Raw genomic sequence first — 270516 nt, 5'->3', positions numbered from 1 at the left:
GCCTGTGGCACATTCAGGCCGTGGTGGCTCCGGTGGGTGCCACGGGCGGGTTTTGCCGTCAGTGAGTGACTGGTATTCAATTTTCCGATGCTGGAACGTTTGCTTTGTTGGCTTGTTCCCTTGGTTACGTGGTATATATTAAGGTCTCCATTTGGCTTCCTTATGCAATTAACTGGCGTTCTGTTGCACGGGTTTTGGAGACGTAATCAGAGCTAGAACTTCACGTCCAGGCTTGGCTCACCTGGCACACGCTGTGCTGTGCAGGTGCCGACCCTGCTTATTTTCAGGGAACGATGCAAAACATGACACAGAATGCAATACGAAATGCCCCTCACCATTGACAACCCCAAGGTTTTGAGGGGGAGCACCGTGGGGCCACGTCCCGGGTGCCCCCACACCCCGTGCCGCGGGTCCCTGCCCGGGTGCTTCCCGGCGCGGGCGCTGCTGGCTCTCCCTGCGGCTCACAGATTGTCAAAGTTTTCTGCACATCCCCATCCTGGAGGTATGTATGTGCTGTTCCTCTGCGGCCGTGGGTGTGCATATGGCTGTCTGTGTGGCAATAGCGTTTAATGCCAAAGCGGAGAGGACAACGTGTGTAGTAGCGGCGGGTGCCAGGAATCTGAGTTGCTGGAAAGCTGGGGGGGAGGCAGAGCCACGCACCGCACGCCGGGCCACCAACTGCGGCGGCGAGAGGAGCCCGGGGGCTTGGGCGAGGGAGGCGGTGAGGGGGACTCGGGATTAGTCAGTGCGGTGGGACGGGGAGGAAAAGCGGTGGCGGGGGGGTCCTGCAGCCAGGCAGCGACGTCCCTGCCCGTGGAGGGCTCGTCTTCCCCCTGCTCTGTACCGTGCCGGTGCTGGCCAAGGGGGTGCAGCGTCTGTGCCCCCAGCATTCATGGGCAGAGCAGGAGCTGGAGGGGAGATCTGCCAGCACACCTAGGGAGTGCCTCCCAACTCCTGAAGCCCTTCTGAGGGGTGGCCTTGCCTGACTCCAGCCCAACGATGTTTCCACAGCTGTCGAAACCCTAACAGCACATCCTGAGGCTTTCCTTTTTCCCAAAGCTTTCTTTATGTCCCACCTGGATCTCCCTTGTTTCAGGCCTCTGACTCCTTCTCGTGGTCTCAGCTGACACAAAGGTCCTGCAAGGCTCTGGAGCTGGCCTGGCCTGGAGCGGTGCCGGGGCTGAGCACCGCCGGGCTGACCCATGCTGTGCATCCCCAGCAGGATCTTGTCCTCCCTCTGCTGCCACCGTTTGCATTTGTGTCTTGGGTCTGTGTTTTCCTTCTGTCGCTTCGAGGACAAACCCACCGCAATCCCTTCAGCCTCCTCTTCTGGCCCACGTTCCCCACAGCCCCAGTCACATCCCGCTGCCCCGGGCTTTCTCCAGCCTCATTCTTCTGGAAGCACGGTACCCACAACGGGCTGGGGGACTTGCAGTGGGGGCCTCTGCAGCACTGAAGAGCACTTAGGTTGGGCAAAACCACTCTGTGGGGACACGGCTGTGCCATTCAGTGCCTGCCTCGGCCATGGTCACCCTCCGTTTGTGCTCCCTTTCCATTAACGTCCCGCAGGGCACGTTCAGGGACAGGAAAGCCGTGGAGCCGAGGGTCGGCTGCAGCTTTGGGAGCTGGCGCTGGACAAGGGCACCCATGAACAAGAGCACAGCAGCACCAGTTTGGGAGCTCACAGAAAGCCACGCGCAAGCCATCCATTGATGACCAGATTAAAAGCTGCATTACGAACCCACAAACTGCTCAGGGGACTGAGCCCAGCTCCTCTGCCCTGCAGCCCTGTAGCCAGGTCCCCCGTCTCCCAGAGGGACCTGAAGTGTGAGGTTTGAGCCAACCCCTCCCAAAGTCCTGTGGCCACGTAACAACCCCGGAGGTTTGAACATGCAGTCGTTTTCAAATCTTCCTTATTCTGAGGCCTTCGCAGCTTCTTATGGCCTGACTAATGTTACCCGGAGCATGCAGGCAAAAAAGGTGTTCGAGTGCGTTTTGAAACTGCCACCTTATTTTTCTGTACGTTTGTGGTGATGGGGAAAATGGAAGTTTTTGACCTGTGCATTTAGCGTTTGTTATTTCAGAGCCTACAACTGCACCCCTTTTGCTTTTGGTTTTCTTTCTGATAACCAGTGCCCATTTCTCAGCCCCTTCGTGTGAGAGGCGATCAGGCCCCTCACCGTTACATTTCATCATCTTTGACGTGATGGCTGTGGGAGTTTCTTGAGTGCAGGGAGCAGTATGGCATGCAGCATCGAGGCTATACCATTCTGTTGTTTAAGGGGCACCTTATACGAAAGGTATATATACCACTTTGTTTCCTTTGTGACCAACTAATTCAACAGAACAGATTATTCCAAATTACTTGCTCTTCCATGTTAACAAAACCAGGCTGCAAAAACATTTAGAAGATATAAGCTGCTGAAGATGTACATTGTGTTATTACAGGCCTTTCTTTTTTTTTCCAGTCGACCAAGCCCCTTTCCTTGCTTCCTGCAGCAGTGAATTCCCGAGGTTAATTACATGCTGGGTAACAGAGGCGTCATTGCTTTGTGTGGATTTGGTTGAGCTCCTTTTCATTCCTCACAAAATGAGCTGCCAGAATAAAAGGTTTGAGCTAAAGTACATTAAAGTCAGTGGGCTTTGGATCATGCCCAGAAAGAAAAGCAGCGAGCAGTTTAATTCCAGGGCAGGCTTGCACAACTGCATTTGAGGTTTTCAGCTGTGACGGCACGGGTTTTGGGGTGGATTCTCCATATTCCAGTGCCCCGGGATGCATGCGGAGCCCTAACGCGCTCTTTCCCTCTCCCCAGGTGAACGGCAGCGATGGGATGTTTAAATACGAGGAGATCGTCTTGGAAAGGGTAAGTGCTGGCCGGGCGGCACGGTGCCGACCATGCGGGCGCCCTCCCCATGGCAGCCCCCACTCACCCCCCACACTGATGGGCACGGGGGGGCTCCGCTCCCCTCCCCGGAGGGGTTTGGGGGTGTCTGGCTTTCCTTCCCCCACGGCAGGGGGCTGGGCTCACCGCTCCCCCCGCGCACCCCTCCAGAAGGGAGGGAGGAGGGTTTCTCCCTCACCTCCCTCTTTCGCACCCTCGCCCCCGCAGCCCCGCCAGCGCAGAGCTGGGGCTGGGGGGGGGGGCTCTTTGTCACCGTCTTTGCCAGAAAATGGAGGCAGAAGGAGCTGCACTCGTGGGGGGGGGGGTGGGTTCTGTCTCTCGCCTCTCGCCCAGCTGCCGCCCCCCTGCCCCAGTGGCTGGCTCTGGCTCGCCGCGGGGCACCGAGCCTGCTGACGCTGAGCAGCGAGGACAGGTTTTCTCGTAGCCCGGACTGCAGCGGGGGGAGCTCCTGCCTGCGCCTTCCCCCGTCCCTTGGTGAGACCCTGGCCACGCAGAGCTGACGCTGGGTGCTGCGCCACAGCCGATAAAATCGGCTCCCACGGGGGACGGGGTCGGTCCTGGGAGCAGCGGGTGGCGCGCAGAGGCAGCATCTCTGTGTGCGGGAGGGATGGGGAGGGAGCAGGAAAAGCTGCCCCAAGCTTTGCTCCGAGGCGTGGGCACAGCAGGGCCAGGCAGCACCACGGGACGAGCGCAGGGCTCCGCAGCCGCAGCCCTCCGCCGCTGCGTGCCGGGGGGCAGCCCGGTCCCACCCCGTGCAGGGTCTCCATCGCCTGGCACAGCGGCACGAGCGAGGCGGGGGCCTCCTCCTCGCCGCTTGGCCAGCAGCGCAGGGGAAGACGCATCACTCGTTCTCCTGTTCCTTTAGTCATCCCCCTCCTCCCCCCGGCTCTGCATCACGGAGGTGGGTGGACGGAAGGTTATCTGGGGCTGCAGCCTCACCCACCGCTTCCCCAGCGTGCCTGACGAAACGAGCCCAGGGGATGCTTCCTTTTTGGGCTGAGTGCTGCCTGCTCCGGGCCCTATTTAGAGGCAAAAGCCTTGTTTTCGGGGATGCTGCAGAGCATCCTCAGCCCACAGCCGGGGGGGGCTGGCGGGGTCAGGCTGCTATGCAGCTCTCACTGCTCTGCTGCTGCGGGGATTTGCTACCCGGCTCCAGGCAGCCAGAAACCACAAGGGAAATGCAGGGCCAGGACCAGCACGGACTTGACCCAGGTCTGTCCCCTTCCCCTGGCCCAGTGGGACCACTACAGCCCCATCTCCTTGCAGGAGGAGCTCCTTGCCGCCTGCAGGTGAGAGACTGTCCCCTTGCTGTGATGTTCAGCTCCCAGAGGCAACCCCAGCATATCCCAGCATCACCTCTCTGTGATCGATCCCTGTCTTTGTTGTAAAGGGCAAAGGCAGCAGCGTTTTGGGGCAATAACCAAGGGAGCTCTGCCCGCAGAGGAGCATGGCGGTGGGTTGATGGACACTGCACGTGTCTGTAGGAGGTGCTGCCCCCCACGGCTCCAGCAGCCCCGATGCCAGCAAAGAAATCCCTTGAACTTGATTTCTTCTGGTTTATCGGAATAAAAAAAAAAAAAAAACAGCTCCTGGATTGTTTCCAGATTTCTTAGCCAGCATCGCAGAGACGCTACCCTTCCAGAGCCGGACAGAGTCAATGTCAGGAGTCCACTTTAGGCAGCCACACCTCCCAGTGTCCTAGTGTGGGTGCAGCCCTCCTGGCCACGGGTCCGTCAGGGGGCTCCCAGAGCTCCCCGTCACCACTGGGTGAGCAGCGGCACCCCAGGAGCCCTGGGCGGCTGGGACAGTGCTTGGCCTGGGCGCAGTGGTGTGTGAGAGGCGGGCATGGTAGGATGTGACTAAGTGTCAGCTCTTCCGCATGAGAAAACAAGGCAACGAGCCATCTGATTTTCAAGGCAGAGCAGGGGAAAAAAAAATAAATCGGTGATTGTCCACTTGCATCAGGCACGGCAGCGGAAGCAGCGCCCCTAAGTGTGTGACCGAGCGGGGTCCCGCAAGCGGGGCAGGCAGCGCGGGGCTGGGCAGCAGAAGCGCCTGCTCGCGGTGGGACGCTGCTGGGACACAGCGAGCGTGCCAGGACAGGGGCACGGCGTGGCTCCCTCCTTCCTCTTCAGGCTTCATCTCCATCCCTACAGCCCCCTCCGCTGCCCTAGGGCAGAGTTTGGCAGCAGCACTGCGGGGCTGACGAGGGAGCCGCTTGTTTCACGGCGCCGAGACCCAACGCGGCGTTGCAGGAGCCGCCAGCCAGCCGGCACCCTGAGCCTCGGGGGGCGCAGGGGACAGATGCTGGTGGTCGGTCCAAGCCCCGCTTCTCCGCACGGGCTGTGCTGTCGGTGTCTCCTCCTGGGGAGCCGCCAGCGAGGGGAGGTTTGCTCCGCCAAGGACCACCCCCTCGTCCCCCCCGCTCGCTGCCTGCCTCAGTCTCTCGGCAGAGACATGGCGGCGAGGGAGGTCCTGGCGGCTCCCACGCTCCCGCTCCATCTGTTGGGTGCTCCGCGCCGAGCGCCCGGGCTGACGAGCGCCGGCCTCCCCTCAGCCACGCGCCCGCTGCCCTCCCGGACCACGGCGGATGCTGTAAGGGGGGTGCTGCCGGGGGGCTCGCTGCTCTCAGACCGGCGCTGCCAGCGAGCAAGTGGCCGCGTGGGACAGGCACCGCGTGTGGTTTCCCGCAGGGTAACTCCGGCCTCGGCTTCAGCATAGCAGGAGGGATCGACAACCCCCACATTCCAGATGACCCGGGCATCTTCATCACCAAAATCATCCCCGGGGGAGCGGCAGCCATGGACGGACGTTTGGGGTGAGTGTATGGGGCCGGGGGGAGTCACCCCGGATCCTGACTCCGTCTGCCCCGCTGGTCAGCCCCCACCCCTGCTCCCTCCCAGCCCCTCCAGCCCCTTACCCATGGCCAGGTCACCTCTGCAGGGATCCCCCTGCCATCAGCATCCTGCCAGCCCTCCCCGCCTCTGGCTCCCCTCCTTCCCTGTGCGCCCTGGGGCAGGATCCATCCTTCCCCCATCTCCCCTCTCCAGCAGGGTGACAGCACGGGGACCAGCCTCACTGCCTCCCCCCTTGCCTCCTCCCCCTGGGGAGGGACCCCGCTGTCACCCCACATTTTTCCTCCTGCAAACCTCCTCATCCCAAAGAGCAGGACCTGGCCAGCTCAAGCAGTTCCCCCTTGCACGAGGGTCTGCACAGCCGGAGGAGGGTGGCAGAGGTTCTTGGGAGCTCAGGGTCACGTTGTACCCACAGGGTGAACGACTGCGTGCTGCGGGTCAACGACGTGGACGTCTCCGAGGTGGTGCACAGCAAAGCCGTGGAGGCTCTGAAGGAAGCGGGCCCCGTGGTGCGGCTCGTGGTGCGGCGCCGGCAGCCCCCGCCGGAGACCATCATGGAGGTCAACCTGATGAAGGGACCCAAAGGTGAGTCCCACGGGCTGGTGTGGGGTGTCCCCTGGGTGTCCACCCCAGCATTGCAGGGTGGGATGCGACGTGGTGCAGGGTGTGGGGCAGCCCCACGGTGAGGCACGTAGTGGCCGGGCAGCGAGAAGGTGGCCCATTGGGTTGGGAGCGGGGTGGGAAAACCCAGGGAGCTGGCAGTGCCAGCCCCAAAGTGCAGCCAGCCGTCCCTCACCCCGCTCCTCCCCTCCCGCTCATCCCCAGGACTGGGCTTCAGCATCGCAGGGGGCATCGGGAACCAGCACATCCCCGGGGACAACAGCATCTACATCACCAAGATCATCGAGGGAGGCGCTGCCCAGAAGGACGGGCGGCTGCAGATCGGGGACCGGCTGCTGGCGGTAAGCCCCGCGCCTGCGGTGGGCAGCCGGGCACCCGCAGTGCCACGGGGCCCATCCCTCGTCCCCTTTCCCGGGGTCCCTGCTGGGACGGTGCTGCGGGAGGGGACAGCCACCATCTCACCGCCCCCCTTGCCCCCGGCAGGTGAATAACACGAACCTGCAGGACGTGCGGCACGAGGAGGCGGTGGCCGCCCTGAAGAACACCTCCGACATGGTGTACCTGAAAGTGGCCAAACCCGGCAGCCTGCACCTCAACGACATGTACGCGCCCCCCGACTACGCCAGCAGTACGTACGCTGCCGGTGCGGCAGCCCCGGGGCACTGCGGGGACAGGGGGGGGATGGCGCAGCGGGGATGGGGGATGGCACGTGCCGGAGCTGGCAGGAGATGCCGGGCTGGTCTCTGCCATCCACGTTGAAGCCGATTTCTGCTCCTGACGCCTGTCTCCTCTCCTGCAGCCTTCTCAGCCTTGGCTGACAACCACATAAGCCATAACTCCAGTCTGGGCTACCTGGGCAGCGTGGAGAACAAACCTGCCTACACCGTCCCCCCTCAAGTGACCCCCTCCAGGTACTCGCCCATCCCTCGGCACATGATTGGGGACGACGACTTCACCAGGTGAGAGCCAGGCACGGGCATCCCCAGAGCCTGCCCCTTCTCTTCCTTCCCTTTCTCTCCCTGACCTCATCCCCATACCCTGCTGTAGCGGGTGCGGAGCCTCAGCCGTGGCTGACAGCCTCTGTTTGTGGGTGCCATGCAGGGGGTGAGGGGCTGGGGGGGGCACAGCTCTCGGTCCTGGTACAGCTCCTCTCCCCGTGCTCCCCAAGCCTGGGACCTCAATCCACCTGCGCCCAGGTGCTGCGAGCCCTGAGGCGAGCGGTGATCCAGGGCTGGATGCTGGGTTCCAGCTGCGTGTTTAGGGCTGATGCTTGGGTCAGGACCAGGGTTGGCTCCGTGGTTATGAGCGAGGCTGCAGCCTCGTCCGGGCTGGGACGGTCCCATTCTGTGATGCTGATGGATCCCGGAGCGGAAGACCCTGGTGTGCCATCGGGCATCAGGCAGGTGGTCCCGGAGAGCCCCTGCCATCGCGTCCACCCCATCCATTCCTCGCCTCTCGGTGGGCCCTGCTGTGCACCACGACCTCTGCAGCGCTTGCCTCATCCAGGCCCTTGTCTCCTGTGTGCTCTCGGCACCAGTACCACCGGCCCCACAGCCTGTCCCCGCGCTGCTTCCTCTCCGGATGCAGCCATCCACGTGCTGCCCGGGCACCGGGGGAGGATGCTGTGCTGCAGGAGCTCCGCTTTCTCCGTTTGTATTGCACCACGGAAGGTGACTGATTCCCAGCGCCACCGCACCATCTGTCCCTCCTCCAAGGACCCCTGATCCCAGCGGATCCCACACGCGCTGATGCCCTTACTGGTGGGCCAGAGAGGGACGAGAGCATCCTGCGACCCAGGCACCACCCAGCAGCGGTGGCTGCGGTGCAGCAGGAGCCGGCGGCCGCTAGAGGATGGTGCTGCCTTGCGAGGGCCCCATGGCAGCAGGCTGAGCCCAGCGCCCCGGCTGCTGCCTCTTCCCCTCCTGCCGGCACGCGTGCTGCTGCAAGCACGGACCTCAAATCATAGAGTCATCAAATATCCCGAGTTGGAAGGGACCCACGAGGATCAGTGAGTCCAACTCCTGGCTCCACACAGGACCACCCAAAAATCAGACCGTGTGTCCGAGAGCATTGTCCGAACGCTTCTTGTACTCCGTGCTGCGACGACTGCCCTGGGGAGCCTGTCCCAGTGCCCGACCACCCTCTCCATGAAGAACCTTTCCCTCACACCCAGCCTGACCCTCCCCTATCCCAGCTCCATGCCGTTCCCTCGGGTCCTGTCGCTGTCCCCAGAGAGCAGAGCTCAGCGCCTGCCCCTCCGCTCCCCTTGTGAGGCCGCCATGAGGCCTCCCCTCAGCCTGCTCTGCTCGGGGCTGAACAAACCAAGGGACCTCAGCTGCTCCTCATACGTGTCCCCAGTGACCCTCGTGTCCTGCGGTGCCCGGGACCAGAGCAGCTGCTCTCCCCATGAGCTGCACCACGGACCTGCAGAGCTGGCACAGCCCCGCTGTGTGCCCAGGTCAAGGTGTCAATGCCACAGTGTCCAGCGTGGGATCCATCTGCAGGAACATTGCCCCGCTCAGGGTGCCTGGAGTGCGTACCGTGACTGAGACCTGGGATAAGCGACTTACCCGCCTGGGGCTTTGTTTCCTCTCCTTGGTTCTTGTGGTGTCTCTCTACCTTCTGTCTTCATCCATGCTGGGGATGCTTCCTCCAGGGCAGCAGCGAAAAGCAAGGGGCAGAGCGAGTTCATCGGCTGGTTGGAGGCACGGTCTTGCAGACCCAGAAACCTGACCTATTTCTTCCTCAGGAAAATCTCTAGCTCCAGGCAAGGATTTGCTGCAGAGGGACAAACAGCTGCAGCCCTCCCTGCCCCTGGCAGCCCCCTGCACCTACCTGGCCCCACAGCCTCCCCACCACCGCTCCGGGAGCAGAGGAGCAGGCTCCAGGAGCAAGGCGCTGCTCAGACCCCGAGGCTGGGCAGGCTCCCAGGCAAACACAAAAGCAGCAGTGGAGCGAGGACCTGGGGGCTGAGCAGCAGAGCCAAGTGCTGGTGGCAGCCCCAGGACGTGGCGCTGAGCCTCCATGGGACCCAGCGATCCCAGGGGGGGGCAGCTCACTGGTGTCTGCGTGGAGTCTCGTGGGTCCCCCCAGCCCCAGCGTGTCCCAACCAACCCAAGTCCTGAGCTCTGCTGAGCTCAGAGCTCAAACGTGTCCAGAGGCTGTAAGGATACAGGCGGTATTTTCTGGAGGACGCAAGGTTCGGCCCCTGCTGCATCTGACACGCGGAGCTGCCGTAGGCTGCGGTTGCGATGCTGCTGTGCCTCCGCATTGGAGGGAGAGGTGCCCCGGCGATGCGCAGCGGGGGGGCAGGAAGGGGTTAAGCCCACTGGGTCTAGCAGGCGCCAAAGCCTGCGTCCTGTCGTGCTGCCATAAAAAAACCCAGGGTGTGGGTATGGGACCGGGAAGCCGCGTGCCCCGCCGCCGCGCCAGGCGGGAGGCAGAGAGGAACAGCGCGGGGCGCGGAGCTCGGGGCGTTCCTGCCCCTCGCCCTCCCGGCCGGCCCCGCCACGCCGCGATGTTCACCGTCAACGTCTCCTCCTCCATGTCCTACCGGGGACGGCCGCCCCTGTCCCCTGCCAGGCAGCAGCGGGGCCACGGGAGCAAGTGCGAGCAGAGGTACGGGGTGGGGACGCGGCACGGCACGGGGAGAGGAGCTGCTCACAGCCGGGAGGGTCGGGCAGGGCTGGGTGTCCTTCACGTCTGTCTGTCTGTCTGTCTGTCTCCTGCTGCCCTTGCTCCTTATAAGGTGACAGCCCAAGCTGTCTGAGTGACTTTCAGCCCATCGGGACTCCCCCAAGGGGAGGGAAGGTGGGACGCTGTTCCTGGGGTGCTGGCTTGGGTCCCTGGAGGTAAATCCTGCCTCCTGCAGCGCTGAAAGCACCAAAACGTTCCCCCGTCAGCCCAGGTGACGGCACTGATGCTCCGGGCTGGCTGGGGGGGGGATGAAGAAGACATTTTCTTGCGAGAATCGCCTGGGAGAACGCTGCCGGGCTGCGGGCCTTCGTGCTGGCTGCTGAGCCAAGCGTTATTCCCCTGGGCCTCCCCACCTTCCTGCCTGCCACAGCAGCCGGGGGGCAGCCCCCTGCCCCAGCCTTCCCTCAGCACGGGGCTGCCAGCATCGTAGGATCCACCGCGAGTGCCGTGGTGGTGCCTGAGGCTCTGGCATCGCTTCTGCCACATCCCAGAGGACGCGGGTGGGTCCTGTCCTTGCGGCACCCACCCCGCGTCCAGCCCATCCATTTTGGTCACCGAGCCGACATGCCGATGGTCCCCGACGTCGCGTCGGCTGGCAATTGCTGTCGGTCCGTGCATTTTTGTCAGGGTGCGCTCGCTGGCGTCACTTGTTCCTTGTGCTTTTAACGCAGCCCTTGAGCTGGGAGCTGCTGCCGTTCCTATCGCGCTTATTTTTTCCTAGCTGAAAATCGGCGCTGGATTTTTGCGATGCCGGGCAGTCTTTCTGCCTGTGCCTGCCTATTGTTTGAACTGCAGAAGAATTAAGTCATCGTTGAAAAATTTAGGGCTGTTGGTGTGCCGCCGCTGTGCGGGGCTGCGCCGTGTGCGTCTGTGCGGCTGCGGGCACGTGGGCCGTGCAGGGTGCAGAGGGCTGCGGTTCCCCTGTCCTGGCACCATCCCCAGTGCCTGGGCTCCCGGTGCCTCCGCACCATGCGTGACCCCCCCAGCTGATGCTCTGTCCCCGTGTGCATTCTGCTTTGTGTCACTGTGAGCCCCAGTTGTGCGGTGCACCTCCCCTGCCCCGGCCCCTGGCCCCATCACCCGCGTTGCTTCTTGTCACCCTGACGTCCCCGTGTCCCTTGTCTGTCCCTCCAGAGAGCCCCGGAAAATCATCCTGCACAAAGGCTCCACCGGCCTGGGCTTCAACATCGTCGGGGGGGAAGATGGAGAGGGCATCTTCGTGTCCTTCATCCTGGCCGGAGGCCCCGCCGACCTCAGCGGGGAGCTGCGGAGGGGAGACCGCATCCTCTCGGTGAGTTGGCCTGGCGGGGAGGGACGGGCACCGGGCACCCAGGTGGGGGCAGACCCGTGTCCGGGGGTACCGGGGCTGCGGGGACGTGGTTCGGCAGCAGGTTCGGCAGCATCCATCCCGCAGTGCTGGTGTGGCCCTGGGCCCTGGGTGCGGGGCCCTGTGGTTCGCTGCCCGGCGTGGTCCTGGCATGGAGCAGGGGCTGGTGGGGTGGGCAGCCCCGGGTCTGTGCTGGCTGGGGTGTTGGTACCGGGGGTGCTGGTACAGGGGGTGTCAGTACTGGGGGTGTTGGTACTTGGGGTATGGGTACTGGGGGTGTCGGTACCGGGGGTGTCGGTACCAGGGCTGTCGGTACCAGGGCTGTCGGTACCAGGGCTGTCGGTATGGGGGGTGTTGGTATGGGGGGTGTCAGTACCGGGGGTATAGGTACCGGGGGTGTCAGTACTGGGGGTGTCGGTACTTGGGGTATGGGTACTGGGGGTGTCGGTACCGGGGGTGTCGGTACCAGGGCTGTCGGTACCAGGGCTGTCGGTATGGGGGGTGTTGGTATGGGGGGTGTCAGTACCGGGGGTATAGGTACCGGGGGTGTCAGTACTGGGGGTGTCGGTACTTGGGGTATGGGTACTGGGGCTGTCGGTATGGGGGGTGTCGGTATGGGGGGTGTCCATATGGGGGGTGTCGGTATGGGGGGTGTCAGTACCAGGGGTATTGGTACTGCGGGTATTGGTACTGGGGGTGTCAGTACTGGGGGTGTCAGTACCGGGGGTATCAGTACCGGAGATGTCGGTACTGGGGGTATCAGTACTGGGGTGTCGGTACCGGGAGGGGGCGGTGGTACCGCAGGCACACGGTGGAGCAGGGGCTGGGTGACGGGGACACGGAGAGCACCGGTACCGCGGTGCGACGGAAGTCCCGGTGCGACGGAGCCGCGGTGTCCCGGCAGGTGAACGGCGTGAACCTGCGCAACGCCACCCACGAGCAGGCGGCGGCGGCGCTGAAGCGGGCGGGGCAGACGGTGACCATCGTCGCGCAGTACCGGCCCGAAGGTACCGCCACCGGCACCGGCACCGGCACCGGGAGGGGGCGGCGCGCCGTATGCAAACGAGGGGGGCGGGGTCTGTATGTAAACGAGGGGGCGGGGCCTGTATGTAAACGAGGGGGCGGGGCCGTGTGTGGCGCGCTGAGCGGGCGGTGCCGGGGGGGGCACCCCGGCGAGGCGTGGATTGGCGCGGAGCCGGTCAGGGGGGCGGGGCTTGGCGGGGAGCGCGGGCTCCGATTGGCCGGCGCGGCGGGGGGGGCGTGTCTCCGGCGTCCCGCCGGCGGTGCCTGCGCGGCTTTGTGTGCGGGCCGGGCGGCTCCGGGGCTGCTGCCGGGGCGCCGCCGCCGCCGCCTCCCTCCCGCCCGCCCGCCCTCCGCGCCGGCTGCAGGTGAGCGCGGGGCCGCCCGCCGCCAGGCCCCGTCCCCCCTCCCTCCCCCCTCCTTCCCGGGCACGGCCGAGCCGAGGCCCCGCCGGGCGGGGGCTCCTGCCCGGGGCGGGGACCCCCTCGGGGCCGCCTCCCTCCGGCCCCGCCGCAGACAAAGAGCGGCCCCGAGCGCTGCCCCCGCCGCTGGGCGAGGCGCCGGCCGCCCCCCGCTGTCCCCCCCTCCCCCCCCGTTCGGCTCGGCTTCCGCCTCCCCGCCGGTCCCGGGCCTGGGCGCCGGGCAGGAAGGGACCGGGGGCAGGCAGCGGAGCGGAGCCGGTAGCGCCGCCCGGGGTGCCGGGGGAGCGGGCTGGGCTGCTCGTGGGGCTTTTTTTTTTTTTTTCCTCCTTCCTTCCAGGAAGCGCTCCCTGCTCTCGTGTCCCTGGCTCCGCTTGCCATTGAGCTCTGGCACGGGGCGGGACACGAGTGGTTCCTGCGCGTCCCGGGGCACGAGTCGCTGCGGCCCCCCCAGACGTTGGCTCAAACCGCAGCGCCCGGGAGCTGACGGCCCCCCGGGGCTGGGAGCAGCGCGCGGTGTCCTCCTGCCACGGCTCCTACGGAGCGCATCTGTGCAGCACCGCCCGGCACGTGGGCTGCCGCTGGGAAACAAATACAGGTGGCAGGGAGCCGAGGGGACCTCGGAGCTCCAGGGGCTTGGGTGCGACTGCTGAAGTGCCGGCTGGCCCTGGCACCGGGCAGGGCGGGCGGTGTTGGGCACCCCGAACCCTGCGGGGAAGGGGTCAGTGGGGCCGGCCTCCCCCCGAGGAGGTGCGGGAGGTCCCAGGTGTTTGCCTTGTCTGCGCAGGTCACAGGTCTGCGCTGGTGGAAGAGCGAGAGCTGGGTCGTGGAGGCCCCAAGGAGAGCAGCGGCACCAGTGAGCGTGCTGGCTGCGCCGGCTTCCCAAAAGCGCGACCTGCTTGTGCAGAAGGAAATGGCAGGCCTGTAGCAATGGCAAGTGAAGCGTGAGCCCGGTTGCAGCAAACCCGACCTGAAAACAGGGCAGGAATTGTTGCTAGCCAAAGGCAGGTCGTGAGGGCCCATCAGAAGGGGCTCTGAGGGGCGAATCCGTCCCAGCAGGCGTGGAGGACTGCCATTCAGCTGTCTGCTGCGTGTGAGGAGGAGCAGGGCTTGCGCAGGGTGCTGGACAAACACACACGTGCTCAGGGTGTGCTCTGCTTTAGTGTAACCTCCGAGGCTGCTTGCATAAGCCTCGTGGATGAGGTGCCCTCCCAGCGGGGTCCCGTGAGCGGTTAGGAGTGGAGGAGAGCGAAGACAGAGCGGGGGAAGGACGGCAAGAGTCGCAGTCCTGCCTCTCTTCTGAGCACCTGTGCCTGGCACAGCCCCAAGCTGTCTTGCGAGGAGGCCGCTCCGTGTGATGCTGCCTCTGAGCTGCTTGTAAGATCTCTTTCCTCGGAGTGTTTCTCCGTGTGAACTTTGTCTGCTGTTATCACAAGTGCTCGGGTTTGGCAATTACACCTCCTGAAGCCCCGTGGAGCGCAGCTTTGATATCCTTCGCTTTAAAATACAAAAACTCGAGCGGCGGCGTTTCTCTGAGCTGGCTGCTAAAAGGAAACTGCCGAGACCTTGCAGCGGCTTCCAGAAGTTGCCAAAGCTCTCGGCACCTCTGTGCTCACCGCCGCTCATCTGAGCGTGCAGCACGGCCTGCCCTGGGTCCGTGCTCGCCGTGCCTGGGCGGTGTTTGTACTTCGACCCCCCAGCTCAAAGGTGCATGGACTCAGGGCAGTAAAATGCTTCGCTGAAGAGGAGCGATGGAGCTGATTGCAGATTTCACGTGTGACAGGCGCCGGGCTGGAGCCTGCGGCTGAAAGGTCCCCAGGATCTGCTGATGGCCGGATCCAGCCTGAGCCAGGCTGGCGTTTGTGTGCCTAAAGCGGTGCACGTGCTTTGTGCACAGGCTTTGTGCACGCTCAGGGATCGCTCTCTGATGCGGCTCCCCGTGCTCTAGCTGCACTTTCTCCCTTCGTTTTCTGGACACGAGGAAATAGCACAATTGCCGGGGCTGCAGCACAAGAGAGCAGGTCGGGAGGGAGCGGCTCCATCGCGCTCTGGCTCCGCTGCCGTGTGCCAGCTCCATTTGCTGGGTTTGTTTGCCATAGAAACAGCAGCTCTGTAGGGAGATGAGCCTGGGGATCACAGTGAGCATTAGCCCGTGCGGAGCTGAAGCCAGCGCTATTGAAAACAGGATGCGTTTTCCACTGCGAGGGTGGAGAGGCAGAGAGAGCGGCAGACAATGGCCCTGTGGATGTCTAATCCCAACGCTTTGAAACCTGGGCAGCTGAAATCCCTTCGGGCTTTCTCGTGGAAGAATGCAGAGGCCAAAGGTTCCTCCGGGATGGGACTGGGGCCACGGGGGGCTGCTCTGTGCCCCGCAGGCTCAGCCCTTCTCCAGGAGCACCTGCATGGTGCTCGAGCTCTGGAGGAAGAGCCACAAGAGCGCAGAGCGTTGCTTCGTCGCCTTGCTGGGTGGAAATAACAAAGCGCTGCTCCTCCTGGCGTCAGGCTCCCACAGCGGGACCTCTTGCAGCAGCAGCAAGGCGGTGGCACTTGAAACAAGAGGCGCGAGTTCACCTGTTGCATATTTTCTATCTTGATAAGTGTGTCCTGAACATGTCCAGCGCCTGGGTGCTGTGGGAGTGCCGGGGAGGTGGGGATTAGTAAGAGCTCCTGGCGCTCACCTCCCTGCTGTGCGGCGGGCAGGTTTCCCAGGCGAGTTTCTGCCGCGCGGCAGCTCTCCTTCCAGGATGCAGAGGCAAGGTGGATATGAGCCAGTGAACGGAGATAGAAGTGCTGCTTGCTGGAGGTTATCTGCCGATAATTGTCGAGGAGGCTGTTCCAGCACGCAGATAAGGGGGGGCCCGGTTGCAGCCGAGCACATCCTATGCTCGCTCCTGGGGTAACCCTGCCTCCCCTGTGCTCGCAGGGAGGCTCCGGGTTTGCTTTTGCAGCTGGCTGTTCCTCCTCCGCCCAGCGCGCTGCTGAGCTGCTGCTTGGCTGGCACCTCTCACCTCGCCCTGCTTCCCTTCCGTCCCGCAGCGGTGGCACCCTGCCACCCCGCTCCCGCCTCGCTGCTGCTGCTGCTGCTTTCCCTGCCCTGCGCGGGTGCCGTGCGGGCTGGCGGCTCCATCAGGGAGAGCCACGGCTGCTGGAGGAGGGCTGCTGGCAGAGCCCAACCCTGCAAGGAGACATCTGGGCTCGCCCCGTGCAGCGCTCGGCTTCCCGCACTGCCTGGGAGTGCCCGTGCAGCAAGGTGAGGGTGCCCGGAGCGGCTCTGCCCCGGACACGGGGTGCCCAGAGGTGGTGGCACTTAGGGAAAGATCGAGGTGGCCGGCGCTGAGCACGGCAGCGTGGTGAGGAGGAGCTGGCTGGTGGGGGGACGTGGCTGCAGTGCAGGCGGAGCGGTGCCTTGCCCGTGCTGGGAGCCGGCACGGAGCTCGAGCCCCTCTGGGGTTAAACCTGTGCAAAGCAGTGGCTGCCAAGCGCAGCACGCGCAGTAAGCAGCTCCGTGCTCGCTGTCGCAGTTTCCTCGCTGGTCTCGAGCCCTGTAACGAATGAGGCGTGGGGCTCGGCGGCGTGCCGGGAAGCCCAGCTCCACTCCACGCTCCTGCGGAGCTCCAGGACGTCGGTTCCGTGGCCCTGATCCGTACTGTGGGTGCCGCAGTCCTCCCTGGCGCAGGGTGAGAGGTTGCCAGCAGGGCTTAGCTCGGGCTTTAGCCCACTTCTGTCTGTTGGGTGCCGCATCAGTGAGACTCCGGTCTGGGCGCAGTTAGGGGCGTGTAGAAGTGCTGCTTTGGTGTGATAATTTTATTTTCTACTGGGATAAGCGTTGCCCTTGTTGTGCGTTTGCCTGTGCGGGCAGTAAGGCTGCCCCTGCCTCTTGACGTCTGGGGGCAGCGCCTGCTGCCACGGGGGCTCCCTTTGTCCCGTTCATCTGCAGCCAGCCTGTGCTGGCTGGGGCCTTCAGCATCAACCCTTGCTTCTCGGAGGGCAAACCTGTGGGTAACACGCAGCTGGGGAGGTGGCAGCCCCGTCTCTAACATCACGTAGGACACGTCCTAGCGGCTCAGGACCCAGGCGAGCCCCAGGAGCAGTCCCGCTCCCTCCACACTTACCCAGCCGCGGTAGCAGCGCTCAGCTCCACGCAGCCTGGCTTGCGGGCGAGCTCAGCAGCGCCCTGAGCGCAGCCGTGGCCCTTACAGAGGGGGAAGCTGCTGGGCTAACGCACCCCGAGTGTGAACTTCCACGTCAGGGAGCGTTGCCCGTGAAATTTTTAACACGCCTCCGAGCACATCTGCTGCCTCTCTGCCCCTGCCCTGGGCTCCCCACCTCGTTCTCTGCGCAGTGCAGGCGTTACGGGGTGAAACGGTGGCACAGGTAGATGCAGCGCTTCCGAGCTTCCCACGGGGCGCAGCAAATCCATCAGCCAGATGGGCCAGGAGAGGACAGGAGCCGCAGCCTTCGCGTAGCCCCCCCCCGACCCCCGAGCCACGCAGAGGGGGCTGCGGGAAAGGCGAGCGCAAGGCAGGCTGCCGCTCGAGGCGCCGCAAAGAGGAGGAAACCCGGCTCGCTTTACCCTTCTCGTTGCACGCCCGCCAAGGGTGATGCAGCGGCAGGCTGCTTGCAGATGGCTTGTCAAGCTGTCCCAAGCGGCAGGTTCACATGTGCTGCATATGCTGGGGTTTGGGGTTTTAAGAAAACCAGCAGAGCAGGCTTCAGAGGCTGGGGCTGCAGCACGGCTCCTATACGTGGCTGTGGAATTTTTATGTGTGGCTTGAGGTTTTTGGTGCGTATCTTTTTTCTTTTTTTTTTTTTCCTGTAGTCTTTGAGTAGCATTCGACAATTCTGTGCAGAAGGGAGGTCTCGAGCAGGGTCTGGCTGCACGGTTTAGGGCTAGGTAGCCAGGAAATGCCAAGCCACGGTTGCATAACCCCAACCCCGCGTGCATCTGCGCCGACGGAGCCGTCTCCCTCCGTGCACAGCGAGGGGCTGTCTTTCAAACAGCCCGCAGTGCATTTCTCAGCGGTGATCCCGCCGCACGTGCGGGATGCAGCTCTGCAGGCTGGGCAGCGTCCTGCCCGATCCTTCCGCGGAGGGAGCTCGGCGCTGGGGGCAGCACCCCCAGTGCCCACACGCGGCTCGTGCCACCGTGGGGGCTTTTGTAACCCATGTGTCCGTGCCCGGTGCTCCCCGGCAGGTTGGCCGATCTGTCGCTGCAGCAGCAGCCGCCGCCACCCGGTCACGGCGCCAATGAGCGCCCTTTGCTGGGTGCTATCAGGGGAAGGAGGGAGCGGGGCCACCTCTGTTGCTCTTCGGCTGCGTGGGAGCAAACCCTCCCTGCTCTGCCCTGGGTGCGCGGGGCTGGAGCCTCCGCCCTCCGCTTTGGGGCCGACCTTTACACCCAGCTGAAGGTCGCGCTGGCGTGGCCGCAGGGAGGGAGGGAGGGAGGGAGGGAGGAGCTGCAGGTGGTGGCAGCTCCCGTCCTGCCGCTGCCGGAGGTGCCGCTGGCTCCCGGAGGGTCTCCTGGTGCCTGGGATGTAGGTGACGACAGGTGAATCCCCCCCTCTCGCTTCCTAAGGCTGCGGGGTATGCTTTGTCCCCCACCCCGAGCCGGGGATGGGCTGGGGGCTGCCACCGAGTTGGGGGCCGCGCTGCAGCGGAGGTGGTGCCGCGTGCGGGGCGCTCGCCCCGTGCTGGCACCGGTGGCCGGGTGGCAGCCGTCCCCTTGTTCCCGGTGCATGCCTGGGGCTCTGCTGCCAGGCACTGCTGGGCTGGGACCCGAGGCGTGGGGCTGCTGCCCTCCAGCCGTGCCACGTTGCGTTGGCCAGCGGGTGACAGTCCCCTGCGAGGTCTCGTTCTTTGTCTGTGCTTCGGCTCGCTCTGCAGGGCAGCAGCTCACGCAGGGAGGCGATTGCCGCGCTGGGACAGGGGCGTGCAGGGCAGCTGCCCCCAGCCACACGCCCCGTGGCCAGGCTGTAGTCTCCTCTCAGTGCTTACTGGGTTAATCTGGCGCGCTGGTTGCGCCCTGCTCGCTGGGGCGGTGGTGGTGGAGGCTCGGGGGCAGCCCCTGCCTGCGCTGACCCTCTGTCTCCCCGCAGAGTACAGCCGCTTCGAGTCCAAGATCCACGACTTGAGAGAGCAGATGATGAACAGCAGCATGAGCTCTGGCTCTGGCTCGCTCCGGACAAGCGAGAAGAGATCCCTCTACGTCCGGTAAGGCTCTCCCCCGTCTCCGTGTCTGTCGTTGCTCCGGGCAGCCAGTGCTGGATGCACAGCGCGGGGGGCGGTGTCTTGTCCCACCGTGTACGCGTGGGGCGGGACGGTTCGGTCTGAGCTGGCTTTGCACCCCTGGGCTGCGTTACGCAGGGGCCCTCGTCCCTGCACGCGCGTGAGATCTCACGCAGGGCAGAACGCCCGGTGCCACCTCCCAGCTCTGTGGCTGCTTGCCGCTTCTGAGCTCGTGCCAAGCGCTGGGTCGAGGAGGTGGCCCTTCCACCCGAGGGGGTGTCTCAGAGCGGGACCCGCTCTTGCTTTGCCGCAGCCCTGCTGGCAAGGAGGCCCGTTCCTGAGCGCACACGCGAGGGTTGTGCTGTGCCTGCTGGGGGAAGTGCAGCAAACCCAGCGCTGCCGACACGAGCGCGCCTTCCAGGAGGTGTCTGTGGTTCCCCTGGGTGTGCCCGGCAATTGGGAATGAGGAAGGAAAATGTCAGTGCGGCCTTACGGATGAGCAATTCATCCCTGGGCTGGTGCTCCCACGCCAGCTGGGATCGCATCCTTACACCTGTGCAGCACCTCCGCGGATGGGTGCTTCGCCTCGTCGGAGGACACGCTCCCCTGCCGCTGCGGGGCGAGGGGAGGGGGCGTTACAAACGAGGCACGAAGCCTGCAGGGTGGAGCAGGGGAGCAGTGGCTCTTGCAGGGGTTCTGCAGGGCTGGGTGCTCTGCACTCGGATGCCTTTTGCTCGGGCTGCTGTGCAGGGAGGTGGGCCGTGCTGCGGCCGGGCGGCTGCTTCCAGGGTGAGCCCTCAGGGGCTGGAGGAACCGAGCGGGTCCGAGGGAGGACGCAGGCAGCGGTGTGAGCAGTTGGCTAAGGCCCTGGTGGCAGCAGTGCCTGGCCCCTCCAGGTACTGCCGTCCACCCACGAGCCGTGGGGCAGCCCAGCCCGGTGGGTCGCTCCCCCAGCTTGGCAGCAGCCCTGGGGTCTCCAGCAGCTGGAACAGCCCCGCTTCTGCCCCCGCAGCGTGCAGGGCGCTCTCCTCTAACTGCTCCCCACTAACTGGCTTCTCCGTCTCCTCCCCTGCTGGTCCTGCGGCAGAATCTGGCTGGAGGGGAGCTGAGCTCTTAGGAGGATTATTGCTTTGATCCTGAGATGCGCTTTTGGGTTGGAGCCAGGTGCGGAGCAGGCAGGGGTTAAGCGGCCGCGCGGCGCTGGCTCTGTACCTGCTGCACGTCCTGGCCATCGCAGCCCCGTGCCCGTGCTCGCTGCTGGCTCCTGCCTTCTGCCCCTGCCGCCTCCCGGCTTGCTGCAGCACCTTCTCTTGCAACGAGAGTCAGCATGGTGACAGCTAACAAGTAATTTTAACTTGCTCATTAAAATAATCCCATAAATCCTCACCTTGCACAGCCTGTTGCGGATGGGGGTTGGCAATAGCAAGGGACGCCGCTTTTCCCTGCGGTGAGGAGGATGAGAGCTGGGGCTGCTTCAGCCTCAGCCTACGTCTCCTGTGGCATGGCTGCGCTGTGCAAAGGGGCTTCGGGTTGTAGGGGACCGCACGGCCAGCGTGAGCCCAGCCTGGCACAGGGGAGGACTGCAGCAGTAGGCTCCTGCAGCTCACAATTTCACGAGGCTCTGCAGAGTCTTGCTTGATTCAAGATCTGCTGTCGCAGTGACATCCTCATAAATGCAGCAGGGGTTTAGGCCGGGTCCAGCATGAAGTGAGCGTGCAAATCTCTCGTTCCCTGCCCAGATAGCTGCTGCATGTGCCAGGGCAGGCCTGCAGAAAAATGCTGCTCCACTGGCAGGCTCCCTTCACTCTGCTTTTTAGCATCCCACATCTTTTGAGAGCTGCCCGCTGCTTGCTGGGGCCCTTACACAAGGACGGGGTATGGCTGCGTCCCTCTGCGTGGCTCCGGTGGCATCTACGGCGCTGTGCCAGACAGGAGCTGGGCAGCACCTCGCTGGCTCCCCCAGCTCACCAGAGGCCAGCCCGGGGCTCTGCCTGGCTCCGGCGGCTGCCGCACGCTCCCCGTGAGCGTGTGAGAGCTGCCAGGGCTGCCCCAGCCCTTCTGGGCGGGGTGGTTTCGAGCGCAGGTTCCCTGAAACCGGCTGAGCTGCTGTGTTGTGGACAGGACATCAATTACGGGACCTGCTACCAAACTGCTTGAGTCAGCCCAGCGAGGCCGCGGTGCGCCCCGTCAGCGGGGCCCGGGGCCGGGCACGCCACCTCCCCGTGCAGCGCCTGCCTTCCTGCGGCTGCCGGGGCTGCTCCTGGCCCCGCGGTGCTCGGGTCGTGTTTTGGGGCCAGGACCGTGTTCCTGCGGGGTAAAGTCCTCGGAGCCTGGAGCCGTGCCCGGTGGGAAGGGGCTCGGGCCGGCTTTGTGCCCAGCGTGGGGAGCGAGGCCCTGGCGGGCTGCGGCCCCACAGGTCCTCACGTGTGCGCTGCCGTGCAAGCTGAGGATGGGCCCCATGGGAGCGGAGGCGCCTCGGGGAAACGCTCCTGGGGCCCTCTGGAAAAGGTGCCTCGTGCCTCCGCTGTGCCCCATGCGTGGGCCTCGCACGAACCCTGCTGGGGCTGGCAGCGCGACCCGTTTCTGTGACCCGTCAGCTCAGGGGCCCTCCTGCTGCCAGCAACACCTGGGTGACCTCTGCTTCGTACCTGCCCGGGGCTCTTCCTGCCTTCCTGCTGCGCTTGGCTGCAGCCTGCCGGCTTCTCTGCGCCTGACCTTGGCACTGGGGCCGCCGGTGCCGAATTCCCCGTGCGGGTGCTGGGAGGAGCGGGGCAGGGCTGCCCTGAGCACGGTGCGGGGCTGCAGCACAGCGGCTCGGCTCTCGAGCACCCCACCGGTGCCGTCTCCTCTTCCCCCAGCTCTGCTTGCCTGAACTCCCCTTTTTCCCCCCTCCCCGGGGCCGTGGCACGACGCTGTGAGCCCAGGGGCTTTGCCGGGAGCTGGTGGCAGCGGCAGCAGAGGTGCACGGGGCGTGCTGTCAGTGCCCCCGTGCAGCAAAGTGAGCACAGGGCTCGGGCTGAGCGCCCCAAAGCCTGCGCTGGCTCGGGAACCTGCCTGGCCAGTTCTCCGCGCTCTCTTTCCTCCTAATTGCGCTCTCTCCTTGCTCCTAATGGCGCTGGTCTGGCAGGGGCGTGCCAGGCACGCAGGCAGCCTTATCTCTTGGCAGGGAGCAGGTGCCTGTGAGGGCTGCTTGCCTCCAGCTGAAGGGCCCTGCAGTGTTTTCGCCGCCGGCTCCGGCGTGCCACGTGCTGTGCCTGGGGGCCGCCCTCCGTTCCTGTTCTCCTGCGGGACTGAGCACGAGGGCCTCCCGGCTACAGCGGGTGAGCCACGGCCCTGAGCAAGCTGGGAAAAGGAGGGTGGCTTGGTGGCCGAGCGAACTCGCACACGAGACTTCATCAGGCCTTCAGGTCGCTGCATGAGAGACTGCCGCACAGTCGTTCCTGTCCCGGGTGGAGGCTGGGGCTATTGCTGGAGCTGCCTCTGGGGCTGATCCAGCCAAAATCCTTTTTTTGCGGCCTTGCAAATGACATCTGGTATTTGAACTCACGGGCTCTCGTGCAGGCGGGTGCTATTGCCCACTTGTGCCTGGTGCTTGGGAGGTGGGAGGAACGTTAGGGACGCCAAGTCCAGGCGTGTTCAGAAGGGGCAGTTTCTTTGGTAAGGCTCCCTCTGGGCTGGAAGATGATCTGGCTCTTCCTAGCTTGCGCACCAACACCATCACCAAAAATAAGGTCCTGCAGGAGGTCGATCTTGGTGTCTTAGTGAAAGGCAAACCAGGCAGTAGCTGTCCCTGCAGCTGCAGCCACTCCGCGTGGTGATTTAGCCAGTCACGACAGGTGGGAGAAGCTGGGAGCAGGGGCAGCTTTCCTGATGGTGCAAGAACTGATGCTTCCGTCTGCTTCCCTGGTGAGAGGAGCCCCGGCTCATCCCGAGCTGCCAACCACCGCCGGGAGGGAGACCTGCCCTGACTCTTGTCAGCCGTGCTGGGCAAGGAGAGGTGTCTTGTTAAATGTAGCGGGGAAGCAATTTTTGAGAGCGTTATCTAGGCAGCTAACTCTGCAGGAGGCTGATGCACAGCATGCCTGTTGCTTTTACTATTTATGGAGCCACGGTTAAAAGGATTCAGCTCGAAGATCAATGTCACTTGCGCTGTGTCGCTTCGGACCCCCCTTAGGGTTCCTTGTAGTGGAAGGGGGTGATGAGCAGGGCAGGGGGGGGTTGTTCTTGTGGCTTTCCCCTTTCTTTTCTGCCTGGATGAGGCCGGCAGCTGGCTGAGCCAGGCTGCTGGTGCAGTAAGCACCCGTGCTGGCCGTGCCCCAAACCCTGCCACGTGGAAAGAACGAGGGCAAAAACGGGGCTGCCAGCAGCAGGGCTCTGCGTGACCGCTCGTGTGTTTCCATTTCTTGCAGGATGGACACATCCGAGGAAAACAGATCTGGTCTGAGATCTGACATTAGTAGAAAGAGTTAGGAAGCCACTGAAAGCAGCTTGTGGCAAAGGGCTGCAGCACGGGTGTGTGATAACTCGCACAGGAAGAGCATTAGTGCTCCTCTTCCTTAGTATAAAAAATAATCTTTTCTGTAGCTGGATAGTTGAAGAATATTGAAGATAAAGCTTCTCTGTCGTAAATTAAAAATTTGTCCGTAAAGGAAGTATTTACAAGTCTGAAAAGGAGCAGCTGTAGGAGCAGATAAACATTGAGATGCATTCATAATTCTCAGCCTCTGGAATAAAGTGCCCGTGTACGTAAATAAAAGTGAACGCTCCGCATGCCCTGCAGTCGTCTTCTGTGTGACTGCTTGCCGGCAGCAGGGCAGGGTTATATCCTATCCGCCTCCCCAGCCTTCCTGGTCGTGGCAGAGGAACAGGGCAGACGCTCTGCTCCCCGCTGCACGGGCAGACTGCCGGCCCGTGGCTTTGCTCCTGAGCAAGGGTGCGGGGGGGTGAGACCCAGCTCACCCCCGGAGATGAGTGGGCGGCTGGGGTTTTCCTCCTGTGCTGTTTTCCTGATGGGCAGCGGGGCGGGAGGTGCCTTCTCCGTGCCCGTCTGGGCTGGGAGGGTGTCATAAGGCAGGGCCCTGGGGACGGGTGGCTGGTGGGGGCACGGTAGGGTTATAGGGTGAAGGGGAGCAGGGGGGGCTTTTTGAAAGTTCACCCTGGGGTACCACGTATTTGCTGTTGTATTCTTGAGGCCGCTGAACTTTGAATGACTGTCTACCTGCTTTCTAACCACAGCCTTCTTCAACATTTCTGTGGTTTGTGTGCCTCTTGCAACTAAAGTCAAGAGCTAGTTTGTTGGTCCAGGACTGCTGTTTCTGTGTTGCACACTGGGGGGTTCGTGTTGAGCACCTCACCCTGGCCTAGAAGGGTGTGCTGGTAGCTGCACAGCACGGTCAACTGCAGCAGAAGCTTTCCCAAAAGTTTGGTTTTAAACCCTCGAAGGTGTGAGGGTGGCAGTGCCCTTGGAGACATGCAGTGCAGGTGCTTGTTTGTGGCCCTTGATGCTGCTAGGCTCGGTAGAGGAAGGTTTCGCTCCTCTCTGTTCCTTTGCAGAGCTCTGTTTGACTATGACCGGACCCGGGACAGTTGCTTGCCCAGCCAGGGGCTCAGCTTCTCCTACGGGGACATCCTGCACGTCATCAATGCCTCTGATGATGAGTGGTGGCAAGCCAGGCTCGTGACACCCCATGGCGAGAGCGAGCAGATCGGGGTCATCCCCAGCAAGAAGAGGTGAGTGCCCATCAGCAGGAGCTGTCACACACGGGGCATAGGCCCCCCAGGCCTCGGGGCCTGCTCCGTGAGCCTTGCAGCCCTTGGGGCCCTGCTGGGGGCCGTGCCCTATGGTGCACCTTGTGGTCTCAGCACCAGGAGCCCATCAGCCCCTCCGTGTCTGCGTGGCGTTAAGGGCGCTGTGGGATTTGAGCAGAGCCCGACCCTGCTGCCTCTGCAGTGCCTCTGGTAGCACCCACCCTGGTGCTCAAGAGCAAAGCCAGCCTTTGGCGTCCCTGGAGTCAAGGGGGAGTTCTTCAATGCACGTGCCCCGTCTCCTCTGTCCTCCATCCTCCTCGCAGGAAGGCTGGTTTGTTCCCTCTGTAGGCCTTGGGTGTGGTTTTCAGCCTGCCCTGGTCCTGATCAGAATCTGGGCTGATGCCACCTCCATCCCTCCAAGGAGAGGAGCTCCCATTTGTGAGAGGGCCCACCACCCACGGGTGCTATGGGCAGCCTGGCAGCCAAGGGGAAGCCTGCCGGGCCTGGTGGGGACAGCCCATATGCAGGACCAGCAGCATCTCCCTCTTTTAACTTCCAACCAGGGTGGAGAAGAAGGAGAGAGCGCGGTTGAAAACGGTGAAGTTCCACGCCAGGACCGGCATGATAGAGTCCAACCGGGTAAGTGCTGGGGCTGGGGCTCAGGAGGGCGCGCTGAGCCGGTAGCTAGCGGGGGCAGGATGAGTGCGAGCAGCCAGCGCCGTGTTCCCACCAGCAGCAGCTGGAGCAACCCCATGGAAAGAGCAGCGCGATTGGACTCAAATTCCTCAGGCACGCGTCCACCTGGCTCGGCCCAGCACGGGTCCCCTCGACAGCAGGGGGGTGAGCGGAGGAGCCTGGGCAGATGTGACAGCGCTGGTGAAGGACACCCGTTGTGGTAGCAGTGGTGAGGGAGCGGAGCACATCCCCCTGTGGCCTGGGCAGAGCACTGGTGGCTGGGAGCTGACTGCAGGCAGCTGGTGCAGGAGAACATAGCTTCCCTCACACGGAGCGCTTGAGCGATCGGACGAGGCAGGGAGAATGGCCTTGCTCCTCCTGCAAAACTGCTCGTTGGCTCATCAGCTTCCCAACATCCCTAAAACACATTTTTTCTCTGCACTTAATTTTTTTCCTGCATTAGTTTTCATGTAATCTCCATGATTTCATTTAAGGGTAACCGCCCTGACACAGCTCCTCATTGTCTCTTCATTTTAATTTTCCTTGCATGCATTAAACACCATTGTTTTTTCTGTCCTCCCTTCCATCTCCATGTTCTTCACAGTCGATCAAAACGAAACGTAAAAAGAGTTTCCGCCTCTCTCGAAAGTTTCCATTTTACAAGAGCAAAGAGAACCTGGCCCAGGAGAGCAGCGGACAGGAACGTAAGTAGCAGCTGGCCAGAGAGGGCAAGCGTGCGATCCCCCCCGGCCCCTCTCCTGCCTTGGGGAGGAGAGATTTGGCACTTTTCTGTAACCACTGAGCCTGGCACCTGCCTGCATTGGCCAAACAGCGCTGTTCCTGCGAGGCAGGCAGAGGCCAGGTCCGTGTCCTGCAGTACTGGCAGGCTTCCTCCCAGCCACAGTCAGGCACAGATTTGACCCAAGGAGCAGCTTCCCTCCCTCAGGAGGCGTGGGGACGAGGCACCTTCCCCCTTGCTGAATGCTGGTGGGAGAAGTGTTGACACCTTGTCCGGCCTTCCCCTCGGTGGCTGCGTGGGGCTTGGATCAGGTTCTGTGCCCTTCAGTCATGCCGTCAGGGAACAGTCCGAGCTGGAGATAAAAGCAGCAGCTTCTGTAGCGCTTGGGGCAAATGCCACCCGGATGAGGGACCTCACTGCTGAATTTCTCGTCCCTTTGCACCCACTGAAGTCCCGGCCACGAGACCTGTGCACGGGCAGGCTCTCCCAGCTGCTGCAAGTCCGGCTGCCCCTGGCCGTGTCTCTGTGCACGGTCTGGCTCTCTCTTTCTCTCTCTCATGTTTGATGTCTTCATCCTTTCACAACTTTACACTCGCCTCAATCTCCGCTCTGCCTCCTCCTGCTCTCTCCCATGTGCTGTGGGCTCTGCTCCCTCCCTCTGCCTGCCAACGGCTGCTCCCCTCCTAGAGCAAGGGGCCGGCTGGGCTGTGCAGAAGCTTGTCTCCTGTCCTGTTAGGGGCTGGCGATGCCCTGCCTGTGCTTCCTGCCTCCTGTAGAAGTGACTGTGGGCTATGCATTCCTGACAGCCTCAAAGCCCTTCCAGGGGGGTGAAACCCCGTGGGCGTGAGGGACGCGTGCCCTCGCTGGCAGAGGCGCTGCCCACACGCAGCGGCTGAGGCACGTCTTCGGTAGCTGGCTCCAAATTTTGGGGAATACCCAGCTCTCACCTGGGCCCCGGGGCTCCCAGCGAGGGCAGGCCGTGCTGCGGCTCCTGCTTGCTCCCCCTGCAGGCCGGGCTGTGCACAGACACATCCCGGGTGTTGAGGAGGGTGGGAGAAGGGGGGTGTAAGCTGGGGACACCTCCAGGCTTGAGAGCTGCTCTTTCCTTTGGCAGAGCGTTCAGGTTATTGCCCCAAAATCCTGACATCAGGAACGCTGGGGCCTGGAGCACGGGGAAAGCTGGCTGGTGCAGAGCAGCTGAGAGGCAGCTGCCGAGCACAGAGCTCCTCCTGCACCGAGCACACGTCTGGGAAGGGCTCGTTCCCCACCCTCCAGTGCAAGGACAGAACAGCCTGCCCTTGCCGGGCACAGCTGCTCACCGAACCCAGCTCCTCCTCTTTCCAGATGCTAAATTGCATCTGCTCCTTCAGCGAGCGTCCACGGAGAGAGCTGCGGTCCTTGCAGCTTTGAGCAGAGGAGGTGGGCAAGGCAGAGCGGTGCCCGTGCCCAGGTGCCAGCGCAGTGAGTGCATCCCCTCCGGCTGCTCTCCTGGGCTGGATGCAGAGGCGGGTGGCTGGAGCCAGGCTCCGTGTCCCTCAGCCAGGCTGCCAGCGGGCGTCAGTGCCCTCAGCACCCAGCCTGATGGCAGTGGTGGCCTAAGTCTGTGTGTCCAGGAAACAGCAGAGCGTACGGCTGGGCTCACAGCAGACCCCCTGCCTGTAGCTAGCTGGAAAATCTCTGTGATCAAACAGACCTGCCTGCAGCGGGCAGGCTCAGCCGTAGGAAGCTCTTTCCCTCCCGGCTCCCCTTGCTTTGTGGCGGGGTGCAGGCACCCCGTGCTGCTGTGCCGGAGGTGGCTGAGCAGCAGGACCCAGGAAGGTGTGGGGAGGAGGTGGTGGCGAGCAGGGGTGCTGGCAGACCGTGGCTGCCATGTCACAGCCCCCCCGGCTCAGGTCAGCGCGGTGCCTGCAGCTGAAGGTTGTTGAGGTGCTGCTCTCAGCCGGCCCTGCGGCGCAGGGACATATGGCACGGGGGGGCAGGCTCTGCTCTTCGCTAGCCCACGTCAGAGAAGCCTGCAGCCAGCTCCCTTGCCACGCTCTGCTGCACTGCCTGTCCCGGCATGCTGCTTGCAGCAGGGGGGGGTCCTTTCCCCCTGGTTTTCACAGCCCGGGCAAGTGCTGGGGCATGGGCAGCTAACGCACAGGTAGGAAAAAATCTGTCCCCCTGCCGTGCCGCTAGAGGTACAGCAGTGTGCTTTTCCCCTCTAGAGAGGCTATGGGGAGACAGATCTTCTGTACCTCATGCAAAAAAACAAGCGGGGCATCAGATAAATGCCTCGGAGCTGCTTGCCAGCAGCTCTGCCCCGGCCACGCTTCCCTCCCGAGCCCCGGTGCAGCAGAGCGAGGGGCCCTCGGTGGCCTCTGGGGCTGCGGGGGCAGCGTGGGCGCACCCGGCTGGGTGCGAGGTGTGCTGGGGGGGGGGTCGGCAGCACAAGGTGAGATGTCGGCACTCGGCTGCCCGTGTCATCTCCGAGAAACGTTTCTTAACCTCACTTGCAGTTGCAGCTCTGGGCCGTTCTGCACTCCTGTCACTAATGCTCATCTGGCTCTGTCTTCTTCTCCCCTCTCTCTGACCGCCCCTCTCCCGCGCTCTCCTCTCCCCCTCTCCCACTTCTCGCTGTCTGTGAAATCAGGACTTCCCTGGGTTAAGTGACGATTATTATGGAGCAAAGAACCTGAGTAAGTCGAATTTCAATGCGCATCCTTCACTTTCCGTTGCTGGCATGCCTGGTGGTGCCTGGGGGAGGCCGGGCTGCGGCCGGGGCGTTCGTGCTTCTCTGGGTGCAGGGCACGAGGAACCCCGCGGGCTTGCTGCCTCTCCCAGCGGAGGGTCCTGGGCTTTCGGAGGTGCTGCCTGCTGCACGGGAGAGGGGACGGGGAGTTTGCTTGGGGATTTCTGCCGTGCCCTAAGCACATGTGAGGGGACTGCCCGCGGCACCCAGGTGGAGCTGTGCCTCCTCCCCTGCACCCAGCCGGGCTGGTTGCTGGCTCTGCTCCGTTCTTGGAGCCCTGGAGCCGCTGGCTGCCGGTGGGGAGGTGGCTGTCCCCAAGCCAGCTTCCCTCAGGGGCAGGTGAAAGCATCTTGCCACCTTCCTCTGGAGGTATATGGTTGCCTGTGTACTCAGAGCTCCACAACAACAGCTCCTTGGCTCTCCCTGCTGTGCCGGAGCTCCTGCTCACTGCGTTCCCAAAGCCCCTGTGGGGCTGGGGACAGGCAGCAGCAGGGCAGCCGCCAGCCTCTGCGGGGAGGTCACAGCACTGGGATCAACCTAAGCAAGCAAAGCCCCGAACTCTGTCCCATCCTGTCCCTGTCTTGTCTCTGTGAGTCCCAGCCCTGTCCCCGCAGGCAGGCTCCCCTGTCCCCCGCCCTCCGTGTGCATGCTGCACCCGCTCCCTCCCGCGCCTGGGCCAGCCCTGCCCCTCAGCCCCACTCCCGGCTCCTTCTCCCATCCCTCCAGAGTAGCCAAGCGAAAGAGGTTCCCCCTGCACGTCCCCCCTTTCCCCCTGAGAGCGACAAAGGGCGAGAGATGCCCTCCCGCCTTGGCACCCCGCTCCCAGCCCACCCGCCCGGCGGGCGCCAGGACCTGTATTCTCCGTGATGCCGGTGCCGCCTGGCCCCCTGCCCTCCGTCACTAGTGCCGGGTGACAGCTCTCGCGCCCTTGGCGAGCGCTCGGTCTCAAGGGGGTCTCTCTGGTTGCTTTGCAGAGGGCGTGACATCAAACACCAGTGACAGCGAGAGCAGTTCCAGTAAGTGTGCGTCTCTCCCGCTGTCTCACCTCCGTGTGTGTGTGTGCGCTCTCGTCTCGTCCCGGTGGTGTTTCTGTTCGGAGGCCGGTCCTTCCTGCTGGTGACACCAAGATGCTGTGGCCAGCTCCCTTCCCATGGGTCAGGAGCAAGCCTGGCTGGTTCCCCGGGCTCCCCTGGCCGTGCAGACTCCGTGGTGGATTTCCCAGCCCACAGAGGACCTGTCTTCAGGGCATGCTGCGGGAAGCAATGGCCAGGTGCTGGGTCTGAAGCACTAGTGGCTCCCAGAGCCCGAGCCTGTGCAAGAGCATTCGGGTCCAGCTGCAGCCAACGCTCCCGTTAGCTCTAGCAGGTCCTCTGAATACCTGCAGCACACCCACTGGCCGTGCCCCCCCAAGTCCAAGCGTGCAGTGGAGGGGAGGGAAAGAGGAGGCCAACCCCAGAACTGATACGTGAATAATTAACGCGAATAAAGGGCTGATTACTGGATGGGCGTGAGAGCCTGTCCCCAGGGTCTGAGGTGGCTGGGGTCGGAAAGCTGCTGGTGCTCACATGCCTCTCTTTGGCTCTGTTTCAGAAGGACAAGAGGACACTATCCTGTCATACGAACCGGTGACACGGCAAGAAAGTAAGTGCTGGGGCTGAGCTGTCCTGCTTGGGCACGGGCATCAAAGCCTGTGGCCACAGCTGCGCTGTGTGTGGGTAGCTGGGACAATCTCCTTGCCTGCCCCAGTGGGACAGGGGAGGGTCAGGCTGGGTGTTAGGGAAAGGTTCTTCATGGAGAGGGTGGTTGGGCACTGGGACAGGCTCCCCAGGGCAGTGGTCGCCGCCCCAGGCCTGCTGGAGTTCAAGAAGTGTTTGGACAACGCTCTCAGATGTAGGGTTTGGTTTTGGGGTGGTCCTTTGTGGAGCCAGGAGTTGGACTCGATGATCCTGTGGGTCCCTTCCAACGCAGGACATTCGATGATTCTGTTCTAGTCCCTGCCTCAGCAGCCTGTCCTTGCCAGGAGCGGGATCAGACTCTTACAGCCCTCTAGCTCACATCTCCAGATGTCCTGGTTGTCTGCTTCATGCCCCCGGCAGTGCAGCAGCTTTGCTGGTCTGCGACCCGTGAGACCCTCGGCACCTTCCCCAGCGTGCGGGCGGGCGCCTGCTCCCCCCGGAGCAGCTCCTTCCCCTGGGCCGGCCTCATGCTGGCAGGGGGGTGGAGATGCAGGCATCCACGGCAGCATTTTGCCTGCCCACACAGCTCATCTGGGTCAGATGAGAAAGATTTTGAACACATCCAGGAGGAGATAAACTTGCACAGGGCTTCCTGGAGCGCAGGCTTGGTCTCACAATGTGGCTTTTGTTCGCAGTTCACTATGCGAGGCCAGTGATCATCCTGGGGCCGACGAAGGACCGAGTTAACGATGACCTCATCTCTGAATTCCCACACAAGTTTGGTTCCTGTGTGCCACGTAAGTCCCAGCAGGTGCTTGGGCCTTGCTGCAGGGAGGGGAGGGTGGGGGCTCGGTGACCCGCGGGTCCGGGCGTGAGGAGGAGGAGGAGGAGGAGGGCTGTGGGGACGCGCAGGTTTGGTGTGGGTCTCTCTGGGGTCGCCCCTGAGGCCTGCTCTCCTCCAGACACCACCAGGCCTCGGCGCGAGAACGAGGTGGATGGACAAGACTACCATTTCGTCGTATCCCGAGAACAAATGGAGAAGGATATTCAGGACAATAAGTTCATAGAGGCTGGGCAGTTCAATGACAATCTCTACGGGACCAGCATCCAGTCGGTGCGGGCGGTCGCGGAGAGGGTGAGTGTGAAGGGGTGAGCATTCCTGGGGCCGGGGCTGTCACTGCGCCAGGCGGGGGCTGGCCCAACCCCAGACACGGCCAGCGGTGCTCTTCCTCTCCCCGTGGTCCTAAGGAAGGGCTGTGACCCATCAAGTAAGTGTGGAATGAGCTTCTGCTCCCTCTGCAGTCCTGCCAAACCACGTAGCTGCTTTTCTCAACCGTGTTACCCCACCTTGGTGTCTGGTCTCCTTCAGCCAAACTCCACCCAAAAGCCCAGCTCACGTTCAGGAGTTCACAGGGCAAAGGTGCCCGGCTGCTCTCAGAGGAGCCGAAATGTTTCCTGTGCAGGACTGCTGGGGTGTATTGATGACTTGTGAACAGCTTTTCAAGCGTTCAGAGAAAAAATCAGTCCCCTCACATTGCTGCCGTCCTGCCCTAAGCAGATGGGAATGTAAGGGCATTGGGAGTTGGCCTGTGTCTCGGGACTGGTGCTTCATCTCTGTGGCTCCTCTCTTTTGTAAGCGTGTCTGTATGAGCAAGCTGTTTTCTGCACAGAGCAGACTGTGTGGGTAGGTCTGATCCTGATCGTCTCCTTTCCAGGGGAAACACTGCATCCTGGACGTATCTGGCAATGCTATCAAGAGGTTGCAACAAGCACAACTTTATCCCATTGCCATTTTTATCAAACCAAAATCCATCGAAGCTCTCATGTAAGTGTAATGACATCTCCTATTGCCTCTCTGGGGTGAGCAGCCCTGGCAAGTCAGGGGTTCGTATTTCTGCTGCCTCTACTTTTTGGAAAGCAGCAGAGGTGGTTGCTGGTGCTGAACTTTTCCTTAAGAGGAGCTGGGCCCATTACTGTCTCTGCGGTGTTTTTCCACATCCACAGTGAGTCTAATGCCGTGGTGCATCCAGTCTCCGTGTATTGCTGTGGCTTAAAGCCCTTTGTTTGCACCAGGGGATTTTCTGTGGGCAGTGTAAAAATGCTCGCAAATATGTCTGATGTAACCTGCTCACCTGGGCCCTGAGACCAGCCAGGAGAGCTGCTGATAGCCCAGAGTGATGGATCACAGCTGGAGGAGACGTTTCCTGTGCCCCTCAGGGGAACCTTCTGCTGCTCGTGGCCCTGGGAGGGGTGTGAGATCTGTGCTTGCAAATCTTCCAAGCATCAACAGAGAATGTTATCTGTGAGGAAATTCTGTAGCTAGAGATGGACTTTAAGGTCAGAAGAGACTCTGCTGGTACCAAGGGGACTGGGAAAACCCCTTCTCAAGCCACCAGCAGTAGAATTGTTAATTCTGGTATTATATGAACATGAGGGAACCTAGGCAAGGAGGGTGGCGATGGGCTTTGGAAAAGCAAGGAGATTTTTTGCAGTGGTCTTGCAAATTTAGAGGATTGCCTGGACTTCCATGCATTTCTGTGTTATGGTGCAGTGGGAAGAACTTCACTGTTGGAAGTTGGGGTGAACTGCCAAAGCAATAAAGAGCATGTGGGGAAGGTTCTTGCCTTTGTGAACTGGGTCTCATGCAGCTTCCATTTCTGATGTGCGGAGGCTTCCCAGGCACCCTGTGTCTGTGGGATATTTTTGCTTTTGTTCGTTGCTAAGAAAGAGAGCTAAGTTTCTATTTTTTGTGCGCGACAGGGAGATGAACCGGAGACAGACATACGAACAGGCCAACAAGGTCTTTGACAAAGCCATGAAACTCGAGCAAGAATTTGGAGAGTATTTTACAGGTGAGTGTCCCGAGTAGGTTTGTGTCTGATTTAATATTTTCTAGCTGGCAGCTGTGACCTCTGCCAGCACTGTCTTACTGCAGGGTCATGAGAAAATGTCCAGCTTCATCAAAGCAAAAAGAGATGGCGCTCTGCCAGCATGGCTGTGCGAAGGGACTGTTCAGAGATCAGCGGATAAGAGTAAACCAGCTCTAGAGGAGAGGAGTTGTCAGGCAAGATTTTCTGAGTTTGTGAAAGCCTATCACCAACTTTAGTAATAGTAATTAAAAAAAAAATCCACACAGCTAGGGGAAGCACAACGTATATTCAAGGTGCTATAAGGCTGCAGGAAATAAAACTCCTTACACTGGGGAGAGGGGAGCATTTTCAAAAAGAGAACAGAGTCCTTTTAAAGAGGAAATATAAGAATTAGTGACCTAAACGGTGGAGACTGTCCAGAGTTATTACAAAACATCTTCCAAAAAGGACTGGAAGTTTGGCTGACTTCCTAAGTAGTCTTTTTTGAAAGTCAGGGGCTGCCTGGTAGTTTGTGCTTGCAGGGATGAGCTGCTCATGACAAAGGCATCCTAGTGCATTAAGGAACTAATGTTTGTAGCATGTGGTTAATTCTGGAAAATCATGGGCAGGCAAAGGGGCAGAGGATCTGGTCTTCCTTCTTTTCTCCATTGTGGTAACTGTTTCCTCTAAAGCTGAGGAATGATAACCCTGTCAAATACTGTGTTACCCACCTAACAGTTACCATGAGAAATCACAGGCAGAACATTTTCCAAAAATGGATCTTTGCTGAGCAAATGTCAGCATAAAAGCCTTCCCCAGAACCCCTTTCTTGGGGAGCACTTCCAGAGCTGCAGGCTGCTCTTCCAGGAGCAACACAAAGGAAACGCACACCGGAGTTTTGCCAAACCCTCAGCGTGCCGTCGTGCAGCCTCACGTGGACAGTAAGCTTGCAGTTGACCCGAGGAAAGAATGCTCTTGGCTGAAACCCAGCCCAGTTGAAAGAAGTCAGTAATGGGCAGTAAGTTGGAGGCAGTAGGAAATTCTGTGCCAGGAACTTATAATTAGGGAACAGAGACACTGGAGGACAGCCCTGGCTTGGCTGCAGAGGTAGGCAGAGTTACCAGAAAGCGCTGGCCCCCCGTGCACATCTTCCCCTCCTGATGTAGGGAACACGGTGAAGTTCTTAGCGTTGCATCCGTGCTACGCAGCAAGACTGCAGCTGGTCTTTGGGAAAGCATTACTGCTGGGAGCAACACACGTAAGCTGGCCTTTTCCAGCACGACAGTGCTGCAGTTCCCATCCCGAAGCAGAGGAAGTAACAAACATGAGGAGTCCTCAGCAGGAGACCAGACTGGATGGACAAATCCAGCACCTCAGGGTATGCGCCCGGTGCACGCCGGATAATCCGAGCGAGGCTCCTCCCGCGCATCACAGCGGCGCAGCGGAGAAGGGGAGCGTGCGGGGGCAATGACCGTGGCCCAGCCGCTGTGCTGCTGTGAGTTCACACCCTGCCCTGCGCCGCCGTGCCTCGGCCAGCTGCCCAGAGCCTCAGCGCGGCTGTGTGACACGGTTCGCAAAGCTGATTAGCAGCCCTTGTGGAGAGCCCGGCTGGCGCTTCACACGCGCAAGTAGCTGTGCCGGCGTGGGATCAGCGCGATCTCTCGCTAATCCCCTTGGACACGCTGGTTTAACCCTCTGTGTCACCGCGTGCCTGTTACGGCTCCTTTGACACAGGCTGTGCCGGTTGTTGGCTGCGCTGTCCCGGCCCCTTGGCTGCAGAGTGAAGGCCTTTCCCGTAGCTCACGGCCGGGAAGGCGCAGCGCTGCCCCACGCTCAGGGTCTTCCTTGTTCTCTCCTCTTTCAGCCATCGTACAAGGAGACTCTCTTGAAGAGATTTACAGCAAAATCAAACAGATCATTGAGGACCAGTCCGGGCACTACATCTGGGTCCCGTCCCCAGAGAAACTCTGAAGATGACCCCCACCTGCTTCCCCGTGAGCAGAAGACCTCTGAAATCCCACCCCACCCAAGCCCTCTGCCCCAAGGGGGAGGATATGAAAACTATTCCTGCCCCCTTTTTTAGATCGTCGCAAAATTGAGTTTTCTAGTCCTGTTTCTTTTGTTGGGATGAACTGATCTCATTCATCACGTGACTGTTCCTACCATTCCTGCATGGACCTTCCCACTGCTCCATTAGAGACAGACGAGAACCCATTCAAGAGTTGTTTTTTATTATTATTATTATTATTATTATTATTAACTAAACCAAGAATCAAGATGGGAGGAGGCGGCTAAGGACTAATGTAAGAAACAAGTGAAACAGCGGACTCTGAGAACATGAGCTGGTATCAGAGCTCCAGGGGCATTTTTCCAAGTGTGACTGTCTAGCAGCTCTGAACAGTGCGACAGAAAGGCAGCAGAAGGCATTTTATTTATCTGTATATGTAATTTATATATAATATAGAGAAAGATATTATATATATATTATATATATGTGTGTGTGTGTGGACTAGGAAACCTGAGGGACCTCTTAAAAGGTACTGTATTACTGCAAGGATCTTTCAGTTTCTTTGTCCCAGCCGCTGGGCATAGGGAGTCCACTTGGGCAGGAAGAGATGAAGCTGGTACCACGCGCTTTGGGAGCGTCTCCCGTCCGCGCCAGCCTCCTGCCAGCCACGCCAGGCCTGTGAGCAGAGCAGAGACTGGGACGCTGCGTCTGCAGAAGGGACCAGGGGTCCGGAGTGACCCAGCAAGGAGCAGCGGCCACGGAGCTGGGTGAGGCTGGGAGGCATTGACTGAGCAGGAGGCTGCAGAGCAAGAGAATGGATGATGCTACATATTAAATTGCACATTGTTTTACACACCACCGTACGTGTTTGCATGAGAGGTTTCCTTTTGGTTCTATTTTTTTAAGCTGATGTTAAACCAAAACCATATTGTGTTGCTGTGTTGGCTTTTTTTTTTCATTATTCCATTTTTTTTCTCTTGTTAATAATGAACTGAACGGGTATAAAATCCAGTTTTTTAACTTATTTTTTAAGCTGGCTCTATTGTAAATAGAATCTAGACCTGCGGTGTTCAGTTAGGAAATACTCTACCAGCCACATGAAACAAATGTACTTGCTGTCCTGTGTTGCTGTGGAAAACCTGGGAGAGCGGGCTGGCGCTGTACCTGCGGTCACAGGTGCAGTGATCCCTTCTGGCTTGTGGCAGCACGCTGGCATTAGCCACTGACAGGAAAAGCCCCCGGCTGTGCCTTGGATGGACGCTCACGCTTTTCCAGATCAGTAACAGCTGAGCAGCAACAGAAAACCTCCCTCCCTCCCTCCCTGCGTGCCAAATTCACTGCTCTGCTTCCTGTGCGTGCGGCGGTGGCCTTGCCGGAGGAAGGGCCGTGCTCCCTGCGCTGCGAGCTGGGAGAGGCAGGGAAGGGAGCGCTCACCTCGCCTGGTTCTGCCCCTGGCATCTCTGCATGAATCCGCCAACTGAAATTGGGCTCTACTCCCTCTCTCAAGTTCACCTTGGGAAGCTGTTCTGGGTGCCCTGTGCCCACAGCTCTGTGGGGCCGGGGTGATGCAGCTCTGCGCTGGTCTCGGTGCGCTGCGAGTTTGCGTATGAGGCAGCTGCAAGTGCTGAGACAGCTGGCCCAAAATGCAGAAGTGTCCAACCTGGAGGAAACTTTGGCCTTTGCCTTGGGGTGGGGCTGCACTGTGGGAAGCGAGCCCTGTGTCAGGCTGTGGGGAAACTCACACAGCCTCTGAGCTTGAGCTGCTTTTCCAGGTACTCATAGAAATAAGGTAGAAGAGCCCTCTGTCCTTACAAAGACCTTGCCAGTGCTGTTTCTCAGGCACAGCCCCATGCACCAGAACAAAGGCAGTCACCGCGAGCGTAAGCAGGTAAGTCTTGGCCCATTCTCCCTCGCCCTTTTGTACGGGGGTAAGTGAACGCACTGGGTGCCAGTCCCCTTCCCCGAGGGTAACGCTTACCGGTGTGTCAGGCGGCGCACAGCACGCAGTGTTCAGAACTGCTGTGAGATTGTACAGGTGCTCTGGTGAGAAGCTGTCCTTCCTCGCCCTGCCTCGAGGAGCCCTGCAGGGACTGAGCAGCCTCCTGGGACTGAAAGCAGTGCTGCGGAAGAGATGCTGCTGCTAGCACAGGGGAGCGGAGGAAGGATTCTGCTGCCAACGGGACCTGCCCTAAAGGAGCGAACTTTGGCCGTGGATCCCTGTTCAGCATCCAGCGCCCTGCCCCGCTGGTCCTGCTCCAGGGGCTGTAGGCATCAGTCTCTGGAGAAGTGGAGTAAGTGAAACAAAAGTGCTTAAGATGCTAGACACACGGTCGGTTCCTGTCTCGTCTTTTTTTCTAATAGCCTGTCTCCCTCTCATCAAGTCACATGGAGAAAAAGCTGCTGTACTCCATGGCATAGCTGACAGTATCGAATCGATCATGACAACACTAGTTGGTTACCAGTGTTTCTTCCAAGGAGACATATATTTTTAATAAACAGAGCGTTGCAAAGAACTCTGTCTTTGAGACCTTCTTGTGGAGTCTTTCATTGTGCGCCAGGTCTGTTTTCTGATGCAGATCTTAGCAATTATTGATAGGTCCCTCCACAGCAAATTTAAGTGTTGAAAGCATCATACTGATTTTAAAAAAAAAAAAAAGCTTCATAGTATCAGGTGGTCACTGTGCACTAGCCTAAAAGAGAAAAGGAAGTGGCCTTCTTTATTTCCAGCCATAACCAGGCCACCGAAAGGCTCTCTTGGGTTGTTGTCACATAGGGTGATTTCAGCTTGATGAGTTGACACAGTAAATGTATTTTGGGTCACAGCTTGAAGTGTATGGAGTTTGCTCTGTGAATGTGGGTCAAATAATAGGGTTTCTATGCTGCTACATAATTGTTTCTGTATTGGATGGAAAGGCAGCAAAGTGTGTATGTATATATATGCGTGTGTGTGTATACATAGTCCAGCTAATAGAGAGCATCCTTTTATGGTTTAATGTTATTTATACAGCAGCAGAAGACAAGCTGTAAATACAACAATTATCTTTTTCTAGTATTTTAAAATACAGAGAACAGGAGTGTTCACTGGCAGACAAGTGTGCCTAATGGGGAATCATTATACATTCCTGTCTGAAGCTGCTTCGTCATCTAGCTGAGCTAATTCAAAGGTGAGAGGAGTTTTGTTTCTTAAATCTTGAAGGTTTTTTTTTTTCTTTTCAAACTGCACATTTCTGCCTCTGTGGTTCTGGTTAATTAACCCTCTGGTCCTTACCAAGCATGGGAGCACAGTATCTCTGAGGCTACTGGGAGAGGGTTTTACAGGGAATTTAGTAACAGCTTTCTCTGAAAGTTTTTCCTCATCGGTGCCTGAGGTGCAGGCACCTGGATAGCTGTCATACGTGGCTTGTCTTCCTACCGATGCTTGGCAGCATAAGCTGCAAGGATTACTCTTCCCTGCTTTCCTCAGCCCTTCACAGCAGGATTCATGGCTCTAAAGCATCTGCTGTGAAGACGATAACGTCATTGTCATACTAAAGGAGTCTCTTTCCTCGAAGAATCCTTAAGCACTCCCTGTTCTCCAGTGTTTGTTTACATCCCTTGCCTCCAAAATGAGGGGCATGTGGTTTGACTTGAGTTTTTTTTAACCCTAATTAAAAACATCGAGTTGTTTGGGTCAGTCGGTGTAGCAACGGCTAATGGTACAAGCATGCAGAAGCCGCTGACTGTGTGATTAGCAATATCTTGTTGGGACCACACTTGGCTCACCGCAGGGCTGACAGTGGTATTTCCTCCCTATTCTTAGTTCCAGTGCACTACTTGACAAAAGCTTCTGCCCAATCCTCTAATGAGCTTCAGTCCTCTTCCAATTACCTTGATTTCTGATTACTGTGATCGCTTCAATTCTTCTGGGCTTGACCTAAGTGCTAGTGGCCAGGCCAGCCCCTCTTCCTGCCTCTCCAAAACACTCAGTGCAAGCACTGCATTAGCAGAGGAACACTTCTTAAACTGTACGGAGGGAGGTAGCCCTAGGTGCATCGTAAGTGGAAGGTTTCAAGACACACTGCATTTTCCTTGCTCATCTAGACTGTTGCTGCTTCCCAGATAATGAAGAAATTATCAGATCAGAAGAAAGGGCATAAAATACAGGCTTGAGGGGGAAGGATTTGTGAACTACTGCCCTGGAGGATGCATTTATGTTCTCAGAATCAAGGAGAAACTGCAGTTGCAGAGCAAACACCCCAGCACACCCTGTTGTTTGCACAGTGATGTGTAAATCAGAAACTGCTGCTGCGATGCCACCTTCTGGAGCAATCTGTTAGCATCTCAGGATAAGCACCTGAATTCTCCAAGGTGAAACCATGCTGCACAAAACTGAGTGATAAAAGGAGACTTGTGAAGAGAACAGCACCAATTTTTATTTTTATTTTTTCAGTTCAGCTCTTGCTGACTTAAGAAGATTTATATCCTGTAGTCATCCTAGCTGGACTAACTGGGCTATAATGCAATGTTTAGCTTAGTAAGACCAACTGGCATGGACCGGCCTGCATCTATGCTAGCAAACTCAGCCTGCAAAGCAGGGTGTTTGCACGCAAACTACCTGTTGGAAATGGTCATTGGAAATTGAGCTAATTAAGGTCTGATTCAACTAAAAGAGGAATCTTTGTGCTGCTTAAAACCTATGGAAAAATCTTATGCCTGGAATAAAGCGTACAATGTTAAAACGAACAGCGATGAGGTAAGAAGTACCATCAGCAGTGTCTGTAACTGATCTGATTTGGACTCATGAGTAAAGTCTGTAGTATAACAGAAATCAAACTGAGCATCTCCAAGGAAAAAATTCAAACGATGCTGGCTGTAGGCAAAAACACCTTTAATGCTTACTGCCCTTCTACGGCTGTATGTAATTACCTGCAATACTTCCTGGGCAAACATGACCTCCTCATCTGGTGCAGTCTGACACCTTTACCTGTTTATTTGTGCAAGTCAGAACTCAGAACCATAATTAAAGGTGGCCTGGCAGGCACCAAGGAGATGCACAAGCAGCAAGGAATACCTTTGACTCTATGGCATCCATTTGCAGTGCCTACATTAGTGTGATGCAGCATCTGTCTCCAAAACTGTTACTCAAGAAGAATTTTGTGACAGTTGAGGCCTGGCTTTTTATGGGTTCAGAAGTGTTCCTTAGTTAAATAGCCAGCACACAGTCCATTAAAGATCTGAAAGTAGCTGCCCTGAGAGGTCTAAATCAGACCCCTTGGAGTGAGCTTCCAACAGGCCCATCCTCCTACTTGTGTGTCACTGGAACCGTCTGCAGTCAGACAGCCTGGCTCATTTCTCTGGGTACCATCAAGGGAATGCCACACAAGTTCAGTGGAAGTGGCTTCCACTGCTTATACCACCTCAGCTGGAGGAATAAAGGCCCTGGGGACCCTCAGGAATAAAATCAAGTATATAATCTCCAGTTGAGGACAATTATTTTTTGCATCCCACTTGACTATTGCCACAAATGTACCTTCCTAATCCTACCACGACATAGTTCTATCAAGCTGAGCCTCAAGAGCAACGAAACTCTTCATAACAAACTCTCTGGCAGAGGCACAGCTCACACAGCACCAGTCTCAGCCACGGTATCCAGTATCTTGCTATCACTGGCACCAGATCCTATAAACTTCTCAGTACTTCCCTGTTTGCCATCTTCAACGTAATGCACTCCTGAGGGAAGGCCCATTCTTGCACTGTTATCCAGAAGCTGATATTGACCCGTGCAGTACTGCAAAGTATCTGGTACAATATGTTCCAACTTACGGTTGCTGTAAATGCCACACTCTGTCACACGTCTGCACGTAGCTGCCTTCAGGAAATGAGCCAGTATCCATCTGCGTAACAGGCAAGAGGATGTGGCAGCTTTGCTGAAGGCTGGTTTCCAGCGTCAGCAGTAACATTCACCGTGGTGCCTGATGCACGTGAAAAGCAGAAATCACTCCTATTATTTGCTCTACTCAGACTGGGAAAAGAAGACGGCCGTGGAACTTAAGAGACTGCAGTGCAGCTAACTGTTCTAATTACTTCTTGCTTGCAAGGGCCCAGACCACTGCACTAAGCCCAGTAAGCTCTTCTTTCAGGGTACGTCAGTCCTTCAGAATGCAGTACAACTACTGCAATTTCTTCTGTTATATAGCCAGCATCCTGCTGTTAGCAGCCATCCTCTTTCTGAATAGGCTTTAATAATCTGATCGTAAGTAAAATATAATAATTTTTTTTAAATGAAGTTAGATAAATAGTGATCACAAACCAGATGATCTTATAGCTGAAACATACTGTTCCATCAGTATATTGGTCCATCAGCCCTCCCTTCTGTGTAAAGCCTGTAAAGAATAATTACCAAAACACTTACAGCTCTCTAGTAAGCACTAGAGAGGGTCCCAGTAGGTACAATGTCCCTCAGGGGAGCTTGAATTTCCTCTTACAGAAAAAGCAGAAAAATCTATTTATAGGATGTATGCCCAGTTAAAAATCATACAAATTGTATACAATGTCTATCACACAAAAGACAGAATACACGATATTAAATTTGTTGTGCCTTGTGCCTTTTTACTATAGTACGCATCCCTAACTGAAAAGCAGTCAGCACGTATCTACTAGCTATGATATCTCCTTACCTCATCTTCTAAACAATCAACTGAAACCACGAATTTTTTTTTGTTTGTTTTTTTTTTTTTTTTTTGCTCAAGCACCCTATCAGCCTTTTTTTTTTTTGAAACTTCTATACTAAGTGCATTTATCCTCTGCTAGAACTCACAGTACTGGTCCCCTAGCACTCAAAGGCCTTCATGACAGTGCGCTGTTGCTTCCCTCGACTCAAGTCACCTTTATTTCCTTCCAGAGAAGGACCGGGCACATCAGAAGAGGTATGCACTTTGACCTTATGCTCATAAGCACATAAAATGCAACCATGATTTATCCCCCGGAGTTAGGACACCAAGGTGCATCACTAAGTGCACCTGTCCCACAGCACAGAAGACAGCACTCAGGCCATGTATCTTCTGACTTCTGAAGCTGCTGGTAAACCAGCAATGGTTGCACAGAAGTAATAGTATTTCGTACCTCCACTCCACCGCACTGAATTTCAGATGGGACATACCTCCTTAGGCAATCCAGCTGTAGTTGAATCCATCCATTTACCAGCCTGTGTTTTTATATGGATTTGGGGGAATTTTATGCCAAACTGGCACGTCACAGTCAGTAGTCTATAAAAAAGCAGTACCTAGTTAAAGCTTTAGCTTTTTTTTTTGTAGCACCTGCTCTTTTATATTCTAACTAAATTGTGATCCTGGCAAACAGCTCTGAATTCTTATCCATACCAAAATGGACTGAAAACTAAACAATCTGATAAATATTTATGTAGCAAGGCAGCTATGGCATCCAGAGGAGATGCCTGGCCTTGGAATACTATTATTGTTCACAGTGCCACTTACTACTAAATTTAAATTTAAATTCTGATATTTAAATTAACCTGTTACACAACTGCAGGCCCATCTCATGAGACAGCTATATATTTATTTCTGTTATATAGATCCACAGAATGAAAATTTTTCCCTAGAAGAAAACAATTACATTTATTCAATAAATGCTTCCTAAAAAGTACGTAACTTAAACACCAACAAGAGGGAGATCCTGGTTTCTTTTCCACTGCTCCTGTGACCTCATGCCTTTTTGCAGAGCTAACAGCCTCCTTCAGTCAGCAGGATGTTTCCACGAGACTGCTGTCCTCCTTCTTCCAGTTGTGGCTATCATTATTCTTCATTTGGAATAAACCCTTTTGCTCTGTCCAATTTGTCCAGAACCTCACTATAAAGACCAACCATCTGGAGAATATAAGCACCATATTTGTCTGAGTCAGCAAGGATGGATAAAGTATCATAGAACCAGGTAATTTAAAGAAATGGCAAGGAACAGGAGTAGGGGAATAGGTGGGAGACTACAACCAGCTTCTAAATTTAGAATTTTAGATTCATGTAAAAATTTAAACAATTTTAGATTCATGAAAAGATTTAAACATGCACAGATTTAAACATGGGGCTTTAGTTTAAATCAGCTGCACCTCAAAAAGGTGGATTTATTTATACTGACATAAAGCATAGCCCATAGCCAAGTCTTTCATCAATTAACAAATCTATTCTTATTGTCTTAACTGATGTACTTAAAATAATACAAAAGTTGCAACCAGCTCTTGATTGACTGGCTTGCGCATAAGAGACTGACTGACGATCACATAACACCAACCAGGCTGTGCCGTGTTGCAATCAAGAGGAGCACCAGCCAAAAACTATAGAGAGAAGCTTACTTGTGACAGAGTAAGAAAAAGAGTTGCTGCTTTCTGTAGGGGTACTAGCCCTGAAATTTCTCCCTCACAGAAGAATTTCTCCCACAGAATTTCTCCCTCAGCTAAGCTACTCCTGAGAAGATGTGCTCTAATGATTTCATTCATGTCAGCTTAAACCCTAGTTATAAGATATTAGATCGTACTGAAAACCAAGCTTTAAAGTATTTATGCAACGGATGATTTAAGTAAAATGGTACAGCATCATGCCTTTAGCAAGCAGGCAAGGTACAAGGAATTCCCCACAGCCACAAATAGTCTGAAGTTTACTTCCAGTAAGCCATTTGTGCAATCCTTCCAGTAAAAAGACATTACATGGCTCTTTCTACTGTGTATCAAATCTATTCTGGCCTCACTTTGAAAAAATTCTTTAAGCATCAAGCTCCCCAAAAATATTTAGGTACCATGCTGCTTCTGAAACCCTTTAAAGATCATAGGTAGTGATTTCTTCACCCAGATCCATTTCTTCAAAATGAAATTTCACTTCCTCCCGTCCACTACTACCTATTCCTAACAAATTCAACCCAGACATTTACCCCCATTCCTCATAACCGTCTGGTTACACTTACATGGCCTTCGTAGGTTTTCTTCAGAGATCCTAGATGATTGAGGAAACGCATTCCTAATCCACACCATTGCTCTGCTTCCTTATATTTACCAATGGTATACTGAAATATTCCCGTGTTCCAGGCTCTTGTCATCAACCAAAGGGTCTCTATCTCTGGGTAACCATCCTGGAGTAGCAAACAACAAACAGCAGCTCATCAGAAAATGGACTTTTCTCTTGACTAGCCAAGAGTACATCAGAGCTTAGTTTTCAAGTGGGAAAACAGGGATGTTTTTTTTTCTCCTAAGCAAACGAGAATTCTTTCAGAGCTATTCTGTACTTCACAGTCCATCTGCACTATTGTCAAACAGCTTGTTTCCAACATGGATAAGTCACGTTGCAGTTACTTATTGGTAGGTCAGAAAATACAATTCTGTGGGACCGGGAAGATGCTAGAATGGAAGTTTGTTTTCCTACAGTCCATCTGCAGACAGGCTGGTCTTACTGCTGCAGTACTTAGCAGTTTATCCAAACAGTCCTGTATAGCAGGACCTAGCTGCTCACTGAAGATCAAAAGCAGTCCTTGAAGTGTTCAGAATTTCTTTACATGCTGTGGCAGTGCCTTACCAGTGTGAAAGCAGCCCTTAATAATAACTGCAGAACAGAAGCTGAAGTACCCAACAGGAGTTAAAACCTCATTCAGTTAGGGAAGGCAAGGGCAAGCAGATAGATTGATAGATCCTTCTCATCGTAAGTATGAGGGCCCAGAGTGAATTTCTGAACTGTGGCATCCATTTCTGAATAGGAGGTATAAATCATGAGTGGTATCCCAGTTTTCTAACTGACAGTGTTCTGTTGTGCTGCTCCAGGCTCCTCCTCTTAGCATGGTACCAACTAACAGCCATAAGCAAGACTGCAAAAGAAGGCCTTCTAGTACAGATGAAATTATGCTGTTACGAGTATCAGTCCACGTTAACATATCATTCACACCCCTCACGATATGAACATGAAGTTCTATACAACAAGAACATTATCAAATTTATAGACGAGAACTTTAATGAAAGGCAGGTATGAATGTGGGCATGTTCTTTTTTGGTAAGCAAGGAACAGCGTATCTTTATATTATTTTTATAAAAGAGACATTCAAACCTGACTAAAGAAACAGTCATGCACTGGAATGAAATTATGAAACCGTATTGGTTCCACTAGTCCTGCATAACAGGAATACTCCTTAACTGATTAACTCCTTAGCTATTGATTGTAAGTAGAAATATCTGACTTCCTCATTACAACTGCCTTTGCTGTACAGCACATGCTTCAGGCCTGAAAGGAATACCAGCAATGCTTACAGAAGAAAAGATTTTCTTCTCCATATACCTGTCGTCATAGAAACAAGGCACTCAAGAACAAATGTGGTTCAATAAGTACTGACAGCACAGGAATCTAGTTCTAGGTCATTTGGAAAAAAAATAAAAATACAGTAATACATTAAGTCCCTAAATGCATCTACAAAACATTGAGGAAAAAAAAAAAAAGCAGGACTGCTATCCAAATTTTAGCCGGCTTTAAAACAATCCAGAAAAGCAATATGCATTTACAAAACCATATTCAGCAAAAGAATGTAGAAAGCAAGAGGAGGAAAGATAGATGTTCTAGCTCAGGATGTTTATAAAAGAGGCACTGAAAATTTGGCCTTAAGTATCTCTAAAAAGCCCTAAAAAAATCTAGGAAAATTCATAATTCAGTTATAAATATCCAAAAGCCATTTCTTTTGAGGTAATTTCAGTGCATCTTTTACTGAAGAAGTCTTAGCTGCTTCATATATAACACTGTATAATGTTCAGTCTACTAAGTATTCTCAATCTGATGGGAAAGTTTTTTTTTAAACGTGTTCAGAATTTCCCCATCTTTTGTTTTCCTGTTCAACTTACTGTGCTGCTGATTACACTCAGAGCATCTTCAAAGTAGCCCCATACCTCTTGCAGCACACAAGCATCCAAGTCTGTTACTCCAGTTGGCAAAGAAAGATTAATCAAACTATGTAAGCATTTGCTGTTAATCAAAACAGAGTGAAAGAGGAAACATTAAATACCATGTGCACAGAACACACAGCTACATTTTAGCACTAGCAGCACACTTATTTGTGCGTCTATGATTGCCATCCTGGCATGTCCACCCCGTGCTTATTACGTTCACAGTCTGACAGCAGAGACATACATTTTCCGAGCATCAGAACTCATTCATACAGACTGTGCAAAAAGGGAACCAAGAGCAGTAAATACGTCTTTATTTTCATACAAAGTATGAAAGTAGAAATTCATTTCTAAAGTAACACAGGCTTATAATGTTTTCATGGCTTGCTATACACGACAGCAAAGAAAAAGAGAAGATACCTTTTCTAATTTCACCAAGAGCTAAGTACTCAGTGTCCTTAGAAAATCAGTAACAAATACGTAGGTTCTAAAAACAGGTCTTTCTTTCTCAGTGTGAAGTAAGAAAGGTAGCGTTAATGGTTGCTTCTGCCCAGTGGTTACTGCACAGAACTTGGTAAAATGGAAAAAAAAAATCTATTATGAGATACAGCTGAGAGAGAAGGACACACCAGGTTGTTTTTCAGATTCCGCCAGCAACATTTGTTGCAGAGCTGGTTACCCAGCAGAATACTCGTGTGTGTACTATGGCATCATGTCACTAACTTACAGCTCGTGGCTTTCTTTTTAGCTTTTGTCTTAATTTTCCAGATCACTACTTCACTGCTGCAGAACAATGTTTGCAATGAACACCTTTATCACAGGAAACAGCCAGAGATCCTTTCTAGATCTAATTTTCATTCTCTATCCTCAATACATTCATTTATTGAAAATATGCCTAGCGAATAGGTTGCAGTTAACACACCTGTTGAACAGTCATACTTCAGTGGTATGTTGGTTGGCCAGCGATTAGTGAAACTTTGAAAATAAGCCCAAACCCACTTTTTCCAGTTGCAGGCTTTATTCCCTATCACATTTCCAATCAGAGACTCATGGCAAAGCTATGTGATAACACTAACCTAAATTTCACAGCATCAATGGCAGTCTGCTTTCTGTGAAGGTTTAATGCACCCTGCAGAGCTTTCTTACACAGTACAGGATACCGAGCTGGAGGTTCCATTGCTAATGCTTAAAAACAAAAGAAAATAGAGAACAAGAAAGAAGTGACTGGAGCCAGACTTTAATCTCATTGGTCACTAAAAAAAGCGTGGTATAATATAGAGAAGAGCTATTTACAAATTAACTACGCTAAGTTGAAACTCCAAATCTAGCCAAAGTACACATCCTAAAACTTCTGTCTTGGGGCACGAATCAACTAGGGCCATTCTCTTGCCTTTGCCAGTTTGGATGTTGTAAAAGTTTATCTGAACAACATTTTCCAGACTCACAGCCTCCACAAATGTCTTAGGTTCTAGAAATGGAAGGACATCATTAATTACTGGTTCATCCTCCATATAATACAATGACATTTCAAAATGCAGATCTCCTAATACTGCTGAGAACCAAAGAATATTTGCTTCAGGACAAAAGTGTATCATTTTTTGCATGCTGTGCAACACAGAATAATCCATGTCACCTCAAATGAACAGGAAAGAGTAGCATAAGCTGTTTTTCATGACTTGAAGAACTATGAAAGTACAAATGCAGTCCTTACATGCAATGATCTCTAGCGTCTTGACCTCTATTTGTGGCTGCTCCCACACTGACTCCATAAGGTTATTGAGCGTTGGATCATTAAGTTTGGATTTTGCTTCAAATTCATACAGCAGCAGCAAAGTGTCTGTGGGATCTTTAGCAAAATCTCCTACAGGAAAGACAGAATTGCCTGTTTGTAATGGTTCATTCTCTTAAAACTATATGGTGTACCACAAGGTACACATTTTGCTTCCAACAGGCAGGAAAACCCTCATTTAACAGTAGAGCAAGTGGAACACAGCAGGAGTCTTGGAGAAAAGCCTCAGATGTCCAAAGCAGAACATTTTCAGCATCCTCCAGGGCAACAGACTTATCCACACACTGGCTAAGGTCCAGTGAAGAAGTGAAGGAAACACCAGGCTACCATCCCACAAACCTCTGCAATAAAAACTCTGATCTAGTGAAACGTCCCTGTACTGAGATCATCAAACCCACGGGTTTTAAGGATAGGAATACACAGAATTCAAATGCAAGCTATGTAATGAAACTTTAGTTCAGAAACAATAAAGTTTATGCAAGTAACATTTTACAACAAGTAAATTTCTTGACAAAAGTTAACTATTAATGCATCTTACGATGGAAACTCCACAATGTCCAAAACCTAACACTGAAAAGAAACTGGAATGCAGGTCAGACAAGGACTGTATAAATTTGTCTACCAATTTATTACCAAAAAGGGGAAGTGTGCAGCCTCTAAGCTAACAGTCACACAGCATCTCAGCTGTCAGCTGAAACCACTCCAGACTCCTGTGATTAGTCTGATCTAAAAGGACACAGAATAGTCAAGGAACAGAGGATGGGTTTTGGCACTTCGAAGTACAGCAACAGGTCTTTCTGTAGTCTCTAATGCCTTATATATGGGAAGAGTCCAGTAAAACTATTGAAACCATATCTTACTCCAGCACAAGAGTAGTGTGAAAAAGAAAAAAAAAAAGCATGGTAATCTGGCACCAGTCTAGTCTAGAGCAAAAAGATGGAGTTTCTTAACAGTTAAGACAGAAAAGTCAACCAAATTCACCCTGAAAGATCATCCCCCACTTCACAGCCCCTATATAATAAAAAGCCTGCAATGACATACAAAAAAACATAGTTGGCATTGTCAATCCTTATATCATATTGCCATATATCTGCTTCAACACTCCTCAGCTAAAACAATAATTCCACACGTGCTGTATTTTCAGTGAATTCAGTGACAACACCATGTGTACTGAATAGACACACCTTGCAGCTTACCTGTTAATTTCAGAACTTTCCATATCTCCTTGCATGCCTGGAGATGTTGAAGGGCCTGAGTCAAAAACTCCATCTAATTCACAAATTTTAGAATAAATTTTTGTCATAATTTTACAAGCAAAAGGAATATACAATTCACAACTAACAACAGAAGAGAGTTCTCCATATCTAATTATATAATAAATGCAGAACCAGCCTAATTAATACATCATCTACATGAGTTATTGTTTTGTTTTTCTCTCTCTCTCTTTTGCAACGACCTCCACATTTCAGGCAAAGACTCTTCATACTGAAAGTTCCATTAGTCCAGAAAGGGCCTTATGTGTCCCTATGGGACATAATTTAATTTAGCTCTCAAACATAAAATAGTGTTATTGAGACTGAGAAACCACTGAATCCCACATAACAAATTCCTTCTTACCACAGTAAGTAACAAACCCTCAGAAAGGATGTATGAAAAAATAAAAAGGTGAGCTTTATCATAACCATATAACCACACTGGTAACTATTTTCAGTGATGGCATAATCCTAAAGACGCAGTAAGTATCTGCCTGACAAACCTACGTTTAGCAGCAGACTCCTTACATAATAAATGAGGTAGACTGACATTCCTTTAAGAGAAGACACTGTCCTGACCCTTTGCTGATATAGATCTGCTCAGATCCACTGAAGTCAACAAAACTGCTTTACAGACATCCAGCATTTTCAATTGCCTGAAAAGCATTAGGTGTATCGATTCAAATTAATTATGGAAGGTTCCCATGCCTACATTTTAATATCCTGCTCTGAGTAAAACAATGAAGACTTCAAAATCAAAAGAAAAAAACACTGCACTGAATGTTCATTTCATGAATACCTACCAAATCAGGTAACAACAATGCCCTACCTGTTCAAAAGATGTTATTTGTTGTCTCCCCAATTCCAGATCAATCGCAGCTGCCATTAACAGGCATGTCTTCTGAGCAATTAGAACAGCTTTGTCAGAAGGACAAAACTGGGACAACTGAAACCAAAAATAGGAAGAAGTAATGGGAATTCTGACTATATAAAGCAATTTGCTCTTGAACAGATGATTGCCAAGTGTCCTCTACGACTTGTCTAGTAATCAGGCATGAATAGTATATACATATATATATATATATATTTTGCAATACTGTTTGTAAAATTACACAAGAAGATTTTTTAAATATAAAGAATACATCAGTGTTGGAGCCCCTTCCCTACAAACACATACAAAAAGTACATTGTTGGTAGAAGTTCTGAATGGAGATCAGGACTCAAGTATTTCTCTGTGTAACATATTCCTATTAATGATACAGTTCCCAAACATCAGAACCTATTTATTTTAGAAAGTTCTCACTGAGGTCTAAATTTCTTACAATATTTTTAAGCAACAGAATGCAAAGTATGAAAATAATGCTTTTTTTTTTTTTTTTATTACAAGCCAATTGCCTTCTGACAGAAGCACTCCATCTTTGGAGCAGACACGCGTGTCTCCAACAAGATACTTGATACATGGATGTAATTTCTAACAGAACTAGACAGATAACAATATTCCTCTATCAGAGATATTACAAGCAAGAGAGTACATACCTTGAAAGACAGTACAAAAAAATCCCTCATCTTTTCAGGGCAGTCCTTGAACTGTACAGCTAAGTTCCAAGCTAACAAAGACATAAAATGGAGACTAGAATAAAAATCTTCAACATGTTATTGGTTATGCCCATCTAATCTCTAGTAATAAGCAGTACACATTGTGCAATTCAATTTCTTAGTCAAAATATCAACACCTCATTTAATAGCAAGATATATTAGTGATTTGTTAACATAGTTTTTTCATGCTTTCAAATCTTGTTTTAATCATTTTATCACAATAAAGTATCTGTTCTAACATGTACCCTACACACAAGAGTATGAATTGGAAGAAGCACTTTCTGGTTAGTAAACAAGAACAGAATCTGAATAAAAGTGTTGACTAATATTCCCAAGACAAGGAGAAAAAAATATAAACTTTCTTTTTTTTTGAAACATTCTCCATTTTATCCCAGTAGGGTCAGTTAAACATACAATTAAACATACAGCTCTGATTAGTAAATGGTTGAACAATAGCCACCCAAAGACAACTGAAAATTATGTACGAGAATCCAATCCAATTACATGTTTAGATTCTACAGTGACTTTGCAGATTCTAACTTTCACATTAATTTATTGCCTAGGACATTTTTTTGCAATGCGTGAATTGTTTCTTCAGTGCATGAGAATGCTGCCTCGGAAAAAGCACAGCCACCACAGGTCAGTTCCATTCAACTCGTGTTACTGGATTTGACCTCTACAGTTTCTCTTCCTTCTTTGCTACCCTTTTAGAGAACTGCTACGTTACAGAGGATGTATGCAAAAGCTCATCTTGACAGATGTCTTCTGCTATTGATTTCAACTATTTTCTTCCCTGTATACTCTGGCTGAAGCAAAAATCTAAAAAGTTTTTTTCCATTCTTTACCCTACCCTCATATTTTTATTTACAGACAACAAATACACTAACTTCCTCACCAAAACAGTTTAACAAAGACTGCTAAACAGGAGAGACATACCGTCTCTAATAGGAGACATACCAGATAGTTTCAGAAGATAGAAAAATGCATCAAAACTTAAACACTAAGGCAGATACTGCCAAAGGTGACAAGTTCTGTAATACTGCATCTTTAAACCCTTCTTTCTTCCTTAAGGTCTGGCTAAGTGAAGGTGGAGGTGATTCAGTTTAGATCTTAAGAATGCAACCTACCAACTTTTCTAAACCAGTGGGCTTCAAAGGTCCTTATGTCCCTTGCCAAATTCTCTTCTGTGAAAGGCTCAGCAAGTTTCCTGTGAGCTGCAGAAAATGTGTTGTTCAATATCTGTTACATTTTCTGAGCACAATAAAAACATTTCCAAGTCTAATAACTACATTACAAATATCAGTTTCCAAAATTCCCTTGTAATTCCCAATGAAGAGTTATCTTCACAACTTAAATCTAATACACTTGACCAGAAAAGCTTATAAAAAAACATCAAAATGCGACTTAAACAGCATTTAAGGTAAGATACATAAGGCTGCCAATAGGTATTGCCTCCTCACAGTTTATTGACACTGAAGCCTAATGCAGAGAAGTTTTACTTAATTTGTACAAAAAGTTGGGTGGGGATTAAATTTAATAGCTGTTGTTTAAGGCCTTTCTTTAAGAAACCTTTATTTTTTTTTCTTCTGTTCTTCATTCTCTTCTCTGAGTTGCAGTTAAGAATGACTAGTATAGAAAAAGTTCTACAAATTCATTAATTTTCTTTTCCAAGATAGGAGGAAAGGGGTAAAAAAGATTTAGTGAAAAAAAGTATTTATTTTGATGGAAAAAAGAAGTACTCTGTGAAACCACTGTACCTCTTACAATGCAAGTAAGACAATTCTACTTCAAAGGATGGCACACCTTAAAAGTGGCAATCAATTTTGACAAGCATTTCCTGTCATTCAACAAATTGCTATTGCTCCTTGCACTTTTCTAAACTGTCCAGGACAAAATAAACAAATAAATAAATAATAAGAAATAAAAAAGCACTAACTTAGTTTTAAAAATCCTTCCCTTTAAACAGCTAGAACAGCAAAGACCATCATTGGCATTTAATTAATGCCAACAGAAAGTCATGCTGCTAGTTCAGAGTACAAAACCAAACTTCTTCCTTTTGTGGTAGCTCTGCTACTAAAGATACTAACTTTGTCCCTGCCAGTGCAGTCAGAGTATGAGACGGTCATCTGAGGCCACAGGGGCTGTGGCTTGTACCCAAATATCTGTTGCTTGCACGCGTGGCCTTACGAAGCACTAAATTCTCTTTCCTACAGCAAAACTGCCTAGAAGAAAGAGTCCTTTGTCTCAGAGAAGCTGCCAAGAAAAGGCTCTATTGGAAACAGTTCTTCCTGCACTACCCGACAAGCTTTCTATAGCAAAAACTTGTATGTCTGAGATCCAACTTCACAGCACTGCTGAATCTCCAGTGTTAACGTGACCTCTAACTTTCAATGGATTGGGAAGTTGAGAACCTAGACTGAACTAAGAATTCTGAACATGTGGACAGTATGGACCTAATTATATCATTAAATGTTCAAAAATGGAAGAACTACAGAAAATGTAAACAAAACAGAAACATACCTAAGGTCAAATAAGTCAGCATTGACTTGATATCTTTATCTCTAGAAAGGAGGAAAAAACAAGTTTTTAGAAAAGGTTTCATTACTTTTGTTATAAAAGAACACACATTATTGATGTTGGAATACAACAGCTTCATAAATATGGCTATAATCATTCTTCCTCTGACAAATGTCTCAGGCATTACAAACTTCTAGTATCTGAAGATGCAAAAGGAGTGCTGAAGGTCTGCAAAAAGTTTCATTGATCTACAGTAGTGAAGGTCACTGTGTGAGTGTAGCGGGAGGTTTTCTCAGCTATTAGGTTGCAGTTAGGAGCTGCAGGTTAAACTTCTAATCTCACTGACACTATGCTGTTTTCTTGAAGGTCTGAAAGATATCTTATCCCAGTGTCAAAGTTAAAGAGGCTGCTTAACTCACATTCTCCATCAAACAATAACTGACTGTCTTAGCCATTAATAAAATTGGAACACAAAAACAAAACATCTAAAGGAAAGGTTATACAAGTAGATGTTCTTATGTGACATCATTAGCTCGAGTTGGGAAGTCATCTGTGCGAACTTTTAACTAGCATAAAAACTAATCTCGATTACTCTGTAAGAAAATAAGCCCTGTATATGTTACACTAATTGTGTAAGATATCCACTGTGGAACACGGTTTTGAAAATGTACTCACCTTTTCTCTTCATTTTCTGCTACGACCTTTGACAACACGAGACGAACCAAGCATCTGAATATGAAAAAAAAAAAAAACAATGAAGAAACAAGATAACTTTTTCCAACAGTGTACTTTGACCTCACGTTTCAGAAAGGATCCCACTTTCTTCTTTACACCACCAGTCCATGTAACTCACAGAATTCAGTGTCAAACTGAGAATAAGATTGTAGTATTTCCCTTCCTACAGCTTTATTTTGTATACTATGTTGTTAAATCAGGTAATAGTAAGTAAATAAATACACTTTCATAAAAGTTTTAAGCAAAAATTGGAAGGAATAGATCTTTCTCATAATATTTGTTTTTATAAAAGTGATAAGAGTATTTCAACAAGAAAATAGTACTTCATCAGAGGATACAAATGAACTTGTATTTTCACCGGACATATTGCTGCAATCTCATCAGAGTTGCTGTTGGTCATTTGTTCAAACACAATGTCGTCATAAAATTGAGAGCTACTAATATCAGCTTGGAAAAGACTTGGAATACCTGCAGCTACTAAGAGTTCAGGACTGAGGTACATATGCAGTACCAAAAAGACTGCTAACTAATCATTCATCTACTCTGTTTTCCACTTTCCTCAACAAAACAAATTACGTTTGAAAGAGAAATCAGAGTTCTCTATCCTTGTAAATAGTTTGAATCCTCACTTTAGAGCTGCAAATACTTGTCGGCAGTCTCGTGAATGTTCAGATAAATACTCCAAAGCTTTGATAGCCACAACTTGTTGTTCATTCTGAAAAGAAATTAAAACATGTTTTGTATAAACCGCACTAGCAATATGCAATGTCATTTCTAGTTATCAATATTTGTAATTCAGAATCACTAATTTTCCTGGAAAAAAAAATAGTTTCTTCATATGTGAAACCATTTTTTACTTTGCTTTACGCAATGCATTTGAAAACATATAGTGAGACCTTGGTTACACAAGCAGGAAATACTCAGAAATGCATGAAATACATAGAAGTACTAAAAGTAGATAACGTTACAGAGTTTACAGCTGTTCTATTTATATCAATAAAGCAAAATAAAGACAATGCTATCTGTTCTACCTCTAAAGCAATTTGGGCAGCTAAACTCAGGAGGTTAGTGCCTGTATTTTCATCCACTGTCGGCTTGTCTTCACGTTGAGATGACTTTTCTGCTAGCTTCCCAATTTCAATAACTGCTTCCACAGCTGAAATATGCATACAGAAAAATTAGTTGTTGGGGTTTTGTTTGTTTGATTTTTTTTTAGTAGAAAAAAAAATGGAAGGTGGAAAGTTCTACTGTTTTAGTAAGGCTTTAGACACAACTTACTAAACGCTATATTTTTATTTTTTTTTAATATGAAAAAGCAAGACAAGAAAACCTGACCATTCCAGCACTTCTCCACAATTACACATTTCTTCCTAGAGAGGTGCCAAAAAAGCATTCCAAGCTACTAATCTAAGGAAACAAGGATGCCACACAAATGAAACTATCTCACATCCTTAATTTTGTTCTGCTAAATATCTGCTTGTCACGGAAGACTTTCTCTTAATATATTGTCTGGGCATGATTCCAAGCTCCCACATCTTGGCTTATGTTAAGAGTGCTGCTGCTTTTATGCTCCCACTGTGCTGTGGTTACCACTCTGTATTATGTGAACAAATTAGGCTGCCATTAAAAAGATGTACACAGAATAATTAATTGGCACAGGACTCATTGGAAAATAAGCTCTGCATGTTACTCTGTATTCTAATTAACTATAGACTATGTTTCTCAATTTTCATTATTTGAGCTAGGATTCTCATTAAAACATGAAATGGCAGAACTCATTAGAAAGAATAAAAAGTCTATAGAGATATGTCATTCTGTAGGTCATCTCAGTAATTCATGTATTTTCTCGTAACTTTAGGTTCTGCTTGACCAGAAAAATCAAGAGTGGTAATATTGGTTCAATTAAGGTTCATCTAGCTCAGTAGCATTTTTGCAACTGCATATGCTTTTAAAAGAATATTAGGAATAGTATAATACAGTGATTCTAATCTCAGGATGGTGCTCTAGCTTCTATCCACGAGAAGATTACAGAATTCCAAGCCAGAGGCTCCAGCCAAACAGTATCCAGATGTGGCAACGGACTCCACATATTACATGTCATGTGCTAAAGCATCCCCCTCTGACAGCTTTAAATCTACAGCCTGACAGTTTTAATGATTTTATAGATCCTTCTCCTATCTTCCCTCTGTTGTGCCTTTCCCAAAACAAACAGTCCAGGTCTGCTCAGTATTTTCTAAGACACTTGACACTCCTGGTCTTTGTAGTTGACCCTTTTATCTTTCAAGTTCTACCTTTATCAGTATCATCTTCCATCACTGCAATCTTATATACACTGAATTGGGTAAAGATGCTGTTTGGATCACACCTCTCTGCTTCTTTAACTGCCTCTTTAGCCTATACACAGAAAAGATTGTAGGAATTCAGTAATGACATCTTGTAATCAGTCATGCAGGTTGCAATAGGAGAGAGCTAAAAAGATACGCCAAATATCAATGGCTACATTAGATATATTTATACAATTACTGACCAAAATTGGCTTGGCAACAACCTCCCCTGAAAGAAAAATAAAGTGATCAGAGCATAAGATGGCACCATGAGCTGACAGTGACTAGAATTCCTGATTCCTCAGAACTAGAGCCACAGAATTAGAAAGCAAGACACTGAAAAAATCAACTCCCCTCTGCCACTTTGAACTAAGAAGTTTAACATCCCCAAAACAAAAGACCTAAACAGGTAAAGCAGGTGCAGTTCTCTGCAGAGGTGAGGGCTAACGCACTTGTGGAAAGTTCTAGTGTCACCTGTCAAACATTTTTCATGCTGAGGCTCATCTGTTTTGAAGAGAGAATGGCCCCTAATCTGAGAAGAAACCTGATATACTGAGGCATGGTCACACAACTTGTGGTCTGTTCAGAATGACAGGTGATTAGAAGGGGCTCCCAAAGCAGCTAAGAAGATGAACAACATATCTCTGCCAGATCATGAAAGACATGCAAAGACATTTCCCTCTCTCAAAGAGAAAGAGAGAAAGAGGTACAGTAACAAAATTGTTAATTAAGTCCAAATGATATAACTACACATATAAAAGCAATGCAAATAAATAAATACATAAACATACCTTGTCAACTTCTTTCAGATGAAGATAGCAAGAAGCCATGTTCCTCTGCAACTTAGCCAAATTCTGATCTATTTGCCCAGGTGTGTAGAAGCTGACAGAATAGTTGTACCAGTGAAGAGCTTCAGAATAGCTTTTTGCCTAGGAAATTAAAAAAAAAAAAAAAAAAAAAAAAGGTGATTAAGTGGCCTATGTTTTCCTAAAAGAAATCATAGGAAATGAAAGATTTAGATAGTCAAGTATATTCTAGTGTAATCTTTTCCCCAGAAGAGTGACCACGGGTCCCACAATGCAGGTATATTCATTAGGAGACTAGGTGGGTCATTGGTCTGATCCAGAAAGGACAATTATATGACTAAGTACAATATTATTTAAAAAAAAAAAATCCCTCTCTCTTCATGATACAAAGTAAGTGAAAGTCAGAAAGTAAGAGAAAAAGACAAATGTTTTTATGTCATTTAGACACATGAACTTCTTGATACTAGGCTGAAGGGTGTACTCCCAACTACGGTTCCTATTTGGACAGGGTAGACTGTGAAAACTGTACTAGGGCCAGCGAGCCCAACGCTGATGTGCATTATTCTTTCTATAAGTGAGCCAGCCTATCCCCACTGGTGGAAGAAAAGCAGTAAACTAGGTAAGAGAAAACAAATTCTAGATTCTGGAAGAAAACAGACACATGAAATCAAGCTATTAAAGAGCTTATGTCCAGCAGACAAAGAGGCTTTGAAATACAACCTTTTTTCATAGCAAGCATTTATGTATCTGTCACAAGTCCTGTCTTGTCACAACTTCACTGAATCTGCAGAGACCGGTAGTGAAGGATTATCTGGATAAAGAAGAATTCTGTGTCTACTGGGACCAAAATGTTGTTATGAGTGACAAACAGCTTTCGCAGGTTCCAGGGTGATATCAGTATGGATAATCAGTCTAACTGCCACCGTCCAGCATTAGATCTCTAGAACCATATAGGGAGGGAAAGACTGTTCCTCAGGAAGAATATACTTTGAGTCACGTGTACTTTTTTAAGTCCCTGCACTGGTGACTTGAACCAGAACATCCCTGTAAAATTGTCTTTCAAGACAAGAACAGCCTGTGCTATCAGAACTCCTAATCCAAGTAGGATCCAAAAAGGGTCATCAAGCAAACAATGGCATCATCTTACCTTGCACATACTCCCACCTTCCAAGGCTGACAAACTGAGGAATCTGTCACCAATGGAAAAAAACAGGACTTTGGTGCTAACAATAAGAATGGAGGCAGCAGCTCAGTGACACAAAATTTGGAAACAGTCAGTACTGCTGGTAATATGGTCATGACAAAACATTAATAAGTGAGAGGACTAATAAGTGACTTTGCACGTCAGAATCTGGTAATAAAGTGCAGTTTCCTTTTGCAGGATTCCTTGGGATGAAAAAGGGGGAGTAGTAGGAAAAGCCTCTTTGCACAGTAAAAATGGGTAGCAGAAGATGAAGCCAAACAAAGTCATGAAATCTAGCACCATTTGGTGCTCAGACCAGTGCCAAACATCACTGATATGACAGCCTGCAATGAAGACAGACAATGAGAAGGCAGCTGAAACAATATCCTCTGGTCCCTTGATGCCAGAAACGAAGACACTATCAGTTCTGTTGGCACAGGCAAAAAATTCACTGCCAGGACATTATTTGGCTGACAGGAGGGTATCATCACAGAGGAGCCCACAAGATTCAGTCATGGCAAGAAATAGAAAATATGAATCTTTATACACTTGTCTTCATTTGCTGCCTTGAAATTCCAGAGGGAAAATGGTCATCCTAGGTATTACAAAGCAGAACATATTAGAAGAAGCCATAGATACAGGATTCTCATAAGAAAAGTGAATTCAGATTGGTAAGAAGTAAAAAATTCAGTAATACAGGGGAAGAATTTATTTTAAAATGAGGAGGAAGCAAGCTGTGTCATTAGCATAGTTTTTGTTTTAGCAAAACAAAACGAACATCTCAATGTAAAGAATATTTTAAGTTTTTTTGCACCCTTCCCAGAGCAAAACCAGAATGAAGGGCCCATGTTCCCATGTACAAACTTTGAGATGAGACTACCTGAAGTCTGATACTATAGCGGAAAAGAGCACCTATTGGGATGAAAGTAAAACTAGTTCCAACTGGAATAGGCATCTTACTAACAACTTACGCTCTAACCAAAAATAGACATACCAAAGAGGTCAGGAAAATCAGATCTTCATTTTCACTGATACAAATAACAACAACACTACTTGGTCCCAAACCTCATAATGTTTGGCAGCTGTGTCCCACAAGATGATGTGCAGCCGGTTCAAGGTTTCAGACAACAGCTGCTTTCCAGTATAATGACCTGAAAAGATAATGCAAATCATCACTTTATAAGAACTTTAAGAACCACACTGAGAGAAGTACCTAAGAACTATCTAAGAAAGATTGTCCCACAGCCTACAACAAGAAACAGTAACACGGCAATAGCTTCAGCCAGGACCCAGTGTTCCATATACTGCTTCTGAAAAGAAAAAATGTAGTAAGCAAGGGAATAAATATCATCATGCTTTAATGATGACAGCATGGCTTTTGCACCTAGCTAGATGCTACATAAAACACAATCTGATTTCCAGCAGATCTGACAGTCAAAAAATGCTACAGGTGTAGAAGACCTGAAAAAGAACGTGTAAGTCAGCTGCTCAAACAAGGATGTGCAAATTGTTTTAATACTGACAAACAAAAACGCATTGGGCTGGATAGACAAAGTATTAACGCTACACAGAACTCCTAGTATACCCACATACATCAATCATACAGACTAAACTGAAAAGTAGGAGCTGTTTCAGCATGTGAATTTAACCCTGAGCTCTATCACAACTGTCATCCATTATGGAAGCCAAGAGCTGCTGTGCAAAAGAAACAGAAAACAGACATAAACAAAAAAAAAAAGACGAGAATATATTTTAAAAATGAAAATCAGAATTCAAGACTAGCCAGCTAAAACCAGCTTTCAGCAAATGACAGCAAAAGATGGATACAGACCTATAATAATTTCTTCAACCTTTTGCTTAGCAAGCAGCTCCCTCTTATTCTGCAACAGGAACTCAATGTAGAGCAGGGTTATTTTTCCAAGGTCAGGTGAAGATTCAAATCGTTCAGCAACAGAGTTCAGAAAATCAAACCCAACTGATTCCCTGTTCACACAGATGGAATTTTAAGAAGCTGCACAGAAGAGCTGTTAATTTTCCATTCTAAAGAGTAACATTCACACTGAACAGCATGTTTCTCATTAATACTACTGGCACACAATCACATTGACAGAGTGAGTCAAGGTATGAATTTACTGCAGTTCATCTGTTCTGTAGGTACTTCCTATTTGCACATGCTTGTTACACAGTATTCACAAAACAGCTTACCCCTCACAATGAGAGCATGAAATTACTGCCAGACAGAAGTGTAAATGGAGGTAATCATGATGGAGCATTCAACAGTGTTAAATTTCATGCCTCTATTTTGCAGTTCGTTCATCCTCATACTGATTTTCACAAGAATGATTCTGGGATTCCAGAAGCTTTAATTCTGAGTATTTGTTAATATGGAAGCAAAATTTCAGTCAGATAATTCCAGACCCAGGATAAATATTAAAATTGCATAGGGACAATCTTAATCATTCTGAAGTATTTGCTTGGTATTGCAAATTGCCACTTCACATTATTTCACAGCCTGTTCTGCCACTGTAATAATCTGTATCACCTTGAGACAGCAAAAACAGGCTGCCTCTCAAAAATGTTTACCTACCTCTGTCAGTTTTTATTTAAAATAAAGTGTCACTGCGTAATAGGCGTTCTTTGCTTACAGAAGAATAGCTACAAAGCCCAAATATTGTGTTCGCTCCACTTGATGATGATTTCATACCTTCCATTCTCCAGCAGCAGTTTAGCAGCATTCAAACAAAAGTCTAAAGACAACTCATGGTGCATGAATTCTGCAACAGCTAGACAGAACACAATGACATTGAGATTATCCAATCAACTTACATACTTAACTGCTTATTATATGGTCTTACAGCTTCTTTGGAAAAAAAAAAAATATATATATAGTTCTAAAACCAAGGAAGAATAAGACATCTCCATTGTACTTTGACTTTCCTTTCTCTGTCTCGCAGTTAATGTAATACTACAGAAATGCAACAGACTGACAGCCCTGGAATTCTAGCCTTCTGTCTCTCTAAACAGGAACAGAATAGGCATTAGTAGCACAAATGTTTGCCTCAAGCTGCTTTCCATCAAAATGCTTCATCCTTATCTAGAAGGAACCACTTAAGATGAGGACAGAACTCAGGCTGTGTGGTGGCATGGCAGTGCAATGGAAACTACTCAAGCCTAATGGTCTTTAGCATCACCAGTCTTAGACAGACAGGAAAACACTGAATTTACTGGTGGTGATAAGTAGATATCAGTTTTAGAACACTCAGATAAAGTTTAAAAATTGCAAAACTGTGCTGGATGGTTTAATAACAAGATTTATACATTCATAGCTTGTATGAGATAAGAGAATGAACACACTAGTAATGTAACGTGACTAACAGTTGTTAAAAAAAGCACTTCTAAGGCAGCTGCGTACAAGAGCACAATACAAGATTTTAGTCAAATGCCTAAAACCTAGCAGGAACCTTCATTCAAAGGAAACGGGAGTTGCAGTACAAAGACACAACATTCTTTTGCCAGCCATCCAACAGAAGACAGACAGCCACTTATTTATAAGTTGCTTGAAAAATTGACTGGAATCTTCATGCCATTGCTATAAGCAGTAACATGCTATAAGCATTGTGTGTTTTGATAGGCAACGCTATGGCTTCACAATTCAGATTGTAGAACAGAAACCAGCTATTCCAATGGTAAGTTTTGAATAACCGTCTACTTGGAAGCTGGCTGAAATTCACCAGGAGCCATCTCAAGTGGAGTTTCCTTTCCTGTTCGTCTGGCAGCAGTCAAATCATGCAGCTTTCTGCAAGAAATTCCTTATTTCATTGTACATTTATTTCTCAGAGTATTTGTTATGTATCTGATACTTTCTAAGCATAAAGAGAACTAAGCCCCTCCTCCTTAAGATTCCATTATTGATGTAGATAATATTTTCCCAATACATTAACCTTTTTATACTAAAATCTCCCCTGAAAACTTTCTCCTCTTCTAGTGCCAACAGAAAAATCAGTTCTATTCAAATTACAAATCTGATTAATAAGAAGGGTTAGTATGGCCTTATAAACCGAGTAAACTCTGGTAAAACACGCTTACACCAACACATTGGTCAGCACTTCATGTCTCTTGGCCAAAATGTGCAACATAACACACAGAACAGCAATGTTTCACAAGCCTTTCTTCTATGCTGAGTGCATGAGATACAACCCAACTTCATCCTTTCTAAATAACCTCAGGCATATGACTAAAATCAGCCATCCTCTTACATTGCTATATTGCTGCTGCCTTCATTCTAACAGGCTTCAGCCTTCCCCTTTCCCTATTTCCAGCAAGTATATTTAAGCTCTCAACAAAATAAAATCATGTTTAATTATAATTTAATTATTATATTGTCCTCTAATGCTGACTTCTATGGCCCCCACACCAAACCAGAATTGTTACATTTGGCTAATGAAGATTCCTCTAAAACACACAAGAAAGGTTTGGCTCTTTTTTCTTTTTTCCTCTCTCCAATGCACTACTCAGGCTGTCTTCTTGGATATGGAGTAGTATGACCTTACTGTGAAACATACACAGAACTGTAATACCTGAGTTGATCTCTTCATCTGATGCTCCACTTCTAACAAGAATTTTAACTTTCAAAAAAAACCCTGCTGGATGCAAATTCTCCTGCACAATGAAAAACACTCCATTACTTGGACAACTGTTTGTAGAATACAGATTCTGTGAGAGTACAACACATTCATAACACAGAACCACATACACTCCACAGCATTCTTCAATTCCATTTTATTATCAAAATATAAACTATCAAAAAATAATGATAAAAACACTCTTACACCTAAAAAAGCTTTGTGAAGGTAAATACAATAAAAACTGCAAAGGGCTTGGGTGCAAAGGTTTATACCACCATTTATCCTGATCTCACCAGCACGTGCATTATCATCTGTCTGAAAGCCCTATCAGCATGTAAAAAAGTGACCTTGAACTTTCACTTAAAATAGGATTTTATACTTTGAATTTCTTTTGAATGAAATGAATAATGGAAATTTTAAAACAGTCAACCAAAGACAATGTTTTAAAATTTAAGTTACTCTACGTAAACCTGAAGAGAAAGAAGCAAAAAATCAATCCAAGTCACTTTCACCAATGATTAACGTGGTCTACATTATTACATTAGTAAATGCTAGAGTTTCAGTTATTGCGCACATAAATATAATTGCACATTACTACCTCATTCGCCAAGCTTATAGCCTTCAATGCCTTGTCAAGATACTGCTTACAATCCCACTCAAAATAGGCTGTAGCTAATAGTCGCAGCACCTTAGCCTGGAAAGAAAAATAAACTAGAAGTTTAAATCCTATCTGCATAGTGGGGGGGGGGGGGGGGGGGGAAAGCACACATGACCACACATATCAACACAAAAGGCTTAAATTTTCAGGCCACAAAAAGCAAAGCTCTTTGAGTGAAGAGAATGCCTGTCTGAGATCAGACACATGAAGTGACTGCTCAGCTCCAGAGCCTGAGTCGGAGTGCTGTGTCTGGTCTTCAGCACTGCAATCCGCACAGCACATGAATCAGCTCGAGAGTTCAGAGAACGGAACAGTAAAAAGGAAATGCAGAGACCTGGAAAAACAGAAAGAAGTGAAGGAACAGGGGCTATCTACTTTACTGAGAGAAACATAAAGACATACGTGACAGCGGCCTGCAAATATGCAAATGATTTATATAAAGGGGAAGAGAATAAAATCTCCATATCCACTGTCGGTAGCATTAGGAGTAATAGGCCTATGAGACAGACAAACATCTCTCAGAAATGACACAGCTATACCTAATGATGCCTTGGAAGAAGAGGAAGGAGGGAAGAAGAGATGGCCTCTCAGTCTGAGTCTTATTTCCCAAAATTAAATTTCTGTGAAATAGTAGATTCAAATGTGATTAAGGGCACTCATCAGTGACTCAACTCTTGCTATGATGCTCATAGAAAGTGGATTTGCAACTTTGCCAAACTTCATAGCAAACAGTACTAAAAAGGAGGCCAGAGAATCAATCACTGGTCAGTTTTGGCATAGCAGAAGCAGTGGAGTCAGGTTAACAAAATCCTCCTGTGTGTAAACAGCAATTTCTCTTTTTCTTACCCGCATTTCTTTGCCAACAGAATATTTCATGTCCATCTTCCCAATGTCATAACTCTGGCTACCAATGATAAGGAAAAGTTAAAATTACATGGGATGACAGAGATAAATTCAGACAGGTATGTGCCACATTCCTATCCTACCCCACTTCTTAACTAGAGAGCAAAAGATTTTTTCTTCCTAATGCCTCGTATCAAAAATTGTACTCTACCACTTCCTTCAACCTAGTGCACCACATTCTGTAACATCTTCAATTCAAACATTTTAGTAGGCTTTACCAGTTTTAATTGAAGGCATTTTGAGCAAGTCACTGTTCTTACTCCCACCTGACATATAATACAGGCATACACAGAAGTTACAATTGACCCAGCCTCAAGATCACAGCACAAGAACAGACACCTGGGAGTCATGATTCATCATTCTTTTCCTGAAAGTTAAATGACAGCACAAAGGACCACCCAGAGAAAATGCACCGGGTCCACAAAACCAGATCTGATGGCAAACAGTGCAGAGGAATAACTTTTTAAAAGAAAAACAGAATAACCAGACGTTTGTTTCCTAATATAAAACACTCTCAGTACAGGGAAATCTTAACCCACTAGATGGAGCTAAATTGCTATATCCAGATAAGTATTTGCACTTGGCAAAGGTTTATTTCCTCCTCAAATTTGGCCATCAGGACTCAGTATTTAATTTTCCACAAGAACAAAATATAAAATAATCAACAAAGCACCAGCTTGAATTAATTCTAAGCACTTCTAAAAATTCTTTGATAGCATGTGACCATAACTATTCTGAATTAGAGGTGTTGTCATTTGTTTTCTTCAGAGAATTTAAAACAAAAAGAACAAGAAATAAAAGCAAATTTTCTGAGCTCAGTCTGTGACCTTGGCATGAGGATACTCTTCCCAATAGCCTAAATATTTTCTTCCCTAGCAATAACACATTGCTTATTTGGATCCTACCTAAACCATCTCAAACTATTCGTTTTTCACCTTGGTGGTTGTGCCTTTCATCAGTCAAGGAACTGCTGTCAATGAAGCACCTCCTTTCTGAGAGATTCAAATACTGCTTAAAACACATCCATTTAAAACTGGCCAGAATTCCTCTACCCTTTTCTGAAGTTTTCAGATTTCTTCAATATTGTTTATAAATGGCACAGGAGCTGGGAACAGCCTCATCATTAAAGTAATCTCTTTGGAAGAAGAGTTAGGGAGAGAATGGATGAGAACCATGGATATGACTTCTACATGGAAAGGTTTTCATTTTAATGACATGAAAATCAGTGTGGAAAACAGACATAAATGCTAGGCAACAGCATTTGTAAGCAAGACAGTCACTAAGTCAGTATTTGCTCAGCCAGCATGGTTCAGTTAAAAACTTGTGTTCTGATTTTTTCAATTAAACATCTACTTTTCCTTGCTTCCCCCTCTCCTTCACGCAGATTTTTCCATTTGAAAAGTAGGATATTATTTTGTTTCCCTTTGCACATTACCTGAGCCAAAAGGAGCTCTGTTCATACTTCTTCCGTTCATAGGTTTCCACCCCGAAGTTGTAACAGAGGATTGCCAGGTAACAGGTCTGTAATAAAAGACTCCTGCTTGTGTAACGTTCTTGTAGAAACATCAATACATCTACGGCACCCAGTCTCTGGTTCTTTAAAATGCTTTTTACTTTGAAGACAGGTCTAGAATTATCACTTCTGACCTTATTTGAGGGGGTATTGAACATGACTAGAATCAAATTGTATTGTTCCGTGGGAAAGTGCAGCAATATTAACCAGTCTGGGACATGCAAAACAGGGGAATTCTTCAAACACACAAAGTAGAATAGTTCCTCAAGAAACCAACCTGAAAGCACTAGAACTGTGCACAGTAAACTACAAAAAAAAAAAACCTAAGAAGAAAAAATGGCATATTACAAATTCATTTTTAAAGAGTTTTACATAGTTAAATGAATAGGACTCCACCTCTTGCACGGTAGGCTTTTTCCCAGCACGTCTCCTTTGCATTATAAAAGGATGATCCACACTACCAATGTGAGGAGAAATATATTTTTGAATGCTTGATTATTCAGAATATTGTTGCTTTCTGCTTTATCATTCAGCCCTGACAGTATCTCTTCATAACAACTTGTCTTCCCATTGCAATGATTTGCAACTGTCTAATGCTGTCCAAAGGGAGACAAAAAGCTGTTTTAAATGCTAACAGACCACTAATATTTGCATTCATTTTGCCACTGGAGTAACCTTCTTCTCCAAGTACAAGAAGTGTCTCTTGCAAGGGACTTCAAGTCCTCAGACAAGAATGAGAGACACAGAACAACATTTTGCTTTGAACATTTTTTTTTATCTCATTGCCATCCAGACACAAAAGTGCAAATTCAGTATGGATGAACAAGAAAAAAAAAAAAAAAATCACTCCCATATTTAAAATACTATTTCAATGAATGAATGTGTTCCAGGCATCAAGCATAATCCTAAATACTCCCATATGCCTGGCATCACTCTGAACACTAAGTGTTTGGAACAACTCTAGCACTTCACCCTTTAGGGCTGCAGCTCCCCATTGTGGTTCATAAGACCACTGATGATCCACAAGCTGCAAATCCTCTCCAGCTGATTTGTGGTATCATCCATTAAGATAATGCAACAACCTCCCTGTGGTGCTCTGCAAGTGCTCTCTGGTAAGATGCAATTCTGGAAGAGTTAAGGAGTGACAACTACCTAGTGGTCAAAAATTCCAAAGTCATTCAGAGCAATTGCTAGCGCTTTCTGTTTTTCTCATTGTTTAAATACCCCTCTTTAAACCAGAGGTGAATTGTATCTCTCGTGATCAGAAACCTCTTCCTTGTCTGCATCAGTGCTCACGGTTTCTGAAGAGCCTTCACCATGAGAAGTTTAATATTATTTAATAGAAGAGTTAAAATGGAAAGCATGAAATTCATTCAAAATGAAATGAGAAACAGAAACATAAAGATCTTAGTGAGCATCTTTAACAAATCAAACAGTGAGAAGCTGCTCTTCTAATTGAAATGAAAGTTAGACCCCCACAGCTGACTTAGTCACTCAGATGCTCTGCACACAGATCACAAAAAAAACAACCAACAATTAAACTCTAACCAACTGCAACATAAACAGTGCCATATTTCTGTTTCAGAACTCACATCTATCCCTTTGGATTTTATTACCTGTACCACAGAGACAAAAACAAAATGTTTCCTAAATGTACAAAAAAAAAATCCTAAAGGTTGGGAAAAAATTAAAATAAGCAAATGAAAATGAATGTGGGGAAGCTTATTCGGATACAAACATATTAGCCTTTTATCTTTGCAAACAAAGGACTAGTCTGCATATGTCAAAGTTTGTTTTCTTTGGACATTGTTCTGTAAAATAAAAACTACAAAAAACAGTTTAGTACAATGGGAAACCGCCATTCATAGCTTTACAGCTTCATGAAGACGAAGATTTTAGTACTAACTTGCATATGAAAAGCCTGGAAGCTCAGCTCTTCTCTTGTCCCACCTGTCTCCAGACAAAAGTTCACACATAAAATGGAAGAAGCAACAGCGAAGATCAAGATGTAAAGTGCAGCTGTTTTTGCAGAAGAGGAGGTGGCATATTCAATATAGAAATCTTTTTGCCTTTCTTGATGATTTGTTTTCACTCATTCTTTAGAAAGAGTTTATCATTCTATTTCAAATGATAAACTATCAGCAAAAAAAGAAAAAAATACTGAACTTTGAAGGGAAAAATCTGCTGCTTTCATGCAAAATATGTAGCAAGAAAATCTCAGAGAAGCAGAAAAACACAGAACACATACAAAGAGTTCTCAAAGTATTTTTCAAAATTTTATATGGCATATGCCACTCGTTAAGATATAGATAGGAAAGCAGATTTTCAAACTTTGGAATGATAAAGAAGGTATGATTTCACTAACCTCTTTTGGCAACTTCATCAACATATCTTTACAGCGCTGCACACACATCACTGCTTTCTGAAAATCCCCTTGAGCAACTGCCTAAGAAAGCAGTAGAACATGCCAACAGACTGTAAGTGACTTGCTTGCCTCTAAAATTCATTAAAAGACCAATCTCTAAAAAAGACTTGGATTTGCATACATTTTTCACGTTCACTAAAGCTAAATTTGGGATTAGATATCTGTCCTTATAGTGCTACAATAATTCTGTTTATTTCTATATATTGCCAGATGACAAAGACATCCAGAAGTACCCTGCTGTCCAGCCGTAGTGTGAAAGGGACAGATAGATGGTACCAAATCATTCAGATGCTAGGTGACATAACAAACTAGCAAATCTTCAAACACCTCTCCAGTAACGTGGGGTACTCTCTTTGTCTCCATTATCAACTAGAAGCTAAATGAAAAAATTTTGCCACTGTTTTGGTCTGCTTAGGGAAGCACTTTTCAATCAGCCCAGCTGCAAACTTGACGAGCATTCTGAAGTGACAAGTCTTGCTGCGTACATATGGCACAAACGCAGTTTTGGGGACCCAGGCTCCCCTTTCTTCAGTAAGCACAAGACACCTTTGGAACCGAAACATTTATGACTCAGAAGGGCAGCTGTTTGTTGTATAAACACTCATGCTAGCCAAATCACAGAGCAACAAATCTGAACTAGAAGATACAAACAACACGGCAGAAATGACTGCGATAAACCAGGCAAATTAAAAATCATCAAATTATTGCAACACTGAATGCAAACATCACGTCTGGTATCTTACATCTAAGCAAAGGAAATATATCCTTCAGCAAGTCCTCAGTGCCAAGCATTCATACATCTAATAAACGGGTCAGAGTTTCCTTTGTACCCCCTGGTGACTTATAAAGAAAGCTGGGAAGAACACATACTGATTCAGCCTGATAAGAGAGCACTTTGAAGAGGTCCTTCTCCACATCAGCTTTGTGCACATGAATATCTGCTTCACCATCGCTCCCCTTACGTAATTTTGTGTACAGTTTTTCTATGCTCTGGAAAACAAAGCTTAAGCATCACCCATGGAACTTACAAACAGGTGTGTTTATAAGAAACTAGAACCAGAAAAGAACTTACGTTCAAGGCAATCTCTAGAAATTCATCAGCAAGATCAGCTTTTCCAATATCTATCCATCCTTTACCAGTTTTCATTGACATCTGAAAGAGAAAATGATGTGTGCTTTGTGACAATTTAGTCACTTCGAAGAAGCAGTGTTAAATTTCTTCTTGTTAATGCACATATCTTATGTAGGAGAGAGGTATTTCAGCTCTTTAATTTGTGACAAGTGCCTCTCACATCTGAGTTAACTCCATAGCACCTAGATGCGGCGTAAGACTTACAGTGCCCTACTACACAATACTGTAAGATATCAGAATAATGCTGCTCTCAGAACATTTTAACATATGACAAAGATGCGATGCTAACTGCACTAACTCAGCAAGGTATGCCTGTGATAGGGGCCCACCTTCAACGTGCACACTCCCCAGAATTACAGGCTTATTTCACTCACTTTCCAAAGCAATTGTAATGAGTTTGTAAGATTTTCTTTGGTGATCAACTGTATTTCACTGCTTACCTGCCATCAGCCTTACCAAAATCTGTCTTCGAATAGTCCCCTCCGGAGGATCACTGCCTTCACAAAGGCACACCAGTCTACAAGCAACAAATCGCACTGCAAGAAAACAATGTATAACATATTCTTAAGTTTCCTTTTGTCTTTTTTTTTTTCTTAAGAAAGTCAGGCCCTGCCATATCCAAAAGATGGTTTACCATTTAAAATTGCAGGAGAGAAAAATTTGAAAGCTTCAGTAGTCAAAGCAGTCTGAATTTTAGCCAAGCTGCTTAAAACTGCCTTTTAGGCATCAGGAAAAAAAAAAATATATATATATATATATATATTCTCCTCAAAATACCTATTAAACTTATTAAATACCTAAGTTAAAGACACAGTATTCAAAGACTTAATTACATTACAGGTGCTCACAGTAACATGTCTTGAGTGCCTCAGAATAGCCTTCAGCAAAATAGGGAAATCAAGTTTAATAATCTTTACATTTTCAAAGTAAAAAGCAAAAATATTTTCTGGCCTTTCTTAAACATCAGGGATAGAAAAGACACCACTTAATATATTTTAAATAGCCTCTCCCTGGCCCTTCAGCTGTGATATAAGATCTGAGAACATTACGCTACAATAATTATTACTTATTTTGTGTAAACTTACCCTTTTCCCTTCACCTGACATCACTTATATGATGCAAAGTGTACATAATTTTGACTATAATCCCTCAAGACAAAAATGTAGGCCAGATATTGCAATCCTGCAGAACTACATAAAGAACTGGATGACAGAGAAGACCAAAAGCTCACTTCTGATTTCCCCCAGCCCTGCTTCTGACTCTAAGCAAACCTACCAGCTGTGTGCCTGGCTGAGGCAGGGGAGTCAAAAAAAGGATTTAGATTTTTTCTGTAAACATTAGTGAGATAGCTATGTTATAAAACAGTCTCACTTTTTATAAATTAAGTGACCAACAGTCTAAAATTTACATCAGTTTTATTTCCATACGCTCTCAGATTAAAATCATAGCATTAAAAGGCGAACTACAGTTTCCTTTGGCTACACCACTGTTTTATTGATGCTCTGGCACAGAAGGGGGAGTGGTAAAAATGCCTATCCTGATTCTGTGTCACTAGAAGATCACCATTACACCAGAGTGACCCTTCCTGAACTGTTTAAGTCTAGCTGTAGTTTCCTCTGTCTGTATCCTATCTGCAAATATCCACACAAATCTACAGCACTGCACATATACCTGTCAGCAAAGAGCTTTTCCTTTTCGCGCTGCAACACGCAAACGCGTTTAGAAAGGAAGGGAACCCATACGTACGTTTAGCTCTTTGCTCGTCATTGATGACAGAACCCATGTGTTTGGTCACAGCCCAGTTCCACAGGCTTATTGCACCTTCTTCAACCTGAGGAGGAAAATTCTATTAGATTTAATTTTGTCCTACATTTGGATCGCTTTGAAATTTACTGCTGGAAGAGGAACCTCCTTTCATGCTCATCGTGTTAACGATCTGTCCACGTTTGTGCAACCGCCTTTGACACCGGAGTCAAAGGCCTGAGTTTTCTGTGAAGCTGTTACGTGAACTGACCACCTCCACAGGGAGAGCTGGGATAGCGACCCCAAAGCAGGCACGCTGAGCGGACCACCCAGTCTTTCTTCAGCTAAAAGTCTGGATCATTCTTTTCTACAGAACACGTATTCCAGAAAACTGATAAGCAGTTGGCAGGAATCACATATCCTTGCCATTTCGTAAGATATACTCAGTCTTCTAAAAGACTGTTTCACATCTAAAAACTTGAGAGCGTTTCTAAGATGAAGTTGAGAAAGAACATGGCTGCAAATCAAAGGCTGACATGACCTGAAACTAAAAAGAATTAAGGAATCATAAGACCCACAGCAGTACGCACGTATATGTCACGCCAGCCATCAGTGCCTTCAGCTCCAATTAGAAATTACACAAAACAGCAAATTCTGTGTGTGAAGTGGTGGACTTCGGAAACATTCAAGCATGTTCCTAAACAAATCCCATTAATCTATCAAATTACTGAAATATCCTAACATATGTTTCTGTCAAGTCCTTTTCCAAACTTCGCAAAACATGACCTGACTTACCCTACCCATCTGGGATGAAGTTTTCTCAAAAACACTCGCACATAAAAAAATTTGTGCAACAGCACATCGGCACATCCAACACAACTGATTCCCTGGCAGCTTTCAGAATACATTATGTATGCTTTAAACAGATGTTGAAAAATTAGAAGGGACTGGAAAAGAGCTGTAAAATTGCATCAGGTTGGGAAGTGCATCTATAGTAAGACTTCACCTCTTTTGCCTATAGAATGTTACGTTTAATTACTTTAAGCACCTATGCTGGGAAATTTGATAGCAGCAAACAAAGAGCAAAGGCTCCTGACTAGATATTCTTGTTTAAAAGATGATGCAATCTTGCATAAACACAATAAGCTCTTTTAACAACCTATCTTGAAGGGTAGTGTATTTTCTATCAAAATCGTAGTTTCCAGAAGAGATGTTGGCTACAAATATGCTTTTGCTTAAATCAGAAAAATGTTATGGACCCTTTCATTTAAGAGATCAGACTACAAATTAATTTCTCCTTTCTTTAAAACTCATTTAGCCCAACAGGAAGAACCAAAGGATACCAGTTTTACGCTCCTGTACTTCTTCACAGACAGCACTAGAAATATTTCCTGTTGTGACACACGCTAACCTATCCTGCCCTTTGTCACAAATTCAGGACTTTCAAAATCAGTCTTCCTTCAAGGATAACCACTGTGAACTAAATCTCACTTCAAAATATAATTTTGGAGGAAATCTTTGGGCAGTATCTCAGCTGGCCTTGTCTTCATTCCAGATTAGCATATTTCTCATTGATTTCTTCTGGAAAAAGACCTTTTAAAGTAGTGGTTTACCACTCACAGAAGTCCCCTAGAAGGCCCTACAAAGAAAAGCCCTAACATTATTATAAGCAACGAGCTAATTCACTTGTGTAACGTATGAAAAAGAACGCCTCCCACTCTGCTGGGTTTACCAGGCAGGTAAAAATGCCTGTGCTTGTTTGTTTTTCTTCCTCCAGGACCTGCTATTCCCTGTCAGTGTGAGGGACGGGAAGGGCCTCTGCCGATCCCCCATGTAATTCATGTGCAGCAACACTCTGCCACTCGCGTTTTCGTATGGCAACGTAGCAAGGCACGAAAGGAAAACTGAAGCGTTAGCACTGAGACCCCGCTAACTTTTCACGTTAACGCTTTCTGCTTTATTTGGGACGTTCGCCCTGCCGGGTTACGCGACTGGAGGCCCGAACTGCTTCGCTCGCACGCCCACAGGCTCCGGTTTCGCCGCACTAAAACCCAACGCCGGGAAGCCGGAGGCTGCAGGGCCGGAGCCCTACCTCCGGCTCGGCCCCCGCCTCCCCGCCGAGGCTCCCCGCCGCCCGGAACAGCTCCTCGGTGAGCGCGGCGATGCGCCCCGGGGCCTCCTCCCGCAGCAGCTCCCGGAGCAGCCCTGCAAAGACAGGCGGGGAGCGGGGCGTGAGGGCTGCCGCCGCCCGGGCACCGCCGGGAGGGCGGCGCCGACCCCCGACCCCCGTCGGCCGCCACCTTCGGCCGCCGCCCGCCGCGCCGCCATGCCGGGGCCGCCCCTCAGCGCGCCGCGCATGCGCGCCGCCCCCTCCCGCCGCCCGCCGCCGCCGCGCTGCACGCCGGGCCCGCCGCCACGGCCGCGGGGGAACGCGGCGCTGCCGGTGCCTCCGCGCGGCGATTGGCCGCCCGCCGCCTCGGCCCCGCCTTCCTCCCCCGATCGGCAGGTGCGGCAGCCAATAGGGAGGCGCGGCGGCCGGGCCGCCCCGCTGGCCGTGAGGCGGTGTCGGTGGGCGCCGCGGCGGTTCTGGAAGGATCCCGGCGGCTGGGGCGCGGGGGGGGGGAGCGCGGGCGCCATGTCGGGGCTGCTGCACACCTCGCTCAGCGGCCTCAACAGCGACTCCTACTGCGAGATCAGCCGCTACCGCGACCAGCACTTCCGGGTGCGGCCGGGACCGGGGCCGGCTGGGGGCCGGGGCCGGGGCCGGGGCCGGGAGCGGGGTCGGGGTCGGGGTGCCCGGTGCCCGCTGACGGCCCGCTGTGCCCGCAGGGTAGCAAGAAGCTACAGGAGAAGTTCCTGAAGATCTCCTCCACGCTGTACGTGGGCAACCTGTCCTTCTACACCACGGAGGAGCAGATCCAGGAGCTCTTCTCCAAGTGCGGCGACGTCAAGCGCATCGTCATGGGGCTGGACAAGATCAAGAAGACGCCCTGCGGCTTCTGCTTCGTCGAGTATCCTTTCGGGGCCCTCCCGCTCTCGGCCTGTCACCGCCACAGCCAGCTTAGCTGTCCCACACCTGCAGAGGGGGGGAAGCCAAGTGCCCGCTGCCAGGCATTCGCTTGTCTCCCTTCCCACCGCCTGCGTGCCGTAGGTGGAACTTGCATGGGCTCCCAGCTAAACCTGCATGGGCTCCCAGCTCGTGCATGGCCAACGCTAAGAGCGCGTGTTCGCCTTCTCGCCTTAACTTCGCACCCGAAGGACCTAGCAGAGCGGTCCGTGGCGCTGCTCCCAAGCACGGGGTGCACGCTTGTACAAGTTGCCCCGTGAGCTGTCTGTGCAAAGCTCTCCTGTGAGGCCTGCGCCTCCTGCTCACATTTAATCAAGTTTCATATGGTATAAAAAGGCATAATACAGATTTCTTGCCCGTAGCAAGCCTTTAACATGTTTGTTTTATCTACTTGTGAAATAAGTGATCCAAAGCTATTTCTTGCCTGTACAGGTACTAACATTAAAGTTCAGAACCTTAGGAAGGAGTGGGAGCTGTTTTCAGCTTGGATTTACATGACTGCAGTTTTTTGATCCCAGGGAAAAGAACAGGCAAAGTAGGAAAATCTGGAAGGCAGGGCTCTTCTGCCTCTCAAATGCAGTAGTTCTCTTTTTTTTCCCTGCAGCCAATAAAATAGCACACGTAGTTTTCCTAAGAGTATGTTTCAGATACTACACGAGGGCAGACGCTGAACACGCAATGCGATTTATCAACGGCACACGACTGGACGACCGCATCGTTCGAACAGACTGGGATGCGGGGTTTAAGGAGGGCCGACAGTATGGAAGAGGAAAGACGGGAGGACAGGTAAAAGCAATACCAGTTCAGACCTTGCGTCAAATCCCCCTAAGACAGTGTAGAGCTTTTCTAGTTTTGTCTCCTGGAGAACGAAGCGTAGGCGATAAGGACCTGATAATGAAGTACAGCTACACTGGGTGATTTTGGTAACTGACGCTTCCCTGTTGTTAAGAGCTAGAAGTAGAACTAAGGCCGCTGCTGGCTAGGGCTCCAAACTTCCTGACTGTACAAGTAGAATTTTCCCTATTCCAAGCTAGTACTCTTAAAATGGTGTAGAATTTGTATGGAGAGGGACAGCACATTGTTAGGCCAATCTCAGAATCCAGCAGTTTGTCCTGTGAGAAGGTAAGTTTCCTTTGCAGACTTTTTTTTTTTGGGGGGGGGGGGGGTGGGGCAAGGGAAGTAAATGTTCTGGGGGCAAAGCCTGGCATTAAAATATTCTGGCGTTGTCTTTGCTTCATATCTAAAAGGACCTCAGCCATCAGACATATGTCATTTATACCACCATCACCTTTCTGGTGGATTATTTGAGGAGATTTCAAGTGGGTCACAGTGCTTCTAATCTGAACTTCAGTTCTCCGCCAGCTGAGCAAGAAGAGGGTGGTGATTCTGAAGGACACAAGCAGTGCAGGATGCTAATATTTGTGTCATTGCTGTGCCCCAGGTGCGAGATGAGTACCGGACAGACTACGATGTGGGAAGAGGTGGCTTTGGCAAGATTATTCAGATGCAGAAGGCAAATCATCAGCCTGCAGTCTATTAATTGCCTCATAGGTCCTAGCTCGTAGAGGGTTCTGTCCTTCCAGAGCTAGCCCTGTTCTCGCATTTTGGATTGGGGTAGGGAGTGAGATCCAAGTTCCAACAAAAGGTGACCCTCCTTAGACTGTGGATATACATGTGTTCATTCCCCCTTCCTTCTGGGCTAGAGAAGATGTTCTGTGCTGATACAGGGCAACGAGGGAAACAAATGGACAGCTCTGCAGGATTCTGGGTAAGAAGAAATGCAGCATGGCAACACCTCATGCTATGACGTACTCTTCACGTTGCAGCTAAGCAGGTGGCTTCCTCCAAGTCGGGGCTGCAGCTGCGGTTGCTCTCAGAGAGAACTTCTTAGGAACGTGCCACCACTGGAGCCCTCCAAGTGCCAGGGCACCTTGTGGGGATGCACGAGAGTTGCAAATTTCTAATTAACAGCCTCATCTGCTTACAAAGCAGTGTCACTGTTTGGATGAGAGAAGCGCAGCAAGGTCTTAGTGTCCACTTGGAGGTGCTTACTTGCGCATCTAGCCCTTGGGTTGGTCAGGGCCTGCAGAGCCTTTCTCTTTATGATGCCCCCAGTGCTGCCTGGCTTTTCAGATCCTCACTGTTCGGCGTGGTTTTGTTAAAAGTTTCTTTCAATTTTTTAAATAAACAGTGAGTCCTGTACCTGTTGCAGTTTGTGCATCAAAACTACTAGCTCTGTGACAAGAACTGGGGGGAACATCTGTTGGTATTTTAAAGTTGCTGTCACTTGCAAACACTAAGATGGACGCTAAAAGGGGGCGCGAGTCTCACTGTATTTCTCTCGGCTTCCCTCTTGCTACTGGCTTTTCCTCCTCTTCTGTTTTTGCAATAGCTGATGGCTGACACCAGAAGGAAGTTGCTTATAAAGTGTACAGCTGCTCTGAATAAGACAAGTCTGTATGTTTCACACCAGCAGATTCCAGGAAAACTTCACTGTCCTGATACCTATTCCATGACTTGAGGTGTGTAGAAAGCAATATAAAAGTCCAATGTGCACTTAAGAGTGGAAGGAACTAAGAACTCCCTTCCTTGTGTTTGTTATTAACCCCCCCCCCGTGCTCTCTTCCCCATTTAAGAGAGCATGGCTAACGCTATTAAGCTGTTTGTAGGGCCCAGACAAGGGACCAGAAGAGATTAGAACACCTACTGATCTGTCCCTAAGCACCTCCCAGCCAGGGTAGGCAATTCCACTGGACAAGTTAAATTGTGACTGTAAATTGGTTTAGTGCGATGAAAATAATAGCAGCTGCTCCCTCTCCAGTAATGTGTAATTGGGATTTTTCATGCACTGTCTCATCCAAGATAATGAATGCTGTTCTGTTGAGCACATGTGCAGACCAGGCATACAATTTAAATTATTTTAACACTTGTGTTAGAACTGAGTGGGAGCGGGTGTAGCATTTAATTTGTTGAAATGTCTCCTACCTGCTTGTTTTGCAAGTCAGGTTGCTGCATCAATATAGCTGTCACGGATCTTGAAGGAACTGCACATTTAGACCTCGGCAGACCTAAGGAATGACAGAGTTGACAAGCCTGCGATGCAGGCTGCCCCTGACATGCAGCGAAAAGGAGGGGGACGTTGACATAAGAGCAAAAAACAAGCAGTCATCTGTCCAGCCTGGCAAAGCAGCATCAGCACGAAGTCCCTTCTGGAGGTTATGGATTACATAGAATAATTGCTTGGGCAAACACAGCAAGCAAAAGGGAATATGTGGGGAAGACAGGGAGGGAAATCTGCCATGAAACTCAGATTAGCAACAGAATCTTGCGTATATGAGGTAGGGAAACAAGATAAACTCTTGCTTTGCTCCTGGGAGAGCATGGTAGGGCCTGTTGGACGTATCATTCCTATGGATCTGACAGAGCATGTGGGAAGCTGTTCGGTCAGGTGCCTGGGTTATGATTGTGGAAGGCATTTCTGTCCCTATTTTTGCAAGATACTGGAATTTCAGCTCTACACAGCTCTGCCTGTCCTGCTCGCTTTGGTCTGAAGGGAGAGTATCTCCATCCTCTTCCGAGTCTCAAAGCAGGGTTGGCAAGTTGTGCACCATTCTCCTTTCAACATAACCTTTGCAAAGGGCTTTTTGCTGACTTTTATTCAGATACATGTATTTGCATAAAATAATCCATCTCAAATACTACAGCTGCAGTAAATGACGGGGTCCCTTCCTCCTAAAGGCAGCCCAAAGAGAACCAAAGAGAGACGAGAAGGTTTACAAGTAAATAGGCGCTCCCAGATCTTAGCCTGTGCTGTGGTGCGGCAGCACCCACGTGGCACCGCGCTGCGCGGGTTGGAAGAGGTCTCCTTTCCAAGAGTGCTGTCACGTGCTGCTCCTGCCCGCACGCTGGAGCAGCCCCTCCTGTCCTGGCCAGGCTCCTCGCTGACACCGTGCCCAGAAGCCTCAGGCTCCAGGGTTCCCTTTCAGGCACCTTTCATCGGCACACAAAGACGCTGTTAGAAGAAAAAATCCTTTGTCCTCGCAGAGCTGGGGCAGTGCCAAGCTGGGCAGTGCCAGCCCACAAACAGAGACCTGATGAGACCCAAGAGAAACTCGGTGCAGCTAAGCACAGGCCTGTGGCTGCCTCTCCGAGCGGTTAACAGTTAACGGCTCGAGGCAGGGGCCGCTGGTCCTGACTGACAGCTGAGCTCTTTGTGCAAAGAACCCGATGCCGAGTGCCCACCAGCACCAACCAAAGGAGCTGACGCACCCTTCAGGCTTAGTGAGTCTCTCCGCTGGATCCCATGTGATCTGCAGGGACCTTGTTCCTGCAGGACAGAGGACAGAATGAGGTTTAGTGCTGGAGCAGTTTTGGCAGGAGGTGCTGCTCCTCCTCGTGCTCCTCAGCCGTGCATTCACTCTGCGACACCACGCTCAAAGCCTTCTGCGCTGGGGAGGGGAAAAGGAAGGCTCCAGTTCTCATTCGTTCCGGCAGCTTTTATAGTCCCCTTTGATCCAGTAACAAATCTGAGCAAACTTCGGCGCAGTCAGGCGAACGGCGACATTATAGTCGTGCTGCTCCCCGGCCACCTCGAGCCACTGGTGCCCAGAGAAGACCCCAACCACCTTCCTCTCCCATTTGTGCTGGACGGGGTCCCACACCTTGCCATACACCCCAGAGCCGGACGCGCCAGGCCTGGCATCGCAGTGCTGGTAGATGAGGTGGGCCGTCTCGTCCTCCACCCCACAGAAGCGGTAGACCAGCTCGCCCGGCCGGTCGCTGTCAAACCCCGAAAAATGAATCCTCTTCCCAGCCATCTCCTCCGCTGCTGGAGCCACCGTCAGCTTCATGTAGGGGCGCTGGTGTGGCCTGCGCAGCTCCAAAAGGGCGTAGTCGTAGTCCATGCTGACCGAGTTGGGGCTCCGAATCCAACCCTTGGGCACCTGCGTGCGCCGCACGCGAGCCCAGCGCATCGCCAGCCCCCCCGGCCCCGTCCCGTTGCCAGCGCTCTGCAGCGGCGTCAGGAAGCCCACCTTGATCTTCTTGGCCCCCTTCACGTAGTCTTTGCCGTCGTGGATGCAGTGGGCAGCTGTGAGGACGTGCCGCTCGGACACGAGCACCCCCGTGCACCCCGTGGAGATCTTGACGGCGGCGGAGAAGGGGTAGTCCAGCAAGAAGTGGTTCCCGCTGATGGAAAACCGCCCGTCCGTGCCGTAAATCTGCCGCTTGCGCCGCTTGCGCCACCTCTGCCGCCTCTTCTCCGTGCCGCCCCCCTGAGGGCTCAGCTCCACCGTGGTGAGGGTGCGGGTGCCGTTGGCGTACACTGTCTCGTAAGAAAGGTACTCCTGGAAATCCTGGGGGGCCAAGGCAGCCTCCCGCCGGGCGCAGGCGTCGTCGCAGCGTGTCGTCAGCTCCAGGACAGGCTGTGCCGAGAAGCGGGCTCTGCCTAGCTGCAGGGTGGACCGGGGAACGAGGGCAGGAAGCAGGGCGCCAGCTGCAGCGCTGGGAAGGAGGGAAAGCAGGAGAACGGCAACCACCCGGCAGCAAGTCATCCTGCCAGACCTGCAAAGGCGAAGCGAGGAGACCATTAAGCCTGCCCGATTAGAGGGCCGGCCACCTGCCGCGGCTCGCGGCTGGGGGATTATCGGCCGCACGTGGCCCTGTGCCAGCTACCGGGGAGTGCGTGCTTCAGCAGCTGCCACAGAAAGCAGAAGGGTCGGGACCTGCCTGGAGCTGAGTGACTAACCAGAGATAGAAATCTAACCCAACCTTTGATCTCCTGCAGCTCTTTTGGATGGGGAGGCCCAGCAGCGCAACCGAGCGCTGCTGCAGAAATATCACGAGCAGATGAGTTTCCTCCGTCACACCAGAAACCCTGCCTGCCCCGGGGTGGATTCCCTGGATTCCAGGGCTCGAGCCCCACCGATGGGACGCGTCCCTCCCACCCACCCAGCAGCGGCAGCCCGGCTCCACCACCCATCACCCGCGGGGAGAAGGAGGAGGAGGAGGGTGTGACGGTACCTGCTGACTGCAGAGGGAGACGACAGCTCTGTCCGGCTGCTCCTACGGGGAAGAGAAAGGTGCAGTAACTCCAGGGCTAGACCTGAGTTGAAGTATGTGGTGTCACAGAGCAGTGAGGACAAGACAGCCTGGTTTAACTCCAAAATGGATTACTGTACCCAATCTGCCATTACTTCTCCGTGCACCAGGCCACCTGTTTTCTTGCAGGGGAGCAGTCTGAGGGGCAGGTTCTCCAACCCCAGCTCTGTGCAGCAGCTCAGCCCTCCACCTCCATCCTGCCCTCGGCGCGCGTACCGAGATGGGCTCCCCTTGGCCGACCGCAGAGGCTCTTCCTCGACAAGCAGCTGGAGCACAGGGAGAGCAGCTCCGACACCTCTGCCGGGCCAGCCCCGTGTCCCCCCAAGGCAGCCGGGGTCTGCGCCGGACACGTGGCAGCGCGCTGGGTTATGAAAGTCGCAGGGGAATGAGGGGTGGAGCCACGGAGGGAGGCTGAGAGCCACGAGCTCTCCGCACCCCGACCCCTCGGTGCTGCAGCCACGAGCACGTCACGCGAGCCGATGGCCGCAGCCGGGCCTTCGCCGGGACGCTGCCCCAGCCACCTGCCCCTCCGCATGGCTTGGGCCAAAAGCAGCCGGGGCACAGCGACCCTCCCTCGGGCTGCCTCTGAAATCCAGGGGACGGCGATGGGGAGGTGGCGGGGTCCTGCCTGAGTGCCCCCCCTCGGCACAGCAGCTAGCCAGGGCTTTGCGGAGACGGCACCAAGGCACGAGCCAGCCCTGGCTCCCCTGCCCACGTGCGTGCCCGGCCTGCCTGGCACCCACACAGCAGCAGCAGAGCCGGAGGCACACGCAGGGGAGCAGCTCCAGCCTCGCTCGGTTCCCTCTGGTGCTCTCCCAGCTGGGCAGAGCCATCCCCCAGAGCAGAAAGGCCCCACACAGTGGTACAAACATCCACGGGTGGCTGTGTGCAGGGCCCGGGCTCGTGGCAGCAGCGCCAGGCTCCAGGGTACTGCTTTTTGCTGCATTTTCTGAGCAGAGGACTGCCCTTTCAGGCTCGCAGGGAAGGGGGAAGTCCACCTTGGAGCCCCTAACACCTGGGAGCTGAGGTCTGTCCCTTCGCCCAGAAACAAGCGTCCTTCTGACCCCAGAGCGCTGCATCCCTATCGCAGCACCTCGCCGGGCCACAGTTCAGGCGGTGGGAGCGGCGCAGACGTCTCCCTTGAGCCCACACCACGCTGGGGCTCCGGAGCCTCATTATCCTCCTCCCCAGCCGACACGTGGAGCCTGCGAGACTGATAACGGCGCCCGTGGAAGGCAGAGGCGCTGCCCGGGGCTGGCACAGGAGTCCTGGCTGCCACCCCCGGCCCTGCCCGGCCCCGCGGGGACGGGAGGCACCTACCTGCACCCAGCCGGCACCGGCCCGGGGAGGATGGGGCTGGCACCTGCTCCTAGGGCAGCTCGGCTTGGCTCAGGCCGCGGGCACTGCCCTGCACACACGCAGCAAGATAGGCACGGCCGCGCTCAGGGGCGCGTGTGGGGATACAGGCACAGCACACAGCCCGGGGGGTGCCGTGGAGCCGGGCAGCCCCTTCTCCTCCCCGCCGAGCCCCGGGGCAGGGCTTGCAGCTGCAGCCCCGGGGCCAAGCAGAGCCGATGGTGCGGGGCCCTCGCTGCTGACCGTGCGGTGACCCTGCTCGGCTGCCAGTAAACAAGGAGAGATGCCAAATCCACGCAAGATCCATCTGCCCTAAATTAGTTTATTTCGCAAAATAATCTGTCAGGGCTGATTTAGACCAGACCAGAATCTGGGAAATCATCTTCTCACATGGGTGCAGCCCACCTCCTGGCCCCGCTTCCTCTGCAGACTGGTGCTGGAGCCTCTGGGGGATATCTCCAAGGTCTTTACCGCAGCCTGTGCCCCGGGACCTGGTGGCACGCTCCCACGCCATGCAGGGCAAGGCCACGGCAGGCTGGTGTCCTGCACCCAGGCACCAGAGGCATGGGGTGGGCCACCCTGGGGCACCGCTCCCTATTTTCCAGCTGACGTGGGAGGCTTGGCCGTGAGCGTGGGTCGAGGGCCTGCATGGGGCAGGGGGAAGGCTGGAGGGGCCTGTCCCCAGCCGGAGCAGAGGGCTGTGGCTCTGGTTGGCAGCTCTCCCACCGACCGCTCCACGCCGGCAGCGGCTGGCAGCCGGCCCAGCGGGGCACGCGGTCCTGCCCCGCTCTGCTCCCTCTCGCGCCCCAGCTCAGGCAGCAGAGCACGGGCATTAAAGTAAGACGCAGCTGGGCCAACAGAGCAAAGCGGTTAAAAAACACTTAGAGTTTAATAGGTATAAAAATTGACATAAAAACACCAATCGTACAAAGGCAGACGAGTACGGACACTGACATGTCTATACTGCTGATATCTTCACAGGCGACTGAGCCAGATGCTCACACCTAGCGGCGCGGTTCCGGCGGCACAGGGCTCAGCATGGGGCACGAAAGTGGAGTGGGGCCTCAGGCGGCTGAGCCCTGTGCTGCTGGAGAGCCCCAGAGCGCTGGCGGTACCAGGACGAGCCGCGTCCAGCCTCACCGCGCGGCTCCGGGCACGGTCACAACTGCGCCTACACAGCCAGCGCTTGGGAAGCACACAGAGGAGGTGACCACAGCCACACGGACAGACAAGACGAACGAAGCTGCACCATCACACGGGCCTCTCGTGGGAAGGAAAAGCAGCATTTCTGACAGCAGCTTCCACGGTGGGAGGGCCGTGCCGGTGTCACTGCCCCTCGGCGGGGGGGGGGGATTGCAGGGAGCAGCCCCGGGCCACCAGCTCGCCCACCCGGCCCGGGGCCTCGTCTCCGCAACCTCTGCTCCGCGAGGGGAAAGGGCAGCGCACGGCCCGGCTCCGCGGGACTCTGGGCTCGCTCCCCGCGGGCTGGGGGATGCCTGTGCCGTGCGGGTTGCAGTCCCGTCCCAGCGCAGGAATACTGGCAGAGTCCTCCGAGTACCGGTGTCGATCGCGGCCGCCGCCTCCCTCAGACCGCAGTGGCCCCGGGGCTGAGGTCCAACTCGGGGTGGTGCAGAGGCTTCTCGGCCACGGCACGGGGCTCCTTCGCATTTTTCCCTTCCACGCTGTTCCGAATCCCGTAGCCAAAGTAAATCATAAAACCTGCAAGAGATCCTACGATGAGATGCACGGTAGCGGGCTGCCAGCCTAATGGCCTCTCCAGGGAGGCCCTGCTGATCGGCAGAAGCCAGAGAACCAAGATCACCCGCAGGGCCACCCTGCAGGCTGCCCAGCACAGATGCTTCCACGCACAGGCTCCTCTGCACATCCAGCAGACACGAGGCCACCATGCTGGAGCAGAGGGCAGACCCCGCACCACGCGAGCACCACGCTCCCCTCCAGGCCACCTACCCACAGCCATCCAGACGGCAAATCGCGCCCAGGTGCCGGCACTCAGCTGCACCATCAGCAGGATGTTAACGAAGATGCTGATGAGCGGCAGGAGCGGGAGGAAAGGTACCTGCAAGGGACAAGAGGTGCCACATCAGTCGTGCCCGAGGGACCTGGCTGGGACTGAGGATGCTCTGCCACCTGGGCACTTCCATGGGCTGCGCCTCGGAGAGCTGTGCCTCCAGGCCCTGGACATTTCTGGACGGTAAAAGCCCAGCAGCAAGTCCTGGCAGATCCTGCACCAGCCTTGGGTCCAGAGGGATGTAGACAACAAGCTCCCAGAGGCTGCACTCACTTTGAAGTTCAACCTCGCGTTGCTCTGCGGCTGCCTCCAAATGATGATGGTGGGAATGAGCAGAGCCACCACGAGCAGCACCAGGGCCGAGATCCAGCCCACATCGGCCTCCTTCAGCGCATTCACCTTGAGGGTCAGGACCACGCAGATGACTGTGATTAGGGTGGCTGCAAGAGAGGAGGCAGTCACTGTGCTGCACAGCGCGTGGCTGTACAGACCCACACCTCCCTGGCAACTCTCTGGGCTGTGGGGCTGAGCCACGACCTCCTCTTGGTCATCTACAGATCCTCCAACATCCACCCCAAAGCCTCAGCACTTTACCAGGAGGAACTCTCCAGCCTGGCAAGCCGAGAGAAGCCTGTGCTCAGCTGGGCTCAAACCCAGCTCCAACACCTACACAGACCTTGCTAAGCTGCCCTGTTCTGCCTGCACAATGAAACCATTGATGCATGGATCACCGGCTAAGCCTGAGCACTCTCAGGTCCCTTCCCGGGTTTGCAGGGACACACCGACACACCAACACGCCCCGGGGCAGTGCTGCTCTCCAGCAAGAAGCCAGCAAGCCCGGCCGTGTGGCAGGACGGGGCAGGCCAGGAGCATCAGCCGCTGCCTCCCACTCACTCACCGATGACGGAGACGCAGGCGTAGACGATGCGCCCCGAGAGCGCTGTGGGGGTGTCTGAGGACGGGTTGAAGAGTGTCGTCAGCGACAGTTTCTCTTTTTCCTTGGCGCCCATGGCAGCGATGGTCGGGTTCATGACAACCCTCTCCTCCTCATTCCCGTTCAGCTCCAGCATCTCCACGGCCTTCGGGGAGTTCAGCTGCCCGGACTGGTATCTGTACAGACGGGACCTGCTCAGTGCTGCGCAAGCTGGAGCAGAGCCTGAGGATATTCCCAGCTCGGGGACACGACACCACCCTCTGTACCCCTCCTGCGCTGCCAGCCCCATGCTGCTCCGCCAGCAGCCCCGTGGTGACCGCCCCACGGATGTGCCTGGAGGCACCACGCAGCTTCCATCTCACGGGCTTCAGCTGTGGCCCACAAGCCCCGGGCTGGCTGCGAGGCCAGCGAGGAGCGTCCACCCCAAGGCGAGACCCAGCACGAGAGGAGGCACCCACCGGAGGATGAGCACGCACACGGCGACCAGGGAGTAGGCCAACAGCGTGCCGATCGACATGAGGTCCACCAGGTCTTTCAGCTCAAGCAGGAAGGCCATCACCGCTGCAACAAGGACGGGCAGCATGAGCACAGCCCTGGTCTGCTGGGGGACTGAGCACAAGGTGGCCACCAGAAGCCTTACCTGCAAGGAGCCCGGAGGTGATAGTGGCCGAAAGAGGAGTCTTTGTGCGGCTGTTGATGCTGGAGAGGAACTTGAAGAGCAGCCCGTCTTCTGCCATGGCGTAGATCACACGGGGCATAGGAAACATGGAGCCCAGCAAGCTGCCGTGGGGAGAGAGAGCTCAGGGCTTGCCGGATGGTGGCCAGACAAGCCGAGCTGTCTGCAGCCACCATCCAGGGAAGGAAAGGACCGGCTTGTGCTGGGAGCAGGACAGGAGCTGCATAGGGCAGACGCCCTGCTCAGCTGGGACACGTGCCCCCAGCCCCGCGGTGGGACAGGCAGCACCACGGATGGGGCTGGTCCTACCTGGTGGAGAGCGCGCAGAGCGAGCCGACAGCAACGGCGTAGCGGGCGGGCTCCCAGCCCACTGCCTTGAAAGCCTCGGGCAGCGGGCTCCCCTTGTCCAGAAGGAAGTAGGGCACCATGAGGGTGAGTGCCGCAGAGACCCCGAAATAGGCCACGAAGCAGATGAGGAGGGACACGATGATGCCGATGGGGATGGAGCGCTGCGGGTTCCTGGCTTCCTCCCCTGCACGGAGGAAAGGCAGCGTCTGTCCCCATCCGTCCCCACTCTGCAGCGCAGCCCCGCGGCCATGCCCAGCCCTCTGCCCCCGCCTGCAGCTCCAGCTCCCTGCTGTACCCAGATCCTCCGCATAAGCGTGGGGGTAGCACCGCAGCCACGCTGCCCTCTGCCCTGAGCTTTGCACAGGTGTGCTCCCTGCGGCACCGCACCCCCCGGCGAGGGGCTCTGCAGTCGGCGCAGGAGGCGGCTGCTCCAGGCAGCCCCGTGGGGCAGGAGGCTGGGCGGAACAGTCTGTACCAGCAACCTGCTAAGTAGATTCCTGGAGGAATGAGGGGAAATTAAGAGGGCTCCCTGCACGCCACCGAGTCGATTCTACGTGAACTTAGTCATTTAAAAGAACATTGCTTGAGGCTGTGAAATAAGCACGAGCACCAGCAATTCCCAGCACGGCTGCAGCCTCGTCTCTGCAGCTGAAAGGCTCCCTGCAGCCCCGGAGCTGCCCAGGCAGGTGGGGAGCAGCCCTGCTCTCCCCATGCCTCACAGGGAGCCCCGATTCCAGGCCTTTTGTGCTGGTGCAGCTGGGGATGGAGTTGCCACAGCAGCGGGACGAGCCATTTCCCATGGCCAGGAGCGAGCGCCGTGCTCCCTCCCCACGAGCTGCCAGCAGCCGCACTGGGAGCAGCTCACGGAGCCGTGCCCTGCTGCCCTCGCTCGAGGCACTACCTGTGGTGGCGATGCAGTCGAACCCCACAAAGGCATAGAAACACGTGGCGGCACCAGTCAGGATCCCTTCCAGCTTAAAGGGGACAAACCCTCCGGATCCGAAGTCTTTCATTCTGGAAGAAAGGAGCAGAGCGGGTGAGGCTGCGGCGGGGTGCACGGCACCCTCCTGCACGCGTGGTGCTCCAGGGGACAGTGCGGTGCCAGCCCTGCGCTGCGCACCGGCTGGCCGGACCCCCTGCTGGCACATCTGCTCTCCTCACCTGACCTCCTCATCCGGCACGTCTGGGAACACGAGATCGAGGTAGTCCTGCTCCGTGAGCTGCCAGTTCTTGATGTTTCCCTTGATGAAGCCGGCAATGATGACGAAGCCCAGCACCAAGAGGTTCACCGCCGTGAAGATTTTGTTCACCAGAGCGGACTCGCTGACGCCAAAGGCCAGCAGCGCTGTGGGGCAGAGGGTGTGAGCGGGGTCGCACCTGCACCGTGTCACCCGCGGTGCCACGGAGCCGCTCCCGCACACTCACCAGTAAGCAGCGCGATCAGGATCAGTGCAAAGAAGTCCGGGCGCTCGGCCAGCACCCCTGGCACATGTACCGTGGTCTTATTCATGAAGAAAGTGGAGATGTGGTTGCCGATGATGTTGTCAAACGCTGCGCTCCAGGCTCGGGCCACGCTGGCTGTACCTGGCCGACGGCAAAGCTGCACGTTGGTCCTGGCATGTGGCAGCACCGCTCCCCCACCCCAACACCAGCTCCTGCTGAGCCCCAAAGCACCCGTCCCGCACCCTGCTCCCGCACTCAAAGCACCGCTCGCTGGGGCTCCATCGGCACGGTGCCGGCATGCTTCCCGTGCCCGCCCGGCAGAGCCACGTACCTATCACGTAGGACAGGATGAGGTTCCAGCCGGTCGTGAAAGCCCAGATCTCGCCGACTGTCACGTAGCTGTAGAGGTAGGCAGAGCCAGTCTTGGGGACGCGGGCCCCAAACTCTGCGTAGCAGAGCCCAGCCAGTACCGAAGAGAGCGCAGCCACCAGGAAGCAGAGGACGATGGAGGGACCAGCCCTATCCTTGGCCACTTCCCCGGCCAGCACGTACACGCCAGCCCCCAGCGTGCTGCCCACCCCTAGGGCTATGAGGTCCAGCGTGGAGAGGCAGCGAGCGAAACGCGTCTCCTCGGAGCTCAGATCCACCATGCGCCGGCGGATCAGCTTCTTCCCAACGCTGCTCATTTTTCCCCCGAACATCTTGTCCTCCGCAGGTGGTGCTCAGCCGCTCAAAAACCCTGCAAGAGAAGCCACCGTAGGAGCGTGAAGCTCAGAGTCCTGCGTGGAGCCGAGGCCAGACGCAGCAGGAGCAGAGCAGGCGGCGGTGCCACCAGCAGCCTGGAGGAGCTGTAGCTCTGACTTGTCAGCACCGAGCCCCAGCCACGCTGGCGAGGCAGAGGCCGTTTGGTTCCCCCCGTCGCGGTGTGGGGCTGCGCGCACCCCGCCTGCACCGCTCCCACGCCAGTCCCCAGGGGCAGGAGAGTGAGCCGGAGACAAACCCAGCGAGTCCGTGCTGGGAAACAGACTGCTTAGACAAACACTGTGTGGTCCGTGCCCCAGGGCTCCGGGCACGTCCCAGAGCTTGCCCACTGTCTCTGAGCAACTCCCCGCTGATTTGGCAGCCCAGAGATCCCTCGGCCCAAACTTGACTGCTGGCGCATCCTCCCGGCCTGGCGCGTGGGCGTGCGCAGAGGCGATGGCAGGGAGACAAAGCATTCCTCCAGCCGAGGATTCGGCGTGCTGGGCTGAGTCACTGGGACGCGGCGATTCCTCCCAGCATCTGCACTGCACCCTCGGCGGGGATGCGCGGCTGGGCAGGCAGCGGGCACGGCTCGCAGCCCCCAGCGCACGACCCTCGTGTGCAGGCGGCCCTTGCCGAGCACCCCGCACGCTCACCGTGGGCTTTGACCCTAAACCTGCCGCTCCCCCAAGCTCCCCACTCCCGCCATCCCCAAACCCTCCGGCACACGGGCACCCCACAGGGTGGGCAACGGGCACAGAGCGAGGGAAGGCGCCAGGAAAGCGGCTCCCGATGCCCGCCAGCGCCTGCTCGGCGCCGGCTGTTCCCTTCTCCCGCACCGCACCTCGGCAGGGCCGTCCCGCGGCAGGGACCAGCCCGGGCACACGCTGCCAGCGCCCCGCGGGCCGCTCCCAGCGCTGGGGATTACCGGCGTTGCGTTCGTCGCCACCGGCTCAGCCGCTTCCCCGTGAGCAGCCGGCCAGCCCGGGGCTGACGAAAGCTGCTCCGGAACCGCCGGGTGCCGCTCCCAGCCTCGCCCAACGACGCAGCCCCGCTCGGGACCGGGCCGGCTCTGAAGGGACGAGTGCCCCACCGCCGGCACCCTCCCCGGGACCGCGTCCGAGCCGCTGCCGGGACGGCCCCGGCCGCTCCCCCCCCAGGCGCCGCCCGACTTCCCCGCGGGTTCCCCACGCCCGAGGCCGGCCCCGCAAGCCGCGGGCACGGCGGGAGCCCCGCTCCCCTCCGAGCGGCCGGGAGCCGGGGCTCGGGGCAGGACGGCTCGGGGCAGCCGCCAGCTCGGCGCTGAGCGGGGCGAGCCCCGAGCATCGAGCCCCGAGCCCGGGGCAGGCGGCCCGCGGCCAGCCCCGCCGCCAGGCTCCCGGCAGCGCGCACGGGGCCGAGGGCGGCCGGGGGAGAGCAGCTCCCGGCACCGGCACCGGCACCGGGCGGCTCCCGGTGAGGCGGCCCCGTCCCGGAGCCGTCCCGGAGCCGCCTCCCGCCCCGCTCCGTGCCCCCGGGCGGCCGCCGGTACCGGCCGCACGTGCTGCCGGCGGCTGATGCAAGCGCGGCACCGGTTGCGCCAGGCTCCGCCCGGCCCGGCGGCGGCGGCGCCCGCTGCGACTCACCGGCGGCTCGGCTCGGCTCGGCGCGGCTCGGTTCGGTTGGGCTCGGTTGGGCTCGGCGCGGTCCGGCTCCGTCCGGCTCCGTCCCGCTCCGCTCGGCTCGCCCCGGGACTGCCGCCGCCGAGGAGGGCTGGGGGGGCGGCCCGGCTCCGCCCGCCGGATGCCGGAGCGCACCGCCCCGAGCCGAGCCCGAGCCGCGTCTTACAGGGAATTAAAAAAAAAAAACAGTCCTAAGCGGCAGCCCTGCGATGGCCAGGTCCGGCTCGCCCCCCCCCCCCCCCCCCCCCAGGAGCTCTCCAGCCTCAGCAGCCAAAGCCGAAGGGAGAGAAAACGCCCAGAGCGGCGGGGACCCTGCTTGCCTCGGGAAAGGCCGAGCGGCGAGAGGCGGAGGTCTCCCGGAGCCCGAAGGTGGCAGCGGGGCAGAGCCGGGCACAGCCTGCCCCGGGCACGGCGGGCAGGGGCGGCACGGGGAGGCCGGCCCGGCCGTGGGGCACGGGGAGCGCAGGCAGAGCTCGGCCGGGGGCGCGTCGTGGGGAGCTGCCGCCACGTGCCGCGCAGGCGGCGTGTCCCGCTCGGCACCCACGCTGCTCCTCTCCCGCCTGATCGGTGGAGAAACTCTTGACAGCAACAGGCGGCTCTGCGCCACGGGGGACACCCTCTCGGAAAGAACTGTTGGGCACTAACGCGCTTTCCCCTCGCAGAAGGGCCTGGCGTCGGGAGCGAGGCACGCGCCAGCCTCCCAAAACCCGGCTCCTGATGCAATCCGGCGCTGCCGCCTCGCTCGGGAGCGGTGCTGGGATGCGAGCCAGCCTCTCCCTGCCTGGGCGCCGGCAGCACAGGCGAGCCTGGCTCCAGCACAGGAGGCTCGCAGCCGGGAGCTGCTGACAGCAGAGCGGGCAGGAATGCCGGGCAGGGCCCCGCGGGGGTGCCTGCCCACCCGCCTCGCCCCAGCGCTCGCACGCACGCACAAGGGCCGGAAGACAAAAAGGCCGCGCTCGGAAAAATGACGAGCTCAAGGCAATGGAAACGGCACGGCGGCATCCTGTGCGCGCGGCTGCCAGGCCGTGATGCAAACGCCGCTCTCGCTCCCTCGCGGATGAATGAACCGTGTCCCAGCAACGCCCCTTCCCGTCCCCTCCCCGCCGCAGCTCCCCGCCAGCAAGGAAGCGGGCTCGAGATCAAGATGCAGAAATCCCCCACGGCCTCCCTGTTAGCGCCCAGGCGCTTCCTGCTACTGCTTGGGTTGCCGGCAGGGACCCGGCTGGGCCAGGCCAAAGCCCCGCGGTGCGTGGGCAGTGGCGCCACTGCAGGGCAGGTCTGGGGCGCCCCGGGGTGCAGCAACGCAGGGACGTGCTAGGGGAAATGCCCGGCCCTGCCGAGCAGAGGCTGAAGTGCCCGGAGCAGTGGCGTGGTGGGTGGCGACACCGGGACTCGCCCGTTCCCAGAAACCGTCTTACAGCAGCAGCCATCCGGAGGATGCTTTGGGGCAGGGAGCAGCACCGGGCACGGAGCAGGACAAACGCACTCCCAGCTCCCAGACCTCCCACGCAGCCCCACAGTCGTCTTCACGGCACCCCATCCTCACCTCCCTGTCTAACGCGGGGCCCTCATCCGGCAGCACGGGCCAAGGGCTGGGGGCAGGCAGAGGCGCAGAGCAGCCAAGCACACGTCCCAACAGGAGCAGCAGGAAGGCAGGCAGCAGCAGGGTGCGCGTAGCCAGCGCTACACGGAAGAGCAGGTAGGAGGTAGCTCCAGGCCAGAAAGGGGCCAAAAGCCCTGCAGAAGCAGAGCTGAACCGGCCCGTGGAGCCCCATCCCCTTCCATGAGCAGAGCTCCGTGATGGAGCGTCCCCAAGCAGCCACCCCAGAAACTCGCAGCCACCCCAGAAGGGGCACAGGCTGCTTGTGGCACTCACAGGCAGCCAAAAAGGCCAGCCTGAGATAAGAGGGGAGCAGGAGCACGCCAGCCTTCCTGGCCCAGCCCTGGGGCACTGCCAGCATAAAGCAGGACTCAACCAGGGCCTCACCCAGACGCGAGGCAGTTGGACGAGGCACCCACATCAACCTACCACAGACAGAAAGCAGCGTGGCAGGGCTTGCAAGCAGTGCTTGCAGCGCTGGCAGGCAGGAACGGGGAAGAACGGAGCCCCACGTGTTGCTTCCATGCCCTGCAAGCAAGCCACCAGTTAAACTGGGAAGAGGCAGCGAAGAGCTGCAGGAGCCAAATGTGCCATCAGCAAGCGCTGGCTCTTCCCACTTCCAGCACGAAGCTTAAGGCAGAAACCTCCCCATGCAGCTACCTGCCACCACCACGGCTGTCACCAGCACGTGTCCAAACAGCCTGCTTAGAAGCTTCAGGTTTCTCCAGGAAGGATTCCCCAGGGCCAGGCCGTGCCTGGGTCCAGCAGCACCACCCACCTCCTCCCTGCGTGCGGCAGACCCACAGGCCGGTCTGGCAGAAGCAGCCGCAGCCTGGGACAGAGCTGCCCTTTCTGCCCGGCCCCTTGGGGAAGAACGGGCAGCACGGGGCGCTGACCCTCTGCCAGCAGCCAGGAAGCAGCACTGAGAAAAGAAAAAAAAGTTTATTTTAAATACAAGGAATTAAAATATCCATTTGTTCAAGTGTTCCACAAGTATCACTGGCCCAGCAGCTCAGGTGCCTGGACAAGTCGCTGTTGTGTCTGCCCCGTGTGCCAGCTGTCAGTCTCTCCCCACGACACCGCTCTCGTCCACTGCTGCATCTTCTGGCCAGATTCCTGGGGAACAAGAGCAGCATCACAGCCCTGTTGCTCCCAGCACTCAGCACCTGCCCCACAGGGAAGGCCACGAGCTTTGTCCCTTCCACCTGGCAGCCCTCACTGACACCGGCAAGGGATCACAGGAGCATCCCTGCAGCCTGCGCAGAACCAAGGGCTCACCCCGGCGAGGGGACATACCTGCTGCTCTGAGCTGAGCCTGCAAGGAGGAGATTGTCTGGCGATAGGCTTCACACTGGGCAGTCCTGTCAGCTGGGGGCAGGAGGCAAGTCAGCGGCTGGGGTCCTGCTCTACCCCCAGACAAGAAGCCAGCCCCCTCCCCACAGAGCTGCAGGCCCTGGGCTCCTGCCACAAGCCCAGGAGGAGTCAGCCGTTCTGCAGCTCTCCAGCCCCAAGGCAGCCAGCCCCACGTACCGAGCTCGCCCTTCACTCGCTCCAGCTCGTCCTTTACACGCTTCAGCTCCTGGGACAGCTGATCACCTGCAGGCTGGCGAGGGCAGGGTGTCAGGGGGGTGCAGTGACCCATGGCCCAGCCCCAGCACAGGCTCTCCTGGCCCCAGACTGGGATGCGTCCAAAATGTCAGGAGGTATAAAAGTGACAATGGCACAAGCCATAAGGGTTGTAAATCTTTCAAAACTTCCTTAAAAAAATTAACCGAACAGAAGCCTGTAGTGCCCTGAGCACTGGGGAGGACGTAAAGCCATGCAGCAAATGCACAAGGTCTTGTGTAAACACCAGGGAAAGGCCAGGACAGCTCGGGTGCCAGCTCAGAAATTGGCAGCCCCAAGGCAAACCACCTCCTACCTCCGGCACACCTGCCCCAAGCCCCAGGGCGCACCCAGGTGCACCAGGCTCTTACCTGCTCAGCGGGGGCTGCCTCCCCACAGCCCGGAGCAGGGACGGGTGGCAACACGATGGGAGAAGGGGATCCCACGCACACCCACGTCTGGTCAGCCTTGCCTGTAAAAAGAGTCGTGTTTTCACTAGAAACGTAACTGCCACAGCCTCCAGCCCTCCTCAGCCAGGGCACAGCGCTGCCCCAGACACGGAGCAGCAGGCCGGCAGCAGCCGTGAGCTGCTGGAGGGGCTCGAAGGCCTCTCTCCGGCTCCCTTGAGCAGGTTCTGCCCTCTGCAGGGAGAATCAGCTCCCACATGGCTGCTTGGGGCCAGCCAGCACAGGGAGGCAGAGAGCTGCCCTGGGCAGGGCAGGGCTGTCCCAGCAGAGGGACCAGCTTGTCCCAGCTTCCCCTTCCTCTGCAGGGCCCAGGACAGCTCACTGCGGAGCTGCAGTCCCTGGGGAAGGCAGCACGCCCTGCCCACAAAGCAGGCCGGGACATCCCCGGGTGCTCACGGTCAGTTAGGGCCCTGCAGCAAGAACGGCGCTCCCCAGCAAGCAGCTGCCCCGGGTGGCCGCCCACGTTTCCCAGCGCTCACCGCAAGCAAAACACAAAAACCTGACAGAACACAAGGCAGAAACGCAGGCTCCTCCCAGGACGCTGGGTGTTCAGCTGGCCTTGAGCACTCAGGAGCCAGGAAAGGCTGAGCACGGGCTGCCTGCAGCAGGCCCTGTCCCGAAGGGCTGCGCTCCTGCGTGGGGCCAGGCCTCCGTCCTGCCCACCCACCCCACGCTGCAAACGGCCACGCTGGGCTCTCACCGTTTTCCTTCAGCTCTCGGGTCCTGTTGCACAGCAGCTCCTGGGTAGTCGATCCTGAAGTAGGGTCCAGGAAACCAAAAGGAAGAGCATCAGAGCCCTGCTCAGGGAGCGCCCCGACAGCAGCCAGGGCCGCTCGCTGTTCCACAGGTGAACCAGAGCACCGGGTTTGTTCAGGCTCTTTTCTGGGTGCCTCTCCAGGGAAAGGGACTTCGTGCAGCCTTGCTGCTCTGCCTTTCGCAGCCCTTCCTCTGAGCCTAAGCACACACTGCCCCCTCCTGTCCTTTCCTCAGGATCAGCCTTGGACTCCGCAGCTGGAAGCCGAGTGTCCTCCCCGGGCCTCCAGCTCTCCTCCTCCACGGTGCTGGAGCCCAACGGGCTTCTGCCCAGACTCCCCCTTACCTAGGTAAGCGCGCTTGGGGGAAGCCACTCTTCCTGGCGGCCGCAGTCGGGAGCGAGAAGCCACGGTAGGGATTGCTGTAGAAAGCCTCTTCGAGGGCTGTCTGTGACCCGCAGCCTTGACAGCAGCTGGAGGGGAAGAACATCAGGCGCAGGGACTGCAGCTGCGAGGCAGCTACACCACGCCGCTCCTGGGGCAGCCCTGGGCTCGGCCAGGTGCCCGTCCCACGGCCAGGGGCACCAGCACCGCTGCCACCCCGCGAGACCACGGGGAGAGGCCGCAAGCCCCCAGGTCGCCAGCGCGTGTGGGTGGGAGGCCAGGCACCGCTCACACCACAGGCACATCCCCCGGGATGCTTCCAGGGACTCCCCACTCCCCGTCCCTTCCCCACGCTCCCTTCTAGGTGCCACATCAGGCCCCCCCGAAGCTCCCCCGCCGAATTACTTTCCGTCTCCTTGTCCCGGGGGGTGGGTCTGGGTACGGCGGACGGCAGCGCCAGCTGCGGAGCCCCACCGGGGTGCTGCAGCCTGGGCTTGGCGGCCGGCTTCGGCTTCGTACCTGGGGGACGCAGGGGGTGTCGGGCACTGGGTGATGAGAGCACGGTGCCCGGAGCCGGGCTCCCTCCGGCTGGGCTCACCTGAGGGCAGGGGGAGCCTCGCTGCGGGGGCTCCCGGCCCCCGGCCGGCCCTGGGGGGCTCCCGCCCCAGCGATGCCCGCGGGCGGCCCGGGGACCGGCCGGGGGGACCCGGAGCGGCCCGGAGCGCCCTGCCCGGCCCCGCGGCGGGCGGCCCTGCGGGGCTGCGGCCGGGCGAGGCGGGAGCGGGGCCGCGGCTCCCCGGGCGCGGAGGGCGGCGGCGGCGGCTCCCCGGGGGTCGCACCGGGGGCGTCCCCGGCGGGGGGCTGCGAGGGGCGCAGCGGCGCGGAGGCGACGGGCGCGGAGGTGACGGGCGTGGAGGTGACGGGCCCGGCGGCGGCGCCCCCCGGGGACGGCCCCGCGGCGGCGGCTCCCATGCGCAGGCGGGCGGCGATGGCGCTGCACTCCTCCTCGAAGAAGCTGAGGAAAAGCGGCGAGAGCGGCGAGCTCGGCCCGCCGACGTGCAGCAGCAGGTCGGGGCAGCCCGGGGAGCCGGGCCCCGCCGCCGGCCCCTCCGCCCGCCGCATCCCGGCCGGCCCGAGCCGCGGGCACCCCCCCCCCTCCAGCCCCGCCGCGCCCTCTGCCGGGCGGAGGCCGGCCCCGGTTCCCCCCCCCCCTCCCCGCCTCCGCCCTCCCCCCGAGCCCGCAGGACGAGGCAGAGACTTGGCTTCACAGTGGTTTAATGCGAACGGACCCGAGGTTACACTGGACGGGGGGGGACAGCCGCGTGGAGGCAGCCCCGCAGCGGGACACGCGGGGCGAGGGGAGCCCTCCCCAAGCGGGGGCCGGCGGGGACGAGGGACGGCGGGGGGACCTCCGCCGGCCCTGCAGCCCCAGCCGGCCCCCCGGAGCAGCTCCCTCCCGGTTTCAGCAACTCGTCCTCATCTCTCAGATCCAGCTCTCGCCCAAGAGCAGCGGGTCCTCACCAGAAAACCCAGGAGACGCGACAGAGGCCTTGGGGGATGTGCTTGGCAGGAAGCCTGGCAGGGACGGGAGGTTGGCCACCGCAGGCCTGTGCCCCGAGAAAGGCTCAACCGCGCTGCCACAAAATGACCGAGCGTTGACCCCAGGAGGTCCCGAGCAGAGGCCAAGCCCTGCTCGATGCAGCTGTGAAAGCCAGAGGGGTCTCCAAAGGACGGCTCTGGTGCAGCAAGTCACAGCCTCGTGGTCCCTCCCAAGCTCTGGACGGTTCCCTGACCAGTCTCGTGCCTTCCCTTCCACATTAGTAACTGCCTAGCTCATTGGAGAGAAAAAACAAAACACAAACAAAAACCTATCAGTCCTTACCCTGCTCCATACACAAGCGCCTAGCCCAGGACTGACCTAGCACTTTCTGCCGTCCCTTTCCGGAGAGGTGGTGCCACCCTCGCTCTGAGCACCGCACCAGGCTCCTCCCGCAGCTGCCGCCACCGCTGCGCTGCAACAGCCCCCCGCCTCCTCCTGCTCCTTCCTCGGCCAGACGGATCCCCTCCCTTCTGCAGCTGGGGCACAGGATAAGGTCACCGCAGCTCAGCTGAACCGGGTGCTGCTGGCAACGCCACGGCACCAGCCCACGGCAGAGCTGCTGTGGCATTTTTAAAGCCTGGGCCGAGGCACCGCAGCACACGCCGCGACGGCCCGGGCTAGCCCAGCTTCCACACACCAAACTGCTCTCACAGAGCATCAGGAGAGCGCACGGCGTGGAAACCCCCCGAGCTGCCAGCAGCACGCGAGAAAGGAGGGGGATTAACACTAATACACCAAACAGGTCTGTACGCAGGAGGCTGAGAGCAGGGTTAGAGTAAGTCTTGGGTCTCAGCACTTCCAGACAGTGAGGAATGGGGATTTCATGCAGGGCGAAGGGGGTGGACGAGGGACCAACACACCCAGGCACCTATACTCACTGTTTTGGATAAGCCTTACTAAAACTCTAATACCTGATGCAATCACTGACCAACATGACAACTGCTATTCTTCAGAGTCTCCTGCAGAGATGCTTGGGGCTGCATGGACAGGGGAGTGAAGGTCATCTCATACCTTTCTGTACAGGGAGAGAGGCAGCTCCTACACCATAATGCCATAAGCAAGTTCCTGCTCCACACCTATTCACACCTGCCGCTAGGTGCGGGACAACACATTCACTTGCATAAATCTTCATACCTTTAGGCCAAGACCACAGCCCAGTAGAACAAGCTGCTGCCAGTTACAAAAGAGGAAAATACTGAACAAACTGGGAGGTTCAAGAGAGGAAAAGCTGGTTCAGAGAAGACAGATTTAGTGTAAAAATAAATGTCATTTTTGCAGGAGGGAGGGTGGAATGGAGGAAGACAGTGCCAGGTGCTCCTACTGGCGCACTTTCCCTGGGACGTAATTCCTATCAATAGTCTCCTCTTGCAGGAACATATGTAAGCAGCGCTCGTTCTGTGCCAGTGGGTGTCCGGCAATTCTGGAAGAAAATCAGATGTGGAGGTTAGCACAGGCACCGCCGAGATCCCCACACACCCACTTCTGTGGGGAGAGAGCAAGGCAGGCCTCATCCACAGGCAGCCAGCCCCAAGCACAGCCCCGCTGGGCTCAGGCCAAGGTCACCAGCTCAGTACGGCAGGGCCAGAAACAGATGCTTGAACAGAGCACACACCCCACAGCATGCACTGCAGCAGATCACAACCATCCTGAGCCAACACTACCCTGGCAGCAGGTCTCTAACACAGCCGTTTTGCTAATACTTGCTTCTCTCTCAGAACAGAGCACTGAACACAACCTACACCGGAGGTAGGATTTACTTCAGGACTGTGGTTTCATCGCCTGGCGGCAGGCACCATCCTTTAGCACAGCACTTGCACGCAGCAGATCAAGACTCCTTCCTGGTCAACCCACAACCCTCTTCTGCCAGCAGTAGCTGGGAGGGCAAGCACACGGCAAGCCCAGGACATCAAGCTTACTTGTTAATAAACTGTTCTAGGCCCTGTCTCCGCTCCTCAATGAAGGACTCCTCAAAGATGCCTTCGTCTCCTCGGAAGGGAAGCTGTCGTTTCAAAGCTTTTCCAGGCAGCGGTGGCACTACAATCTGAAAGCAAAGAACCACTCCTGTCAGCAGAAGTGCCACCCGCGAGAGGGCATCCTAAATCACTTGACACTCATCTCCAGCACCACCACATGGCCAGAGATCAAGCCCAGCAGCTGCCCCACCACAGCCTCTCTTCTGGGCAAGACTGTCACTACAACTGCTCCTATAGGACCCACTCGCAGGAACAGGCAGGTCTGAGTGAGACCTCACCTTACTGTCTCGCTCCAGCTCATTCTTCAGCCATTCAAAGTCACTGTATCGTCTCCTCACGCATGACTCCTTCAATTTGAAGATCGGGAGGTTTGTCTGTAACGAAGAGAAGCAGTTAATTTGCAGGTTTGCTTCGGAAGCCAGATAGCATTTCAACATGCAATTGAAACCTGAAACTGCATTTAGAAAACCAAGCCCCCTGAGAAGAACGCATCACAAGAACACCCAGCTTCGTTATTCAGGACAGAGCACAAGCACCGAAGCCCTTCAGAATCAAGCAAGCACTTGCCAGGCTACTTGGAGCCAGCCATTCCCTCCCCCTCAAGTTACTATTTTGGGAACACGCACCCCACCCAGGGGCGCACACTGAAACCAGGGCTTACAAATGCAGACAAAGCTGATTTTTTTTTCTCCCCTGAGTTCACTCCATTTTGAGGTGATCTACGAGACAACTTCATGGCAGCCTGCAGAGCAGAAGAACCTCCTACCCGACAGTGGCGTTTCCATGGAAGAAAAAAGGGAGGAAATCTTGTCCCTGCGACTGCCCAAGGCCAGACCCGGCGCTACGATCTCCTCTCAGAACAGCCTGCCACCCTAACGGACGAGCAGCTTTTTCTGGTGGGCCCCATGCCACCAGAGCAACTTGCAGCAATTCCCCTTCTTCCTCCAAAAAATTCTAAAGACTGACATCTACAGGGACTTCATCTTTGCACTACTGAGATGCTCTGAAACATTAAGGGAACTTAGGCAGCACAACCTGACACACAGCATACAAGTCCCCCTGCAACACATTTAACCATGTTCAGGGTCAGATCTGCAAAATAAAACCGTCTGCCTTCAAAGCCTCTCTGCGAGAGCTAGTTTCAGTGAGACTACGAGGCTCTCATCGCCGTCTGCCAACAGGCTGACGGAAACCAAGAACCAGGACAGAAAAAAAAAAGGAAATATCCAATTCTTCTGAAAGGCAGCGGAGACGTAGCAGTCAAATCATGCTGCGAACACAGGGCTGTGCCAGCACCATACCAGGCACTGGAGATAACTCTCTTTTCGGGGGAAGCTCCGTATCGCTTGCTTCGGCTGTCAGATGCGGAGCCTTGAAGGGGTCGCAGCTCAGCCTGGTGAGCTGCTCCACCCGCCCCGCGCTCTGCCGAACGACACAATTTTGGTACAGTGACCAAGTTCCCTCCCGGGGGTAACCGGGCCGCCCCGTACGCGCCAGGCGGTACCGCGGGCACGTCCCGGGACGCTGCCACCTGCGGTCCCTCCCCGCGCAAGATAACCAGCCGCACGCAGCCGCGGCCTGCTCGGCACCTCCCGGCGGTGCCCGAGCACCGGGCCCGGGGCTGCCTGAGGGAGGAGGAGCAGGAGCAGGAGCCGGGCCGGCACCTCCGGCCCCTCCCGCGCCCCGCTCCCCGCCGCAGGAGGCCCCCGCGGCCCCGCCGGCTGCCGGCGCCCTGACCTTGAGGCCGGGCCCGCCGACGAGCCGCTGAGGAGCCGCCCGCCCCCGCCGGGGCTCGGCTCCCGGGGCTCCCCCCGCGGCCCTCCCCCGGTCCCCGGCCTTCCCCCGGGCCTCGTCCCGCCGCCGTCCCCGGTCCCCGCCGGGGGCCGCACCCTCATGCGGAGCTCGTAGCTGGTGTATCTGGCGCGGCCCATGCCCACGGTCTGCGGGTTGAAGATGTCGATCTCGAGGAAGTTGCTGGGCGGCCCGTACGCGTCCGTCAGGTCCTGCGGCTTGGCGTTCAGGCGCCGGGTGTCGGCCACCGCCGCCTCCGACATGGTGCCGCCGCCGCCGCCCCGCCCGCCTCGGCCCCGGCCCGGCCGCTGCCGCAGCCCGCGCGGCCCCGCCCGCGCACTGCGCCCCGCCGCCCGCCCGCCGCCTGCATAAACCGACGCTTATACAGGGTCCCGGGCCGCAGGCTCCGCCGCCCCGCCCGCGCATAGCGCCCTGACGCCCGTAGGCTGCCTGCATAACGCGGCGGTTATCCATGGTTCGGGGCCGCTATCCACCGCCCGTCTATAGACATTCATGGTGCGGGGCGCTCCCGCTGCGGCCCCGGAACCTGCATGGCAATAACATGCTCGCTGCCCCCCCCCCGCGTACCACCCGCACCGCAGCAGCCGGGACCCGGTGGGACCACACACGGTACAAGGCCGGGCCGGGCGTGCTGCGCGGGTGGGCCCGGAACCGGGTCACGGCCCCCAAAAAAACACCGTGGGGCGGTGGTTATGTAAGCACAACTCGCCGCGGTGCCTGCCGGGACTTGTAGTCGCGCCGCCGCACCGCCTGCCACGCTCGCCTTTCGGAGCCTCGCCCCGCTTCCCCCGCCCCTCCGCCGCGGGCGTCGCCGGGACTTGTAGTCCTCCCGCCGCTCCCGGCCGCACACCGCCGCCCTGCCGGAACTACCGCTCCCGGCGTGCCCCGCGCGCGCAGGCGCAGAGCGCGGCGCCGCTGCTTGGTAAACAGAGCGGCGCGGCGGCGGCGGCGGGGCCCGGGGCTCACAAAGGGGCCTGGGGCCGGGCCCATGCGCGGCCGGGGCGCGCTGCGGGGCGGGCGGCGCTGAGGGGGCGCCCATGGCGGAGCCGGGCGGGAGCGGCGGCGGCGCCGCTCCCGGTGCCGCGGCTCCGGACATCGACCCCGACTTCGAGCCGCAGAGCCGGCCGCGCTCCTGCACCTGGCCGCTGCCCCGGCCCGAGCTGCCGGCCCCGGAGGCGGGCGGAGCGGCGGAGGAGGGCGCGGGCGGAGCGGCGGCGGCGGCGGCGGCGGGGCCCGGGCGGGCCGAGGGGGCGCGGGGGGCAGGCGGGGCGGCGGCGGCGGCGCGGAAGGGCGGCTCCCGGCGCAACGCCTGGGGCAACCAGTCGTACGCCGAGCTGATCAGCCAGGCCATCGAGAGCGCCCCCGAGAAGCGGCTGACGCTGGCGCAGATCTACGAGTGGATGGTGCGCTCCGTGCCCTACTTCAAGGACAAGGGCGACAGCAACAGCTCCGCCGGCTGGAAGGTGAGCGGGGGGCGCGGGGGGTGCGGGCTGCCCGGGGCGGGGGGAGCCCCGTGCTCGGCCGGTGCCCGCCCGCACCGGGGTATTCGGGGCTGCCCCGAGGTCCCGAGCGCGGAGGAGCGGGCTGCTGGCCGTGCCGGATCAGGCCGTGGAAGGCTGCTCCTTGCGCCCTTCGCCTTCGGGAGGCTTTCCAGGGAAGGAGCGAGGGGCAGCTACGAGGCTGTCACCGAGTTTCCGCGTGAGACGAGGCGTCAGCCGAGGGATTTTTAAGTACAAGGCTCTGCGGCTCTTCGTCGCCCAACTGCGCTGCAGCTCAGTATAAATAACTGTTTCATAGCAGGCATTCTTGGCTTCCCAGAAGCTCCCTTTAAAAAGGGTGCTGTGTCCTAGAACAGTGCCGACGTTTCTTCTCCACAGTGACTGAGGACCTCTGCTGGAGTTCAGAAAAGGGAAAGTAGGTCTCAGGACGTACAGCTCCAAAGCCTCGATATTGTTCTCTCCTGTTTTTCTAGAAAGGGCACGTGCTAAGTTCTATTAAAAGCTCTCACTACCGTTTCCGTCCTCTGCAGGTGGCAGCCTGGTGTCCCTGTTCTGTTTAGGCAAACAAGCTCCGGCAAAGAGAAAGGGAGATGTGAGAACTGGCTCGTGAAATAGTCCCTCGGGCTGTCCTCATACACGTGCATATTCATATATGTATGTGACTGGATGCCACCAGAGTGGGATCTGAAGAGCGTGATCTGTCGCTCTGGCAGCAGAGTGGAGTGACAAGTGTGTCACGCTCCGGTCTGTTCACAGGGCTGGTCAGCAGCTCCTCTGTGCCGCAGCTCTGCGGCAGGTTGAGCCAGGGAGGTTTGGGACTTCCACAGCTCCAGCCACGCATTCGTCTGCCTGCATGAGCGATCGCTAAGTCAATGCAGAGAGGTAATTTTGGAAAAAAAGGTGGCTTTTTCTGTTAGGTTAGCTTTCAGCTGGCTCAGCTCTCTAAAGGGGCACACTGTGTGGCTGCGTGAGGAGCGCTGATGTTCCCTCGAGAGAGGGTAGGAACGTGGTGAGAGGGACGCAGCTGTCACAGCTGAGGTTGGCATGGGCTGATAGACGGCTTCTCACGATTGCTGTTCATCTGGCTTGCTGACAGCTCCCAGAGAGCGCGTGTCATTTGACTGAAATCCACTGGCCATCTTACTTTCTTTTCCTTTTCCTTTTCTTCTTTGTGCAGGTTGAATTCTCATTGTTAAGTTTTGATCTGGGGCAGTGTGGGGAGTGCATTTGCTTTCTTTTTGGTAGATTTGTGGTCTCACTGCAAGATAGCTCTTGCTTCCTCTGTCTAGGTGTGCTGTCCTGGTCCTGCTGCTGTGTGGGATCGTGTTATTTTGGCAAGCATTTCGTGGAACTGGTGTAGTTTCTCTTCAGCATTCCTGTCAGCATCTGTTTGGCAATGGTGCTTGAGGCCAAAGTTGAATTTGTCTTCTTAAATGTGTCCCAAGATGTGGAGGGGAAGTTGGAACGTTGTGAAGTATCCTGCCAGGCTGGACGCTGGAATAGGCGCGCTTCAGGCTTGCTCCAGTGTGGATGTATTTTTATATCCTTTTCTGTATAAAGGGGCCTTCAGTCTTGGGTTTTAGTCTGCGTTTTCATCAGGTATCCCTTCTGGACAACGTGCGGTTGGGTTTAACACGTGGAAAGGCGGAGATGACAATCTGCACGTGGGAGAGCTGCGGCCCTCGCTCAGATACCGCTGCCGTAGCCATTCTGCGATGATGTTTTCAGCGACGGAGTTTATTTGTAGTCTCGTGGCCTGGGAACAGAGGCCGCTTTAGCGAGGGAAGAGAACTGAAACTTCCTGCTGGGAGAGATGAGGGAGGGCAGAATGGCAGCAGCCGCGGTCGGAGGCAGCCCGCTGTGTCATTAGGGCAGTTCGGCGCTGTTGACTTCAACCAGCAAACAGAAAACCGTCGTGGAAACACAGCTGAAAGCAGTTTGGATGCCAGGGGAAATTCCCATTAGAAGCTTTTCGTTTTCAGGACGTTGTCCGTTGGGGTTGGTACGGGGGTGGGACGTGGCTCTCGTACAGTGACCGTCGAGCTCCGACTTCGGCCCTCTTCAGTGCTGACACGGGTGCGCGGCTTGGCAGGGAGCGCTGCTTTGTTCTGCTTACACGAAGAATTCTTCTGGTGAAGGTTTTCCTAATCTGTTTGCATCAAGGTACGTTAGATGAAGGCGTGTTAGACACTCACAGTTTAAATGATACTGAAGCAATCAAGTCAGCTCAATTTGTTTTTTTTTTGTGGGTTGAGAGTAAATTTAATAGGTTTGTGTTTTGTATTTAGGACAAAGTGAATAAACAAAAGATGTATCTTCTGCTGAGGAATGTGCCTTGCATATTTTTCTGTTTCCCCTGCTCTTTGGTATTTTTAGAACTATGAAACTCTGCATATTTTTAATTTTGTAAAGTAAAAGATAAAGCTAAGACAACCAGAGAAGCTTATGGGTTTCTCAGTTTGGACCCGAATGAGTTTGGATGAAGGAAATGAATGCAGAGCTGCTGCTAAATGCTGATAGAACATTGTGGTGCCTTTTAAGAGTACCGCAGCTCCTAGAGTTCTGGTGCTTCTGCCGTTTTGGCAGAAATATTCTGACGTTGTATTATGTTCTGTTTGTGTGCAGTGCGGCTCAAATAGAGAATTTAAGAAGTGAATATGTCAGAACACTTTTATTTGTACCTGCTTCAGTTAAGGTAAAACCCATAAACCTGTTATTACTTCATGACTACTTTCCAGCTGTCTTGCTCCGATACACAATAGAGGGAAATACAGCTGTTACGGTCAGCCAGGGTGTAACCTCTGAATTCCGGAAAAATCTGTTTTCGAGGAAGGTGATGGTCGCTGTTCTTGAACTGCGTGAAGTACTTCGTTAAAGGGACGGGCTCGCAGGATGCGCAGTCTCTTTTCCCTGCAATAATTCAGCCGGAGTTAGGAACTAACTGGGCTGAAAGGCAGAAGTGTCCCCGCAGGGGGGTGTCCCCTGACTCCTTTGTAATCCTCTCCTCGGTGCTCTGCAAGCTGCTCTCTGGATAAGAGGATAATTCCTTCCGGCTTTCAGACTTTGGGAGAGGAGGGCAGTGAGGGTTTTGAGTAAAGCTCTGCTCTGTTCAGCAGGAGCACATGAAGCCCTCTGGAGCAGTTTGCGTGCGCTGCTTGTCGCGTTCCGTGCATCCAGGAGTATGAGCAAGTTTGACGCAGTGATGAGCAATGTTGAGGACTGGGCTTTCTCAGCGCAACGCTCTGTATGTTCTCCCAAACCTGTTGTCTCCTCTTCTGTAGGAACAGAGTGAGCTTAAAACCACCCTTTCAGCCCTCCAAAGGCATTTTACTGTAGCAAACCCGAGATATTTCCTATTGGAAATTTCCCAGTTATATTTCCCTGCTGCATCGCATTAGTTTATAGGAGGTTGAAGTCACATCTGTGTTCTGGTACTTCACGTTCGCTTTGATTCAAGTGCGTACGTGTACGTAATGCAACAATTTAAGGTAGCTGCAGTACTAATTAAAAATTTACTAGGCATTCTGCTTGAAACAGGTGTCATCTCTCTGGACAGCTCAGCTACCCCTTTTATAAAAAAAGGGCAGCATTTTGCTTAAAAATCTTCCGCGTAGTCGTCTCTGCGTGCTCATGTGATGCGCACGCCGCGTGTGGTTTGCGCTAACAGTTGACCCGACGGATCAGGTCTGCCTGATGGCTCTCAGGCGCTTCCTGGCGTCTCCCCTGCGGTTGTGCCCAGGATTACAGAGCGACGTCCCCGCTGCCACCGCCGCAGCCCTGGCTCTGAAGGTCTCCTAGGACCAGGGACGCCTGACCTGCGGGCAGAGCGCGCACGGAGCTTCCTCGCGTTGGAGCAGCTGCTCTTCCCGTGGCCCTCTGAGGTTCCTCGATGAAAGGCTAGCAGGCCAGGAGACAAAAGCAACCCTGTTCAGTGTTCCGGGCTATTTTTGTCGTGCCGCCCCGGTAGGTTCTGCCAGCTTGTCTTTACACCTTGCAGATAAGTTCCAGTTCAGTGGATACAACGCTAAGTGAAGGCTTCTTTTGGTAAAGATGAAAAGTTCATCAGTCGTTGGCTTGTTGACTTCTGTCCAGCCAATTTTTGCTTTTTCTGTATGCAGATCTAGAAAAAAGCAACAGACGGTTCCTTAAAATAGTCGTGCTAGCTGTTTGCTTATGTCCGTCTGCACTGTGCTGGAGTATTCTTGTGTCCTGGAAGCTTTTTTTGGCTTAGGCTCGTCAGAATTGTGGCTTCTTAACATGGACAGGTGAGGGCCCAAGTCGGTAGCAGGAGATTTTTCTTTTGTTTCATGAACGAAGTCTTTGTCTGGGAAGGAACGTGTCATGGTGGGAATATTTGCAGAGGTTTGCTTTTGACTTCTGGTGACGGTAATTTCGAGATGATGATTTGAGAAGACATTCAAAGTATTTCCCTGTTGTTGCTCACTGAGGCATAACCGACTTTATGCCAAAAAGCTGTAACACAAAAGGAAATACAAAACTTAAACTCAGCGTCGTAGCTCTGATCAAAGCATAAATCCGCCTGAATTTCGGTCCGGTGCACGTTTGTTTGTAGGGGAGGCTCGGCCCAGGGTCTGATTCCCTGCTTTTTGTGAGGAAAAACAGCTGCGTTGTGCCGGGTGTCCTGAGGAAGGCGGTGAGTTGGTGTGCCTGACGTGATGATACTCTGTTAACTATTCTGGCACTAAAAATGAAAAGGTGCACGTCTTCCATCGAATTTGAACGCCAGTGTCATTGCTGCCGTCGTGGCGCTGAACAAAACACGAGTCCCCTTAATCTTCAGGGGCTGTGGCAGAATTGTGGGTGCTGCTTTCTGGTAAGCAGGCCTGGTTTGGTTTCTTTGAAGTCGCTGTACGGTGAGGGGAGGGAGCGAGGGTCTGTGTGTACCTGGAGTAGCGGTGGTTGGGTGGAAACGACTTGTTACTACTTGCTGTTACCTCTTACAACCCCAGTGCGTTTGTCTGGTGCTAGCAGCGCAGGGAGACGTTCTGTGTCTCGGCGGCCAACAACCTCGCTGGGTTTTCTTCAAGTGTGGGGGGGAATAACAGACAGAAGCCAGAACAGAAATAATGGACAGGAGCGTGACAGAGCAGCGGTGGGTTTTCTTGGTGTTTTTTTTTCTTTACTTGAAGCCTTGCAGAGCGTAGTCCTCCCTCCCAAGCAGGGGAGAGCTCTCCTTTTGGCAAAAGTCCGTCTGCCCCATGCAGTGTCAGGCAAATCACCCGGAGCTTTTGCTGCTGCTCTTTCCTGTTCCCTGTCAGTCTGTTTTGGAAAGCTGCTTTGCTGAAAGATTATTCCTTATGGCACAGCTTCATTTTCCAGTCAGCCCTCAAAGAAGGCTGCTCCCGGGATGCTTGAGCTACTTGTTCCAACAGGTTTCTTCTGCCCTATCTAATCCTGCATGGCTTCTGCTGCCTGCCTGTCTTGGTAAACGTGTAAATTGCCACGGTGTTTGCTTTTCTGAGAGCTGGGATTTTCTTCTTCTGAACTCCGATTGAAAGATTACAGAAAGGAAAATGTTCTTCATGAGCTGTGGCTTTGTGTCTCCCGAGCTTGACGTCCGTGCTCACGTGTGCTTTCTGGAAGGAGGCTGCTGGAGAAATGTTCTAGCTCTGGCTGTGGAGCGGTTGTTTACTTGCTGGAGCGCAGCTTTGCAAAATCTCTGCAGCGAAGACTTTTCCTAAAGCCTCTGGAGCCAAGCGACTGGGTGAGTGCTGAGACAGGCACTGACAAATGTGGCAGGCGGGGCCTCCTCCCTCTGCAGCCTCTGAAGAATGTGGTGGCAAATTATAATTCTGCACAATTACAGGCCTTGCTTTGGAACATGGCCCTGCTCTGGGATGTGACCGTGTTCTTTGTGTGCCTCCAAGGCAGCGAGAACACATCACAGGGAGCTGCAGTGATTGTACGTCCAGCTTTTTCTGTCCCTGATTCTTCAGAGACTTCTTTTTTTTGCTAAGAATTCAGGTGCGTCCATGATTTGTATCAGGAACTTGAAATTTCTCAGGAGAATGGCACTTGTGCTCGGGAGTAGTCATGGCCAGACCTTGAAAATCCATGTGAACATGTGTAAGCTCAAAAATTTCAAGGACAGATGTTGTTTTGTGTTTTGCTTAACATATCTTGTGCTTGGCCTGGCCCCGAGCGCTTCGTTAGCACGGCTCTTGCACCACCGCTCCGTGTGCCTCCTGATCCAGGCACGGCACAAAGGAGCCTCCTCTTCTGCCCTCTCCCAGCTATGGAAAAGCTGTGTCACAGGACGGTGCGTTTCGGCTTGTTGCTCTTCTGTTCTGTGAGGAACCTTTGTCTGAACACGCTGGCCTGGAGGCTCTGATTTGATGCGAGTAAAACTCGAATTTTATGGTAGGCAACCTCAGTCTTACTGGGAAGCCCCGGAGTCCCTTGGAAAGGCTCTCACCGGCTTTCTGTCTCCGGTAAGAAGCACTCGTGCCCCTCAGACAGTATTTCCATATCCAGGCAGTTATCCGGACGGCTGACCGGAGAGCTGGTGGCTCCGTAGTGCCAGCTCGGGTGGTTCATGCCTCTCCTTCAGAGCGAAGCGCGGGGCCGGGCCTGGCCTGGCCGGTACGAGGGCAAGGAGGGTTGCTTGCCCTTAGGAGATGCTATCAAAGGGGAAGATTTAATGTTTTGGTGGCTTCTTGGGAATTAGGAAACGGTGTGGGGCTGCTGTTAGTCACAGTGCTGTGGCTGTTTTATGTATCCTGTCCCATACGCGAAGCGGCTGGGCATGCTGAACGCTTCATTGTTCAGCGTACGGTAAGTGCTCCTAGCCGGGCCTTAACTTTGCGTAATGTCTGCCATTAATTTCATAATGGTTTTGTCTGAATATGTGATTTACAGGAATCATCTTTGATCTGTGATGGCTTAGAGACCCAGACCGTCTTTTTTTCACTTCAGTACCTAACATGCAGCAGTGCTCTGTAGGAACCGCTGTGGGATGCAGTAACCGACCCCCCTCCCCTCCCAGCTAGTTGCTGAAGAGATTCCTAAGGATTTGGGCCCAGGCTTTTCTGACTGCTGCTTCCTTCAGCTCAGGCTGCAGTCTGGTCAGAGGCGTCACGGAGGTAAAGGCTGGGGGTGTGGATTCCAGGCGCTCTGCAGCGCAGGGGGGATCCAGGCAGCCATGAAGCTGAGCATCTAAAAAGTTAACTTCATCTCTACGTTTTTGGTTTGAGTTGCTTAACATCGAAAAAGGAAACACGTCAGGGTTGCCTAGGTGACCGAATTCTGTCATTTCCCCTCCTGCAAGGTTTGACTTGGAGTTCTGTGATTATTTTAGCATCGTTAATTTTCCACTCACCCTCTCGATGAGATTTGAGGGTGCCCTCCGCGCGTTAGGCCCATTAAATCGTGCTGCTAGCTGCGTTCTTGTGCCGGAGAGCACAGAGTGTACGAGCCTGACAAAGCTAACAGCAAAGGAGCTCCCCTCCTTGTGCCTTGGTAAGGCTTAGCACCTGCGTGACATGAAGCAGCTCCTTGTGCTGGCCGGTCCTCGCTTCCCCGATGCCCCTCTGTCTCAAAACACAGGGCCTGGTAGGGGAGATGGTTCAGATCTATTTTGGGATGCTCTGGACCGAGTATTTCAGCACACAGACAAGCCCGGTCATGCAGATATGTGATGACTCCGGGTGCTGTGGCGGTGAGCTGCCTCACAGAGGCTGCAGCAGAGGTGTGAAAGGCGTAATTTAGGCATTGCACTTCTGACAGCAGCTAACTGTAATATAAGAAGTGTTCTGTTTTTTTTTTTTTCTTCCTCTTGCCTCCAACCACACATTCTGTGTTTCTGTTAGCACTGAGGTGCCCGACCCTCCCCACTGAGGTAGTTCAGAAAATAGGCAGAGCTCCAACAGACAGAAATCATTTTCAGGGAAGGACGGGGCTGCTTTTTGGTCAGATCAGCTCTCTGAAGCAGCTTAGAGTTGCTGATGCTTGTGTTATGGGAGGAGGGGAGTTGGAAGACAAGGAAGGAAGGAGCAGTACAGCAATTACCTGTGTCTCTAGCTATTAACCATCATCTCAGTTGAGCAGGAGCATGTACAAGCACTTTGAGACTGTTGCATAAAAGGTACCGGGCTTCCCAAATCTTGATGTAATTCTTAGACTTGTTTCAAGATGTCTTGTTTCGAGCTTCTTTTTAGCCAGAAAATTAGGCACTAAGACTTTCGCTTAGATACAAGAAGTGACGTTACTTGTCTTCAGGTTGCAGTGTTCCTGAAATGCTTGCACCAGTGCAGTGTGCTTTTGCTAACGAAGGACTCAAAACACAGCTATAGCAGGAAATAGCTTGTAGTTATTTGTGAAATTCTGAAGTCTCAAACCCGTTGGTTTAAAGCTTCATTTTGGTAAACGGCGCTAAAAGCGGTTCTGAAACTTTCAGTGCGTGCTCCAAAAAAGCTACCAGGTCGTGCCTGCCAGGGCTGGGTGTCATCAGTAGCTCACGGATTGCTTTCGGGAGGATAAATGAAGGATTTGTGACAGCTTGGTGTTCTTGCAGCCGCAGGCACGTTCACCTGGGAAATGGGGGTGATGCCTTGGAAATCAGAGCAGCAGCCTTCGAGGAGACAGGGTTCCAGTCTGGTTACTTCTTGGGAAACTGGAAGGAAAAGAGAGCTTTATTTCAAGAATATGCTAGAGAGGAGCGTTGTTACAGCTGTTAATGTGAATAACTCAAAGCATAGATCTCTGTGAGAGCGTTGGCTCGCACGTGTTCCTGCAGGCTCTGGCTCCGCAGTAACCCTTGGGGTGCTCTCCAAGTAGGAGCTTGTGTCTCCGTAGATAGCGATTGCAAGCAGCCAGTCTTGTCCAAATCCTCAGCAGCCAAAGGTTAAAATGAGAGCTAATTCGGAACAATTCACACGTCTCCTTCCACCTCGGTGAAAACTTTCCACTGTGCTGTATTGTTTGTGCCTCACTGGAGGACAGTCCTTTTGGCAAGGTGGACAAAATTAGCATGGTAAGGGCTTGGCTGAGAGGAAAAGGGTGGGGAGAGGGAAGGCAGCGGGCAGGAAAGAACTGTGGTCAGAGGCAGTGGGAAAGGATGATAAAAGCGCAGTTAACGTGGTTCACAGTTAGGACTATGCATGGAAGTTGAAGGCTGCTGTCAGCCTTTCAGTTTATATGAAAAAGGTGTTGCTCTTGGACCGCCGTTGTGCTACCAGTGTAGCACCTTTTAATTACGTGTAATTTGACTATCTGAACAAATTAAATGCAAATATGAAACAAATGCACAGCGCAGGCTTCAGAGGGATCTTCAGGGGGTTCTGCGCAAACAATGAGATTGTTGCGCGCTGATTCTAAAGTGCTGGGGGTTATCAGCACAGCTGCAGGATTGAAATTCAGTTTGTTGGGGTACAGACATCTGAGCTTGCAGTTTCTAGCAAAGCTAAGCCAAGTGAAGGGTGTTAGGAGGGACAAGGAGTGCGTGCCTTGCCAAAGGGAAAGATGGGAGAGGCTAAAACTGGCACGTACAGCGTGGGAGTGCATTATCAGCCTGAACATCTTACCCCATCAGAAACGCGCACAAAGCGTGCTGCCTCCGTGTGGAGCGCAGCTGGCAGCCCCCAGACTTACCGGGACTCTTGCTCCACGGATTCTGTCTTGTTTTGGGGATGAAGGCAGCGATAGGCAGACTGAATTGGGTGGGTTTTGTCATTTCTCTCCTTCCAGGCTGTTTAACCAATTCACTTCCATGCCGTGCTCTGATCCTGCTGAAAGCTCGCTGTACGAAAAATAAAAACTCCAGCCACGTTTCTGCTCTGTGGCTAACGGGGTTAACGGAAGGGTGGGAGCAGGAGGGATGATGAAGGTGCCACTCTCTAGCAGCAGCCTTGGCTCAAGTTCCATTCGGCTCATGTTGAACTTGCAAGCTGTATTTGGGAATTCGCTTACTTGCCCCGTGGTATGTTCAGCTGCTGCAGGCTTTGTAGCAACGGTATAGGGTCTTGAAAAGTCCTTTTCGTGTCAGTGCTGGCCATGCCAGTTGGAAGCTGCTAGTTGTCATGGCAGCTTTACCCCTGGTGCATCAGGGAGACATTGCTCTGCCTGCTCGTGCTGTCAGGCGTGTTGGAGCTGCAGTGGCAGGTTTGGTACGCGCAGGTCTTTGTTCTACCTTTCTTCTCTGGATACTGTCTGAATGCAGTTGTGCTTGTGAGATTTCTAGGTGGAGACGTGGTGTAAACTGTCAGCTCCTCACAGCTCCTATTTTTTTTTCTTTTCCAGAACTCTATTAGGCATAACCTGTCTCTGCACAGCAAGTTCATTAAAGTTCATAATGAAGCCACTGGGAAGAGTTCTTGGTGGATGCTCAATCCTGAAGGAGGTAAAAGTGGAAAAGCACCAAGAAGAAGAGCTGCCTCCATGGACAACAGCAGCAAGCTTGCAAAAGTCAGAGGTAAAGCATCCAAAAAGAAGCCCTCTCTCCAGTCTGCTCCTGAAGCCACTGCTGACAGTCCTGGCTCCCAGTTCCCGAAGTGGCCGGGGAGCCCGTCCTCAAGAAGCAACGAGGACTCCGATGTGTGGAACACCTTCCGGCCTCGAACCAGTTCCAATGCAAGCACCATTAGTGCCAGGCTTTCTCCGATCGTGACTGATCAGGATGACCTCCACGATGAAGAGCTGCTCCCGTCTATGGTGTACTCCAGTGCATCCAGCAACGTTCCACCAACCGTGACTGAGGAGCTTGAGCTCATTGACGGGTTAAATTTGATGTCTCCCAGCTCATCTGTGCTATCTACCCAGCAATCTGCCTCCAGTGGTCAGATCCAAAGAGATTCCAGCTTCTCTTTGCGGAGCCCAAACGCAGCTGGTCAGACCACTACTTTTGGCAATTCCCTCTTTAACCCTGTTGATATTTCACTGCAGAGTTCTGTCAGCCATTTCTCCGGCCCTCAGACCTTGGAAGCTCTTCTGACGCCCAGCTCTCCACCTCCAAGGGATGTTATGATGACTCAGGTGGATCCAGTTCTCCCACAGACTGGTAGCAGGATGAGCGGCCGAACTCTTCTGCTCCTGGGTGGACAAGCCACCCAGAGTAAGATGAGCTCAGGCAATCCGCGAGGAAAGCCTGCAGAGCAGCAGGCAGAACCAGTTGGTGCCAGTGTTTTGCCGTCAACGCTTCCCGTAGTAGCATCTCCTCAAAACGCTGGCAGCGTCAACAGTTTGAAGGCTCCAGTTTCTGCAGCGGCTGCCCAGTCAGTCCAGCTGGGCAGCCCACCACTGCTTTCTTCAGCCAGCCCTGCTCCTCTGGGGCTGAACCAGGACAGGCTGCCCATCGACCTGGACATTGACATGTACATGGAGAACCTTGAATGTGATATGGATTACATAATCAACAGCGAACTCATGGATGGAGAAGGACTGGACTTTAATTTTGAACCTGTTCTGTCTACTCCCAGCTATCCCAGCACCTCGCAGGCCTCCAACCATACCTGGGTACCAAGTTAACTTCAGGAGCACAAAAAGGTAGGTGTAGTTACGTAAAATGCTGCAGTGCTGTATCGGGATCGACTCTGAGATTTTTCCTGTGCCCCACTCTGCAGTAGCTACAGACAGATAACTCTCTGGACGAGCATGTGCTCTTTGAGGTAAAAGTTTCTGGGAGAACTGCATTCCCTTTTAGAAGGAGAAAAGGGCAGATAAAGGTAACTTACCTGGCAGTAAACTCCTTAATGGAGTAGAGCAGCAACCTGAAAGAAACTCCTGCTCTCTCTTGTCCCCAAAGATGACTGCTCTACAGGACATTGGTCTCTGCCACGTGATGTCTGTAGCTCTGAATTTGACATGAGAGCATGTGCTGGTTCTCTGAAGACGTGATGCTGTGTATACAGAGCAGTTTAATTGAGCAGGCGCACACTGTTTTACCCAGGTTATGATTATGCTTGCAAAATTTTCTAGTATATGAGGTTGCAAAGTATGTCTGTTTCATGACTGCCTGCTTTGCCCTGCATGTAGCAGGACAATCACCCTGTTATCAGACCTTCTGCCCTTCCCTTATCTGGGGAGAGTGTCTGTAAAGTCTGGTAAGCCTGTTTGTCAGCATCAACTGCTGAATTGCTTATGCAGCCATTAAAATGGGAAAGGAAGAGAAAATGGGAGTGTGGTGTGAATGGAGATGGAAGGAGGAAGGTTGTCACATGCTTATGCTTTCAGAAGCAGCACAGCTGCCTTTCTGGTGATCTTTCGTGCTCACAAATTCCTTGAATCACTTTGGCAAATGAAGCGTATGAGAAACAGAGTTAAAAACATCATATTCTCTATGTCATCCTGATCTGAAGCTCTTTAACCACCGATGCAGTCAAAGTAGAGAACTGGAGCTGAAGGCGCGTTTCGTGCTTGGAGCTCAGTTAGCCAGCAGAACGGGCAGCTTCTTGTATGGACTAGAGCGCAGACTGGGTATTGGTTGGAAGGTGGAAGCCTTGCCAAGATTATTTCCTGTGCAGGAGACAGATGTGGTATTTGTTAGCGTTGCAAGTTCCGTCGGTAACAGCGGCCAGCTGAGCAGGCAGAAGTAAGGGCAAACTGCAGATACCGCTTCACTTGCGGGAAGCCCTTGAGCTTCAAGGTGATGGAGAAGGAGTGAAATTATCGTGTGCTTGACCTTAATGCTATTTCCAAGGCACCTGAGTAACCTGAAGGTAGCCCTGCTTTCAGCGGGGGTTTGGACTGAGTGACCTCTGGAGGTCCCTTTCAGCCTAAATTTCCTGGTGATTGCTGCTGCCGTACGTGCTGGAGACCTGGTTCTAGGGTAAGTATTTTCCTGTGCAGCTGTTCCAGACAAGTGTTTGGGACTAGACAAAGTGAAACGCTGTTCTTTGGGTCTGTGGTACATAAACCCTGTGAGCACACTGATAAGCTATTATATATGGACTTTTTAAACACAATTTAATGCCCTGTTATTCCAAATCCCATCACACTGCTTAGGACTTCATTCGTTAGTAATACTCTTCTGTCCTTACTTAGAAGATCTCTACTGTAGAGAGAAGGAGGATCCATCAGGCTTTCCCCCGTTTCCTTATGGCTTTTTATAGTCTTGTGCATTTAAGTGTTCTCGTGCCAAATTACAGAGTGTCTGTCTTAAATCGGATACCCACACTTCAGGTGGAATAGGGGAACTCGGTTCGGATTTCAAAGACCAATTTAGTTGACAAAACATCCGTAGTGTTCGTCTGCCCAAGGACTGTTTGTGAGATAGTGACAGAGGCCCTGGCTGTTTCAGCCCTGGGTGTTGCTCTGAACTCCACTCGATGTTGCTCTGAACTTTGGTGCTTTTTGTATGCCGCGCTATTGCGGGTCGTCATATTTGGGGAATACGTTGGCTTTGCAGGGGTGAAATGTTCTTCGTAGTGTTTTCAAAACATGGAAGATGGAAATATCCCGCAGTCCCGGGTGCATTAATCACCTGGCCTGGATAGTCAAGACCTCTGTCTGCAGAATACCAGGCACAGATTTATTATTTTAAGGGTACAAAACAGGGAAGCTGATGAAATGTTCACCAAAAGGTGAAGGTGTGGCTTGTAATCACGTGCTGAAGAGGGAGAAGGGATGTTCTTAGCAGCAGCTGTGCTCGTGGTCCATGTCGATACTTGGTGCGTGCGTCGCTTATCGAGGCAGAGGAGTTGCTTGAGATTAAAAGCCCTGGATTTGCTTTCTTTATTGCGTGAGTTTGAAGGGTTGCTCTCTGGGGAATGTGCTGGACACATCCCCACTAAGGAAAGAGCAAAATGTTGAGCGAGTTCCGAAATGTGATTGTGTATCGGCACAAAGCGTGGCTCCTCCGTGCTTCTGCGCGAGCAGTCCTGAGCTGCAGTATTGCTCTAGGAGGAGAAGCATGCCCTGGTCACTGTGCTTTTTTTTTTTTTTTTTTAAAATCTTCCAAGTCTTTTATTCTGCCCTTTGATTGTCTGCTTTCTTCTGAGCTTTACAAAGCTTTTAAGTTCTGCCTGTATCCGTGGGGTGAGTTGAAGGGGAGTTTTTTCCCCAAAGGAAGGCAGGCACGATGCAGAATGCTGCCGAGGCAGGGAGGTGGGTCAGGAGTGCATCAGGGCTGTAAGAAAAGGGGAACAGGATGTGCGTGGAGAGAAATAGGAGAGTTCCTGGAGACCATGAATAACCCTGGGAAAAGAAAGCAGACTGTTTTCTCAAAATTTAGGAGTTTAAAAAAAAAAAAAAATGCTGCAGACATCAGCGTCTGTGAAGAGGTCAAGATTTGTATCATCTGTCCTTTCTTTGGACCTGTTACTGTGAAGAGTTGTGTCCCTGCTCGGAAACCCCTGCTCAGGGAAGGCCTGGCTGCCCTTAGGTATTGTTCCGTGTGCCAGTCGTTCGTGTGCTTTCTGTGAGCGGTTTCTCCCCACGTGAAGTTGACACTGGTGAAAACCGACAGAAACGACTGCTCACCTGCAGCCGTTCGGGGTAGCTTCTGTGGGCTTAGTCTCCACCCTGCCGGGTCAGACCCGGGCGTAACGCTGAGCGAAAGCCGCCCATCGGATCCCAGAGCGTGCTCACCGGCGGTTAGCGAGCAGCCGGGATGGAATAGGAGCTGGATAAATAAATACTTGGCCTGCCCACAGCACAGGGAGGACAAATTCCTGCTGCCGGCGCTCGCGCAGCTGTAGGCCCTCCATTCCCCGGCCGAGGCGCTCGGTGCGTGAGCAGGACGGGGACTGAGCGGCGCCTTCGTGAGCAGGGCCGTGCCCGAAGCGTGGCCGCAGCTGGAAGGAGCCTGTGGTCCGCGGGCGGCGGCGCTCCCCGCGCGTGTCCTCTGCGGGGCTGGGAGGCGCGGCTGGCTTTTCCTCAGCGGCTCAGGGCCCTGCTGCTCGCTCAGCTCCGTACCTCAGGCGCTTCACTGCGGGATAGCTGGGGGTACAACTGCCTCTTCTGCGCACTGGTGTGCGGTTCGTCCCCCTCCGGTGCGGTCCGTCCGCTCCCCCGGCGGAGTTCAGTCAGCAGCCTGCGGTTGTTCAGCCGGGCTCCGTGTAGCTTCCTGGCCCCTCTGTCCCGTGCCCAGCTTGGCCTGGACCCGGCGTTTTCTTGCTGTGCTCTAATTCCCTCTGGTCCCAACGCTGCATTTCCATCTACCAGAAAACTAATAAATAAAGAACCCCTTCCCCCCATCATCTTGCAGTTTCCCAAAGCCTGTTGCTCTGACTTTCCGTTTACGCTAGTGTATTTCCTTGTTCAGGGCTCACTCCCCTTTGTAGTTTTCCTTTGCCACGAGTTTATTTCATACTCACCAGCGCTCCCGCTGAATGCCCTGACTTGATGCCCTGTATTTATCTTGCTATTCTGCCTTCCCAAACGAACCGTGGACCTGCAGTGGAGGTTTCATGTCAGTGTCTTAAAGCAGCTCAGATGTCTTCCAGGGCTTGCTTGAAGGAGCTGCAGCTGCTGCTTTGCCGCTGCAAGCTGACTCTGCCCAGAGTGAGGCAGAAGGCCTGAGAAGGGATGTCTTAAGGCTTTTCAGGTCATGAAATATCTAGAAATACTTACTTTTTTGTAGATAGATATGGGATTTCTTTAAGTGGTTGAGTGTAAGCAATTCTTGTGTGTGATCTCAAAAAAAAAAAAAAAAAAGCCTTCATCTCTTCCTTCCCAATTCACATTTGTGGCTGCTTAAGGTGAGGAGTAACTTTCCTCTTCCTCCTTGCTTTCCCGCAACGCTTCTGGTGTGAGCAAAGTCCTTTAAACCTGCTTATCTCGCAGAGCTTTGATGGTGCCATCAGCTTGCCGGAGGAGAGCTTACTTTTGTCCTTTGTGTTTTTGTTTTGTCTTTGTCTCAGTTGTATTCTGAAGCTTGGAGCTGAGCAGCCGCATCCTCCACTTGACTCTGTTGATCAAGGTCTCTTGTGCTCTGTGTTTGTTCCCTGGTGGAAGTGGGCATTCTTTGAGCGGCACAAGGCTGGCTGATAGCGGTTAACTCCTTCTCTGTGCATCCAGGGTTCCCACTGAAGCTGAGATCTAACCATTCGCTCTTTTTCTTCTTCCTAGTGTCCTTCAGGTTTTGAACATCGGGTTCTGACTTCGCTTCCCACCCCTGGCAGAGAAAAGAATGGAGCATGTTGGATTCAGTTTCCCTGCGCACCACACCTTGGGCAGAAGGGGCTGCCCACCTGGGAAGAAAGGGCAACCTGCATCTGGCTGCAACGGGAAGAGTTTAAAAATAATCCTGTTACGTGCCACGTCTCTTCCTACAAACCTGACCCTGCCTTGGATCTTCTGGGGAAACCCTGGGCTGTGCAAGTCCGAAGAGGAGCCCTGGTAGAAGCCTTGGCCAGAAGCCTCTGCGCTGGGCAATGTTTTCCCATGTGAAGAGTTGGGTTTGCTGGAGGAGCATCCCAATGGCTATCCCCTCTCTCTGCTACGGCAGAAAGTCTCCCAGTGCCTCGGACTGGCGGAGGGCCGGCTCTGCTCGCGCTCGGCTTGCCCTCCGGGACGGAGTAGTTGGACGTTTCCATTAAGCCACCAGATGTGCACTCGGTATCCCGTAGACTCGCAGAGGAATTGGAAGAAGCGAACTGGCGGAAACCTTGTCGGGAAGAGGGCGTGCTGTTCCAGCGGTCGGTCTCGGTGTTTTCAGCGTGCCCCTCTCGCTGGAGCGCCCCTCGTTGTTCTGCGGGGAAGGGTGGTGGTCACGGTGCGGAAGGCTTCCTCTCGTTCGTCCGAGTGGGACGGGGGGACGTTGAGTTTTTCCCTGTGCCAACTAAGCCCCGTTGAATGAGAAGCATGTTTAGAGAAGTCCCTATGCTGTGCTCGGCACATTCCCAATACACCAGGCTGCTGTACAATAGGCACAGGTGCTAATAGCTGTTTCTGGGACACAAAACCATCAGTTGGGGTTTGTTTCTGATCTCTCTTGCTACAGCAGAGAAAAGGAAAGCCTGGGTGTGGCCTTAACAGAGCCCTGGTTGCTTTTCAGAAGGGCATTTTCTATAGATGAAATATTTTTTTACTAATCTGGGAACTTTCTACAGTGAACATGAAGCCAATGTTAAGTGTGTCCCCTTTAGGCGTATTGGGCATCTCTCCCTCCGAGGAGGTACCAGTGACAGACTTCTTTTTCAGAGCTGCATTAGGAACAAACACATTTGCTGTTTGGTAACGTATATGATTGATTGGGGGAAGGAATTGGCAAATCCCCGCAGTTTCAGCCACCTTGGGGAAGGGTTGTACATTATTGTAATCTATATGTAAAAGTAGCTGCAAATTACATAGAAGCTTTTCTAAACCTTTTTAAATATATATTATATATTTTAATTGAAAATGAGATTATTGGATAAAAACCACACTTGCTGCATCTGTCCCCTTGATACCAGATAACACTACAGCGTGGGAGGGACAAGGCCGAAGGCATTTTGGTCTAAGAAGCTGAAAATGTCGTTAGAAAAAGTGGGAAGGGCACCGCGGTGTGACCGGGGAACGGCTAGTGGAAGGTGCCTGCGTGGCCTGGCTGTCGGCCACCGCTCCTTGGGCCCTTTCCTTGGTCGGGCACTCCCAGCAAGCCAAGAGCACGACGTTAGGGAACGCTAACCATTAACAGCGCGCTTGTTCTCGGCTAATCCCTTAAGTGGCTGGGCTGTAGCTGATGCACCGAGAGATTCCCTACTCTGCTGAGGGGATGGTGTGGACTGGATCACGCTAGGTCTGCTGACGCCCTGGGTAGCCCTTAGGGAGGGCGCTTTGTTGTGTTCGGTAGCTGTCTTTTTGGTTTCCGTGGATTTTCGTTGCTGAAGTTGCTGCTGCTGCTGGGGAACTTGGGGCCCGTAGGCACACCCGTGGGGATGTGTGTCACATTCTGCCCCGTCTTTGTTCTTGCGAGACAGAAGCTAGGAGTCAGGAGATTAGCTGAGAGCATTAGCTGGCGTGTTCCTGTCACCTTATTGGTGTTCGCCGCGGTAGGAGCTGTGGGAGATGCGATGCTTTCACCAGGTCCCAGTAATCTTGGTCTGGCAGAAAGCCTCTCAAATCCTTCCCGAAGGCGGTGGTGGCTTCTGCTGAGGCTTCTATCATGCAGTGCAATTAGCCGCCTTCTTCTACCACCTTGTCTGCTCTGTTCTCATGGGTTTCATTTCATTTTCATTTGAGTGGAGATTGGAACAGGAGCGGTTTGTCTGGCTACCTGCAACGAGGAGTCTTCAGCAGCCTTATCGTTAGCGTGCTCTGCCATTAGAGCCCTTGAGTAATTTGATAACCTGGGCTTTGAAGGCTGCCTTGGTGGCAGACCTCACGGTGATACGTTCAACACTTACCCACAATCTGCATGTCTGGCCACACCTCACCGTAACAAAAACAAAACCAAAAAATTAAAAAGTGCAAGACCCGGCGTCCCGGCCTGCGCTCTGCCGGCTTGAACCGCGGATGTGTGTTCTCACCGCACCTAGTTCATTACACAGATGGACAGCCAGCCCTTCCACAGGCGCCTCGTGCTGCACGTGGCGCGCGTTGCACGCGAGGATCAGCCATTGTGCTGATTCAGTTCAGAGATGTGGCGGGACTTGTGTTTTTTGGCACATCGCGTGCCACTTTGTTCGCTTGGACCCCGAGGGGGGATGAATCCCGGGAGCTCCAGAGCCAAGTCGAGAGGCTGCCCGGGCTTCGCAGGCACCGACGGTGCGGTGGATGGCAAGTGCAAGCAGGTCGGTCCCGTTGCTTCACAGCTCGGTACCAAAGGACAGGATCCCAGCGTGCGTGGCGCCGCTAAACGTGAACCTAATGCCTTCAGCGTGGAAACAGAGCCCGAAGAAACGGGAAGGGCAATGTCATGTACCAGCGCTTCAGACCCGCGTGTCCTTGGAGCTGTTCCTGCCTGGGCTGGCCTGTGGGAAGAGGTGGTCAGAGCCCTACGATGGGGGCTGATGAGAAGCACTGTGCTTTTAGTAGGAATAGGAGCCTCGTGTGCAGGAGCATCTGCCCCCTCGGCACAACAGGAGCTGGCAGTGGCTGAAGGTGCTGGAGAGCGCGCTCGTGTCGAGGACGGTGCTGGGAAGACTACTGGAGCTCCGGGAGAGCTCAGCGAACGGCGAATGGGATGTTGTGGGACAACAAACGGGATGTTGTGGGCTCAGGCAGCCTCGCTCCTCGTTTGTCTGGGCGGCAGGAGGGTTTGGATCGCAGGCGCGGAGGGCAGGGATGCAGAGAATTTGGGAGTTCTCCAACCCCTTCTCGAGTAACTTCCTCTTTGTAAACCGTGACCTTTTCTAGCCTGGGACGTTTCCTCAAGCGACACGAGAGACTTTGAAGTTCTCAAACTGCTGCTTGCTGAAAGGATGTACCTGGGAGGGGGCTTCCCCACTGCTTGCCCTGGTTTTTCTGTTCCTTCCCAAAGTGTTTGCTACCGGGTTCAGCATAGTGTCTCGGCGGGTCTCTGTTCTGAGTCGGCAGCAGCAGGCCCTGTGCTTACGGGTACTTTTTTCTCTCATGAGGGGTTGGGCTGGGGTTTAGAGAGCAGCTCTGAGCTTGGTGGCGAGGGAAGGGGGCCGGCGACGGGGGGAGTGATGCTCCTGGACAAGTGCCTGAGAGGAGTGGGCAGGGAACTGTTGGCACGAGGCCTTGCGCTGCGTGCGTTTTCCTTGTCCTCGCTGGGCTTGGTAACAGGTTCCTTCACCTCCAGAGGATCAGACGGGGTCTTCTGCGGTGCGAAGCCACCGTGCAGCTCTGGGTCCTGAAGGATTCTGCTCGCGGCTGCCCGTGGAGCCTGGTAGGAGGCAGGCTTGTTGCTTTTATTTACTCCTGGGTTTAGCTAATTGCTTGAGCCTTCTTTACAACTTGAGCGCGTTTCACTGCTACCAGCTTCCTGTAAAAGCTTGGAATATCGGAAGTTTCTTGGAGCCCTTGATTTTCATAGCTGGTGTGTCTGAAAACACGGCGTCCCCTACCCTGTGCTGCTTTAAAAACAGCAGCCGAATCGTGCTGGTGAGAGGAACAAAAGCGGTGGGAGCGTTCCAGAGCCTGTGTGTACTCATAAGCGAGGCTCGCACTAGAAGCAAGTAGCACTAATCAAGTTTTCCAGAGGAAATGCCTAGAAAGCTTTTATATAGTTCATGATTTGTTCATTTTCTTACTTAGTTGCTCATTTATAGCCACACTCAAATGCTCCAGGGCTAGCCTTGCTCCAGGAATGAGAAACCTGTCTGGTGCCACGGGTAGGAGTGCCTTGGGAGTGGTGTCCTGGACTGTCACCAAGATAATGTGCAAGTATGGACCCATTATCAACAACAAAAAAAATCAGTTTGGGGATGTGAGCATGAACAGGGATGGCTTTGGCTTCGGGTTTGCCTCAGCTGCATGCCTAATGAGAAACTTGTTCTAATTAACATGGGGAAAAGCAAATGAGGTGACTCCAGATGCCTGAAAGATCTGTCCGTGTGAAAGCTCGGGAGCGTGCGATAACACATCACTACAGTTCGTAACCCTTCGAGGAAGGGATCCCCTCTTTTCATTAGCCTTTGCATCTCCCCCTGCGCCAGGATGTGTCTGTAGCTGATGGAAAACTCGCTGATGGAATCAAATCTCTACCTGGCATCGCGGTGTAGCGCAGGGAGGGGAGGCAGCAGACGCTGGCGGTGGAAGAGCTGATGGTTTGGGTGTGTGGCTCTCCGGGTGCGTGTCGGAGGGGATGGCTGCAGCTGGTGCCGCGCTGCTCGGCATGGTGCTACCCTTTGGTGCTCCGGTTCGGCTGCGTGGATGGCGGGTGACTTCTCCCAAAAGGAGCCCTCTTCGTCAGGCACCGGGGGGGCTCTGTGCAAGTGTTGCCAGCACCGGGGGGGCTTCGCCTGGTGAGACCACAGGAGGGCTTTGTGCAGCGCTAGCACAGCCGCCTGCTGCGTACGGGGCAGGCACCCCTAGCTGCCCAAACTTCCACCCCATCCCCTCTGCACTCTTTCACCCGTTTCTCACAAGAATTTTTTTTTTTTTTTACATAATCTCCGCTTTTGTTTGCTCTTTGTAGCAGTGTAACTTCTGAACCATTACAGGCTCTTTGTTACCATCTGTGCTAGCAAGACTGTAGAATGTGCTAGACTAGGGGGGAACGTTTGACAAATAAAAACCTGTAATCCTCTGCGCTGTGTCTCATGCAGTTTGTTCCGTTTCACTGCTGGGGGCCAGTTGGTTTCTTTTTTTTTTTTCCCCCTTACCTTCAGCTCCTTTCCTTCGCCTTCCTCTGCTGTTAGGCCAGAGGTGGGAGGGTCGATGTGTGAGAGCCTACGAAGGCTCCAGGGTGCTCTCAAGCGTGCAGAGCCCCTTGTTACAGTGTGCAGGCGGTACCTGGGGGCCCATCCACGAGGTGACGCTGAATTAGGATAGCTGAGCACGTTAGTGACCTTTCATCTTCGCTTGCGTACCCCAACTCAAGGAGATCAAGGAAAGTTACTGCAGCTCGGGAGCACTTTCTGCCGGCGGAAGGTACTGGCTTGCTGCCATCCCGGGGGCCATGGAGGTCCAAGTGGAAGCCAGCTGGTCGTCCCTGGGGCTGGCTGGCCTGCTCAGAGGTGTGCAAGCAGGTAAGAGGCCTCTCCGGGAAGGAGAAGGCTTCAGGTCGGTGCCTTATGGGGTCCCTCCTTGCTACGAGGCACGGAGGAATGAAGATGCAGCCCGAGCCAGCGCAGCAGCTTGCGAGGGACGTGGCGGAGCCCTTGGCTCCGAGCAGGATGCCGTCCCGGCAGGTCTGCTGCGCGGCTGGAGCACTGCGCTGCGGGACGGGGATGGCTTTAAACTGAGGAGAAGTTCTCGGTAATGAAATTGCACAGTGCTGACGGCCAGAAACTTGTATTAAAAAGCCCGAGGTACCCTGATACTCAGTAAGGTGTGAGAAAATGCCATTGAAAAAGCGTGAAATCAGTTGGTGCAGATAACTCTGGAAGGGGTCTTAAGCTTCCTGCTTCAAGACTTAAGCTGATCCCCAAAAACGGGGTTTTAGGTGGACATCCTTGTGGGAACTGACTGTCCCTCATCTGCTCCTGTGCCGCTTCCTGGGGCTTCCTGCAAGCATGCGGCGGTACTTGCTGGAAAAAGAAAATGCACAGGGTGGGCTTTGCGGTTTTTGCTTGGCTTGGCGTGGATGCACTCACCATTTGACGTGCAACAGGGGAACGCTCCCTCCTGCCCAGCAGCTGTTACCGTGTTGTGTGCCGATCTCTGCCCCGTGAGCAGTGCCGAGGAGAGCAACGCGCGGAGCAGCTGCCAGCCGGGGGCTCGGCCGCGCCTTGCCTGGGGCTCGCTTTTGGCTGGCGTGACGCCGTCTGCAGTAGTCACAGCCCCGCCGTGTTCTGTCCTAATGGCTGCTTGAGCCTGGCGCACCTTTCTTGCAGCCGGTCGGCCTCTCCTGCGGGCTGGGAGACCTCGCAGCCATCCTGGGCGCTCACCGTAACGCTTTGGCCCGTGGAGCGGCTGCCAGCAGAGCAGCACTGCCTGCAGCCTCTGCTCAGCTGAGCCTCTGGCCGGAGACCTGCTCGCTTTCCCCCGGGTGCTTGCTTGCTGACCAACGTTCCTCCTGCGCCGCTGGGGACGGGCTGAGGTGTGGGATCGCGGACGGGGAGCCCGTTGCCTGACTTCGGGTGGCTTTGGGGTGGAGCTGCGGGTGGTGCGTGGGGATGACAGGCCTGGGAACGGGGGGATGGCAGGGTGCGTGCTGCCTGCTGCAGGGGCTGCTCCAGAGGCAGGGCAGGCTGCCCCAGCTCCCGGGTGCTATTTTTCCTCTCCACCGCTGCGGTAAGACCAAGAGCGGTGCGCCTGGCTTTGGATGGGCGGGTTGCAGGCTGGGACCATTGCTCCGTGCTGGGACCACAGCTCCGCTCCTTGCCTGGCTGCCGGCACAGCTCCCTGCTGCAGGAAACTCAGCACTGGCCTTGGACATGTCCCGTGGCCTCCCCTCAGCACGGCCCGGCAGCGGCGCCATGGCCCGGCTCCCAACAGAGCGTGCAGGGGGTCGGTAACGGGAAGGACCAGCTCAGAGCTTTCAGAAGCTGCGGTCGCCAAGCGTGCGTGGCGCTGCCCTGAGGTACCTGGCAAGCACCATCACCAGATTTCTCCGGTGCTGCAGCCCCTGGTACTGGGGGTACCTGCTGCAAAGCCCGCTTGGGGTGTTAGAGCACCGCTGCTGGCTCCGCTCAGATGGGGGAAGGTGACTGCCGCTTTCTTCAGCAGCAGCGACGGGGCTGCTGTACCAGCACCGCCAGTCCTACCCAGCACCAGCGGACCTGGCGTTTTACTGCCCAGACCCAGCGCCAGCTCTCCAGGTACCAGCGCTGCCTGGGGCTGGCCTCGGTGCCAGCTCGTCCCGGTACAACCAGCCCAGCCTCTCCAGGCAGAAAGCAAGCACGCGTCCATGTCAAACATAATATATTTATAGCAAAAATAGGCTTTTTCTGTAGCTTCCATACACAAGGTTTTTTCCCCGTACATTTACGCAGTAAACAGGTCGACCGAAGCAGCGTGCGCTGGGCTGACGTTCGAGCTGCCCTCGCTTCAGACTCCCCCCGATGCTGGGTGGCCCCGTTCCCCTTCTGCGGGTGCTCTCCTGTGCCCGATGGAGCCAGGTACCCTCGACCCCTGCCCCAGCTCGGGGCTGGCACACACGCACGGAGCAGCCCCGGGACGGGGGCGTGGGGTGGTTGGTGCCTGCTCCTGGCAGGGGCCAGGCTGCTGCACGGGCTGGTGCTGTGGGGACAGCCCCAGGAGTCCCCCAGCCAGGGTCTGGGCGTTCCCTAAGCTCACCTGGGCTGTTAAAAGCAGCAAGTGGCTGGGCACACGACCCCAGCCCTCTCACTGGGGGAAGAAAACGCAAGCCCTGCACATTCGTGTTAATTCAGGAGGCCTCCCTCGCGTCTCCTGCCCACCCACCAACAGGAGACAGTGGGGCTAGCCAAAGGGGACAGCCAGAAGTCCCCTGCACAAACCTCCGGAGCCTGAACGCTGTTGGGGACCCTTCTCACCCTGCTGCCAAGGACGGCAGAGTGCTAAGGCGCCCACCTGCAGGAGCTTCACAGTTCGGAGTTTGCACGGGTCATTGCTCGTCCGTCCCGCAGGGGTTTGGCACGTGGGCACGAACGGCAGGGCACGTACGCAGCGAGTGCGTCCCTTCCAGTCCCAGGCTGGGACCCAGCACACCTCCCCTCCTGGGCACGCAGCGCAGGGCATCGCAGAGCTTCCCTCCGACACGGCCCCGTCCCCTCCCGCCCCCCTCGTCCCCCGCCTGTGTCTCTGGCAGTCCTCCTCGGCCGGGTTCAAGTCTTCAGCATCACGCGGACATCTCAGCAGCACGGACTTGCCTCACAGTTTGGTAATTGCACGTAACAGGGCCACTCGGCGTGTCCCACAAGGAGGAAAAAAAAAAAAAAAAAAAAAAAAAAAAAAAAAAAAAAACAAAAAAAAAAAAGGAACAAGACAGTCAAGTAAACTAAGTTGAGTAATCCCTCGCCGCCCGTCCCAGCACGGCGGGTCGCACACGAGTCCAGGGAGAGGAGATGCTGGCCGGCCCTGCCGCAGCGCAGCTCCCCGACGCCTACGAGACCATGTACTGGGTGATGGCCTGCAGCGCGTACAGCAGCTCCGCCTGCATGCGGGCTTCCAGGATGAGCAGGTTCACGTGGACCTGAGGGAGGCAAGAGGACGTCAAGCGGCTGCACGTGCTGCAGGCAGCCGTGCGTCAAGCACCCACCCAGACGAGGGGTTTTTTTGGCACGGGACAAAACGGCAGCGATGTCTCCAGCACGGGAAGGTGCCCTTTCCCCCTCTCGTCCTGCAGGCTGTGGGGGCCCCCAGCACCAGCACGGTCCCTGCCACCCGCAGCAGCCCCCGCTATGGCCTGCGGCTGGGCCAGGGGCTCACCCCGAGGCGCTCACGGATGGGGGTGACCACCTCGGAGCTCCCCGTGCTGCTGGTGGCCACGGTGCCCACACCCTGCGGCGTGCAGCTAGGTACGGACGGCAGGTTTCCATTTTCCCCTCCCTTGGTGTGGTTTGGTTTCTCCTGTGCTCCCCCGAGCACCCCAGCCCTCGGCCCCTGCTCGCTCCCAGCCCAGCCGCGGCCGGTCGGAGGCAGGGGCTGCTGCCCTACCTTTTCACTGTGCTTGAACTGCTTCCAGAACCTGTCGAACATTTCGGGGTTTGTCTTCTCTGGGTAGCAGGTTACAGTCTTAATGTAGACTTTGAGCATTCGCTCCAGGAGGTGATTCACCTCTGCGTAGTCGTAGTCATCGTACCTGCGGGGAGCGCAGGGGCTGGGCACCGCCGGCACCCGGCCCCGACCAGGCACCTCTCCCCTGCTCCACCCCAGCCACGCCACGGGCACGGGACAGGGACACGCCGACGGCCACCGAGCCCTGAAGCGCCTTGCCCTAGCCAGAGAAGCCGAGCATCTCTCCCCTGCCTGGCTCAACATCCAGGCGGGTGATTCACCTCGCTCTCTTTTCCAAGCCCACGTGCAAGACATCCCCGAGCGTCTGGGGACACGGCAGAAGCGGCCTGCGCTCCTCCCGCCTGGCTCAGCTCGGCTTTCTCCCTCGGACCGCGAGGTTGGTTCCGTTACCTGATGCCAAACATGCAGTGGATGTAGTTCCAGATGCCCCGCTTGAAGACTGAGGGTTCGCAGCCCTGCCGCTTGGCCATGGCGCTGCTCTGCAGGCCTCCCACCATCCGGAACTTCTCATCCAGGAGATGCCCGATGTCGGAGTAGAGACGGTTCACCAGCGAAAAGCCGTGGTCTTCCCAGGAGTAATCCTGTTGAGCACAGCAAGAGGCTTTCGCCACTGCAGGAAAGAGCCTGGGGCACGTTCCCAGGGAGAAAGGCTGCTGAAGATCTCAGGATGCAGCAGGATTCAGTGGGTTTGCTCTGCCGCAAGTCCCAACGTGCCTCATCGGGCAGCTTCGGAATGATTTTGGAACAAATTTTAACCCCCCACCTCCGTGCCGACCCACACCTGGCCCAGAGGGGACCCGCAGCGGTCTTTGAGGACAGAAGGTGGCCTCCCCCTCCCCAGCCCTTGTCGGAGGGGTCCCCTTGCGGGGCAGAGCCTCCCAAGGGTGCAGCGAGGCTGGGGCAGCCCCTCTCGGGGCCGCACGGGCACCCCACGACCACCGCTCCCCGGCAGCAGGGGCTGCCGCCCGCTGGGAGCGCAAGGAGCCTCACCTGGACTCTGAATACCTGCGTCTGATCCTCATCGCGCCGGGCGAAGTCCTGGTAGCCAAAGTCGGGGTCCTGCATGTAGCACGCGAGGTTGGCGGCGCCAGTGACCTCCCCGTCGGTATCTGGGAGAGGGGAGAGACGGCGGGCAGGTCAGGGTGGCTTGGCTGCCCCGTCCCCAGGCAGCCAGAGCTGGGTGCCCGATGCCAGCGTCCCAGGAGCACCTTTCTGGCAGGGTGCTCCCATCCTGCACGCCCCCCCCCCGGCCCTCACCTTCCTCGCGGTCCGGCAGCAGCAGCCTCGTCTCCTCCCTGCCCTCCGTCTCTACGTGGATCCGCTGAATGCGCTCCCGGAGAGAGTCCAGCTCCATGCAGGAGTCCAGGGACTGCTCAGGAGCACAGCGTGCCGTGAGGGCAGGGCGCTGCCCGTCCCCGTCCCCGTCCCCGCGGTCCCGCCCCGGGGCTCACCCTCTTGCGGTTGATGCGCAGCAGCTCCTGGCTGCAGCCGTTCCCGGTGGCGGCCTCGCAGAAGCACTGGTTCCCGGGCGGCGAGGGCTTCAGCGACCCCCGGCCCCCCGGCCCCTCTTCCTGCTCGCAGCCGCAGCCGAAGACAAAGCTGGCGAGCGCATGGCAGTGCGCCAGCAGGACGACGGCGTGCACCAGCTCCGCCAGCGACCAGCTCCACTCGCTGATCTTCAGCAGCTTCTGCAGGACACGGGCAGGGCGGCGAGGCGTCAAGGGCAAGCAGGGGGCCAGCGCCCACCCAGCCCCGCGGGGACACTGCGGGGGCTGCCGTCCCCAGCACCCCCCCCCCGATCCCCGGGCAGAGCGTCCCCCCGCTACCTCGATGTGCTCCTTGGTGATGAGCCAGGGCCGGTGGGCCAGGATCTTGTTGATCTCGTTGAGGTTGCGGAGTTTGGGCGGGATGAAGTCGAGGCCGCGCAGCCACTGGGGATCGCCCCCCGCGCGCAGGAACTGCAGCACGTGCAGGTTCACCAGGTACCGGCAGTGGTGCCGGGCGGCCGCCTGCAAGAGCGCGGCATCAGAGCCCCGTGCGGCGAGCAACCAGCGGGGACCCCGCGTATCCGCCTCGCCTCTGGGACAGCCCGCTTTGGCTTCTGCGGGGAAACCCGCGGCACGGCACGGCACGGGGCACGGCACGGCACGGCACGGGGAGCCCCGGGCAGCTCCCGCGGGGGGGGGGGGCTCACCATGATGGCGATGTAGTGGCGGCAGTCGAAGGGCAGCGGGCCGTCCATGTGCAGCAGGTAGTGCTGCGTCTTGAGGAAGCTGTCGAGGTAGCGCGGGTGGTAGCCCATCTGCTGGGTCACCGCCTCCAGCCGCCCCCGGCTCGCCAGCGCCTTCACGAAGAGGAACTGCGGGCGCTCGGGCTCGCTGCCGGACATCTTCACCACCTGCGGGGGGAAGCGCACGGCTCTGCGCGGGGAGCCCGGCTGCCCCCCCCCCCGGGGCTCTGCAGGGGGCTGGCGCCCCTTCTCCCGGCTCCCTCCTCCCAAAGTGACCCCGCCAGGCCAGAAGGCGCCGCAGCGGGCTCGGGGTGCCCCGGGGGAGGCAGCACCCGAGCGCACCCACGCAGGACCGGGAGGAGCGAGGCGCAAATGGAGCTGCTGAGCTGCTCCGGGCTCGTGCCTGGGCGAGCGATGTCCTGGCACCCACAGCTCGGTCGGGAGCACAAGGAGGGGGGCTCGGAGGTCCCCCCGCGCCCTGCCCGAGCAGCCAGCACGCCGTCCCCGTTGGTTCGGCCGCGGAAGCCTTGCCGGGGGGAAGTCACAGCTCCCTCCCCGGGCTGCCCCGCCGGCCGGGACACTCGCAGCCCTCGGAGCCGGGCACCCCGCCGCCTCCCGCCCCTCACCCTGCGCACCGCCTTGCCCGTGGGGGCTGCGGCGGGCCTGGTTTTCGGCGAGGCGAGGCAAAAGCCGCGCCGCTCCGGGCGCCGAGCGCAGCGCCCCGGGGTGCCGGGAGGCTGAGCGAGGCCGAGCTGCCCGCAGCGCTCACAGCCCCGGAGCGGCGCAGGAAGCGGCCCCGGCTACTTGCTACCAGCCTGCCTCCGGTGACGAAGGCACGCTCCGCTCGCTCAGGTGTCAAGAGCCTTCCTCGGCTGCCCTTCGGAGCTTCCTCTTCGGCCAAAAGGGGCGCGCAGAGCAGAAGAAGGGGCTCGCAGCGGGGAGGGACGAGCAGCGGCAGCCTCTCCGTCCCAGGGGCGAGGGTGCGAGGCGGGAGCCCCCCGCGGCTCCGAGGAGCTGCCCCTGCTCCCGGGGGGGTCCCGCCGGCTCCGGGCGGCTTCTTCTCACCGGGTGCAGACGGACCCACGGACAGCCCCCAGGCCGGGGTGCAGGGGGACCGGGCTGGCCCGGCCCGGGGCTCCCCCGCCTGCGCCTCCCGGGGCTCCGCCGCCACCCGCGCGTCCCCCCCGGCCCCGTCTCTCCCGTGCCGGTCCCCGGGACCGCGGTCGTTGCCCTCCACGGTCGCCCCCCGCCCCGGTTCCTCTCCCGGGATGCCCCCGCCCGCTGCCCCTCGACGGCAGCCGTCGGGGCCGGCGCCCGCCTCGGCCCCCCCCCCCCTCCCGGTGCGCGGCCCCGCGGGGGGCTCCCCCCGTCCCTCCCCGGTGCCGGTGGCTCCGCCGGTGATGCTCCCGGGGCCGCGGGCAGCCCGGCCCCCCGCCCGGTTGTCCCGAGGAAGGAGGGAAGTGCCGGTGCCGGTGTCCGGGCGGGGGGGTGGGGGGGACCCACGGCGGTGCCGTGCCCGGTGCCTGCCGCCGGTAACCGGGGCCCCATTGTGCGGGCGGCGGCAGCGGCAGCGCCCCCGGTGCGCGGCGCGGGCAGTGCAGGCGGAGAGAGAAAAACAACTTTGATTGGCAGTGATGGAGGCACGGCGCCTCCCGCATCCCGCACAAAGGGGACGGCGCCGCCGCACCGGTACCGGCACCGGCACCGGGCCGCGGGACACCGGGCCCCGCCTTGGGACAGCGCCGCCCGGCCGCGGGCACGGCAGGGCAGGGCAGGGCAGGGCATGGGCAGGCCGCCAGCTGCCGGTGCGGCGGGAGGGTGCCGGCGGGGGCAGCGCCGGTGCGGAGCCGAGCCCGGGGCTCCGCTGGGGGCTCCGGTAGCGGCGGGGCGGGTCCTACCTGCCCCGGCAGCCGCTGGCACCGGCTTCCTCGGGGGTGCTCCATGCTCTGGGGACACACGATCATGGTGAGCCCGCGCCGTGCGCCGCCGCCGCCCGCCCGCTGCCGGCCCCCCGCCCCGCCCCGCCCGCCCCGTCCCGGCCCGTCCCGTCCCGGCCGCCGGCCCCGCCGAGCCGGGCACCGCGGCAGCCCGGTCCGGGGCGGGGGGCGTGGCCTCGGCGCCGCCTCCGCCAATCACCGCCGCGAAGGGGCGTGGCCACCGGCGCCCCGGCCGCCCCGGGGGGCGGGGCCTCGAGGGGGGCGGCACCCCGCGGCACCACGTGGCCAGGGGTGGAAAGTTACCCGGGCGGCCCGCGCCGCGCCCCGCCCACCGGGGGAAAGGGGGCGGGGCTTGGGGGCGCCCCGCCCACTCCGGAAAAGGGGGCGGGGCTTGTCCGGAAAGGGGGCTTGTGCTGCCCCGCCGCTGGGGGGCGCCCGCGGGGGGGGGGGGGGGGGGCGCGGTCCCGGTGCCGGTGACCCCGTCCTCAGGCGGCACCACGGCTTTATTGGGCTCAGCGCTGCTTCGGCCGCCGCTGCCGCCCCCCCGGGGGCTTCGGCACCCTGCGGGGAGCCCCCTCCTGCTCCTCCCCGGGTCGCGCCGCGCCTCGCGTCGCCGCCTTGCCCTGCGGAGAGGGGCGGGGGTGACACGGGGACACGGGGACGGGGGGGACACGGGGATGGGGGGGACACAGGGATGGGGGGACGGGACAGAGGGGCAGGGGTGACGTGGGGACGGGGGGACCGGGACAGGGATGTGGCCATGGGGCGGCGGGGCTGCAGGATGCGGCCGCGCGGTGGTGCTGGGGACGTGGGGATGGGGTGGGGGGGGGCGGCACGGGGACACGCAGGGGGATGACGGGGCACCGGGACCGGGATGAGGGGTGGCACGGCGTGGGGACAGCGGGCGTGGGGACAGCGGGCGTGGGGACAGCGGGCGTGGGCACTGGGCAGGTCCCACCGCCGGGCACCCCGGAGATGCTGGGGGCTGGAGAGGTGCGGAAGGGCCCCCGGCCGTGGTGGCGGTGTCCCCGTCCCCGGTGGAGGTGGCCTTGTTGGAGGCGGCGGTCCCAGCGCCACCCGGTCCCACGGGCCACCCCTTACCGCTCCCTGGGCCTGGGTGCCAGCGGGCAGCGCCTCGGTGGTCGGCGTCCTCCTGCCCTCTGCAGCCTTCAGCGAGCGCTGGAGCCTCCTGTGCGGGTGCTGCCCGTGCTGCCGCAGTGCCTCTGCACCGGGGACAGGGCTGGGGGCTCCGTGGTGGCCCCCGGGGGGGGGATATCCCCAAACTACGCGCCCTGCAGGTCCCCATCCCCGCACCCACCGGTCAGCGCCGCGCTGGGGTCCTTCAGGAGGGGCGTGAAGGTCCGCGACGCCTGCTCCTGCGCGGTGCCTGCGGGCACTGCCGTCACGCCTCCCGCAGCGCCCTGCGGGGACCGCGGGGACGGGGGGCTCTGCGCCTACCGGGGGTGCCCAGGTCCACCCTGCAGACGTAGTAGGTGCCGGGCGCCGGGAGGAACTCGCTGGCCCTCTCCCGTAGGGTCTTGACCTGGAAGAGCAGCTTGGGGGTGCCCAGCTTGTCGCACAGGTCGATGACGTCTGGAAAAGCCGGGGCGCGCGTCCCAGTGGTGCCAGCCCCATGGGGAGCCCCCGCGGGGTCCCTCCCACTGCCCCCCGAGCTCACCGGTGGCGGGGACCCCCACCTTGCTCCTCAGGTGGGAGAGCAGCAGCAGGACGGGGCAGTCGGTGTTGACCAGGAAGCTCTGGTTGTCTGCGGGGACAGTGGCGGTGGCCAAGGGGACGTCCTGGAGACCCGCAGCGTCCCCCCGGCCGGGAGGGGACTCACCGCCATGGCTGATGCAGATGAACATGCTGCTGCGGGATGGAACCGCGGGGCTGCACCCTGCCCCGCGGCGTTTGTGAGGTCGGAGCGGGGGTGCCGGGGTGCTGGTGAACCCGAGTTCTCCCCCCCCGAGAACCCCAGAACAAGGCCGACCCAAACCAAAGCGCAGCAGAGCTTTATTGCAGCTGGAAACCCGCGGTGCAAGCAAGCAAATGGCCAGGCTGTGCTCGCCCGGCGCCCAATGAGAGCAGGGGTGGCCCGGTGGCTCGTCCCCGCGGGGGGCCCTCCGTGCAGCACCTGTCCCTCGGTGCTCCTTCGGCCGCACGTCCCCACCAGCCGGCCCTGCTGCACCGCCGCGGGGGCCGGGAGCGCAGCCTGGCTGTCCCCACTGGGTGCCACCGGGGCTGCCCCGCACGGGGACACGTCCCCGGCGTGCTCACGGGCACCGCGGAGCAAGCGGGGGGCTCTGCAGCACCGCCAGCGCTGAGGGTCCACGCGGGCAGTGGGGGAGCCCCCCCCCGCCATCCCACGGCTCTGCCCCCCCCACGGCAGCCCCACGAGGGGCTCCCCCAGGGGGCCGTGCCCGCAGCGGGACGTCGCCGTGCCCTGCTGGACACCCAGCGCTGAGGACGGGGAGGGTGCTGGCGCACCGTGGCCGCGGCAGGGAGCAGGGCTGGGGGCCTGAGGGCGTTCGGCAGGGGCAGGGCGGGAGCAGGGGGCAGGATGGATTCGGGCAGCGACGCTGGCACGGGCGTCACACTCCCACGTAGTTGTTCTGGTAGGGGCTATGCTCGCGGGGGCCAGCCGGGGCCCCAGGCCCCCCCGGCAGGCGGTTGCTGCCATCCCACTGGGGGTCGTGTATCTCCCTGGAGGGCAGCTCGCTCACGTAGCAGATGCTCTCGCTGTAGTTGGGCTTGAAGCTCTCCAGCATGTCTTTGGGGACTCCAGCCCATTCCTCGGGGGACAGAGCAGGGTGAGAGGGGTCAGGAGGCGCCGCCGCCACCCAGCCCGGCCCCGCGGCAGGATGGGGCGACTTACCTGGAAGTTGCCGTTGTGGGTGATGAAGAGCTCGTCGAAGTTCTTGCTGGGGTTGGGGATCCGGGGCATGAGGATGACCCAAACCCTGCGTGGGAGAGAAGTGTCGGAGGGGCAGGCGCTGCCCCACGCCCGCCCCCGCGCCCCCCGGGCCGGCCGCTCACCTTTCCATGCGCACCAGCAGGACGACGAGGACCAGCAGGAGCAGGCAGGAGGCGATGGGGACGAGAACCGTGTGGATCCAGAACCACTGCAGCTGCTCCTCCGCGAGACCTGCAAGGAGCCCTGGTGGTGGGGAACCAGCCGGCACACGGCCACCGTGGGGCAGAGGAAGGAGCCAGTGCCACGGGAGCGCTCCTACCCTTACTGGTGGTGTTTCTGCCCCAGACCACGGGGACGCTCCACTCGCTCCAGAGCTGGGTGCTGCCGCAGTAGCTGTTGATCTTGCTGCGCACGTAGAAGGTGTAGTACTTCTCGTAGTCCACGCTGGGGAAGGAGAAGATGTCTCCCTTCACCCCGTGCTCCTGGGGAGAGACGAGGGATAGGCAGTGAGGGCCGGCACTGTGGGGACGGGCGGAGGCTCGGCGCCCTCCCCCGGCGCCTCTTACAATCCAGCTCGTGTCCTTGTTGCTCTTGTACTTGACGGCGTGCTCCAGGCACTGCGCCTTGGGGTACGGGGAGCTCCAGGTCAGCTGCAGCTGGTTGCTGCTCATGTTGCGGATGGTCAGGTTGACGGGAGCCCCCGGTTTCACTGCGGAGCACAGACAGCGCCCGCTGAGCGCCGTCCCCACGCCCCGGTGGCCCTGCCACCAGCCGGGAGGTGAGCGGGAGGCCCTGGGGAGCCTGGGGACCCCCCTGCCCCGCTCCGTACCGAGGTCCTGCAGCTCCATGCGCTTGCTGCGGATCTCCAGGGCCTGGCCGTTGAGGCTGGCGTTGAGGAGGACGTGGAAAGGCTGGAACTGGACGATCTCGCTCTGGTTGAAGTGGCAGCCGATGCTGACACCCCGGTCCCACAGGTAGCGCTTGCACTCCACCACGGGCGACCTGTTCTCGTACCTGTGCCCGGCGGGTTACGGGGGCTCCCCGGGGCCCCGCGCACCCCAACCCTTCCTGGAGCCCTCTCCTGGTGCGTCCCACCCGCAGACGGAGCCTCCAGCCCCGGGCTCAGCACAGAGGTGCCGGTGGGGGCTGGAAACCCTGCGGGGGGCTGGCGTGGGGCGGGGGCACCTACCAGTAGTAGAGGGAGTAGTTGGTGGTGAGCGTCTCCCTGCTCCCCCACACGCAGGTCATGTACTCCTCGTTGAACAGGACGCACTCCACCCCTGCGGGGGACAGAAACCACCGGGCACTTTCCGCTTTCGCGCTGTCCACGGCCCACGGCAGCCCCACGCCTTCCTCCGGAGAACCGCCAGCTCAGCGGCTTTCCCTCCCGCATCCGTGCTCGGCTCTTCCTGCCGTAACCGTGGCACCGGGCGCCTGGCGGCACCGCCGGCTTTTACGGGGCACCGCCAGGGTCTGCGCTCTGAACTGGTAAAAAAAATAAAACCAGCCCAGTTCGAGGCGCAAAACCCGCCCGGAGCGGCCCACTGCCCCGCTCGGTGCCAGCTGTGGTTGCGGGTGCTGCGGCAGCAGGGTGCTGCGCCGGCGGGCTGGGCTGAAGGCCGCTCTCTCTAAGCATGTTTTTCCAGAGGAAACGTGGGTTTGCCATTTTGTAACACCAGACAGACCATGAAGCCGAGCAAAGGTGTGCCGAACACCAGCCGTTTCGGCGTGTGGAAACGGAGGGCGTCCTCCCGGCTGGTGGCAAGGTCCGGAGACAGCAGAGGGGCGGCGTTTATTTGGAAACCAGGTATTTTGCCAACGGGCAGCCCACAGCCGGGCTTTCGGAGAGCAACGGCAGCCACGGGGGCACCTGGTGCGAGCGAGGAGCCGGCCGCCCCCGGCCCCTGCATACGTGCGGCACCGCCACAGGGTTGGAAACGGAGACGGACGCAGACGGGTGGCCACAGCTGACGCACGGGACCAACACGGGGTGCGCCCGGTGTGCTAGGAGGCTCCCAGCCCTCCCGCAGCCCCCCAGCACCCACAGGGTCCCCATCCGGCATCTCCTGGGGTCTTAAAGCTGGGCCTCGGCTGGGGAGCTGTGGGGCCGCCCCGATGGCCAGGCTCCCTCTGCCCTTGGGGAAGGGCTAGCCGGGATGCGGGGCTGCGAGCTGTGGGGCTGGAGGCTGTGGGGTGGGAGAGCGCGGGGCCGGCACCCACAGGGCCAGTGGTGCTCCAGCTCCCGGCCGGGAGCCCGGACACCCATGGGGATGTCCCGGCACAGCCCGGCTCTCCCGGCAGCCCCACTGCTGGGGGGCCCCGGGGCACGGCGCGTGGCCCCGCGTCCTGCCCTCGGCCGCCATCACTGGGGAGTGCTGTCCCCGTCCCCGCCACCCACGGGGCTCCCCCCTTACCTGTGGGGCCGTGGGCAGCGGCGAGGCGGGGGCCCAGCCCGCAGAGCAGCAGGATGGGCGCGAGGAAAGCCGCGGGCACCGCCATGGCGCGGCTGGCGTGCGACGGCCCCGCGCAGCCCACCGTGCTCAGCCGATGGCTTCCGCACCCGCCGCCGCTTCCTGTCACGCGGCGCCGCCCGCCGCCGAGGGCCCACCCTGTATGACGCCCCGACGGGGCCCCACGGCTCACCCCGACGGGGCCTCACCGCTCTTCCTGCCCGGCCCCCGCAGCTCCGGGCCCTCCCCTGGGACCCCACAGCTCGGCCCCCCGGGATGGGGCCGCCGTGGGGGGTTCCCGAACTGCGGGCAGGCCCGTGGGCACATATGGGGTGGTGGTCCCGGGGGGGCTGTGTCGGGGAGGTGGCCACGGCGGGGGGCGGCCATGGGGCAGGTAGGGGGGGGTGGGCTGGGGGCGGTGGCATGGGGTGAAGGTGCCGTGGGGGTGCTGTGGGGTCCCCTGTGGGTGCTGTGGGGTGCTGTTGGGGTGCCGTGGGGTCCCTGGGGGTGCCATGGGGGTGCCATGGGGTGCCCTGGGGGTCCCGTGGGGTGCCCTGGGGGTCCCGTGGGGTCCCTGTGGGGTGCCCTGGGGGTGCCGTGGGGTCCCGTAGAGGTGCCCTGGGGTCCCGTGGGGGTCCCTTGGGGTGCCCCGGGGGTGCCGTCGGGGCGGGCACGTGGCGGGGCACCGAGGGCAGCCCCAGGGTGCGGCGTGGGAAGGCGGGGGGGCGACCACGTGACCCCGCCGTCTCCGCCAGGGGGCGCCGATCGCCCCTCGGCTGCCTTCGGCACTTTCCGCCCCCGCCCGGCGCAGGCTCGGGCCCTCCCCTTCGGGCCTCTCCGTCCGCCCTCGGCTCGGCTTCGGGGAGCTCCGGCTCCCCTCGGCGGCTCCGGCGCCGCTCGGGCCCGTCCGGAAGCGTTCGGGCCGGGCCGTCGGCGCAGGCGCAGCGGCGGGCGGCCCCGGCGGTCCTTGTTGTGGCCCGGCCGCCGCTGCCCGCCGGCCGCCCGGGATGGCGGCCTTCGGCGTCCTCAGCTACGAGCACCGCCCGCTCAAGCGGCCGCGCCTCGGCCCGCCCGACGTCTACCCGCAGGACCCCAAGCAGAAGGAGGTGCGGGGGGGGGGGGGGGGGCGGCTGCCGGGCCGGGGGGAGCCCCTCAGGGCCCGGCCCCGCGGGGGGGGGGGGACCCGGCACGGCCGTGACCGGGGCTCCGGGGAGGGACGGAGGGAGGGGGGCGGCCGGGACGGGCCTCGTCCCACGGGGACCCCCCAGGGACACGTCAGGGACCCTCAGGAACCCCCCATGGACCTCCAAGGGACCCCCAGGGACTCCCTGGAACCCCTCAGGGACCCCCCAGGGACCCCCAGGACCCCCCCACGGACCTTCCTGGGACCCCCCAGGGACCCCTCATGGCACGCTGACCGTCTCCCCCCCCCCCCCCCCCCCTTGCAGGATGAGCTGACCGCCCTGAACGTCAAGCAAGGCTTCAACAACCAGCCCGCCGTCTCCGGGGACGAACACGGCAGCGCCAAAAACGTCAATTTCAACCCCGCCAAGGTGAGAGCCCCCCCGCAGCAGCCCTCCCGGCAGGTCGCGGGGCTGGGCTGGGCTGTCCCGGGCGGCCGTGGGTCTGCTGGCGGCCTCCTCGCCCTCGGGATGGGTGCCGCGGGAGCTGCCCCTGCACGGTCAGAGTTCGGCGTTGGCAGGCGTTGGTCGGCAGCTGCGGCTCCCACCTCTGAGAGCAGATCCTTGTCTGGCTTTATCTCCGGTTGGTAGATACGTCCTTGTATCCTGCAGTTAAAGCAGGAGATCACGGTGCTGGTAGCAAGAAACTTCTTCAGTATAGGCCTGGTTAGATCATTGCGATGGTGGAAGAGATGCAAGATTTGTTGAAACAGCTGGCAATTTAAACACAGGGGTTGCAAAACAGGCTTCAACTTCGTTTTTGTGATATCAAGGCGTTAACTGCTTGGTCTCCCTTACGAGAGGACTGGCAGTGACCTGGGATGGAAGGCAATCGATAAGCACGGTGGTTTTGTTTTCTTTGGCTCACCTCTGTCCCAGAAGCCCTCAGTCTGGTTTGACTTAAGTGTTTATAAGGAGTTGTGTCCATCTCAGCTGGAGTCCTCGCTCAGTTATTGTATTGTCATCTAGAAGCATTCCTCTTTGCAAGTATAGTAACGGAAATTATTGGCGTTTTTGTGTGTGTGTGTTTCAGAAGTTCATAACCGGTGAGACTTCTGGCAGGAAGGATAGATGGGATTTTAAGCGAGCAGAGCAAATTTTTCAGCTACGAAATGTAATTTGTCCTTTTTCTTTCTTTCCTTCCTCCAGATCAGTTCAAATTTTAGTAGTATTATTGCAGAAAAGCTGCGGTGCAATACACTGCCGGACACGGGAAGACGGAAACCCCAGGTGAATCAGAAGGATAACTTCTGGCTGGTGACGGCGCGTTCGCAGAGTGCCATAAACAACTGGTTCACCGATCTGGCTGGAACTAAGCCTCTCACTCACCTGGCCAAGAAGGTATGTCACAGGGGAGGCTGCCTGGCAGGGCAGAGCGTTTTATCCGTGCTTCCTTCTGAAGTGTTTGCTTAGTAGAGGGTTTTACTGCTTGGAGGAGTTTCTTCCATCTACATCTCTTGAAGTTTTCATCTTGAGCACGTCCAGGATGCGTGTTGCACTACTTGTAGTCTCCTTGCTCAATCCGCTGGTCCCTTGTCTTTTATTTGGAGGTTGGGTTCAGCTCTGTTGCCTGCCTTGTATGGCGTGACTGATTTCTGGTGAGGTTCTGATGTTTTTCAGAAGACCTGCTACTGTCGCCTTTGGCCTGTTGTTTAGACGAGGACCTTTCCTATTGTGGGGGTTTCCAACTTCTCCAAAGCTGTAGTGGGAATTACTGGAAATAATCAGCTGAGTTACTTCCCAGACCTCTGTTGCAGTGACACATGTTTCTGGTTTTAAGCTAAGAACAGTGCACGTTAGCCTGGCTGAGACCAAACTGTAAAGCATGTCTGTGCTCTGGGGTCTAGGGTTAGGGCTTACCCTGGCAGCACTGAATGCTTTAGGGTGTGGGAGAAGGAAGAAGGGTCTTACTCTGCCATTTCATAGGGCCCAATTAGAAGGGGACCTAACTGCCTATCCTGCTGGGCCAATAAACACTAGGAATCTACTGTGTAGCGTGGAAAAATATAACTTCCAGTTGCGAAATAGTAGCAGAGCACGGAGTTTAGAAGCTGGAATTTGCCTGGCCCTTTGAATTCTGAGTCAGCCTCGGGAAAATAAAATAATTGGTTTTCCCCGCAATCCGTCTCCAGTCTCTTAACGAATTTAGTCTGTATATCTTTCTTTGCGCATCGGCCGTCAGGTTCTTGAGGTCACTGTGAAAACTTGAACCTTTCAAGGCCTCTCCCGGTTTTCTGCAGTGTGCCCCATCCGTTTTCACGGACTTAGACGTGAAAACAGCTGCAGTTGGTAGCCAAGCAGTCCGTGGCAGTGAGGCATCAGAGAATAATTGGGCAGAACGCAGGAAACACAGCGAGTAAGTGATTCAACAGTCAATAGTTTGGAGAACTTGATACCTACAAAATGTACCTGTTCCCTTTGAATTTCTCATACCTCTGTGAACCCACGCATACTTGTGCTCTCCATAGTATCCCGTGCAAGTGAGCTCCGCAGCTGTGTGTTTTCCTGTGATGTGTTATCGCTTCCTGTTTCATAAATCTGCAGTCTGATTTCACTGGTATCCTCCCGTGCCTTCTCTTGAATTTTTAAGTCTTGGATTAATGAATTTCTTTCTACTGTGGTATTCAGTTCCCTGTCTCTCGCAGTCTTCTGTTGTCCACTTGTGATATTACAAGACTTGTAACCGTTCTGTTTTTGTTTACAACGTGAAGAGTCCTGTCTTCAGTCTGTCCTCATGCTCGTTCCTGACTCAGTCCTTCACCTGCACCTTTTGCAGTTGTTTACATCCTCTCCGGAGGATATCCTCAGAGCCGTTTGCAGGATTCAGAGAGTGGATTTACAGCGATGTAATCGTGTTTTCTGTCTTCTTTCAAGTTGTTCTGCTTCTGTTTATGCTGAAATGCAGCTCTGGTGCTGTTGCTTTCTGACCAGAGACAAATCCTTGCAGTAGGTTTCTCGAGACACAGAGCAGCACAGTACCTTTTTTCCCTGCACAGGTGGTAGTGCCTGCAGCGCGTGGGATTGCTTCAGAATAGTTCCTGTCCAAGTCCGTGGTTGCGATTCCTCCTCTCCGTTCTGTTACAGGTACCCATCTTTAGCAAGAAGGAAGAGGTCTTTGGTTATTTGGCGAAATACACTGTTCCAGTGATGAGAGCGGCGTGGCTCATCAAGATGACTTGTGCCTATTACGCAGCCATCACAGAAACCAAGGTGAAGAAGCGGCATGTCATTGATCCCTTCATCGGTAAGCACTTTGTGTGGAGCTCTGCTTTTCTCCATCCCAGGTGTTTCCTGCACAGCCTGCTCTTGAACAGTGAGAGGTAGCTTGGAAATCAACATAAACTTGTTTCCTGCTGATAAATCCTGGTGCTTTGATGTGCATAACTGTCTAAAATAACAGAGCCCACTTGTGAGAGTCCTCTGTTGAAAAAGAAGCCTTGGCACCCAGAAATCCTTCCTCAGAGCCTACCTCTTCTTTTTCAAAACTCCCCGTTAAGTTCTGCTGTGCTTCTCTGCAGCATTACCTGTTTTTTTCCTTACCCTACAAAGACTGCAAATGTTACTGCTTAGCTATGAGTGATTAGCTCCTTCCTGAGTAAGGATCTTTCCCAGAGAATTCCCGTATGTTATTCTGCATTTCCAGTTTCATTAAGCCTTCCTGGATCCCACATCTAACATCCTTTGTGCTCTGGCCTGCTCCAGATTGCTGCAGTCTAGAGGAACTCCAGTGTCTGTTTGCTGGCTCGTGTGGCTGTCACTACAGGACCTGACCACAGTCCCTTGAAAAGCAGTATTAGCAGCTGGTGTCCATGGATTTTTTTCTTTCTTGTTTATCTTTGGTTTACAAATTGCAGAAGCTTCGTTTTTTTTTTTGAGGTTGATCAGCTTGCTGGATATATTGATTCTAATTACTTTCCTATTCCTTTGGATATTTGTCCTATTGCTGACCCAAGTTGTTATGTATTTCTGCCTTGGGTTTTGTCATCTGCATCGTCCCGGGGGAGTGTAGTCGTACTGTTATTTTGTGTGCTGAGTTTGTCTTTTTTACAGTTAGATTTTAGTAAAAGAAAAAAATATATATGTATGTATATTTAGAAATTGGTGATCATGGCTTTGCACTGGTGTCTGAAATAGATTAAAGACAAGTTCAGAGCTGAAGTGTTTGCAGTGTTTCTGCTGTCTGGAAAGTGATTGAGGATGTTCAGTCAGGCTGGCCTAACCTTGCATTTCTGTGGTTCCCCCTGCCTCAGTGCCACCCCCAGTCCAGAAACAAAGCTAACAGTGTGATATTTACTTTTTTCTCTCTTTCTCTACTTTTCAAATGAGAGGAGCTTTTCTGCGTTTCCACGTGGATACTAGCCTAGGTGTTGGTTCTTTTCCTTCTGTTCACCACCGTGCTCGTTGTTTTAACATGTTCCTTTCCTCCAGAATGGACGCAGATCATCACCAAGTACCTGTCAGAGCAGCTGCAGAAAATTGCGGAGTTTTACAGGCAGCTCCCAGGGCAAGGCTGTGGTTCGCCATCCGGGCCGATGCCTCAGGAGGTGGAACAAGCTTTGAAGCAGTGGGACTACAACGAGAAACTAGCGATGTTCATGTTCCAGGTGAGGGACTGTGGAGGGGGCTGCTGGGTGGGTGTGGAGCAGAGGAGGGCTAGGGGATGTGTACCCCAAGTGATTTCTTTTTGCAGAATATTCTCTTTATGAATAGACCCTCAGGGCTGGATGCAGTTCTGCTTCTTCTAGGGCAGGATGAGCTCGGTAGTAGAATGGGGTAGTACAGGGTTGTGCATACTTCTAGAGTTATTTCCATGATCAGAAAGCAAGCAGCTGCTGCCATTCTGCCTTACCGTAGCGAGCCTTGATTCAACTCTTGTCCATTTGCTCTGCCTTTATCTGTGTGCAGGATGGCATGCTGGACCGGCATGAATTCCTGACGTGGGTCCTTGAGTGCTTCGAGAAGATACGGTCAGGAGAAGATGAATTTCTCAAAATGCTCCTACCCTTGCTGCTACGGGTAAGAAATACCTGCTGTTTTAGGAGAGCTCTGACTTGTCTGTTGTCAGTCCCCTCCAGACTGCCTAAGGCATGATGAGCTGTTTTGCACTGTGAATGCTGGAGAATGTCCTCCTGCTAGAGCATCGTTCTTAGCTGATGCAAGGAAACCTTTTTGAGTCCTGCTTTTTTCTGTTACTCCTTTATCCCGTTTCCCTGCATTAGACCTGGCAATCCCTGTCCATCTCATAATTGTGATAGTGGGACTCCTGGTACTCATCGTGCACCTCTACGTGGAAACTGCTTTTCTTTCTTTCTCTCTTCTTGTCACAATAGATTTTAGATAGACTCTTGAAGCCCTGGGGAGGCTGGGTGTGGGTACATTTTGATGCGTGGATTCATTGTCATAGGAGAGCATTTAAGGAGTTTCTCTGATGCTTAGTAGCTAGGGGGTGGTAGATGATACCAAGGTGCACTGTGTAAAGGGACTGTCTCTACAAGGCAGTGCTATGCTGTATTCAGCTTTGGGAGGATAAAGGGTTTCCTCCATGTTGCTTGTAATGAGGACTTTTTTTTTTTTTTTTTTACCCAACTCTTCCCTACAGTACTCTGGAGAGTTTGTGCAGTCTGCGTACCTGTCCAGACGTCTGGCCTACTTCTGCACCCGCAGGCTTGCTATGCAGCTGGATGGTGCTGGCGGGCACCCACCCCACATCCTGTCTACGCAGACGGGGAATGCTCTTCCTTCAACTCCCACCCCTCAGCCAGCTGCCGGGAATCCTCCTCCCAGCCCTTTCAGTGACTTACTTCTGTGCCCTCAGCACCGGCCAGTGGTATATGGACTCAGCTGCATCCTTCAGGTAGGTCCGAGTAGTAGCTGATGACAGCAGGGTCAGCAGGAACAGTTCATATTGTATGCCATTGCAGAAAAGATCATTACGGCTTGAGACAATAACTTCCTGAGTATAGAAGTTTCAAGCCATGACTGTCGAAGTGTAAGTACTTGCTGATGTATTAAGAGAGTTTGGTATCAGACTTCAGTGCTGTAGCAATGTCCTTGACTGAATTACGTAAGGAAAAATGGGTTGGAACAGAGCCTTTTGCTCTATTCACATGTGCCTCAGATGCCTGGGAATGCTTTGCAGAAGAGAAAGCAAGGGGGGGGGGAAAAAGGGACGTTTCGCCTAACGTAGTGTGTGTCATTTAAAAAGTTGTCGTCTAGGAAAGGAAGTTACACCAGACATGAAGAAGAGCACATGATAATTTTGTGAGCTCTTCAAAAGAAAAACAAAACAACAACGACAAAAACATGCAACTGCCAAAACAACAACAACCCTCCAAAAAAAAAACAACCAACCCCACGCACTTTTATGTATGGAAGAACTTTAACTGTTTAGCCAGACCACTTTCCTCAGAAACGATGGCAGACTAAGAAAAGTGACTCTGAACTTACAGTCCTTATACTTGGAATTGAATAAGCCATAGGTTGCAGTAAAAGGGCAAGGATGCTGAAGCCTTACTGGTAGATGTTTGAAGGGCAAGTGCTGTTGTGTCACTGTGGGACGCAGTCCAGACCATGCTTGTGTCAGAGGGAGATAGGTGAGTTCTGTTCAGTGTGTTTTTTCATGGCTGTGTTTTTCTCCTTCAAGAGAAGAGTGACTAAGTCAGGTAGATCCGTGTGCAAGCACTGGAGATTGCCCCTTCCAGGAGCATGCTGAAGCAGAGAAGATTCCAGAGAGTGCAGGATGGAGCAGGAGCTGGAGAGGAAGAGCGCACAGAGCTTGGGAACCTGCAGCTCAACAGAAAAATTGAGATCAAGGAGCCCTGACAGGATCAAGAAGCAGCCTGCCAGCTCTCAAACAGGATAGAAAGAAAATTCCTAGGGTACAGCTGGCTAGAAGTAAGATTGCCTCTGCAAGGGCCTAGAGAGCAAGGTGGGGGTTATAAATAACCCCTTTGTTTTTGTGTTAAGCCTTACTTAGTCACTTTCAATTTAAAACATTATTCTTCTGGTTTATGGTAAAACATGACTTTCTGAATATAAAAATCCTTTCTGGGGGAAGCTCGCTTTAGAGAAAATATAGGAGCGTATACATCTCAGATTTGGCTGATCTGGGGTCTGAACAGCCTGCTTAAAAAGTTCAAATTGGTTAATGATGATCGGATTATTTTTATAGTATGTATCAGAAGAGCCCTTCTGAGAGAAGATGCACAGATTTTCTGTCTGCAGACAGTAGATGAGGCTAAGGCGCAGTAAGATCTAGTGGCTGGAGCTGGGTGAAGTCGGGCTGGAAACAGATGCGTTTCTATCAGTGTATGTAATTAACCTTTGCTCAAATGTCCCAGAGAGATGATAGATTCTTTGGTTTGAGCATTGGTAGCAGCCTTGGTTGTCCATCTTAACGTCTGGTTCCTCATGACCCAGAAGCTGGAGAGGTGTATGCTAGGAATCATTCAGTGAAGATTTGTGTTTGTGGGTGTCTGTACAAGATCAAAAAAGAATGAAAACGTGTAATAGTATTGATATTATAATCATACATATAGTTATTAAATAACATAGTATAATGAGTTAGGGGCTGTTGACTCATATTTCTTCTCACACTTTGCTGATTTACAGTCCGCATCAAGAGTAATGTAAATGCTGCTCCTGGGCCAGGAGGGTCGGACTGTGCATTGACAGTGTGAGTCATAGGAAAATAAGGTCTGTTTGTAAGAAGCTGGGAGCTCTGCAGCAACGTATTGATGCTTTTGGATAACATGGAACTCTGCTCCTGGCTTCTTAAGCATACCTGGACTAAGACATTTAATACGGCAAAAATACTGCTCTACTCCCTTCTACTCTTGTATGGTCTGAAGAGTCTTTCAAAGCTTAGAACAACCACAAAAAAAACCCACAAACCAAAACAGTAAATACGTGCACAAGATGATGAATGTCTGGGCGGTAGAATAAACGAGTGTCTCTTTTTGTAGAAAGTAATTTAATTTTGACTGTTTTGACATTAATTTGCTGAATGATACTCATTTTTCTATCTGTTGCAGAGTATAATTTTGTGTTGCCCAAGCGCCCTTGTGTGGCATTACTCATTGACTGATAGCAGGATAAAGACTGGTTCCCCACTGGATCACCTGCCCATAGCCCCGTCGAACTTGCCTATGCCAGGAGGGAATTCAGCCTTTACACAGCAGGTGAGCAGCCTTCGGAACTGGGAGAGCTGGTGCTCCAGGATAATAGCTGCATCATAGCTCTTTCAAGATTTTCTTTTCACGTTGTGTGATAAGCGTGGTCAGAGGTGCTCCCTCACTCCCCAGGAATTAACTGCTCCCGTTCTGCCATAAGCAAGATAGTGGTGTACTTGGAAGATGGGCAAAATCTAACGTCAAGTGGAGCTACTGTCATATTCTTTGTTTTCTGATAATTTTTTACACAGGACTTCTAAGGCATCCTCTTGGATGTTTACGCAAGTCTATTGCTTTTAGGTTCGGGCGAAGCTCCGTGAAATTGAGCAGCAGATAAAAGAGCGTGGCCAGGCTGTGGAGGTTCGTTGGTCGTTTGACAAGTGCCAAGAAACCACAGCAGGTAACTTGCTGTAGGTTTAAGTTTTTCTGCCATGTTCCATATGTTACCCTGAGAAGTTTCCTGTCTGTTTCTTTGTTTTTCATACCTGCTGGCATTGGTGTTCACTGTCAACAGTGAAGAGAACCAAATGGCTCGTTTTCTTTCCAGTGCAAAATCTCGCATGGGTCAGTTTCCCTGGGTATAGTGCAAGTGTCTATTATTGGAAACTGGAAGTGTGTACCAGAGAACTGTAGTCCTGTATATGTGCCATGCTTTAATGTTTTCCCCCAACATCTGCTGTTGGCTATGGATAGTCAGGATATTAAGCTAGATGGACCCTTGCCTGACTGGTACAGCTTTCTTCAGGCAGTCTCCTGAGCAGTGAGCTCGTAGAAACTGTTTTGTTCAAGAGTTGTAGCAGTTGCCAAACATGAATTTCTTTTGTCTTCTCTTCCAGGTTTCACTATTGGCCGTGTCTTGCACACTTTAGAAGTTCTGGATAGTCACAGCTTTGAAAGATCTGACTTCAGCAACTCTTTGGATTCCTTATATAACAGGATATTTGGGCTGGGTCCAACCAAAGACAGTCATGAGGTACCTTGGGACTTTGCATCTGGGCCCTGGTCCCGGATGTGGCTGTGTTCTTGTTTATGTTCCCTGGTTACTGTCCTGTGTCTGGAGATCATTGACGAGGTAGCGGCCTATGGCCGAGAGATGTGATCCCCACTGAAAAGTATTTTGTGCAGCCGTAAGTTAGGGAGGTACTAAAGTTAGAACAGGGGGAGTCTGCGCACTAGTCTAAGTCTATGCTAAGAAATGTGCATAAGCCTGAGACAGTCCCCACAGCTGGCTGAAGAGAGTGACCAATTTATGATGGATAGGGCCACAGAGCAACTAGTACTCTGTTGGTTCCTAGAGGTGAGCTGCAAGGCTGGTAGTTTGCGTATTTGGTATAATGCTGTTGAGAAACTGTGTTTCACTGTGTGAAGATTGTCACAAAGATTGACACTTCATAGATGTGCTGCTGAAGGAGATTATTTTCTGAAGCAACACAAGCCTGCAGTATTGTCAAAGGCTGTGTTTCACCTCATGTCACAAAGCGGAGTCAAACAGACAAAGCAGGAAGACTTCACCTTGACGTCTGTGGTGCACGTTAGGAAGAGGAGGATGTAGCAGACTTCAGGCTGTGCTTTAGCTCTTGGTTACATCCAACCTGAGGCCTTAGGGCTGCTCACCTTTTTTGTCTGAGTCCCATTCTCACAATAGTGCTTGTATCTCCCCAGATCTCCCCAGATGATGATGCAGTGGTGGCCTTGCTGTGTGAATGGGCTGTCAGCTACAAACGCTCTGGACGCCACAGGGCTATGGTCGTGGCCAAACTCCTGGAGAAGCGCCAAGCAGAGATAGAGGCTGAGGTACGTTCTTATTCTTGGAAAGCTAGCAGCAGTAAAGCAGAGCAGAGGTTAACTAACTTCAGATTGTTGCAACAGTGAAAGGCGAAGGCAGATCAGCACGTCTCTTAACACTGGTACTGTTAATTACGGTGTTTGCTCCGTCTAACCCAAAGTAGGTCATAAATGTTGCTTTGTGTGTATTCCATTTCTTGGATGATTCTGAAGACAGGTGCTTGTGGTGCAGAAGTCCTGGCCTACTTAGAGACTATGAAGCAGCTTACAGAAACCTATGTGGGGGCTTTCCCGAAGTGCAAGCTAGGAATAATCTAGTGAAGGCTTCTTTTTTGAGTTTATGGACATAGAGTTTTTCCTCTGGGACAGTGGTTGGTACTTTTGTCTGTTTCTACAGAGATGTGGGGACTCTGAAGTCGTGGATGAGAAGGGCTCCATTTCCTCAGGATCCCTCTCAGCAGCCAGTGCTCCTGTCTTTCAGGATGTCCTTATGCAGTTCCTTGACACTCAAGCTCCTATGCTAAGTATGTAATAAGAACTTGTGCTCTCCCAGTTTCTAGCTTTCCCTCTTCTGCAAACTGTGAACTAGCATGCTATTCTATATCTAAATCCATTCTATATGTAAGTACCCAGATTCTCTCTCTGGCTTCCTTGCAATCCAGAGCATATCCTGGGGAGGGAGGGATAGCAGCCTGGAGGGCCAGGTGGCAGGATGATAGTGCAGAAGTACCTCTGTTAACAGAGTGTTGGCCAAGAATAAATGAGTATAAGCTAACCTGGAATTGATTCAGGCTGAGAACTAGAGGACGATTTCTAACTAGTAGGTGACAAAACTCTGGAATAACCTGTTGGTGTAAATACTGCAAATGGATAAACTAACGGGGGCAGGATTCAATTCTGAATGATGCGGGGGTCTGTGGTTTGCATACCCAGGAATGGTACCTCCAGTCTAAAATCCCATGCCGCTGGTCTGTGATACTAACTGGAGAGGTTTTCACTTAATTGCCAGCTGTTGAAGGTGGGTTTTCTGGTTCTAGCTTCTGGTATAATCTCAGAACTATGTATCAGTCGCTTACTACGTTGAGATCTCTAGAAACACATTTTCTGACTCTAGGTTAGGTGGCTTTTTAGTTTTACAGAAGAGCTCTGATAAGTACTGACCGTCTCTGCTGTCCTTTCAGCTGATCCTGGGAAGGAAAATGAGAAGGTGGAATTTTTTAACCTGGTGCTGCTATTCTGTGAGCTAATCCGACACGATGTCTTCTCTCACAACATCTACATGTGCACACTCATCTCCCGGGGTGATCTTGCCATGGATTCTCATGGGCCTCGCCCACCCTCACCCTTTGATGACCCTGCTGAGGAGCATGACAGAAAGGAGACAGAGGGTAACAGTGGCATCAAGCTAGAGGTGAGAATACAGGCACCATAGCTCTCATATGTGCTGTTTCCCTTGGTTATACTTTCCCGTTTATACCAGTTTTGCAGCCTCCTTGCTATTACCTGCTGGAGAATGTACCAGTGACTTATGCTTTTCATTCCCCTGAGCTATTTCCTTACCACTTCAGTTGCAAAAATAGAAGGCTGTGTTCTAAGTGTGTGGAAAGGTCCTGCAGAATGTAAAGGGGCAGACAGGAAAATCTTGCTCTGCTCAGAGCTGAGCAGCGTAGCATAAACTGCTGTGCAAGGCCTGTAGGTGATGTCAGGTGTTTGTAGTGTATTTAATTCCAGCTGGGTTTCTTTTGGGAGGTGCTATGGGTGTTGGCATTGCCCAACGTGGAAGTGGGGTGCTGCAGTAAATGAATCCTGTCTTGTTCACTGGTGTATCAGTGAGGTGTAAAGCTGCTCTGTCTGTTCCCAGGACACAGGTCTTTCTGAGCCCATGGACATTGACCACAACTCCAGTGCGCTCTTTGATGACATGGAGAAGACAGATTTTTCGGTATGTGTCTGCATTCTCCAGCTGCTTCTCAGTAAGTAGGTCAGTGTGTTGTACTGCGACCAGGGACGGCAGGTGCCTCACTTTTGTGTGAGTGCTCTCTCTCTACTGCAGAGCCAGCGTGCTGGAAGTGGCTAGCTTGTAAGGCAGCTGACGCTGTAAAAAGGTTCATATAATCTGTTCAGGTAAGTCAGAATGACTCAGGTTCTATCAATCAGAGTCAGTCCCTGTCACTCCTGGGATTTTAATTATCTTCTGTCCACTGCCAGCCCAGGATTTGGGCTGGGTAGGAAATGAGCTGTTTGGAAGTGGGTTGGAAATGGATGACCATAATAGCACCTGGAGTCTGAGGGTGGCCAGATGCTGTTGGCAGGGAGTTTCTTGATCCCATGAGAAAAGACACAGGTCTGCTGTCATTGTACTGTGGGGCCTTCAATACTTTTTCAGCTTCACAGTTCTTCATGATATTTGTGGGCGTAGATCATAATTGCAGAATGCTTTGAAGTACTTAATTTGTAATAAAAATAATTTGTGGTGATTGAAAATTCATGACTACCTACTTTTTTCCACCTGTTAATGGATTTTCAAAGGACTTGCTGGGTAGGTGTGATGCAGAGAGCTATATTGCTTTCCCAGGATCCTTACCTCTTCCGTGGAGGTGATTGCTCCCAAAATCCTGGGGTGTAGTTATTTATTTCCTCTTTTTTATTACGCATTATAAAATTTGAACCAGAAGCAGAAATGGAAATAGTGTCTTAGCACAGTGCCTTAGGTCAGTGCCCCAAGATCTGGATGTTTCCTACCCTCCTTCTTCCTGCTCCTTTTAGGCCTGAGCAAATGTGGCTTTTTTGCATTCCCATGTTCCCTAAATGCTTTTTTAAAAATCTTTTTATGCTTCCCTAGATGTTTTCTCCACCAATGCATTGCGAATCTAAAGCCAGCCCTTCCCCTGAGAAACCAGATCCTGAAAAGGAAGCAAAACCTCTGCTGAAGGACAAGTCTGCAGAAGGAATGCTAGCATCTCTGTACGACCAGCCTCGGCACATCCAGTATGCAACACACTTCCCTATTCCTCAGGTATGAGACCTGCTCATAACCCCTCTCCTGCTGCTGTCTTGTGCTCCAGTCATGCGGCTGCTGTGTTTCCCTGCTGCACTGTTGTAAGTCGAGCTGACCGGCGTTGAACCTGATGTCTTTCAGTACTGGGTGGGTGAGGAGCACAGTCGTGCTTTACTGCACTGCTGCAGGAGAGTGATCTACTTAAGGTGTCTCTTTGCTTACTCCCAGAACAACTTCTGAGATGAAGCTTTCTTTTTGCTTTTAAGAGGTCCAGATGTGAAATGAGATTAAGGCATTCAGCCTGATAGTTGCTAATGGAGTTCTCTCTCGGTTTCCCAGGAGGAGTCATGCAGTCACGAATGTAACCAACGGTTGGTAGTTCTTTTTGGGGTCGGAAAACAACGGGACGATGCTCGGCATACAATCAAGAAAATAACCAAAGACATTCTAAAAGTTTTAAACAGAAAGAGCACTGCAGAGACAGGTCAGTATTGTTTGAGCCACTCCTTTTTGAAAAAGGAGCCTTTCCACTTGGCTGCCTCCTTTGTCTGGAGTCTCGCAATGGAAGGATTTCATGTAATCTACAGTGCCTGGTTGGCTGTATCAGTCACTGACAGTCTGGAATGGTGCTCTAGTCTCAAATATACCAAGCAGCAAGTAAGAAGATCGATTTCCTTCTGACTCCATACGTTTAATTGAACTTATTTTCTTTAGAGGGCAATTAAGTCATAGCAAGTACAGAGCGAGACCCTGGCCAAAACATAGAATTTTCAAACTTTTTTTTTCTTCCACTTAGATCTTTGCACAGAAGCAAAGAGAACTTTGCCTATGAATGTTAGGCAAAAACCTTGATTAATTGTATTATGCTGGTATGCTTGGAGATTGGTGGATTTGGTTAGCTGTGTCAGTATCCATAGAAAAAATCTAATTTCTATCAGTTGAGAATCTGGCTACTTTTTTTTTTTCCTCTCTTGGTTAGTATGATTCCTGAAAGGCAACTTGAAAGTGGCATAAGGAAGATTCTTTAAAACATGAGATGCTCTGACAAACTTTGGGGCGAAACCATCTCCAGTCTAGAATAGCTGTTCTCAGCAGGGAGTCAGTGTTACTTTCTCTCCTGATTTAGATGTATCTTCCCTCTCCAAGGAGTACCTTCACTTGGGATAAACTAGGTGTTAATCATGCTGTCATTTTCAGTCTAGGAACTCTTCCCTCAACAATTTATTGTTTTGAATTCAGGATGGTCCTGTTCTTAAGGATGGGGACTTGGGCCCTTTGGCTGTGCTCCTTGACAGGGGCTGGTCTTGCTGAGGGACTGGCAGGTGTTGTTTGATGTGTAGTCCTCTTCTGATGAGGAAGGTAGCCTAATTCTGTTTGCTGGTCCTCCTAACTTTGCTAGGTGGAGAGGAAGGCCAGAAGAGGAAAAAGAGCAAGCCAGAAGCATTTCCGACAGCTGAAGATATTTTTGCAAAGTTCCAGCACCTTTCTCACTTTGATCAGCACCAAGTCACGTCTCAGGTATGAAACTTTAAAGACTGCTGTCTTCCTTGGGTCCTGATTGTGTCCCCTTGTATTACTGAGGGCAACTTCCTAGAGGGAAAAAGAGATGGAACTGCTGAGGGACTTCTGCAAGGGAAGATAGTACTGTGTGTCGTCTTGCGCTTGCAGGTATCTCGCAATGTCTTGGAACAGATCACCAGCTTTGCCTTGGGAATGTCCTACCACCTGCCTCTGGTACAGCACGTGCAGTTCATCTTTGACTTGATGGAGTATTCACTCAATATCAGTGGTCTTATCGACTTTGCCATCCAGGTAAGCACAGTGTGCTTAAGCATTTAATGGGATCGGTTTATCAGCTGAAAGGCAGAAGATCTGTGCTGTGATGCTTGTGTCATGGAGGTGGTCAGATTAGGTGGTCATTGTGGTGCTCCTGGGCTGCAGCTGTTTGGAATAAGTTGTTTGTGGCAGGTAGTCTCACATGTCCCTTGGGGGTTTATTCTTCCGGAGACTTCAGGATTGTCTTCAAAGGTTTTGCATTGCATCTCTGTTCCTGGCTGCAGCAAGGCCTGGTTCTGAGTGAGAAAGGGGGATGTCTTTCTCTGGCAAGCCTCCTGCCTTTCTCCCCTGGAAGGATCCTTGGCACGTGGCAATGCAGACTGCCTTCTGGATCCTGCTAAAATTCTGTTGGTGTTTTTGCAGGCTGTGACACTTGTCTTTTGAAGCCTTGCTATGACTGCTGATGAAATTGAGGTTATTAGCCTTTAAAAGGGAGGATCTCCCTCCACAAAGTGATTTGTGCTGGACAGAAGTACTAAAAAAGCTGCCTGCTACAATCTGTGGCCATAAACCAATCTCCGTCTGACACGCAAGCACTGACAGACCCTTTGTGAGACATTGTGCCTAAATATTGAGCACTAACTGTTCCAGGGTTATATTTCTAGGCAGAAAGTGCCTGCCAGTCCCTCTTCCTGGCAGGCCCTATAGGCTGTGGGTCTCGTGTGCCTGCTCCATCTCTGACCATACCTTACCCCTGTGGCTGTTGAAGGGTTTTTCTGTCATTGGGTGCAGTTGCTGAATGAACTGAGCGTGGTGGAGGCAGAACTGCTGTTGAAATCCTCCGACCTTGTTGGCAGCTACACCACCAGCTTGTGCCTGTGCATCGTGGCTGTGCTGCGGCACTACCACTCCTGCCTTATACTGAACCAGGACCAGATGGCTCAGGTCTTTGAAGGGTAAGGGAATATTCCCCGCACCACGTGGAAGGGGATTGTAAGGGGCAGGGATATATCTGTGTTCTAAAAGGTAGCAACATTGCGTCTGAGGGTTCAGCTCACAGAATTTGAGGGGAAAGGGATATGTTACCCAGTGAGCACTGTTGCTGTGGGCTCTGTGTGATGAGATGAGGATATTCCTTCAGATTTTCTTTTTGTGTTGCTGCAGCTTTTTTTCTTTCTATGCAGTCTGTGTGGGGTAGTGAAACACGGCATGAACCGCTCAGATGGCTCCTCGGCAGAGCGCTGTATCCTGGCCTATCTCTATGACCTGTATACCTCCTGCAGTCACCTGAAAAGTAAATTTGGGGAGCTTTTCAGGTGAGTCTGAGGCAGGCGGAGTGCAGCGGGTGCCTGTGAGTATAGAACATCGGTATAAGCTTTGCTTGTCATCTTGTTTGATGGGATTGTTCCTGAGATCCTCTCACTGGGGGCTGTAAGTCTTGGGAGGAGTGCTGGTTTTGCAGGCAGCGATGACCCAGTGTATTACCTTGGCTGTTAGATCTTCGGGTTCTTTGTTAAATTGCCTTCAGCAGTACCCTGCACTTCCACAGGTCTGTTCTTACTCCACTCCTAGAGTATAGAAGCAGAGAAGTCTTTTCCTGCCAAACTCTGCTGCGTTTGAGCCAAAAGCCTTGGCTGACCAAGCAGATGATCCTAAAGGTTGCTCTTTGCTCACGCTCAGCTCCCTGGTAATCTTTGGGCCACTTCTGAACCTTTGCTTGGTTCTGGGTTTGTTCCTGTGCTGTTCTCCACTCCTTGGCCTTGTTCTGCCCCTGTTGGCTCTTCAGGTTCCATCCTGCTGATGTTTCCCCATCTCTGGTCTGTCCTGTGGGCTCTGTAGCCTTCTGCCCTGTGCTTTCTCTTGGGAACTGTCCCCTGGCAGCTCCCTGTGGGACTCCTTCCTCGGCAGCACAGAGATGGAATCCACCAGTCTCTCTGGCTCTTTACTCAGGTGATCCTGTGAGCGGGCAATTGACCTCAACAGGTCTGTTTCCCCATACAGTGCTTCACTCTGTCTTCTTCCACAGCCCTTGCTCCCTATTAGTGTTTCCTGAGCAGGTATACAGCAGGTATGTCTAACCCTAGGTAGTACCCGTGTTAAGGGGCTGTGAGAGTTACTTGGGCCTTCGTGTCAGCTGGCTAGGCTCCTGGCTGCCGAGCACCTTTGAAGTTTCTCTCTTGACAAAATTGAGAGCAGGAGGAATTGCACTGGAGCTCTTTGCAGGAGCCATCACACATAAGGGAATGAGAAACATGATATTAGTGTAACTGAATTCTCAAAAGCTATTCAGCAAGGCCTTAAATGGCCACAGATAAAAGGGAATATCCTCTTGCAGGCAAACAATAGGTTAGAGATTGATACAAAGAGTAGGAAAAAGTTTCTTTTTGAGGGTGATCCCTCTCTGAAGAAGCCCTGCAGGATTCTGTTAGTGCTTGTGTTGTTCAGCGTATCAAAGGCTGTATGAGTGGCGACATCAAAACTTTTCATATAACTGTTAATCAGCATATAAAATTGAAGGTGCCTGCAAGTTAGTGGGGCCCAGTGATCATGACTGGATGATAAACTCACAGATGAAGCTCAGCGTCATTGTAAAAACAGCGCACGTAGGATTGTCCTCACTGCCTTGCAAACTCTACATAGTGACGGATATATGCTACCAATCAGATGAACTGTCTTGTACTTGTAGTAGATATGTCAATAAAAATATTCTCTGAATGTTCAGTAACAGACAAAAAGCAAATTAAATGTTAGGTATAGTTTCGAAAGGAATGGAGAACAGAACAGAGGCCGTCACTAAGCCACAATATAAATCACGGTGCGACTGTGCCTTGTGGTTTTGGGCACCTGATGCCAAAAAGCATGTGGTGGACTTAAGTCTAAAGGATGGTGAGTGGATGGATGACCAGTGGTTTGGAATTACATATCTACGAGGAACTGCTTGGTAGAGTGGGTCTCCTCCCTGTAGAAGAGAACTGAGGGGAATTGACAGAAGTTTTGGTTCATATGGAAAAGAAACTGAGTATTCAATATGTCTTATATTAAAAGCACAAAAAGATATGATTAGAAAATAACAAGGGGTAGGTTCAGAGCAAAAGAATGAACTTCATTGTTCTCATAGTTACCCATGGAACCCATTCCATGTTGTAAACACCAAAAATCTGCTGAATTCGAAAAGCAGGTGGACAAATTTGTAGGAGGATAATCTGTTGAGGTGAGTGTTACCTCTAACTCTGAAGGTTTCTGAGCCATAAATTGCAGCAGAGTCGGGAAGGATGCTGGGGCACTATTGCCACATACCTTCCTTGTTCTTAAGCTTTTATCTGGGCATCGACTGTCTTGGCACCGAAGTCTGAGCTAGGCGTTGCCCTAGCCTGACCTGGAATGCCCATTCTCGTGCTATGTTCGCTGAGCCCCGCCCCCAGTAACTTCCAGGTGCTTCCTGAAGAAAGAACCGTCCTCAGTCTTGTGGGAGAGTCTTTCTCATACAAACTGATCTTGAATCCCCACACGTTCTTGCCCAGGGCTGGGTTTATCTTACACAGGATTGCTTTGCTTATCGGAGTTCAGTAGAAGCAGGGTGTTTGTTTCTAATCTCTCTTTCCTATCCCGTTTAGTGACTTCTGCTCCAAGGTGAAGAACACAATCTACTGCAATGTTGAACCATCTGACTCCAACATGCTCTGGGAACCAGAGTTCATGATTGACACTATTGAAAATCCATCTGCACATAACTTTACGTACACCAACCTGGGCAAGAGCCTCAATGAAAATCCAGCCAACCGCTACAGTTTTGTCTGTAATGCACTTATGCATGTGTGTGTGGGGCACCATGACCCAGACAGGTGAGTGGCAGAGCTTTCATCGTTCTATTGAGACAGTAACTGTTTTAGGTGAGGGTAAGAAAGCTAGTAGCCCTTGCTTGGCTGTCTTGGGGTGACAGGAAGGAGGAGCCAAAGCTGGGCTGCCTTAGAGAATCACTGACCTAACTGTGTGCATGAGAAGCAACACCAACCCTCTGCTTTTTTGTTATTTATATATTTAACAGGGTGAATGACATTGCTATCCTGTGTGCTGAGCTGACTGGCTACTGCAAGTCTCTAAGTGCCGAGTGGCTGGGTGTGCTCAAAGCTTTGTGTTGTTCCTCCAATAACGGGACCTGTGGATTCAATGATCTCCTCTGCAACGTTGATGCAAGTGCAAACATTCAAAAGGGGGAACGGAACTGAAGCAGGAGTGGAGGGAGCCATCGGGAGGAGGCAGGAATGAATGAGGGATGGAAGCTGTGTCTTCTGAGGATGGGGGAAGGCTCTGAATGCCAGGGCTACCTTTTAGTGCTTGTTGTAGCCTGGGCTGATCGTGAATGTTGACCTGGGGTTATGGGCACCTCTACCCCCCAGCTCCTAGTCAAGCTGAGGAATTGCTGATAGAGGGAACGAGGCAGAGGCTGTTGTGATCACTGGCTGATCTCCTCTCTTCCAGGTCAGTGACTTATCTTTCCATGATTCCTTGGCCACCTTCGTTGCCATTCTCATTGCCCGGCAGTGCTTGCTGCTGGAGGACCTGATTCGCTGTGCTGCTATCCCCTCGCTCCTCAATGCTGGTAAGTGCATCCCTGCAGAAAGCTGGTCTTACTCCCAGTGCTAGCCCAAGGGGCTGTGCTTAGTGAATACTTGATGAACCCCATAGCTGTGAAACTTGCTTCTGATTCTTACTTTATAGCGTGGTACTTAAGAACTGAACACTTTGCTTTAGAGAGTTTCTGACCTTTTGTTTTCCATCAAAAAAATGGTTACGCGAAGGTTTTTCAATGTCTCACTCTCCGGAGTTTCTGTGAAGGCTGAAATAAGCAGAGAGATGTGATCAGCCACACTGTCTTGACCAGTGTACTCAGCTCTGAACGGCAGCAGTGCAGTTCCTGCTGACGGTTCGGGTTAGAGTTCTGGCTACAGCAGCCAGCTGACCTCTTGGGCCTACAGTGCCGGGGTCACCCTGCCTTATTCTGACACCAGCCTTCCTAGCTTTGCCCTGGGGGTTGCAGCATCCAGACTCTGGCAGGGTGAAGTTGGGAAGAGAGAGCAAGCAGAATGCAGCGCATGTCACTGGGAATAATACTGATGTATTTGCTCACTTGCATGTTAATTGCTGCACATGCTCTGTATCTGTAAATACAATGAGGCTGCTGCAGCTTCTCAACTGGCTGCTCCGGGGCAGTGCGCTGTGAATAGCTTTTGGATTGAGAGTCAGCTGTCCCAGTACTTAAGAAATCTCAGTTGACTGTTTTCTTTACATAGCCTGCAGTGAACAGGACTCAGAACCAGGGGCACGTCTGACCTGCCGGATTTTACTCCATCTGTTTAAGACTCCACAGCTGAACCCATGCCAGCAAGATGGCAGTAAGTGAATGAAAGTAGAGCCTTTCTTTATTGTGAAAGTACTGAGGCTCTTGCACCCCAAGAAAAGAAATGCTGGACCCTATGATTAGAGATGACCTGCTTACTTTGAATAAAGCGGGCAAAGCATGATAGACTGCTTTCTGCAGAGGACAAAGAACAATATCCTTCCATTTATGTCACTCTCTGGTAGCCTGGCATGTTGGGGGAGGAAGCTCTGGAGGCCAGGAACCCACCAGTAGAGGTGGCCTTGCTGTCACTAAGCCATTAGAGTAATGATCACTTTTTTTCTTTTTGTCTAGAGCTTTGTACAGCTTCTTAGCTTGGTGCCAGAAGCTGTTATTTTACAGCGCTCCCTTTTTGTCTGATAATGGAACCAGTCCAGGAAGCTCTGTTTTTGGCTCCTTGTCAGTATCCTGATAGCTCAGATCTCTAAACCCAGCCCGTATTCTAGGTTAGGGTACTGTTGGAGCTTAGAGTTCATGACACAGCCACTGCTCCCCATTTGGATTTCATGGTTCAGTTGTCACAGCATGATTGGCACTGTGCTGCATGAAGCTTAATTAAATTGACCCCATGTTACAGCTGGGAAAAGGACTAGCCTCAGGATTCTCTGAGCTTGATTCTGTGGTACTGGCTGGCACATAATACAGGCAGCTCTGAAGTCTGTGCCTTTCTCTCTTGATGAGTATTGCCCTTCCTTATTGTCCTCTTTGCAGACAAACCCACGGTGGGAATCCGTTCTTCTTGTGACCGTCACTTACTGGCAGCTTCCCAGAATCGTATTGTGGATGGAGCAGTCTTTGCAGTACTGAAAGCTGTCTTTGTTCTGGGTGTGTACCTGCTCGTGTTAGCCTGTACCTGTAAGAAGGTCTTCTGGGGCAGTGGGAGGCAGTACTGTATTGCACAGAGAGGAGATCTGTTTTGGTGGGTGTGTGGCTCATCTATCCGAAGCCCTCTGGCTGAACTATAAGCCTGCTTTTTGTATCTCTTAACTGCAGAGAGATCACTGGTCACAGGGAGCGTTCTTCAAAAGCTCAGGATGTTTTGTGGGTCAGGCTTTGGGTTTGGCATCAATGATTAAGTAACACTTGCTCTTTCCTCGTAGGAGATGCAGAACTGAAAGGCTCTGGCTTTTCCCACCCTGGAGGTGTCGATGATCTCATGGACGATGAGTTGGGTACCAGGAAGGCCGGTGGTCGGGTAGTAACTGTAGAAACAGCTAGCTTGGATATTTATGCCAAGTACGTACTAAGGAGTATCTGTCAACAGGTGAGTCTGTCCCATCCCTGTGCTTGTCCTTATCTCTTCTGCAGATAGGTACATTCCATGTGGCTGTCTGCAGATTGCGTTTGGCAGGTATTTCTTTGAAATATCAGTAAAGAACCAGCTGTGGTTCTGCCACGTGATGGCGCTAAGGATTGCCCACCATTGGGAAGGAAAAAAAAAAAGGCAAACAGCTGTCAAGAACTAGGTGTTGCAGTATGCAGGGACTGCACATCCCCTTTGCTCTGGCACTGGCACAGGGCTCGTGTCCAAGGAGGGGAGTGCTGGGAGTGGTTTGCTGAGATGTGTGCCGGAGGCAAAGAAGATAAGAATAAGACAGACAGCTTGTTGAAGTGATAAATGGCGCCTCTCAGAAAACAGCTTAAGTGTTGCTTGCAGCTAGGCTGTTAATGTATCCCTGGGCTTTGCAGTGCCCTGTTCAGTTAATTAAAGAAACAAAACCAAAAATCTTTTGCTCAGCCCCTAATCTGACAGCACCAGTATTTCTGTTCCTTTGAGGAAAATTGACATTTGAGGAACTGAAACCTGGCTAATAAGATACTTAGTTCCAGGCTGGAGTGCCTGTTACTACTACTGTATGAAAATGGGTGTTGAAGGGTGTCTTTGGCCGTGGTTACAAATTTATTCTGTCAACAGGGAAGATGCAGTGTTGCAATTTGAAGTGCACATTCCACTTAGTACTGTGTTATCCTTGTGCTTTGTGATGCTGTTGTTTTTGTTAAATGGCTCAATATATAGCGGCGTTACCAGCTGACCAAAGAAGAATTGGAGCTGCCTATTTAGGAGCACAAATACAGCGTACTTGGTGCTGCTGAAACCTGACTATAACATTAACAGAAGTAATTCTTCCCTTACTGGTCCCAGTCTATGTAGGAAGGACCCACAGCAAATAGAACGTGTATGGAAAGGAATAGCAGCGTGTCAGGTATCGTTACAGCAATGGTTGGCAGAACTGGTTATATAGGAACGAGTATTTGAGCAGACAACAGTGAATACCACCAATTTGTGCCAGAGCTCCTGCAGCTGTAAAGGCTGGGTAAAATAATACATTTATCATTAGCTCCTCCAGTGTGAGCAACGGATGCTGTAGAACTCACAGTATCCATTCTGAAATGCCTATAGGATGCCTTAAGCCATAGATGGTGATTTCTCAAACTCAAAAAAAAAAAAAAAAAAGCCGTATCTCATATTTAGGTATGTGTTTTATATTAGACATTGTCATGATGATGTAGGGAAAAAAAGTAGATTATAGAATTAAGTTAAAGGTTTCATAGGTGCTAATGTTTATAACCAAATTATTGGTCTGCCCTTTAGCCTATTCAGATCAGTACACGTAATGATGATTTTCCCTTTGAAAAGGTTAATTACACAGAGTCACAAGTGGAAGCCAAGAGGGAGGTTTGAGATAAAGCTGCTAACTTGAATCTGGTGCTTGGGATAGTAGAGTTGTCCGTAGTGCTTGGAAAAGGCGTTCATTGTGCTCTCCTGTGAAGAGAGATGAAGGACTCCGTTTCAGTAACATGGAGCCTGTGGAGGTGACTGTCCTATTTAAAGAAAAAAAAATCTTGGTGAGAAAGAGGCTGTTAGTCTCTTGAGGACAAAAATGGTAGTTGACTTAATACCTACTTGTAAGATTATCCCAATAAAGGGATAATTGCAGACAAGTCCCAAGGAATTCTTTTAGAAAGGTAGGCAAGTGGCAAAAAGGGTCTTCCCAAGGATGTGCATATTACATATACAAAGAAGCGAAGTTTTGAGAAGAATGATGTTAGTAAAGGGAATAAATATGATAGGCATTGGAGGAATTGCCAGATCCACATGTACTGGCAAAGCACAGTTGTATTTTGGGATGAGGTCACTGAAGACTTGAAACTCTTGTGAAAGCACAGCCTAAGTCAGAGACTGTCTTTCCAGTCTTCATGCTCTACTTAGCGCTTAGACTACTGCCTACTGGAAAGAGGGACCATTCCCAGCTTTCTAGGCTTAGCATCAGCACCTGTGCTTCATGAACTGGGTCCTCATCTCTCCTCTCATCTCCTCTGGTTGTCACTTCTCAGTGGAAGAATTATCTGATCCAGCTTGATACGCAGCTGCAGAAGTGCTTACATAGCAGTCCTCTGTAGATTTTAATTTTCATGAATTAGCCTAATTGATTTTCAATATGAAAAAATCCTGCAGTAATGAAAGCTGCAGGTTAACTGTGAATTACATAAAGAAGTATCTACCTCATATTTGTTTTGGAAATTGCCACCTGGTAATACGTTTAGAGGCCACCAACTGAAATTGACAGGCTGACAATAATAGTTTTCTGTCCACCTTCTCCTCATGATTTGTGGCCTTATAAACATCTTGTATCCAGTCAGTTATTTTCCCTTCCAGGCAGTGAGAAGCAAGGTGAATGTTTTTCACTGAGGATGGCAGTGTGTTTTCCATTACCATTTGAGAGTTAAGGGATGTGCTTTTCCTTAAGACACATTCTAGTTTAGCCTTAGCTGCAGCCCTGAATTATTTAATTTAGCACAGTCCTAGGGTTTTGCTCAAGAAATAGACTAAATAAATTTAAGTGATCCCTTCTGACCTTTGAGCCCAAGTGGCAATGTTGATAAAGCCTGGGCATGGCAGTGACTGTGTAGTGTTAAATCATGCTAATACTTCATCAAAAGAAACAGCAGCTACTGTTTTTCTCCATTGCTGATTTGTCAGAGTTGATATTTCCTTTGTCGTGATTGCTGTGCTGTGCCTGATGCCTGCTGAATCAGGATAGTGCAGTTCATGAAGAAAAATGATTATCAGGCATTACTGCGTACTAATAAGGTTCTTAGGAGTTTGTTTTCCCTGCATCTATCTGATACTGAAAGCAGAAGCACCAGTTTGGTATCAGAAACGAGTTTAACTGTTCTAACTCTGCCTTCATCCTGCAGGAGTGGGTAGGGGAGCGATGTCTGAAGTCCCTCTGTGAAGACAGCAATGACTTGCAGGATCCTGTCCTGAGCAGCACACAGGCCCAGAGGCTGATGCAGCTGATTTGTTATCCACACCGATTGCTGGACAACGAGGAAGGAGAAAATCCTCAGCGGCAGAGGATTAAACGCATCTTACAGGTGCAGGCTCCTGACAGAGTCCAAGAATGATCTAGTAGCTGCCTGATGTGACATTAGAATGGTGGAGTCGGCGCTATCTGAGTGGTGCAGCCCCCTCTGAGGGATCTGAGACTCATTATTATGGGAGCTGAGGGCAAGGGTTGAGGACATAGTTCGAACTGAGATAAGGACTCATACGAAGTGTGTGTGTGTGTTGCAGAATCTGGACCAGTGGACCATGAGGCAGTCCTCGCTGGAGCTGCAGCTGATGATTAAGCAGACTGCAAACAACGTGAGTTTCTGCTCAGTGGGACCATGCAGGGATGGGTGCTGCCAGCATTGAAGTGGCTGCTTGTGAGGTGGTAGGTTGGTGACCTGGCAGAAGTGAGAATAGGGAGAAAATAAAGAGTGTGCGTTGGTGAGTCTGGCTTGTGAAAACCAAGCATGAGATGGATGTGAGGAGTCTGAGACCCAAAGAAAAGCATTCATGGGGGAGCTGGCAATCTAGATTTCTACTGAGTTTAAAAGTGTTTAAATGTGGAAGCCGTATCAGTGGGTGCTCTCAGAGCAGGACTTAGCTCTCTTTTCTTCCCTGTCTCCAGGAGATGAACTCCTTGTTAGAAAATATAGCCAAGGCCACTATTGAGGTATTCCAGCAGTCAGCAGAGACCAGCTCTGCTAGTTCTGCTGGCAATGGAGTCAACAATCTCAGTAGCTCAGCAAGTGCTACGCCAGCCAGCAACAAATCCAAACCCATCCTCAGGTAGGTGTAGTCTCAGCATGAAGCTGTCCTGTAGACAACTTGAATCATAGGTTGGATTACAAACTGTTTTTCTCTTTTGTATTGTCACAGCTCCCTGGAGAGGTCAGGAGTGTGGCTGGTGGCCCCTCTGATTGCCAAGCTTCCAACATCAGTGCAGGGCCATGTGCTGAAAGCTGCTGGAGAAGAACTGGAGAAAGGACAACATCTGGGGTCATCATCCCGCAAAGAGCGGGACCGCCAGAAGCAGAAAAGGTGAGTCCTGGGGAGAGAGCAGGCCCTGCTTGCTATGCTGATCCCCCAGCCTGGCAGCGTAGTTACATCGCTGTCCTCTCTGCAGCATGTCCCTCCTGAGCCAGCAGCCGTTTCTGTCACTGGTGCTAACTTGCTTGAAGGGACAGGATGAGCAGCGGGAAGGCCTCCTCACCTCTCTGTACAGTCAGGTCCAGCAGGTGGGTGTCTTGCTTTTCCCCTCGCTTTCCTCAAAGGCTCACTCCTGAGCAGACAGGCTATTGGCATGTCCTTGGAGATGTTGTCTATCTGTCTTTGTGCTCAGTAAGGCAAAGATCATACCAAGGTTGATACAGAGCACTTGAGCTGACCTCTCTGAGTCACCAGTCATTGGGAGGCACAAGCTGCTCTCTATAAACTTCAGCATACAACATGTGAGGTCTGTCCTCTCTTCTAAATCTTAGATTGTTACGAATTGGCGGGAAGATCAGTATCAAGATGACTGCAAAGCCAAGCAGCTGATGCATGAAGCCCTGAAGTTACGACTGAACTTGGTGAGCAGTTGCAAAAAAGAGGTTAACCATATGAAGTGAATAGTTAGGTGCCTTTTTTCCCCTTTTTTTGGAGCACACACACACTGGCAGGGCTATAAATGTCTTGAAGTGAGGGTCACCCCTGCTGCTGTTGAGTTTTAAGCCCTGAATGGTATAGGATGTGTGGAAAAACTTCCTTGTTCTGTTGGACCAGGGTGAAATCCACAATCTTGGTCTCCATTTCAGAGACGTGCCGTGCAGGCTGCTCACAGTATTGCCTTCTCATTGTAATGCTTTTGTGCTCCCCATTGTGACTACTCGTATCTGAGGTTTGCCCTGTTGACTGCAGTCTCCTTGAGCTCTCAGGAGGAGTTGCCGTAGCACAGGAGTTGCTCTGGTTTAGGCTTCTTTCTCACTTTTAAGTCTTAGTGTTTCTTCTCGGTGTATTTTTGACTAAACTGCTCTTCTCTGTCAGGTGGGAGGGATGTTTGACACGGTTCAACGCAGTACACAGCAGACAACTGAATGGGCTGTGCTTCTTCTGGACATCATCAGCAGTGGCACCGTGGACATGCAGTCAAACAAGTAACTTTCTGGCTGACTTCTGATCCATATGGTTCCCAAGGGAGGCATTCAGGCATTCATTAGCACAGCCCCTTTTCTTGTGGGAGCTAGCTGTCTCTCTCTAGATGCTCTGTTGGAAGCACAGTGACAGGTGAAAGAGACTTTGGAGTAATAGCAGGCTGTAACGTAGGTCCTAGTGTCCACGTATACTCTTGCAGCATACCCAGAGCAAACTCTGCTTTCCAGATGCTGGGGAGAGCTGCGTCTGGACCTGCTTTTCAGATAAGCTGAAGGGGTGGACAGGAGGCCAATCTTAATCTGTGATACTGCACTTGACTGAAGTGTGGACCCCTGACAGCATATAACCAAAAGGAGGATCACTGTGGGAGGCTGAAGAGTGCTTGGTGCTTCTGGCTGTAGGCACTACTCCTAGCAGGCTAATAGTGTTTGGTGTGATGGCGGGGACTTTGTCTGATTCTTCTGTGACTTTGGCCTTTCTGCTCTGACCAACAGCGAGCTCTTCACTACTGTCTTGGACATGTTGAGTGTTCTCATCAATGGCACCCTGGCTGCTGATATGTCCAGCATTTCTCAGGGCAGCATGGAGGAAAACAAGCGGGCATACATGAATCTCGTCAAGAAACTCAGGGTGAGGGACACCACGCCCTGTACGGGGAGCTGTGTGCCGCATCGTGGTCATCCAACTCTGCATATTACCTGTCTCACACTGTGCTAGTCCTGTTGCTGTTTAGAAAAGCAGTAAGGGTTGCCCTAGTGGCTCTGTGGGCCTTGGGCTGAATGGTGCAGAGATGACAGGTAATGCAGGGGTGGAGGCTGACACCACTAAAGGCACAGGTAGGCTTTGTGTGTGGTTTTTTTTTTTCTTTTCTGAGCAATTCTTTGAAGTTTTCTCTATTCCACTGGTGCAGAAAGAGCTGGGGGACCGGCAGTCTGACAGCCTGGAGAAGGTACGACAGCTCCTGCCACTTCCCAAGCAGACCCGAGATGTCATCACCTGCGAACCTCAGGGATCCCTCATTGACACCAAAGGCAATAAAATAGCTGGATTTGACTCCATATTCAAGAAGGAGGTAAGTGAAGCTTTGCTGTCTGCCTCACAGCTCCTGAGTGCAGGTTTCGCCTTGTCTTCTGATGCCGGGAGTCTCCGCTGCTTGGGAGGCATCAGTATGCAGCGCCTTGTTGCCTGCCGAGCTTGAAATGGCTGGCTGCACACAGGCAAGCTGGCGCATAACTATGTCTGAAAAGGGCAAAGCTGGGTGTTAATGCACAGCAATACCTGCTGCTATGGCCTGAGAAATTATTTAAACCTTTGTTTTGTACTCATGGCTGTATGAAGCAAAAAATCTATAATCCCTGTCACATGACATAACGGGTACTGTCAGTGTGTGGCAGGAGACTGTCAGAGGTGGGATGAAGGAGAATGGCAGTTTTTGATGAAGGTTTTTAGAAATGACTGCTTTGCCCTGTGGAAGAGCAGAACCACTAGTAAGCCCTTACCACTAGTAAGGGCTCAGGCTGTCTTTTTTTTTGTCCTGGAACACGTGGAATGGAGTCTGATGAAAGTGTAGTTTCCTGTAGTAGGAGAATAAGCCCCTGTTCTGAGGTTCTTATTTCTTTTGATTTCAAGGGTTTGCAAGTCTCTACAAAGCAGAAGATTTCCCCTTGGGACCTGTTTGAGGGCTTAAAGCACTCAGCCCCTCTGTCCTGGGGGTGGTTTGGGACAGTCCGGGTGGACCGCAAGGTGTCTAGATTTGAGGAGCAGCAGAGGCTTCTTCTGTACCACACGCACTTGAAACCCAAGCCCCGCAGTTATTACCTGGAGCCCTTGCCATTGCCTCCTGAAGAGGAGGAGCCTCCTACACCTGTGACTTTAGAGCCAGAGAAGAAAGCTGTGGAACCAACCAAGGCTGATAAAACCAGCTCCAATCCTGCCACCTCCACTGAAGAACGCAAGAAGAAACAGAGCAAAACCAAGAAACGCAACCAGTCTGCCAGCAAAAGTGAGGTAAATGACTGCCCGACAGATACGGACCTCCTGTGTCCAACCCTGTTACTCCAACCCTGAGCACTCCCTTGGGTCTTTCTAAGGAGCCTGAAAGCAGTAGTGGTGAAGATGGGATAGGTTTCCTCTCAGATGGGATTGCTGGAGCTCTGTCCTGTTTCTACTAGCCTGGGGCAGGGCAAGGATTTCCTTAATCCCTGATAGGTGGGAAGGAGGCTTTCAGCTCAGGCAGCGACTGACCCAGGCTTCCTCCTGTGAAATTTGCAACCCTTTCATACGCTTGAGCCGTTCATGAATTTTCAGTGCACGCTGATCTCTCTTACTCCCTTCTTGGTCCTTGCAGGATTTTGTGTTGGGTCCCAGCCGAGGGGTTTCGTATGGAGTTGGCATGCCTACAGATCTCTTGCATCACCAGGCGGGAAGCACTATGTCTAGGCTAGCATATGGGCAATCACCGGTGGGTCTCTATGCCCAGAATCAGCCTCTTCCAGCAGGTAGGTGTACAGGGGAGGTGAGAGTGGGGGCATGTCTTTGGGAACCTCTCGTAAGAACCCCTCTTGCGAGATGGTTCTGCACACACTTGCCCTTCTGCCTGTCATGTATCCAGATATAGTGATGAACAGTTATTCTGGAGCTACGAGGCTCAACAATAGCACGTTAGTCACTCTGTTTCTTTTGCTCTTGCAGGTGGCCCCCGCCTGGATACGTCCTACAGACCTGTGCGCATGCCGTTGGGGAAACTTGTTCAGAGTCGTCCTCCATATAGTGGGGTGCTGCCTTCAGGGATGGGGAGCATGATGGGCATTGACCCCTCCTACAAGCCAGCAGTGTACAGACAGCAACCTCCGGTGTCCCAGGGACAGATACTGAGGCAGCAGCTTCAGGCAAAGCTGGTAAGTCAGAGATGTGCTCTTGCTGGGCCCCACAGCACAGCAAGTCCCAGCTGTTGGCTGCCACTGTCCGCTGTGGCCAGAACTCTCCAACGCGATCTCTGTTTCTGCCCTCAAAAGGTGTTTGTTCCTCTGGGCAGCTCTGTGTTTGCCAATGGCTTTGTTAGACCCGTTTCTCCAACGGTTGGTGGAGACTCTGAGTGAGGTGCACTGGGGACATCTTGCAGCTGTTGGGCAGTGAGGGGGCACATCCTGGCAGTGGAGGGGTGGGATGGCTGCGGCCTGTTTGCCCCAAGTCAGGGCGAGGCAAATGTCGTTAGCATCTGGGTGCCATGAAGCAGCCTTGTAGGTTTAGCAGTGAAGCTCCTTGTCTGGTATGGTGGGACTGCTGAGGAGAGGGCAGCAGCGTCCTGGCCTTTGGAGATGTTGAAAAAACTGTTCCTGTGTTGCCTTCCAGCAGGGCCAAGGCATAATGGGACAGCAGCCAGTGCGCCAGATGGCTCCAACCCCATCCTATGGAACACTGCAGCCCTCCCAGGTAAGTGGCAGTGACCACAGGTAAAACTGGAGTCTTGCTACAGCACATGGCAGTGTCTTCATTTCTGCTGTTAAGTCCTGGAATCTCTTGGCTTTTTTCGCTCATTTTCTGGCCAGCACAAATCTGAATCCCAGAGATGAACTGTCTTGTGACCACATTTACAGGAGAATATATGCTGCCCCATGACTAACAAAATTTTTGTTTATTTCGTTTCAGGGTTACACATCTTACGTCTCCCACATAGGCCTTCAGCAGCACCCCTCCCAGTCAGGCACGATGGTACCTCCTACATACTCTGGCCAGCCCTATCAAAATTCCCACCCCAGCTCTAATCCTGCCCTGGTGGATCCTGTTAGACAGATGCAGCAGAGACCAAGTGGCTATGTGCACCAGCAGGCTCCAGGCTACGGGCACACCTTGGGCAACACACAGAGGTACCTCCCACCCTACTGGATGTTAATAAGCAGTATTTCATCAAGGGCTTCCCTGCTCTGCCCAGACAACTTGAACAGCAATCTGTGCAAAGCCTATTCTCCATGCTGTGTTACACAGCATCTGAGTCCTTTACACCCTCGGGGAGCATCTTTATCCAGCTTTCAGTCCCAAGAAGAAACAGAGAGATAGGATGAAATTCGGAGATGCTGGCTGCAGGCAGGAGTTGGTGTTACTAACCAGAGAAAGATGAGATTGTGAAGTATGAGGTAAATGACCTGGGAAAGTCATAGTCTTTTGAATTTAAATCTAGCCAGCAGCTCACCTTCTGAAGGTGCGATATGGTACTTCCATTGCTCCTGGGCAGGCATAAATCCGTCAGTGAGACAGTGCAGAACAGTGGGGCATATACCATTACTTAGGGCTTCTGGAAAAACAGGTTGGATGGAGCCCTTGAAGGTCCCTGGTGTCCCTCACCTTTCTGCAGAGAAGCAGCACGGGTTGCAAGCAGCTGTTTGAGCTGTCTTGATGGCAGCAGTTGGGTTTGGTTTCATGAAGCTAGCTGCCTGTGAATCTTTCACTCCATGGGCTTGTCCTTTTCTCTTGCAGATTCCCTCACCAGTCAATACAGCAGGCCCCCATGATGAGTGGGATGAACCATTTGGGTCCACAAGGAGTCCCCTCAGGAATTCGACCCAGCCAGATACTGCCTGACCAGCAGCAGCAGCAGTACCTGAGGCAGCAGCAGCAACAGCAGCAGCAGATGCTGAGGGTGAGTGGTTGCTGGAGGGACAAAGGCCAGTGGAGCTGGAGGGGGCTTGCCAAATGCTGTCCTCTGTCAGTAACACTCTGCTCTGCCCCGGTGTGCCCAGAAGGATGTCAGCTCTTGGGGGCTGTCTGTAATGCTTTGCTAGGCAGCTCTCCCTTCAGTGGAGTTGGCCGCTCCTGATGGAGACACCTGCTGCACTGCCTCTTGCCAGTCACCCAGCGTGAGGCTAAAAGAAAGTGAAGAGCCCAAAAGTTTAGTCCTCTGTGGCCTGCATCCTACCTCTTCCTGCTCAGTTTGGGCCCATAAGATCATGCAAAATGCTAACTGTCTTAGAAATTAAGTGTTGCAGGAGCTAGAAACAAAATGAACATCCCCCCCCGCCCATACCAGGGCAGGCAGAGTCATTCTTTATAAGATCAGTTTTAGGGGCATGTCTACGTTTTCACAAGATCAAAGTGGGTGTCATTCAGAGGCAGGAAATCTGGTGTGAATCAGTCCATGTACTCCACATCCAACAGTAGATGGTGAAAAACCGATCCAGTGAGCTGATAGACCTAACTCTAGGTTCGGAGAAGTTCACAGGTGTGTGTTAACTCCACGGCGTATTCCATGGATTTGCATTATGGCCTTATGAATAATAAATACCCATATTGAATATAGATACAGATTCCTTGGAGTTATAGGAATGCTTTGAATTGAAAGGGAAACACAAAAATAGGGAGTTTGTGGGTTACTTGGTGAATCTTGCCATAAGGCACACAACCTAGCAAACTGGTAGAATATGGGTGATAACACTTAGCTTTCTGAGAGGGGCCTGAGCAAGACAGTGGTTTCTGCAGAGTGCCACAGTCAGCAGTATTTGAGAATTGCTGCCTTGTACTGAACAAGAGACTGCCTGTAGCGTGGTCAGCAGCTTTTAGCCCTTTTGATGAGTAGCACCTTCTGACTATTCAGTGGGTTTCTTTTAGCATTCTCCATCACTTGTATTTAGGAAAAGAACATACCTCAGACAAGTTGCTAGCAGTTTTCCTAGCTCAGTAACTTAACGTGTACCTTCAGCTTTTAGCTGACGTTGCTTGGTTACTCAAAAAATGTGGAGTGCCCAGAATCTCTACAATTACAGTGACTCTCGCTGTATTATCAGGAGCATACCAGATGTGGAGCAGGCTCCTGATGCTTGAGTTGACTGTCACATGCGGTAGCTTGTAGAAAGGAAGCATGGCCTTCTGTTTTCCATGGGTGGTAGTCAGCTGTTGCAAGGAGGCAGGACATGAAATCAGGAGGAGGGTATCCAGGCTCACTGAGTCGGTTACCTGCTTATTGAGGTCATAGTATCCATTTCATGAACCTAAGGGACCAAATTGGCTTAAGATGGAAGTTAGGAGGCTGGTCTAGAAACTCACTCCCTTTGATGGGTAGAATCCTTGATCCGAGCTTCAAAGTGTTTGTGAGTGGTTCTTGTACCCAGTTATTACTCTCTGCTGTGTCCTGGCTCTTTTGTCCTTGTTTACTGTCTCTTCTTTCTCTCTGCTGTTTACCCAGTGTGTTCCTAGGGAGCACTTGCATCTTTCGTAGGTCAGGTTTTTCTGACCTCCTCTCATAAGATATCATCCCTTCTCCTGATACATTTTTGTCTGTTTTCTGAGTCTGTTCAAGGTTTGAACCTTAGCCTTTTGAGCCAGTGATCAGAACTGTATCTATCAACACCATGTCTTTTTACGATAGTTTTTATGATAGTTTTAGTGGTGTTCTGTTTCTGCTAGAAACTCTTCTGTTGACCTAGAGAGTTTAAAACTACCTCAACAGAATATTCTGTCTCTCTATATTCTTCTTTCTTTAACTAGTTCTGTCAACATCTAGGTTGGAGCATTGCATCCAGTTTTATCTACGTCCTGTTACTGACGTGTAGCATCGCTGCCAGGAGTGGCAGAGAAGGGCAGTAAGATGGCTTGAAGAGTTGGGGAATGTTTCTGAGGAGGAAAGGCTGAAATAGCTGGGCTTCAAGTTAGAGAAGGAGAGACAAGGGGAGTCCCCAGATTCTGTCTTTTTAAAACAAACAAACCCACAAAAAAACCTCTTACCTGTTCGTGCCCCGTGGCTGTAGGACAAGAAATGACCTTAAATCTTAACATACGAGATTCAAGATAGACTAGAAAAACTCCAGTAGGAGTAGCCAGGTATGCGACGTGAAATGGATTGAATAGAGAGGTTATAGGAGCTGTGCTGGTATGTCCGGAAACATTTTGAGAACAGGTCAGGCAAATACTCACTGAAGCAGGTATTGCTGATCTTACTGGGAGGCAAGAAATGAACTGGCCAACCTCCAGAGATAGCTCTTAGTTGTTTTCCATTCTTGTATTGTGTTTACTCCTAGTCATTCCCCAGCTGACAAGTAGACTTGTAGTTCTCTTCCTGCCATCTGCTGAAAACTCATCTTACAGAAGAATTTTGTTACTGTCACTGTGTTTCATGCAATTTCTCAGCCTGGGGCAGGGTCCTGGTGAAATTTGTGTAATTTAGGTACTTGTAAGGAAAGTGGTGTAAGAGTATGTTACTGCGGTAGAACGTCCTTTCCCCTTCAGCCCTGCCTGTGCGTTGCCCAGACAGGTCCCCGATGGCCCCTTCTCTTTTGTCTTCCCAGCAGCAACAGCAGCAGCAACAACAACAGCAGCAGCAACAGCAACAACAGCAACAACAACAGCAGCAGCAGCCGCCTCCGCCGCAGCCGCAGCCACAGCAGCAGCCCCAGGTCTCCACAGTGCCTCAGCCACAGGCGCAGGGCCAGCCCCCAGGGCTGGGGATGCAGGCTCTTCCCCCCCAGCAGCCCATTGTGAGTGTTCCCTCGGAGACAGAGGGATGCAATATTCCAGCACAAATCCAGCCGTGTTCTACCTCCATCCTCCCCTCCCGCACCCTGCTCCCTCCCCTGCACTTCCCAGGGCTTGGGTGAATGCTGAGAGTGCCAGCCAGGTGGTGTGGCTGTAACCACGTTTCTCTCTTTGCAGTTCCAGCGCCAGGGCCTTCAGCAGACGCAGCAGCAGCAGCAAACAGCTGCTTTGGTTCGACAACTTCAACAGCAGCTTTCCAGTAAGCCTTAGTGTTCTCGATCCTGTCCCTAATCTCCTCCCCTGCCGTTCCCTACTGCAGGTACCCTGGTGTAGGGAAGCAGGGCCAAGCCAAACTGTCTGTCTGAGGCCATAAATGATGTTGGCAGGGAAATGGCATCAGGACTTTGAGCTCCTGGCCCAAAGGGGCACGACAGCAGGGCAGGCAGTGCTGCCAGCATGTGAACGACCTTCCAGACCTGCTGCATGCAGAGGGATGAGAGAGCTGAGCCTTTGTAGGGGCTGTCATGCAGTTTTCTCAGAAGGATTCAGTCTGTGGCTTTAAAGCGTTCAGAGATGCTTCCTCTGCTGTGAATGACCTCTGAGGGGCTCAGGGATGTTGTAATCCTGCGGCATTCACGTGGTGGGTGACCCAGAGATGGATCAGGACAAGACTTCTTGGAGGCAAGGAGGGTACTCTAGGAAGCACTGCTTCATACTTGCTGTGTTCTGTGGGCTTCTGTGGCTGCTGTCACAGACAGGGTAATGGCACAGATGATGTTTGTAGTCTGGCACTGCGTAACTATTCCTATAATCTGTATTTAACTGCTGGCCGGGGGGCTAGAAACGGAACCCAGTGCCTGTGCTGTTCCCCTCTGAACCACCTGCTGTTTTACTGTCACCTTACTGGCTTTTGTGCCATAAAAAATGGCAGCAACGCTATGAAAATGCCTACGAATGGGCTGCACGGGGTTTTTGCAGTGTGTTGAGTGTGCTAGCTGTAACTGTGTGTGGTGGGGGCTGGGAGCTTGGTGGCTGGGAGCTGACAACCCTCCTTTTTTCTTGCTGGGCCACCATTTCTATGGTAGTCAAGGATGTGAATGCCTACAGCTCGATGTCAAGTAAAAATACATTTGGCAGATTTTGATCTATCTGCTTGGTTAATTCAGTTTCTTAAATTGGCTATTTCTCAGAGTAGGCTTGTGCTTGGGAAAAGCTTGATACAATCACGGGTGGAGGTGTTTCTTTCCTATATGCATAGTTTTCATGTGTAACAGATGTCTGCAACAAATAATGGCCAAACAATAGTGCTTACACTTGTTCCTTGATAAAGTTCTTAGTCCTTGTGACAAAAACAAACACAAAAAAGGCAAATAGAAGTTCTAATGTGCTAAGTTTCCTACTGGCCAGCTTCACAAACCACAAGTCTGTGCAAGGATCCCAGCCAGGACATTCAAGTAGAGGAATATCTCATATAAGTATCCGAATATAGCAGAATAGCCATATTTTCCTATCCTGTCGGTGTAGCAAATGGAGCAGGGTTTTATATGGAACGGATGCGTGGGTCCAATGCAGCCATGTGTCAGCATGCAGCTTCCATGCCACCTCACTGGGCTTGCATCAGCTCCACCAGGAACCATCTGGAGTTCTTGTTTGCAGTGTCCGGGGTGCAGTAGAAAGGAGGACGTAACCAAGAACATCTTGTAGGAGGGAGACAAGAATACCTTGGGCTCACGGTGGGTCAGGAGGTTCCAGGATATTCCTGAATATGCTGTTGTCCAGCAGAGTTGAGAGAGGAAAGAGGACGGGCTAGCCTCGGGTTACACTGGTCTCCTTTTACTTAGTCTGCAGCGTAAGACGTGCTGATTGGGTTTCAAGAAAAAACTCACAGATTTTATTAATCACATAGTACCCAAGTATACTTTTGAGCAGTGTGCGTCACCAAGCATCGGTCCCAGCAGTTGGGAAGTTTCATGAGGGTCTTTAATAAAACCTTACCATGTTTCCTGTCCCTTTTGCTCCACCTGGAAGTCCTGTGGGTATGTTGTTCATTTGTACCTACATACTGTCAGGGAGTCAGAAGAGTTCCTGAAACCTTCGGTAAGTCTGGTTTCTGGGTGTACCTGCGGATGAATATTTGACACTAGCTGTCTGAACAGCTTGTTTGGCTCCAGGTGTTGTGCAATCTTATAGGGCGGATTTTCTTTCAAAGTACAGAAATAATTTGCCCGTAGCCTCATCGTCCTAACTTGCTGCCATCTTTCAGAGCTTTGTTGTGGTGCACCAGTTGTGCCTGGAGAGATGTCCTCTGGAGAAGCTTTGGGACTGGGACTGGTGCATATCTGTCTCTTCCTCAAAGAAAGTGGGGTCCTGAGTGTAAAGCCTGTGTAAAGCCTCAGAGAAATGAGCAGAACAGGGAGTGCCATAAAGGATATAAGCGTGTTATGTTTTGTTTTTCCTCACACACTGCAACATACTCCTCGGAGCTGCGCTGGTGGTGGGAGGGGAATCTGCTTGCTGAACAAAACCTTACTACTGTCTAACTCTTGACCCCAACAGACACACAGCCGCAGCAGAACAACAACCCGTTTGGACGCTACTGATCCGTGGCACTTCAGCCTGGTCCAGGAGGGAGACATCACTGTGGACTGGATACAGCCTCTTCAGCCTGACCTGCAGACTGGGACTGCTCCCAGCCACTGTCCTTGGGCTCGTGCCCCAAGTGCTGTGTGCTGCCGCTGCCCATCTCGCAGGGAGATGCCAGGAGGATGGTTTTATTGTACAGAGAAAGTGTTTTTACTATCCAATTTCTACAAACGTTTATGGAGATCCCTTGTGGCTGATAGTCTCCCTTCCCACTTTGGTTTCAGTTTTTACTCAGTTTTTAGTATTTTTGTTAAAATAATGATTAAGACATTGTAAAATTTTGTACTTTATTTATACCAGATGAACCCTGTACTGCAGACATTCTCGGATGAATACAGAGAGCTTACTTTGCAAAAGGAGTGTGTATTCAGAGTCTGCTTTTCCTCCTTCGAGCTCCTCCCAGCTTCCCCGTACAGCCCAGCAGCACCTCTGCGCATGGTCTTTATCTCTTTCTCAGCAGAACTGATGTCTGCATTTCCTGCTTTTGTGAATGGGCATGTTGCTGAGGCAGAGCCTTTTGGTTTGGGAAGGAAAGCCTTTCTTCCTTACTTGTTTCATAAGCTGGTGTTCACGTGCTTTCTAGGGTTTGTGCAAACTTCGTAGGCTTTGTATGTTGATTTAGAGCTTTACTTGCAGTCTCTGGCATGTGCCAATGGACAGAGGTTTAAGAGCAAAGAGGAAGGTAAATGAGAGACTCTGAGCCCTAACAAGGCCAGCTTCCCAGCCACAGCGGTATCAGAGACACTCAAGCTGGTACCTCTGCAATTTAGGAGGAGCTGCAGCCCGAATGCACTCAGAACAGTACTTCTCTCAGCATGGTTTTGCTTGTAAGCACCAAGGCTCGTCTGTTAGCTCCTTCCTGACAGCCCCAGTGCTTTTCTGGGTGGGTAACGTTCTGCATTCTCACCTTCAGACCCAGCTAATGCAGCCTGCTGGGCTGGAGTCTCGTCTGTCTGTGTGTGGCAGACTGCTTCGGCTTTGCTTAGTTGCAGTGCTGGTTCTCTCCCCTCCTGCTGCCTGTTGAAGCTGGGAGCCACGCTGACCAGCACCTTTCTTCTCTCCTTGGTTCTTCCGCAGCAAGTTGCCTGGGGACCACTTGACCTGCGGTAGTTCCTTTAGTACATTTTCTGGACCAGTATTTTACTTCTGCCCTAGGAGGGTGGGAGCATGTGAGGCTTGCAGGGCCTCATGAAAGAGCTCCAGTAAACCTCAACTCTAAGGCAAAATAAACTAAAATGGTTTATTACCAGTACATAGGGTGGGCCACACAGCAGTGTGAAGACAAGAAGGCGGCAGGCTGTGGGAGCTGGGAGGAAGGAGGAAGAAGGGGGATGCCCTCAGTTTTGCTCAGGCTGATGGACAGGAGGGAGCCTCACCTGCCAGAGCCTCCCTGTGCCCAGCTCCTGGGCTGGCTCCTGCTGCTGCAAGGGCTGGAGTTGGGCCCTTCCCTTGCCGGGGGGGAGCTGTACACCCTGCTCATCCCCACCCTGCAGCTTCCTTGCACCTGGACCGGGCTCCTGCTGTGCTGCATGGTGGGGGGAAGGTGCTGCTGGCCAGGACTGATGGAGACAGGCTCCCTCCCTAATGAGAACGGACAGTTGTGTGTAGGGTGACTTCCTCTGTGCACGGCTGCTTGTCCCCTTCAATGAGCATCAGGCCGGGGCACAGCCCCAGCTGGCTGGGAGGAGCAGCCTGCCTGGGCCCCCTGCGCCCAGGGCTCTGGGCTGTGGGGCTCTGCTCGCATGCAGCACGCGCTCAGTGACACAGCGCCGCCAGCAGCCACCAAGGGACCCACGGCCGGGCTGGGAGAGGGCCGTGTCCCCCTCCTCGTCCTGCCTGGGAGCGGGGTGCCAAAAAACAAGCCGCGTTGGGTGGGCTGGGGGCTGGCGCAGCCGCAGCCTGGGCGAGCTGGGTGCTGCCCCTGGGCGCGCAGAGCCCCTCTCTCCGGGGCGTGTGCGGCCGCTGCCTGCGGCCCCCTCCTCTGCAGGCCCTGGGAGGCGGCTGAGCCTGCGCCAGGCGGCATCTTGGATGCTGCCTTCTGCATCGCTGCCGCGCTGCTGGTGGGAGGAGGGCGGCTCTGCAGCAGCCGGAGCGGGCGGCGGCAGCAGCAGTGCCATGGGTGGCCCTGGGCCGGGGGGCTGCGGTGGGGGCTGCGGCAGCAGAGCATGGAGCTGGGGGTTGGCCTCTCGTTTTGTTCCTTTTCAGGGGTCCCAGGGTCTCGTGCCAAGGGCTTTCCACGTCTTCCCGGGGGGAAGGAGATGCCTCATCCCTCTCTGGGTTCCTGCTGCCGGTTGACCCTGATTTGTTGCACAGCCCAGCCCAGGGGCTGCTCCCAGCGTTTGCTCCTGCAGAAGGCTCCCCCCAGCCACGCCAGCCGGGTGAGCACAGGGCAAGCACCTCTGTGGCCCCCGTGCTACCCCCAGGCTGCCCCAAGGCTGTCAGCGGGGGCAGAGGCTGCAGGGGACACAGGGACTGGAGCCAGACCTGGGCAGGGCGCAGGGCACAGCCGCTCTGCCCAGCCCGGCCGCCTGCCTCGCAGCCCCCCTTGCTGTGCTGCGCGCTAGCACTGAGCAGTGGCAGTTTTAAGTAGCTCTGACAGCTTCCAGCCCTTCTGCTCCTTCTCTGAGTCGCAGCTAAATGCTGCTTAAGACACAGCCAGAGGCAACGGGGGGATTTTATCACACTGCCCATTGACCAATGCGCGCAGCCTCCCTGTGGCCTTTAATCAGTCTTGGGGGCTGGGGGGCTGATGCTGGAACCGCGTGAGGGTGCAGGTCACTGGGCTCTGCGGGGCTCAAAGCCCCAGGGGTGCCTGCGCAGAGCCCGAGGGCAGCGTGTGTGGGTGATGCTGCCCAGCACGTGCCCGGGGCACGGGAAGGGGCCTGAGGTGACGGGAGGCTCGGCGCAGCTGGGGCAGCAGGTAGGCAGCAACAGGTCCTGCCCCGTGCACCCGCCCCACCCGGCACCAGCAGCCTGCACGGACTGTGCCGGGGGCAGAGGCAGCTCGTCAGGCACCACGAGAACTGGTGTTGTGCAAGAAAATCGATCGCTGCCTGCTCCCGCTGCTGGAGCCGGGGGCTGAGCAGCCCCGCGGGTGCCCCATGCTCCCTGTGCGGGTGACGAGCCGCAGCTGCGGCCCCCGGCACGGGCCCCCCCCGGGCTGGTTTTGCTGGGCAGTAAGATGTGGGGGGGCTGTGCCCGGAGCCCTGCTGCTGTGGGGGCAGCCCGGGGAGCCCCTGAGATGCTGCTGGGGGCGGATGGTCCACCAGGGAGCGCGGGTGCTGCTGCAGGTGGTGCGCAGGGGCTCAGGGCAGGGCTGGTGCATCCATCCCAGCGGGCACAGGGCTCTGGTGGTGCGTGGGGCGACTGAGGGCAGCTCCTGGGTGTAAAGGGTCAGCAACGAAACTGCTCGAGCTGCCGCCCACCGAGGAGCAGCCCTGGAAGAGGGAGCGGGGCAGGAAGGCTCTGACCCGCTCTGCAGCGTCCGAGTGCAGGGCTCCCCTTGGCTGCACGCTCACTGATTCAGTGGCATCGGGAGAGCTGAAATAAATGCCTGCCCTTCACATGCTGCCGCACAAGCATCTTAAATGGGAAGCGGTGGCTGCTCCGCAGAGCCCGCGTCGGGTCTGGGCTGCAGCTCTGGCAGCGGGAGGGAGGCAGAGCCCAGCTCCCATCCCCAGACTGGAACGCGTGGAGGTGTCTGCTGGTAATTGCACGTCCTTCTCTTTGATCAGGCACCGCGGCTGATGCTGCCCTGGCAATGGCAGGGAGCTGCAGAGAACGCAGACACATCCAGCGGGACCCAAATCCGTGCCCTGTTTCAAATGATTTCTGTAATCCCATCAGGCAGGAATGAAACAGCAAGGTAGCCCCGGCACGGGCAGGCTGGGGGAGAGGCTGTGCCAGGAGGCTGAGCGCGGAGGGGGAATGTCCCCGGGCTGGGAAGAGGGCACACCAGGAGGAAACGGGGGGGACAGAGGGGCTGGGGGGGGGGCTGGGAGTGCTGCTGGGGCCGTAGGGCTGTGTCTGCTGAGCCCGCAGCTCCACGCATGGAACGGGGTGGGACGGCTGTGCCTGGCCCCGGGGCTGATGCTGGGACTGGGACACCCCGTACTGGTCCCTGATGGACCCCCCCGGACCGGCTGGGTGCTGCGGGGCAGCGGAGAGGTGGGGGCTGCTCCCAGGGCCGTGGCAAAATGTGCTGGGGGGGATGTTCCGACGGGCAGGGCTGTGCCGGGGCACCACGGGGCTGCGGGCGGGTGGAGAGGGGCCTGTGCGGGGTGGCCAGGGTGGGCACAGGGCACGGCGGGACAGGCTGCTGGGGCTGGGCGGGGGTGCCCAGGGTGGCGTGGGATGCTCGGGGCCCTGCACCCTGGGCGGGGTGGGACCCCCAGGACACCGCGGGGACCCCCGGGGCCGTGCGGGCTGCCCGGGGCGGCACAGAGATGCTCACGGCCACGCCGGGATGCTCAGGGCGGTGCAGGGCGCCCGGGGCTGTGCGGAGATGCCCGGGCCGGGGCGGGTGCTCCCGGGAAGGGCGCTGCGGGGTGCCCCGGGCGGTGCCGGTGCCGGTCCCGGTGCCCCCCTCCCGGGGGTCGGTCGGTGCCGGTGCCCGGGCGGGGTTCCCGGGGCCTTGGCGGTCCCGGGGGTGCGGTCCCGGGCGCGCCGGGCCCCGCCGGGCCGGGTGCCCTCTCCGCGCATCCCGCAGGGCGGTGCGGGTGCCGGGGGCCGCTCGGCGTACCGGCGGCGGCACCGAAGGGGTGCTGCGGCGGCGGCCCCTCCCCCGCCCGCCCCCGCCGTGCACGCGCCGCGCGCTCCCGGTGCGGGGTCGGGCCGGACTGAGCGGAGCGCGGGGCGCGGAGCAGCCGCCGCCGCCGCCGCCGCCCCCGGGCATGGCCCAGCCGCGCCGCCGCCCCCGACGGTGAGTGCGCCCCGACGGCCCGGGCCGGCCCCCACCGGGAGGGAGATGGAGGGGGGGGGGGGGCGCACCGGGAGGGGGCAGCGGGCGGCCGGGACGGGGCTCCCAAGGGAGGGCGGGGGCCGGGGCCGGTGCCGGGGGGCCGTGCCGTGCCCGTGCCGTGCCCGTGCCGTGCCGTGCCCGCCGTCCCGCGCGGCGCGGCGGGGGTTAACGGGCGGGGCGGCGCGGCGGGGAGGGCGGCGGTAACGGCGGGGGTTAACGGGGCCGGATGAGCGGCCGCGGCGAGCCGGCGGGTTGCCATGGCGACGGGCTGAAAGGGGGATTGTGCGCCCGCCCAGCTGCGCGGCCCCCCCGGCACGGCTCGGCTCGAGCCGCTCCCGTCCCGTCCATCGCGGCTCGCCCCGCACCGCCGGCCCCATCCCATCCCGGCCCGGTTCGGCCCGGCGCGGCGCTGCCCGGGGGCGGGGGGACCGAACCGAGCCGGGCCGGGCCGGGCCGGGCCGGGCAGGGCGGCGGGGTGCTGTGCCGGGGCGGTGCTGTGCCGGGGCGGTACTGTGCCGGGACCGAGCATCCCTTGGCCAAGGGCAGGGGGAGACCCGCGGCCCGGCCCGGCCCGGCCCGGCTCGGGTCGGCTCGGCTCGGCTCGGAGCTGGCACGGGCTGGCGGAGCTGCCGGCGTTCCCGGCCCCCGTGCCCGGCGTGGGGCCCGGCGGCGGGCGCAGCGGGCGTACACCGGGCTCCGTCGCACCGGGCGTGCCCGTCCCCGAGCAGGGCGAGGAGCACGTGGCGCACGGGTCGCTGCCGGGGGCTCCGCCGCCATGTGCTGCGGCCACGTCGTGCTCGAAGCCGTGCGGCAGGACAGCCGCCGTCGGCGGTGGTTGGCGTGACCAGGGACCGCACCAAGGGGTGTGCTGCAGGCGGCCAGCACGCCCCCGACAAGGCAGCCCTCGTCCTCACCCCACACCCTCCAGCCAGCCGCTCTCCGCACCACGCTCTCCCCGACGGCAGCGTGTCCGGGTGCCTTCCCGAGGCTGCACGACTCCCTCGGGGAGGTGGCTGTGGCGTGAAGCAGGAGGGCTGGAGGTGCCCCCGTTGCCCATCACGCAGGGGTGCTCTCGGGAAGCGCAGGTACCTCCTTGTCCCCCCCGCGCTGGACCGGAGCATCCTCGGCACCCCCCGGGGCAGGGCTGGGCGCCCCCAGGTCCCCGTGGGAGCAGGGCTGTGCGGGCGGCAGCCACCAGAGCCGGCGTCTGCAAAACGGTTAAACGCTGACATTTAGAGGTCACACTTTTAGCACCGTGCATGTGTTTGCTTCATTTGCATTTGCAGTTAGCCCAGATCCTCGGTTTGCCGCTTGCATGTGCAATTGCCATGGCTACACGCACGGTCGGGATGGGGAGCTGGGTTGGACACCTGCGAACGCGCGGCTCCGAACCTCCAGAGCGAACGGCGCCGAGACGCGGGGCAGGCTCCGGCCGCGGGCACGTGGGCGCCGCGCAGCCGTGCGCTCGGGAAATGGAGCCCCAGTGCCCATCTTGGCAGGGGCTGCGTGCCGCCGCCTCGCGCAGCCTCCCAGCGCCCTTACGAGCCCAGCGGCACGCGCCTGGGGCAGCCCTGCTGGAGAGGAAGGCTGAGCCCGTGCCGAGGATGCTGCCCTGCACCTTACAGCTGGATCTGCCCCTTTTCCAGACCCCGTGCACAGGCTCTGCCCCGAAGGGCTGGTGTGGTGGTGCCGGGCAGGTTGGCGCTGCCTCGCCCCGTGCCCAGCAGCCTGCCGGGGCTCCAGAAGGTGGTTTGGGAATTGGCAGGGCGCTCGCCGAGGCTGCAGCTGTGGAGGTGGCGGCTTCCCTGGGTCTCCGCAGGGTCCGCTCCGTGTGCTTGGGGTTTTTGTGGGCAGGGACACAACCCAGGGGGCTTTTGACCAGGATGACATTGAGCCCGTGAGGGAGAGCAAGGAGACAGTGGCTGCCAAACCCTTCCGACAGGTCCCTGTTGGCTTTGCCGTTGTGTCAAGGGCGGAGGGATTTTAGGACCCCTGGTTTGGAAGGGACCTGGAGGTCATCAAGTCCTTTCAGCTCCACCTAAGCCATCCCTGACCAACAGCAGCTCTGCCAGCTCCCGAACCTCCCCAGTGACCGTGGTTCTGCCGCCCCCCCAGTGCCTCGCTGCAGCCTTCCCTTCCCCTTCCTGCCAGGAGCAGCCTCTGTGCGGCAGGTGGGCGAGAAAGGAAGCCCTTGGAGCCATCCAGAGCCAACTGTGGCCTTGGACAGACCTCCGTGGTATGTCCAGGTGGCAATGATGGCAGCCGCAGCGGTGAGGAACCCAGGTGGATGTGCGGAGGGATGGTGGGAGTCAGCGTGGATGGGGCACAGAGCATGGCGTGCTGCTTTCTGGGCATGGCCTGAGGAGGAGCCACAGAAGAACCTGAGGGGTTTCACGCACAGCACAGGAGGGCTGAGCATCCACGAGGTCTGGGCCCCGGTGTGAGTGCAGAGATGGGCACCCAGGAGCGTGGGACAGGGACAGCCTGGCTCTGTCCTTAGGGCTTTAGTGCCGCTGGGATGGGACGGTCATTTGCTCCCTGTGGCATCCCAGACAGAAATTCCTCTGCTGCTGAGCCGCGTTTATCTGCTGCTGCTGACAGAGCGTTTTGGAAGGCTCTTCTAAACCAGGGCCTGGCACTTGAACCTGCATCCCCAGCCAAAGCCAGGTCCGTGGCGCGGAGGGCCTCTGGGCGAAGGCGGCTGGCAAGGGCACGCCAGCAGAAGCAAGCAGGATGGGTCCCGGTGCTGGGTGCTCAGCGGAAAGCCGCGGCAGAGGCGGAGCTGCGTGGTGCCGCACGCTGGCCGAGAAGCCCTGGTGGTCTCCTAACGTGACGTGCCCGGGGACGGGGGGCAGGGAGAGGGCTCTGCCCGGCGCTCTGTGTGCCGTCCTCAGCAGGATTCTGCAAGGCGTGTGAGGGGAATGAATAAAAGGTCCTGCCATTGCCAGCGCTGGCAGTTTGAACCCACATCACTCGGCCCCTGGAGGGAGTCTGACTGAGGGGGAGCCGGGGGGGAGCGGGAGCTCGGGGCTGCAGCTGCCACGTCCTGCCTGCTGCGTGCGGCGCTTGGAAGTTTTGCCTGCCGAGGAGGATACGTGCCAGTTGTTTGGTCACTTGTCTGGGCTCACGAGAGGTGATATTGAGGCGCATGATGAAACCCGTGCTCCTGCTTCTTGCAGGCACGTGGGGAACCTCTGCCCTTGCTGCGTTGTCCGTCCTGCCGGGAGCAGGGCGCGGGGCGATGTCTGCGGGCAGGGCTTTGTGCCGGGCAGCGCTGTTTGGGCTGGGACTGCCTTGGCAAGGAGCTCTGGGGATTGTTGGTAAAGAAGCCTTGTTCCTGACACTGCAAAACGCAGAGCAGTGTAGTAACATCTGTTATTTTCAAACTGCATCTCAGCGTGAGCATACCCTGCGAGGTGCCTGGCAAGCGGAGCTGAAGCTCTGCCTTGTGGACAGATGCTCCGGCCGTGCCAGCGGAGCAGGTGGCAAAGTTTGGGAAAGGTTGCGTTAGGGAGCATTACAGGGCTCTTACTGTGCCTGAGCCGTGTTTGGGTCTGCGCCGGGGCTGCTGGGGCTCTCCGAAGGCGAGGCTGTTTGGCAGAGCCTGGCCAGGAAGGTTTCTGAGACGGGCACGGGGAGGAGACTTCTGAGAACACCCTTGGTGTCACGGTCCCTTCTGCAGCAGATTTGCCCAATGCAGCCCCTCGCGGGGAGCTGCCACCCTGCGGGAGCACGAGAAACGCCCCGGTCTGCGGTGAGACCTGCGGGTCGCTGGCCACGGAGGTGGCCGCGCACAGAAAGCGACTGAACAAGGCAAGGATCTTCGGGCTGGGAAAGAAACAACAGAGGATGGATCAGGTACAGCTACAGAAATCACAGGAGGCCAGGAGAGAAAGGACGGAGGTTAACTGCTCCCTGGTTCTTGCCATGCAAGTACAAGGTCACATCAAACGCCGCTAGCAGGAGGTGCAAACCAGGAGGAGGGGATCTGCCGCTCACAGACGTGCTGCCAGAGCACACAAGTCCTCAGAACAAGGTGTTGCGAACAGCAAAACCTTACGCTGGCTCCAGGAGAAATGGGACAAGTTCAAGAAGGACAAGAGGTTCCCTGAGGACCAGTAAATACACGGAGATACGCTTGGACAGCTCCTGAGCTGCAAATTGCTCATACTTCAGACTACCGGCAGGAAAGTGTGCAGGGCAAGGCTCACCCTTGGTTTGAGCCGTTATTTCCATGACGTGCCCGTGGGAAGGGTGCAGCCAGCAGGAAGCTCTGGGCTCTGCACAGGGTTTATCCCCTCCCAGCTCTGAGCTGGCACGGGGCAGGCCCTTGCTGAGTGCAGGATGCTCCCCCCGTGGCAGCTGGGTTCCTGCCCCGGTGCTGCCCCAGAGCTCGCTGCATGCAGGGGGCACCGTGGCATCACGTGGGATCCTGTTTGGGATCCTCTCCCTCTCCTCCCATCCCCTGGCCCTGCCTGCTGTCTCGCACTCACATCAGGAAACAGTCCCAGTTCTGCTCCTGGTTTTGTGCCCGGCTGAGAAAAGCCTCGTGTCCCGCTCTCGGTGAGGGTGCAGCTCAGCATGGGGTGCAAGAAGGCTGTCCTCCCAGCTCCCGGCTGGTTTAGCAACACCCAGGGACAGCAGGGAGCCACGAGGCCGGGCCTGGGAGAGGTCTTCTTGTGTGAGGAGAGCCTGTGCTGGGCTGGGAGACGAGGGCACGGGGCTGGGCTGTAAGAGGACGGGCCCTGGGGAGCTTTTGTCCTGTGTCACGCATGGAGGAGGCCAGGAGGTGGATGTCCGTGGTGCTGCGAAGTTGCCGGTGGGAACATGATTTCCATCTCTGTCTCAGTGCCATTTTGTTCACCGTTGCCACCGGGCTCTCCTGTGAGAGGTTGCTCAGATGCTCACACGCTGAGGTTGCTTTGATGCTCGCAGCCTTAAGGGGAGCCACGCAGTCACCTCTCGGCCACAGAAACCTCCTCCGGCCCCCGCAGGGAGCAAGGCTTCAAAGCGGGCATCTGCCGAGGCAGAGCCGTGCTCGGGGACCTCGGCAGGGAGCATGGGTGCGTTCCTGGCACCGGGGCCGCCTTTCCTTGGCACTGCTGGTCCCTGCAGCCTGCCTGCTTGTCCTGCTTCATCCTCGCCTCCCAGGGCATCCACAGGCTGCCTGATTTGCTCCGGTTCAGCTTATTTCTTAACACTAGGCAGCCTTTACAGTAAAACACATTAAAGGATTTTTGCCAGAGGTTTAAGGCTTTCTGCTTTTTGTGCTTGAAGATAGAAAATATGGGAGGAGAAAGCTACAAGGGAAAAATATCAAGTACATTTTGGATTAAATTTAAACAGGCTTCTTTCCTAGCTGCTGGCTTGCCTGGCCTCAAGTCCTCAGCATGCCTTAGCAGCACGAGCAAGAGGGATTTGCAGAGCCGCCCTGCTGCCGGCTGACCCTCCAGCCCGCGTGTTCTCTGTGGTCTTCTTCATGGTCATGCCAGCTTTGGCTTTGTTTTGGGAACACGGGTGGCCCATGGCTCTTGCTGCAGGTGGAGACTGAGCAGAGGCTGCTGTGTGCTTGGGCTGGGCCGTCAGCCCACCTCCATCCCTCCAAGGCACAGGAGCTCACCTCAGCCCTCCCGGTGCTCCCGGACAAAGCTTTGCCAGCAGCGTTATCCTTGGTGGTGGGGTGGGGCGAGGATGCGGAGGGGCAGGGCGGCTGCTGCAGCACCTATGTGCCTGCTCCGGGGGCGCACAAGTGTGAAATTCAATTTGTAGATAAGCCGTAGCGGGCGAGGAGCGCAGGCCCTGGCGTCTGCGGGAGGCAGGCAGTGTCTGGAGCAGCACAGCCTGCATGCACGGCGTGTCCTGCCTGCCAGCTCCTGGCCAGGCTGACGTCACCTCGCAGAGCGGTGGCTGCTGCAGGACGTGGCTGCTCGAAGCCGTCTCGTGTTCTCCTGGGGTCTGCAGCCCCGAGCTCAGCCCCCATCCCTGCACAGGGCCGGGGCGCAGCTGGCAGCAGGGGGGGGCTGATGCTCCCAGCACCAGCAGCAGGTGAGCTGGGTGGCTTGCAAGGACAGGCGCTGTGAGCGGGGCTGGCTCTTCCGGCAGCGGGTGGCATTTTCCCACCTCCATCTTCTTGAATTCCCTTCCTGATGTTTCCAGCGAGCCCTGCTTGCTGGCGGACGCAGAGGGAATGGGCATTATAGTCTCAGCAAATGCAGCTCATGCTGTTCTTCTGTTCTTCCCGTGCATTGTAACCAGTGGTTGCAACTCCCTTTCTCCTGCCCCGCTCCAGAAGCGTCTGGGTCTCCCCTCCCCGAGCGCTCTGCAGAGCGGGCAGCAGCACAGCCCCTGCTGCGGGTGAGGAGAAAGCTGCCGTGAGCGGGGCAGTGCGGCCCCCTGAGCACTGAGCAGTGCCCCGGTGCTCCGCAGGGGCTGCCGCCAGCGGTGCAGCCCGGGGAAAGCCACAGTGCTGCGAGGCAGTGGGTGGCTGCTGGTGCCACCGGGTCTGAACAGGCACCAGTGTGGTGGTATTAGGACGATCAGCCTGTCCTGCTCTTCCTTGCCAGTCTTGGCTTTCCAGCATCGTGAGGGAGTGAGCCTAGCCCTGCTGCCTGCACTGTGATCCTAGAGGGGTGGCTCCGTGCGGATCACCTGCACGCCCCTTGCACAGGGATTCGCTGTCCTTGTGGAGCCGCTGTGCTCCACAGCCTCGCTGCCTCGGTGGCTGACTTGGTGTCTGGTGGTGCAAGACAGGGCGGTGCAGGAAGGTGATGGCTGTGCGCTGCCAGATAACTTGGAACATTATCTCTGCACAGGGAAACAGAATAATTACATTGTCATTCAGCTTCCATGGAAAGCTAGTTCCTGCTTCTCTCCAACCATGTTCCTTATATTTGTTCTTTGCCCCATTATTGATTACTTTCATGCTGTATCATCCCCATAACCTGGCTTACAGTTCTGCCCCATGAAACTTTGCTCAGCTGACGAAGTGATGGATAGTGATATCAGAAGAAATAGGTGATTGGGACAGGTGTCAGTAAAGGAAACAATCCTTTATCAGCTCTGCTGTTGAAACCGGAGGTTCTTACAACTGCATTCCAGATTACAACCTGTGATTAAGTGGTTTTGGCTTCCTGCTTTGAGTCAGTAGAAATGAAACACTGACGGCTTATTTTGGTGTAGCTGTTCCTGTTCAAAGCGCTCTTGGATTTTGTTGTCCACCCTCTCCAGTCGCATTCGCAGGAAGTCTTTGTATTTTAAGCTGCAGTCGGTTCCTCTCTGCCCAGCCCACCTCTTTACATTTATAGAGCCTCCTCCGGACCACGCTATTCCACGGGAAGCATTGGCTGTGTGCGCTCAGCCTGCCTGCGCTCCCTGGTGCTTCCCCAGCCTCCCTCCGAGCGTGCGTGAGGCTGTTGGCACGGGCGGTGGTCGGGGCAGGGCAGTGTCCCATGCAAGCTGACCCTTGCCCAGTGGCCAGAGGGGGACCCTGGCCTTGGTGCACCTGGGTGCCTCGAAAGGAGTGTGGGGGACTGGGATACAAGACATTTTGGGTAAGGACATGCCATCAGCAGCTGGGTTTCGTACTTGCTGTTTAGTTTGGGGCCTTTCAGAAGCAGGGGTGTCACTGCATGAAACCAGCCTCTCTGGCACTGAAGTCTCCTTTCTTTATTAAATTTCAATCCTGCTGTTGCAAACTCAAAAAATACAAACATGTTTGGACGTAGAGTTTTGGAAGCTTGTTCCTCTGAAAAGAGTCTCGTGTTTGTGTAATTGCTCCCTAAAGTGGTTCAGTCATAACAATTAGTGTTAGAGGAAAAACTGGGGGCCCTGCTAGGCGCCGTTGTTTCGGAGGTGGTTGTTGGGGAGAGGACACAGAAGCCGCTCCTCTGGCAGATGTGAGGGGGATGGCGACGAGCAGCTGGGATAATGTCAGCGCGCAGCTCGGCGGAGCTGGGAAAGGAAGTGCGGGGAGCGCTGCTTGTGCCGGCAGCGCGCTCTTTGCTGGGTGAGATTTGCACTCCAGTCGCTAGCTGCCGAGTGTTGATCTCGGATCCACGAGTGAGCTTGTATTGCTTCAAAGTAGGTGCCTGGTGCTTGTTTGCGATGTGCTGGAGAGCAAGCGAGCTGTCTCGGCATGAACTCTGCGCTGGTGCCAAGGGCTCGCTGTCAGCTCGCCCCGAGCAGGCGTCTGGCGATTCTGGGGTTCTGCAAACGCACGCTCACATCGCCAGTCAACCCGCCCGCACGAAGTGAGCACCGGGGCGATGCTGCCGCTCGCAAAGCGCTATTTCCCTAGCATGGCCGAGGTGGTCGATGCCCCACAGGTCCTCCCACCAGCCGGGCACTGCTCCTGGAGGTGCCCGGTGCCCTTCAGGTGGCCTTGGCGGTGGGCCCAGTGCTGGGCTCGGCCCGTTGGGTGCTGAAGGAACAGCTCCAGCCCCCGGGTGGTGCTGGGGGCGGCCAGGCGCTGGAAGGGCTGCGGGCCAGGCCAGCCGAGAGGCTAGCAGCGTGCCCCAGCAGCCAGAAGGGCTGGCTGTGTCCTGGGGGCTTTGGGCTTGGCATGGCTGAGGGAAGGGAGCCTCCTGCTCTGCTCTGCGCTGGTGTGGCCTTGCCTCCAGTGCTGCGTGTGGTGTTGGGTGTTGCAATGCAAGAAGGATGTAAAGCTATTAGCATCCAAGAGGGCTGTGAAGGCGGTGACGGGCCTAGAGGGCAAGATGTGTGAGGAGAAGCTGAAGTCCCTTGGTTTGTTCAGCTCCGAGCAGAGCAGGCTGAGGGGAGGCCTCATGGCGGCCTCACAAGGGGAGCGGAGGGGCAGGCGCCCTCAGTGCTCTCAGGTGTAGGGTTTGTTTTTTGGGTGGTTCTGTATGGAGCCAGGAGTTGGACTCAATGATCCTGTGGGTCCCTTCCCATTTGATGATTCTAGGAGCAGCTGAGGACACTTGGGTTTCTCAGGACTGGAGAACAGGAGGTTGAGGGTGTCCTCAAAGCGCCCTACACTTCCTGAGGAGCGGATGCGGGGAGGGAGGTGCTGCTCTCTTCTCCGGGTATGCAGTGACAGGACGTGTGGGAATATCTCAAAGCTGCACCAGGGGAGGTTCAGACCAGACATTAGGGAAAACTCCTTTACCAAGAAGGTAGCTGGCAAGGGAAGAGCTTCCTAGGGAGGTGGTAGATGCCCAGCACCTGTCCGTGTTTGAGGTATTTGGATAACGCTCGAGATAAGTTTTAAGCTGGGGTCTGCCCTGAAGTAGTCTGAATCAGTCTCAGTGATCTCTGTGGACCCCTTCCAACTGGAACTACTACTCTACCCTACTTTACACCATTCTGCCTGTCTAGCCAGCCTGGACCGGGCCTGTTTAGGCTGCAGTACAGCAATGCCCCATCTGGCTATTGCTAAGGGCGCAGGGCGCAGCATGTGCAAGCCTAATGCAGGGGCTTCTGGACAATCCTCCAGGGCTCTCTGATCTGCCAGGCTGGGTCAGGCGCTCTTCCTTCACTGCCAGTTGTTCTGGCTGGGGAGCAAGTGTGTGTGTATCTGTGCCAAGGCCGTGGCACTGTGTTTGCTGTTTAGACAGTGGTTCTCATTAGCCTCTGCCCCTGCAGGGAGGCATTTGTGAACTGAATCTGTGCAAGCGGCAAGGTGAGGGAGAGGAAAGCTGCTGCCGTTTCTTTGCGCTGAGGTCAGGAAAGCTGCAACGTGAGATAATCCAGATTATTTCTACCCAGAATGTGGCACTGAACGGCCTACTTCCAGCAGCTGTCTGTGAGCGGCGTGGAAGTCCGGCAGCCCACCAAGAGGCTGCTGCCGCTGCCCTCTTCACAGCCAGGGATCTGTCCCACAGCCTCTTGCTTGCACAGCAGCTGCTTGCTGTGCCGTGCGGCCCTCCCCCAGCTTTCTGCACGCTCCTGGGAAGCGGTGAGTGGGAAGGTCAGTCGAAATGGAGACCGGCTCAAGGTGAACATGTGGCCCACACCCAGACAGCCCAGGCTGTCAAACACGATTGTCCTTGGATCCTCTATGGAGGCCACCCTGTACTTGCATCGGCAGGATTGGGTGCTTACCCCACCACTGTCCCTGCTGCAGTGCTCACTGGCTGTCCTTCAGCAGCATCGCCGCTCCCTGCACAGTGACACTGAGATACTTCCTGCATTTTTGGAGCTTCTGATCTAAATGGGAGTTGGAAGTGAGCCAGGTTATGTCACCCGCTGGGTTGTGTGCCTTCTGGAGCAGGCAGGAGCAGGGCATCAAACAGTACACTGGAATCAACACCAAAAATCATAGAATCATAGAATGGCTTGGGTTGGAAAGGACCTTAAAGCCCATCCACTTCCACCCCCCCTGCCATGGACAGGGATGCCACCCACTAGATCAGGTTGCCCTGGGCCTCGTCCACCTGGTCTTGAACACCTTCAAGGTATGGCTCACCCTCAGCTTCTCTGGGCAGCCTGTTCCAGTGCAAACGAATGTCTGGAAAGGCAGGAGTGTGGGCAAGGGAAAGGTCTGCCTAGCTCCTCCTTCCCGAGACGGGCAGGATCTGCTTCTTCCTGAAGGACCTTTCAACAGGCATGGAGGAAATGGGGACAGGCCATATCGCAGCAGGAAGCCGTTGGCACGACAGCAGAAGTGGTGCTGAAATTTCTAGGGATTTGGGGCAACATTTTTGCCGTTCTGAATGGGAGCTCACGAGGATCTCGACGTGTCTGGGAGTTGTCTAAGAGCTTCTGTCCCACATATGTTCCTGCAGCACTGAGGAACTTAACTGATGCTTCTCTTGAGGTCTCTCATCTTTCTTCTCCCCAGGGCACTGGATGCACAGTGGAGTGTCCCATCAGCTTCTGGTGTTCAGCTTTGCTTAAGTATTGGTGAAACTGTGGGTAGAAGTTAGAAAAGGCAAGTCACAGGGAAGTACCTGGCAATTGAAGCGAATGAGGGTGAGGTTTGCGGCTGTTTTTCCTTCTGTACCTGCAGGGTGACTGTGGTGCCGTACTGTTGGAGGTGTTGCAGATGCGCCTCTGGGAGGAGGACGAGATGGGGGCACGGGGCTCTCAGTGAGACCTGCAGAGCAGAGGACAGCTGTGGTGGGTTCCATGCTGCTGGGAAGCTTCCATAGCGCTCTGCTCCCTCAGAGCCACCTACACACTGATGGTTTCATGGCTGAGATGGCTCTTGTTTCACTACATGGTGACAAATGCTGAACCACCGAGGGCAGGGACAAAGCTGCCAGCCAGGGGAATGAGAAGTGTAGGGGACCGGGCTGGAGGGGACACCAAGGTGTCATTCGCTCTGTCCACCTGCCTTGGAGCACCCTTTGCTGATGAGCTTACCTTTACTTTTTCCTGGTGTACACCTGGCTCTCCTTTCTTAATGTGAAAGTGTCTCCTGTCACCAAAGGAATTACGTACTTCACTCACAAGAGCGAAGCAGCAATATATTTATTGATGAAAATAGTGATTTAGCAGTGCTTAATTGTGAATGAGACAGTGATTTAACAATTTTCTAATGGTAAATGTGACATTAACAAGATTCGTGATGGCAAGGCCACTTAATTATTTACTGCATAGAGGAGAGGGTCAGACTACAAGCCTCAGGGAGACCCTCACATTGAGCCATAAGGTTCAGAATGGAGGTCCTTTTGCCGTCCAAACTCCGAGGAGTCTAGATATGACCGGATCCTATCCCAATCCCAGACTTAATAGTTTATGCCTAGAGGACTGTATGCACATCAATCCTTTATGTCACTTAGCTAAGGTTACAAAGTTGGAGCACGCTTAGTAAATTACTTGCAAAGTTTCAACAAGCTAGCTAGCAGTCACCTACTGAGCGTCTGTCACAGGTAAGGAATCTCTCGACTTCAGGGAGTAGCCTTGAGAGGCGTCCCTGCTCAAGGAGAAGATGCTGGCATCCAGCCCGCTGCAGCGCAGGAGAGCTCAACAGGCTCTGGGCTCTCGTTTATTTATGGGGTAAGAGGACTGACGACTAGTCATATGTGCATGCCAGCTGTGTTTGGGTGGTGCATGCTCCCTTAGCCCTTGGATCTGTCTCCCCCGAGTCCACCTTGAGCCCAGCTCAGCTACCACGATGGGATGCATCCATCACGGTCACCACCGATGGCTATCGCCCATGGAGGGTCAGGCTTTGGGGCAGAGGGAGGATGCTGCCATGACTACCGAGCACTGAGTTCAGCATCAGACTGTTCTGGGCTTTTTTTTGCAGCAGCCTTTTCACGTTATAAAACTGTATCTGCTGACATGGCTTGTCTTCTAGGCTTTTGTTCAAGGCCATGCTTCCCAGGCTTTTTGTGGCCTTGCTGGTCTCCTGTGGCCTCTCTTGGTTGGCCCAAATCTTTTGGGGGGTGAAGCAGTTCTCTAGAGGAGAACAGCATAATTGCTTGATGTATCTTTATGAGCTGGAGGAGAGCTGAATAACGAAAGGCAGTTCGTGTGCCTTTATAAGCTGTCCTTTTACACATCCTACTGTACTTGCCCGTTTCTGTGACAATGACATGCTGGCTCACGCTCAGTTTGTACTCCCCTGTAGCCCTTTTGACCCTTCTGGCAGAAGCACTGTTGCCTTTTCTTCCCCAGCCTGCATTTATGCTGCTGCTTTCTCCTGCCAGCGACTCTCAGCCCTGCCCATTACCACTCAGCCCTCTCTCCAGTTTGTCAGGAGCACGTCAAGTTCCAGCCCTGGCCTCCGAAGCCCTGGGTGTCGTGTGCAGATTTTAAAACGTACTTCGTTCTGTCATTTAGGTCACCCAGAGAAATGCTGAGCGGCAGCAGCAGCAGGGCAGACCTTGCTGAAACCCTGCTTGTCCCCACTCAGTGTAACTGAGTGCCGCTGGTAGCCGTTTATTGCTGTGCACAAGCTCTGTGATGGATTGAATTCCCAGAACTGCTCCCCCAGTGCTGCAGGACAGGGAAATGTCTGCCTGCAGCATGGATGAGAAACCTGGTGTCAGAAAGACCCGCTGGGCGCAATGCATTGCGCTTAACCACCGCTCCGTAATATTACCCTCGAGCACCAACCCAGGCCAAAACCGTCAGAGGGTGAGAGCTGAGGACGGCTGGCAGAGAAATGCCGGGGCCCAGGGACACGGGCACGTCAGCCCGGTGCTGCTGCAGCTCCTGTGCTGCCGAGGTTTCTGCAGCATCGCCGGCCAGGCAGAAGGCACCGGCGGCTGGCAAGAGCCGAGGTCGCTGCCTGCTGGAGGAGAGCAGCGAGGGGGCTGGCGGGGAGGGAAGCAGCGGGGTGCGGATTGCTGGGAGGGGAGCGGAGATCCGACGCGAGGGCCCGGCCTGGCGGCGCTCGCCCACAGCTCTCAGCCAGCAAAGGTGTGGATCCGGCTCTTCTGGCTGGCGCAGGGACGCCTCGCTGTGCATCTGCAACCGCGGCTTCGCGGGATCCGCCTGCTCAGGTTTCCATGGAGAGCGTCTTGTTGTTGGGGAGGGAGCAGTCTGGCAGACAGTACAGTCGTGGAAATACCGATACAGCGTTTGTTTTCCAAGATGCATGAATAAAATCATTAACAGTTAGCAGCCTCACTTCCTCCGCTCGCACCAGCCGCCCTCAGCGGTCTGGCAGGCCGACCCAGGATGCCTGCAGCGTCTTTATTCTCCCGGCTCCTTGCTCGTGCGCTCGTCACGGTGTCCCCAGCTTGGCCATATCTGCCCAGGCGAGCCTGGTTTCACTTCCAGTTGGCAGCCTCCATTTCCTACTGGCAGCCTCCAGTGCTCGCGAGGGCTGCGGGGAGGCAGCAGCCACCTTTGCCGGGGGGAAGAGCTGGGCTCACTGGGAACAGCGGGAGGAGCCGTAGGCGGCTCAGCCCGGGGACGCTTTGCTCCCACCTCCCGTGGGATGCGAGGGAATAGCTTCCCGAACGAAGCGTCCTCTCTTGGATCTTCTCCTTCGTTACTGCGTGTGCTTGGGAAGGCTGGGGGCAGGCTGCCTTCGGCCCCGCCGCGGAGAGCGCAGGAGGCAGCGATGCAGGGCTCCTGCTGCAGCCCCCGAGAGCGCCGCTGGCTGCCGAGCCCTCGGTGGAGAGGGCTGAGCGCTGGTGTTGGTGGCAGCCTGTCAATATTAAATTAAGGCTAAATTCCCGTACTAAACGTTACGTTAACACGAAGTTACAGCAGAGAGCGCAGAGCGCAGAACAGCAATATGCGGGTAAGATGTGTTTCGGGGGGATTGTAATCATCCCAAATGAGGCGTTTGAAACCCAGGGAGTTCCAGATTTAGGGCTTGCATTGTTTTTGTTTTTGTAATTGAAAACCAATCCAAACATAGGAGGGTTTAGGAGCATGTTGCTGAGATTGTTTGGGTGCCTTTATTCTGTGCTGCAGGGGCATCGGCAGATGGAGGAGAAAAGTCTTTAAAAAACGATGGAACCAAGTCTGGAATTACAAATGTTAAAATAGCGTGATCTGGATTTTATTGTTAGCACATTGTGGCTCTCCGAGGTAACATTAGAGTTGTTGGGTCTTGACTGTGCATCTCTATCTGGACATACTTGGCTATTGCTAACGTAACTCACCTCTGTATCTGATGCTTCACACAGCTCATAATTTGAGACAACTGCAAATCCCGTAGCATGATTTTATTTGCATTATGGATGTGTACTTGGAACTTTAATTCTATCGTAACAGACAGTTTTTTGTCTTCAGATTCCCCTGTTTTTTAAAGAGCTGTTGGAAGAGCCATGGATGAGGATTAAGCAACCCAAAAGGATATCATGATAGCATAATCCCGAGGAGATATAGCAAGAAGCTGTTCTGGGTTCTGTTTTACTTTAAAAAATAAAATAAAATAATCTCTCCTTCACTGTGCAGTACGCAATGACACGGTGGCTATGCCAGGTGTGCGGCCACTCCAAAGATGGGAAGTGGGTGGTGAACTCAGCCCTACTTTTGTGGTGCCCGGTGTGCCTCACACTGTGAAATCCCTTGGCTGAGGCAGTGCTGGAGCTGCCGTGCTCAAGGCAATGCACGGCCACGGCTCTGGGAGAGCTTGGAGCCAGGGAATCCTCTGGTAAGCCACAGGGCCGCGGCGTGCGTGCTCCTGCAGAGCAGGAACGAGGGCTGGCAGTGAGATGGCTCTGCTGGGAGTTACGGGCGCTATCGAAGCTGCCTGTAGCGTCCAGGCGTGCCAACGAGATACGACAGTCATTAATAATTTGGCTTCATCCTAACCCATGGCATCCAAAGGAAGAGGAGCAGATGATGTGGGCTGGATGATTTGCCTTCCAGCAGCGCCGTGCACAGCGGATGAGCGATGGTTTTCCTCCGGAGCTGGGGGCAGAGCGGGGCAGCGGCAGCAGCGGTGCGACCGCAGAGCTCGGTGTGCTGGGGTGCCTCGGCTGCCTTTCTGGCCCTTGGTACGCTTCTTTTGCTCTCGCATTGCATTTTGTAGGCTTCAGCACCTGTTTTGGGGGGTAACACACCACTGTCAGTGTCCTGCAGTGCGTGCTTGTCTGGCGCCGCCTCCCCCCTTCCCCTGGTCAGGCAGCAGGCGGGGGCAGAGGGGTGCTCCGGGGCACAGAGCAGGATCCCCCCAGCCGTGACACCTCACCCCTCAGGGCTGTCCCCAGCCGGGTGTCCCCGGGCCGTGCCCAGGCCCTGGATGTTGCCGCTCCTCCTCGCCCATCGCTCCTGGCACCGTCCCTGTCTCACACCGCTGCTGTCTGTGGGCTCTGGAAGCACGTCTGCGTTCCTAGCCCCGCACAGCCTCGCGGCTCGGGTGGGCCGGATGCAGCAACATGATTTTCTGGGCTGAGTGTTTCTTATTACGCCTGTCAGACACTGATTTCTGAGCCTGCTGTGTTCCCTGGGCATACCAGGAGGGCAGGCACAGCACAGGCCCATTTCCTTAATGACCGGCAGTGAATTGCCTGCACATGTGCAGTGCAGATTTGAGACGCCCTCCGTGTATTTTTTTTTTTTTTTCTCTGCGGATTTTCCTCGTTGGATGAGGTGTTCTCCATTAGTGGAGTCCCTGCCCAGCTGAGCCTTGAACAGAGCCTCTTCCTTCCATCTGCACACAGCCCTTATTTTGTGCTCCAGTAATTCCAGTGCAGCTCTGCTGCCCTCCGAGCTTCGGAGAGATTTACCAGGTGGGCACCTAAGGATGCTCTGGGACAAAATGGAGGTGCCCTGCCGCCGTCCCTGCCAGGGTAAGCACGTGTGGCTGAGACGGGCGGCAGCCTCTGACCCCCTCCCCGAGCAGCGTCTTCAGCAGGGACCGGCCTGCCGAGGCCAGGATCCGGCCTCTCACCCACGCCGGGAGCCCACGAGCGAGCGTGGCCGCGGTGTGCCCGTCCCTGGGAGCCGGGGGGAGGCGGGGGGGCCCTTACATAAGCCCTGAATGCGGCAGGCGGAGCGGGGAGGGGAAGGGCAGAGCGCCGAAAATCCAGGCAGCCTCCAGCGAGGGCTCCCCGCCGCGGCCCTGCACGCTGACACGCGGCCTCAGGTCCCCGTCCCCGGCCACCTGCCCGCTGTCCGTGCCCCCACCACCCTCTGCGGGGCAGCACGGGGATGGGGCTGCAGGCACTGCAGTGCTGGCATGGGGGGGACATGGCCATGGACCCCTGCCCACCCAGCACCCAGTGCCCGGGGTCCCTCTGTGCCATGGATGGGCTCAGCGTGTGCGGACGGGCGCTGTCTGTGTGTCCGCACGTGCTCGGGGCTCCGTCTCCTGGAGCACCTCGGGTGTTCCCCAGCATCCCAGCCCGGGCTCTTGCCCCAGGGGGGTGAACGCCGGCCCCTTCTCGAGCACGGCAGGGGCTCGCGAGCAGGGGAGCGCTTCGCGTCCAGGTAGGAGCGGGCACCCACGGCGCTGCAGCCCTGTGGCTCTTCACAGGGTGAGTCTGCTGTTAATTCCCTCCGTCTCTCCGCAGCATCAGCAATCCCACCCGGGCCGGGCCGTTCGAAGGGGGACCGCAGCAGGCAGCTCGCAGGCTCTGAGGCGCGGCGGCACGTCGCTCCGGGTCGCTGTCCCTGAGTCGCCGGGCTCTCCCGCCCCACGGATCTGGCCGTTCCTGCTGGGAAAACCGGAGGCTTGCCGTGATGGGGATGCGCTGAGCCCTTGCCCCAGGAGCTTCAGGCCTGGATGTTGGTGCTGCTCCTCCCGGACGATGTGGCTGATACTCTGGAGAAGCCCTCTCTTGCCCCCTGTTCTCCAAGTGCCTGAGCTGGTGGCCGGCTGGGACCTGCGTCTCGCCCTGTGGGTCCTGAGCTTCGCCTCGGCCGTCGTGCGCATGGAGGGCCAGGTCTACTCTCCCACCGTCAACACGCACTATGGGAAGCTACGGGGGGTGCGCGTGCCGCTGCCCAGCGAGATTTTGGGACCCGTGGACCAGTACCTGGGGGTGCCTTACGCCGCCCCCCCAGTCGGGGAGAAGAGGTTCATGCCCCCCGAGCCACCGCCCTCCTGGTCGGGCATCAGGAACGCTACCCACTTCTCGCCAGTCTGCCCCCAGAACATCCACAACGCCGTTCCCGAGATCATGCTGCCCATCTGGTTTACCTCCAACCTGGATATCGTGGCCACCTACATCCAGGACCCCAACGAGGACTGTCTGTACCTCAACATCTACATCCCCACGGAGGATGGTGAGTCCCCGCCGGGGCGCCCGCAGGAGCGAGCGCTCTGGGAGGGCAGGGGGGGCCGCCCTGCCCCTGCCCCTGCCCAGCAGCGGTTGGTCTCACCTGGGTGTTGTGTTTGAAGCATGTGGTTGTGGACCCTGCAGCATGCTGTCTGTTCGTGGAAAGCTTCCTCTGGCCACTCAGCTCGCCCTCAGCTGCCATCTCTGTCTCGCGTGCTCCCGCCCCTCCACGCCTCTCGGTCCCGTCCCCCCCCCCCCACCTTCCACCTCCATGGCATCGTCACGGGTTCCTCTCTTGTGTTGCTAAATCTGAATCAGACTCTCTGACCGCAGATCCACAGAGCGACGAGCTGGTTTGTGCTCCCCAGGCGCCGAGTGCCAGGTTCTGTCTTGAGTTGGTTTGGGTTTGTCCTTCCTCCCCCCCTCCCCACCCCCAGGTCCATGCGCTAGCCGTGGGCACGGGCTGCGGCCGCCGCTGGGAGGAACACTCTGCCTCTCCCGGGGCCGGGCTGCTCGGGCCAGGAAGGGGCCACAGAGCCCTTTTTGGGGCCGCAGAAGCCCTTTTGGGGGGGGTCCCGATGCAGGCGGGAGGTTGGGGGCATCGCTCTGCAGCCGCAGCCAAACGTGGGGGGCACGGTCCCGCGGTGGTGAGGCCGAGCAGCACCGGCTGCCTCCTGGCTAACCTTTTCCTTCGCAGGGCATCCCACCTGAACCGTAAGTAGAGGGTGGAGGAGGCAGCGCCTTGCCCGCGTGCCCGCCACAGCCTCACCACCGCGGGAGCCCCGGGGGCTGCAGGGGGCTGGATGGGACACGGGGCGGGTTTGCCCTGCGCAGGGCAGCCTCGCCAGCTCTGCCCCTCCGTCCTGGTGGGCTCTCGGCTGCGCCTTCCCACCCGCCCAGCACGGCTGGCCCAGAGTTTTCCTCCCACGGTGCCGCTCCCTCCCCACCTCCCGCGGTCCCGGGGCGGCGGGTGGGCGGCAGCGTGGTTGTGATTGCATGCCCACTCCAGCCGGTGGAGCCTCCTGTTATTTTGTAGTCTTTTATTCATTTTACAGTAAAACGGATTTCCAAGGAATGCACCCGAAAGCCCAACAAGAAAATATGTAGGAAAGGAGGTATGTAGCAAGCCGACCGGCAGAGAGGCACAGAGAGGAAAGAGAGAGAGAGAATGAGAGAGTGAGAGGGTGCCTGTCGGTTCTCTCTGGCCCCGCGGCGTGCTCCTCCAGCGCCTCTCTGTGCCGCGACCGCCCGCGGGCCCCGAGCAGCCCTGCCCCGCTGCCGCCCGCTCCCCGCCCGCAGGGACCCGCGGGTGCCGCGGCCGCCCCGGCTCCCCGCCCCGCAGCTGGGGGCTGGTGCTGAGCACGGGCTCAGGGCAGAGCGGGATGCTCCTGTTGTCCCAGGCCTTTCAGAACAGCTGCTGGCAGGCTGAGCCTGTGCTTCCCGGTCCCTTTGGTCACGGGGAACGCCTAAATGCGCCTGTTCCCTTAGGGCTGGAGGGGCTGCACCTCTCAGCCCTCTGCCCAGAGCAGGCAAGGGGCTCCCTCCCGCCCCGGGTACCGACCCGCTCAGGGGAGCGCCTGGTTGTAGATGGGGCCTGAGCTCTTCCCCCTGTTGCATCCCTGGTCGTTAGCAGCCAGAGCTCTGTGGTTAAAGCATCAGTCCTCGCCTGGCTGTGTAAACGCTGCCATGTTCTGCCCCAGCCTCTGGTCTGCCCTCGGCTGTGCTGGCGGGGCTATATGCATCCCTATATCCGTACATCCACATACATACAGACACGCTCACAGACACGGCTGTGCGAGCTCAGGATGTGCTCTCCACCTCCTCAAATCACACCCTCCCTAAGCTGCAGCCTCCCCGGAGGCGGCAGAGCATCTCCAGCGCAGACACAGCTCCGCTTTGTCTCGTCGCTGTCTCCAGGGCTGTGCGGGGCTCCTCCTGCTGCACTGCAGCTTGGGCACCCGGAATAATCCCGACCCAACCCCAGTGCCACGGGCCGGGGAGCGGAGATGCACAAACCGGACCCCCTCCTGTCTCCCTCGGTCCCTGGAGGATGCTCCCTCCGTCCCACCGCCCAGCCCCGCACAGGCAGGCAGAGCCCAGGCTGCTCCCTGCATCGCCCCGTCCTCCCCGCTGCCCCGAGGTGCCCGCGGCCAGGCCGACCAGCTCTTCTGAAAGGCTCAGGAGGGGGTGTCCTGCCGGGCTGGAGCTGCCCTCCCCGCCTGCCGCCGCCGCCGCCCCGCCGTGCCGGGCACCGCGCGCAGCGGGCCCCGGCTCCCGCCGCTTTTCTCTTCGTGCCCCCGCGTTTCACGGGGCTGGCGCAGCTGGGCTCAGAGGTTTGGGGAGCTCTTTCCTTCCAGCGACTATTTTTTTTTGTTGTTGTTTTTTCTTTCCCCCCCCCCTTGAGTTCTGTCGTTTGGTTTCTTTGCTTTGCTTTTCCTGTCGCTGTCCTGGCTATTCACACGCCATCTCTCCGAGTGCCAAGGCTGCCCCTGAAAGGGCTGGCGCATTAGGGAGTCTCCGCACGCTGCCTCCGGCGCAGGCTGTGCCAGCGACACCGAGCCACTTCAAAGCGCTTCCTCTCCCGGCCCCCTGGGGCTGGGGTCCCCGCGGGAGCCCCCCGCAGCCCGGGCAGAGCAGAGGGGCTTGGGGTAGGGCAGGAGAAGGGGTGGCGCAAGGCGCAGTGAAGCACCTCGGGCGCCTTCGCCTCCTTGTTGTGCCCCCCACCAGCTCTGCCCGCCAGCAGTTCCTTTGCAGTCCCGCTGAGGATGCTTTTGGTGGCCCGTGCCACGCGGTCCCCGCGCGGTGGCAGCTCCCAGGGAGGCGGCGGGGATGTGCCTCCTGCCCCGTGCCTCCTGCCCCGTGCTGGCAGAACCGACTCGCGGACGGGCAGAGCCAGCGATCTGGGCATCCAGGCGTGATGTGCAGAGGATTAAAGCGCCTGGCTGCTGCCGCTGCCCTTCAGCTCCGGCCGCTGAGCCGGTGTCTGTTGACTCGAATTAATTGAATAACTCGTGAAGAGGCACTTAGCTCTGAATGTCCTGGGTTAGTAGTGCTTAGGGCGAGGATAACACACCTGCAGTGCTTGTTTGTTCGGACTCTGTGTCATTTGAACATCATCTCGTCCAGCAATCCTCCTGATTATTATTTCTAAGACCATTTTGTGTATGACTGGTCAATAAGCTCTCCTCTCGCAGAGCGAGAGCCTGTCTAGTATTTTGGTGGTTTGAAATGCCTCGGCTCTCACCTTACTGTTGTTTTCATCTCATAGCAGCCAAAGGGCTAAGATTTTATCAGAATTCATCCCCGTCTCCACGAGACAGAAGAACGTCCCTGTCTCCCTCTCCTATTTCCTGCCTGGGTGCACATCGGTCCCCTCCCTTGGGACAGGGCAGGGCAGCAGTGCTTTGGGACTAATTAGCCGTGCACTGTGCAGGAGGATCTGTTGGACGATCTAGGCTCAGCTGCTGCTCATGTTTTGCTGTGAAAATAAAGCTCTGCCCACCGGAGGAGCGTGTACGTGCGCACAGCATAGGGCCCATGGATGCTCGTGTCAGAACCCCCCCTGGTTTTTACTAGCGACCAGCCTAACCTCTGTGGCATGGCTGGGGGCACGTGGCCACCCCTGTGCTCTGCTTCTGTGTCGGGGCATGATGTACAAAGGTGAGGGGCGGCGTTAGTGCTGGCAGTCACCAGGGCACGAGGAGTCCGGTGCTTTTGTGGGGCCCCGGGAGGATGGAGATGGCTCCTCAGCATTGCCCAGGGGCAGGGAGGCGCCGGGCAGCACGGAGGAAAGGCTCCTGCCCGGCTGCTGGAGCCGCAGAAGGACTGGGTCCTGCTCCTGCTCCTCTCTTATCTGCACCACGCCGAGCACGACGGCTGCAAGGAGCTGGGATCCCTGCCCTCTTTATCGCTGTTTGCACTGGCGTCAGTGCTATTGGAACAGTTTGCTTAAGATAGCACAAATCCGGTGCGGATGCTCCTGTTTAAGGAAAATTGATTTTATTTTTTACTGAACTTGAGCTTAAATCTTCCTAGGGACTTCAGATAAGAGCATATGCATCCTTTCTATCACCCCGAACAATGTCACTCCGCAGTCAGCTCGCAGTTAAACAGCGTAACAGGCACTTGCGCTGGGTGAGCAGCATGAATTTTTGATGGGTGAGGAGAGCAGGAGCCACAAGTCCTTTGGTTTTCCCGGCTGTGAACCAAGAAGCTCAGACAAGCCCAGGGAGCTCGGGGGCCAGGAGGGCAGCGCTGGGCTCTGGGCTGCAGCCCGTGCTGGAGCAGCTCCTGCTGCGGTGGCCTTGAGCACCGCAATAGCAGGTGCTGGGAGGCAACCGAGCAAACAGCGAGGAAGGTGTGAGAGCACCTACTGTGTTGTTTCTCTTACGGGAACGCGGGGCATCGGTTGTGGGGGTGAGCAGCATTGCTGGACTCGCTACAGCTGCGGCTGCCCCAGCCAGCTCCCTCCCCACGCGGTGCCACCTCTCCCAGCTCCGAAGCACGGGCTGGGTGAAGGATTGCCGCCTGCAGCAGTCATCAGAGAAAATCCCTCTCCCTGTGCACTGCCAGGGAAGCTGGAGAGGAGCTCCGCGTAGCAAACACTGCACGGGTACTTTGTCATTTGAGTGCCTTCTGGGCTCGCAGCTCTCCCTGTCGAAGGCGCAGCCGGTCAAGCCCTCAGCGCCTGCCCGCAGGCAGGCTGGGGCTGCGTGCCGGGTGGGGAAGGGGGCACAGCAGGGGGGGGGACGCTGGGGTGCCAGGGCAGAGGGCAGGGGCTCCTGGGGTGAGGCTGGGGGGATCGGTGTAGCAGGACGTCTGCGAGGAGGCAGGACCCAGAGCAGGGGGTTGGGAGGTGAGCTCGGGGAACATCCAGCTGGCTCTGGAGATGTCCCTGCCCCAGGACAGGAGCTGCTCTGCATTTGTGCCCAGCGTTTGTCACACCTCTTCTTAACCCCCTCCCCAGGCCATCACTTCCACTGATTTTCTGCCCGATCTGCCAGAAAGGTTTTCTTTTTGTCGGGCTTAACCCTGCCTCCTGTGGCTCCGCAGCCTCTGCCCCGTGGAGCAGGACTCGCTTTCCCGTGTCACTACAGCTCCGTGGCCTGTCCTGCCTGGGGAAGCAGCGAGCACAGCTCCCTTCGGCTTCCCGCTGTCAGCGTTTGGATGACCTTGTCTCCCTCAAGCTTCACTTGCCTGATGGATTTTCCAGCCTCCTGGTCCTTGCTCGGTGGGCTGCCTGCAGAGGGTCACGGCACGGGGTGCTGTGCAGCTCACCAGCGGCGGATGCGCCTCGCCGCTCCCCCTCACACCCCGCTCTTGTCTTCTGAGCGGGACGGGGCTGCTGCCCCCAGCCAGGGCTTCGGCCGGCACCGCGGGTTCACCCTGCTGATGATGGCTGCTTCCACCTGGCCCCACGGAGCCGCCCGTATCACTGGTTCCTCCCACGCTCAAATCCTGTCCCCCCCCATCTCTGTCATCTGCAAGTGGGACAGGTGCCGCCCGTGTCACGTCCAGGGGTGGCAGTGGGACTGACTCCCCGACTTCGGCTTCCCAGCCACTCTTGCAGCCACTTTCACCTCGTCTCATCCGGACACGAGGCTGCACCTCGCTGATGGAGCAGCCCCTTGCTGGGACGGAGCCGGGGTGATAGGAGCGGGGCCCTGGGACCATGCTGGTGCCCGGCGGGACCTCCGAGCTGTGCGGGACCTTACAGAAACTGACGTTTTTTGGGGGCGTGGGGGTGCTCCTGTTACAATCCGGTGGTTTGTGGTGCGCCGAGCAGGGCTGCAGGGCACTGTGGCATTTCGGCCGTGCTGGTGGCAGAGGACGGCCGTCCCCAGCGGCAGCAGAGCTGGCAGCGGGGACCCCTGTGCGCGCCCCATCGCTGTGCTGCGTGACGGGGCCGCAGGGGCAGGCAGGGACACCGCTCTGGGATGCTCGCCGCCCCCCCAGTGCCCCGGGGAGGATCTGGGAAGGGCCCTGGGGAGCGGCATCGCGGCGCCGGGGCAGCCTTGCCCCCTGCCCTGCCGTGGCTCTGGGAGAGGTGCAGTGTGAGTAGCCAGCAGTGCTGTGGGGCGCAGGCCTGGCCCCACCGTCTCTGCTATCATGCTATTTTTGAATTCTCTTTTGGTTTTTTTTTTTTTCTTTCTTTTTCTTTTTTTTGTTGTTGTTTTGTTTTGTTTTGTTTTTTCCTTTCTGTTCTGTCTCCTCGTGTTTGGTCCCTAGGAGCCAGCGCTAAGAAACAGGGAGAGGACTTAGCGGATAATGACGGGGATGAAGACGAAGGTATTTCTGTGCTCGAGGCTGCCACTGCATGACACGCAAAGCAACTCCGTTTGCCCGCCATCCGCTGCCATCCCCAGGGAGCCCCGTGTGTGTCTGTCTCGGCGCTGGGCAGCTGCGCGGGGCGGGGGGCCGGGGGGCCGGCTGTGCAGGGCTCAGGCCCTTCCTCTCCTCCGGGGGAAGCTTGTGGGGTTGTGCTTCAGGAGAAGTTTGCTGGCTGCCCCCGCTCCGCTCGAGCGAGGGCCGGGAGGAAGCATGGCAGCTTGGGAGCAAAGGAGCCCTCGGGCACCTGGGCCCATTTCACCCCGAGCCCGGTCATATTCCACCTCCAGCCTCATCCCTCCGGACTCAGCGATGCGCAGCGGGAGCCTGCGCCCTCCCCTCGTGCCCTCGTGCCCTCGCCCACTCCCGACTCGCTCCATGCTGCGGGAAAGGAACGCGGGTGCTGGCGAGGGGCGGCCCCACACAGCTCTAGGTGCCATGCCACGGGCCAGCAGTGCCACCAGCTCTCTGTCCCCTGCACCCGGAGCAGGATTTGTACCCGGCCCCGGTGCTGGGGGTGCTGCGCCCACTCTTTTCCCAATGCGAGCGAGGTTTTGCTTGTGGCCACGGCGTCTGTGCCAGATGAGGCAGAGCAAGGGCGACTTCAAGTGGGTGCGATTCAGGATCTACACCAGGAATTAAGAAAGCTGCAGAATGGGCAATTTTGGGTAAAACAGGGCTGCTTGTCTGCAGGGTCTGGACTCGGCCTGTTTTGTTGCAGGGATGTGAGGAGGAGTCGGGAGGAAAGGTCTGCCAGGATGCAGCTGGAACGCGGCGAGGGCACTGAGACCTCGTGGTCTGCAGGAGTCCTGGGGCAGCTCAAGCCTGTCCTGACAGATGGCATTTGGGTTCTGGGAAGCAGATGAAAAGCCTGTTCATTGGCAGTATCAAAACCTGTTGTTGTCTCCCAGTAACCTGTGCCCCAGGATCTCTTGTACCAGGATGTAAACTGGCGTCCATCCTAAGTGATTTGACTGCAGTAAATCCCTGCACACTAAGATGTGCTGCGAAGATTAAGAACCATTTTTTTTTCCCTGTTATGCCATTGCTGCCGGTCAGATACAGGGATGTCCCTTCGCATTTCGGTGACAGCGCGTGGCAGGGAGGAGAGTTCAGAGCCGCAGGCTCGGCGTTTGAGCTGTTGGGATTTCACGCAGGCGGCCCCAGCAAGAGTTTTCCTGCCAGAGCAAGGCTGGCACCGGGATGGCCCCGGGCAGGGCAGCCGGTGGCGATGGGGTGCGGGGGGTGAGGGAGGCAGGGATGGGGCAGGGGTCGGGGCAGCCGAGGGGGGGCGAGGGCCGTGCCTGGTGCCGGCCATGCCCACCGGTGCAAGGCACTGAGTGCGGGTGAGCACAGGGGAGAGCAAAGTCCATCGGCACCGGCTCGGCAGCATGGGAGAGGGCTGGGCACCATGTGGGAGCTGGCACCACCAGCATGGGTGCAACTGCCTCTGTGCAACACGGTGGAGATGTGCCAGGTGCTGAGCACCGGTAGGGACTTTCCCCAGGATAAGAGCAGGCAAGAGAGGGAGCGCGTGGCTGCTCCCCGCCCTAGGCTCCCCCAGCCCTCCCTCCCCGTCCCTCGGGTCCCATTCCCCATCCTCACTCCATGCCTCATGACCTGTCCTTGCCCAGCCTCGGCGCTCACCTCCCGACACGCACACGCGCACGCACTGTCTGCTCATCGCCATGTCTGTGTCCGGGCACTGGGGTGCCATGGGCTCGCATCCCGGCAGCCGGCAGGTTTCTGCCTTCCCAGGGAATTGGAAAGGGGGGGGGCGGGAGAGACAGAGGTGGGAGCGCCCACCAGTGCCCCCCCGCCCTCCAGGTCCTGCACACCCCGTCCCTGCCCCTCCGCAATGCCAGCTGCCAGCACTCCCGGAGCCGAGGGCTTGGGGCCAGCTGAAGAAGGGACACGAGGACAGACTCCGCGGGCGCCCCGGGCTGCCGGTGTCCCGCAGCCGCTGCCACCACGGAGGTGCCGGCTCCTGCCCACGGCCAGAGCCCGGCTCTGGGGAAGAGCAGCTGGGTCCAGCCCGTGCCTCTCCTGCATGTGCTGAGACCCTGGGCAGCTCCCGGCAAGGAGACAGCAGTGCTGGGACGGGGACAGGGGCTGCCACCACCCGGAGAGGGGCTGGCGGGGTTGGGGTGGTGGTGGGTGGTTCACAGCTCTGCGCCGAGCCTTTGGGTTCTGGGTTTGGCTGCTGCAGCCCCCTCCCCAGTCCTGGCAGCTGGCATTGCCTTCCTCCTCCATGGTCTGCCTCCCGGCAGGGTGCTGCGGCTGCTGGCGGGGTCCTGTGGTTAACCTCCTCTCCTTCCAGACATCCGGGACAGCGGGGCCAAGCCGGTGATGGTGTACATCCATGGCGGCTCGTACATGGAGGGCACGGGGAACATGATAGACGGCAGCGTCCTGGCCAGCTACGGGAACGTGATTGTCATCACCCTCAACTACCGCGTTGGAGTGCTCGGTATGGGCTGTGCCAGCGCCGGGTGGCGGGACGGGGGGCAGGGGGACGGGGAGGCACGGGGTCTGTGCTCCGGCCGAGCACGGTGCCACGTGGCAGCACCCACAGCAGCCACAACGGCGTGGTCAGGCTCCTGGCACCGGCCACCCAGGCTCATTTACACAACCTGGCTCAGCTGAAAGCAAATATTGGTCTGTGGTTAAATAAATAATAAATGTGTTTACCCAGCATCACCTCCTGAGAGGGCTCAGAGCGCTGAGCTGCCAGCGGGTGCTGCCTGGCTGCCCCGGGGGACAGATCAGCTCTCCCCCGCCGGCAGGAGCTGCCTCTTTGCTCCGTGGATGCTGTCCGAGCTGCCCAGGCAGTGCCGTGCCCCAGCAGCCCTGGGACGGGGCCAGGGCAGGCCCCAGGAGCTCCCTTTGCCCTGCATGGGAAATGCACGGTCCCAGATGCATCCCCTGGGGAAGGGAACAGGAGAGGCATAAGGGTGGTTTTGCTCGCACCGTGGTCTCCCACAAGAAGCGCGGAGATGTGCTCAGCCCTCCGAGGGGTTTGCTGGGGAAGAACCCATCCAAGCCACCCCACAGGCTCTGCTGCTCGCACCCCAGCCAGGACGGGGGCTCCCTGTCCCACACCTCTGACACCCCCATGCCCCACATCCTGTTGGAAAGGCAGCCAGAGGTCAGCAGTCTTGCCTGGATTTACCTGGTAGGAAATAGGCTTTTCAGTAAAAAGAAGCCTATCCGAGACCTTTCAATATTAAAAGTCTTGCCTTTAAGATTGATAGCGCTAATTTAAGAGGTATAAAATACAGTCTGAAATAAAACTTATATGGTGCCATCGGCATCTCCACGGAAGAGCTGCAGAGTGCCAGCAGCACTGCGGTGCCGGTGCAGCACCGTGCCACTCCCTGCCACCGTGTTACCTGCCTCAGTTCAGCCTCCATGCCATGGCTTGAGCTTCCTGCTTTGAGTCAAGGCAGCTAAAACATCGATAGCTTATCTTGGGTGTTACCTTTGCTATTGAAAGCGTTTCTTAGCATCTTTCTCACTGAGAGCCTTTGTGTTTTAAGCTGCAGTCGGTTCCTCTCTGCCCAGCCCACCTCCTTACATTTATAGAGCCTCCTCCGGACCACGCTATTCCATGGGAAGCATTGGCTGTGTGCGCTCAGCCTGCCTGCGCTCCCTGGTGCTTCCCCAGCCTCCCTCCGAGCGTGCGTGAGGCTGCTGGCACGGGCGGTGGTCGGGGCAGGGCAGTGTCCCGTGCCCGTCGCCCCGTCGGTGCCTGCAGGCAGCACTCCCAGTCTCCTCGTCCCCACGTGTGCAGCACCGCAGTGTCACCGCAGCACCCGCAGGACTCTGCTGGTCCCGCTGGGACGGGGTCCCCGAGAGCGCCCCCAGGCTCAGGGAGGGGTGGGAGGGCAGGCTGCTTCCCCCGTCCCTAACCGGGCTCCGTTTCACCCGCAGGGTTCCTGAGCACGGGGGACCAGGCTGCTAAGGGCAACTACGGGCTGCTGGACCAGATACAGGCGCTGCGCTGGGTCAGCGAGAACATCGCCTTCTTTGGCGGGGATCCCCTGCGGATCACCGTCTTCGGCTCCGGCATCGGCGCCTCCTGCGTCAGCCTGCTCACCCTCTCCCACCACTCGGAAGGTAGGTGCTGGCCGTGCCCGAGCTGCCGAGCAATTCACGCGGGAGTAGGGGCGAAAGTGGGCGTGAGCCCGGGGAGGGAGCGAGGCCCCGTCGTGCCGGAGAGGTCTGGGAGTGTGGAGACTGGCACGGCGCTTGTGGAGGTGATGTGATTGATATCGTATTGTAAATACTGCAGAATGTTTACTCTAGATAAAGAAAGGAATTGTTTATGCTACAAGATTGTGTTGGCATAAGAGCAGATGCATATAAACCACCTGTGAATAAATTTACATTGAAAATTGAAAAAAAAAAAAAGATCTTCAGCAATCAGAGCGGAGTTGTTCTGCCTAAACTTCCTGAAGGAAACAGCGGGAGGAAAACCTGAGCTGAGCGTGGTCCGCAGGGCACCAGACTGCCAGGGAGCCCGGTGGACGTGGTCACAGGGGGTTATTTGGGGCACAAGCACTATGCTCAGGCAGTGCCACATCCCCGTGCGTGGTGCAGGGGAGAAGGGGCACAGGCCATGCTGGGGCGGTGGGCACCGCCATGAATCCGCCCCACAGAAACCCAGGCAAGTATGACAAATGACAGTACTGTGAAGAGCTGCAGCCCTGCTGGGGAGCCTGGGAACAGTGAGTGAAGAAAAACCTTCCGAAACAGCACGGCCGATCAGGTGGCGGAGGCTGAACATGGAGCAGGGCAAAATGTACCGTGCTGCCTGGTCCTGCCGGGCCGGTCCTGGTCCAGGATCTGGGGAATTCAGGGCCAGTCTGCCCCTAAGCCTGCTTGCTCTGCTGTCACCATCACCTGCGCCCTGCCAGCTTGGAGTGAAGAAGGGCAAAGGAGGGCTTGCTATAGCCCAAGTGTAGAGAAAGTTTGGAAACAAGGAAAGCAAAGTGTGGGTAAAAGGTAAAGGGGAGGTAAAGAGTGGTCTAGCCCAAGTAACATATATGGAGGATGCATTTGCTCTGTGTAAGCTGCTCTCCCTGCCGCCCTGGGCTCCTGGGACACCCGTAGTCAGTCCATGCTCCTGTGTGAGTGCCCAGTGCCCGAAGTCAGCGCCTCAGCTCTTTGCAGCCCTCTGTCCTCCTGCCGCCCTGGCATCTCCCGAGCAGGATGCTGCTGGGGATGGTGCCTTGTCCTCTTCAGGTGACTTGTTCAAGCACAAATGGCTATTAGGAGAAACCATCTTCTTTGGTAAACCCAGAAGATGCTTCCCTTGTGTGAAGTGGTAAATCCAGAGCTGTGCCATGAAGGGTAGATCTCGGCAGACCCCGGAGCAGCAGGAGGGGTTCCACCTGCGCGCAGGGAGGGGATGCTCTGTGGCACAGGGGCCTGTGCGTGGCCGTGCTGTCCCCACGGTGGTGACACCTCTTTGGAAGCACAACCGGGTGCGCTGCTGTACCCGGCAGCGTGAGGAGGGGCTGAGGGAGGTTGGGGCCTCCAGCCCTTGCCCCCCCTGAGTGGCTGCAGCTGCTCCCTGGCTTTCCATCCACAGCTGGAGAGGCCAGTTCAGACCTTTTGGGGTCACAACAGGCTTTCTGCCACTAAACCCTGTGTCTGGGTGCCATGTCCCTTGTTTCCCCATTAGGCTATGGTGTGGGCTCCCTGCAGCGTGGGGGATGCTCTCGGAGGGCTCCCATTCTGCATCACAGAGGTGCTGAGCACCCAGCTCTCTCGCTGCCATGGCTGTGAATGCAGTGAGGAGGGAGGGGAGCTCTCGATGCTGCAGCCAGTGCTGCATCAGAACAAACGGACACAGGACGCCCTCACCCAGGCCTGCTCCAAAGCACCCATCTCCCCGGGGACGGGGCCGGCAGCCGGCTCTGCAGCATGGCAGGGGAGCCACGCTGAGACACAGCCTGCAGACCAGGCGGGTTTGTTTTTATCGGATCAAAATAAAACTCATAGTGATCAAGAGCTATTAATGAAGCTGCTAATTTGTGCCTGCTCTGCCAGGCGCGGCGAGAGGCAGACACGGGAGGCTGGTGCTGCGCACGCTGTGTCTGGCTGCCGGGGAGACCCGCGGCTCCCCTGCCAGCCCCGGCGCGCGCAGGCGGGTGGGTTCCTGGCCAAGGGGCCAGGGGCTGCTCCTCTTCCCGGCCGGCCCTGCCAGGGCTCCTGGGGATGCTCACCTCGGAGGGGAACGGGCAGTGCTCTGCCCACTGTGCCTGTGGGCTGGGCACTGCTTTCTAGGGCACCGGGAGGTGACAAACAGAGCTTGTGACTTCTCTTTCTCCCAGCGCATGGGACTGTACGTCAGGTACTTAGCAGAGCAAGGACAGCGCGTGCAGACAGAGCTACGGGCGCTGTGGCTGGTAGCCAGGATCCTCCGAACACTGCTGCTGCAGGAAGGGGCACGGGCTCAGGTGTGCAGCCATCTCTCTCGCACTCCGTGCGTCAGTGGGCTCAGCCCCGTGGCCTCTTGGTGCAGTGATGCTGCTGTGCTGGTCCCTGCGCCGTGCACGAAACGGTCTCTGGCAGCAATCAAATGCCAGAGTCCAGCAAGGCGCAGCAGCACGCGGGGCCGCGGGAGAGGGCCGGCCGGAGAGCAGAGACCCCAGGGTGCACCCCGAGCCCGGCCGCTTTCACCGCCCCGGAGGCTCCGCTTCCTCGCAGCCCTTTGTATTCCGAGCACAAGCGCCATTGACATGGGGCTGGAGCCCAGCCACGCATTCCTCCGCCTGGGCCAGGGCCTTTGTGGCCCCGCTTTCCAGGGCGAAAGTCCACTCCCTCTGTGTTCCCGGTGGCAGAAAGGCCCTCTTTGTGCGTCTGGCAGTGTGCTCCCGCGGGGCCGGATTGGCACCGAGCAGCCCCAGCTGGGCAGGAAGTGGCGGGGAGGGGGGCGAGGGGGGCCCTGACAAAGCGGCGGGTGGGACACGCAGGGTTAAGTGTCCCCGGAGCAGGCGTTAACCCTCCCGCTGCTGCCAGGCCTTCCCCGTGAAACGCCTGCCATGGGATCCCGGGGGAGCACGGCACCCCTGGGCTGAGGCTCCGTGCCAGCCCAGCGCCGCAGGGAGCGCGGCACGGGTTAAGTACGGTGCACGCGCTGGAGATCGGGGTCCTCGCAGGAGCATGAGGGCACCGGTGCCTCCTCCACACTCCTTCCTGCATTGCGGCCGTGGGGTAGTGGGGCAGCTCTGGGCTCTCCCCACTGCAAGCTTCCTCCGCTCCTCGCTTCTCTTGCAGGTCTCTTCCAGAGAGCCATCATCCAGAGCGGCTCCGCGCTCTCCAGCTGGGCAGTGAACTACCAGCCCGTGAAGTACACCAGCATGCTGGCCGACAAGGTGGGCTGCAACGTGCTGGACACGGTGGACATGGTGGACTGCCTGCGGCAGAAGAGTGCCAAGGAGCTGGTGGAGCAAGACATCCAGCCAGCACGCTACCATGTGGCCTTTGGGCCGGTCATTGACGGGGACGTGATCCCAGACGACCCAGAGATCCTGATGGAGCAGGGCGAGTTCCTCAATTACGATATCATGCTGGGTGTCAACCAGGGCGAGGGGCTGAAGTTCGTGGAGGGCGTGGTGGACCCCGAGGACGGCGTGTCGGGCAGCGACTTTGACTACTCGGTCTCCAACTTTGTAGACAACCTGTACGGCTACCCCGAGGGCAAGGACACCTTGCGGGAGACCATCAAGTTCATGTACACGGACTGGGCCGACCGGGACAACCCCGAGACACGCCGCAAGACCTTGGTGGCCCTCTTCACTGACCACCAGTGGGTAGAGCCGTCGGTGGTGACGGCCGACCTGCACGCCCGCTACGGCTCCCCCACCTACTTCTACGCCTTCTACCACCACTGCCAGAGCCTGATGAAGCCCGCGTGGTCCGACGCGGCCCACGGGGATGAGGTGCCTTATGTGTTCGGGATCCCCATGATCGGCCCCACAGACCTCTTTCCCTGCAACTTCTCCAAGAACGACGTCATGCTCAGTGCCGTGGTGATGACCTACTGGACCAACTTTGCCAAGACGGGGTGAGCAGGGCCGGGTGGGGAGCGGTGCCTCACTGGGTTCTGCACTTGGGCGACGGGGTGGTGGGATCGCGTGCCTGGTGTGGGACGCTGAGCCCCCTGTGTCCAGAGATCCATGCGCTGTGCCTTAGCTGGGGTCATCAGCCACACAGCGAGAAGCTGGGAGCGTGGCCAGCCCCAAGGACCTGGCACCATGTGCTCCCGCCCTGGGCAAGGCTGCTTGCGGCATGGCACGGGCTGCAGCCACGGCCAGCCCAGGACAGGCTCTGGCCACGGCCAAGCACAGGGGTGTGGGAGCCACTTTGGCTGTGGTTATCGCAGGTCAGGCTTGACTCAGGGTTTGGGGTGGTGCCTATCTGTGCCCTCCTCTGCTTATCCAGAGGCGGCCAGCTCTCCCTCCCCACCTCCTTGCCTCTCCCTGGCGCTAGCTCTGTTTTGCCTGTGTCTTGCAGGGACCCCAACAAGCCTGTCCCCCAGGACACCAAGTTCATCCACACCAAGGCCAACCGGTTTGAGGAAGTGGCCTGGTCCAAGTACAACCCCCGCGACCAGCTGTACCTGCACATCGGGCTGAAGCCGCGGGTGCGCGACCACTACCGGGCCACCAAGGTGGCTTTCTGGAAGCACCTGGTCCCCCACCTGTACAACCTGCACGACATGTTCCACTACACCTCCACCACCACCAAAGTGCCACCGCCTGACACCACGCAGAACTCCCACATCACCCGCCGGCCCAACGGCAAGATCTGGACCACCAAGCGCCCCGCCATCTCACCCGCCTACAACAGCGAGAACGGGAAGGAGAAGTGGAGCCCGGAGCAGGAGGCGGGCACCCTGCTCGAGAGCCCCCGCGACTACTCCACTGAGCTGAGCGTCACCATCGCTGTGGGCGCCTCCCTCCTCTTCCTCAACGTGCTGGCCTTCGCCGCCCTCTACTACCGCAAGGACAAGCGGCGGCAGGACACGCACCGGCAGCCCAGTCCCCAGCGCGGCGCCGCCAACGACATCGCGCACGCGCCCGATGAGGAGATGCCGTCTCTGCAGGCGAGCCAGGCGCACCACGAGTGCGAGGCCGTGCCGCCCCACGACACCCTGCGCCTCGCTGCCCTGCCCGACTACACGCTGACGCTGCGCCGGTCCCCGGACGACATCCCGCTCATGACCCCCAACACCATCACCATGATCCCCAACTCGCTGGTGGGGCTGCAGACCCTGCACCCCTACAACACCTTCGCTGCCGGCTTCAACAGCACGGGGCTCCCGCACTCACACTCCACCACCAGGGTATAGCCGCCCGCGGCCGGCGCACACCCACGCACGCACGCACGCACACGCACGCAGCAGACACTGGCAGAGGGACCGGCGGGAGCCCCGGATGGACGGGCAGCGCACACGGACGGTGCGGCACCGAGCCCGGACCTGTGGGACCCAACGCCGCTGGCCGTCCCGCTCCCCTCGGCGCTTTCTTTTGTTCCTTTCTAACTCTTGAGAAGTGCTTCGACTCTCCCGGCTCCCGGCAGGAGGGCCCCTCTGGTCCAGCCGACAGCAGCCACAGGGCTCCTTGTGCCGGGGCTGTGCTTCCCCGCGGGGACACGGCGTCCCCAGCGCCCGCCGAGCACCCCGGGATGGGTGCGCAGTGGTGCCGGGCATCCCTCTCGGCCGGTGCCGGGGCTCCCCGGGAGGTTTGGCATCTGGAGCGCTGTGGATAAGGCTCCGAGTGGCGGCCCCGGGCCATGGTGCTATAGGCAGAGGCAGCGGGCAGGGGCCTGGGGCCCGGCCTCGCGCTGGGTGCGGGCGCTGGGGCCGGTGCCGGGGCGCTGGGAGCCGGGGAGCTGGCCCCGAGCTGGGGACTTGGCACCTCTGCCCCTCTTTGCGCTGCAGAGAACCTCTTTTGTGTCAGTCGTTTCTCTTTGCAGAGACGTTTTTTAAGCAGATCTTTAGTTCTTTACACACTAACGGAGTCTCCGCGTTTTGTCCTTTGTAAAGATTTTAAACCAAGTGTTCTTGATATAAAATAAAAAGCCAGTTAGAAGAACCCCAGCGTGTGTGCACGGTGCCGGCCCCAACGTGGCCCCGCGGCCCCACTGCCCGCGCACGGGGCCGGCGGGCGCCAGGCAGGGCCCTGCCTCCCGCGCCGCGAGGCCGCGCTCTTTTGTATTTTTGATATTCTCCCTCTTCTGTCACCCGTGCCCACGGATCTCAGCCAAATAGCCTACTCCAGGGCCTGGCCGCGAGCACCCCACGGCTCCCCCCTTGACCCATCCCACCCCGCTGCCAGCACTGTCCGGTGCCACCCCCAGCCCCTCCTGGGTGTCACCCGCCGGGGACACCCGCAGCTGAAGCGCAGCCGCCCAGGGCAGCAGCCGGTGCTGCGTCCCAGCGCTCCCCACGGCCACCCTGCCCTGCTCCCCATCTGCTCCCCACCCTGCCACGGGGCCGTGCTGCAATTCCTGCCCCAGCTGTGGATTGCAGCGGGCCGGCAGCTCAGAGGGTGAGCCGGCTGCACCGAGGGTGCTTTCTGCCTCCCGGCACCTGGATGTGCTCGCAGCGGGGCCACGGGGGGTGATGCGGCCTGCGTGGGGACAGGGCACCCATGCCGGGGCTGGGGCACCCGCAGGGCTGGTGGGGGCTTCAATGCAGCTGGGCACGGAGAAGGAGCTGCCCGGGAGCCCACCCGGGGCATCCCAGTGAGGGCAGGGAGTGTGTCAGCCACCAGCATGGTCCCCGGCACCTTCGGCGTGGGGAAGCAGGAGGGGGGACGGGTCCGGCAGCTGGGGGGCAGCTCCTGTGTCCTTGCGGGGCCACCATCCCTCGCCCTGCGCGAGCCGGTCCGGCTGGCAGACGCTGCCCGTGCTGGCGGCCGTGACGCACCGGTGCCACCTGGCCCCGCGCGGCCCCGCAGCCCGCCCCGGCTGAGGGGTGAGGATGCTCGTTGGAGAATGTATTTATACCCTGTCACCCGCGCAGAGTAACAAATTCCAAATAAAACAGAAGTGATATTTTTAATAGCGGTGTGTCTCGCCTCTCCTTGGAGCGTGCAAGGGGCAGAGGCTCGGTCCAGCCCGGGAGGGGGTGTGGGGTGCAGCACGGGGCCACCCCAGCCGGGCGGTCCCCAGGGCCCCAGCACCCACCCCAGGTCGGGTGCTGCACCCTGCCCCCAGGATTACCAGCGTCTGGGGACACGGTGGGGGGCCCTGCGTGTCCCAGCCCTGCTGTGTCCCCATGGCACTGGGGTCCTGGGCAGGACCTCGTCCACCCCATTGGCACCGCGGGTTCCCCTCCCTCCGAGCCCCCCGCCCTGCCCAGCCCCGCTCCCCTCCCCCTGCTTGCCAACCAGAAAAGCTGCTGGTTTCATTTCTTTTTAATGTAATTTCAGCTGGGGTTGCCATGGAAACCAGGCACGGGGCCTGAATCGCCTCCAGGCAGCGCACACGCAGTGGAGCCAGGGCCGAGGGCTGGGGCCGGGGGGGGGGGGGGGGGGGGGGGGGGGAGGGTGGGGATATGCGGGTGCTTCCTGGGTGCTGTGCGGGGTGCTGTGCCTCACTTGGGGGTGGCCTTGTCCCGAAAGCCAGCACAAGGCAGGGAGCATAGGATGGGGGCGGCAGACCCCTCGCCAAGGGGTGGATGGAGGTGGGAAGGCAGGCAGCGTGCCGGGCCCCGCTGCGAGAGGCCAAGGGGCACCCAGAGGGGCCCGGGGCTGTGCCTTCCCCAGGACTATCGCTCGCTGGAAGCAGAGGTGTTCCCGCAGGCTCGGGGTCGGGGATGGGGTTTGCTGCCCAGCCTGCAGCCCGAACCCTGACCCCGGTGTCCCATCCAGCCCTGCCCCTGCCCCAGGAGCATCCCCTCCGGTCAGACACACCCAGGGCACTCCCTCGCACTGGCCGGATGTCCAGCTGCAAGAGGAACGGGGATGGAAACCCACATCGGGATGGAAACCCACATCGGGATGGAAACCCACATCGGGGGGGACGGGTTGCCATGGAAATGCCAGTGCTCTGCAGCGCAGCTCCAGCCGCAGCCCGCTCGCCACGGTGCGAGCAGCGGGGCCAGCCCTGCCCGGGGGCTGGTGGCCCACCCCGGTGACACCGGCACCGCCGCCAGCCGCCCACCCCGCAGTCCCCTCCGCTTGAAGGGGAAACGGTTTCTGCCCCACCATAAGGGGCTGGACCTGCCCTTCCGCGCCCCCATCCTCACACAGCCCCAGCTGCCCGCTGTCCCTGCCTGCCCCCCCCCCAGCCAGGACCCCGCGTGCAAGCTGGTGACAGGGGACACGCTGCTATTAAGCTGCTGCCTTTGCAGAACTCCCAAGCCTGCCATCTGCTCCGGGTGTCCTTGACCATCAGCAGCGTTTCTTTGGAGACCTGGCAAAGCCCAGGGGACACCGTGTCCCCTAGGGTATTTGCGGTTAACATCTGTGTGGCGATGAGGGACATCCTCAGCTCCGGGGGAGATGTTTAGGGCTGCTGGCAAAGAGAAGCAAAAGGGAACTGAACCGCAAAGCCATCCTGGCACGGGGAAGGTACGAGTGATACCAGTGACCTGTGTCTGGTCCCCGCCTGCTCCAGGAGCCACAGCCAGCAGGAGTGCAGGGCTCTGCACGGCAGCATCCCTAGGACAGTGCCCTGGTCCTGGTCCTGGTTCCCACACCCCTGATGCAGCAGGGCACAGGACAAGACGTGGCTTTGTGAGGGTGCACAACCTGCCTGAGAGCGCTGCGCTCCCCTCTGACCCCGCTCCGGCAGCACAAAGCATTTCTGTGCTCGCCCGCTGCCCCGGCCCTTCCGGGGACGCCTGTGTCGCCATCAGCCCAGGAAAAGGCAGCTCTGAGAGCAGCACCCTTCTCCTCCCGGCACCCGATGTGTGTCAGAGACTTCGTGCATCACCCTTTGGACGTGGACTGCCGGGCTCTGAGACCTCTGACCCCAGCGGGGTGCCAAGGCTGCCGGCACCGCCGCGTCACCCCGTCCCGCCGCACGGATGTTGGCTCGCCCCAGCCCGTCTCCTTGGCTCACCATGCCCATGTCCTCACACATCAGCCGCCACGCTCACCTCGTGATTAACGTCATTAACTAAGAGCCCGTTTTTGCTCTGGGGGGCGGTTTTCTGGAGGCAGGGGACCGTGCTGGCTGCGCCCGGTCCTGTCCCCGCAGGTACAGCCCGTCCTTGCCTGCAGGCTTTTGCACGAGGCTTCTGCCGCCGCAAACAGCAGCAGGGTCCGGAGGCCGGGCACAAAGGGCAGCAGCCGCAGAGCCCCCACCGCCTCCTCGCCGCATCCCCGGAGCACCGGCACCAGCAGGACACCCGCAACGCGCCCCCTCCCAGTCCCTCCTCCCCATTTTTATTTCCCCCCCTTTTTATTTATTTGTATCTATCCCCATTTATCCTTTGCTAATTAATTAATTAATTAATTATTAATTATATTTTTATCTCTTTGCCGGGCCCCCCGGCAGCAGCTGAGCGCCCTGCGGAGCCCCCACCCGGTTGCCCCCCCCCCCCCCCTCCCCGCAGCCGCCGGCCCCGCCGCGCTCCCAGCCCCGCGGTTCCCCCCGGCCCGGCCCCGGCCCGGTTTGGCCCGGCCCGGCCCGGCCCCGCAGCGCCACCTGCCGCCTCCTGCCTCCCCGCTCCCCCTCTGGACCCGAGCCGTGCTGAGTCAGCCGCTTATCAGGGGCCGAGATTGCGGCAGCGGCTCGGGGCGGTCCCCCCGCGCCCCGCGCCCCGCGCCCCGCGCCCCGCGCCCCGCGCCCCGCGCCCCGCGCCCCGCGCGCCCCCGCGCCCCGCGCCCCGCGCCCCGCGCCCCGCGCCCCGCGCCCCGCCGGCTCCCCACCGCCGGCCCCCCCCCAGCCCCGCCGCCCCCACCGCAGCCCCGCGGGGTCGTCGCGGCCCAGCGCGCCGCGTGGCCTCGCTCCCTGCTCGGCGGCGGCGGCGGCGGGACCTTGGAGCGGGCTGCCAGCCCGGTTAATGGTTGACGGGCTGTTTGCCTTCCCCGGCTGCACTTTTACACTGCTGATCTGGCTGCTCACCGCCCCAACCCTTCTCCCCAGGAACAGGCGACAACCCCAAGCGGCGCGTCGTGGGGGGCCGCGTCCCCGCGGGGAGAGCGGGACGGGGCCACGGGGCCGCAGCATCGCGGTGCCTGTGCCTGGCTTAAACGCATGGCAGGGAGGATGCTCAGAGCCAGAGGGTGCAGCCAAGGGGACCCCCACGGAGGGGGGGGTTTCAGCTCCCCCGGGGTGCCACGGTGGCCCCTGGAACACCCCCAGGGGATGCTCGGTGGTGGCGGCGGGGTGGGTGCCTCGTGGGAGTGAGCCGGACACGCCTGTGGTGTTTGCTCAGCAGGGAGCAGGTCCTGGAAAGCACTGAGCTGTTTGGGAGGGGGCGGGTGGCGCGGCGGGTCAGTATAAAGTCCAGGTGTTGTGCCGTGCGCTTTGGACACGGCGCTGGGAGCCTTTCTGGGAGCAAGCCCCGCGCGGAGGTGAGAGCCAGGCGGGCACCGCAGCGGGGAGGACGCCACGGCCCCCAGCTGGGGACCCCGGGGGAGAGGTTGGGGTCCCACCATGGGGTCCAGGGAGAGCAGAGTCGGGGCAGGGACGGGGGGGAGCAGGGCGAGGAGCAGAGCAGGGCCCGTGCCCACCACGATTTGTCAGCTCCTGGTCTCAGTGCTCGCACCCTGGGCTGCGGGATAGGAGCCATCAAGGGTGGCTTTGCTGCCTGCCACCTCCTTCGCCCCGGCCATGCCAGCAGTGCCGTGGGGCCCTGAGCTGGAAGCTTTTGCTGTGTGTGGCTGCTCCCCACCTGGGGCTGCCCACGGGGGCCACACACAACCCCACGGGTCCCACAGACTCTCAGTGCTGTGCTGGGGAGCAGCCAGCCCCCAGCCCCAGCCCAGGCCGTGGTGCCATCCATGCGGACAGGCACGTGGCTGGGCTCAGCTCTGCGTCCTGGCACGTGTCGCACGCTCTTCCCTGCTCGCCATCCAGGGAAGTGACCGTCCCCAGGGCCATGTTGGGACTCTCCCACCACTGTCGCCGCCAGCACGGGGTCCTGGCTGTCCCCTCGGTGGCACCCGGCGGTGCAGGTGGCCGCCATCCCGTGCGATGCTCGTGGCAGTGGGCAGCCCCCCCCCCCGGGCCGGCAGCCGTGGGTCCACATCCGTGCTCGGCGCGGGGCAAGGTGGGAGCGGGAACGCAGCACACAGGCACTTTGTCTGGCTGGGGTGGGCGGAAGTCAGGGCGTTGGATCTGAATGCTAAAGTGTGTTGTTCAGGGGCCCATAAAGGCCCCATTGTATGTAAATAGTTTATAAAGCAGCATATGACTTCCAGTGCAGGGCAGTGGTGGACAGAGACGAGGGCAGGCGGAGCAGAGCTCTCCTGCTGGAGACATGAGACCTTAGAGGGGCCTTTGGGGGCAGCTCACAAGGACCCTTCCTCACCAGCAGGTACGCGCCGTGGGGCCCTCTGGACTGGGGCCAGCTGGCGGGTCCCGGCCCCCAGCCTTGGGCTGGCCTCGTGCCCAGGTGGGGAGCAGCCCCCGGAGCTGCTCGGTGCCGGCACTTGGGGTGCGGGGTCACCCCAGGCAGGGACGGTGCCGGAGGAGGGTGGCAACGCGTGGCTGCCCGTGGGGACACCGTGCCCGGGGCTGTGGGGCGATGAGTGTGGCAGCGCAGGGCAGGGAGGTGCTGGGGCAGAGCTCAGCGCCAGGTGCGGGTGGGGGGGTCCGTGAGCTTTGCCCCCATCCTCTGCGGCAGCCGCAGGTGGGGATCCTGGTGCCAGTGTGGGGTGGCAGGGCAGGAGTGGGGCAGGGGGAGGCAGAGAGGAGTGCTCGCAGGGGGAGGCAGAGAGGCCCCGCAGCCGGAGCCAGCAGCAGCTCTTGGCCGCCAGCTGGGAGCCCTTTGCCCCCCAGCCATGACTGGAGTGGCGGGGCAGCCCTCCCCCATCCAGACACGGGGCAGCCGGGGCAATTTGCTGTCCCGGCAGCACGCAGCGCCTTCTGCCCGCTTCCTCATCCCAGCCACGCTCTGCCCAGCTCTGGCTGCTGCCACCCCCAGAGCAGGGCTGGTGGCATGGGGACGGCAGAGCCATGAGGCTGATCTCCTGCCTGCTGCAGGCAAAACGCTGCCCTGTGCTGCTGTCCTGCTGCCCACCTGGAAGGTCCCTCTCAGCCCGGGGACCTTCCCCCTCCTAACGCCGCTTCTTGCTCCCGCAGGCGTGAGGAACGATGAACTGGGCCGGCCTCTACGCGGTGCTGAGCGGGGTGAACCGCCACTCCACTGCCATCGGGCGCATCTGGCTCTCCGTCATCTTCATCTTCAGGATAATGGTGCTGGTGGTGGCGGCCGAGAGCGTCTGGGGGGACGAGAAGTCTGCCTTCACCTGCAACACGCAGCAGCCAGGCTGCAACAGCGTCTGCTACGACCACTTCTTCCCCATCTCCCACATCCGCCTGTGGGCCCTGCAGCTCATCCTCGTCACCACGCCAGCCCTGCTGGTGGCCATGCACGTGGCCTACCAGCAGCACCAGGAGAAGAAGCTGCTGATGATGACGGGGCACGGGGACGCCAAGCACCTGGAGGAGGTGAAGAAGCACAAGATACGCATCGCGGGCTCGCTGTGGTGGACGTATGTCTTCAGCGTGGTCTTCAGGCTGCTCTTCGAGGCAGTGTTCATGTACATCTTCTACATGATCTACCCGGGCTACCAGATGGTGCGGCTGGTCAAGTGCGAGGCCTACCCCTGCCCCAACACCGTCGACTGCTTCGTCTCCCGGCCCACCGAGAAGACCATCTTCACCGTCTTCATGCTGGTCACCTCCAGCATCTGCATCGTGCTCAACATGGCCGAGCTGGTCTACCTGGTGGTGCGGGCCTGCGCCCGCCGGGGCCGGCGAAACTCCAACCCCTCGTCGGGGAAGGGCTCTTTCTACGGGCACAAGCTCTCCGAGTACAAGCAGAACGAGATCAACCAGCTGCTGACGGAGCAGGACGGCTCCCTCAAGGACATGCTGCGCCGCAACCCCGGGCTGCAGGAGAAGGGCGACCGCTGCTCCGCCTGCTAAGGGTCACGCCGCAGGGGCTGCAGCCCTCGCCCCTGCCCCACAGCCTCCCCACAGCCCCGGGGGGGCCTCACGCCGCCCTCATCCTGAGTACAGCACCCCCGGCGCCAGCCCTCCTGGACAGCAAGGAGGGCACAGCCGCCGCTGCGCGCTCGGGCCATTAAATCTCCGTTCTCAGGCGCTGCCTCCCTGCTTTCTGCTCCGGCTGGGACGTGCCGGGGGCCGCGGTGCCAGCATGGGGTGCCCACCCCTGCCCGGCCAGGCAGAGAGGAGAGGAGCGGGTCTGGGTGCAGCCAGGCTCCTGCCACCCACCTCTGGGGATGCTTCCCCATGCACGGGGCCGGCCAGCCCCATACGTGGGCGGGGGATACTGGGGCCTGGGGGGCTGTGGTCCCTGCATGGAGCCCTGGCAGCACGCGTGCGGGAGCAGTGACCCTCTGGTGGCATTGAGCACTAGCCCCTGCAGCCCCAAGTATATTTAGAAAGGTACCCAGACCAAAAATAGAGGGGAAAAATTTCCCCCAGTGGCTGCTTCATCTGCCAGTCACAAAGAAAGCCAATGGGGCCCGCAGCTGCATCACGCCCCGATAACCCTGTGCCCGCTGTCGGGTGGACAGACGGACGGACGGAGCCGGCCGGACCTGTCTGCACCCCGCTGCGCACCGGGAAGGGGCCTCGCAGCACCCTGCACCCCTGCGCAGGAGCCGACGGCGTGGGAGCACCGGGCCGTGCCCCACGAACCCGCAACGGTGAGGGGTCCCCGTGCTGTGCCCCGTGGTGGCCATGGCCACCTTGCTGGGGGTTGCTTTCTGACGGAAGCCCTTGCTCCCGCCGCCCTCCCCGCGCCAGGTCAGGGTGTCCCACGGGACGCGAGGTGGGGACAGCCCCAGCTCAGGGCCCCGCACGCCCGCCCGGGGGCAGGGTCGCGGTTGGGCAGGTGTCCGTGTGTCTGGAGCGCGGCTGTCTTGCAGGGCGCAGCGCCGCGCGCCATGGGGGACTGGAGCCTGCTGGGGCGGCTGCTGGAGAGCGCCCAGGAGCACTCCACGGTGGTGGGGAAGGTCTGGCTCACCGTCCTCTTCGTCTTCCGCATCCTGGTGCTGGGGGCGGCCGCCGAACGGGTCTGGGGCGACGAGCTGGCTGGCTTCTCCTGCGACACGCAGCAGCCCGGCTGCCAGAACGCCTGCTACGACAGCACCTTCCCCCTCTCCCACCTCCGCTTCTGGGTCCTGCAGATCATCTTCGTCTCCACCCCCAGCCTCGTGTACCTGGGACACATCCTGCACCTGGTGCACCTGGAGGAGAAGGCGCAGCAGCGAGCGGTGGCACGGGCTGGCAGCGGGGCCAGGCGGCAGCGCCCCGGGCAGCCCCCGCTCCACACAGGGGACGTGCGGGGCCGGGTCCAGATGCGGGGGGCCATCCTGAGGACGTACGTCTGCAACGTTGTCTTCAAGGCTCTCTTTGAGATGGGCTTCATCGCGGGTCAGTACGCCTTGTACGGGTTTGAGCTGAAGCCCCTCTACACCTGCAGCCGCTGGCCCTGCCCCAACACCGTCAACTGCTACATCTCCCGGCCCACCGAGAAGACCATCTTCATCCTCTTCATGCTGGGGGTGGCCTGCGTGTCCCTGCTGCTGAACCTGGTGGAGATCTACCACCTGGGCTTCACCAAGTGCCGGCAGGGGCCACGTCCCAGGTCCCAAGTCCCGCCTGGCCCTGGCGGCCCTACGGAGCCCCACAGCGCCCGTGTCACCTTGCCTGGTGGTGGCAGCCTCACGGATGCCAGCAGACCCCCCCACGGCCTGGCGCCCCTGGGGAAGGCCGGCGCGTGGCTGGGGGTGGCCAGCGGGTCCCGCGGGAAGGCGCGAGTGGGGGACCTGGCGGTGTGAACGCAGCCGGTGTGTCGGGATGCTCAGGGATGGGCGATGCGCAGGATGCTGCGGTGGCCGCGGTTGTGGTTCCATCTCAAGGACCTGCCAGGCCCCACGGCACAGACCCCACGGCCAGTGCAAGAGCTGGGCACGTCCCAGGAGCAGCAGGACCAGGCTGGGGCAGGGGCAAACACCACTACCCCGCCCATCAGCCCTGGGGAGCAAATAAACACTCAATACAACTCATCTGACTCGTGCTCTGCCCACGGGCACCGCGGCATTGTTCTCTGACCGTCTGTCCCACAGATGCACCGAGTGGCCCCGAGAGCTGGGACAGGGCCACCGCCACGCTGGGCTGTGGCCCCGCAGCTGAGGAGGGGGCAGGAGGAAATCAGGCAGCACAGCAGGGGCGGGATGGAGAGGAGGGAGATGGGTGGCAGCAGCAGGACACTCGCCTGGCTTTTCCATCCAGGGCCCTCGTGCCCCATGGAGCCTTGCAGCACCTTTGGGAGAGGCCAAGCCCGCGGAAGGGAAGGCCCCAGCCCCACAGCTCTGCTTGGGGCTGGGGGTGGGTGAGGGGCTGCACAGCAGGGCCCACCCTGCCGCCAGGGGAAAGCAGGGGCTGCCCGCGGGTTTCTGCATCTTTATTTGAAATGAATGGTTTCCAGAGACACAGGGTTAGTCCTACCGCCCTGTTATCACTACAACAAGACTGGTGAGTGGCTCACTCTCCACATGGACACAGAGGACAGAGGGCCCCGGGCCAAGGCCCAGAACAATATATACAGGCTCAACAGTGCTGAGACCCATGTACAGCTCAGGAAAACCGACCAGAACACGAGGAGGGGCAGGAGGCAGCAGGGAAGAGCACAGCCGGAGCCAAGCCTGCTCCAGGCAGGGCACCGGGGCCCTGCAGCTTTGGGAGGGAGGGGAGAGGCCAGGCAGAGCCCCTTGCTTCTGCCAGCAGCCGCCCGAGCCCAGAGCAGGAGCGGAGGGACCTGCCACCGCCGCCAGCACCCCGGCCAGCTTGCACTGCTGGTGGCACCTCACACGGGGACGGTGGGGAGAGGGGCAGCACTGGCCCAGACCCGTGTCAGTCAGTTTTCTGCTGACTCAGAAAACATTGACAAAATTGAGGGAGGCAGCCCAACTGGGTCTCAGCCCTCGCGTTCCAGCACCGCCTCCGTCTGCTCCCCACAGCCAGCCCGGCCACCTCCCGCCCTTGAAAAGAGCCCTTCCCCTACCCAACAGCTCACGGGCCGCCCGTGGTCCTTCCCTGCTGCCTTGAAAACACTGTCCCACTGCAGCAGAGCTGTTCCTGCCACGCCACCTGGCAGCCTCCAAGAGCTGATGCCAAGGGAAGGGGGAATTAAAAGCCTCAGGGGGTGCTGGTCCCAGGCAGCACTCTGCCGTATTGTGCGGTTCCTGCCCCGGGGCAGGGGGAGAAGGGGTTAGTGTCAGGGGAAGGGGCCGCAGCCCTGGGGAACAGGAGGACAGAGCCAAGCCGGGGCCACCGCCCTGGGGGCTTTGCCACCTCTGTGCTGCAGGGCCTGGCCTCGGGGAAGATGGCCCACACGGCTCTGGGACGTGGCCGAGCGCAGGCGCCACGTAGGTAGGACAGGCCTGTTACGAGCAGGATGGGATGTCTGAGTCCGGTAACGATGAGGGGACAGCACTGCTGCAGCCCCGGCCCCACCTTGCGCTGCACGGCCCCCACAGCAGGAGGCAGGGAGATGAGGTGTCCAGGGCTGGAGCGGAACCAGCCCAGCAGCACCTTGTGCTTAGTCCATGTCGTCCTCCAGGCCACCGAGCCGGCTGTGCTCCTCATAGATCTCCCTCACTGCCAGAATGCGGTTCAGCATGCTCTCCAGCATGCTCCGGTCCATGGGGATGACTGAGTACCAAAGCGGGGACTCGGCGATGCACGACCGCTCAGGCTGCAGGTAGAAGATGTCGTTGCGGTTCCGCAGGCTCTCAGGACTGCAGAGAGAAAGGAAGGGATACAAATAGAAGGCGCTCAGAAAGCCTGGCCTGCCCTCTCTGTTAGCCCTCAAAGGCTCAAGACTTGGCAGACATCCTCTGGCAGGACGAGGCCACAGACTGAGCCTGTAGCTCCTCACTCTGGAGTGAACTCCCTAACCAGAAAGCAAACACATCACACACCCCTCCATGTCTACAAAGGGCTGAGCAGTGAAAGAGGCCAGAGAGGAGTGTTCTCTCAACCACAGCCTACAAGCAGTGCAAACCCTGGTCCAGGCTTCAAACTCATAGACAAATGTGCAGAGAACAGCAGCCACTCCACAGGGTCTCCCTGAAACTGAGAGGTGGCCCCAAAACATCACGTGCCTCTTCTCCGAAGACTCACCATTTGGAGAGATAAAATTCATAGAATTTGACTGGGCATCGGAGTGGGTTCATCCTGTTCTCCCGCTGCTCCAGCATTGGTATCTCCTCCTCACGCTTCCGCTTTCCAGTGCCACCATCTGCAAAGGGGTAGAGAATAGGATCATGGCTGGAACACGATGGGGGGTGGGAGGGCAGGGAGAGGGACAGAGAGATGTTTCGTCAGACCCTACCTCGGCCCTTCTTCTGCTTGGCAGGGGCATAGTAGCGGATGCTCACTACCTTTGTCATGCCCCGGGCTGTGGTACACTTGCGGGACTGGCGCACTACGTTGGTGAAGGAGAGCTGCATGTGCTCCTCCGCTGTCTGCAGCCCAAAGAACTTGGTGTTGAAGAACATGAGGGTGTTGAGGAGCACAAAGGGTGAGTAAACGCCCAGCTGCTTGCACTCCCAGAGGTGCTCCTCCTCAACACGTGAGAAAACCGTGTCTGCAACACAGAGGAAGAACCAGGTCAACACCCACAGTGGCCTCGTGTTCTTTCAGGAGGGAACTAGAACAATGTGCCTGCCAGCGATGGCTGGGAGCCAGCCCCACGCATCTGGAGAACGTGGGCCTGGAGCAATCCCTTCACCCTGCGCAGGCAAGCTCAGCTCGGTGCTGACGCTTCACAACACCCACTGCCCCACGAGGTTATTCCCCCAGAGCCGTGAGTGGATCTAGATGCTGGCTCTGCCCAGCCACGAGCTGTCCCATAGCACAGGCAAAACACAAGCTAGAACCGAATCAGTCCTAACAGCTCGTCCCTATAGATGGCCACAAAGCGGACTGCAGGTCAGTGCTCCACCACACTGTGTGAGGTGAAAGAAAAGCCAGTTCCTGTCTAGACACACGGGTCTGGAGCCAAAGGCCTCTGCCTCAACAGCTGACATGCAGAGGGAGAGGCTGCATCTGTGAACCAGCACTTGACAAAACACTGCAGGGAAGGGAGCCCAGATCACAGCATCATGAAAAGCTCCTGCAGAGCTTTACGGCCGTCTGCTCACAAGGTAGCAGCGCGGCAGCCATGGCCAACACTCAGCAGTGTGCAGGGCTCGCCCACGGACTGGGAAGGGAAAGGCATGGGCCACTGCACCTGTTGGGTTTGGTATCCTCTTTGCCAAAGGTTTAGACATCACTGTGAAGTGAACTACTGTAAAAATTCAAACTGTCCCAGGAAACACAGCAGTCATACTCTGCTCCCAGCCAACCTCACTCTGGGCAACAGAAGTTGCTGAGGCATAACCCGGGCTGGCTCTGCTGTCCGTGTGGGACACTAAGACCCCAAAACACAGCAGGACAGCACTGCCTATGCCAAGAAAGAAAACCGAGGCTGGAGGAGCACAATCTGACTGCAGGATCCAACGCTAGAAGCATAAACAGGGTATGTGCGTGGTGATTCAAGGAAATGTGGAGACACATACTGTTTGGCAAGATCGTGGGTTGCCAGCCGCTCAGGGACTTGTTGAGCTCTTGCACGAAGGTCAGGTAGTAAAGGTCTGTAAATATATTCACCATACGATTGTTCTCGAGCAGGTACTAGAAAGGACAGAACACACAGTCAGGAGAGACACGGTAGCACCTGGAGTGCAAACCCTCCCCAGAGAGCCCAGGGTGCGCACACACAGCCCCTCCTTGTACAGCCAGAGCTACAGAGCAGAATCCCAAGACCACCGACTCCTGAAAATTGTGAGGGAAACCCCAGGACACGACAAAGCAGACGTGGTGCTGAAGAAGGGACAGGGTTTGGGGAGAGCTCCCAGCCTTCCCCAAGGATGTGCAGGAAGGGTGCAAAGCCATAGCCGCCACCCTACCCACTGCGCTCAGGAACAAAGACTGGACCAGGTGGGTTGCTGTCCTAGGTCACCAGAAGGCAGAACAAAGGGAATGAGCTCCCCTCACCAGATCTGCCCCCCAGGTCTGGCTGTGAAGGACCTGAGGACAAAAAGCCCTCCCTCACCTGCTGGATGCCTAGGCAGAGGTAATAGATGCTGTCTGGTTCATAGCGCTCCCCATTGGGCCGTGTTATTTCCTTGACAAACTGAGCCAGGCCGTAGTTGAGCTCAGCTGCTGTGCAGGCCAGGATGTCCTCCTTGATCCTCATGGGCTTGGCTGTGGAAACAAGCACGGCAGCCTCAGACAATAGCCTGCAAGGTCAGGAGCACCTCAACACCTGGGGCCCAGCTGCTGGGAGGTTTCTGCCACTCCACCCCATACAGCCAGGGCACTTACGGCCGAAGCGCAGCTCCTCTCCCTTGCTGGTCTCTCCCCCTGCATACTTGGCTTGCACCCAGGACTTCCAGGCATTCACACCGTACGAGTAGTTGAGTGCTGTGCAGCTGGGCTGACTGCTCATCGAGTCCCGGGAACAGCTTTCAGAGAGCACCAGACGCTTCTGCCCCTGCAGAAAGATGCACTGTGAGATGAGACACGCACCTGGGACAGATGCGAGGTTCCCAGCCACTCCTCAGGCCTGCTGACAGCCAGCTCCCTCCCACGGTGCCTATACCCATGCCAGCAGGCATCCTCCTGCTGACAGCCAACAAGACCCATTAGTTATGAGGATCACAGGCAGGAAAGAGGCCAGCTCTCACATGGCATGTGGCATCCAGGGCCCCTCCAAAGTGACAGACAAGTACTTGCATTTGAAGAGAGGCCCATAGGCCAGGCGGGCCCTGAAAGGAGAGGGTGCCACCTCCCCAGCACACCTCACCTCCGAGTACGTCCCAGCTGGCAGCTCCCACTCCAAATCCACACGGCTTTGAGCAGGCAGCACCCACTAAGAGCTCACCTTTCGGACAGCACGAGGCAGCTCTTGCTCTGTGGACACATCATCTGGCCCCACCAGCCCACAGTCAAAGAGGAAATCCACGCTGGGGTTGATGTCCAGAGGGTCTGAAAGGAAACAGAGGCAGAAGAGCTCGGCTCAGACACCTCATCCTGTCCCCAGCAGAGGTAAGAGGCAGGCAGACGTCTAAGCCAGATTACTGTTCTGGCCTGGTTCTTAGCCAGAAATAGAGGGAACACGTAGCCCAACAATTCACACCCTCCACCCCTGCTTGGCATGAACATTTAGCCACAGCCCAAGAAAACAGCTTTACCTGCCAGAGCCTCAAGCTTTCTCAGATTAACCAGAACCCAAAATTCTCCCTTCTGACAGTTTTGGTTTTTTTTACACTTCAGGAACATTCCTCATCCCCTCACACCAGGCCAGCACTGGTGACAGCCTGGCACAGGCACCCCAATTCTCTGTCCTCTGCCGCTAGTATACTGCCTCAGAAGTGCCGTGCGTGTCCCTGCCCCTCCTTCCCACCTCCTGCCCTCCGACAGACACACTCGGCAACTCTGCCATCTCCCAAGACGTCATGCCCTGTCCAGGTCTTTCAGGCCTTTCTGGATCCTCTGGAATCATGATCTGTAAACATGCCAGCACCTTTGCCCTGCTCTTTGTGCTGTTAAAATGAGCTTCTCGTTCCCCCCTCCCTACAGACCTACGTCTGCAGCAGGTCGGTTAGTCAAAAAACACAGACTTGTTCAAAAGTGGTGGTCTCACCCCCGCTGTGAGCAGTCATCTGCAAGACCCTCAGTTCCTGGCCTCAAGTGGGGTCAGTCAGAGGGCATGGGGAGGTAAGTTCACACAGGTCTTAACGCTGTTGGCAAAGGTGGGCTGAGGGCAGCAGGAGGACCCTGCTGCAGCGTGAGCAGCCCCGCATGCCTGCTTCAGCTAGCTCTTACTCTTAGGGAAGTCAGCCTCCAGGTCCTGGCCTGGCTCGTCGAGGACGTTTGCCATCTTGACAGCCATAGCCAACACATCGTCCCGTGCTGGTCCAAACAGATCGCAGTCCTCCAGGAGACCCTCTGCACTCTGGTTACTCACCAGGTCTGCAATGCAAAAGCAGATCAGAAATACAATTTTCAAAAAAGTCTTTTGTCTGTTTTCCCCGTGACAGCTGGGAAACGAAGTCAGGCTCCCTGGGGCACGGTCCTGGGCTCAGAGCAGCCCCACAATGGCTGCACTGTCCAACTTTCCCTGGACAACAAGAAACTGCACCTCTGTCCTCTCCCCAGCCATGGCTCTAGTCGTTGGGGCTTAAGGAATGCAGTCCCCAGCTAAAAAGATCTGTGAGGTCAGGACTGCTGGTCTGGCTGGGCAGCTGCTTTAGGTAAGAGCCTGAACAGCCTTGTGAAAAACTAACGCATGTGTGCCATGAGCCTGGCACCCCAAAAAGGGTCAGTGGCTAACACTGCTCCCTGCTCCTAGTATTTCCTCAGCAGTAGTTGAGGGCTTGCTCTTCTCTTCTCCTTTTCAAAGGCTTTGGGAGAGCTGCAATCTGGGCAGATGCTCTGGCTCCCGGAGCAGGCAAACCCCACGCGACGGCAGCTGTTGGGCCAGCCCAAGCCATGGCAGAACCTACCGCACAGGTCTGAGGAGGCCTTGTCCAGTTCCTCAGCCTCCGCAATCATCTCTGCCATGGCCAGGATGTCAGCCTCCAGAGGATTGGAGGGGATCTTCACCTTCAGCTCCTCAATGGTCTCCACAATCTTATCTGTGCTCTCCAGCGTGGTGGGCAGGAACATTGGCACAGGCACCTGTTGACAGCAGCACAGCAGGCAAAGATCAGACACATGCTGCACCCGCAGGGAGCTCTGGCTCGGCCGACTGCTGTAAAAGCAGAGGCAGGAGTAGAGGACAAACAGAGAAGCAGGAAGGCTGCAGCGAGGCAGGACTGAGACAGTAAGAGAACACAAGCAGGTGAAGTGTGTCGCTTACCGGGACAGGCATGGAGAAAGGCACAGGTACTTTCTGGCAGTACATATGCATAGGCACAGGCACGAAGATCGGGACTGGGATTGGCAACACAATCACCTGGGGCTTCCAGTCAGCCTCTGACAAGAGCAAAAGTATGTCAGTGAGCTTGCTCCCAGCAGCTCCTCCACCCAGCCGAGCTGTGCACTGCCATGCCCACGCAGCCATCCAGCACCACAGCCTTTCCAGCCACCAGCGTCTGTGACTTACGGGCAGAGCTGGAGCAGCAGCAAGCCAGGCAGCCCTGCAACCAGAGAGGCTTGCCTTAGCCAAAGGTGCAAGCCCTGCTCTTATGTGGTCCTGCCAAGAGGTCTAGTTGCCTTGTATATGGTAGAGATCACACACACACACACGTGCCCAATGGCAGCTTCACAGTGGAACCTGTTCAGCAGACAGCCCCTCAAGCAAGCTGATGATCTCTACAGGAAAACAAGTTGTCCCGAATATCGTAAGAGAGGTGGGATCATGCTGCAGCGCTCTCTGCAGCTTTCCTCCTGCTGCTGTTGGAAATGGGTGCCCTACCTCCAGCCTTTCCGTGCGTTCCCCACACATCCCTAACTCTCCTCAGCATAATGCTGAACACCCAGCAGCTCTGTAGAGCATTTCAAGCTGGATTCACATTCCACCTGGAGCAGGGACATGCTACCTGCCTTTCCAAAATGCCCCTTCAGTCCTGCAGTCGTGTCTTACTTTCCTACCTGTCTGACATCCTTTGGACTTCATTTCTATCTTGCAGGAAACACCCCGGTTCTGCATCAGTGGTTTACACATGGCAGCTTTGTTCTTCCGAGGGGTGGCTGGAACTGGAGGGGGCGGGGGAGGCGGCGCGGCCGGAGACATCTGTGCTGAGGAGGTCTTTGCTGACAACTAGGAAACGCAGAAAGCAGGAGGTTGGTGTCCACCAAAAGCAGCACCACCTCTCCTCAACCACAGGTCCAGCCTCCTGCAGCCTGGCAGCCCGCAGCACACATACACATGCTCCCACGGCTACTTTTGGCCAAAGGGCTGCCAAGCTGATGCTGGCAGGCAGCAAAACCTGTGTGAGATCCCTGCAACAGCCAGCAGGGAGTCTGGCACCAGTCAGCAGCAGGGAACTCAGTGGGATGGGGATTATGCCCAGGCACAGGGGGGCACCATGCAAAGAGGAGCCAGCACCACAGTGGCAGTCTGCTCTGGTGTCTGTGTTTCATTGTCGGGGAACAGTTATTTATCCCCCATGCAGGAGATGTGCTGAAGTTGCCCTCCCCAGCAGCTTGCATCAGCTCCCACTGCCCAGGCCACCACCATCTTAAAATGCACTGGCTGTAAAATAAAATCTCCGCAAGCAATGGCAGATCTGTTCTCTTTGGGGACAAACACTTTATGCTACCTTGCAAATTCCTACCTCCAGCGGGCCTTACCGTGTTAGTCTCTGCCTTCTGCGGGGAAGAGGCAGGTGGTTTTGGTTCTGAAGACTGACCTGCAAGAAAAAGCAATGACTCTTAGTTTAAGAGCTCCTCAGCTAACAGGTCCCACCACTGGGACTGGAGGTGGCAACAGCCACAGGCCAGAGGGCAGTGACAGGCTCCCCAGAAACTGCTCCTGGCTGCTCCAGGAACAGTCATTCCAAAAATCTCTAGCCCTAGCACCTCCGAAGACACTACAACTCCAAAATCAAGTCATTGCCATGTCATTTTGAGTTCCCTTGCAGTCCACCCCATTCCCATCACAGCAGGTCAGGAGAAATCCCAGCCCCTTGTGGAGAGAGGAATCCAGGGCTCTATTCCCAGCTCTGCCTACTGGCTTGCTGTACCGAGCCATGGCCCCTCCCTGTGCCTCCATCTCCCTGCTACAAATATCTTGGCAAAGTGCTTCGAGATCCCTAGGAAGAAGGTGACAGAGGTAATAGTTCGCTGTAAGGTATCCCAGAAAATACAGAGACAGCTTTGCCCAGCACTAGGGGTGCAGGAGAGAACGGATCACCAGCAGGTAAGAGGCACACGTGGCAGACGCTAGCCTCAGATGGTAACCATATCATCCTGGCTCGGATGATAATTCTGTCTCACTTGCTTTGCAGAGCACCTGCACCCATCTCAGAGGCTGATGAGCTAAAAGCACCTTCATCCAAGTCTCCCGTGAACCCTGGTTACCCACGTGGCTGGGAAAAAGAATTCCTTCTGCAGCACTGACTAACTGGGCCATGCACGAAGGAGACACCTGCAAGGAAAGCAGCAAGTGTTGGCGCCCAAATGGAGTGGCAGGTCCATTTGCTCCTCCTACAGACAGGTTCTCCGGGAAAAACCCAGACTCCCAAAGGATCAGCACATTGGCATTTATACTGTGCAATTTCCTGCGTCGCGAGGAAATCCCAAGAACTTTGCTCTTCAGCAAACGGAGGCACAGCAAAAGCCATTTGGTGACTGCCACAGAGGGGACAGGCAAGTTCCAGCTCAAGGAAACTCCCTAGCCTCCAGCTGGACATTCAGCCACACATCTGCCATGTCTCAGTGGGTCCAAGAGCTCCCTGTGACCAGTCCAAAGTGGATGGGCAGCAGGAGACACGGATGGGGAAAGGGGGAAAGACAAGCTATGGAGAAGAGTACAAGCAGAGTCTGCTAAAGCAGAATAAAAGCAAAGGTCATTGTCTCGCAGGCTAAGGATTTAGAACAGCAAGAAACGAGAAGATCCTCACCCCACAAAGCTCTACACGCTACATGTCCAGGCTCTCAAGAAAGCTGCGGCTTGTTCTTTACTCTCATGCTAACACCAGCAAGGAACTGTCAAGGTATCAACTGCACCAACCAAGACGACTGGCCCTCTCTCCTCTCCAGATGGATAGCCCTATACAGAGCCCGATCCCTTTGAATTCTTTGGGCACAGTTCTGTGGCAGGAGCTCCTAAATCACTTCTTACAGAGACTGTGTTCCCAGCAAAGGAACGGTCACTTTTATAGTCAGCAAGCAACCTCAGGATCACCAGGCTGGCAGCAGCCACTGCAGGAATTCCTGATCGCAGGAATGAATGGATTTAGGCAACCACTGGCTACAAAACAAGCAAGTAGTCAGCAGCCCTGCCCAAGTTGGACCTAAAATCCAGGTAGTCCCTCACCAGCTTACAACACCGCTGCCAGATCCGCAGGAGGCCCTGACGAGCAGGCAAAGCGGTTCCTCACCAGTGGTGGCAAGCTGCTCCTCCCGCAACGCCCCGCACAGCACACGGGGCAGCAAAGCTCTGTGTAAGCGCACGGCGGCTCTGGCTCCAGCATCCTTCCGCTGCAAGCTGGCCAGAACGGCACAGTCCCTGGGCAAGGTTGTCTACAGCTGTCCCACAGCTGGCAGGGGACGGCTGTGCCAGAACACAGAGAGGGCCCAGCGCCACCAGCGGCACTTGCACTGTGCCTTTACCAGGCCTGCAGACTGTGCTCAGCCGAGCGCTCACCACTGCTGAGGGGCATTTCCTCGGCTGCCCTCAGAGTCCTCGGCCTCACAGGACGCACAGAAAGGCAGCTGTGACACAGTGAAGGGCAACGCCCCGCAGGCTTAACAGCAAAGTTCCTGCGGGCCTCCAGAGACACGGTGGAGGGGGATGCTGTTTCTTGCGGTCAGTGGTGTTGGGGAGGGTACTCAAGAGAGTCTTGTGGTCCAAGTCTCCAAGAGGCAAGGGCCTAATGGTGTGAAGTAGATGCTTCCCTTGTCAGGCAGTGGCCTGTTTGCTGTGCCTGTGTCCCCAAAGCAGCGTTACTGGTGCCTCACAAGTAAGATGCCTCGAGAGCAGAGGACAAATCAAGCAGCACAGCTAGGGCTGTAGAATCACTCAGTGAGCTACAGGAGCTGGCAAGCTTAATGCCTCTTCCTCCACGGGGGCAGCAGGACACTCTGTGTCCCACCAAGCAGTCTCTCTCTGGACACCCCAATGCCAGCTGAAACCAACAGTTTTTCATCCAGGTCACGCCAATGTGCTGTCACTCGAGCTGTCACCTCGCACGGCATTTTACAGAGCATGGCTCTTGGAGGGCAGGTCAGGACTCCCCGGGCTGGGGGAACCTGCTGCTTCTGGCAGAGCAGCTCTGCTGTGCTCTCCAAGCAGTGATGACATCCAGGGTTTCCCCATCTTGTGATCAGCTCACTGCTGTCAGGAGAGAGGCACCAGGAAGAGCCTGGGGACGGAGGATGAGGTCTCTCATGGGAAGGTCTTCCTCTTGGTTTCCCCTCCTCAGCACGCCCTAGTCAGGGTTTTACACCTCACGAAATCCCAGGGGGCAGCGAAGCACTTAGCCTGCGATAGCGGTATCTGTCGAAGCTTGATGTGCTGAAGGAAGTCATACCACAAGCTGCGGGCATTTTGTTAACTACATCAGATTACCTAGAAGATCATGGCCTACGGAAGACCGAGCAAAGTGAGACTATGCGAGTGTCCGAGGGCCATGCGATGTCTTGTCACTCTCACTACGAGCACCTTCCGTCCTGAGGGACCCCAAAGCACTTTGCAATCTTCCATAAGCAACTGGCTCAAGTTAATGATAGGAAATGGGGCAACAGGCAGTGAAAATCTCCTCTCCAGCTGGAACTCCACAGATGCAGAATGGGGTTATCCGGGACACGGGGTTGGCAACTCCCCAAAGCTGCAGCGATCTTTGGGTAAGTGGTAGGACTCCAATCTAACATCGCAAGACAGAGTGCCTCCAGCGGCTCTGCGCTCCCTCAAGATCGGTCTAGGTTCAGCTCTGGCTGAGGAGAGCCCACCTACAGCATCACCAGCACCACTTCCTGCAGCACCCTGCGTTTTCCTTGAATGCTTCCCATCCAAGCACTGACCTGGCCCAATCCTGATTAGTTTATGAGATCTGAGAAGGTCACAGCTCGGAGGTGGTGTGGGGCTGCAGGTGGATTATCATGCCAAGCCACGCTGTCCCCTAACCCTGTAAATCGAGCTCTCCGCTGGCAACATGAGGATGGAGTCGCCCATTAAATCCCTGAGTATCCTCGCTAAGTGTGAGCTACAGGCAGCACGCTGGCACCGGCTCCTCCCGTCTGGGCCCTGTGTGTCATAGAACCATAGACGTTAGAGATGGAGAAGCCCCATTAGGTCCCACTCCGTCCTTTCCCCCCCCAAGGGCCAGTGCAGGATTGTTCCCTAGCGTCTCATCCAGTCCCAGGCAGGAAGCTTCCACCCCTCGCTGTTCAGTCTTCCCTGTGTCTCTCAGACTGAGCTATGCAGGTCCCCTCCCTCCCTCCTACTCACTGTTCAGCAGGCTCTCGGGCCCCTTCTGCGTGTCCAGGTTGGGCTGGTTCTGTTGGTTGTAAAATCGCAGCAGACACTGCTGGTTGCAGAAGTGTTTGATTTGCCCTCGCCAGTGGATGGTTTCCAGCAGCTTCCCCTGACGCTTGCAGGCATGGCACCGAGCTGCCTAAAGCCCGCATCAGCAGGAGAGAAACAACGAGTAACTAACCACACCCCCTCCGAGTGCAACACAACTCTCCAGTGAAAGGTGCACATGGCAAGGTGCTGTGAGCTTCCCCACAGCAGTGCCCTGCCAGTGCCAGCCGGGGTCTCCAGCGGTGCGAACTTCTCACAGCAGCACTAGCCGCGGATCCAGCACTGTGAGCTTCCTCAGTGCAGTGCTCTGGCAGGATCAGCTGGGGACTCCAGCTACGTGAGCTTCCCCGTAGCAGTGTCCCGTCATTGCCAGGCAGGACTCCAGCAGTGCCAGGTTCTCCGCAGCAGTGCCAGCCAGACTCCAGCAGTGCGAGCTTCCTCAGTGCAATGCCCACTTATCTGGGTGCCGTGCCCACCACAGCACTTAGCACAAACTGCCAGTGCCAATACTGACCTTGAAGTACCAGAGCAAGTATTTGCTTTTGCAGTCTTCACTACAGAAGTCCCAGGTGCTGCCCTCCAGCTGCTCGGTGACCGCCCGCTGGCAGGTCTGAGAACAGTAGGTGCAGGTGATGCAGCACAGGCCCAGGTTCTTGGTGAAATCCTGTTTGTAAAGAAGCACACACCCTGCGGAGAAACAATAGGAGTGAAACCTTCCCAGGATAAACTGGGGGCCTCCCTGACCCAAACATGACCACAATCCAGGTCTGCGGAGACAACAGAGCACACGCAACACACTGTAGGGAACAATCCAGCACTGGCCCCTGGGGCTGGGATAAGATGGGACCTCATGGGGACTTGCCATCTCTCACCTCTATGCTTCTAGGAAGAGTCTGACTCCAACCTCCTGTGTGCAGGAACCCAGCAGGCAGGGCAAGGCCAGGTCAGGCCAGCCCAGACGCAAGAGCGTAGAAGTGCATGATGACAGGAGGAGCGGAGCTGCCACCTGCTGTCTCCCCAGCCCCCAGAGAGAGAAAAGCTGTGAGAAAGCCCTCCCCAAGGACACAATGAATGGTAAAGATCTTGCCCTCGGGCCTGGCTGGACAGCAAGCCATCCCCACTGACAGTCCTCCCTTTTCACTGCATGGCGAGGCTCTCGCCCCAGGGCCTGGCTAGACAGTCTCCCCTCTGCTCCACTCCATGCTCTCTTCTCCTCCCCCAGCAAGGGCTGGCACGGGGGCTCTGCCTCTCCCGTGCCTTCCCCAAGTACCTTCGCTGCAGAAGTTCTTCTCCACCCCAGAGAAGCGGATCTTCTCATGCAGCAGCTTCTCCTGCTTGCAGTGCTCACATTGAGACACTACCCCACGCAGCCGCTTGAAATCCTCGCAGCAGTCCTTGCAGCAGAACTGATACACCTTGTCCTGCCAAAGAGACCGCCACCAGGTCAGCCCGGCTGGCAGGAGGTCCCCACGCTTCCCGGGGAAGCGAGAGCAAGACTGTGGGTCTCTGCAGCCGAGGCATTCGTAGCACTGGCTCAGAAGGGGCTCTCCTTTGGGCAAGAAGAGGAAGAGCTCTCTGGTCCTCGCTGGGGTTGGCCTCAGCCTCAACGTGCTCCCCGGGGAAAATCCTCACCTGCCAGTCAAGGATCTCCGGCTTCCCACTGAAAAGATTGTGGCAGTAATGGCAGTTCAGGTGGATCCCACCTTCCGGGCTGGTGCGCTGCGGAAAACAAAGACAGCTGACGGAGGGAGAGGCACAGAGGGCAGCAAGCATCCGAATCCAACCTGCACTGCCTCCAGCCGTCCTGCCTGCTCCACTGATCACAGTAGTTCGCCTGCCCCAGTCAGACCTGTGCTGGCTGCCGCTGTCAGTGACTCACAGTCAGTCCCTCAGAGGATATCTCAAGCTCCTGGAGTAATCTCCAGGACTCTTGAGTAATTTCGCTTTGCTTCCATTGTACTGGGTCCAGCTCAGGTAGGCAAGCTTTCAGGCTGCAACCCCTCTGCATTTGAAAACGTTAAGAGATAGGGGCTCTGCTACCTCTCCTGAGACTTTCTCTACAAGATCTCGAAGCACATGTGCCTAGTTCCTATTTTCAGGGTAACGTAACTTCAGAATTCAAGTAGGCATTCTCATGCCACTTTCCTCTGCTAGATTAAAGAGCCATTTAGAACTTGAGGTCCTGTCCACACAGATACATTTATTAATAAAACAATCTGGTTTTGTTGCTGATAAGATAAGGTGCTCTGCAAGTGCCTCTGTACATACAATTTTTCAAGGCTCACTGTAGTTTTGCAGCTTCTTTCAGTACTCTCCCTATTTTTCTTCAACATTAAAAATGTGGACATTGGATGAATATCCTTCCTATCTGTGCTTCATTCTAGGCAGATCCTTTGCTCCCTCCCTAGGCCCCAAACTTTTAACTGTAGACTGAGGCACTCAAGCTTAATAGCTTATCTGCTGCAATCACAGAGCCTTTTCAAAGTCCTTACTTTCCAGGACTTACAACCTCACATTACCTGAGTAAGGCTGATACAGGATCTTGCACTGAACTGCATTTAAGTACACGTTAGGAGGAACCCATCTTGTCAAACAATCCAATTGCTTTGCTTTGCCCTGACCTCAGCATGAGTTAACACTTCACCGCTTTTTGTTTCATCTGCAAAATTTTATCTTGCTTACTTTGACGTTATTTCCAGATGACTAATGAAGGTGTTGATATTATTGATATCAATACCGATCCCCAAGAAGACATCACGAAACACTCCCCTCAGTGTGTTTTTTTGGCAGGTGTGTTCTGAGATCTGCCAGTAAGACGTCACCTAATCCAGGTTATGCATGGCTTTACTCACGTGTTACAATGCTGATTTTACATGGCAAGAATTCAAGTGTTTTATGAAGTCTACACCTATAAAGACTCTTCAGCTACCCTTACCCACAGTTTGTGATCTCAAAGGATTACACCAAGGATTTATCAAGAAAAAAAAAAAAAGAAAAAGAAGAAGAAATAGAAAAAAAAAGAAAAACAATCAAACAAAAACCACAAAAGAAAACACTGCCACTGTCAGTAACTAACTCTCTACCTCTAGATTCTCTAAGTTTTCTCGGTTGCCCAAGGCATGTCTTCGCCTAAGTTTCCCAGGTCTTCCTGGCTGTTGCTTTGTTCTTTGACAACTGTACAAAACTAATATTCTTCCAGTTGCCTTTGAATACCATGAACATTTCACGAATGCTAACACTCAACACCAGAAGACTGAAAAGTATCAGTCAAGCCTTTGAGGACTATTAAGACATGAGGCCTCCAAGCCTGCTGGCTGTAAATTTTTAGACAACACAACCTAGGTGACTTATGTTCCTTGGTGATACCTGGCTCAGAGTGCAGCTCCGCCTCTTTCCATGCTAGCAGGTGCTGATGGTGCTTTGCTAGCTTATTTGTGCTTTTGCTTGTACCCTTGGAAGGCCACTATGTCCCAAACCACTCATGCAGCGCGGCTCTGTGCTGCACTCCCACTGGGCGTAAGCTGCTAGACAGGACATAATTACAGCCAGCCTTATCTCAGCTGAAGAGAGGGGAGGTAGGGCCAAGAATAAGAAATTGACAACTACAGTCACTGGAACTCCTGTGCTCCAGCAGAGACTTTCTTACGGACCCTCCCTGAGGAGCCTGAATAAGCTGCAGCCTCTGCTAAGTGTGAAAAGAGGCAGGAGCTCTCGGGCCCAGCCCAGCATGAAGGATTTTTCAGTACCTGGAATTTGGTCCAGCAGCTGGGGCTGCAGAACTGGTAGACAACCCGGTCTGTCTTGTTGTAATAGCAGGGTTCAGATAAACTCTTTCTGCAGAAGCTGCAGGGTCTAGGGGGACCTGATGAAACAGACAGGAATTGGTGAGGCCAGCAGCAAAGGACGTGGGACTGGATTCTGAGGATGGCATGCAAGCTACTCACTCATCCTCAGTCTGGAAAGCTATTACCAGAAGGGAAGGGACAAGAACACCAGGAAACTAAGAGCACCAGCTTCTGCTAGGACAGAAATATTAAACATGGATGGAAAGCAGACTGATTCAAGAAAGTGATCCTGGCTCTACAGAAATTTGGATAAAACAGACTGCAATACTTGTACCAGTCAACAGAGACCATACGCAGTCCTGGACACCCTGGTACTCTGTGCAATGGAAAGGGCAATTCCAGCACAACACAGTACTACAACTGCTTCCTGCGTTCTCAAGAACAGCGATGGACACTATCCCCTCAGAGTTACAACGGCTACGTACTGCAGGGTCACTCCCTCTCCACGTCTCCTTCCACTTGTCTCCCTGGACTCCTCCCCAGACACCTTCCCAGGTGAGCAACATGCCTTCTTTCCAGTCTCATCCGCAAGCAATAAATAGCACAAAGGAAGGAGTTAAGAGTGGAGAGGTGACTGAATCCCTGTGAGCGCCCTTACCAACCAAGCCTGACTGCTTCACTTTGTGGGAGGTAGTGCAGCAAATGGAGCAGAACAGTCCCATCTTGCCACTGCGATCCACGTTGGGCAGCATGTCGAAGTTTTTGCACAGCGTCTTGCACCACATGCATGGGTAGACTCGGGTGTTCTTCTGCAAACACAGAGCAGAACAGAGCTGCCAGGGAGCCCATCACAGCCGGCGAGGTCCCATCCTCATACTCCACCCCACTACAGCATCCACCACAGGGCAGCTCTCCTGAAGGGAACACTTGATGTGAGAGCCAGGCTCACAGTCTGCAGGTTCAGGTGGTAGAAAAAAGCCACCTTTGGCACCTCTGCTTCTCATTTCAGGGGTACCCTGGCAGGAACACAGAAGTTGGCAGCCCTATCAGGACAAGTTAAGTGAAGCCTGCTCAGACCACAGAGGAACAGATACAGCCAAGCTCTGGGGAGGCATCCAAAAGAAGCCATCTCATGCTAACTGCATTTCCTAGTGTAACTGCACAGTCCAGCTGGATCTGAGTGTTTGACCTGTGGTCCAAGATGGGCCCCAAGCAGTGTAACTAACTTCTATTTGCCTGCTTCAGAGTTTCTCCACAGCAGTCTCTTAAAGATGTTTTGTCAGCAATAAAAGGCCAAGGGGATTCAAGCTGCCTGCTCTTGCATAAAGTGTCCTGTGCCAAACTGAACGAGGGAGATGTGTACCCACCGAGGAGCCCCCTCTCCCCTCTCCCCCGGCAGCTGACTCCACACACCTTCTTGTAACTGTTGAGACAGGCAGAGTTGCAGAAGCGCTTTTGCTGGCCTTCGTGGAAGAGGTACTCCAGGGGCAAGCCCTTGTTGTAGATATAAAGTCCACAGTTATCACAACAGTTGGTTTTCAGCCCCTTGGTGGCTCGGAACTTGGTGAAGCAGGCATCGCTGCAAATGCGGTGAACCACGTTCCCATTGCTGACCTCGTGCTGGATCTGCAGAGACATCGTTGCTGTCACTCCCTCAGAACACCACGGGGCTCCCTCCCACACGTGTACGCCACTACCACAGCCCTCGGGAGAATGGGCTGTTACATTAACACCCAGGCGAGTTCCCTATTGGAAGCTGCTGTCAACTCAAGCTGGCTTCTCACCAAGAGCCAGCAAAGCAACTGGGAGGGTGGAGGGGCAGAAAGTAACACTCTGCAGGGTGGGGAGAAGCAGAAGCCATATTTCTGGGAATAAGGGCTAGTTCACAGCAACAAGGCAGAACCTGGGAGTGAGCCCGAGGCAGCTCAGGGACTGAGGCCTCACATGTCAGGAGAACCCAGCAAATGCCCAGCCACGGTCCCAGGCAGGGCCAAGGTCTGCAGGTGACAAGCGCCTGATCTGAGACAAGCAAAAGAGAAGGCATTTGCTTACCTCACCAGGTTTATGGCAGACACTGCAACGGATGGTGTCTGAGGGGTCAGCAGACTGAGGTGCTGGTCTCTGCTGCTGGGCCTCATAGAGGGAGAGGCAGACGGAGGTGCAGAACTCATGGAAAGAGCCTCCTGAACCAATCTGGGCAACCACAGAGTCCTTGGTGTTCCAGATCTCCCTGGGGATCAAAAGAAATATGTTAGTGCAGGGACACACCAGTCCTGCCACAAAAGGGTGGGGTGGCATGCTGCGGTGCAGGGACTTTGTTATCCCAAGGAGGTGGCAAGAACTGGTCCACAGCAGCCTCTGCTCCAGCCCAGAGCGGCGGTGCCTGAAGATGAAGCATGCAGGAGGTTGTTTTGAGGGGAGGCAGGCACTAAGCCTGGCAGGTAGAAACAATAAATAATGTGAAGGGGGTGGAGGGAGGATGGGATACACAGTGCGTGAAAGAAGACATGGGGCAACACCTGGCAGCGGACAGGAGTGATGTGGGCGACAAAGGAAGCATGAGGGTCACAGGGATGGGTACTGGCAGGGAGGGCTGTGGGGCAAGTGAGTGGGCTCACAAGCACAGGATCACTGAGGAAAGGGGAATGATCACTCACTTTTTACAGAAGGTGCATATCTTCTTGCCAGGTGGCCTTTTTGAGAAGGTGGTGAGACAGGAGCTGGAGCAGAAGAGCTGAGGGAGCCCTTTACGCTGGTAGGCAGTTTGGCCCTTCTGCAGAGGGGTCCGGCAGTTGGCACACGTCATCTTGGTGACAGTAGAGCGGGCGGCTCGCTGAGCCATCTGCGTGCGTAAGGACATGCGCGTCGAGCGTCGGGTACGAAAAGGAACGAAATCCTCGTCGTTGGGATCGTCCACCATCGCGTCAGAATCTTCATCAGAGACTGGAACTGCAAAGCAGCAGGCAGAAGATGCACAGAAATTCCCCGTTAGGGACTGAGACAGAAAGTTCTTCCATGAGAAGCATGCTGGGGCTTTCTGGGGTCATCTTGCTGCAGTCCCTCTACATGCTTTCTATCTTCCTGGTTAGAACGATAAAGGGACCCTGAAAAGATACTCTGTTGGAATCCCAGATGAGGCAGAAGGTCTTTAAGCAAACTGGGCTTAAGTACAATTCCTCTGGAGGAAAAGTCATGATTCTCCAAGGTAGAGCAGATGCCCCAAGTGTGAACAGTTACAGCAGAAAGCCCTCCAAGAACCAGTAAACCTTAAAAGGAACAAGCTGGATCGCCAGACACTTCTCCAGTACAGGCAGACAAGAAAGGACCAACAGAAAAATGCTAGGGAATGTCAGTGCAACATTCAGCATCTCAAAGAACAGAGATTTCAAGTACTTCCACAGGGAAGTCCCCCAAACACAACCTTCCTTCAGACAGCCTCACGGCACAGAGGCAAAGGAAGAAAAGTCCGGGCTAAGGAGATGGAAGATGGATTTCCTGGGAACACCCCCAGAGCCTCATCCTATTATTACTTGCTGCTTGTCCACAAACCACTGTAAAAATCCTACAACCCTCTCCTCAACTTAAAGGCACTGAGAAATCAAGGCAAGTACCCTGAAATGAAAACTCACAGGCAAAGGGACCTGTCCTGTGTAACAGGGAAGTCTGTATGAAAGCTCCAGAGTCCCTACCCCCATCCTATTCGCAACACAAACTGCCTGCCCGTGCTGGGCCTAGGCCTCACGCTCTGGCTGAAGGCAGGCACCGGCCAGCCCCAATTACTCACTGCTCTCAGAGGAGTTCACAGTTTCAGGCCTGGCAGTTTCTGATCTTCTGGCTCGTTCACTTCTTTTCTGTTCCTAGAAGACATTCAGAAAATACTTAGACTAACCATCTGCTAGGACAACCGTGGATAAATATCTCAGATCACAGCGCAGTTTCGACTTCTGGGTTTTGAATTCCCAATGACTAGGCTGAAAAAGGAAAAAACTCCATGGATACCTGACCAGAGACGGCAAGAGGGGAGGGAGAGGGGGAAGCAGGCCTATGGGAATGACATTCCGTCTGGGGGTGGCAGGGAGAGAGATGCTGAAGCCACATGTACAGCACAGTGGCAGCACACGCAGGGACCACTCCATCACTGGAGACGTGCAAACTCCTTCTCAGAGCGGTGACCAGACAGCCAGCGTCTCTCAGTGAGTTTGGCAACAGCCAGACACCCTCAGTTCTCCGGCAGCATACGTACTTGACTGCATTCTCCTCACCTTCTCAGCTGGCGTCTCGCTTCCCTTCCCAGACAGGCCTTCTCCTGCAACAGAAGCACAGAAGAAACTTGAATCTCACATCTTGCTTTTCTCCAACAGAAGAGAGACCTCCCTGCACGTGGGGAGGCAGGCTGGGCAGCCGCCTCCAGCTGCGTCTGGCTGTGCAGACTGAGCATCTCCTGAGGATGGCCAGCCCGGGCAGCGGGACTTTGCCTATGGGAAACATCTTCTCCTGGATCCTGACTCCAGGAAGGACTCCAGTGATGAGGAGTGTGACTTAAGATGATCTACAGCAGCAGCTGTATCAGGGGAGCTCCTAGCTGACACAAACATTAAAAATCAAAGTTAAAGCTACGAAAACCAGAGTGAGAGCTTGTGTGCACCAAAGGAACAGCTTCCAGAACATTATTCCTAATAGGCGAGACACTTTTTCCACACCTAGCCCATCAGCAGCATCAACGATTTCCATGGCAGGGGAAGATAGGGAAAGCTGGAATTGAGAACAGCCTCCAACTTCAGACTGCAGCCTTCTGAGCTACAGGAAGCCAAGTTCTGCAGAACCAACAACCTACCTGCTGGTGGCACAGCCTCCTGTGCCTTTGGTACACTACTGTCTTTAAGGGAGTTGTTCCCGTTATCATCTCCTCCCTCCGCCTGGTTTTCCTCCGCGGGCTCATGGGGCAGAGCTGCTGTGCTGTTGTCCGGGCTCAGCTCCACCTCTGCTTCCCCTGCAAGCCCTTCCCTCTGCACAGGTGAGCTTTTCCTTGGTGCCTTCAACCTCGTCTTTTTTGACTGTTTAAGACTGAGTTGTGCAGGGGCCGCTGGCGGACTTAAGGATTGTGCTGTGGTTTCTTCCGTGGCTGGGGCACTGCTGAGGTCTCCAGAGTCAGGAACGGGCTGTGGGGGCGATTCAGGGGCATTGTCATCAGACGGTGCAGGAATAGCAGCGGCACCATCTTCCTTTAGGTCCCCAGAACCATTTTTTGGTGCATCTTCCCCTTCTTTCCACGTTTCCGGAACAAGGGCTTCTCTAGAGAGGGCAGAGGAGTCCCCCGGCCCATCCTCCGCATCCCGGGAAGGCTGTGCCTTATACAGCCCGTCCAGACCCTCTGATTTATCTAGTTCCATCAAGCCAGCAGTTTTATCCAGGTCATCTAAGACACCGGGTTTCTCCAGCATGTCCAAGACACTAGGTTTATCTAGATTGAGGTCACTTGGTTTGTTTAGTTCAGACAGGCTGTCTCCCTTCACTAGAAGGTCCAAGTCTCCGTCTGCGGTCATCTGCTTGGATTGATCCCAGTCAGGGGGCTGAAGAACTGAAGCCTCCTGGGTAGAAGCTGTTTGGGAGCCCAGGAGATCTTCCCCAAACTCCATGTCAGCAGGAAGATCGCCAATAAGTGGTTTGTCAGGCAGAGACAGGGGGTCCAGAGATCCCGAAAACTCACTGGAATCCATTTAGAAGATGACAACTGGAAACGAGAGAGAGACTTGCGAGTTAATGGAAAACAGACTAACGGTGCATGAATTGCCCACTCCTCTGAACATTGCTGGAGTAACTGGAGGCCCGGTAAGACTGCTAGCAATACCCGGCATCCCAGCAAGTCAATCACATCTGCCTGTGGGGTTACAAAGCTCCGAAACCGAACAGCAGCAGCGAGATGCAGCCATTCGGCAAAGTAAACCTTTCAGAATTCTCTATAGCATCCACACCCCTCACCGCAGCGTGGCAAACAGACTTGCTTGTGCTAAAGGACACAGTGGGATATCAGAAAGGATTTGAGCACCAGGTCGGGAGGCTTCACGCAGCTGTTCTGCAGTGCGTAATAAGCCCTGCTCTGCCTTCCTCTACATCTCACCAGACCCGAATAATCCGGCCTGTCCTTTCTCCTGATCTGTTAGCACACAGCTAACCCATCTTTTATTTCTAAAATATATCTTCTCTTAAACACCGAGGCAGGAAGAACTTCTTTACGGCTCTGTAGTCCGGGCCTTGAACAAGACGCCACATGACAAAACGCAGGAGTTTTGTCAGGGGACAGATACAATCCACGTTACCCCTTAACGACAGCCTGGGGCCATAACTATGGGGGCCAACACTCAGAGAACAACTGGAAAAAAATGAAGTTAATGCCGGGGGGGGATCCTGAAGAGTGGCATGAAGAAGGGGTAGGAAAGGAAGAACAAGTAGCAAAGCAGACAAGCACACAACGCGCAGCTGGGAAGAAAGACCAGTGTGGCTCGGCAGGGCACGGAGCACTCGCGCAGGGAGGTGTGCTGCCATTTACCACCGCCAGATGGACAAAGCTGCAGCCCAGCTCCTCCAGTCAACATCACCACAAGGCACGAAGGGCGAGACCACGAGGTGAGGCAGGAAGGCGTTTATATTCCTTTTTTATATTCCTTTGGCTAACAACGAACCACACCCCTGCAAAGGGACAGGTGAAAAGCCTGAAGAGGGAAAGGGAGCTGGAGCCTGCCTGTGGTGATGCACGGTAAGGCTTGATGTAGCATCACGTCCCCAAAACAGGCTGTACCTAGACACTACAGGGAAGGCGCTGTAATCAAAAGATGTGGCACCAACCTATTCCCCTATTAGAATCATCCTAATCCTGAATTTGGCACTGTTTTGAACCCCGAATGTTCAGTATTCCTGCCTATTTGGGCTTACCGTGAGCATAATACACCTACAGCTATGAAGGAGGAGGCCTGAAGTAATTTCACTGTGATAGCTGATCAGTTCTTCCATTATATCCTGAAAGGACAACCGAGTCTTACTCGCTAATGGTTTACTCAGAACTAAACACGAAATATTTGGACAGAAACGTACCCAACTTCTGAACCTCATTTAAGCAGGAGTTGAAGAAATCATACCTTACAGCTGGAGTTCAAAGTCATTATCTCCTTATTTTATCTAAAAACACAGCAGCATTTTCTGTTCCAGTGACAGATAAGCACTGTTCCCCCAGTCACAAACAGAAACTACAGAAGTTGTCTTCTTCAGAGTCTCAGCAAGTTTCACCAATAAAGACTGATTATTCCGTTAATTTTCTTTAGTTACAAAAAGTTTCCAGAATGAGCTAATCCTAGAGCAATGCAAAGTCTAAAGTGCGTTTTAGGGTGGGTGAACAGAGTGAAACACAAGTAAAGACATTTGAAAGAAAGGTCATAAGAAGCTGAAGCAGGTGAGAATCCTCTCCAGACAAACATGCTTCCTGCCGCTCTGAATACAAACAACGCCTCCTTCTCAGAGATGTCTGTCTGGAAATCCGGGTGCGGGACAACAGACCTTAGAACAATAAGCAGCAGCAAGGTTGAGCCACTCGGATGAGTAAGGCAAGCTCATTTATACGCTTTTGTGCAAGTCTGCAACGAACCAGAGAGGTGATACTCCTAAAGTGTTTGCTACCTGCAGCTGGCCTAGTCTTTGCCTAGTAGAAAGAGATCCCTGGAGCGTAAGAAATCCATTTTGGTGTTCCTTCCTAGAGGATAATGCAAGCAACAATCTATGAAAATCTATGAACTCGCCATGCTACTTGCGTGCTCTACCAAAAAAATGAAAGCACCTGGTTTCAATCGAGCATACCTTAACGCTGGCTTTCAGGCTTTGTGCACTAGGGCGTTATGATGCAAGACGAGACTCTGACAAACTTAATGGTGACGACACTGACCAGCACTACGGTCTTAAAGGGAACAACTATTCTGCAGGTTAAGTCAACCCCAAAAATACTGGTATGTGGTGGGAAAGATATGCGGACAAGAAAGACCTAAGAGTCCACAACAGGACCACTCACTTGCACGTTCTGGTTGGAAGCACAGTGCTTGCCCTGTGTGCCCAAGCTCCTGTCCTCTTTCATCAGCTCTGTCCGAATCCCCCAGCAGAACAGCTCACATTCTGGTGAACAGCCCGAAACATCTTCGCAGGGTGTGCAAAGCTAAGGACTGCCGCAGTCAGCCAAGCAAAATATCCATCTATTCGAGCATCCCATTTCTATTCACACCAAGAGTGGGTACCTGGGGAGAGAGTATGAGAAACATAACTAACTGGACAACTCCTCTTCAGGGCATCCTCCGATCAAGCGGCAATCGGCTGCTGAAGAACTGCTTGGCTCGAGCTGCACTGAGACTATCACTGCTAAGAGGCTGTACCGGACAAATCCTCAATGAATTTGACTAATCCCCCTTTGGACCAATTTATACTTTGGGCCTCCAAAAGTTCCCATTGTGACATCTTCTGCAGCCTAACATTTTGTTTTAGAAAATATTTTTTCTGCTGCAGCAGAGCTCCGTGACAAGTAGACGCAGAAACAGATGGGTGCTGACTTCTGATGTACTTATAAAAATCTGGAAAAGCTGATAGAGTTCGTGTGGAGATGGACCCCAGGAAGTGACGATGCCGCAAGCAGTTTGGGTGGGAAAGCAAGGAATGCTTCTGCCCATCACTGAAATTCTGTTTCCCTGACAGCAAAGTCTTTACAGCGACTTTCAACTGCCGGCTGATGAGGATCGAGAAGGCAGCCCGTAGAACAGGAGAGAAGGATGCTTTACAGCTCCGTGGGTTGCTCTGAAGCTGAACTCAACCCGAGAAAATTAGAGCTGCCCAGCTGCAGGCAGCAAGGTAAGAAACACTGCTTCTTTCGCTTGCCCCAGGCTTTCAGATTCATCTGGACTTTCTGCTGAGCTTCACAGTGAGTTATGCTGCCGGCTGAATGTGAGCTTTACCTCCCGGTAAGGTCTCTTCTCACTACCTCTGACGGATGAATAATAGCTTATTGTTTCTGGCAGATGCTGAACTGATCCACCACATTTCATCTCCTTTTTATTCCAGGACTATCTAACGCACAGATCACTCACTGGGCTCCGGTCATCGGTCTGCCTGAAATCTCCCTCTTTTCCAGCCACATACCTGGCAAGGAGGGGAGTACACTGGAAGGTGACTCCATAAAAAAAAACAGGAGACAGCGTGCCGAAATCCTGCACGTTTACACAGACTGCCCTACCGGATGTTTGGAAACCCCTCACTTGGGACTCAGCACCGTCCTCTCCAGAATATTCAGCATGGGATATCCCTGGGAAGATCAGGTTCAGAGCAAAGCCCCCTGCACGACAGCCCGAAGCACAGCGCTTCTCAGGTGCAAGAGTTTCCGGAGAGGCGACAGGACTGCTGAGGGTCCTCCACGAGCACGCAGGGCGCAGCTCTGACCGTCACATCCATCTCTGTCGGGATACCCAAGTCTCCAAGCAATAGCTGGGGCTTTATGTACCTTGCTAAAGGCACCACTGGTGCTGCACCTGCACGCATCTTCCACATCCGAGTGTCCTTACTCAGCTATTAGCAGGGGAATACGCGGCCTACCTGCAAAAACGAGGAGCTACCATCAAAGATTTAATTAAAATCAGACAGCGAGAAAAAAAATACTGCTGATGCTCCCTCACCATGAGGTGAATGCCTCGGAGGCCCACAGAAGAGCACAGCTACCAGCGACTGCCTTCCCCCAGCAAGCCGACAGCGCCTGCCTGGGTGCCTCTCCCAGGCTTGTCGCTGGATACGGATTCGGGTTTTAAAGATTTTGAAGGCTGAAGTATTTACCTTTTTCGCTAGAGATCATTTGGTATACAGAAAGCATTAAATAATAACTAGGATCATTAAGACACTTAAATGAAAATTCCAGCTAGCTCCTACCTACGAGTTCTGTAAGACCTGAGCAGAGAGCTCTGAAGGAGATTCTCATTTTGGCACCAAATTTTAGAATAAATTGTAACACCCAAACTAGTATTTCCTGACAAAAACAACGGCGGTCAATACATGGCTCCGTCAATAAAAAATTAAGGAAATAATATAACGTCCTACCAGCATGGTTTTAGGCCACAGATCTTCATTAAGTACAGAGCCTCGAATGACAAATACGCCAAAGGCTAACTTCATTGTTGCAATCTATCTGAGTTTACCTGGGCAGCTTATGGCTTTCCAGATTTAAGCACTGCAAACATTTATTACAGATTGCCTAACTCATTTTAAAGCAAATTAATTTATGAAGGATCACCGGGGAACCAAGCATACTACCGCGGACCAGGTTTCAGCCCAGTCAAAATTCTCTGGAAAGGAGCAGAAACAATTTCATTATTCACTGGCGGTTTTGGAGGGGCAGCCCTGCGCTCCCACCTGGCCGCCCAAAACGCATTCAGAGAGCACAGCGCCTCCGGTGCCGTGCAGTCCATCACTGCTGCCACACAGCACCGCGATGGACCATGGCAATCGCCTCCTTGGTAGCGCGCCTACACGCGCAGACACATACTGGAAGAGCTGAGGTGCTTAAAAAACAAAACCAAAACACATCTGACCCAGTAATAGAAGAACCCCGCCGTTTCAAGAATCAGTCATCATTTAGAAAGCACGTTCCGTTGGTAAACCTATTTCATTATAGAAAGAAACGGGGAGATGCAACACGACCCATCTGAAAAAAAAAAACACAAAGATGTATAGCAAAGGACTCTTTGGAGAAGCAGGCAAACGCACGGGAATGCTCCAAAGGCTGGAAGTCAAGGTTCAACAAACCCAGAGATAGCTATTACACGATCACCACCACAGACGATTGCCTACTTAAACAACTGACCCAGCGGTATGTAAAATTGCAAGTCAGAGGGTTTACAGCAGCGTTCAGCAGTTCTCCTCAAGTCAGCCGCAGCTACTGCCGGCGTCGCTGGCCAAGCTCCTCAGCCTGCCCTTTGCAGGCAGGGCTCGGGGGACAGCTGCCCACGGCGCTCTCCCAGCGTGTTACCGGTTCTCTCGGCTCGCCCAGAGCAAACAGCAGCAGCGACCACGCCAAACCCTCCGACACAGAGCGCACGGCGCCGCACAACCCCGCGGGGTCCCCGAAATTCCCCAACGGCAGGGCCAACCGAGCCAGACTTTGAGCGTGCCTTCCAGAAACCTCATCTCAGCTCCGCGCAAAAGGAAGGACAGGTTTCTGGATTCTTGCAGAATTGCCCGGAATTGGGTTGACCAGAAGACTCCTTGCAACACTTCAAAGAGACTTGGCTGCGCTCCTCGGGTCTCAGCATTACTTGCTGGTAATCCAGCACCTCTGCGCTAGCAGTAAACTCCAGAACAAACAGGAGCGTGCTCCTCCATCAGGGACGCCCCCACATCTCTTCCTAAGACCTCCCGAGGTCCCTCCCAACCTGGATCTTTCTTCCTATGGTTCTTTGACCGAGCCTTACTACCAGGGAAAGCGGGAGAAGACCACGGGGCACGGTCTCAGGGAGGGTGCCCCTCTGAGGGCAAAACATGCAATTCCCCTTAAGCAGCCCTGCAGGTCCCAAACAGGGGACGTGACGGCGAGCCATCCTGCCAGCCTGCCGGGCAGTCCCACATTCCCCAGCGAGCTCCCTGCCCAGTTGGGTCCCAGGCCGGGATTTCAGCGCTGGGCTGCCCCACCCTCGCGCAGCAATAGGAGCTGCCCCCCCAGCAAGGCCGCGCTGTGCAGGGCACTGCTCCCGCCCAGAGACCCCGCGTGGGGGCCGCCAGCGGAGCCCATGGCCAACGGGGCTGGCAGCGACGGGCTCGGGCACCGGCAGGGTGCTCGGGGTGGCAGCAGGGAGAGAAGCTTGCACTTTGAGCACCCCGCCGAGACCAAAAACAGCGAAATGGCCCAGCACGGCCTTTATTAAGATACCAAAATTAACTGTCACGTAGGCGATCCCATCCGCCCCCCATACTGCCGCCGCCAGCACACCCGCGCCCACGGGGGTGCCGCACCCCAGCGGCGCTGAGCACCAAGCGCCCGTACCACAGCTAACGCACGGGAAGTCACACCCGGGGGGGGGCTGAGCCCCAGCCCTGGCCCTTCCCAGGGCCCCGCTGCCCCTGTCCCTGGGCACGGCCCTGCCCCCGGGGCTCCCCCCCCGCAGCCCCAGCCCCAGCCCCAGCCCCTGCCCCGCCGCCCCCCGCCCCAGGGCGCCCCCCAGCGGCGCCACCGGAGGGGCCGCCCCGGCCCCGCCCCTTTCTATAGACCACGCCCCCTTTTGCCACGCCCCGCCCCTTTCGCCGGGCCACGCCCCCCTTCTGCAGACCACGCCCCTTTTGTGCAGACCACGCCCCTTTTGTGCAGACCACGCCCCTCCCGCCGAGCGCTAGCCCCGCCCCCCATCCTGCGGGGGCCCCGCGCCGCACGCGCCTGCCCTGCCCCGCCCCCCCCCCCCCCCGGGCCCACCGCCGCGCGCCCCGAGCCCCCCTCCCCCTTCCCCCCCGCTGCCCGCCCCCGCCCCGCGCTGCCCGCAGGGAGGCGCCCTCGGGCGGCTCCGCCCGCACCTGGCTGCCCGGCGCCGCGCCGCCCGCTCTGCCCACAGCCCGGCTTCGGGTCGCGGCCCCTTTAAATGGAGGCGCCGCTCGGAGCCCTCAGCGCGCTGCGGCCCGGGGGGGGGCGGGGGCAGCTCCCCATTGGCCGCGCCGAGCGAGGGACGCGTCCCCATTGGCCGCGGCGGGGCTGGGGCTCGCGAGACTCGCTCGCAGGCGGCGGCCTCCAAAACGCGGAGCGGGAGCAGCAGCCCGGGAACGGAGCTCGCAGCCCGGATTCCGCCGGGCGGATGGAAAACCCGGAGTGGATCCCCGCGGCGGAGCGGGACCGCGCGAACCGGCAGCGCGGAGCCGAGCCCCGGGGGCTGGGGCTGGGGCGGGGGGGGAGGGTGGGTCGGAGCGGGGCGCCCCGAGCCCCTCGGTGCCCGCGGGGCCGCCCGCAAAGTGCGGAGTGGACCTCGCGGAGCGGACCTGGCGCCCCGCTGCCCCCCCCCCCGTTAACCCTCTCGCCGCCGCCCCCGGGGGCCCGGCCCGGCCGCGCCGCCCCGGCCTCTACCTGCGCACCGACTGGGGGGGGGGGGGGGGAGCGGCCCAGCCCGGCCGCCGTCGCCACCGCCGCCGCCTCCCCGGAGCTGGAGCCGTCTCCCCGGGGCGGTGAGTGACAGCGCGGCCGGGCGGGGCTTCGCGGGGGCCCGGGACGCGGCACCGCCCCCGGGAGGGGCTGCCCCGGCCCCCGGCCCGCGCCCCTCCCCCGCGCCACCCCCACCCGGCACCCGGCACCCCCCCCCCACAGCCGGGACCGCCCCTCCCCCGGCACGCCCTCACACGCCCCCCCCCCCCGCGCCCCTCACGCCCCCCTCAGGCTCCCTCTCGAGGCTTTATTGCCGCCCCGCCCCGCCCCGCCCCGCCCCGCTCCCCTCACGCCCTTCCCGCCGCCGGCCCCGTGCACGCGCGCGGGCACCGCCGGGCGGGGGCGCGCACGGCGCGGCACGCGCTCGGAGCCCGCCGCGGCCCCTTTAAAAGACAGCGGCCCCCCCCGCCGATCACAGCGCGCATGCGCGGCGCCCGGCCTCACTGCGCCTGCGCGGCGGCCGCCGGCGGCTCGCTCGGCTCCTTTGTCCCCTCGCTCGCCTCTCAACCGAGCGTGATGCCCGCCGCGCTGATTGGCGGCGCGCGCTGCGGGCCGCCGCCGCCTCGCGGCCAATCGGCGCCGCGCAGAGGGCCGCACGCCCGCCTCGGCCCGCCCCGCCGCGGCCGGCCCGTGAGTGACGGGGGGCGCGGCCAATGGCGGCGCGGGGCGGGCGGCGGGGCGGCCAATGGGAAGGGCGGGCGGCGGGAGCAGGGGGGTAGGTTGCGCGAGTTCCGGCCGCGCGCGCGCTCCTCTCCGGGCTGCAGCGGGCCGAGCAGGCCGCGATCCGCCCCGCCGCCGCCCGCCGCCGCCAGGTGAGGCCGCGCCCGGCACGGGGCCGCCGCCCGGGGCCGCTCCGCGCTGCCGCGGGCCCGGCCGCTCCGCCGGGAGCCCCGCCGAGGCCAGCGCCCCGCCCCGCCGCCACACGCGGCCGCCGAGGCGGGAGGGCGGGGGGGGGGGAGGTCCCGGAGAGACTGTGGGGGGGGGGCCCGGGTCCGTCCGTGCCCCGTGTGCGAGCCGTGCGCGTGTGCCCGCAGGTGGGGAAGATGCAGGGCAACAAGGGCTTCGGCATGGAGAAGCAGAACCACGCGCCGCGGAAGCAGCACCAGCACCCGCCGCACCCGCCGCCCGCCGGGCCCGCCAACGGGCAGCAGGCCAACAGCCAGAGTGAGTGCGGGCCGCGGGGCCCTCCCGCAACTCCCCGGTCCTGTACGCGGCGCGCGGCCCGCCCGCCCCTCCGCGGCCTTCCCGTAAACTTTGCGGCCCGCTGCGCCCCGCTCCGCTTCCCTTTTTTTTTTTTTCCCCCTTCTCCCGGCCATAAAAGGGTTTACGGGCACGGCCTGCCTCCAGTGCCCGGCACACGGAGCCGCGGCCCCTAGAGACGCGGCTGTGCCCGCAGCGCTCGCACAGAGCCGGCAGCGCGGCGCTGAGGCTGGGCTCTCGCACAGAAAGCGCTGCCCGATGCTTCCTCTTATTTATTTACTTCGCCGTTCGAAAGCCGGCCTGCCAGCTGTCACCGGTGCCGGCCCCTGCTGTAACTCGGGGCGCTCCTGAGTTTGTTCTTAACCACCGCGGGCCGCAGCTCTGCTGCTTGGCAGTCAGATCGCAATCGCTTCCCCTGAAACGCGCTGCGTTAATGACTGCTGGGGCGCTAACTGAGCTAACTATAGTTTACAGCTGGGGCGTCGGGGCACTGCCATTCACACCTTCAGAGCCGGGGAAAGTGCTCTGGTTATACTAAAAACCTCTTTTTTTTCTATGTTTTATTTTCTTTTGTTTTGTTTTTGAAGTCTTAATACTGGCTTTTCAAAACAAAAGAGGATAAAAGTCGCATGTGTGCTTTGCTGGCTTTCTCGAAGGCTTTCCTGAGCTAAATGCGCTTGGCTGTGTTCCTTATGCATGATTCCTCTGTGGTTTTCTCTCTCAGCTGCATGTTTAAGTGAACCCACATGCAGATGTTTGGCTAGTATAAAATTCACGGGTGTTTTTATTAAGCGATCCTGTTAAACAGGTTCGTGGGAGATCATAGAAAAGGGTGGCCGACTAGTTTGTTTCCAGTCAGGTTGGGAACAATGCAGCACAAGAACAGCATTGTTGTGTTCTCGGAGGGATCAGCTCGGAGTGACAGTCTGCATCTCGCATTCCTTTGAGTGGATCTGCTTAAGGTGGAACAGCGATGCTGGTTAATGCTGCCCTGAGTCCCGCTGAGGGTATTTGCAGGCCTTGCAATTGACCCCCAAACGCCTCTGATAACAGCCTGGAGTCGTTTGCAAGACAAACGCTTCACCGAAGTGACTGAGCTGTGTGAAGTAAATCACTTGCTGTCCTTTTGCTACTCTTCTATACATTACCAGCCCGGGTTTTTAGGGTTAGCTGTGGGGGTGTGCTTGTACTCATAAAAGGCTTGTCCTTAACATTTGCCTTTGCATGAATGGCTTTTCCTGGTTCGTACCCTGCTTCGTAGTCTGAATCGAACCGCTTGAGTTTACTTCAGACGCGTGGCCATGAGGTGGATCCTGTGCAAAGCAATTTGGATAGGAATTGATCCGTAAGCTGCTTGTGTCAAATGAAAGAGAGGAAAAACTGCAAAAGGAACAAAAGACAGAAACAAAAAAAAAAAGTGGAATTGCTTTCTGCAGCTTGCTGTCCTGTGCAGGGAGGTTTTGTGCCCCTTTAAGAAAAGGGGACAGAGGGAGGCGGGGAGCTCATAAAGCCGTCCCCGTGTCCGTCTGTAGCAGGGCTTCCGGGGTCGTGCTGGGTTTCAGCTAAATTGGGGGTTAAAGTGAATTGTGCATGTGGGGGTTTGAGGGTGTTCTGTAACGAGTCCCATTTGTTAGTCTTACGTGCAGCATTACTTAATGAATATAGATTTTTTTAAATTTTTGAGGTCTTACCTACATGGCTATTCTTAGTTGTTTTTTTTTTTTTTTCTATTTTTGCCATTCCAGTCTTCTATTCAGATTGGAACCCAAGACTCTAGAACCCAAATCCCATCTCATAGAATACCAGTTAACTAAAATATTACCTGTCTGGGCAAAATTAACGCTTTGCCTATTATTTTTAGAACTTTTTTTTCCCCTCAGTAAAAATCGGATCGCTGGCCAGGCTGCAGCTTTCCTGTACTCATTCAGGTTGTAATAGCAAAACTTTGTATTGTGACTACAGACTTTATTGTGGGTCGGTTATCTTGAGCAGTTGCCCAAAAGCTGAAGCCCGAGTGACCATTCTGAAGTAAAATCCCCTCGTTGCTGTAGAGATGGCTGGGGAGGTTTGAGGTCTAAGCGAATGGGTGGTATTACCTGTATTGTCCTGTGTCTCTGCGTTCACTGTGATGAAACCTAATAGAATTTATCCCCCCAACTGTAGAGCAGCTGTGTACCTTATTCCCCTCAGATGAAGGCCTGACTATTGACCTGAAGAATTTCCGGAAACCTGGTGAAAAGACCTTCACTCAGAGAAGCCGCCTGTTTGTGGGGAATCTGCCCCCAGATATTACAGAGGAAGAGATGAGAAAGTTATTTGAGAAGTATGGCAAGGCAGGGGAAGTCTTCATACACAAGGACAAAGGCTTTGGCTTTATCAGGCTGGTGAGTGACTTGCTACCTTAGGCGTGTTTTTGTGGCAGTGACCTGCGCTAGAGGAGTGTTGCTAACTGGAAGTAGCAAATGTTCAGGTATCTTCAGATAATTCTGATAATTAAGCCCACCGTTGATTTTAAGTGACCTGGATTACAATCACGGATCAGCTTCTACAAGTGATTGATTAGTCTAGAGCCTGTTATGGGAAGGAACGTGAATGGGGGCAGCTCGTGGCAGGATTTATGAGATACCTGGTAGAGGTATTCTGGAATCAGCTGAGAGAAAAGAGGGAAAACACGAACCTGATGCTGTTACAGACCAGGTAGACATCTCCTGGAAGGGTGTAAATGAGGTGTTTCTGTGAACGTAGCTAATCACACGGTATTTCTGGGGTGATGGGTGCTCTTGTGGCAGGGGAGAATCTCCAGGCGATCACACTGAAGTGTGGCTATGAGGGAGGTGGTTACCGACGTGGTGTCGTGGTTCTCAGGCACTAGTGGCTCAGGTGCTACGTTTCTGAAAACCCCAATATGAGCGGCTGCAGCATGAGGTTTTCAATGTATTTATTTTTTTAAGAAAAAAGAGCGACTCATTCTGTAGCCTTAATATACTGATATATCTGATCAATAACGATCATTATTTGCTTCGTTTTCACTGGCTGTGGGATTAGGTTTATGTCCGATACATTTCTTTTTCCACCTCCAAACTTTCTACATGTGTATTCAGGTAAAGTCACTGATAACGGAGGATAGCTGTGATTTGTTAGGGCATTTTTTTAACACGCTGTGGGAGGTTTATTAGTTCCTCTCTGTGAGGTACTTGTTCAGGAGAAATACGCCTGTGACTCGGTTGTGTACATAGCTGATTCCATGCTGCATTGAGAGTTTTAATGATGACTTTTTTTATCTTCAGGAAACTCGCACTCTGGCAGAGATTGCAAAGGTGGAATTAGACAACATGCCTCTCCGTGGGAAGCAGCTAAGAGTGCGTTTTGCATGCCACAGCGCATCGCTGACAGTCAGGAACCTGCCTCAGTTTGTGTCCAATGAGCTCCTGGAGGAAGCCTTCTCAGTGTTTGGCCAGGTGGAAAGGGCTGTGGTTATTGTGGATGACAGAGGACGATCCTCTGGAAAAGGCATTGTGGAGTTCTCAGGGAAGCCTGCTGCTAGGAAAGCCCTGGATAGATGTAGTGATGGGTCTTTCCTGCTGACTACGTAAGTGTGGAGGGCAAGAATCGCTGTGCTGTTACGTGCAGGCTGGTGGGTGGCGTTGGCTTGTGAGCAATGTTTCGCGGTGTAGCAGGGCAGGAGGTGCTTTGCCCAGGGAGAACTTGGCTTCTTTTCCAACAGGAGCGCGTCTGTGCCGAAACTCGGCTCTCAAAGCTTCCTTCCGGGAAGCTGCTGGTGGGGTCAGAGTGTAAGGCCGTCCAGTAAGCTCTTCCTCACTAAAGCTGCCTTAGGGCAATTAAAGCAGCTTTTAAGAAACAGGAGCTGTTTTGGAGACCCATTTCCATGACTGGAAACAAAGCTCGAGTGTGTTAATTGTGCACGCTGAGTCGAGGGGTGGGACCGCACTCGGCAGGGTGCGCGGCTGGGCAGTGCGCTGATCCACCACTTGGGCACGAGGTGTTTGGGAAGCTGATCAGGTGTACTGGGTTGTTTGGGGTTTTCTCCGTCAGAAGCTTGTTTTCCCTTTGCTTGAATATCGTAAGGCAACAAAGCGTGTTCTTGGATAATGCTGTGAACATGCTTAAGCAAATGATTAATTCTAAATATGTTCCACAGAGCATGGCTTGTTGCTTTAACAACGAGGGGAACCATTTATGGTCTGTTGGGACTGAAAAATACTAAAGTATATTTTGTATGCATGCTCTTAGAATTTAATAATAAAACACTTCCTGAAATTGGGGCTATATTGCTAATTTCTAAAGTAATTTTTTTAAGCTTTGTGCTTCTCGCCCCCCTCTTTTTTTGGGGAGGGGCTGCATCTGGCACGGCACTACACAGCATGTTCAGGTTCAAAAAGCAGCGTTTTTTTTTTTTTTTACATTGCTGTTTTCCTGCCTGAGAGTCTTTGGGAGTAGCCAGCAGAGCGTGTAGTGCTCTGCAGCAGGGTTGCTGCTAGGGAGCTTGTGGGCTACCTTAGTTTCTTGGGATTATTTACTCCGTGCCCTTTTGCTGACTCAGAACTATACAGCCTGAAAGAATCACGAAAACAACATTTGAAAAGTGAGCATGCAAAGCTAAGCACTGCCAGTGTATAACCGAGAGCACCTGGGGGCAACATTCCCTCTTTCTCTGGCTGTCTGTGCATCAGCTTTTGACATCTGGGGCAGGAAAACAGCGTGTTGCTTATTTCTACTTGAGGTTTGGTTTTCATTGAAGTTGTTCTGCTTTGTCGTAGTTGTGACAGTAGCAGATAGATAAACTGCTTGGAATAGACTGGCTCACATTGGAAAATGAGACAATTAGTAATGGAATATTTCACATTAAAGTGAAAAGCTGTGTTGTGGACCCTCAGCCTCTCATGTCCTGCCTTCCTGTTGGAGTTTGGGCATTGCTTGCTCCACGGCATGGCACGATTGTTTCTGTCACTTCCCCAGCTCTGGCAAATGGATTAAGGAGCTAAAGCTGAATTGTGACGCTGCTTTGTGCTGAGGATGTGAGCAGTGTCAGTGCTGTGCTGGGGAACTGATGCAGAGATGGGGACGTTTCTGCTAAATAGTTCTCTTTTGCACACACAAGCACATGTGCTCAGTGTCTGTGCTGCAAAGTGTTCCAGAGGATTATTTGGGAAATCGAGGCAGGGCCCAACAGGAACTTGCAGAGCAGTGCTGGTTGGCAGTAACAGGAAGCAGTGGTCTCACCGAGAGCGTACGAGTGATACAGCCAGTGAAGAGCAGTGTTACTCCTCGCTGTAGACTATTGTATGAAGGGGTTGTGCAGCCTGTGGTTGGTCATGAAGCAAGGGAGGAAAGGGATCTAAAAACAGACTCTGGTACTACTGTGCTGTGCAGATCCTACTCCAGGAAGTCAAGTTTCCAGTGAAGCTGTTAATTTAAACAAGTAACTGAAAGCATTCTTCTTTCAGTACAGTTTTGGTTTGGATTCAACAAGGATTTCAATTAACAGCTCAGCTCCTAGTCCAAAAGGGGGGAAAAAAAACACCACTAAAAGTAATGACTGTTTTCACTTTGCTTCAGAACCCTGGCTGCACTCAATTTCTTTGAGCAGTGCTAAAAGCAGTATTTCGTAGGTTCAGACATAGCACGCAGGCTTTCCTACACTGCAAGCTCATTCCTGAGTTATCCTCAAAGCACCTCATTTTTTCTTTACAGATTCCCTCGGCCTGTCACTGTGGAGCCCATGGATCAGTATGATGATGAAGAGGGACTACCAGAGAAACTGGTCATCAAAAACCAGCAATATCACAAGTATGTGCCTGCCGTAAGACATGAGATGAGACTGCCTGGGGGCTCCGGGGTCTTGGCTAGTGCCTGAGTCGTAGGAGGGTGGCTTATCACTGCTTCTAGAGGTCCTCCTTTTTTCTGAAAATGTGACCTGACTCCAGAAAAAGAATTGTTTACGCTGTTCCCTTGAAATTGGTTAGCTGAAAGAAAGCAGTGGTTTTGGATCCACTCTGCTGGGTAAGGCTGGCAGGCTCCACATATTTTGTTGTGTTTGTCTGCTTCCGTTGTTGGGATAAAAATTGGTGTCAGTTTGAGATAATGTGTGCTTTCCCCTTGCTGGGATGAGAAGCTGAAACAAAAGATGTAAATCATGTGCTCAAAGCGTTATGGACAGTCTGTGGAGGAAGCAGACCTGAACTCACAGTGAAAATGGTACGCATGATGTGAACGGCAGCAAGGCATGGGAGAGCTATCCAGGTATAAGGCCAGGGTATTCGAGGGCTTCCTGTGTAAACAGGTGTCGTGATTAGAGCAGTGGGTGTTAGTAAACCATGTGAGGTCATGAATTTTGGATAAAGTAAGGAGGATGAGAGCTTCAGAAGCCCAGAGGCTGTGTTAGGAGTAGTCACATGCTCCAGGTGCAGGGGCTGCAGGGGTTAGTGGGGTGAACATGTGTGTTTGGGCTGGGTATGTTTCTGGAGTGAACCTGTTCATGAGATGTGCAGCGGGAGCTGTTTCTGTCGAGAGTATTTCTACGTGTCTTTTGCCCAGCATCTTGGTGTGTTAGGAACCCAGTGATGTTGCTGGGTGTGAGGGAGGACAGGACATAGTTTTCTAAGTTTCTCCTTTGAGTAGAATGCATCCCGAGCAACAGACGAAGTGGTATCTGGGGCACAGCTATTTGTGCAAAAAAGTGTACACAGAGTTTTATTTATTGCAGTGAGATGTGTTTCTAACTGTCAGAAGGATCCGCCATTGCGTTTACACACAAGTTGTATTTTTCTTAGATCCTCTTGGCTCTGTTGAAGCATTCACTAGCTCTTCCTTGCTTGACAGGGAGCGTGAGCAGCCTCCTCGATTCGCACAGCCTGGCAGCTTTGAGTATGAATATGCCATGCGTTGGAAGGCTCTAATAGAAATGGAGAAGCAGCAGCAAGAACAGGTAGACCGCAACATCAAGGAAGCTCGAGAGAAGCTGGAAATGGAAATGGAAGCAGCTCGCCACGAGCACCAAGTTATGCTCATGCGGCAAGGTACCAACCGAAGATAATCAGAACGGGGCCCTTCTCCCGGGGTGGGTAGCTCAGCAGGCTGGCCAGAGCCCACTGAAGTTGAGCTGTGGCACAGCTGCTTGACTTTTAACCAGCTGTGGCAGCAACAAACAGATGTTGCTGTGTTACAGGAGGCTCTATTATGTTACTCTCCTTTGTGGTGTGGTTCTGATTCAGGAACTGATGGGAGGTGGTAAAGGAGACAAGTTTGATTTTATTTTTTTTAACTGTTATCTTTTATAGATTTAATGAGACGCCAGGAAGAACTGAGGAGGATGGAAGAATTGCATAACCAAGAAGTACAAAAACGTAAACAGTTGGAAATCAGGTAAGGTGGCAAGTTCTGAAATTGTGAATCCATAATGTTATGGAACGAAGCACTTCTTCAGTTCACTCATTGTTCATGGTGACAATTTAATTGCTACCTTAAGAGTAGCTGTTGTTTCAGGCCTTTTTGTTCGTAGGGAGACTGTACACTTGGTTTAAGATGAAGGAGTTAGGAGTTTCTTCTGCTGGCATTAAAGGACACTGACTAGTATTTGTTTTTTTACAGTTCTGTGTCTCAGTTTAGCTCCTTGACCGAGGCAGATACAAAAGTCAGAATCTGTGCAGTGGCTTTAGTGCTGCAGGTTGGGAAACCCCATTCTAGCATCTATCCTCTCCTTTGAGAGGTAACTTAGTCTCAGGGAGTTCTCTCTCCGTTCCAGCTCTTCCTTGTCTCAGGGTCATTGTGAGAAGCTCCAGGAAGATCTCCAGATTACTTTTGTAATATGAGGGGCTTGAGAACTGTCTGGCTTTTATGCATTATATGCAATGTAACGTAGTCAGCATGTACTTGAGAGTGGCTGTGTATGTGGGTGTGCTCAGGCTGAGTTTTATAACGAACTCCTTAAAATTCAGAGTGTTGAAAATGCCCTGCTCGTAGATGTTTGCTTTCATCATGAGGTACCTGATATTTCACAACCTCAGCAGAATAATGTTTTCAAAGTTGTAGGTTTCCAAAACAAGAGCCCACTAGGCAGCACTGCAACTCTGACGCAAGCGATCAGTTTGTGTGGTGCTGAGCATCCTTGCCACTTTTTTGCAGGCAAGAGGAAGAACGCAGGCGCCGTGAGGAGGAAATGAGAAGGCAACAAGAAGAGATGATGAGACGCCAGCAGGAAGGCTTCAAGGGGAACTTCGCTGATGCGGTATGAATATTCCTATTTTTCCATTGCATCTGGACACTGATATTAGATTTTTTTTCTCTTCCCCAGCATGGGACTTCCAGTGGATGCTTAACGTGTTGGTTGAGGGACTCCACATACACATTCCTTGCATTCTACAGCCAGTTATTGGCTCCTGTCTGTCTTAGTAACATTTTGTCTGGAAAATGTAAATAACACAGTTACCGTCCAACAGCTGTTCCTGTAGGATCCTCAGTGGCTGTCTTGCTGTTTAGAAGAATATATGCTAACTAATTATATTCTAAGAATAGTAACAAAGATGTACTCTTCTGAAGTACTATTGCGGAGCCCTGTTGTGATCACATACCCAGCTATATCCCTAGCCTGCAGTTGTTCTTAGTCTTCCTCAGATGGAATGATCCTAGCTCGAGGCACTGCTGCAGGCACAATAATTTGCTCATACTCTTGAAAGTCGGTGTTGGTCAAGTATTTCTTTGGAATGTAAAAAGTGTGATAGCCTGCTTTTTAATAACAGTAATGCTAGTTCTGTAATGAGCTGTTAACAGTTCATTTTCAGTCCCAGCAATTTTCTATTGTGGAAGCAGCTCTCATGCTATGGAGACGCTATAATAATGTCAGTGCAACTGGGTGACAATTGTTTATGTATTTTAGCAAAAAATTGGCCCCTAAGCAAAATAGCTAACTGTAAAGACAAAAGATCAAAACTGTGATTGACCTAAATGCGAATATTACCTAGCAGAACTCCGGAGTTCTCTAAATAATAAATAATATCTGATGAATAGTGGCACTGAGACTACAGGTGAAGTCAAGTGACATCTGTTGTTCAGCTCCCATCCTGGAAAAGTAGTATCCTCACTGAAGTGAGCAGGTGCTCCTAGCTTTGCAGCGAGGGAGATCTGTGTTGTGTGCCCAGTGTTCACTAGCCGGTAGTCTGGTGGAAATGACCCAGTGCTGCATGTTTGTTGTGTAAGCTTACATTCCTTTCAACAGGAAAAGCTTCTTAGCTACACTGAGGAAGTAATAAAAACTAATTCTTTCCAATGTGTTACTGCTGCTCAGCAGATCTTTCCATCCAGGTATCGGATAACTCTTTATGCTGCTGTTCAGTAAAATCTGCACACACAGCTTTGCGGCTTGATGCTGTACCAGGATTGCTTTGCTGTTGGATATTGTCTTGCAAAATGAGATGCTTTAAATAAGAGCTGTTTGTTCAGCAGTTAATAGTGGTAGCAGTAGCTCAGATCTGCTTTTGAAATTTACCCAGTGATTCTACCCGGTAATAAAACCCCAGAACTCAATGAATTTGTGTAATTACATTACAAAATACTTGGATCTTTATCATTTGAAATGGGCATCTCTTTTTCCAGAGGGAGCCACCAGACATGCGAATGGGGCAGATGGGCATGGGAGGTAAGAGGTTTTTTTTTTTGTAGTCCTCTTAATTTCTATGCACATTCGTGTCCTTCTCTACAAAATCCATGTGTTTTTTGAGCAGTTGTATATTATTAGGTCCTTATTTAGAAACTGTCGTAGTAACTTTCTCCCATTTCAGTGACAGGAAGCTGTCATATGACAGGAAATGTATGGGTATGAGGCAGTGCTGTACGTACGTGGAAGTTCAGTAAGCAGAAGATGGTTGAAATTAGAGCCATCATGTGATTAAGAAGTTTGTAGTGATACAGAAGCTGGTACAACAAGTGGTACTAGACCTTGATTCCAGGAAGAAATCTCAATTACGAGATTTCCATAATTTGGCTACGTGACCTACAGTTTGAGGCCACATTCACAAAAGTGAGTGAAAAGACCATCAGGCTTAGTGGTTAATGAAGATAGGGAGCGTTAGGACCTGCTGAGGTTTCAGGTAATAGTGGAATGCGAGATCAGTTTGTCTTGACCTGATAGTGCAATGGTGGTTAATAGATTAGAGCTCTGTCCCGGGATATAATCCTGCAGGGAGCTTACGTGGTGTTTTGTGGTTCTGGTTCATGGTTTTTCTGGTTCTTTTCCAGGTACCATTGGCATGAACAATAGAGGAGCTATGGGTGGTACCAACGTCCCAGCTGCTGCGCCTCCTGCAGCTGGTCCTGGAGCTATGATACCTGACGGAGCCATGGGAATGGTAATGTAGCTCCATCTGCTTTTCGTGCACACCTTTTAAATGTAGGCTGTGTTGTTTTCATTGTTAGGCAGGACACTGCTAAAGCTGAGTCTTGTTTGTCTCCCTAGACCTGATGTGAAGTTAATCTTGCCTCGATAATAGTTGGTATTTTTGAGATTGAACCAAGTCTAATACTTCTTTCTTTACTCTGAAGATGCTAAAACCTTTTTTAGAAGGATCTTAAAATCAACCAATACTACATGGTCATTTTTTAAATGGCATATTGGGAAGCACTTTGAGCGAGAGTATTTGGAGATGTTCTTGCTGGCATAAAGCCAACCTTTCAGGAATGTTCTGTCCATCACTAGTTTTTTTAAAACAATACTCTCCTATGCTAAAAGGAATATGGTAATAAGTATGCAAAAATGAGTTCAGCTGATTTGCTTAGGAAATAAATAACAAAGAATCAGTGAACTTTATGCTTGCTTACTTGCCTTTTTCAATTTTTACACTTAATTGAATTTTAAACAGTAGCTTGTATTTGCAAAGGGTCTCTGTGACTCTTCTTGAAGTTTAAATACTTGACTGGCAAAACTCAAGGCTGACATTTCATCTACAAAGCTGTATGAGCAGACAGTTCCTCAGCTTTGCACCCCATCCATCCCCAGTCATCCCCACCCTGATGGACCTTAGACAACTTAAAACCTTCCTAGGCATCCTCATCGTTGAGTATATGTCACCAAAGAACTATAAAGAGAAAGCCCTAAGGAAAATTCTAAATACAAATTTAATTTTTAAATACAAGTAATGGAAATCTAAAAGTTCTATTTATTAGAAATCCTTCTTAAAAGATTTTAAAAGTTGGCTTGTTTTTTTTGCTTAGAAAACCCAGAACTTGTCTCTGTTTCCGTAATAGTGAGAAGAGAAATTAATTTCTTCATATATTTAATTCCAGTACTGATAGTGAACTGAAATAGGTTGCTGTAAAACATTTAGTAGATGTACAGACTTCATTCAGCATGCTGCGACCAGCTTGCAAAAAGCCCATTTATTAAACTTCCATGGGATTGGAGGGAAAAAATGCTTTTAAGAATACTATCTAACTTAAAGGTTATTGAGCTACGAGTGGGATAAATTGAAAAACTAGGGTGTTTAGATAGGAATTATGGTTGCTGCGTTAGTGATTTAGTTGGTGAATGGTAACTGCATGTTTTAGCTTGTTATAAACGTGAAATGGAGTGTTACTTCATACTGCTGGAGGAGTTGTTGAAGGTGTCACATTTAATGTGGAAACCAGCGAGCTCAGAGTCTGCACATAGTTACTGTGGTGAGAGGTAACCTGTCAACATGGAAGAACTGAATTGCTTGCAGCGATCTGTTTGTTTGTTACAGTTTTTATGAAAATAATGGAAGGAATAGAAAATGAATGTTGCTGTGAAGGTTGGTGACTGCAGCTTGTAACTTTCAGTTTGGGAGTTTCCTTAGTTTGCAAGTGAAATTAAGTCTAGTAAAGCAAATGATGTGGGTGTGGAGATGATCCAGTAGCTGAACTCAGGAGGAGGGGTGCCTCTAAAGAATTCAAGCTTTGGTGATGCACAGTTACGGCTTTACTGCAGAGCTTTACAACAGATTATGGCTTCTTTGGTGCTTGTTGATCCTATCTGTCAGAGGATGAAATCTCACACAGTATCAGCACTTCCAATCAGCTTCAGAAACAGCAGCAGTCGTATTCAAGTTTGTCCTGAAAGTTCATCTTTAGCAGTTCATAGTACTTGGTGTAATGAGCAATTTTCCTGCAAACCTTCCTACTTCATCTATAGCGACTGCTTCATGGAAGTCTTTTTGTCACAAAGAACAGTTTTATTTGGCTGTGAGCTTTTTTACCTGAATGGTAGGGACAGTGGAGCAGCTGTGGTTCAAGGAACGTATACTACGGAAGGAAATTTATGGGGGAGAAGGTGAAGAGAGGAATGGAACGGGGAAGGAGTTCAGATCAGTGTGATGAATTAATACCACTTAGACCAAAAAAAACAGTAAGCTGTTTCTCTAATGGCCAGAAATATGTATAGGGGTTTTTTTTGGAAACTCTTTATCCTGGCTAGATGCTTAGTTTGTGTTACTGGTCCAACGTGTTCCAGCTTTTTATTCGTGTACGTAGCACTTACTTTGCACGTTTGCTCCAGTTGGTTAGTGACTGCAGCGACCTTCCCGAATGTGATGTAATGTGCCCTACAGGGAAAGTTCACAATTGCTTAGAGTTCTTCATCTACTGGGAAGGGAAAAAGATGGAAAGAGTGCTGTAATAGTGCTGTATTATGCTGTAAATCGTATGTATTAATGTAAATGTGTGGATGAAGAATGAATGGAACCCATGAGCCTGATGTTGAGGGGGAAGGAAGATGCGGTGGCTGTACAGTATGTTGTGAAAGGACATGTCTGCCGTATATCTGCCTCATAGCTGACTCAGCTTGGAGCAGGAGGTTGGACTAGGGTTCTCCTGAGGTACCTTCCAAGCTGAATTACCCTTTCATCTCTTCTCCATGTTGGAAGGGAGAGGCTGTGCGATAGCACTGCTCCAGCTGGGAGATGGGAGAGCCAAAGGAATGGAAATGACAGGACACAACCAAGGCACGAGACTAGTATTTCAGACTTACCTCAGAATTGTAGCATTGCGTACATCTAGATTGTGATACTGCTGTATTATTAGTATGCTGCTCCTCATTTACATTCAGTTTGGGTGAGGGAATATGGTGGAAACGTGAAATTCCTTTCCCGGACTGCATTTCCCATGTGCTCCACAGCAAGGCACTAGTGTGGAGATGACATAAGGTGTTTTCCAGTTTGCTTGACTCCAAACTATGTGGGGAAAGAGACTTTATCCTACAATGCTTAACTGTAACCAGTCCTATCAGTCCGGTTTTGGGGCTTTGGGGTTGGTTTTGGTAGGGTGGGGGTCTTACAGCAAGGTGAACTGTAATTGTGTAATGCTGACAGGATTCGAATCTACTCAAATGGCTTTTAACTGCTGTTTGTTCTTTGTTTTTCCTTCTGCCTCTTCTGCACTCGTCCTCATTACAAGACTCCGCCGCCACCTGCAGATCGCTTCGGCCAGGGCAGCGCGATGGAAGGACTCGGAGCGATGGGTGGGAACCCGCCTGCCTTCAACAGAGGAAATCCAGGGGGGGAATTTGGCCCTAACAAGCGTCGCAGATACTAACAGGATTAAGCTGCCCCCTGCACATGCCCCAAAGAGAAAAGGAATCTTGGCAGGCCGTACAGGGTTCTTCTCAGGGGGTGGATGTTCAAATTAGTTCGTTAGGGCCTGCTTTGGTTAAGCCACTCTAGGACAAGGGGAGTGCAGTCTGACTGGTAAAGGTTTTAGAAAATTTCATGTGGTGCATTCCTATAATTTCAATGTGAAAATGAATTCTGGGAGGCTGCCGTGGTTGTTCAGTAACGGTAAAATCTGGCAAGGACCTCAATGCCTTGACCGTTCCAGGTTTCCTATTTGCAGCCGGAGTCCTGAGACTGAACTAGATAAAACTGTCTTGGCATTTTTTTTATTTTAGTGTAGCATACCTTACTTAAGAGCACAGGGAAGAAGTCTCTGGAGAACTAGGGCAGCATCTGGGTATTTTGCAGCTCCCATGATTCTGTAAATTTACATAGCTCCAAATGATCCATCATGTAGTGAATTGGGGAGATTTTATGTTCATTTTTTTCTTTTTTTTTTATCTTAACTTGTAGTTACTCTTTTTATCTGGACCATCTGTTTCTTTAAAGTAGTTGACCGTCATGTGCAGCCTGAATGGCTGGAAGGCTCTTGTTCAGATGAATTTTTTGATAATGTGTTGTATCGCTGTTTATTTTTACTGGTAGTAAAGTACAATCTATTGGACAAAGATACTGTATCTCATGCTGAAGATTTAACTGAAACAAATGTTTGTATAATCTTAACCTTGCCTGTCTTTTGTGTAGAAGTACTACAAGATTTTTCATTTAGTGTAAACTGTTTGAACACAAGCTGTAATTGTCCCACTAACAAGTTTGAGTTTGTCTGAGGAATGTTACAGGAATGCATTATTATTAAAGTGGATTTTAAGCCTTTTTTATCTGGTGTGCTGTCTCTTTTTTTTTTTTTTTACTAAAATGTGTACCTACGGATTGAAGTAAATCAAGCATCAGATTATGGAGTAAAAGCTGTTCTTGCATAGCTCTGTAAAAAGAGGGTGTTAACCCCTGGGAATTTTCTAACAATTCTTGTCACAGAATGAGTTTTGTTTGTATTTTGGAATGAGAACGTCGTTTAAGAGTAAAATAGGGAAGGCCTGATGCACCTAGGTTATGTCTACATTGCAGGTGCAGAGAAGCTAAATGCGAGACTTGTTTGTGAGTCACTGGGAGCACAGAGTTCAGCGTGTGTCTGATCTGCGTAGTACAAAGTTGTCTGTCCCTGCTCTGCGTTGCAGTTGCCTCTGAGTAGGATGCAGACCTTCCTGTAGAGCTCTGAACTCTGCTGGGGCAGGAAGCTGAGGGATGGTTATTGTCACCACTGACAATCTTATGTAATACCTGAGAGAATCTGCAAGGACAGGAGTCTGCTCTGACTTAGCTTCTCGTATTGAAGTTTGAGTTGAGACTGGGAAGGTGGGAGCAGAAAGGGGGACCTTAGGAAGAGACTTAGGGAGGGAGAAAGAGTTACAGTGTAGGAGCATAAGGAGCTGCCTTATAAACCTGAGAAATAATAGGGAAGGTGAAAACGTTTTCAGATGCCTGATGTTACCAAAGCAATAGCTTTCAAAAATTATGAATTGGCCTGTGGGTACCCTGTTAAAATAGAGATGGAATAGTCATTCTGGAGGCTTTTACTAGTTTACACCTGTTCATTGAGTATTTGTAATTAGCTTGTAATGGCATGATCGGTAAGTTGTATTGGAGAGAGACTGCAGCTGCTGTTCTTGTTTCTTTTGCTTGTTTTATTTCAGTATTTGGCAGCGTCTGTACGAGTAGCTGGCAGTATTTAGTGGTGATTGTCAGAGGGATTGCAACACCTGTAGGTACAGTGTGAGGAGTTTGGCAATGCTTTTCACCTGTCAGTTTGCTAAGGTAACTAAGCACTGCAAAATGCCAGGGAAGGTGGCTAGAATGCTGATCAGCCCTTGTGTTGCCTTGTGAAGGGGACGCATCTGTTCTTGGGGCTTTCACCTGGAACGTGACTGGCAGATGTTCCCTACCAGGACAGATGAGTGGTCTGGCTCTTATCAGTTTGCTCCTTAGCTTTAACCCCCCACCATTTGTGGATTTCACAGGTTAGGCTTTATGCAGCTCCCCTTAAACAACAGCACCTGCATTTGCAAGAATTGGAGTAAATCTGCAAAATCCAGCTGGTACCTAAATAATTTTGTCACATCAAAGTAATAGACAAAAGCTTTTTTTTTTTTCCTCCCCTTTGGCATACTATAGCTCCCTAGGAGCTGTCATTTAACAGAAAGCCACAAGTGGAGAGTAGGCTCCGCTTGTCCGTGCCCTTCATGACTTCAAGAAGGGAGATGGGATTTCCCGTGGCCCTGCTGAAAGGAGCCACCGTACCCTCTTGCTCACGGCTCAGGCACCTGCTTGTCTCCCTGGTAAGTGCCAGAGCTGGCTAAAAAAGAAAGCAAGCAGAGCAGCTCAGCCAGGCGCAGAGCTCTGCCTCCGGGACGCTCCTACCCCCGGTGCAGCCTGGCTGCCCTGCTCTACCTGCTGCTGGGGATGGCTGTGCTGCTAGGCTGCGGCGCCCCCGAAAGGAAAACCTGTAAAGCCTCACGCTGCTAATTCTGGCAGTGGGCTTTCGTGAGGGTGCCGGCCGAAGACAAGAAAACCGTGTTTTCAGGAAGGTCTGCGCTTTCTTCTTTTGGACGGGCTCCTCTCTGAAAGGATTTGCAGGATTGCAGTGACTGGTTAACACACAAAGCCTCCTCGCTCCATGGAGAAGTGCTGTGCCTCCCCTCTGCCCCTCCGTGTGAGGAGCCCTTCACCACCATCGGCACCCACCTGCGCAGATGCGTGTCCCTGTGAAGTCACCTTCTTCCTCAAACTGCCCTCTCCCTCCTCCCTTTAATCGTTTGCAGACCTGCGTGTCCTTCTCGGCACACCGCTGCCTCGAGAGGCGACGTCTGCTTTCATGCTCAGTTCTTGGGGTCTGGAACCCCGGCTCTGTGCTGGGCGCCTCGTCTGCAGCTGCGCCCTGTGCTCCTTGTTCCAAGGTCCAAGGTGACAATGGGGCTTTCCTTCCACAAGAAAAGATTGTGGGTTTTGAGAGCGATTTGTTCCGTTTTTTCTTTCTCCTTTGTGTTCATTATTATACCAATTCAACTGCGCGTGAAGCAGAGAGGCTTTATTTGCAACTCCCAGCTGGCCATTCCTCGCACGCCGTTCCAAAGGTGCTGCCCACAGCCAGCCCGCGCAGCGACTTGTGCTTTACTCGGAGCTCTGCCCTGGGGCAGGGCCGGTCCCAGCGACGTGGGGCCATGGCTGCTGTCAGCCACAGCTTCCAGCCAGACGCTGAGTGACGGGTGTGCTGCCCCACGCCGCGCTCTTGCCACCACCCGTACCTCACCTCCTCCTTTCCCTCATTCAGAAAGTGCCAGCCCTAGCGCGGGGCTTGTCCCTGTTGGGTGCGTTGCGCCTGTCCCCAGGGCTGCCACCCTGACCTCAAATCGGCCGGGCTGGGAGCTGCGGACACGGCGATTTCTGCGTCGCTGCGCACGTGTGGCTTCCTGGCCACCTCGCTCCCGGCAGCGACGTGCAGCTGAGCAGCAGAGGAGCGAGCGCACGCTGCGGGGCCCTCGGCTTCCTGCCGGCACACCGGGGCCAGCCCTGCTCCCCTTGTCCTCTGCCCCGAGGACCTGCTGGTCCTTCCAAACTGAGCCTCAGCACCCACCGCATCGTCTCGACATTTCCTCTGCAAAGTAACCCGAGCTCCAAATCCTCCCTGGCACGAGGGTGGCAACAGCTGCAGCCTTGCTGACGGCTTGCAGAAAGGACAAGGAGAGCTGAAACCCTAGCGCACCGCGCAGCTCCGTCACGGGGCTCTGACGGACTTCCCGGGACCTAAGAGATCCCTCCTGCTTTTCCACCCACCCTTCAGACTGCTGCCTGTTACCGTGCCTTGGGGCACGCTGTTCTTTAGGGGGGCGGCATCAGCTTGAAGCCAGGCCGCTGGCACTCCTGCAAAGCTTTCGTGGGGATGTTGCGCCGCAGGCAGGGCTGGCGTTGGGGCTGCTCTACCTTTGGGTTGAGGGTTTGCTCTGAGAGGAGCGGCAGCGGTGTCCGGGCTGCCTCCCAGGGCAGCTGCTGCACCGAGGGCTTCCCTCAGGCCCAGTTCCACAGCAGAAGTGCTCCCTGGCTGCTGTGTGCTCCCACAGGTCAGAGAAACACCCAGGAAACATCTG

The 270516-nt window shown here is 55.1% G+C and overlaps 16 protein-coding genes and 1 long non-coding RNA gene across 60 annotated transcripts in view; 9 read left to right on the top strand and 8 right to left on the bottom strand.

The window, feature by feature from the left end:
• Positions 1–35740, top strand: part of DLG3 (discs large MAGUK scaffold protein 3) — a 74894-nt gene extending 39154 nt beyond the window's left edge. For 5 of the 10 annotated variants that reach the window (XM_067005267.1, XM_067005264.1, XM_067005265.1 and 2 more), the window contains 19 exons: positions 2814–2864; positions 5597–5721; positions 6174–6343; positions 6584–6720; positions 6863–7007; positions 7179–7338; positions 11210–11366; positions 12307–12409; positions 18937–19051; positions 24620–24796; positions 25378–25453; positions 26094–26193; positions 29934–29975; positions 30550–30600; positions 31331–31432; positions 31598–31770; positions 32351–32460; positions 33396–33487; positions 35349–35740. In XM_067005267.1, the coding sequence (XP_066861368.1) occupies positions 2814–2864; positions 5597–5721; positions 6174–6343; positions 6584–6720; positions 6863–7007; positions 7179–7338; positions 11210–11366; positions 12307–12409; positions 18937–19051; positions 24620–24796; positions 25378–25453; positions 26094–26193; positions 29934–29975; positions 30550–30600; positions 31331–31432; positions 31598–31770; positions 32351–32460; positions 33396–33487; positions 35349–35455 (2193 nt within the window). In that variant the 3' untranslated portion in view covers positions 35456–35740. Of the gene's footprint in view, positions 1–2813; positions 2865–5596; positions 5722–6173; positions 6344–6583; positions 6721–6862; positions 7008–7178; positions 7339–11209; positions 11367–12306; positions 12410–12711; positions 12791–18290; positions 18390–18936; positions 19052–24619; positions 24797–25377; positions 25454–26093; positions 26194–28860; positions 28907–29933; positions 29976–30549; positions 30601–31330; positions 31433–31597; positions 31771–32350; positions 32461–33395; positions 33488–35348 lie in introns of those variants that run through there. The other 5 variants (XM_067005266.1, XM_067005272.1, XM_067005270.1 and 2 more) reach the window with 3 other exon arrangements.
• Positions 35741–36716: 976 nt separating this feature from the next.
• TEX11 (testis expressed 11) lies at positions 36717–73975 on the bottom strand. Of its 12 annotated transcripts, none has more exons than XM_067005275.1 (29): positions 73892–73975; positions 73684–73796; positions 71595–71679; positions 70305–70384; positions 69789–69869; positions 69587–69706; positions 68657–68737; positions 66214–66299; positions 64722–64779; positions 63816–63911; positions 63170–63251; positions 61297–61375; positions 60424–60575; positions 59658–59743; positions 57395–57532; positions 56571–56673; positions 55311–55435; positions 54909–54994; positions 54220–54273; positions 53548–53588; positions 52155–52241; positions 50968–51038; positions 50261–50377; positions 49375–49447; positions 48101–48250; positions 47466–47574; positions 46348–46468; positions 44439–44603; positions 43027–43354 (listed from the first exon to the last, which is right to left on the bottom strand). In XM_067005275.1, the coding sequence occupies exons 1-29, from the start codon at positions 73947–73949 to the stop codon at positions 43283–43285; spliced, it is 2769 nt and encodes a 922-aa protein (XP_066861376.1). In that variant the 5' UTR covers positions 73950–73975; the 3' UTR covers positions 43027–43282. The 12 variants fall into 12 exon arrangements, 9 of the variants coding, with proteins under 9 accessions (XP_066861381.1, XP_066861376.1, XP_066861377.1 ...); XM_067005276.1 differs by having other exon boundaries at positions 46393–46468; XM_067005277.1 differs by lacking the exon at positions 52155–52241.
• On the top strand, positions 51380–53614 carry LOC136791885 (uncharacterized). Its single transcript, XR_010834879.1, has 2 exons — positions 51380–51666; positions 53241–53614. It is a non-coding gene; the product is annotated as an uncharacterized lncRNA (long non-coding RNA).
• On the top strand, positions 73903–76860 carry LOC106037400 (nuclear cap-binding protein subunit 2). 2 transcript variants are annotated; one of them, XM_067005287.1, is made up of 4 exons: positions 73903–74097; positions 74421–74602; positions 75306–75444; positions 76100–76860. In XM_067005287.1, the coding sequence occupies exons 1-4, from the start codon at positions 73918–73920 to the stop codon at positions 76196–76198; spliced, it is 600 nt and encodes a 199-aa protein (XP_066861388.1). In that variant the 5' UTR covers positions 73903–73917; the 3' UTR covers positions 76199–76860. The 2 variants fall into 2 exon arrangements, with proteins under 2 accessions (XP_066861388.1, XP_047935402.1); XM_048079445.2 differs by lacking the exon at positions 73903–74097 and adding an exon at positions 74140–74313.
• A 970-nt stretch (positions 76861–77830) lies between these two features.
• LOC106037398 (serine protease 23-like) lies at positions 77831–82307 on the bottom strand. Of its 3 annotated transcripts, none has more exons than XM_013183263.3 (3): positions 82078–82307; positions 80680–80721; positions 77831–80220 (listed from the first exon to the last, which is right to left on the bottom strand). In XM_013183263.3, exon 3 carries the CDS (start codon positions 80208–80210, stop codon positions 79137–79139), a length of 1074 nt encoding a protein of 357 aa, XP_013038717.2. In that variant the 5' UTR covers positions 80211–80220; positions 80680–80721; positions 82078–82307; the 3' UTR covers positions 77831–79136. The 3 variants fall into 3 exon arrangements, with proteins under 3 accessions (XP_013038717.2, XP_047935381.1, XP_066861387.1); XM_048079424.2 differs by lacking the exon at positions 82078–82307 and adding an exon at positions 80974–81106; XM_067005286.1 differs by lacking the exons at positions 80680–80721; positions 82078–82307 and adding an exon at positions 80428–80536.
• Positions 82308–82979: 672 nt separating this feature from the next.
• Positions 82980–90065, bottom strand: SLC7A3 (solute carrier family 7 member 3). 2 transcript variants are annotated; one of them, XM_067005283.1, is made up of 12 exons: positions 89910–90065; positions 87875–88282; positions 87526–87684; positions 87262–87445; positions 87002–87114; positions 86062–86284; positions 85717–85856; positions 85535–85637; positions 85041–85252; positions 84416–84582; positions 84082–84190; positions 82980–83832 (listed from the first exon to the last, which is right to left on the bottom strand). In XM_067005283.1, the coding sequence occupies exons 2-12, from the start codon at positions 88242–88244 to the stop codon at positions 83699–83701; spliced, it is 1914 nt and encodes a 637-aa protein (XP_066861384.1). In that variant the 5' UTR covers positions 88245–88282; positions 89910–90065; the 3' UTR covers positions 82980–83698. The 2 variants fall into 2 exon arrangements, with proteins under 2 accessions (XP_066861384.1, XP_066861386.1); XM_067005285.1 differs by lacking the exon at positions 89910–90065 and adding an exon at positions 89213–89234.
• Positions 90066–96011: 5946 nt separating this feature from the next.
• Positions 96012–100433, bottom strand: SNX12 (sorting nexin 12). Its single transcript, XM_048079849.2, has 4 exons — positions 100216–100433; positions 98605–98700; positions 98270–98394; positions 96012–97773 (listed from the first exon to the last, which is right to left on the bottom strand). Exons 1-4 carry the CDS (start codon positions 100378–100380, stop codon positions 97671–97673), a joined length of 489 nt encoding a protein of 162 aa, XP_047935806.1. The 5' UTR covers positions 100381–100433; the 3' UTR covers positions 96012–97670.
• Positions 100434–101054: 621 nt separating this feature from the next.
• Positions 101055–122728, top strand: FOXO4 (forkhead box O4). The gene is made up of 3 exons (XM_048077878.2): positions 101055–101601; positions 111895–113136; positions 117661–122728. The coding sequence occupies exons 1-2, from the start codon at positions 101176–101178 to the stop codon at positions 113116–113118; spliced, it is 1650 nt and encodes a 549-aa protein (XP_047933835.2). The 5' UTR covers positions 101055–101175; the 3' UTR covers positions 113119–113136; positions 117661–122728.
• Positions 122729–124990: 2262 nt separating this feature from the next.
• LOC106037440 (sestrin-3-like) lies at positions 124991–131039 on the bottom strand. 3 transcript variants are annotated; one of them, XM_048077861.2, is made up of 9 exons: positions 130933–131039; positions 128999–129202; positions 128631–128813; positions 128256–128492; positions 128062–128173; positions 127795–127913; positions 127195–127385; positions 126724–126868; positions 124991–126259 (listed from the first exon to the last, which is right to left on the bottom strand). In XM_048077861.2, the coding sequence occupies exons 1-9, from the start codon at positions 130996–130998 to the stop codon at positions 126170–126172; spliced, it is 1347 nt and encodes a 448-aa protein (XP_047933818.2). In that variant the 5' UTR covers positions 130999–131039; the 3' UTR covers positions 124991–126169. The 3 variants fall into 3 exon arrangements, with proteins under 3 accessions (XP_047933818.2, XP_047933824.2, XP_047933829.2); XM_048077867.2 differs by having other exon boundaries at positions 127810–127913; XM_048077872.2 differs by lacking the exon at positions 130933–131039 and adding an exon at positions 129850–129987.
• A 386-nt stretch (positions 131040–131425) lies between these two features.
• C13HXorf65 (chromosome 13 CXorf65 homolog) lies at positions 131426–132890 on the bottom strand. Its single transcript, XM_067004787.1, has 6 exons — positions 132812–132890; positions 132650–132736; positions 132430–132564; positions 132290–132358; positions 132073–132194; positions 131426–131594 (listed from the first exon to the last, which is right to left on the bottom strand). Exons 1-6 carry the CDS (start codon positions 132834–132836, stop codon positions 131484–131486), a joined length of 549 nt encoding a protein of 182 aa, XP_066860888.1. The 5' UTR covers positions 132837–132890; the 3' UTR covers positions 131426–131483.
• Positions 132891–132967: 77 nt separating this feature from the next.
• Positions 132968–136467, bottom strand: IL2RG (interleukin 2 receptor subunit gamma). 2 transcript variants are annotated; one of them, XM_048075152.2, is made up of 8 exons: positions 136300–136467; positions 135075–135165; positions 134715–134899; positions 134452–134594; positions 134211–134367; positions 134008–134116; positions 133847–133931; positions 132968–133763 (listed from the first exon to the last, which is right to left on the bottom strand). In XM_048075152.2, the coding sequence occupies exons 1-8, from the start codon at positions 136382–136384 to the stop codon at positions 133563–133565; spliced, it is 1056 nt and encodes a 351-aa protein (XP_047931109.2). In that variant the 5' UTR covers positions 136385–136467; the 3' UTR covers positions 132968–133562. The 2 variants fall into 2 exon arrangements, with proteins under 2 accessions (XP_047931109.2, XP_047931101.2); XM_048075144.2 differs by having other exon boundaries at positions 134205–134367; positions 136300–136466.
• A 719-nt stretch (positions 136468–137186) lies between these two features.
• On the top strand, positions 137187–174570 carry MED12 (mediator complex subunit 12). Of its 2 annotated transcripts, none has more exons than XM_067004771.1 (44): positions 137187–137441; positions 137784–137888; positions 138666–138857; positions 140601–140760; positions 141945–142120; positions 142422–142532; positions 143116–143370; positions 145550–145696; positions 145988–146087; positions 146524–146660; positions 147350–147481; positions 147870–147996; positions 148654–148883; positions 149334–149414; positions 150315–150488; positions 150810–150954; positions 151870–151988; positions 152139–152282; positions 153039–153202; positions 153431–153562; positions 155861–156088; positions 156292–156436; positions 156726–156846; positions 157538–157639; positions 158356–158469; positions 158745–158908; positions 161845–162024; positions 162224–162295; positions 162606–162766; positions 162857–163018; positions 163104–163215; positions 163459–163548; positions 164003–164112; positions 164605–164740; positions 165021–165182; positions 165740–166117; positions 166458–166608; positions 166802–167007; positions 167462–167542; positions 167759–167976; positions 168584–168746; positions 171388–171573; positions 171749–171830; positions 174128–174570. In XM_067004771.1, the coding sequence occupies exons 1-44, from the start codon at positions 137343–137345 to the stop codon at positions 174169–174171; spliced, it is 6498 nt and encodes a 2165-aa protein (XP_066860872.1). In that variant the 5' UTR covers positions 137187–137342; the 3' UTR covers positions 174172–174570. The 2 variants fall into 2 exon arrangements, with proteins under 2 accessions (XP_066860872.1, XP_066860871.1); XM_067004770.1 differs by having other exon boundaries at positions 137188–137441; positions 171385–171573.
• A 4430-nt stretch (positions 174571–179000) lies between these two features.
• Positions 179001–214178, top strand: NLGN3 (neuroligin 3). Of its 7 annotated transcripts, none has more exons than XM_067004779.1 (8): positions 179001–179135; positions 196064–196778; positions 197827–197886; positions 203000–203059; positions 205419–205568; positions 207032–207217; positions 210386–211175; positions 211625–214178. In XM_067004779.1, the coding sequence occupies exons 2-8, from the start codon at positions 196301–196303 to the stop codon at positions 212460–212462; spliced, it is 2562 nt and encodes an 853-aa protein (XP_066860880.1). In that variant the 5' UTR covers positions 179001–179135; positions 196064–196300; the 3' UTR covers positions 212463–214178. The 7 variants fall into 7 exon arrangements, with proteins under 7 accessions (XP_066860880.1, XP_066860881.1, XP_066860882.1 ...); XM_048075108.2 differs by lacking the exon at positions 179001–179135 and adding an exon at positions 192959–193338; XM_067004782.1 differs by lacking the exon at positions 179001–179135 and adding an exon at positions 195127–195280.
• Positions 214179–215672: 1494 nt separating this feature from the next.
• On the top strand, positions 215673–220402 carry GJB1 (gap junction protein beta 1). 3 transcript variants are annotated; one of them, XM_048075179.2, is made up of 2 exons: positions 215673–215691; positions 219377–220402. In XM_048075179.2, the coding sequence occupies exon 2, from the start codon at positions 219389–219391 to the stop codon at positions 220223–220225; it is 837 nt and encodes a 278-aa protein (XP_047931136.1). In that variant the 5' UTR covers positions 215673–215691; positions 219377–219388; the 3' UTR covers positions 220226–220402. The 3 variants fall into 3 exon arrangements, with proteins under 3 accessions (XP_047931136.1, XP_047931125.1, XP_047931121.1); XM_048075168.2 differs by lacking the exon at positions 215673–215691 and adding an exon at positions 217542–217644; XM_048075164.2 differs by lacking the exon at positions 215673–215691 and adding an exon at positions 218494–218609.
• A 303-nt stretch (positions 220403–220705) lies between these two features.
• On the top strand, positions 220706–222336 carry LOC106037668 (gap junction alpha-3 protein-like). The gene has a single exon (XM_048075187.2). It carries the CDS (start codon positions 221212–221214, stop codon positions 222106–222108), a length of 897 nt encoding a protein of 298 aa, XP_047931144.2. The 5' UTR covers positions 220706–221211; the 3' UTR covers positions 222109–222336.
• A 383-nt stretch (positions 222337–222719) lies between these two features.
• Positions 222720–251583, bottom strand: ZMYM3 (zinc finger MYM-type containing 3). Of its 5 annotated transcripts, XM_048075087.2 has the most exons (26): positions 247881–250497; positions 246411–246630; positions 243192–244088; positions 242620–242663; positions 242142–242214; positions 241015–241306; positions 240410–240587; positions 239771–239983; positions 239016–239166; positions 238319–238434; positions 236205–236291; positions 235843–235993; positions 235087–235259; positions 234498–234663; positions 230678–230736; positions 229976–230144; positions 229242–229357; positions 228886–229060; positions 228206–228352; positions 227262–227365; positions 226703–226871; positions 226431–226582; positions 225895–226009; positions 224667–224921; positions 224456–224573; positions 222720–224070 (listed from the first exon to the last, which is right to left on the bottom strand). In XM_048075087.2, exons 3-26 carry the CDS (start codon positions 244072–244074, stop codon positions 223872–223874), a joined length of 4305 nt encoding a protein of 1434 aa, XP_047931044.1. In that variant the 5' UTR covers positions 244075–244088; positions 246411–246630; positions 247881–250497; the 3' UTR covers positions 222720–223871. The 5 variants fall into 5 exon arrangements, with proteins under 5 accessions (XP_047931044.1, XP_066860879.1, XP_066860877.1 ...); XM_067004778.1 differs by lacking the exons at positions 246411–246630; positions 247881–250497 and adding an exon at positions 251469–251583; XM_067004776.1 differs by lacking the exons at positions 246411–246630; positions 247881–250497 and adding an exon at positions 250928–251250.
• Positions 251584–252054: 471 nt separating this feature from the next.
• NONO (non-POU domain containing octamer binding) lies at positions 252055–267193 on the top strand. Of its 4 annotated transcripts, none has more exons than XM_067004960.1 (11): positions 252055–252173; positions 252578–252707; positions 254934–255127; positions 256031–256332; positions 258456–258551; positions 259584–259780; positions 260042–260126; positions 260886–260988; positions 262353–262395; positions 262995–263104; positions 266163–267193. In XM_067004960.1, the coding sequence occupies exons 1-11, from the start codon at positions 252060–252062 to the stop codon at positions 266298–266300; spliced, it is 1512 nt and encodes a 503-aa protein (XP_066861061.1). In that variant the 5' UTR covers positions 252055–252059; the 3' UTR covers positions 266301–267193. The 4 variants fall into 4 exon arrangements, with proteins under 4 accessions (XP_066861061.1, XP_066861060.1, XP_066861063.1 ...); XM_067004959.1 differs by having other exon boundaries at positions 254907–255127; XM_067004962.1 differs by lacking the exon at positions 252055–252173 and adding an exon at positions 252222–252355.
• Positions 267194–270516: the final 3323 nt, after the last annotated feature.

Source organism: Anser cygnoides, chromosome 13 (assembly GCF_040182565.1).
Source record: "Anser cygnoides isolate HZ-2024a breed goose chromosome 13, Taihu_goose_T2T_genome, whole genome shotgun sequence".
Taxonomy (NCBI): domain Eukaryota; kingdom Metazoa; phylum Chordata; class Aves; order Anseriformes; family Anatidae; genus Anser; species Anser cygnoides.
This window is presented reverse-complemented; position numbering and strand designations above follow the sequence as displayed.

Bases quoted from the DNA above. Each gene is read 5' to 3' on its own strand.
- LOC106037400 (XM_067005287.1), top strand. From the start codon at position 73,918: ATGCCGGGGCCGCCCCTCAGCGCGCCGCGCATGCGCGCCGCCCCCTCC. The intron at 74,603-75,305 runs GTATCCTTTCGG...AGTATGTTTCAG, and splicing joins TGCGGCTTCTGCTTCGTCGA to ATACTACACGAGGGCAGACG. The intron at 75,445-76,099 runs GTAAAAGCAATA...GCTGTGCCCCAG, and splicing joins GAGGAAAGACGGGAGGACAG to GTGCGAGATGAGTACCGGAC.
- TEX11 (XM_067005275.1), bottom strand. From the start codon at position 73,949: ATGCGCGGCGCGCTGAGGGGCGGCCCCGGCATGGCGGCGCGGCGGGCG. The intron at 69,707-69,788 runs GTAAGTTCTTTT...TTTGTTTTCCAG, and splicing joins TTCTAGAGATTGCCTTGAAC to AGCATAGAAAAACTGTACAC. The intron at 54,995-55,310 runs GTAGAACAGATA...ATTTCTTTTCAG, and splicing joins CTGCCCAAATTGCTTTAGAG to AATGAACAACAAGTTGTGGC.
- LOC106037398 (XM_013183263.3), bottom strand. From the start codon at position 80,210: ATGACTTGCTGCCGGGTGGTTGCCGTTCTCCTGCTTTCCCTCCTTCCC.
- SLC7A3 (XM_067005283.1), bottom strand. From the start codon at position 88,244: ATGTTCGGGGGAAAAATGAGCAGCGTTGGGAAGAAGCTGATCCGCCGG. The intron at 87,446-87,525 runs GTGAGTGTGCGG...TCTGCCCCACAG, and splicing joins CCTGATCGCGCTGCTTACTG to CGCTGCTGGCCTTTGGCGTC. The intron at 85,857-86,061 runs GTAGGACCAGCC...TCCCCACGGCAG, and splicing joins CTCTGCGCGCTCTCCACCAG to CTTGCTGGGCTCCATGTTTC.
- SNX12 (XM_048079849.2), bottom strand. From the start codon at position 100,380: ATGTCGGAGGCGGCGGTGGCCGACACCCGGCGCCTGAACGCCAAGCCG. The intron at 98,395-98,604 runs GTGAGGTCTCAC...CTTTGCTTTCAG, and splicing joins AGCTGGAGCGAGACAGTAAG to ATTGTAGTGCCACCGCTGCC. The intron at 97,774-98,269 runs GTAAGCTTGATG...ATTTTCTTCCAG, and splicing joins CTAGAACAGTTTATTAACAA to AATTGCCGGACACCCACTGG.
- FOXO4 (XM_048077878.2), top strand. From the start codon at position 101,176: ATGGCGGAGCCGGGCGGGAGCGGCGGCGGCGCCGCTCCCGGTGCCGCG. The intron at 101,602-111,894 runs GTGAGCGGGGGG...TTTCTTTTCCAG, and splicing joins ACAGCTCCGCCGGCTGGAAG to AACTCTATTAGGCATAACCT.
- LOC106037440 (XM_048077861.2), bottom strand. From the start codon at position 130,998: ATGATCGTGTGTCCCCAGAGCATGGAGCACCCCCGAGGAAGCCGGTGC. The intron at 129,203-130,932 runs GTAGGACCCGCC...TTCCCCCCGCAG, and splicing joins GCCAGCGGCTGCCGGGGCAG to GTGGTGAAGATGTCCGGCAG. The intron at 126,869-127,194 runs GTAACGGAACCA...CGCTCCCCGCAG, and splicing joins CACTGCATGTTTGGCATCAG to GTACGATGACTACGACTACG.
- C13HXorf65 (XM_067004787.1), bottom strand. From the start codon at position 132,836: ATGTTCATCTGCATCAGCCATGGCG. The intron at 132,737-132,811 runs GTGAGTCCCCTC...CTGTCCCCGCAG, and splicing joins CATCTGCATCAGCCATGGCG to ACAACCAGAGCTTCCTGGTC. The intron at 132,565-132,649 runs GTGAGCTCGGGG...CGGCTTTTCCAG, and splicing joins GGTGGGGGTCCCCGCCACCG to ACGTCATCGACCTGTGCGAC.
- IL2RG (XM_048075144.2), bottom strand. From the start codon at position 136,384: ATGGCGGTGCCCGCGGCTTTCCTCGCGCCCATCCTGCTGCTCTGCGGG. The intron at 135,166-136,299 runs GTAAGGGGGGAG...TGTCCCCCGCAG, and splicing joins CGCTGCCCACGGCCCCACAG to GGGTGGAGTGCGTCCTGTTC. The intron at 134,117-134,204 runs GTAGGAGCGCTC...GGCTCCTTGCAG, and splicing joins CAGAAACACCACCAGTAAGG to GTCTCGCGGAGGAGCAGCTG.
- MED12 (XM_067004770.1), top strand. From the start codon at position 137,343: ATGGCGGCCTTCGGCGTCCTCAGCTACGAGCACCGCCCGCTCAAGCGG. The intron at 147,997-148,653 runs GTATGTAATAAG...CTGTCCTTTCAG, and splicing joins CACTCAAGCTCCTATGCTAA to CTGATCCTGGGAAGGAAAAT. The intron at 163,549-164,002 runs GTGAGCAGTTGC...CTTCTCTGTCAG, and splicing joins TGAAGTTACGACTGAACTTG to GTGGGAGGGATGTTTGACAC.
- NLGN3 (XM_048075108.2), top strand. The intron at 196,779-197,826 runs GTGAGTCCCCGC...TTCATTTTACAG, and splicing joins CTACATCCCCACGGAGGATG to TAAAACGGATTTCCAAGGAA. The intron at 197,887-202,999 runs GTATGTAGCAAG...TTTGGTCCCTAG, and splicing joins GAAAATATGTAGGAAAGGAG to GAGCCAGCGCTAAGAAACAG.
- GJB1 (XM_048075179.2), top strand. From the start codon at position 219,389: ATGAACTGGGCCGGCCTCTACGCGGTGCTGAGCGGGGTGAACCGCCAC.
- LOC106037668 (XM_048075187.2), top strand. From the start codon at position 221,212: ATGGGGGACTGGAGCCTGCTGGGGCGGCTGCTGGAGAGCGCCCAGGAG.
- ZMYM3 (XM_067004778.1), bottom strand. From the start codon at position 244,074: ATGGATTCCAGTGAGTTTTCGGGATCTCTGGACCCCCTGTCTCTGCCT. The intron at 242,215-242,619 runs GTGAGGAGAATG...AATGTCTTCTAG, and splicing joins GCGAGACGCCAGCTGAGAAG to GAACAGAAAAGAAGTGAACG. The intron at 224,071-224,455 runs GTGAGTCTTCGG...TTCTCTCTGCAG, and splicing joins GAATTTTATCTCTCCAAATG to TCCTGAGAGCCTGCGGAACC.
- NONO (XM_067004959.1), top strand. From the start codon at position 252,060: ATGCCCGCCGCGCTGATTGGCGGCGCGCGCTGCGGGCCGCCGCCGCCT. The intron at 255,128-256,030 runs GTGAGTGACTTG...TTTTATCTTCAG, and splicing joins GCTTTGGCTTTATCAGGCTG to GAAACTCGCACTCTGGCAGA. The intron at 256,333-258,455 runs GTAAGTGTGGAG...TTTTCTTTACAG, and splicing joins GGGTCTTTCCTGCTGACTAC to ATTCCCTCGGCCTGTCACTG.